We start from the raw sequence: 284,101 nt of genomic DNA, 5'->3' as shown, positions 1-284,101 counted from the left end.
CTACCCTGCACGTCGCCGTGGAGTCTGATGCTGGGGTGGGTAATGACTCTGGGAAGTTTGACACAGAAACTACATATTGGGAGTATTTACTGGGCAGGGTAAAGGAGTGAATTATTTTGGTCTAAATTATTAGATCTGGGCTGGCTCAAAATGCAGAATAACGCTTACTATTAGACAGGGTGCTGGAGGATGCTAATTTTTAGGAAACAAAAGTGGATCCTTTCCTAGATGGCTACATTTGCAGACCATATTTGTGTTCCCATCCAATAAAGTCAAAGTAAGTCCGCTTTGTGCTGAAAGCCAGGCCAGTGACTCTCCCAATCACAGACTCACAACCCCAAGTAGGGTTTGTAGAACATACAAGGGAGAACAACAGGATCCCGCTGGCAGAAGGGGGGCTCCCCCCTGGAAGCAAGCTGGAGGCTGGGTCCCCAGGGCAGAGGGTGGCCCTGGGAAGGCTGAACAGCGTTTCTAGACAGGGTGAAATAAGCTCATCTGTCATTGTCATTTTAAAATTGTTTTCTGTGTTGTACTGCTGATCTTTTAATAGGGCATGATCTGAAACATGCTCCTTTGCTGTGGGTGGCATGTGTCCCTGATCCCTGACTGTTTCTACGCAGACTGATGGGGGTGGGGAGGGGCAGTCTGGGGACAGGCTGCCTTGTAAGGACAAGTGAGAAACCTCCACCCTGGACTAGTGCTGAGCAGGAGAAATGTCCCCTGTTCCTGATGGGCAATGAATTGCGATGGACGCATCCCCTTAGGCTGTGTTTTCACAACTATATTAACACTCTCCTAAAGACTGTTTTCCAGCTTCTCACTTCTGCCTCTTTTGTCAGGCTAGTGGATTGTGGAGATCACCCAGGTGACAAAACCCCTCTTTCTTTTTTCTTCCTAAATGAGGTTTTTCCTTCCAAACCACATCCATTCCCTGAGCAGAGCTGCATGACCAGATGCCCTGCAGTGGGCAGAGCTGGTGGGCAGGGGATAGGGGACTCAGCTGAAGCAGCCCTGCCACCACATGTGAGACCACAGCTTCAGTGCCCTTCTTTCCTTCCTATCTATAGCAGAGCCGGGTGATTCTCAGCCGTCCCTGTAAAGCTCATAGGTCTCCAGGGCTCAGATTTGCAATCAGTGGAGCTGGATGCAGCCACAGTCCAAATGATGAGAGGCTGCACAGCTGCGTGGACACCTGCAGTATCAGTCCTGCGGGTGGGATTGCAGTCCTGCAGCATCCCACGAAAAAAAAAAGGTGAGTTTAAGAGTCACACGACTTATGGTTAACACGGGACGTTTTTACTTCCCTTTGTTTTTAGACTTCTGAGGTAGATTTGGTTCAGGTTTTCTAATTTTCTTTCCAACAACATGCTTCTCTTAACTTAGGTAACTCCAGGATTCAGAGATTTAAGATATGCACTGAATCCCTTTCCCTGACAAAACTGGCCAGGCAAGACGGTGACTGGCAAGGATGCAAGCAGAAATTCCCAGTCTCAGAGATGCTGCCGAGGCCGATTCACTTGGCAGCCCGGGCAGGAGGTGGTAAGAGTGCATTTGCCCAGCGGGTCTCCTTTTTACACTTTATCAGAGTGGTTACCATCAGCCAAAACACACGCAGGGATTTCCAGGAACTAATCATAACGCTTCATAATCCCCCCAGCTCTGCAGCCAGCACGATGTGCCACCGCCAGGATGGGACGTGCAGCGTGTGTGTGTGTTTGTCGCAGCCCCGGCAGGCAGCCGACTTCAAAGAGCCCACAAAGCTTATGCAGGTCAATAAGGAGCCAAGGCACTGCTATCCCAGCACGCTTTTATTAGGGGAACTGATACCCTGTTAATTATATCCTCATCTTGCCAGCCTTCCCGCACCCTTCCCCTCCTATCTGCCAAGCATTTCTGATTGGCAAGGAGACTCGGTCCTTTGCTTCTTGCTCATCAAGTCTTCACCTCCTTGGTAACTACCTGAGAGCTTGTCTCTTTTCTCCCTAGCTCCTCATCCCTTTCCTGTCTGTTGCTGGTGGCCTCAGAGGTCTCCTCTCCTCTCTGGGAGGCACCCAGTGGGTGTCCGAGAGCTGCTGCTTCTGAGCACCCGGTGACCCTGCCCTGTGTGCAGACCTGATGTTCAGCATGTGCCCACTCCCTCCTGCTTAATCCCACTTTGCTCATGCTCCTGAAAGTTGTGATGGAAGGAAGATTTGCCAAAGAAGCTTTTATTTTGCTCAGATTGTATAACTGCATGGCAGGGGGTGGGAGAGAAGGTTTTCAGGATGTGAGCCTTCCCTTAGGTCTCAAACAGAAACACCAACGTCTGAGCTGTGTGACAGGTTGGGGAGGCTGCTGGATTTCACTTCAGGTGATGAGAAAAGACTGGGGCTGTGAGCTGTGCAGGGAGCAGCTCCTGGAGAAATAACGCACTGATGCAGCCTTCCACCTGTGCAGCTGGGAATGGCAGAGCGGGTGTCCCCGTCCCCCTTTTCCCCAGCAGTATCTACCTGCAAGCCTGAGAGCACCCAGCACCCTCTGAGCAATCAGAAGAAATACCAGTGCAGATGTGCTGGGACCAACGTGCTCTAATGGGAAGATCCTCCTGACCTGAGATGTTTGAGGCTTGTTGGTAGAGCCCTGGAAGCTCTGTTTGGTGGCTTTGGTGAGTTGATGGATGGTGCTCCAGCCCCGGGGGTCTAAACGTCCCCAAAATGTGCCCTTATCTGGTGCAGCAGAAATAAAGAGAAAGCAAGCTGCTATCTTGCTGATCCCTGCTGGGATGACTCCCTCCATTTTTCACTTTGATATTTTTGTGCTGGAACAGCCCTGGCTTTTCTGGGCCTGCTTTCCGCACAGCCTGGCTGGGACTTACACTCAATCTTTCCCAGAAAGGGTTGGGGAATCTTATCAGTCTGCTATTATTATTTTCTTTTTCCTTCCCCTTTGAATTCCAGTCGGCTGCTGACTGTGAAAACACAACAAGAGGCTCAAATCAGTCAGCCCTTGGCGTATTCAAATTGGCACCAGTTTGTTTGTTTTGGGGCTAAAGCCAGAGTGAGAAAGCCGGGGCTTTGAGATGCTATTGGAATCACCTGGGAAAATACACATGCCTTTCATCTTGCCTCCACCCTCCGTGGTCAGGAGGGCTCTGTGCCCCCAGCTGGGCTCCCAGCCCCCTTCTCCTTTATATTGCTGGCAGGACCCTCGCTGTGCCTGGGGACAGGCACTTAGCGGTGGCCATATGACATGGAGTGAAAGCCTCGAGGGAACATATGTTTCTCTTTCACAGAGTGTGGGGGCCGGGGGGGGGGGGGGGGAGCATTGGACAAAGTATGAAATACCTTTCAGGCTTTCAAAAACCAGTGCTGTAAGCTGCTTCTCTTGATCACAGCAGTGAGCTGCTGGTAAACACCTAACCTCTGCCAATGCTCCAAAAGAGGGACCTGAATGCAGTAATGCAGGGTCTTTTTTTTGTTGGGTTTTTTTTGTTTGTTTGTTTAGTAACATTTTTTTTCCCCTGAATAAAACTACATGGCCACAGGCTCAAAGGTACTGGTCAGCGCTCCTTGGGCAATTCTTTTTTTACACTCATGAAAATTTTCATCATCTTTCTGAGCCCATAAACACAGTGATTCTCTCCCCCTGTAAGAGCTGAGGGCCAAACTCCTCACAGTGGGAACAGCTCCAATGTCATCGCTGTTTGCTTTTCTTCCACACCCCCAGGTCCCTTGCTAGAAGATGATGGGAACAACTACTTGCATGAAGCTTAGGGGATCGCATCAGCCATCTCTCTAAGTGCTGTCTTTTCTGCATACAGTAACAAATGTTTCTCTCCTGCTCCCTCCCAGCCCTCGGCTTTTTCACATTCCTCCTTCTTTCACCAAACCTTTTTCCTCTTTTTTCCTTTGTTTCGTTCAGGATTGTATCACTTTTCAGGACACAGAGCTGCTGCACACCAGGGATTTGCCCTTTACTGGATCCTTATAGCCTGCATACACCGCTGTTACTGACAGAAGTTCAGCCCAGCAGCACCAGGTTTGAAAAAGGAGGTTTCAGCTGGACAGCAATATCCCAGGTTCTCTCTCTATACATTTATCAAACTGAGGGATGAAGTGATGCCTCTGAAGAGGGCACTGAATATTTATACAAACCTTGATGCCCAGGTGCAAGCTCAGCTCTTTCATCTGCAGCTCCAGTGCTGCAGCCTGGGAAGAAGGTGTGATCTGGCAGGGTGCTGGGCAGCTCCCAGCAGCAATGCTCTCGTAGTGCTCCTCACCTTCCAGCGCACCGGGTCTGCCTGGGGATTTTTAACATCTCAGAAACAAGGGCGTTTGTCAGCAGATTATGCTTTTCCAGTTAAGGAGGTTGGTCCCCAGGTTCTGTTTCTCCCACTTAGCATAGGTACAGGCAATTTGTTTTCTTGCATCATTCCTTGTACTGTTCCTTACAGGCCTTATATAAGAATTTTTGGCACTGACCAGTCAAAATGCCTGCTACAAGTGTCTCGTAAGTTTCACACATCACTCGAGACCAAAAGGTGTTTAACCTATGTTTGCTAGCAACTGGATTTGAGATTTCTTTGCTTTGCTTGTTATCTTCCTTCTGCATTAGCTCCAGTGGAACTGCTTGCAAAACACATTGCTTAGACAGTCAGGTTTTGCTGTGTGAGCTGTGCACAGTTTAAGGACTGGTATTTACCCTGCAGCAGTTAGCAATATTGCCAGCATTTCCCACCCAGCCGTGGAGCATGCTGATGGGTGCTGGTGGTCTGGGTTGGCTTTAGAAATATGGAGCTGTGGCTTAACTCAGCAGGTCTGGATGGGAAGGTGCAGGATGTGGCTGTGATGCTTAGCAGGTGCCTGCAGAGCAGGACAGCTTTTGGCTGGAGACCTGTTTGGTTTCAAAACACTTGTCTGAGGAAGAAGGTTAACAGGACAGAGGTACTGAAAAGATCAGCCTCAGAGATGCATTTGGAATCATCTTCATCTGGTTGAAGATTGTTTTACGGTATTTTAGCCCACATGGGTCAGTGCCTTGATGGAGGCATTCAGACCTCTTGCACAAACATGTAGAGCCCAAGTGGCAGTGGAAGCAGTCCCTTGTGCCATGCTGCAGGTCAGGGACCCAGGCGCTGTGACACCGCAGGACTGCAGACAGAAGCTGTTTGGGAGGCACAGAAAATTAAGAACCAGTAAAGCTCTCTTCTGGACCCAGGTGGTTGTCAGAGCAGTAGTCTCCCCAAAAGAGGGGCTGGGGTGCCCTTGGACTCCCCCTCCCAGCAGGTCTCTCCCTTTCCCACTGTGACACTGCGTCTCCCATCCCAGACGCTCTGGTTGGGACCGTTGGATAGGCTCCTGCTTGGAGCATGCTGCCTTTTTATTCAGGTGAAGCTGCAGATGAAATCAGCAACCTTAAATTTCTTCACCGTGCTTAGGGACGGTTTTCCCTTCCCCACTGCCTTTAGCCCAAACTGGTGTTTGAAGTATTTGTTTTGGGAAAACACAGGGCATAAAGCATACAAACAACTGTCTGCAGCTACAGGAAAGGTCATAAAACCAGGGATTATACCCTTTCCACATGGCAGCCTGCTTCCTGTCTCCACAGGCTGTGAAACCCTCCAACAAGGCTGCAAAGACACATGAGTATTCCTGGGAAACTGAAGGCATGGTAAATGACCACCACAGCTCAAAAGCAAGGATGGCTTTTGGTGGTGGAGCAGCTGGTGGAGCAGAGTTGGGAAGCAGCAGCCATGCCGTGTGCTTCTGCAGGACTGGTTGGGTGGGCTGAGGTAAGCTGGCAGGAGCAGGGTGTTTGCTTGGACATGAAGTTCTCCAGAGGATCTCAGAGTGCTGATCTGATCATGCTCTGGGTGTAAAAGGTCATGAATCAAACCACATCTGGCTCATACAGTGGCTATAAAAGCTCAACATTTTAAAAATATTGAGCTATCCATTTTAAGTCCCCTTTATTTTTCTTTCTTTGGGTTTTCAGGCTTTGTTTCCCAAATTTATAGTTACAGAGCAAGCTGAGGTACAAAGCAGAATGATTTGAAGCTAAAAGACCAAGCAAGTGGATTAAATTTTGGAACTGTTTCATTGGTCTGTAACGCAACAAACATTGTCTTTTAAGCATTTGCTTTCACTTGCCGCAATAAAAACCTAGCTCAGGGACTGAAGATCAGTTTGGAAATGATCTGAGATCTCTCCATCTTATGCACTATTATGCTACTCTTGTAGCAGAGAAATGTCTCCCAAGGACTCCCAGGGCATGGCAAAGCTGCCGTCCCCAGGAAAGGGTGAGGAACTGGGCACTTACAGGGGGATGTGCCCCAGATCACCAAATAAATGCATGAACAAGTCTGTCAGGGGCTTTCACCTGGGGAGCAGAAACTCCACGCTTGCAACGTAACCCAGTGCCACCCAGCTGAGAAAATGGCCTGTCGAGAAAAAATGGGACAGAGTTCATGTTCACGTCCAGCCTTTGGTGGTGGATTCTTTTTCTGTGCAGGAGATGTGATCGACTGTGACCTTTTTGAGAGCCAGGACCTGTCAAGAACCTCAGACTTCAAGGTGGGAGTGTGGCCCTGGGCACTGGGCTCTCTTTCAAAGCTGCAACACAAACGGTAGCAAAGCTTAAAATGCCTTTTCAGCATCACCTGCAGTGTTTTCTTCTCTCAGATTTGGCTCCTGGTATAAGAGTCTCTGAACCACACCAGGGCACTGTGATGATGTAACTGCACAGTTGTGTTAAATCTGTGGGGTTTATAACGGTATTTGTTCCTCCAGCAGTTCATCCCTGCATTCAAAGCAGGAAAGGTTTTCCCTTCATAATAACTGCACATGACTGGTGGCCTCTGTTCAACAATTAACCTGCTCCTAGTGGGGCAATGGGGCATGTGGCTGGTACTTGAACTGCTACCTTTGGGCAGCACTTTGATGTAGAGCTGTAGGAATGATTTTATAGCACATTCACTACTTTGCAGTCAGCTGGCTGCATTTTTGCCTTCCCTGGTAACTGCCAGTTCCCTGTGCCATCCTATTTGTTTCAGTGGCCTTTGAAGCACTCATGCCTTCTTCAATTAATGGCAGAGAAGTGTTCTTCTTAGACATGGACAGTTCTGGAGGAAGAGTTCATTTTTTTGCCAGGGAGCGATGCCTCCACGTACCATCTCAAAGGCTCCAGTGGCCTGCAGCCCAATCACCATTACATCCTTTGTGCTGCTGCAGGGCTTTGCAGGGGACTTATCCCAGACACTGTGCCTGGTGTGCAATTGACCTCACTAAAGCAGGGCAAGATTAAGGGTTTCAAAGCCTGCCTCAAGTCCTTGAAGAGCTCTCTGCATTCCCATCCTGTCCGCAGGGCGCTGCTGGCTCCCTCCACAATGCCCAGTCCCATGCAGCCTTTTATTGTCCCCAGGCCGCAGAGACATCACCCTAACCATGCCCTGTGCAAGTGAGCTTGCTGCTGGTGAGCTTGCTTGGAGGGAAAAAGCCCCTCAGGATAAGACTTATGCTTCCCACCAGCCTCTGCCGGAAATCAGTATGAAGCAAAAAAGACAGTGGGATGATCCAGTCAGTCTTTCATCCCTAACGAGAGGCTCCTAATGAGAGCCTCCTCCTTCTGCCATGGAGCTGTGCCATTGTCCCTCTCTATATTGTTGTAGTAGAGCAAAGAAGGAGGGGGGAAAGGATCATTTAGCACGTGAAAGGCACTTCTTGTATGGGGCTACATGCATGGCACAGTTCAGCTGGGGTGAGCAACCAGCTCCTGCCAAGTCGCGATGTATGAGGCAGAAAGGTCAAAAGTTCTCCTTTACAATTGGCAAGAAAGGAGAAGGCAGGCGATGGTCACTTAATTTGTGGGTTTTTCCCTCTACTTGTCAAGAGGAGTTTGGGCTGTGGTGATGGATGAGTCATCAATTAAAGTCGGACACTTGGTCTTTTGTCTTGTTTCCTAAAGGGCCCAATTCAAGCCCCGGCCAAGTCAATGGGAGTCCATCCACTGATGCCAGCAGGTCCTGGATTGGGACTACGAAAGCTGCAGAGCAACTGGGTTAAACAGCCTGCCTTTCTCCATGCTCAGTGTTGTGCTTCTTGGCTCCCCAGTTGCTGCTGTTATCAGGCAGGACATTTCCAGAGCTGAGTCTTGCTAACATTTGCCACCGATTCCTTACATTTCTTTCCCGGGTCCGTCTCCACGCAGCTATGTTGATGTGCAGCAGGAGCAAGCAGCAAGCTATGTAGTGCAGCGACTCCTCACTCATGCCTTCCTGCTTATCTGACCACATATACTCTTAATGTTTCCTCTAAGGCACTCAGCCCCTGTGATAACACTGCTTTATCAGCAAAAAGCCCTTAAATATTTTGCTGGGGAAAGGAACGTTTCCACAGCTTTATTGCAGTATATATGTGGCCTCTAATGGTTTGATCTGGTGGGACCTGCTCTGCAATCAGCTTACACAGCCCTACACAAACACAGGCCACCTGGTACTCTCTTCTTTGGGAACTGTTGTCCCGTGTTACTCACTGCACACGCTGGCCTAGGAAAATCAAGTCATATCTACAGACATGAAGACTCAGTGTGAACATGAAGCCAGTGCTGACAGCGAGGGATGGCTCAGCTTCTACTCATGCCTGCCAGGGAGTCCTTGCTCTGAGGTGCTTGTAACAGTTGCTTTCCATGTGGGAATGACACCTCAGTGTGTGCACCAGACACTGCCTCCTCCTGTGCCCCGGTGCCCCGGTATGCAAGCTAGAGGGATGCTCCAGTATGCTTTGCCCTCTGACCAGACCTATGCGATGCGGGATCTGGAATCACAGGTGTGTGGAGCTCACCACTTCCACAGCCTGGACTTACCTTCACTCGAGGTCTGGGTCAGGCATGGACTTTCTGACTTTAGTACAGAGGAAAGAAGAGATAACATAAACTTTCTCCTTTGCCCCCCCGTGTCAGCCCCAGCTGGGGTGAACGTGCTTCCAGCCACGTAACATGGGCATGTCCAAGTGGTTCCCTCCGTGAAATGGTATAATTAGGAACCTGAACACATTTTCCATCATCACTGGTCTTGGCTGGCCTAAGTAAAAACACCTCCCTTTAAAATAGATGCATAGGCTATTTTCTTTATGTCGTGCAGGCTGTGTGAAGATTGCTTCTCCTCAGTCTGGATGGAGACGTTGGGGACTATAGGATTTTCTCACAGTGCTGGCTGGAAAACCTTCATTGTTTGGTCAGAGTCTGCAGCATGCAGACTCTGTCACATGCCTGATTGCTCACAGACTGGATGTTTTGTATTGGCCTGGGATGAACAGACGCTAATCTTGTCTCTGCTACATGTCTCTTTGGAGAGTTACTCCATTCTCAGCTCTTTGCTGGCCCGCCTTAGGACCTGGCATAAAATGCTATGAAAAACTGTTTCTTATGGGAGTGGAACAGAAGCTGCTTTTGTGTTTTTCAGTCAGCCCCTTGTCTTACAGTGGCACTCGGGGAGGACACAGCTGGGACTTCCACTGAATGGATAGCTTGGCATTTTGATTTGGAGTGAGTGAAAGCGTTATGGAACTCACCAGTTAAAATGGTTTAGATAATAAGTAAATACTTATAATAAACATTAAAAAGAACTGGAAAGTCCATGGAGACATGTTGCTCCTAAGGCCAAGCTGGCATTTGTAGTCCTCATGTCTATGCCATAGTTGTTTCTGGAGTACTGCAGCTCTATGAGAAAATTCTAATGCCAGTAAATGTATGTGCATGTGTATTTTATGTAAAGGACTGGATGGAGTCCCAGAGCTACATTTTCCAGGGTCCCATTTCTTAATGCCTGGGACCATGTTCAAGAGGTCAGAGGAGCCCAGATCTCCTGATCAGAACATGGCCAGAAGAGTCCTGGAAGACTCTCAAGCCTTGGGGACTGTTCAAGTTATGAGTGTTGGTTTTGGATGATGGTAAAGTTTAATAAATGTTGCAGCTGTGGAAAGCACCCTCACTGGAGAGTATAACTATCCATGTCAATATATGATTTACATTTCCAGCCTGCATGTATCCAGCCTGCATCACTCAGTCAATGGGGTGGGCAGATCCAGCAGCTTACTTTGGCAGAATAATTCCTTGAGTCTTGTTTAATTAGAACTCAGACCAGCTTCCTGGAGATTGTGGGAACCTCATTAGCAGCACAAATAGAAATGTGAAGAGGCCAACTCAGTGGGAAAAGATTGCTTGCTAAGAACTTTACTTACCAAGAACTTAACCTCTTCAAGAGTTGTGCCTCTTAGGTGCAGCAGAAGGATTTATGGCTGGAATACAAGGTCTCTTACAATCTTCCCAATGCTGGAGGGTTTTTTTTCCCAAAGTGAATTAAAACCTTTCAAAATAGTAGGCAGAATCTTTTTGGCTCAAAAGTCTGCAGTTACTCTGAAGTGTCCTCTCCTGAACTGGTTTTAATTCTTGGTGTCTATCTTGATTCTCTTCCACCATTTGGAGCTACTAGTTGCTGATTTGCTGTCCTCATCCTGGTCTCACTTGCCAATGTTGCCTTATATTTTAATATATGCTGGTCTATAACAAATCCAGTGTTTTTAATATTTAAGATGTAATAACAGGATTTTAGACACCTAGTTCACATAGAGACACCTAAATATTGTTCACTTAACCTCAAATGACATCCCACCTGTTGTGTCTTGAGAAGGTTTTAGAGATGTCTTCCTGTGAAGGCTAAGCTGACAAGCGCTGCCTGCCTGTCTGCTTCAGGACTGGCATGGGAGAGAACTATACAATACAATTAGAGTGCTTGAATTGTTGCTCAGTAAATACATGTACTTGCGTGTGTTTCTGAGAACTGGATGGAGTCTCAGGGCTATGTTTTGCAGTTGTTCTGTTCTTTTTAATTTTGGAGCTATGCCGAAGAGGCTAAAGGGACCCAGATCTGTTGATCAGAACAAGCCCAGAGGAGTCCTGGAAGAGCAAATGATTGTTCATTTCCTACCCCTGTCCTAGCCTCATGCTGGCAACGTTGCCATATATTTCAGAGGATAAATATGTGTTGGGCTATAAAAAAAAATCTGTATTTTTTGCCTACCCTAAAGACATGATTATTCTCCTGCTTCTTTGACCTTATCAGATAGGATGCCTCTGTCTACCTACCATTACAGCATTGTTTACAAAGTCATAAGGATGAATGAGATTGGTGGTTTGTTGTTTTGTTTTTTTCTTTTTTCTTTTTCTTAATTAAATGCATCCCACCCAATCAGGAAAGAAATCAAATCTCCAGTTAAAAGAAAGGAGATCAAATAAACATGCTATGTTTTGAAAGACAATATTGTCAGTGGGAGGGGGGTGGATCGGGGAAGAAAGACCAAGCAGTCTTTCTAGAGGACAGACCTTTTCCCAGGCAGTTGTTGCAAGACATGAAAAAGGCTTTCTGCTGTAATTTTCTGTTCTGGAATTATCCCAGGCTGAAAGAACTGTGGTCTCATGTTGATGAAAGACAAAGCACAGGGGCAAGATTTGTCAGATCCCTGTCATTATTGTGCTGGAGAAATAACCCTGGTTTGCTGAGTTGTTTTGAATCTTTCCTACTGCTGCCAATAAATGTAACTTATTGCAATGATTACAAAAAAGTTTCCCCAGACCAAATATCCACTACAAAGAAAGTGGTTTGCAAAAATAAAAGAGAGAGAGACTTGCTGCCTTGATTACAGCAAACCACTAAATGCTTATGTGGAAAGATGGAGCACACTGTACTTCTTGGTGCTTCCCACAGCCCCTGCTGCCTTCAGGTGGGGACGCATCCTGCCTTCTCTGCAATAAAAACCAACCAAACCACTTCTGTTTCCCTTTTCTTATACTATGGGATTTTGCCCCCAAATCTACAGGATGCCTTTTGGAGTCTACACCAATGGCAATGGGCCAATGCATGTCCCAGTCTATCCATGGAACTGGTGCCACTGGACCGTGTTTGCTGATTTGTAACTGCTTTAGTCTTCCTCTAGCTCCTGCTGGCTGGGATTTTGCTTGAGCTTGATCTGCACAATTAATTTTGGGGTGTGGCTTCAGCAGCTGGGTGAGATCTTAGATCTCAGTGGTCTCAAGGCCATGCCAGGGATCTGGTTATAAATATCCCTTACCCTGATGCTTCTGCATGTGGTCTCATTCCTGTAAGGGTGCATCTGTACGTGTGATGCACTTGTTCTCTACCCTGCCTTTGTCTTGATGGTAAGAGAGCATTGACTCCTACCAGCTCTTTCAGGTCCTTCCTTTGGTGCCTTCTATGGACCTGAACTAGTCTAGGGCTTCAGCACTCTACCTAGAAGGCAGTTTTCACGAATGCCACCCAAAACCAGAGCTTTTCCCCAGGTTTAGGCCCCTCCTGGGGAGCAGCCTGCACCTGAGGGACAAAAAGGAAGAGAAAACCCAGAAAGATTTGACAGAAGTAGGTCTGCTGCTCTGCTGCTGTGCATGGGGGATGCTGTGCAGATGTGAGCTGTCTGAGGTCACGGGACAACAGAGAGAAATGCTGCCCGTGGAGATGTCAGACTGGCTGAAAACTCACCCTGGGAGCTGATCTTGAGGAGTCAAGGAGGAGCTGGGAGGCTATACATGGCTTTTCTAATGTTTTGAGTGGGAGCCCTGATGCTTGCTAGATAAGACTAGGACCTTTTTTTATATCAATAAACATTAATAAGAATTCATCATGGACTTGTGTGTTTGTATACACACACCTCTATATCTAGCCAGGCACGTGCTCCAGAGTGGAGTTTTCACACTTCTTTTACTCAATTTTTATCACTACCTTGAGCATAGAAATTTCCATACAATTAAGTGAAGTGACATATGCTTTCCAGCAGCCAAGTCTTAAACCCGTCCTTCCTTTTCACCATGTTTCTGATTATGCTGATGGCAAATCCTCCTCGTTTGACTCAGCTTTGCACTCACAGTGGATGCAACAGGAGCCAAATCTTCTCTTAGAAGCATAGGAATATTTGCTGAATGTCCCGCAGGGCCTCAAGTTTTTGCAGTAATAAACAAGTGCTTTGTTGGCTTCTGAGACTGATGTGAGCAGTTATCAGAAACTGCAAGCAGTAACCAGCTCCTAAATCACATGTCTGGTAATCCAGAGCCATTATTAGTGATAACCATACTTTGGTAGGCTCTAGTATTCTTGAATGCAGACCTTATTTTGCAACATGCTTCAGATACTTGACAAAAGTCAGTCTTGCCTGACATAGCTCATAGGGGTATATGCCCAGGGATGATGTCCCCACAGCACTCACACCCATTCTGAGCTACAGGTTGTGCAGGAGACCCAAATCCTAAGCAATGACACAATTAATAGAGGAAATCCAAATCCAGAACCCAGCCTGCATTGCTGCAGAGAGCACAGAAATGTGAATTTCAAATCTGTGCAATGGGACTCTGTAGAGGAGTTATAGAGGACTGTATGAAAAATTTATTTGTAAAAAGGTTGTAATGATTGTTAAAAACATAAGGTATGAAATGTTAAAAAAAAAGGGGGGAGAAGTGTAGAGGAATGAAGCTGGGTTAATTAGCATTGATAATATACAGCTGTGGGTTGGCTTGGGGGGTGGGTTGGCTGATGTAGATAAGGTGCAGCTGTGGCTGGTGCTGTTAAGTGGTTGAGAGCCAATGAAGAGGGAGCAGCCAAGGAAGAGAGAAGCAGCAGCAGCAGCAGCAGCAGACAGAAGAAAGAGAACACATGCCCTCTGGATGAGGTGAGAAGGCAGCAGAGGGACTGGTATGAAGAGTGTGCTGGTATGAGGTGGTAAAACACCTTGTTGCAGCTTGATAGTCTGGACAGTGCTGCAACAGGGCTGAATGCAAATGCTGTCAACGCCCATGCATCAGGATGCACAGGCAGGCACAGCCGGCTGTAAGTATCTTTTGTGAGTCATGGCAGAAAGTGATCTATGAGAAGCACAAAACACTTTGCTGATCTTCCCAACCAAAATCCCCAGAGCTCTAATCGTTGCACTGATGGTGGAGGTGAAAAGACAGCAATTTTTACTGTGTGAGAAGCTTTGATTTCCTGTGAATCACTTCCTACTATAAATCAGCTATAGGCAGCTGCATCCACTTGCTCCTCAGGATAGAAAAATATACCCTGCTGCTAGACAGCAACACAGGCGCCAAAAACATCATGGGATCAAAGGGCACTGTGATTTATCCCAAGCAGAATCTAAACAAGCCTGTCAGCTTGCCTGGACCATTTGTTTATTTTAGCTGCGGACATCCGTGTCTGTCCAGCACCAGTGGATGGATTTATCATTAGCATCATTTGTCTTGTATCTGAGCTCACTCTAAATGTGCCTTTCATTCACCATCCTGATGGCTGGTACCAAATCCGCATAGGGAGCATTTTCCAAGGGCTCAGCACTGCAAGAGGAAACACAGCTCTCATTTGTGCTGAGGACTGTCTGATTGGCTTCTTAGGGAGAGAAGTGTTAATGTTTCAGCTGTTCTTCCTTCTTTTCCTGACAAAGCCCAATCAAGAGTGTTGCCCAAAAAAGTTGTTGTCCAGAAACACCAATAGCAGGGTTTAGACTTAGTGTGGGAAAAATATTTTCTTTTCTCCCCATCCAGGCTTCTCTAGAGGGAACTATTCTGCAGTCTGTCCTCCTGTGTCCTGGCTGAGAGAGCTTTGTACCTCCTCTGAAACCCTCCCTCAATGTCCCAGAACTGCAGAGGTTTTCTCTGGAAGTGCAGGGTGACTGCCATGCTTGTCTGGAGGTCAAACATCCTTCTGGGTTCCCAGGAGCAGACCTGCCAAGTCAAGTGATGTTTTGGGTTTCTTCCCCTGCCCAGTCCTACATAAACTCTATAGAGGGCATGGGAGGTTTGTCCTTTTTCTCCGAGAGATTCAAGTGACAGTTGTTTTTTCTGATGTTATCTCTTTGGCACTCAAAGCAAGGATGTTTCAAAAGACAGAGGAATGGGGTTGGGCTGAGAAAAAAAAATAGGCTTAGCATCACAGTCTCTCCTTGTCTCCTACAGCCATCACCTCTCTTGTGCACAGTGTTGCCCTTTCATCACCATGATTGTGAGAAGAAAACAGCCTAGAGCTTCTGGGCATGGATAATACAGCAACCAGCAAATTAGGTGACCCTATATATGGTAGAATTTATACCAACCCTTCTTTCTTGCAGGGTGGTGGTTATGCAGACTAGAGCAAAATGAGTATTTGTCAAAACCTGGGGCTAGTTGGCATTCAATGCTGCTGTGTGGGTCCAGGTATTCACAGAGCCCAGCTTTGTGATTGCAGGCAGCGTTTCAAAGCCCTCTGGTATCTGGGGGCTTCTGAAAATACCACCAAAGGTGCCTACGTTAATTGACCTCTGCATGAATGGGTAGTCTGTTTAAAAATCCCTGTGGCAGTCTTGCCGAAAAACATCCCTCCACTTTCAAGCAGAAGGGCTGAAAGGACACTCTCTCTCGCACCTCCAACAGAGCATGCCTGTGCACGCAGAATGCAGCAGGACACTGCCTGGCCGTGGTCCCACCAGCCCGCTGGCTCCTAGAGCCTGGGCTAAGTGTGACTATGAGGTGTCCCAGATCTTTTTGTGTGGCTGTATGTAGGTTTCATCTGCATCCATCATGGATGGATGGAAAGGAGGACATCCATCATACATGGAGGTGTGGTCATCCATCACGGAGGGATGGATATCCACAGGAGCTGGTTCCAAAGGCTCCACTGACCAGCCATCACCTGCCTCCTGCTTTGCTACACAGACACAATTTCTACTGGAGTTAGGGGCTATGAGACACATTATTTTAAAATTTTAGATCCTATAGCTAGCAGCAGGGACATACCTGGATCTCAGGAGATCTACCACACAGGTGGATGTTGTGTATCCCAAGCATTTCTCACCCAGCCCACCTTTACTTTCTTATTCTCTTCTTGAAGGAAAGATCTGAGGCTGTAAGAGAAAGAAAGTTGATGAATGGCAGTGGCAAGGGTAGATAGAGGGAACGAATGGCATAGGAATCTCTTCTGGGCATGTGTTTAAAGCTGTAACACCGATGCCTTAATCCATTTGGTCTGTGACATTCAAAACATCTTTTTTAGTTTGAGAAAGGAATGTGGGATTAGACAAGAGCTAGTTAAGATAATAACAGTGACCTGGGTTCCTTGGCAAACCAAGGCTGTTTACACAGTGTGCATTTGAACACCTTGTTCCAGATCCAGAGAGAAGCAGAGGTCAGTCATGTGAAATGGGTCATCAGCTCCTGGAGGCACTGCAGTCATGGTCCAGAGCATGGGGATAGTGACAGACATTGCCCTGCAACACAGAAGGTCTGGACCAGGCAATGGAATAGAAACCTTGTTGCGACGGAGGGAAGACACAGTCAACTCAATATGAGTGATCAGCAGACTTCCTTTATTGTACCTTACAGTCACCTTTTATGCCTTGTTATAATTAGCTCATACATATTACAAAAGTTAAGCTCATTATTGGTTAGTTGCCTAAATATCAAGCCCGCCCCTAGTTTCTCTTCTGTAGTTTTCTGTTCCCACCTGCAACATTCTTTTCCCACCGAAATCTTCCTGTTATTGTGTAACAGGAACAGCCAAAGACAGTGTATTTTTGCTTTACTTCAGATAAGCTGAGAGCGATGTGCATTTTTGTCCAGCCAGCTGGACTATGTCTATGTGACCCTTTTCAGCTAGCCAGTTATCCACAATACCTTAACTCCTTTTTCATTGCCTTGGGGAGCTTGGGCCATTGGTCCCTGGAGAAAGGAGGCACAGAACTGACTTGAGGATTGGGAAAGATGTTTTGCACCATGAGACTTAGAGAGCTCTATCTGTTTTCTTCAGAGAAAGGAGATGGTGAGTTGACCTCACTATCCCTGCAGCATCTCTCTGCAGAGAAATCGCTGGGTACATCACAGGAAGGACAGAGCAAGGACCTTATCCTGGCTGGTGGCAGACAGTCACAAGCCAGAATTGAGCTGCTGCACATTTATCACGGTAGAGTGATTAGCCACTGGAACAATCGATAAAAGGAATGGCTGATTCTTTTTCTCCTGAAGCCTTTTTTCCTGGCCAGTAGAAGGGATTTGGCTTACAGTGAGAACAGGAGGAAATATAAGAGTCAGATACTGCCAGGTGATCTGATGGTATCCTTGTCTTAGGCTCTTGGAATGGGTGATGTGAATAGGAATTCACCACCTTCATATGCTTGGATTAACAGTGTCTATGATCTTAACCCGATGTGCCCAAAATCTTAAATAACACTGCAGTAATAGTGTCACGTTGGCGTCTCTCCATGTGTTACTTATACTGTTAGGCCAGCTCTTTGAAAATTCATCAAACACATCTAATAGGCATGCAATGTATAACATTTGCAAATGTTCTCACAGCTGGGCCATCAAAGAAAGCTCTCTGTGGTGCTAACAGAATATTTTATCAAGAGCTTCTATCTGAGTTTCTGGTGTCGGTGTGAAATAGCCATTATGGCCAATGGTAAACAATTTCTACTTCCTAAAGCGTAGACTTGGCAAAGTGGGGCTGGGCTTGCTTTTAACCTGCTCTGATTGCATCCACTGCAGGCTGCAATGGTCCATAACGCACAAGGGAAAAGGTCTCTCTGCATCTGACAATGGCCAGCATTTAGAGAAACAGAGGTACAGAAATTCAGTATCACACTGTTGAGGCAAAACAGTAACATTAAAAACTTCTACTGTGTGGGGGCTCAGTCAGTCATCTAATACAATAAAACCCTGTGTGCTGATGCAGTGCACCAGTTTTCTTCAGGAAGATGGTTTCGAAGAGTGGTTATACTAAACAGCACTTTGCTGATCCGCAGCTGAAATCCCAGGAGCTCTAGTCTTTGCACTGAGCCCAACAGAGAAGAAAACAGTAGTTTTGGGGCCCTACTGGGAGGTGGGATCACTTGTTTCTGCTCTTTATCAGACATGGATGCACACTAGGGCTTAGAGAAGATCCCCTCTCCCCTTAAGGACCCATACTGCTCTGCAGGTTGCATGGTGAGTTCTTTGATGGCAGCAATGAAGAGTCAATGACTGTGTTGCACTCACTGGTCTGCAGAAGTACTATGGCCTCTCTCTGGAGCCACCACTTCACCTGGGGCCAGTCCCAGTGGGAGAAGGCATGGTCTCTGATTGCCACCCATAAATGGTATCTCAGAAGAAGAGCAGAGCCCTTGGCTTGTTCTCAGGAAGGACAGTTCTTAATTTTTGACTGAGGCTGTATTTTGTCTGCCACACTGCAATGTCATTACTGCCTCCACCTCTGCTTGCCCTTCAGGATAGTAGGATCTGCACTGTTTGACAGCCGAACCCCTTGCGCTGAGGCACTGGGATGTCACAGTGAGCGAGCCATACTGCAGGAATTAAGATACTTGCACATCTGGGCACTGCGTTTTCTTTCATCTGCAATGCTGATATATGCGGTTCCCTGCACGCTGTAGCCTGCTGTCAAGGTGTTTGTGGTGGAAACTTTGCCCTGGAGAGTGTGTGAACCGGGATCTGTGTGCTTGTAACATGGGATAATGCCAGGAGACAGCACTTGAGGGGCCCCTGAGAGGTTGTCAGAGCTGAAAAAGGACAGCAAATATCATTCTGTAGAAACCTGCCACATGTTTGTCAAGGTGAAGGCTTCTGAAGGCACCTTATCCACATCACTGGCTGGTTTCCTAAGCTGTCTGCTTCAGATCCCTCAGAAGGGGTTCACATATTCGCCCCCAAAACTCAAAACTTTTTTCCTCCAAAACCTACTTCTTCCTCCTGCCTGTGTCTCCAGCACCTGATAAGTAATGTGCTCCTGAGGTACCACTTAAACCTGTGTAGCTGGGATTCCCCTTCCCTTAACTTTGTCCTAGAGAACATAATTTTTAAAAATAAGGGAAAATTCATTAAAAATAAAACTGGAAAGAGGCCAACAAAGAGGAAGAACAAGCTTTTACTGAAATTTTAGTGGAGTTTATGCACAGTGACCATTTCCAATTTTTTTTTTTTTTTTTTTTTTCAGATAGACTCCCAGGTCTTAGCTCTCTGTTTGTGTATATGTAGAACATAAAAACAAACCAAGCCCAATTCCGACACAGGGAGACTGGTATGAGCAGGGACCTCTCCCCCATTTCTGGGAAAAGGAATGAGATCCCGTGGGGTAGGCGTGGGGCTGTAATTAGCTCTCCAGCTGCTGGCAGGATGTACTTGATGGTTCATCAAGCAATGGGAGGCTGACCCCTCTCCCTGTAATAAAATGTTAAATATTTTTCAACTTGCAATAATTTGGACTTGCTCTGATCCTGACTCTGATAAGTCTTGTGCATGGTGGTTTAGCTGTTTTAGGCAAAAGGGTCTATTCTGCCTTCTCTGAAAATGGCCATAGGGTAGGGAAAACAAATGCCAAATGTGCTTTCACTGGGGAGAGGAACAGTTGATGCATCTTGATATTTTTTCTGATTCTGGTTCTTTTAATCAACATCCATTGCTCCACATCCATATAAGTTACTGCTGAATCCACCAAAGAATCTATATTTTCCTTTGTAATAGCAACCAAGAGTTTCATAACAGGCTGATGGATGTTTGGAGGGCCGTGTTGGAAAGAGCCTGAGAAAGTAAATCCCACTAGTCACGTCTGTAGTGCTAAGATGACACAGAATGTTTTTTGAAATGCTTGTGATAGTCACAGTCTGAATGCACCTTTATGTACCATAGGCTTGTTCATTAATTGTGTCCCTGCAGTGATCACAAGGGTGAGGTATATTGTGTGCTATTTATATACAATTTTTCTCATGCTGAAGAGGCCCCGTCACAGGCTGCTCCAAATGAAAGGATATTTGTGTGCCAGAAAGCAGCTCCATCATAGCTCAAGACAAGAGCCCTTAGACGATGACAGAGTGAGGAGTGCAATGAAATAATGAGAATGTATTGACCGGCCAGAGGTCTTAGCACATGACTAGCCTTATTCATGCCTTTTTGTAGGCATCTTGGTGAGACACAATCTCAGAAGGGAGCTGACACTGCTCACAGTGTAATTCTGGGGAGCACAGTGGGTGACTAAGATGTTGGGGGCAAAAAAAAGGAAAAATCCAAGTCATGAGGCAAAGGAAGGAAAGACTTGAAAATGAAGAACACAGCTGGCCGTTTCAAAGTGACTCAAAGTGACTGGGAGAATGCAGCTGGAACACTAGTCCTGAGAAATGGCATGGCAGGGAATTGGCCCTGGAGGTGGAAACTGAAGGGTAGGAGCTGGACTGGAGAGAATTTCAGGTGGAAAACGGAGGACAGGGACTCTGGCAGTGTAGGTGAAGATTAGGTGAGAGATGAAAGAGAAATGGCAGCTGAACAGGCAAGAAGAGATGCAGGATGGAGCACAAAGGGAAGGAGATGTAGAGCCTGGTACCCACACCTCAGTGAGGTCTGAGACAGAAGAAATGGGTTACAGAGGCATTGTCAGAGCTGTAGGATCCAGGACTGGGAAAGAGCAAGACAGGAAGAAACCTTAACCAGTTGTACAGGGCTTGATGTACCTGGCCTTCCCTGACCTTGAAGCCACACAGTCCCTAGCACTTAAACAGAAGGATGCTTGGAAAACTGGGTACTGCAGGTGTACATTGGGGCTCCTGTAGGTCATTGCTAGCCCATAGAAATATGCTGAGCTGGAAGGTCCTATCTGGCCCTTTTTCTCCTGATAGACTAGGTAGGAAAGAGGATGGCACCTCTTTTCAGGTGCCAGGAGATAAGTGATGTTGTGACTGGCTTGAGCTGTCCCCATAAACCTGCCACAAATCCCTGCTCCTACTTTTACAGCTGCCACTTGTACCAGAATGAGAGGTGACAGAAAAGTGTCCCGGCCAGTTCCCCCACTGCACAAGGGACTGCAGAGCAGCAAGTGCTTGGCCCCATCAGTGGGACCTACCACGAGGAGTCCCCTGGCCAAAAGCACTCTGGCTAATGCTGCACAGATCCTGCATCTGCGTGTCTGTGTGTGTCCCTGTGTCAGCATGCAAATATTTTTGGCACAAGCAATCCTTCCCTTCCCCTCTGTCCTCTCCCCTGCATGCTTCATTCCCCACCCAGCGCAGAAGTGAGGAAGAGGAGCTGACACTGAGTCAGAGCTGGGAAGTGAAGAGGAAACCTGGGGATCAAGCCGTTGACCTTGGAGCCACAGGGACAACTCATTACAGTTCAGCTGATCTGTGCATCCATCCTCCCCCTTTTCTTTTCCAAGCCCTGACTGCTGCAGCTGGCAGGGGCTGGCACGCAAACTCAGAGCCACGTGTGTCATCTGTGTCCCCATGCCCCTCTGGGCCATCTGTGGTCTGTGCCTCATGCCAGCAGCTTGAGCACGCCATGGAGGGGATGGAGCCAGGGCTGCGGAGGGCGTGCGTAAGGCAGATCCGTGCCTTGTGCCTTGCTTTCTCCCTGCTCGCTGCCTCCATCCCCCACGTGCCGCAGTGATGCTGCTGAATTCTGATGAGGCAATGACTGGCCTCTCTCCAATCTGTCACATTTTGGGGGAGGGTTTGCTGACGAGGGATGTGGCAGTGGGGCGGGGAGGATTGTTTCATTCTGGTCTGGAGGACTGATTGGCACTTTTATTCTTCTGAGAAGTCTGGGCCTGCTCTGCCCTGTCTCTGTCATGAGAGGAGTACCTTTTCACCCATGTCTGTTGTCCTTTACTCCCGCTCTGTCTGTCTGGGGGTGGGGGGATGAAGGGGGATTTATCACACCAAAATCAAAGAAAAATAAATTAGAGGGGGGGAAAAACCCTAAGAAAACCAAAACACAAAACTTCCTTTCTCTCTTTGGATCCTCCACAAATTCTCCTTCTTCCCAGCCAATACAAAGAAAACACCCCGTAAGCTTTCTCTTGGCAAGCAGAGTAATACGGAGCAATTAAACAAAAAGCATTCGATGGCTGTGCGGCTTGGTGGGTCCGTAGGTTGTTTCTCCAAGGCCAGCTTCTGAGATGCTCAGGCAGTCTCACCTCAGCCCCTACTCTGAGCATTTTTTGTTGCACACATGAACTTCACTGTGGTTTATCCTGCTGGCTCGCTCGATCCATCTTGTTGACAGGCAGCCACCAGTGCCACTGTGAGCACCATGCTCCTGTATGTGGTCCAGGGGCACCAGCCACGTGCTGACCTGGTGGGACTTAGAATAGGGAGTGAAGGGTGTTAGGTCATGGAGAGGATCCGGGCAGGCTGTGCTGGTATGAGCATGGGGCAATATTCAGAAATGCAGCCTGCTCACACTTCCCATTGCTTGCGTGAGTCCTTTCAGCATTGCCCTGCCCTTTCTCCCTGTTCTCACATCACCCTGGAGTCACGCTTCCAATGCAGAAATGCACCCAGGCTTTTGTTTGGTATCTTAAGGCCTGATCCAGCTGGCAATGAGATTTATTGAACAAATAGTGGTATGGAAACTGAAAGATGAGCTTCCCTCAAAAATCTTTCCCAGCCCAGCCACAAAACCCAGTTCTTGAACCCTTTTCAACTTCCAGAAACCCCTTTGTAGCAGAAGGGGCAACAGCTAGTTCCCTCCTCAGTTATTCAGAGAATATGGCAAAATGTGACTCCTAAAAGTGCAGGTTTAGTAACCTTGCAGGTGGGTCTGCCTGAGCAGCTGTCACCTGGCTCTGTCCCCCAGGGTGTGTGCAAGGCCAAGAGCCCCAGCTGGCAGCCAGACCTGCAGCAGGGTGCCTGGGGACCACCTTCTCGAGACCACTGCAGGTTTCTCAGACATTCATTGCAGTTTTGTGTGTCTTATCCACCCTTGCGTTTTCAAAGCTCTGACACAGACCACGGTGGTGCACAGTAGAACCATGATCTTAATGCCTTTCCCTGATATCTCTCCAAGCAATGGGAACATCTTCCCCCCTATTTCTCCTACACACACACACCCCTCCCAGGACTGCAAGTGTGTCTCTCCTGTTGAAAACGGCATTCCTGCTTAATCAGCTAAAAGAGCGATATCGTGCAAGAGTGCTCTGACAGGTCGCTCTGCAACCGGCATCAGTCAGGTCCCATCTCTCCAGCCGCAGCTGCACAGCCTGGTGACACTCTGCCTCCTTTGACTAGCTGCCCTTGTTCAGCAGCGATGGGAATTTCCTCTGGTCTTTTATGGACCTGTTCCTGCAACGCAGCTCTGAAGCTGGCCAGGAGATCTTACAACAACATGCTAAGTGGTGAGGAGGGGGATGGGTGGTTTCATCACTTTTTCCATTATAAAATACCTTTCCCTCTTCCCCCTGCCCTTCCCTTCTCCCCCAAGGATCACTGGAAATTGTCCTGGACTTGCAGCGTGCTGTTCAGAGGCTTGATCTCATCCCTGTTCGAGGAGAAACCTGGTGGGTTATTTTTAACATTTATACACATCCGAAAAAATGTGAATGTGGTCTGTTGTGCTGCGAGTCATGAACACTCCAGAGACCCGGGGCTGAAAAGAGAAACAGATTTTAAATATTAAGTGGGAGGCACTTGACTGACCTCTTCCAGATAGATATGTGCTTGCTACATCAGGTCTTCAGATGGGATCAGGGCCAAGCTGGGGCCTCTGTCTCCTCCAGCATTGCTGGCTTTGGTCCTTGTTGACCTCCAAAGAAGGAGAGACGAGGATGTGCTCTGCCTCCAGGACGCCCTCAACACCTTCCCTGGCATGGCCAGATCTCAGCCTGAAACACCAGTGGTAGCACGGGGGGGCTGCACACCCCAGCGGCTGGTGGGCTGCCAGCTGGGACATGGCCCCCGTGGGAAGGGGTGTTGATGTCTGTGGGAGTTCTGCAAGTTTGGGGGAATCAGTGGCTAGGGCAGAAGACGCTGGTGACTGGGGTGTAACTACTCATGCATGTTTCCAGAGGGGCTGTAGCACTTGCAGAAACAAATGAGTAATTAGCTGTTTGCTTTTTTTTTTTTTTTTAATCAGACTTACTTGTGATTGCAAGCCAAAATTAATAACCCGGTGGAGATAAGTACAAGCACTTTGGACCTGGTGGGGCTATGTGGATTACCCTGTTCCTCCCTCTCTCTTTTTCTCTTGATATAATCCCTAATCTGGAGCTTTGGGGCACAGTGTCTAGTCCATCCCCACTATCTCTTAGTAATGCTGCTCCATCCTTTACCCTTAGTGGTGGGGGCTACTTTCTTCCTCTGCAAATAGCCCAAGGCCCCCTGAGAAGAGGACATGGGAGCAGCCAAGGTCTATTGGTGTGGGTGTGGAAAGCTCTCTGCTTTCTCTGCTACGGCTTGCAGAGTCCTACCGGGCAGGTATCAAAAGCACAGGTGAGCCCAAAGCCACGATGGCAGCATTAGCACTGCACTGAGATGTGTGCCATAGCTGAAATCCCTTGGTGAGCCAGAGGGCTGATGAATCATTTACACAACTTGCTATCTAGGGTATTCTGGTTTTTAGTTATGTGGACTAGAAAGGTATTCTTAAAAAATAAGATTCGGCTCTTCTCACGTGAAAGTCCTTTGTGTGAACCTTTAGTAATTGAGGTGGTGGTTCAATAGCCAAAAAGTGATCAACAAATCCAACATCATTTCTATCATCTTGTATGACATTCAGTCTTGGTTTAAATAAGGCCACTGATGGAAAATCCCCTGCAGCCCTGGGGATGCAGCCCCACCATTTAAAACAAAACTGTGCCTCATTTCTAATTGTAAATTGTTGTCAGCTGAACACAGCCTTGGCTGAAATCCAGCCCTGATTGTATTTACAGCTATTCAGTTGGGAGCCCATGGCATGAATTTAGCTTATCTCACTGGAGGATACTCATTACAGGCTGGCTCCCTCATTGCTGTGGCTGCAATCAGTGCAGCCGTGTGTGCTGCGGCAGGCACAGTGGAGGAATCCTGGCTGCTTACACAACTCTCCTGTTGGCAGAGAAAACACTTCACCTTTTCCCAATTTTAGTGTGCCACCTGCTATTTGGTGAGGATGACCCTTTTCAGGGAAGGCACCACCACCCCAGATGAGGAGGAGCTCTTCTTCCCCTGGGATGATGGTTGCTGTTCCTGTAACAGATGGCTTGAAGGAGTGAGGGGGTTTTGGGCCTCGTGCAGCATGTCTGGGACGTGGTCAGCAGACTGTGCTGGTTCCAGTCCTTGGCAGTGCACGGGTCTCCTTGCATGGCGACTGCCCTTGAAGGCTGCAGTGAAGAGCCCATGAGCGCCTCTTGCACTTGGAAAGAGGGGTTTGGTAGTGGAAGCATTAGAGATCAGGGACTGTGAGTGACCAGAAATGCTGATGGAAAGTGTCACATTTGGTAATGTTGCGGAAATGGCTGCTGCGGGGGAGCGTGGCTGGGGCTGTCTTACTGCTATAAAGTGGGGGAGTTGAGGTGGGGTCAGGAAAACAGTGGGGGAGAGGGGCTGGTGGAGAAGGACCATAAGATGCCCACAGTGATGTGTCTGCTGCATGGTGTGCACCTCTCCTGGCCTCACACAGTGATTGTGTCCCTGCCTCAGAAAGGTTGGCATCACTGCAGATGTAAGGGAACATCTGTCCGTTGTGCCAGGTGCTATCATGGAGGCCAACACTAAGAGTGGTTAAAATAGAAATGGTAAAGTGTAAGTGAAAGGATTTATATGACTTAGTGCTACACAAGCTATAAGTCACCAAGCTTTTTGGAGGTAAGATAACAGCTGTTAAGTGAGGAAGGATCTTCTTTACTTGGTAAACTATTATTTAATTATTACCCAGCTACTTTAATTTCTAAACTTTTTCCTGCAGCAGCTGTTTGAGTCGGAGGCAGGACACTGGTGACAGCTTCTGCTGGATCAAGGCTGCTTCCTCGGGCTCTGCACAGTCCCTCTGAATTGTGACTGTGATCAAAAACTGTGTGCCCGTGAATAGCCGATGGAGAAAAAATGGTTTGTTAAACCATAGCCAAGCGGTGGCAGTTGCCCATGCATGTTCCCCTGGTGTGTGGTAAGCCTGAGCTGTGATGATCTGAGATTTATGTCGATGTTAAGCGATGCATCTTTCCTGATTTCGCTGCCAGCTAAAGGGATGTTTCTGGGCTCTGCTCCACTGCTGTGCAGTGATTTGTGAAGCTGAGGCTTAAGACTGGGGCCAGACAGACCTGGGAAATGAAAATGTCCGTCATTCACTTGTTGCCTGCCTGGAGGAAGTGTTCTGCACGTAAAATAGGTCTGCTGCTATTGATTTCAGATGTCTATGTTTCTGGGGACTTCACCTTTCCTTGATGTGAGTGTCACTATTTAATTTTCCAGCTACATCACTTTGCAGTGTAGTCTGTGCTGTAAGCTGCAGATACAAGGGAAAAGCTGGCTTTTGAAGGGCTGCGATGCCCCAGTGTGCTTACCGATATGAAAGCAAATTCCTGCAGAGATCAGGTCTCCTGTGTGGTTAAATTAGTAGGAACTGAAATGGAGAAAAAGTCCTCTAAAGTCTTCAAACTAAAGAAATGTCACTGTGGCTGGGTAGGGGCAAATGAACACTGCGGTGGGACATCTTCTTCCGGAAAACAACCTCTGGTCTCCAGTACTATATACAGCTGTGATGAGAGGGACATGCAGACAGTGTAATAGAAACTGTAGGCTGCTTTCAGGATAAAATGCCACCTTCTGTACTGTGAATTTGGAATCACTTTTTCCTGGAGCTCCTTCCGCTTTGGAAAGCCTGAGACCATTCTCAGCGGTTGCACCTTTAAACAGCAAATACTCCAGTTCCCAAGAAAAGGTTACATGAAGGTGTGGGCACTTGCAGGTGTTTTCTCAGTTGGTCCCACACTCACGTCAAGCTCTGAGTGAGGTCCTCTGTGCAGAAGAAGGCTCCCGTAAGTGGTGAGTTGAAAGGGGGTTGACTGACATACTTGCGATGTTTATAATGAATACTTATGTCAGCATAAAAGATTTGTGCATACCCACCCCCCCACCCCCACCCCCCGCTACACACCGAAATAGAACATATGGTAAATGGACTGGAATAATTAACTTTCATCTTCTGATTGCTTGAGATCTGTGCTATTTTGGGCCTTGACTTGAACTCAACCTGCCATAGACATGGGGGACATCTGTTATGGTCTGGCAAAAGCCAGCAGAGTTAAGCTAATGTAAACCCCAAACTTCTGCATGTGTGGCCCAACTTGGCTGAAGCTGCAAGCAACACAAATTACTTCTCGTACAGTAATGAAAAGCCCTTGTTTCCATTGCAGGAAGCCCATATGATAGAGCTCTGCTCGACACATCTGGAAGCCTGGTCTGGATGCATCTGTAGGAAAGAGGAGTCGTTTCAGGTGGCAGGGATGTCTGCACCTTCACACTGCTCACAGGGAAGGGCCCCAGCAGACTTTGATATCAGAAAACTGAGCCTGCTGGTGGACTGACCCATTGGCAAGAGTAAGGTTAGCAGAGCTGAGATAGATATGATGCAAGGCTGGCTTGTTTAGGGTGGGATCAGCCTTGTGGAAGTTGTTAGTGCCGTTACCTTTATTTATCTCTTGGTTGTATTCAAGCTGGCTTGTCTTCTGCATTTAACAGGAGCTCTCAGAAATCTGTCTTTTGTGAAGGTTGGTATGAGCTATTGAAGCAGCTGTATGTACATCTGTCTAGTTTGAGGAGGGAATGCGGAAAGGATTCCCGTGATACCCATTCGGAGAAAGTATTTACTCACTCAAGATAGCCTTTTGTCAATCCAGCTTTGGGACACAACATGCACAGCTACAGAATAAAGATCCTTTGTGTGCAAGCAAATTTTCAAAGAAATGCAGGAGCAGGGCTGTTATGGTGGGTTGGGAACCTATGTGGAACCAAGTACTGTTAAAAATAGATAAAATATTTTTAATCTCACTTCAGGAAGAAGTATCTCAATAGGACTGAACCCAGCTTGCATGGGTTACATGCACATGCAAAAGCACAAAGGCAGATGAAATGTAAAATAATTTCCCCTTCCCTCCCACTCCTCTACACATCTGCCAGTGGTTTCTGATGTGCTCTGGTGGGAGGGCAGACTTTGGAAAATCCAGACCAGCTCCCCAAAGGACAGGGTGTTATCACATGTCTGTGTATGTTAGTGATGAAAATGGAAAGTACGAGTGGGGAGGGCAAGAGGTGCCAGGGTGATGTCTTAACTCCTTGCTTCATAGTGGAGGGGGTGGGTTGGTGAAGTCTTGCCTGGAGGGGTTCATGGATAAAGCAGTGAGTCCCGAAAAGGAAAATCTGAAATTAATCTGCCAGAGGTGCCCTTCCCCTGCCCATCCCTGCAGCATGTACAGTGCTTTGCAAACCCACTCATTGCCACTATCACCTCAGTAGTGCCCGTGGCTTCTGTGGCCAACTGCAGCACATGCCTGCTGCCAGCCAGCAAGCAGCAGCCCCACAGCTCTGACACATCTCAGTGTAATACCATGAAGTGTTCTTTGTGGGCACATTTTCTCAGGGGTGAGGCCGGGAGTTGTACCAAGGAAAAAAGAAACAGCAAATGTTTTTCAGGAGGTCTGGCCACAGCACCACGGCCGGCATGTTGCAGTGACTTCGTGCAGTCCTCCAGCATTGGTGGATAAGCTGCACAGGGAATGTTTTAAATGCATGTAGGAGCTCAAGTTCCTTTTCACACTGGCTAGTTAATTTGAAATCTGGCATATACTTGGGTTAATATTTAACCCTTCAGTCTCGGATTCTGGCTGAATCGTTCACAGCACTGGAGATATGTAGCTCTCTTATAAAAGGCAACTTGATGCCCCTGATAGCTAGTGCTTCATGCAGGAATGCACCTCCCATCTCTCTGTTGGAGTGCTCCAAAGGATGGAGCATCTCAGCTATAGGGAAATGCTGGGGTGAGCAGGACTGATGACTACTCTCAATTCTTTAACAGTGGCCAGATTATTGGCCTGGCACACAAGTAGATGGCTGAACTGAGGCTTCCCCAGTGCAGCAGAGATCAAATCCGCAGCTCTGAAGGCTTGGTATCTGCCCTGTGTCTTTTGTTGCACCAAATGGTTTGGTTAAGATCTCCTGAACAATTCTGCATGCTCAGCAGGAAAAGTGAGGGGGTGACGAAGGAGAATTTCAGCTCAAATGGGGGCATTTTGCTGCCCCTTGGCTTGTGTTGACTTCAACTCCCACTATTTCCCTGTTTCTTCCTGAATTATAACTTGTCATGGCATTGCGTGGAACTAACTCAGCTATTCATGATGATTTTTTCCATTATATTAATGCCTGGATCGTAGTCACAGAGTCTCACTTTTTCTGTAAAAGCCATGACCAGGGGGGTCATAAAATGGGGGACAGGATTCATACATGTGGGACATGTGAAGTGTGTCTCCTGGAAGGGCCGCTCAACTCTGGCACAACTTGCATTGAATTCTGCGTCCAAGCAGCTCAGCCAGAAAAGTAACTTGTTGAACCGGGTGAAAATCTTACTGCTTATATGGGATATCTACCAGCTGTTTGCAATCAATGTTTTTCCAAGTCTTGCTGGTCTTTACAGTTTGATTTCAAAGCTCAAAAGGTTCTTCTTAGATTTTATCGTGTCTGTAATGATATATGTCAACATTAAGCCTACAGAGGACATAGATTATATTTTTTTTTTTTGGTAAGAAAACACTGCTTTAAAAGTGAGCACTGCCTTTCTGAACACCAGTTCAAACCATGTATGAATGGTGTCCCAATTTAGACACAATTCTGTGTCTCCAAAGCCTTCTGGGATGATGTTGCTGGAAAAATATTCCTGTGGCCACTGTTGTGCCAATGTTTTAATCCATCTTTTAATAAACTGTAACTGAAGAACAGAGTGTGGAATTCATCAAATGGTGTGTTGTACCTCACTGGGGAGCAGGGTGTTAGAGCCAAAACTGAAGGCAGCTGTTGCAACTGCTGCCTGTATTTCAGCCTCACCAAAATATTGACTATTGTTACTTGTGCCCCAACATGGAAAGCATTTAGTTCAATATCAGTATTGGCAACACTGTCATTGTTGAAGTTAGGACTCTGGAGTCAATTGAGCAAGCTCAGCCCCCGCAGATCTGGGGGGAGGTGGGGGAAGGTGGCAGGAAAGTGCTCCCTTGATATACACAGCAGCTTTTGAAACGCCATGCAATCCGTGTTGATCATCTGTTCTTCATAGAAAAAGGGGAAGAGTTATTATGAGAGAATAATTAAACCAGCTGAAAAGAGCAAAGTGTTGGCAGACTGCAACCTCCCCGCACAGACCACACAACAGCTTGCTATGATCAGCAGAAAGGGCTGAGAAACCCTGGGGGAGAAATGGGAGGGATGCTGGCATGGTCCTGCAAGACCCTTCTCTCACCCCGCACCAGAGCGCAAACTCCACTAGGGCTGTGCTGATGCTCCTCACTGCCAAGGTGATCTCCAGCAATAGCAATGCTTAACTCAGGCTTCCAGGTTGCTTCCTCTGGACATAAGTTTCAACAAGGAAAATTCTTATTTGGTATTAGGGAAATTTTTTTCATCATGAGGGTGATTAAACATCAAAAAAAGCATGAATTTCAGTCCTTGGAGATTCTAAAAACTCAACTACAAAAATGCCCTCAGCAACCTGCTCTAAGCTGTCTTGCCCTGAACTGGGACTTGGAACAGACACCTCCAGAAGTTCTCTCCAACCCCATTTATTCTGTCATTCCAGTTCTTCCACCAGCTGGCTGGGGCACAAAATCACCACAGATACTTCCAGGAAAGGTCTGGCCAAGTGTCACCTCTGTATTTTGTCTAAGAGACAGAAGGATCCTCTTGTTCAAATATTGGCCTGGTGGGGACTGTGGAAGTTACCCCCTGGGCTCACGTTGGGAATCAGTGTTTGGCTATTGCCCACCTCCAGAAAGGAATCTCTTCACCTGAAGACTCTCAAGAGGTTCACGTCTTTCCTTGGTGGCTGAGTCAAACAGTTAATTGCCTTCATTCTTTGAAACTTCTCTCTTGTTTTTTTAATCAGAATTGAGTCTGAATTCTAGCTGCTGTTTCAGGTTTGTTACTTTACCTGACAATTTATTATAGGATAGACTACTAAAAAACCCTCTTCTCAGGAAGGTGAACTCCAGTAAGTCTCAGTGTGGTATTTGTGACAGGAGAGTAATTCACCTCACTTTTATCAGTGGGGGACCAAGAGCATGCGAACTGCTGTTGCATGGTAATGTCTTGCCCAGCAGCCCCTTGATTTGCTCTTAGATCTTAATCTCCACAATGAAATTATGTCTGAAATCCATTTCTGTGTTTAGCTGGTGTTTGCTTCCTCCTCTGTGCTGAGGCATTCCAAGACTGTGGTGCCAGGACTTCTGCCTGTGCCCATGCTCCAGGCACCAACGTGTGAAGGGCTGAGATGGAAAATAAAGAGGTGCTCCAAGGAGGTCATTGATCCTGGGAGCAAAACAAGCCTTGTGGCATCTCTCACTGTGGTGTGTCCCAGGGTCAAGTTCTGTCATGTGTGGCCTAAGCAGGACTTGTTTCATCCAGCTCTTCCCTAGCTGGCTTGGGGACCAGCACTTTGGCCATGGCAGGGTTCACTGCAGCCCTGCTGCTCCTCTTACTTCAGGGTCAAGGCTTGGCATGCGACATGCCCTGGGCTGTGGTGGTGTTGTAAATGCGCTCTGGATAAATCCCAGCTTACAGCAGGGAGTGCAGCAAAGAATGAGCTGTCTTCCTGTCCCCCAAATGAGGATCCCAGATGTGCTGTTGGGAGCTGGTAGTCAAAGAACAGCTTGACTGTAGGGTTGCTAGCTGCTCTGTAAGAAATGGTTGGTATCTCTGTTCTGATTTAAATGCATTCAGAGACATCACCATCTCCATTTTGCAGCTAGAAAAACACAGGCTCAGCTTACCCAGTTGTCTTACCTACAACTGGCAGGATGAAACAGTGGTCAAGGCAGATTTTTGCTCCTCTTTCCATGCCTTGTGGTCTGTATGGTCTGGTTTGGAAGCCTAGGTTGCTAGGGTGAAAAAACAGCTGTTATTTCACAGTTGTCCCAGTGTCCCTTACCCTGGTGCTAATCAGTGCTCCTGACAGTGTCCGTGCCAGGGAAATGCAGGTGAGAGCCCTTGCTGTGCACCCTCTGGTGCCAGGGCAGGTCTCCTCATCCTGCATCACTGTGGGACCTCAGAGGGTAGATTTGACATTCAGTGTGTCCCTGTAGATATATGAAGATGAAAATGGTGGCTGAAGGATGTGATGCTTGCAGGGGTAGCAATCCTCCCTCCTTCTGAGATAAAAGAAAGTAGTGAGCCTCTGACTTTCACTTACATATCAAGTGTTTTGTACCTTGGCACAGCTGGAATGTGTTCCTGCAGTCGTATTTCCTGTCCTGCAGCCTCTTTGGTAAGGAAAATGTTCATCCCAGCATTCATGGTGCTGGTGTAACTGGGAGAAGCTGCAGCCACTGACCCCAGCCCTGCCTTTCCCTCCCCTCTGTGAAGTCCTCAGACTGATGCAGCACAGCTCAGAGACCAAATTCTTGTCCCATCACAGGTGAGAAAATAGGAGATCAGGATGCAGGTCAGGCTCTATAAGAAGATTATTCAGCTATTAAAATGTTTGTATCTACTAGAAGACCTGTCTTCCATTCCCCTCATTCCCCCAAGATTTTGATAATACCATAAGAATCTCTTATCCTTGTTTTATAGTGAGCTATACACTGACAACAGTTTGAGCTTAGACCTGTAAAATCAGAAGTAAATGTTTCCTGGAAAGCTGACAGAAATGATGGACCCTAAGGTTCAGTTCTTGCTGACTTCCAGGTATGTTTCCAGGCTCTGGACAGCCGATATGAGACAAACCCCCCAACATACTCTGGTCACACCCTAAGTATTTGAACGGGAGTTTTGTGTCTATATTGTCCTAAGCTTCAGCTCTTGCGTTCTCCTTCGCAAATTCAGCCTGCTTGGAAGCAATGGTGATGTCCTGCTTTGGTGGGCTTGCTCCATGCATGGTGGCTGGTGATTTCCTTCTGCTGTTCTCCCTCTCCCACCCAAGCTAATGACTGTTGCACTGCTGCACTAATTCCAGCTATCATAGGCTGTCTATCAAGAGAAGGAACAAAGCAGTCTAGAGAAATACAAATAACATACCACTTTATCTTGATCATCTCACACTTAGCTGTTTCCAGCCATTAGTTTAAGGATTCTGATTAAATTCTTCATGAAACTCCTTATTATATGCCTATACAGTCAAAATAGCTGTTTGTGCTGTGTTGCCAGAGTACCGCTGATGTACAGACCTCAGAGCTGGTAATGTCTCCAGCAAACTCCAGTTCTGGGAAATCTGGGAGCATCGACTCCAGCTTCCTCTCTCATCCTTGCTAATAAGTAGTAAATGACCTACTTCAGCTTCTCAGCCATCCTGTGTTCCTCCATGAAACTGTGAGCTTTGGAAAAAAAAATAACTTCAACACTTAACAGCTCACATTGAAGAGGTGAGCAAAGAGAAGGTAGCCAAAAGCATCCTTCTTGGGATCTGCAGTCAAAGGAAACAGTTGAGGGAGCTGGCCAGAAAGCAGAAGGGAGGACTAGTGTATTAAAGTGATTTTATTTCTGGGCCGACTTTTGTGTAAATATGCATGACAAGGACACTTGGGTCCTAGGTACTTCTGTGCCCATGGACCGTGATGGTGAGTGCCAGGACACTCAGCCAGCAGTTCCAAAATGAGAGCACGGGACTGACATTTGTAGAGCTTGTGGTCTGGAGAAAGGCTGTCTGTGGTAATGGAAAGTGGGTTGAGCACTGCTTGGTATTAGAGGGAAGACATAGGATTAGACACTGAGTTTGAAGGAGACCCGTGGCAGAGGTCTGCAGCTGGAGAAGCTTCTGTGCACTCAGAAAGTATATAAAACGAGGGGCTCTTTCACCTAGCTGAGTGCCTTTTGCATCCCTCATAACTCCCAGCTTATAAAAGTTCAGTCTTCAATGCCCTCTGGCTATCTCAAGAGAGAAGATACTTCAGCCAACTAGTATTTCAAAGTCCCTAACCCTCCTGGACTGAATCTTCTCTTGTGTGCTGTATGACGTCTGCCTCAAGCATTTTCCAGCCTCCTAGAAAATGTCATTGCCTCACCTGATTGCTGTACTGTTAAACCAGCACTTTTTACTCAGCAACTTAAACCATCTTACTTTTTTTCAGTGGAATGAGTTTCCAGCAAACATATCTTGTTCTCCTGCTCCTAAATGCCTCTTCCAAATCCTCTTTGTTGTCACGCTTAAGCAGCTTGGTGATAATTTCGTGACTTCCCGTGGAGAAAGGGAACCGTGTCTGGATGCTGTGCAATGAAAGCTCTAATGTTATCTGGCATGTATGGAGCATGCTGTGGTTTTCATTTAACCTTGCAAGAGAATGACCTGTATGAGTAATGGATTCAAGGGAAAGTTTTGAAAATGGGAAGAACAGAGGTTGCTGTGCTCTGGCTTCATGTTGGTGCCATCTGGTTTCTGCGGCTGATGCGAGACGCTGTTGCTGGTAACAAAAGAACAGAGTCGGAGGGGTGGGACCCCAAAACCTTGTGAGCGCCTGCCCACTTTGTGTCAGCGAGTTTGTTTGGCAAGTGGTGCTGGGCAAATAGCAAAATGTGGATGGTGTCTCATGTAGACAGGTAACCCATCAAATTCCTTTTGTTCTGTGCTTGGCATCAGCCCAGCCAGGTGCACCCATACACTCACGTCCTTCAGTTGCTCCAGCAGCATGAAAGGGCTGTAAAACTCATGGACATGACCACAAGACATGGCCATGTTGTGGGCTGGTTCTTCCCTCTGTTGTGGAGCTCGTGCAGAGCAGGCACCAGAAACAGCCCCTCTTTTGAGGCTAAAGCAGATGTGCTTGGCTACTAGAGCTGACACGGCAGACTTTGTACAGATCAGCAAACTTTGCTGGTTCTTGAGCCACGGCGGAGCTCAGTTGCCCGCACTTGTGCCACAACGCGTCTGTGTTTGCATCTGCTTGCTTCTTGCTGTTTAATGCAGCGCTGGCTGGCTGCTCGCTATTCCTTGGATCAAGTCCAGCAGCCCTGGACGCTGCCTTCTTCCCTCCCCTTGGAGCAAGAAGAGAAATCCCTGTGTTCAGGTATTAACTGCGGTGGGCGTTTGTGGCTGCTCATTCCCCATTGCAGATTTTTCTTGATGCCCAATTGAGAGGAAGAATTTAGTCTCTTCTCATTGCTGCCTGGAGAAAGCTCACCATAAAAAACAAACAAACAAACAAAAACAACAAAAAAAGGCACTCTTGTGAGTGTCTTTCTGCTTCTTTTATTTTTTTTTTTTTTTATTTTTAAGATTTAGCTGGAATCAGGAGGGTTTTTTTTAACACACTTAGCACTTCACTGGTGCCTTCCAGTTGCATCTCTCCAAAGCCAGCAGTCTTTTTCCAAAACAAAAGCTTTTACCTTTTCTCTTATGGCTCTTCCCTGTTATGGTCAATAAAAAAAATGAAATTGTAGAAAAGCTTTCTCATCTTCCACACTGTGTTTGTTTTTCATTTATATATAAGCTTATACAAACACATGCACTCAGAAACCTCCTAATAAAGCTGCATCTACCTGCATCTCTGGACTTTTCATCTTACAGCTACAGTGTAATTTGTAACTGAGTATTATTTTATAAGATTTGGGATCCCAGTGTATTGACTCTAATGTCATGAACATACCTATGTGTTAGGTCATTGAGTGAAGAGCTGCCAGTCTGTTACCCAGCGACAACATTTTTATTCTGCACTGCTTCTCACCTTAATATCTGTTGTGAACTGACTGCTATAATAAACAAACTGTGCTCTTTCTTAGGCCTGGCTTTATCTGCATGTCCTAGGGGATTTGAACGAAGGATCATATACTGTAGGCACTCATGGGTGATGGGAAGAAGAGATGCTCCCTGAGCTGGTACTCCTGAGATGAACAGCAACTGGAAAATTCCTAAAGTCGCCAGTGATTTCCAGAGGGGTGGCTGTTGCCTAGAGCCGATGTACCACAGCTAAGAAAATGCTGTTCCAAAAAGCCTTGCCAGCATTGGCTTAATTTTGGGGCACTGCTGGATGCGAGCACAGCTCCGATTTATGCCTGGTGAAAAACATCTGACTCTCAAGAAGATGTGAGGGGATGAGCTATGTGTGACCCCACTTCTCATGGGTCCTGCGTTCGAGGCACAGCACTTGCCCAGTGCAACTCTTACTGCATATATGATACTCATTGCATACAGTTGGGCAGACATCATGGCTCCAGACTGCAAATCTCTTCCAGGAGTCAAGCTCCCACCTCGTAAACATGGAATCCGTCAAGCCGAAGGACGTAAGACCTCCAGGCCATTATTAGCCAATATGAAGCTTATAAAAGACTCTGTAAACCAACCCATGATAAATAATTTCACAAATAAAGCTGTGGCATTGTAGAGCTTGTTTGGAGTTTGAAAGCTGCCAGGAGGATTAAACGTTATCACTGTGTTTCAGGCATTTTACAGTGAGCTGGGGCGGGTATGTGTGCTTTTGTTTGTTTGGTTGGTGAGGAGTTAGTGTAGGAGGTGGGAAGAGCAAAGGACGTCCCACATGCACACAGCGTAAGAGGGAGCAGAGTCTGGGCACTAGGGGCTGACCGATGCTGTGGGACAACCTTGCAGAAAATGCTATGAGCATGTTGTAATATCTGTTTTATATATTATCTTTCAGTCAAAGCTCATGGACTGAAGATCTTTGATATGGTGTCAGGTGAGGGATTACCTGTGGGATAAACTGGCATGGTGAGCTGGGGGAAACTTGCAGCTGAGACCCAGAGACATGCTGGCTGGTGGCTGGCTCCACTGTCCTCCTGCCTTGCCGGGCATGCAGAGAGTGATGCTGACCTTCATGCTGGGTTTTAACCTGCAGCCTGGAGTTTCTAGCAATCAGGGGAGACTGTAGCTTTATGGGAAGGAGCTTAGCCCCTCTGCTAGCAGCACACCTACGTGCGCACAGGTTAGCTGTGAAGGTGATGGTGGCTTCAGTGGTTTGCCTTGAAGTTTCACTGCTGCAGGCTCCTGGCACCTGGAGTCTGAGTTGGGTCCTCAGAGGAATAAGGGCAAGTTGTACTCCTTCTGTGACCCATCTCTCCTGGCTTTCTGGTTGAGGTGTTTTCCTGTGCTGCCTCCAAGGCAGTAAGTTATTGCCTTCCAGAACAGTCCTCAAAACAGTGTGAATCATTTTTGTACGATGCGTGTTTTGTTTCCATGGTTATTAGAGCCAGGTTCGCTTACATCCATCCTTCTTTGGTATAAAATGTTTCTGTTGTCTTTTCAACTTGTGTATTTGTCTGGGCTCCTGCTAATGCTCCAAGATAAGAAATGTTTTTAAAGGAAAATGTAACCAAGAGGTGTAAAGCTCCCAGTTTAGAAACTGAGAGGTATAAAATCAGCATGGCATTCTTCTGAAAGTGAGTGGATGTTTGAGTCGGGCATAGTCCAGCTCATCAGCTGAAGCTGTTGCCCTTGGAAATGGGATAAATCTCTTTCCCCATTGAAAATGCTGCTTCGGTTGGTTGGTTTGTTTCAAACACCCAACTCCTTGGGAGAAGACAGCTTGAGAAGCCGGAGTGGCAGATTCTGACCTACAGCTGGTGCAGAGGAGTAGGAGGGAATCTGGGAGAAGGCTATTTCTCTTGTTGAATAAAACCATTGCTTATTATACAGCTCTGCTTGGGCCTGTTCCAGATCCATTAAAGTAAACGGAAGATCTTCACTTGACACAAATGGGAGCTGGCTGACGCTCCAGGGATTAAATAGTGTACAGGGTCTCAGGTGGATCTTCACATATGAACAAACCATGCTCCTGTTGAGCCAGTCTCTGCTGAGTTTATTTTACATTCTTGTCATTTGTGAGTTTTATGTGTTGCCTTGTGCTGTGTTGCTTGTGATCAGCTACAGTGGTCACCGTGGACCTCATCCAGCTGTTAACAACTGAGCTGCGGCTGCACCCCCAAGCCAGTGCTGAGCTCTCCGGGCACCAGCTGCAACACCCATGGGGGCACATATGAGCCCTGCTGCAGAAACGGGGAGGGAAACCTTGCAGTTAAGACTAGTGTAAGATGTCAGCCTCTGGATGAGGTGATGTCTTCCTGTGTGTTGTAGAAGGTCCTGGTTGATAACAACTGTTTCTCTGCGAGCAGCTCGCTGTGAGCCCGAGAGCTGCCACCAGGGAGAGATTGGGGGCTTTTGCCTTTGCTTCTTTGGCTTTGCTGGGCTTGGCACCTCACCTGGTGTAACACCTGAGAGGCTCTATGTAAATAGTAAATATTGAAGAGAGATATCACAGATATAGAGAGACTATAGCTGGGAAATGGTTTCTGTCAAATGCAGCAGCTCAGATTGCAGAAAATGGTTTTCAGTGCTTTTTGCTTTTCCTGAAGCAAGTCCTTTCTGCAGGTTCTTCTTCCTTCCTGCTCCCCCATGCTTTCTTGCCCTTTACAGTCTTTTCCATTTTTCCTCCAGTTGGGAAGAGTTTCTTCCCCTTGACCCACTACAGCCAGCAGAGCCAAGGTGAATTTTTCGTCTTTCACTACTGCAGGGCTGAGGCTGCAAACATGCTCCTGAGATCAGGAGAGCCTTCCTGAAGGCTCTGCCTCAAAGCACACGGTGACTTCAGCACCACAGGAGGCATTTCCCTTTAGTCTCAAATGTCTTTAGTTTCCAGCCTCCTGGGAGGAGCCCAGAAGAGCCCTGGGTTGTCTGTCTTTCGGCGGCAAACTGCATGACCTGCCATGCCACACACTGAGCAATCAACAGCTCTGCACACATGGCTGGTGCACAGGAAGGTCCCTGGGGAGATGTAAATACTGGTGACACTGGTTAGGAAACAGCCATGTGTCAAGTGCCAGTGGTTAAAGGAGGTTGCTCATAAAGCAAACTTCATAGCACCCATAGAAGAGCATCAGCAGAAGACACAGAGGAGCTGCTTCAGGTCAGGGAAATCTCTGGTGGTTGGTGCTCCAGGGAGAATTCCTGGAGCATCTGGTGTCACGAGGAAGGAGGAGTGCCCTTGCCTGGACAGCAAGGGGTCATGAGAAGAGAAGAAAAACATCAGGATGTTACATTAAAAGCACATCTGTGCAAAGTCTGGAATGGTAAATACATTTTCAGACTCCCCTCATAAAGCTGCAGTGTTTAAAAGTGCTGATAAAGTGCATTCCAATGTCCTTGAAGTATTGCAGTGCCACACACACTACACAGTGTTTACATGGGAGACGGCCAGCACTGTGAGCAACGGGGAGATGAATGGGCTTATACGTGTGAAGGAGAAGGATTTGTGGATTGTCACTAGAAAATGGGGTCTATCTGGCTTGTACTGTCCTGGCCCTCAAAGCCCCGGGACTCTGAATCACACTGTGCTTGGGACAGGCTGTGAAGCTGCCAGCATAGCAGGGAGGGACCGAGCAGTGCTCAGCATCCTTCATTGCTGCCTCAGTTTGTATGGGACACTGCAGTCCATTACAGAAGCCCCTCTTTTAAAGAGAGTTCACAAATTTTTGTGGCTGTTGCTGCTCTCCCTCCTGTGCCAGGTTTTTCTTGTAGGTTTATTAACCCTCTTTGTGCCACGGAATTTCTGTCAGGCTCCCCTTCTACTCCTCTGGATTCCCTCTCCTTGTGCAGTCACGAGCCTCGGACGGGGGGCTGTTGCTGTCAGAGCAGATATTTTCTGTCCCCTGACCCACAGAGGAGTATCCATTCTTCCCACCATACAAGGAAACTTTTCCTCCAAATTAGAAACTGTTAGAACAGTTTGGAAAAGAGGTTTGAAAACCCTGTTTGCAGCACAAAGTGTGAAGTGAAGATGGATGCTTTGGAAAGCAGCTGTGGAGTCGATCCAACACCTTTCTGAGGCTGGGCCATGCTCTGGCTTTAATGGAAGCTGTGATTTATTACAAACCTCAAAAATTTGCAATATGAGGGCTGGGCAAGGGCTGCTGAGGAGTTTATCACTTAAGAAAATATTTTGGATTTGAAATGTCTTGGACGATGCAGTGTTGCAATGTGTTTCTTGCTGCTGTTGTGCTGTGGCTGCCTACTTAAGGATCTTTACATTAAATTGGTCAAAAATGACTGGAGCTGGAGGGAGACAAAGCAGTAGAGCTGGTGAAGGAGCTGAATTCAGGAAGGTGATCACGTGGGCAGGAGAGTGAGGAGAAAGTGCCAGGCGTGAGCGGCAGCACGAGGGATGGTCAAAGCTGGAGAAGGGGAAGACTGCAGGGGAAATGGTGTAATGTCTTGGTCCTGCCTGTGTGGGAAGGAGGGAGGTGGTGAGAGCAGAGTTGAGAGGCAAACAGAAGCCAGGAAGGGAGAAGTTTCAGACACAGAAGGCGGCAGGGACACAGCAGTTTCTTGTGACATAAGCTGCAAAAATGGCAGGCAAAACGTTAAATGTCAGCGTGCTTATGATGTCTAGTTTCCCATGTCTGATGTAAGTGGATATAACTCCCCAGGAGCTTGTAACTCTTCATGTCTTGCACCTCTGGAGCGTACTTTCCTGGCTGCTGACATCTGCCATGCCACCTCACGCTCATGGTGCCACCCCACCACCTGCCCAAATTCACTAACACTTCTGCTCCTATGAAATGTATGAATCATAACTTCCATGCCACAGCTTTCTGCAGGATGGTGTTTCCAGAAATAGCATCCTGCAAGCCAAGAGACGTGATATGGCCCTTATGGCAGTGGAGGCCCGAAGAGAGGGAGCACAGAGGGAGTGTAAAGAAAACAATCCACCCAACAGTGCTGTAGGAGGAAAGAAAGAAAGCACCGTGCAGCATCCAGCCCTTCATTCGGACTTCTCTGAGTTCATAAGTTGAATCTATCAGAATTTCAGTGCACGATGAAGTTTGAAAATGGATCCTCTATTGGTGAAATAATCATTGCACTACAAAAACATATCCACTGACACTTTAACCTAGACTCATGAAGGAGAAGTGTTGTACTTGAAATAATGTTTGATATGTTAATGTAATTTGCAGTGTTTCCTAGTACAGTACTTTTCTCCTGTTGTAGATTTCACCTTAGACTTTCCAGTAAGTACAGTATTTTTTTAAACAACTCTAACTCAATCAGATGTTTTATGGATGTGTTCTTTATTTAAAATTATGTGAGGAGCAATTTCTGAGGTGTGGAAGAGCTGTCATGACTGTGCAGCTAGTGGTATGTTTGTAATTTATTCTTAGTGCTCTGACTCCTTCCTCATCCACATGCTGTTGTTCCTACTCCCTGGCCAGGTCCTATAACACTTTGCAAGCTATTTCCATGTGAAATGAAATTAGATGAGTCCTAACGCACACTCTTATTCTTGGTTATCAGTCTCGCAGGTACCCATTAGAAGCAGAGCTATGTTTATATTAATATTGCTGTGTATTAAAAAGGCCAGGGCCTTAGAGTAAAACCTGAGCTGAGGTGAAATCCAAATAGTATACCCATCTAATCAGCTGCAATTGGTGTTTTGCATAAAACTGGTTCCAAAGATACTGTTTTGATGCTGCTGTATCATGAAGAGAAAAGATGCTTTTTCACTGTGTGCAAGAGCTATTTAGAGAAGACATTCTGATTTCTATAAAGTAAATACTTATTTAGGCTCTCTCGTTTCACTAACTATATCCACTTTTCTAAGTCTTCACCTGATACATTGCAGAAACACAGGAAAACATGTGTCATTGTGGCCTGTAACTAGGGTTTTACTGTCGAAACATGCTCTTCCTCTGATATATAAATGCTGGTTTGGTATAGTACCACCAGGGATGGATTCAGCACACCAAATTCACCTGGCAAAACAGTGGGGCAAGGGGCATGGCGGGGGGAGGAAGAGGTAGGAAAAAATTAAAAAGAAGTATGAAAGGCAAGATTATTTTTTCTTTTAATAGCTGCTATTTAACTCTCCTCTCTCCCACCTACCTTTTGTTCTGCTAGCGTAAAAGCTGTATTACATGAAATTAGCCAGTAAAAGTTCTACAGGTGCCAGATCAGCTGAGTAAAAGTTGCAGTAAAGATTTTCAGAGGGTCACTCACTTACCCTGTCAGTGTCTCCTTCCTGGAGAAGCAGCCTTTCCCCTGCCATCCAAATTGAGGTTTCGGCTTGGTGCATCTTTTGATCAAATGCTAGCTGCAATTTCTGTAACTCTGTTTTGACTGATGCATAGAGGAATGAAAGAACTGACCAGCCAGGGAGGCAACAGCATTAGAAGCTGCTCTCATTTAATTCCTGCCAGATATTAATTAGTAGACTACCAGCACATTCGTTTCATAAATGGGCTCATAATAAACTGTGAGAGAGTCTCTTTAGTGAAGGTTTGTGGTCAGATTGAAATGCTGGGAATTTCCACAGCATTTGCAAGTCTTTGGGAACAATGGGGAAAGAGGGAAAAAGGCTGATAAAAACTCTTCTGGCTGTGCTATCGGGGATGTTTTGGCTGGCAGGGAAGTGGGGTGGTCTGAGGAAGCTGGGTAGGAGGCTCTGCTGGGAGTTTCTTTCCTGCATGAAGGATGGAGGTTTGGCTTTTGTGGTTTAAGTGTAAAATTAATCCACTTATTCACAGCACATAGGTGATTTCAGAAGCCAGAGATGTAGCTTTGCCTTTTTCTCTGATGCTTTTTGTGCTGCGCGGTGTCATTTCCAATGAGGCTGACCTAAGTTAGGATTATAGGTCCCCACTTAAATGCTTCCTGTGTGCTTTCAGAAGTGCTGCTGCTTTGATTTTGACTTTTGCAAGAGAAATAATTTCCCATGCGCAGGAAGGCATGCATAAGGCAGGGGGAACTGCCTCACATGAAGCAGCGAGGGTGGACTAAGCACAGAGTCATTTCAGAATCCAAGTCCAGCTTCCTGAAGTGGGTCTCTGTCCTGTGAACACCCAAATAATTGCAGACTTCTGATCCTTAGGCTTCCAGATGACTACCTCCCATTGACCTCAGCAAGGCAGAGACATTTAGGTGAGTGGGGGGTGCAGGCAGTGCAAGTCATCTAACTACCTTTACATCGTTATTTTATAATCATAGAATCATTTAGGTTGGAAAAGACCTTTGAGATCGTCAAGCCCATCCGTTAACCCAGCACTGCCAAGTCCACCACTAAACCATGTCACTAAGCACCTCATCTACGTGCTTTTTAAATACCTTCAGGGATGGTGCCTCCACCACCTCCCTGGGCAGCCTGTTCCAATGCTTGACCACCCTTTCAGTGAAGAAATTTTTTCTAATATCCAATCTAAACCTCCCCTGGTGCAACTTGAGGCCTTTTCCTCTTGTCCTATCACTTGTTACGTGGGACAAAAGACCGACACGCACCTCGCCACAACCTCCTTTCAGGCAGCTGCAGAGAGCGCTAAGGTCTCCCCTCAGCCTCCTTTTCTCCAGGCTGAACACCCCCAGTTCCCTCAGCCGCTCCTCGTCAGACTTGTGCTCCAGAACCTTCACCAGCCCCATTGCCCTTCTCTGGACACGCTCGAGCACCTCTGCATCCCTCATGAAATCTCAAATGACAACCGAAGTCACCACAGATTTCCCTGACTCAATCAAAGCCCCAGATAGCACATATAGGTGCTCCTGGGGGTTAGGTCAGGACTGCCTTGTTTGGAGCAGCCTTGCTTGTTTACTTGCTTAATCCTAATGATTTTGTGGTAGAGTGAGTGTTAGCTCCATCTGAAGCCCTGTTCCAGTGTGCTGTCAAACACAGCTCTGACCATCTGACTTAAAAGGACCTGGAAGACAGACTGAAAATGCCCAGGAGGAAACAACTGCTCTCTGGCATTACAGATGCCAAAGTGTTAGCTCTACATGTGATAAAACCTGCTGCTTCCATGCCATAATGTGCTGCTAGTGGAAGTGGGGAGAAGATGCAAATTGGGTCCTCACTGAACATTTAGAAATAAAAATATAACAACTCTGAAACTGGAGGAGACTTTCCAGATTATTCATCCTGTAGTGTTTGGTTCCTAAATACGGAATGCCCGTGCTTTCTGGAGTACTAGGCAGTGGGCCATATTCCTAACTGGTATCAATCAGTAACAGCTCCATTCATTTGGATGGAGCAGATTTAGCCCATCTGGACATTAATTTGTCTTTCTGACAAGGTTTGAACGCTCGTTTTGACATGTTCAGGAGTTAAGACTGCCAGCAGTTGTTTCTTTCCTTGGCAAACCTCTTCAGTGCTAGCAGAAGCACTTTTTTCCCTTTACGGCATGCACAGGCACTGCTGAAGGGCTTACTTGCTGGTTGTAATGATCTCATATATTTTGGAAACTCACCCTTTTACGGGGGTGGTGCCTGGGGTGCAGACAGATGGGCTCTGCCCACCTCTCCTTTGGATGCTTCAGAGATCTCCCAGGTCCTTCCCTACAGTGTCATTTTGAGCCATGTCTCTTTTATTTGTCTTTTTCACTCCTCATTACCTGCTGTTCACCCTGGGGCTCCTCGGGGCTTTCTTGTTATAAATTTCATTTGGAAGTAGAAATTAGAAATAGAAGTCAGTGGTTCTGTGATTACAACAAGGAGGGAATGTGTCCCAAAGGCTAGGTGGATGTGGTTTGACTCAAGCTCTTGATACAGAGTTGGAAATTAAAACCATTCTCCATTGATGTGCCTTGGCAGGAGATGTCTACAAGGAAAAGACTACCTGACCCTCTTCTCGGAGGTAAGGCTCGTCAGCAAAGCAGCACATGTGCTGATGGTCTGGAAAAAATGAGCAGCGTTTGCTAGCAAGGAGATAGTGTATTTTCATCAAGAAAATTTAAACAGATACAGTCCTGTTCAACAGTGGTATTTTAAAAGGAAGGGAGCAAAGTTTCCTGTGTAATGAGATTGAGGCTGATATTAAAGATAACCTTTAATGTGGCCTGAAAGCAAATCAAATCACTTGCCTCAGTTGTGAGTAAGGCAGCAAAGGGAACATTAAGGCAAAACCAGGTGGGAGAGTGATAATGAGGCTGTGGGTGCAGAAATTACCACATTCATGAGAGGAGCCAATTTCAGACTTGAGTGCACTCAGGCTGGTAGTGAGGGGATAGAAACATGGTAGGAAATCTCCAGACCAGAGCACGGAAAATGCTGCATTGCACACCCAGTAGCAATGGTGGCTCTTGAGTGTCTCAAACTGAGGGAAGTAGGTGATGACTGAAGGTAATAGGAAAGACAGGTCTGTATGCAAGAAGGGGAGCAGGAATGGTTGTAGCCCATCAGTCTGACCCCAATTATATGGATAAAAATGAATGTTCAGGGAGAAAAATAAAGCATGAAGGTAAATAAGAAATTGGAGAGAATGCAGCCTGGGTCTAGCAAAGGTGGATTGTAGTGTATGAATCTGGTATCTTTGATAAAATAATGGATTTTTCTAGATATAGATTAAATCTATGGCATTTCCTAGCTGGATTCGGTGAAGTAATTGATATACTGCCTTGTGAAAAATGACTAGGTGAGCTGATGGGGATAATAATACAAGATTTGGAGGTGAGCGGATATAAAAATGTCTAAAAGAGACAACTAGTGGATTTTGCTAAAATGTGAATTTTGGGGAGCGGAAAGAAATTGCTGGAGAAGTCGCTCAAGAGTTGGCCTTGAAATAAGCTCTAATTAGTTATTAGTGAGGTTGTGACACCTTGGACAGCATGAGCTGAGGAAATGTCCCTGACACAGAGTCCCAGAGTATTTTCTGGGAAGAACTGGGTGTCTTTGGAGAGGGATGGGAGAGTGCTGGGAAGGGACAGCATGGATGCAGAATCGCGGGAGTTCCCACTGTAAGGAACCAGCTCGCTAGTTAGGATAGACAAGGGAAAAGAGATGCCTGTAGGTATTGGTAGTCAACATAGTCATGAAATATTTAGGAAGTCTGGTGTGAAAAACAGGTGGCTGGAGCTCTAGGAATCATAAGGGCAGAGAACAATGAGAAGAGGTGGATTTGCTTGGCTTGGAGCAGAATTCAGACTGGGTGTGTGATGGGAAAAAACCCCAGGGATAGGAAAGGGGTGACAGTGTTAATAAAGGATAAGGGTGTCTACCTGGTCCACAGTAACTTGTCTCTTGCTAGTTCAGATGGGAGACTTGCACCTGGGACAACGCAGAAAGCAGTGCATCAAACCAGCCAGGGAACCTGTGGTCCAGAGAAGACTGAAATGTCCAGATGATACTCAAGTATCAAAAATTGCCGCAGAAAGGAAGGAAATAATTAAGCCTAACCTGCAGCAAGGGAGATCTAGGCTAAATGTTAGTCACAAATTTTAGTGTAAGGATTGCAAAATGGTGTGGTAGAACAGTGGGGAGGCTGTGAGGTGTCCATCACTTGGGGTGCTTGGGACCTGTTTGCACTATAACAGAGAAGGCCTTGAGGTAGTTTGGTGTTGCCAAAGAGGGGCTGGGGAGGCATGTACTCATTCCACAAGCATATCTAGGCTTGAACACCACACCAGCATGAGGGTGGGGATTTTTAAAGCTATTGGACATACGGAACAAGAAGACACAATTAGACCACCAGTAATTTAAGCTACCATTAGGAGGTGCTTTTTAACCTTTGAAGAACCAAAACCTTTGTCTGAGAGAACAGAATACGTGAGCTGGCTTTAGGTGGACCTTTTCCATGGAGTTATGTTGTGTGACTTGCTACAGCAATGGACAATGAATGCGGTGCCTTAACAGGAGATTGAGCCGTTGCCTCCAGCAGCTGTATTGTCAGGGCTGGTTGCAGATGCTAATAAGACTATTTGAATAGTCTTGGGGTTTGTGCCACCTCTTGAAAGGCTTGGGCAGTAAGAAGTCATCCTTGTCATTTGGTAACAGCCCCCTGAGGTCTTTCCCCATGATCCAAGCATGGAAGGCAATGAATTCAGTGGCCAGCCCCAGTTCTGTCGCAGAGACTTCCTTACACCAAGGTGTTTCTTCCAGTAGTTCTGACTTTCCTGAGATGAATAGAATAAACTAAAAGAGGATTTTTAAAGAGCCTTTAAAAAAACCGCAAAAACCTTTGTGGTTTTGGGTGGTTGTTTTGGGGGGTTTTGTGTCTTTTGTGGTGTCGTTTTTTTTTTTAATTTTTAACTCTTTGATGTAGCAGAAAAGTAATGTATGATCTTGGCATATTGGGGAAAACTGCTCCCATGGTTCTCATGGCCTGTCAGGAAATCTGGATTGATGATTCCTGCCACTGCGGAGAATGCTTCCAGGCTATGAGTGCATATTTTCCTCTCAGATTTAACAGTATTATTTTACACTTACATGACACTTTTCATCCTGAAGGATGCTCAAGCACTTAATCAGCTACATGGAGCACTGCTGAAGAGGCATAAAATAATAGTCACTCTTGAGAGAGCATCATGTTTGTGTGTTGGTCCCAGAGATCCTGACTGAGATCCCTCTGGTGCAGTGCTCTCTCTGGATGGAGTTTCACCTACTAAGGACTGAACCAAGATGCAGCAAATGCTGTGTTACAATAAAAGGGAAGCTTTACAATATTGCAGGCAACGACTATTGATCATTAGCATTATCAAATAATATTTTCAAAATTATCATGATCGTTATAAATTACCAAAGAAGATTTATGGTGATGATGTTCCCCCTAGCCTGTGAGAGTCTCAGCTTAATGCCTGTGGGCTCTGAGTTCCTCAAAGTATCCTTTTTTCTTAATGCTCACGGGTAAATCCACAGCTAAGCTCACTCTGTAATTTATTGCAGTAGCCTCTTCTCTCCCCTTTGGGTATTGCTGTGCTCAGTTATACCTTTGCCACCAAAGACAGAATTTCTTTAATCTTGCTTCCTTCTTCATTAAATTCACAGCTATGGTAATTTGAAGATATTGTGGAATCTGGCCCTGTTTTCCACTCTGCAGACTGCAAGGCAGCAACATCATTTAAGTACCATATGGTTCTCAACAAAGTCAGGTTTCACATCCAACCTAAACAGTTTAATATTATCAAAAGCCCAAGCTCACTGCAGCAATAACAACCCCTGCTTCCTCTCCCTGCGCTGTATAACAAGAGGAAGAAAGCTCTCAAACTGAGCGAGCTTTTGTGATCTTGAACAGGGGCTGCAGGGCTGAGGAAAAGCCTTTGTAGCACCATCGTTATGTTCATAGGACAACGAGTGTCCACCTGGACCACAAAGGAAGTGCAAGCCCAGGTCTGGTTTCAATTAGGATGCCTTAAAAACACAGACCAGGTTTAGTTCCTATTGTTACCATATATAATTAATTTATTTGATGATTAAGTTTTAATGAGGTAATGCTACATGCCTCCAAGCTGCAGAACAGTCAGTTGTCTCTATTGTTTAATGTATATTTGTCTTTTTCTCTTTTAGGGGCTTGGATTCCAGTCACAACCAAATTTGATGCGTGCAAATATTTTCCGGTAGAGTTAATGTATTCAGCATGAGGAGGGAAGAACAGGCTGGGTGGGGACAGGGGAGCTGGGCTGAGTATTCATTCCTCCAGCCACACTGGTGGTACAGTGATTAGAAAAGACTAAGTCTTCAACTTCCTCACTTAATAGACTAAGAGGTCTCTGTAGATGATGAGTAATGCTGCATGGAGCAGATGCTAAAATGGAACAGGAGCCCTGAGACAGCTTTTGTTGCAGTACCTTGCAGCAATCAGAAATTATTATCCTCGTTGTGCTATGATGCTATCAGCTGGCTGAGGACCTTGCACTGAGTCACAGCAATCAGCATCCCAAATGGTTACAGACATCTGCATTGCATCAGGATAACAGCAATTACATTGCTATGTTTGCATCCCATAGGACCTCCATCGATGGAAATCGGTACCATGAGGGCTCTTGGATCCCCTCAGCTTTCCCTGCAGCCAACTTCAGGGCTTGCCTGGCCATGGGGTTGCTCAGTCCAGGAGCTGAGCATCCAGATCATGTGCCAGCACCTCGGTACAAAATACAGCTGAGTGAAGGGATGGGAGAGACACATGTCTGTCAGGTGCCATGCTCAGGAAGTCTTCTCCATTTACGTGTGGGGAGCATACCTTTCTCCTATACATAGGTGAATAAGAAGAAAGAATAAATGGTGGTTTGATGTTTAAAATAAGCCATCTCAGATTAATTAACATTTTAAAGAGCCACAGGGGCTTCTTAGGAGAAGGGTCAATGGAGCTACCAAATGAGGAAATTTAGACAGAAGTGATGATCTACAAGTGTTTTCTCAGTAACTCACTGGAGGGTGAATATGTTGTTAGAGATGTTAGCAATGGGGTGTCTGTTTGTTATCTGGGACTAAATAAATCATCTCTGCAAGCTGATGCTTCTTGTGAAGTGACAAAAGCACCCAGATGTAGCATTTCCTACCAAGCTGCAACATAGGATTTGCTGGAGAGAGGCTGTGCTTGGGTGAGATACAGGCCCCTAGCAAGAAAAGGATTATCCCTGCAGATTACAAGCAGGTCAATTAACTAAATAGCCCTTCCCTACAAGGGACTAACCCCAATGTAGCAGGACAGCTACTGAGAGAGGTAGGATGCAGGGGATGCTTTTCTTCTGTATTCTGTTTATTGAAGTACGTGTATCGAATACAGGGTTTGTGATCTCAGCATTTGCATGTTGATACAGGGAAATGCTCCCTTAGGAAATGGTAAAGAGTTTCTGCATGGAGAGCTTTCGGTGAAGATGGGAAGTCAAAAAGGATTGCTACAGTCTGTGAAAAGTCATCTCATTCATAAGAAAAGGTAAAACCCAGCCTCTGGGATAGAGAAGGCCATCAGGGAAAAAAATTCTCAATTCTGCTTGCTCAATGTGTATGTTTGTTTAGTTTCTGCCATGGAAAAAGGACTAATGAACGTTACTTTGAATGCAGCTAATTAGGTGTGGTCTTTTGAAAAAATCATATTGTGCCTTGCTGAAATCTTTGTTCTGCCAACAATAAATCTGGTTGGATTCTATCAGGAATGTGTTGCTAACACATGGTTTAGCAGCAATGTTTTTGTTAGTTGTAGCTATTTGGCTGGAAAGCAGAAGGGCCCTTGTATCCTGAAAACAACCACCTTCCTGTAACCCCAGCTGAACAGATCTGCTACTGACGTGTAACAGCACCACTGAAGCCTTAGGAAATGCAGTATCAGATGATTAAAAGGAGCTGCTGGCCACATTGGATCTTGCCTTCCCCTCTGATTTGGCAGCTAGAAAGAGGCAGGCATGGGGAATGATGTTTTTGTGCTTGGGTGTGTTTGTGGTGAAAATGGAAACCTGCGAAGTCCAGTTGAGCTGGAGGATGGTCCTGCTAAATGCTTTGATTCAAAATCAGCAGAGCACATAGCAGGCCATATATCACATCTTCTCAGCTGGGCAAAAAAGTCAATTAAAGTGAATGGGAGCAGCAACCATAATGGGGGGGCTAAAAACTAAATAGAAGTGCTTTACCCAATGTACTTCATGACCATGGGAGCAGCCTGCCAGAGGGCAGAGTGGATGATGTTTGTCACTAGGTGCCCTGTGTGTAGTCTCAGTGGGTGAGGAATGAACATTTTGTGCTTCCCAGCTGTTCCAAGGAGACCCTTGGCATGCTGGAGACTGTGTGCAGAAGTTTAGGAACAGCTGTGAAGGTCGCACTACCAGGGGTCCATGGATTCATGGGACCAGGACACCCTTCCCATGTTTCTGCTAATTTCAATAATGTTTGCACTTTGACATTGCTAATGTGGGTCTTTGTATGTTTGTCCTCCTGTAAAACAAAGGGATTCTTCTGGATTTTTAAGGACATTTTGTTTTTCAGCAGATGTGAGTTACCTGAGCCTGGCTTTGGGAATCTGGTTGGGAACTGGGGCTCCAGATAAACAACCAGCAATAACCGCTGCTGCTCTTCTATGAGTTGTCTGGGATCCTTTGTCTTCGGAGGATCTGGTCCTTTCTTCTTGAGGACATTAGGGCTGGGTAGTTACTAGATGTCTGAGCTGCTCTTGATGTCATACCTCCTCCATCCAAGTCCTGCACCTCTTGTATTTGTAATACTGAGCAAGACAGAGGTTGCAGTTTCTCCAAATGCTTGGAAGTTAGGAAATGACAGATGAGGTTGCCATTATAACCTGCCCACTCATCTGTGGAAATGTACAATTTTGCTAATTTCTGTCATGAGCTGAATAAAGTATTTTGGCCCCCAGCTTATTCACAGACTTGACTAAATCAGCTTCATTCAGATTTTCTCCCTAAAAATGCCGTTGCTAAAGCAAATTACCTTCAGTGGGAACTGCAGCTCCAAAAGTTAAAATACAGAAAATCTGCATGTCTGGAAAGACTTATTTATGGGGAACTGCAGCTTGTCTGCCCCAATAAAAGCTTTTCAACTGCCTGCCATAACCGTAATGAGATTAGAGCTCATGAACATGGTGTCGCCTTGCTAACCCTCTTGACATTCCGCCAGCTCTATCAGTGTTTGCAGTGCAGTGCACCTTTTTCAGTGCTCTGGTTGATGGCAGCAGTGGCAGATGGTATTTGTTTAATTCTGCTTGTTACCAGCATGTGTGTGGGTGGCTCTTTCCTGCCCAGGTGGAGTGAGGCACAGCAGGAGCCAGGACACCCTGCAAGGCTTCAACCATCGGGTATGGTGTGGTGGGAGGTCTGCAGACCCCTGTGTTTTAACTTCTCTTCTGCCTAGCCTTCTCCACTTTAAAATTGTAGTTCAAGCTTTGCTCCGATAAAACAATTAGGCTTAGAAATGCAAAGCTTTTTGGAGAGGCTTTTTGGAAGACAAAGGCTGGTCCAAGAGAGGAATGGGGTGAAGGGGGTGCAGCAGGGGCTCATAGAGGGCAGTGGGGAAGCTCAGGGAGGCAGTAGCTTGCAGAAGTAGATGCCAATGTGGAGGACCTGTTCTCACCTAGATTTTAACCTTCAAATCTGTTATAAAATGCTCAGCCCTGGATTATTTTTATAAGCCTTGACAATCTCAGGCCAATTGGACCACTTTGCTTCACTGTTGCCTGTATCTCACCATTGCGTTGCCATTGTTGTGGTGCAGTGGATCACCATTTGGTGAGCACATCGCACCTATAAATACACAGAGGAGCATGCCAGGAGGAGAGAGGTTGAGTGTTTGTGTACATGTGAGTGTGTGTGGCGCATGAGGGTGGGTGTGAGAGAGAGGGACAGTGCCAGAGGGGGAAATGTGATGCCTGTGCTTAGTCCTTCCTGATTGTATCTAAAATTTCCACTAATGGGAATGTAAGACATTGGTTACATAGTTTGTTTAATCTACACTTCACATTTAACCCCCCTGGAGACAGGGTGAGTTAGTGGTTTGTTTTCCTTGTTTCACCCCACCATGACACTGGAGACCCTCTCAGAGATAGCGGAGAGGCTGCTTTCCTGCCGGAGTGGCTTGCTGGCTTTTCCCAGAGGAGCGGGGCAAGATGTGGCTGGAGACAGCAGTCCTCTTCCATCATCTAACATCCTGTAGCACACGCTTCACCTCCTGCATCAGCCTTCATCCACTACCAGTGATGCCACATGTGCCCAGCTTGGCTGTCTCTGCCCTGGATGCAGGAGAAAGCCAGCAGAGCAGGGGGTCACGTTCCTAAATGATAAATAAGGAGGTGAAGGAACGATATGGGAGGGCATAAAATGCAGCCTAAAGTGCACTAAAAAGCACCCTATGGGAGCTAAAGCTGAACCGGGACTGGCCCTTCTCTGTGCTGGTAACAGAAAAACTGGTGGGGCTGTGGCTTTCCATGTTGCCCCAAAACTATGCAGAAAGCAATTCTGTCCCAGCAGAAAATCTGCTGGGGCTTGTAAAATGAAGAAAAATCCTTTGGGTAAGCACAGCTCAGTTTAAATCTCTGCTTCAGCCATGCCAGCATCTTTCTAAACATGGAGCCAAATGGCTTTTGTACTTTTAGATTTCTCTTTCCCAGTTTGGACTGAGATCACATGTTGCAGTACCCAAAATTAGAGCTAGAATGGGGATCCTTGCATATTCATTTCTTGCTGAAATCGGGTCCCATTGAGGGTCTTTAGCATTTTACTGATAATGCTTCTGTGCCAGCAGAACTAGGCATGGGGCCTAAACATGCCCTTATTAAACTCAGTGGAAGTTTTGATGTGGATTTCAATGGTATCAGCATTTTCTTCCCGATATTTTTTTTTTTCTCTACAACTCAATCCTACAACTGGTTTCTGCTGGCTTTTGCAGATTTCCTTCACAGGACTGGTAGTCCTAGCAGTGGGCAAATAAACAGAAATGGTCCCCAAACTTTGCTGCCAACAAGAGCAGTTAAAGCATCAGTTTAGTGCCTACATCTGGAATTTCTTTTACAGTAAATTGACTGGGATCAGGAAGCGTTAGATACCAGCAAATTCCAGTTTGATTGCTAGCAGGTGCAAATGCAAATGAGGAAAGCATGATACCTGGACTTCGGCTCTGGATTTTGCCTTCTCAAATCTTCCAACAAAAATTCCTCATTAGAGTTTTTTGTCCTATAGAAGAAAATTAAAAAATTGTTGACTTTCAAGTTGATTTCCTTGCTTGCTTTCAAAATGAAAGCATCAGTTGGAAACATGTGTGCATGCGACTCTACTTGGAAGCAGGGCTCTAACCCAGCTCTTTTTTTAATTCCTTGAAGGTGCCGAAAGACCCCCCAAGAGCTTTTGATCTTTGAAGCTGGTTTATTACAACAAAAAAATTATAACAGCGAGGAAAAAAAAAATATTTATTTAAAGAATGGGAAACACTGAACTGAGATGGATAAATTAAAAGCTGGGAAATTAATCTCCAGCCTAACCTGTGAGTTCTGGCAAGCTGAATGTCCTTGTCCTGCTGGTCACTGTGTGAATCCAAACAAACCCACCCTGGTACAAAGTGTCTTTTTTACCCAGCTTTCCCTAGGTTTGGACCTGGGTAAGCAAGGAGGTTCTGAATGCTTTTGATTGATTCAGTCTCACTGATTAAAAGTATAAGATCTGGTACAAACTACCACACAGTGAAAGCTTGGGAAAGGTATGTGATGGCGATCTGTGAAGTCATGCAGGGTGTGGAGTACAGCTCTCACCTATGCACCATTGCTCCTGAAGGATAGGTCAGCAGGTGTCCAGGAGGACGTCAGGGAGGTGCAAAACCACAAGGAAGTATTTCTTTACAGGATGCATCAGGAGGGGCACTTGCTGCACCCTGAAACTATAGAGGCCAAAGATTGTAAATGGGTTTAAACTGGATAGACACATTTATGGGAGACAGAACCATGTGGCCATCATGGGGTTCAGGTACAAACAGGGGTATGGGAGATGGCCACCTACTCAGCAGCAGGTAGGTCTATAAGATTCACAGAGACCCTGGGAAAGGACCCTTTGTCCATCCCTCATTTCTTACACGCTTCCCCAACACATCTTCACGTCCCCTGGGATCCCTTATCCTCCCTCCACAGTGACAAACAAGCGTCTCTGTGCATTGGTCCTCCTTCCCTAATCGATATCACCCTTTGAAGTATCGCTGATGACAGAACTGGCTCCTCCTGAACCCTCTCTATGTCAGTGCACAAAAATATCCCTCTTTGGCAAGGGTGGCCCATGGTATTTCATCTTGTTTGGGGAAATAGATGAGAGAGTTTCCTTCTCCTTCATGGGCTGGCTCAGATGCAGAGCCCACAGTATTACCTGGCAGATTATTAAAGCATTAACCATGCTTATTTAATGGTATTAACATGCAGATAAGATGTAATGTATCATGTATTGTATTCCCCTCTCAGTGTGGCTGAGCATGTTTTTTAATGTCAAGGGCAGGTGTTTTTGTGTGATACCTGCTTAGTGGTATTTATTCCAAGGCTGCAGTTAATGTCATTGTCCTCTGTTTCATCACACTCTGAGATTAAACCGCATGTCTGGTACATCATTTATTCAATTATTAAAACATCTTAATGAAGGTTAACAGCACAGTGCAGCACAGTTGTGCAGAACTGACACACATAAATCTGTCATTGTGTTGGGAAAGGCAACGGAACTGCATCTCCCAAAGTGCAGATGGGACAGATTAAAATTGTATGCAAAATAGTGCCAGAAACACAGCTCTGAACACAATCCTTCTGGGAATCAGAGCTGGAGAAATGGAAAAAGGGCTATAACAGGTCTCCCTGGTTTCAGCTGCCAGGAAGCACTGAGCAGTAACGTGGCATTTTGGGTTTCTCTCTTGCTGATCTTGGGTGAACCCTTCTGTGCTCTCTGAAAGACCAGCTGCAGAGCAGATATTTCTCTGAACACATCTTGTTAGGCTCTCCAGGGCTTTACGGGGACACTGGGGCTCTGCATAGCCACGGCGAACCTTTTGTGGCCAAGCAGACAGTCGTCCTGCCTCTGCAGGGCCTCGGGGTTGGTGAGGATGGCATGGGCTGATCCCAGCATGGCCTTTGTGATGGCCCTGGGGCTATTGCTAACCACCAGTAGAGATATCCTGCAGTGCCCCTGGAGGAGCTCAGGGCTGCAGAAATGGTGTCCAAACCTTTTACTCATCTGAAAGAAAGGCTTCCAGCACTGCAGGAAAGACTGGGCAGCAGCCTCGCCCCAGCAGATACTGGCATAGTGTTCAGTTTTTTAGCTGTTCTGTTGGCAAGTATGAATTGAAGCCTGGGAAAATGTTAGAGGACTTCATTGTCACTTCACACAGGAATGGGTTACATTTCCAAATGAGTCTGGAGTCAGGGAAATTCTGTAGCTGTCTCTCAGTTATCTACAGCTGACCTGCCACCTAATGCCTTGATCACAGGCTAAAGGGCTTGCTGCTTCAGTTCTGCTTCATCAAAACAAGGCTGATATTTGCATTTTGCAGCAAATATCCATGGCCATCATAAAATGTTTAAATGAAACTTTTTTCCCCTCAGCCTTGGATGAGAGCCATTGGATTCACATGTCGTGCAGGAAGTAAACAGGAGTGCTTCTTGCTCAGCAGTCTGTTGATGTGCTTGCCAATTGCAGCTACATTTATTGCTCAATGGTACAATACTTAATTGAATTGTTACCTTGTTAATTTTTTAATCAACTCATTATGATCTATTAATGACTTTGGAGCAGTAAAGGTTTTCCAGCCCAGGATATGCCAATATCCTGGGGAATTACGGCTGTATGAGCCAGTCTGGATGATCCTCAGTAAATCAAGTAATGCTACTGTACACTGTGGTTTGCATAGAGATGGTTATTTAAGATTATACAGATGTCTTGGACATGGAAGCCAAAGTCAGCAGCAGAGGTATTTCCTGTCTTTTTCCAGAGGTATCCCTGTGCCCTTTGCTCATTATGTTAGATTTAATTATTTCATTCATTTATCTTGAGATGAAATGGTTTGCCCCAAAGCTCAAGTGCTCATAATGTCCACATGCAGTTCAATAGCCATTCATTGATCAGCTTCATAGCCCTGCAAGCATTACCGCTACCTGCTAGTTCAGTGGTAGCCTTGCTGACATCACAGCTCCCCTCCCCAGAGGTAATTAATCACTCACTGGCTCATTCTCTCCAGTTCATTTATACACTGCAGTGGCAGAGCCCAAAAGAGGGTCATGTGAAGGGAAAACACTCCCAAGTATAATGTTGGTATGGTTGTGAGGCCACTGTTGCACTTATTTCTTTGTTGCACCTCTACAGATCACTGGTTTTCCAATGGTGCTGTCCCAGAACAGATTGATGGAGAGGATGACAGAGTCCTCTGCCAGAAATTCACTCATCTTTCACTGTGTTCAGTCAGATTTGGAAAATCATAAAATAGACCTTTCAAGCATATAAAGATTACTAGGGTACAGCATTTACCCAGATTTAATGGGGAAGTAACATGAATGTCGAGGCAAAAGAAAGCTCCCCAGTTTAAGTCCCAAAGCCAATGCTCCGTGACACTTCAAAAATATAAACAGAGTAGTGAGAATAAATATAATATATGGGCTTTGCCAATGCAAATGAAAAGCAATTATCCCAAATCACAGTCTTAATTTATAAGCAGTCAGTATAATTTGAGAAACTGAAATCTGATGTTGCTAAATCAAATTCCTGTAATTCCACTGGGCATTAAGCACATAATAAGATTACACTGTGCACTGAGCATGTCCTTGTTAAATCTGCTGGCTACTGCATTTTTATTGCTCTCCTGGGGGTTTATTGAGTTTACATTTCCAGTAAAAGGTAATGTTTTCACAGTGTCTTTGGTACACTGGCCACACAAGTCTGTCTGCAGCAGGCGGAATTGTTAAGCCATATAATTTGCTTACATCCCTTGGTGGCTCAATTGGAAAAAAAAGGCAATTAAAAGACACCATGCAGTTGTATATAACCAAATTAAAAATAATAATAATGAATCTACTGTACTGTAATCAGTAAGGAAAGGAAGCCATGCATAATGCTGAAGTTTAGCCATAAGACAGCTAAATTGATGAGCTCTCCTGTTTAGATTTGCTTTTGAATGCCTGAATAGTGGTGCTAATGTGATGATATCTGTGATTTATATACAAAAGTGACCTTGAGAGTAGCTGCTCTCCAAACAGTCAGGAAGAATAAGATTTCCTTGCAATAGGCTGTCTGTAGTCTTGGAAAATGGATGAGAAGGCAGGGGATAAAGGAAGAACAACAGGTAACTTGGATATTGGCCAGTGAAAGTCCCTGGGAGCAGTACAGCAGTATTTTCTAGGAAAGACCAGAGATGAAATGTACCATTTTAGGAAGGGGCAGAAAGCCAAGAAGAAACAAACCCTGATTTACACACCTGTGAACACTTAGCATGGGCATCCTTGCAGGACCATTTCAGCATTCATCTACCAATATGCTTTCCTGGTGTTTAATTCCCTCCTGCTCTCTAACCAGGGTTGGTTGAAACTCTTATGTGTAAAATGTCTCCTTGAAAATGCTTATCGCTAATTAGGATAATGCCGGATAAGCTTGATAGACACATTAATTTACATTTTAAATCTTTGCCATTGTGGCTGGGACAATTCCTGTGGCTGTGAACACACAATATAAAACTGTGGGCTTGGATCTGTCCTAAGAAGTAACATGATTTTATTCACTGGAAGCTAATAGCATTGCATAATGATCCTTTAATATTTAAAGCTCAGTGATTTTGTAGGGTCATCCTTTTTTCCTCTGGTAAGTTCACTTTCCAGAACACTTTTACAGCCAAGGTTTCAAGAACATCTCCAAGTCTGCATCTGGACACCTTGCCTTTATAGCTGAATTTTGTTCAGAAAAAAATGGTCCAAGTGAGCATCCATCCTGGGAATCAAGATAATCCTGCTAAGCAGGACTCATGACAGCATCATGAGAACAGTGGACCCTGTGGCCACTTAAAGAACCCAAAAGACCGGGTCTGAATTAGGAAAAGAACCATTCTCTGGCACGTTCTTGCAGTTTCCAGCAGCTGACTTTTGGAAGATTTCTTGCCTTGCTTGCAAAAAAGAAATCTATAGATGTGTTTATATATGATTTCTGATGTGTATAGAAAGAATCCTGGATGGACTTTTTCCTGCATCACTTTTTGTTTTCTACACCCACAGATAAACTGTTACAAAGCCAAGTACATGTGAGGTCAGTCTTGCTTGTGGGGTGTCCTGCAGCTCATGCCAGCTTGTGTGGAAATAGTGTTGGGGTGTCACTTACCATGCACCAAATGCTGCAGCTGTCTATGGGGACTCACTTTGCTCTGGTTTGTAACCTGGAGGGGTTTTATGTGTCTAAATCCATGGGTCCCAGCTAGTCCTGATATCTGAGTGTCAAGGCCAAGGTTTGCTACAAACCTGCCTGGGCAATTCTGGAATTTTCTGTTTGGAATGGTTGCAGACAGCCTGGTTTCTCAGGGGTACATGTACCAAGATTTTGACTGAATTCTTCCATTATTTGAGATTTATTGCTGGCAATGGAGAAGTTCCTTTGGGAAGGACATAACATGAGCTGACAGTAATTCACCAGAAGCTTGGCATGGTTTTACCTGAGGGAACTCTAAACCAGCAAGCCTTCCTATGATGAAATACCATACAGGTCACAGAGCAAGAAGGATTAGAGTTACAAATGTGTTTATCAGTGTCAGGACAATTATGTCTTCTAACTCTGTTAGATGTGCATTGTAAGACGTCTGCTTTGGAAGACTTACTGGGAGAAGTAAGAGCTTGAACCATAAACCTCGTAAGTGTCGTGTGTGCCATGCAGGCTGCCCCTGGGGGCAGGCCCATCTAGCATGGGTTTATGAAAGGCAGGTCCTGTTTGATGAACCTGATCTCTTTCTGTGACAAGATGACCCACCCAGTGGATGACAGAAAGGCTGTGGTTGTTGTCTACCTGAACATTAGTAAAGCCTTTGACTCTGTCTTCCACAGAACTCTCCTGGAGAAACTGGATGCTCATGGCTTGGATGGGTGTACTCTACACTGGGTAAAAAGCTGGCTGGGTGGCTGAGGCCAAAGAGTGGTGATGAATGGACTCACCTCCCGCTGGTGGCCAGCCACAAGCGGTGTTCCCCAGGGCTCAGTCCCGGGGCCAGTTCTGTTTAATCTCTTTCTTGACGATCTGGACGAGGGCCTTGAGTGCTCCCTCAGTAAGTTTGCAGGCGACAGCAAGCTGGGCAGGAGCGTTCATCTGCTTGAAGACAGAAAGGCTCTGCAGGGGGGTGTGGACAGGCTGGGTTGATGTCCAAAGCCAATTCCATGAGGTTCAACAAGGCTCAGTGCCAGGCCCTGCACTCGGGCCACAGCAACCCCACGCCACCCTACAGGCCTGGGGCAGAGTGGCTGGGAAGCTGCCTGGAGGAAAAGGCCCTGGGGGTGTTGGTCAGCGGCCGGCTGCATATGAGCCAGCAGTGTGGCCAGGTGGCCAGGAAGGCCAAGAGCGCCCTGGCCTGTGTCAGAAATAGTGCGGCCAGCAGGGCTAGGGAATGATGGTCCCCCTGTGCTCGGCACTGCTGAGGCCGCACCTCGAGCAGCGCGATCAGTTTTGGGCCCCTCACTACAAGAAAAATACTGAGGTGCTGGAGCGCGTCCAAAGATGAGCAGCGGAGCTGGTGAAGGTTCTGGAGCTCAAGTCTGACGAGGAGCGGCTGAGGGAACTGGGGTGTTGAGCCTGGAGAAAAGGAGGCTGAGGGGAGACCTTATTACTCTCTACAACTACCTGAAGGAGGCCGTAGGCAGGTAGGGGTAGGTCTCTTGTCCCACGTAACAAGCAATAGGTCAAAAGGAAACAGCCTCAAGTTACACCAGGGGAAATTTAAATTGGATATTAGGAAAAAAAAAATAATTGAAAGGGTGGCCAAGCATTAGAACAGGCTGCCCGGAGAAGTGGTTGAGGCAGCATCCCTGGAGGTATTTAAAAAAAGAAGTAGATGCGGTGATTAGTGACATATTTTAGTGATGTATTTGGCAGTGCTGGGTTAACGGATGGACTTGATGATCTCAAAGGTCTTTTGCAACCCAAATTATTCTGTGATTCTATGATTAAGTGTTTATAACATATTGGCATTGCCAGGATGGACTGGAACAGGCTTTTCACTGTCTTTTCCACTACAAAGACTAGGAGGTATCTGAGGAAGCGAGGAAAAACTCAGAGCAAACAAAACGAGGTGCACCTTCCCATGATAGACTGTTGCCTGTGGAACAACCACAGCCCCTTGACAAGCTGTGGATACAGATACTAAAAAATTGCCGTGAGCTCCAAGGAACACTAAACAAGTTCATGCAAGAGAGATCCACACAGGGTTGCTAACTGCGCAGGAACCACATCTGTCTTGGGAAATCCTTGTGCTGAAAACAGCTGGAAGCTGGAGAAATAGCAGTAATCGCTTCCCTGAGCTTAGGCTTTTTGCTAGCTATCCCCTCTTGGGGTAGGCTGATCTGCGTTCTGATGGTTACAGCCACTTTGATGGCTTGTTGTGCTACAACCTTCCTTCCACATTTGGTCTTTGAGGGCAGAAAACAGCCCCTTGTTGTGCCCTCCCTTTTGCCCCCTCCCCCACCCCCCCACCCCCCACCCCTGACATGGCACATCTGATGTGTGGGATCAGAAACGTGCAACCCTGTTGCATGACCTTGTGCATGCCACATCTCTCATCAGTAAAGAAGGTAGGAAGTGTGTGCTCAGATAACTGCCAGAAAATTATCCCAGAGGAAAGGTAGTTTTTATTGATGATCCCAGTTTATCACATTACCCATAACTCTTTCTGCTCAGGGGCAGTGTTTTTCCTTTGAAAGAAAGAGCTGTAGCCTTTCATGAGGACAACACTTGTGTCCCTGTTCCATTGAAGAAAGATGAGGATCTTGCATGCCTTTCCATGCTGTAATCAATTTATAGCTTTATGGGATCCAGAGCTCCCTAGGAAAGTGTCATGGATTGTGTCATGGTGCACACTACTTGCATGGAAACCTTTGATTCAGCTGGCAGAGATGAAACCAAGACAAAATGGGTTTAGCCAAAATGCTCTCTAATGAATGCATGTGTGCAGCTGCAAGAAGAGCAATGGTAATTGAGCCAAGAGTGGAAATTATTGGCAGTGGGGTCTGCATTCATGTGTGCTTTGTATTTTACTCCCGATTCATAATGTATTTACCAGCTGTGTGATGTAGCTTGCTATGTCACTGTTACTTCCCACCTAACTGTTGTCCACCCTGCGGCCTTCCCAGGGCTCTCCTGAGACCATGGCTCATGACTTGCTCTTGAAATTGGCCTCCAGCTGCCCCAGAGTCAGGGAGGTGCTCTTGGCCATGCTCCAGGCATAAGTATTTGGGGTGATGTAGTAAAGTAAGAACTTCCCCTGCAAACCTTACCCCAGGTCTTGAGAAGCTAGAAACAGACTGGGAGGTCAGGAACAGCAGCTGAAGCCAGAAAACCAAAGCCATCAAGGGAAAGCTGTTTCAAGCTGCAGTCCAACTTGTACAACCCAGCCACTAACCCCCACCTCAAACTTGACAAAATTGTCCTGACTACATAGATGTTCTCCTCAGTCTATGTTTTCCTCCTCCTTTCATCATCGGTGGGACTGAGAGCTTATTGGCAGAGCTAATGTCCATCATATGCTGGTTTCTTACCTTCACCCTCTCCTGCTGAGGACTGGATGTGGAGTGCAGGCTGTGGTTTCCACTCAGGGCAGCTGGCATGGAAGTAGTTAAAGCTGCTGAGGACACAGCCACTTCTTTGCAGTGTAAGTAATGTTTACAGAAACAACAAGAGCTGACTGGCCTGCAGAGGGACAAGGAAACACTCATTTAAATATATCCCTAGATTAAGCGGTGCTGCTGTCTGCTCTCCGCTTGCTGCGAATAGCTTGACATGACTGCAGGAGCAGACTGAGCTGAAGAAGCAGATCCTTGCAGCTTCCTAGTTTTCATGTGGGTTTTTCCGTTTTTCCTGTATTTCTATGAGCAACTTAATGACTGAGCTAATGTTCAGCTCCTGCCAGACCAGACTGACCATGCTTGGTCCAAGATTTTGGGTCTCTGGCAGGTACACTGGTCAGAAATACCGGCACAAGACAGAGACAGACCAAGAGTCCCAGCAGTGCTGGTAGCTGCTGCTGTCAGCTTGCAGAGTCTCAGTTTGTAGGATGAAAGGGAGAAAGAAGGTTGTCTCTTCTGGCTTATGAAATCACTGGGTTTCTGCTGGGCAAAGGAGATGTCAAAACTCATAGCCTTACTAGCAGTGAGGAGGCCAATGGATTGCAGCAAACTGGAAATTTGAGACAAAGTGTAATGAACTGTTTTTCCAGAAATTTGCTTTGCAGATTGGCTGGAGTCTGCCCCCAAAACTCTCCCATCCCAGCATGAGCCACAGATCTCTGCCTGGGCTGCTTTAGCTCAGAGTTCAGAAGTTAAACAGAATTATTTCCTCAGGGAGATGAAATCCCTGTCCTACTTGCCCTGAAGTCAAACTCCTTTTACTGTTACCAGCGAGCCTCTGCAGGAGCTCTGCGCATTCATCCCAGCATTTAGCAGCATCCCTCCCATCCCTGGCCAGGCTCTGCCCCAGCCTCCCAGGGATGGGGACAAGAGCTGGTGCCCAGAGCCAGGCTGGTGCAATCTGCCGCTGGGGACTGCTGAGGAGGTGGGACCCCCACTCCAGATGTGTGGTTTGGGGAGCTTGGGAGCACTCTGGCACTAGCCAAGCACTGCTAGTGGAAAGCATGGCTTTTCCCTTACAGGCAGGACCTCAGCCTATATGTAAGTGAAGCCCTGGAGTAATTCATGAGCTTTGTACCCAGAGGAGCAGGCGCTGCTGAGTGCAGCTCCCAGCACAGTCACAGCTGGACATGGGCTGCGCTTTGCTGGGGACTGGCAGAGAGGAAGGCACGCCGGGTTGTCAGTGTTTTCTGCTTATGACTCTGCTCCTGCAGACTGCGGAGCTGCTACACCTCACGCTGAGCTCTAGTGTTTAAGAAGCTGTGATTTCTGTGGAAATTGTGAGGTTTCGTTGTAAGTCTTCCCTCTCTCCCTCCCTTGTGATGGCAAAGGGATTCTTGCAAATATAGCACAGGTTTATTTTGAAGGTTGGAACAGCAAAGTGTGAAAGTACGTTGTACAAAGAATGAGAAACAGATCCCAGCTGTATTATTCATTTGCCTTATAAGACACGAGGCTTTTTACATTATTTTTAAAAATTCTTGAGGGATGTTTATGCCTTACAAGTTATAAAATCCTGAGCCTGTCATTGCTAGATGGGTCCTGAGTTAGAGACAGAGAGGGGATGTTGATTTTGCAGGCATCCCAGGAGACCCACGCACCCACCGTCAGCACCAGCACGTGGGGGTGAAATCCCCTGCCAATGGATGTGTCTCCTAAAGACTTCTACTGCTGTCTCACATTTCACACATGGGTCTTTCTGGAAGCTTCCAGATACTTTCCTTGCCCTTTTCAGGGATGTTGGTTTCTTTTCCTCCCATGCAGAATTTTCCCCCCAGCAGGTATACAGCCTGTCAGGCCTTTAAACTCTTGTGGATGGTTTTCAGGCCAATATATCCTGCTTGAATTTGAGGTTTTGTCTGGGTTTTCTTATGTTTCACTGTGAATGAGTGCGAGGAGGAAAAGGAGGATAACATCTGGTATACCAATTACTAGTGCTCTAAAAACTGCTAGGAGAAGGATGTGCCTTCAGCATCAGCTGTCTGTGGGCTACATCTCTCCTGCTTGAGCCCAGTTGACTGAGGGGAAGTTTTCCCTTTGGCTGCTTGCACAGCTCTTGAATTTGCACATAGAAACCCTCCTGGGTCCAACACTTGCAGCGTAAGTTCCTGCCCTGGGGGTTGGACCTGGCAGAGAGTCCCTGAGCTGCCCCATTTCCTTCCAGCCGTATAACTCGAAGTAAGGTATGTAAAGATTTCCTTATGCAGGGGACGGGATATATCCAGCCTCCTTCAGAGGGAAGGATGCAGTTTAGGAGCCTTGGGCTACCTTGGCTATCAATAATTCTTTCTGTTACAGAGGAGTTATTTGGGTTCAGATAACAATTTAATGCGATTTCAGGTCCTCTGTGTATTACATTCTCTGTTCTCCCCTGCATTTTTCCGTGCTAGGTTTGGGGCAGAGCCTGTACATGGTCCCCGAGGGCTCCCAGTGCCACTGGGCTGGTGTAAAGGCTCCTGCCTGCAGCTGACCATGGAGCACTTCCAGTTGCTGTCACTCTCCGCTCGTTCCAGCTCTACAGCTCTTTCACTGGGGCTTTCCAGGTTTGGTGCCCTTCAAGTCCGTATGCATCACCAAGTATCAACAAACGGCTGAGCTGCCGTCTCCTGGGGGCAAGTCCTCAGAAGCTAGAGGTGAGGTGTGAAGATGGGGAAAACCTGACAGCCACCAGAAATCACACTATTTCCACTATGTTTTCAGAGCAACCCGACAGTGCTTAGCAATAAATAGAATTGACACAGGATGTGCCAGATTTCAGCAAGCTGCTCCCTGTCTGAGCTGATCTGTGCTTCTTCCTGCTGAATCCTAAAGCTGGTGCCACAGGGATGGAGGCAAACAGCACACAGGAAGATGAAACTGGTGGAAAAGGGGCAAAGCATAGCTGCAAAGAGGGGTTGGTTGTGGTTTGGGCCTCCTTAATGGTCCCACAGCCACCTCTGTGTTTTGTTGTGATTACTTTATCCTCATGCTTGGCATTGACTGTGGCTCCTGAGTCATTTGGGGGTCTCTTGAAACTGTTGTGAGTTCCGTGTCCCTTAGGTATACTCAGACTGTGGGTCTGACAGTGTCCTGTGTCCCTGGAAGGAGATGATAAATGAGTGGGTGATGTCCACGTGGCCAAGGTGGTAGAACCCAAAGCACCTGCGTTTGGCTTCTGCTGAGAGCTGTGTTTTCCCCTTCTAGACACCATCACATGGAAAGCATGTGGATGGTAGCAGGGAGATGCATCTTGAAGCCTGTGTAAGTCCCACAGGCCACTTCTGGGCATGCTGCAACTTGCTCAGCCTTTGGGAACAGACCCAAGCACCTCTGCCAGGAGCATGTACACATGCTTTGCTGTGCCCCGGAGAACAGCGTAGACACCTCAAAGCTGCCTCGCAGAGGCGTGCAGGGATGAACACTGCTGCATAACCCCACGCAAATACCTTAGCAGTGCAAATTATCTTAAACACTTTGGGCAGTCAATCTCCATGGACAGTCTGGAAAAACAGATCTCTTCTGGGAAGGGGTGAACCAGACATGCACTGGGATGAAGGGACAGTCAGTACCAGTCAACTATGATGCTCTTCACAGCCTCCCAGGTGTGTGACGAGCTCCCCATGTCCCTAAACATCAGTTGCTCCCCCCTCCCCACACATCCAGCCCCCCAAACCTCCTGGTCTGCAGAAGAGTAAGCTGGAGTTAACCACCAAGCATTCACAAAGTGGTCCTGCTTTCTCAGTGGGATTGTCCACCAGTTCCTGGCTGGGATCTAACACCAGCGCTGATGCCGTGCCGTTCGACTGGCGGGGAAGCTGCTATTGATTTTTATTTCATGTCCATCGATAGAGATGGTGCAGGTGGAAGACTCTGAAAGGGCACATAAATAATAAACTAAGAAAAGCTGTAGCAGAGTGAATGATGAGCAGTTTGGCATTTACTTGAAACCAGAGTTTGGAGGGTAATTTTTTAACACGAAGATGGTTTTGCTACAGAGAATGCTGGGCTTGCTTTTGCTGTTAGTTATGCAACTGGAATCTGGAAGCAGTGCTGGGCCAGTGGAGAAAGTGGAGTCAGAGTCAGCCTTGCTGCTTTTCTCATGCCTTTTCTCATCTCACAGCAACAGTGCATGTCGGGCAGGAGTGGTCTGCTGTCACTGCCAAATACCCAGGTTAATGATGGCTCTGCTGATCAATTAGCAACCCCAAGCAACTATTTAGCAGTGAGGGTTTTTTAAATTAAGATATTTTTTTATTGGAGGGGTGGGTGGGAATGAACTAAATGATCTTTCTTGCTCACTGTTCAGGTAGATTTACTGAATGCAGGATGGTTTGAAGGGGAGGGAGGTGCAAGCAAGGGTTTGTTTAACACAGTATGAGTTCATGTAATGCAAAAGGCTTGCCAGCTGTCCTGGACCAAAATTATATGTTCCTTCTCTCCTATCCAGCACCTTTTACTTGGGACATCCTGCACAATGCTGTGCAAGACCAAGGTCATGTGCCAGGGGATTGGCAGTAAAAAGGGACATGGTCATTTCTGAGACAGGTAAATCCAGCATGTCCCTCTGTTCATCGTCTGGGTTTGTTGCTGGTGCTCAGCAGAATTGCAGGTCCTGTCTTGGGCCCCACCAGAAAAGCCACAACCTGTAGGTGAGACCTTTGGTTTCCTCAAGAACATCCATTTGGGATCAACACAGAGTTCCCCACACGTGCTCACAGCTGCACCATACTGGGAACACCTCACCTGCAGTTCCCACAGTTATCTATTGATAACCTTCGCTTTGGTGATGGACAGAAAAAGAGCTGAGCAGTCTGTGGACAGAGTGAGGAAAAGACCTAAAAACCGCTTAGGGAAGAGCGGTAGAAAACCCAGCGTGAACAGGAGGGAGAACTGGAACCAGGAAACTGGGAGCCTCTCCCAGCTGGTGTGGTGGACTTTGGACCAGGTTGTGTTTCCACATCAGACAGAGTTCAGTTTCACCCAGCACCCTGTGCAGATCCAGTGGCTCTGGGAGACGCTGCACAGATGATGTGGCTCTGGGAGACGCTGCCCAGACCTCCTGCTCTTGAAAAGCCGCCTGCAGCATCAGGGATCTCCTGTCCATCCTGGTTCACTTTCCCAGCAAGGAGAATTTATCAGTCAATTTGCCCATGGTGCAGATGTCTGTCTGGAACTGTAATGACATTTACCAAAGGGGACTAGAAATTGTCACTGGGGGACTGCAAATAATGAAGCCAATGTCTTCTATTGACACACGTGGAAGCTGTTTAATTTGGGATGTTGGCTGTCAGAAAATAGAGCTCTTTTGTGGCGGTTTTCTCGGTGAAGCAGCATTGTATTTAATTTCAAGGTTCGTGCTCACATTTAAAAGTGAGCTATTTTCAGCTTTTAGGTTTGGAGTTTCTTCATGGCAATAACCTACCAATTTAATGCACATCTAAGGGTCTGATCTGTCTCTGCTTGCTAACTACAATGATTTCTGCCAAGGATTTCTTGCTAAGAAAGAATGGTTGGTTTTTTTTCCCTTTTTAATTGCAGCTATAAGCCAAGCTCTTGAGCCTGGACCCTTGCGTGCCTTTCAGCCCCCAATATCTGATTTAGGCATTCTGATCCCATTTAGGATATGGGTCTAGTCTTCCTGGGGAATTCTTGTGTGCTTAAAAGAAGGAATGTTTTTTGCCACCTTGTTGCGCAGTCACCCCAAAGGACCAAGATCCCTCAGCCAAGGGTGATGCCTAAAAATGAGCATCATGGGTTTAAAGAACAGGAAAACAGGTTCTGTTAGGAGAGGATGCAGGTGCAGAACTTTTAACACTAAGCAATGCTGGCTGTGTTTAACTCACACAAGAGCCTAGGGAGTCCTCAGCACCTCAAAAACTGGGTGATGAAACTAGATGGAGCAGCAGGAGAGGTTTGCACAGGTCAGCTTTCCTCCCAACCCTGGCTCCTACCAGCAGTGAGAGGTGCCACTTTGCATCCACACCTTCCCATTGGGAACTGGACAAAAAAAATCATTGTTTTTGCAAGTGTAATATAGGGGGAGAGAGAGAACAGGGGAATAGTGATTTTTTTGGAAGGGAGATCTTGTCAAAACATGTCTGCTGCCTGGCAAAGCATCCTGCCTGGGCTGGCCTGGCAGCAGCTCTGTACAACAGGGCTGCTCATGGCCCCTGCAGAGCCACCCTTGGGATTAAAGCCCTTACAAGAGGCTTTAATAGGAATCTCCTCTCCCAAAGATATATATGCATTAGGCTTTATCTCACTGTTTCATTAAGGAATAGGAGCAGGGACAATCACAGGGGTCACCAAATCCTGTCTCCTGCCATTGCAGGTAGATGTGCTGTGCAATCCCTTTATTATTGTATAAGGGCAGAGGTGAACATCAGCAGGGACCTGAGCTTGTGCAGCCTGTCAGCCCCAAAAATGTCACTGGGAGAGACCCACAGTCCTTTTATTCGACATCTGATGGGCTTACATCCATCTCAGGGCATGTCTGCCAGGATGCTGCAGTTCAGGAGGAGGCAGCCTGGCTTATTAATTGTAAGTGCACTTGAGATGCTATAGTATGAGAAGCTATCATCATGAAAGTGCTCAGCAGCATGTAATCAATGCTTGGCCTTACAAAGTGTCCTCTGTTGTGCTCAGGCTTCTCAAAAGTCCAGCTACAATCTATATTATTTATGTGGAAAAGTGTTATTAGCTGAGTTTCCTTTATTTTCTTCATTTTCATGGAAGGATTTTAAGGGAGTTCTTTGTAAGGAGTGCTCAGAGGCTCTGGGATTTTCCTTCTGTTTCCTGGTGAGACCAGATTTTTTATTTATTTACATCTTTCTTTTTTTTTTTTTTTAACTGAATATTTCAAATACCAGGAAGTGATATAATGTTAAAGCCAAGCCAGTCAATGTGTAATTATGGCACCAGTCTAGCCAGTGTGAAGAATGATATTTTCTGTGTTATTACGAGAGCCTGGGAACTTTAAGAGTTTGCCTTTTAACAGCCTCCATAAGAACATGGGCACATATTAATACTTGGAATAGGCAATTAAAAGCAAAAATGGCTGACACCCTCAATGGCACAGGACAGGGTTTGTAATGAGTTAGTCCTAGAAACAGATATTGCCAAAAAGGAGCTCCGTAATGATTAAAAAAAAATGATTATAAGCTTGCGGCTAAAACGTGTATTGCAAAAATGAGTGTGGCTTTTTCCTAATCACTGTGGTAGCTGTGCCTGTGCCTTGGGTTTGTGGAGCAGAGGGATTTCAGTGAGTTTCCCTTTGCTTGCGCCAGGCTGGGCATGAGTCCTCCTGCCTGGCAACTAATTGTCCTGGAAGCAAGTTGTTGCAGACAAAAGATGGAGAATGGGCCAACCTGCCAGTTTTGGGGTAATCCAGAGCAAGTCCAGGGCTGATCTGCTCGGACTGAGCAACCCTTTAGAGCATGTTCTTGCACTGACACTGAATTACTTGCAAACAGTGTTTTATGGAAGTGGGGCCTCGGGGAGCCATAAGTGCTCCCACAGAATCCATGGCAGAAAGAAAATTCCTGTTTAGAGTCTGCTCTGGACAGCACTGGACTCAACAAATAAGTGCATTAGTGCCTTGATTCATCAGGCATTTGGAATAAACAATGGTAAGAAGCAGGCATTGAATTTACTGGGGGGACTAATGCAGCTCTGTCACCACAGGATGGTGGTACTTGGCATCTCAAGGTGCAGCCCAGAGTCCAGCTGAACTGGACCATGCACCAGATCCAGGCTGGCTCTGGCCTGGTACATCTCTGGGCTGTTCTCTCCAGTCTTGGTATACAGCAGGATTTTTTTCTGCTGTGATTTTTACATCTCATTTTCTGCAAATATTTACAGCATTAATTCCAAATTAGCCTTTCTGCCTTTTGTAATGCATAGAATGAGCTGCTTATTGAATATTCAGAATTTTAAGCAAAAAGCTGTGTCCAGTATTTGCTGTAAATATGTATAAATGCTTATTGGATCTTTCCCAGTAGCACCTGTTTCTTCTGATGAGGCCTATGATATGGAAGAAAAATGCAAACAGGAGCCTTCTAAATGAAATGGCAAATTTAGCCCATGTAATGCACAGAATACTAATGAGCAATCTGACGGAGCCGCTGCGCATTCATGCATTACCGGCACTGAAGAATGACCTTGGTCAAATGAGCGAGAGAAGGGAGTCCTTGCACTCGAGAACAAATAGATGACTCTGATTAAACTACAGCCACCTCACCTCTCCAGGGACCTTCACAGCCAAGCACAGCAAGATTAAAGAGCTTACGCTTCCATCAAGCACCTGAATCCAGCTCACACTCGGCAGTAATTTTGCACCAAGCCCTCTCTTCCCCTGCAACAGCCTTCGAAACTCACCGTTGCCTTCATTGTCACAGCGTGCTGGGTGAGCTCTCGTATTAATAAAAATACCAGATTGGCACCCTGTTCTCTCCTGCAGCCTCAAGCTGGTCAATTATTCTGCTTTAATTACGCCCTTATACATACTTTTTACAGGCACGGGCCTTTTCTGTGTTTATGGCTAATAAAGTAATGAAGTGATGCGGTGATAAATTACTCTTTGGTTTAAGGTGGGGATGTGACACAACAAGTGAAGGGCTATGCAGGTGGTGATTTGAAGAAGTTTAGTGCATTGCTGCACTTTGGAGAAACATTCACACCCCTCACCCCAGCCCCCACACCACTCCCCCCCGCCCCTGCCCCCCGGAATGCCTTTGTCTCTTCTTTGGTTTTGCAGCAATTTTGATGTTTTAGCATAAGTTTGTCTTTTATTATGTGACTGAATAGAAAAATGCTGAAAGTGTCTTTGTTCAGCAGGTTAATTTTCTCACTGATGATTAAAAGGAGACAATCATTTAAGACAGCAGAATAAAAATTGCACTTGGGAATTTCACTAGACCAAGAAATAGAGTGGAGGGTTTTTAATAAGGGGCTGTCTAATTTGGATTTCTTTCTTTTTAACCAGAACATGGAAACTGATTTCCATTATGCAAGATCAATAATAGCATTTTGAAAATCCCATTTTCATATTTAATCATTTGCTTAATATTGGTGCTGGATCTTTCTGCAATTCTAGCATGACCCCCAAGTCTAATGCAGTGATATTTTCTGCAGAGGCTTCTTATGAAAAAACAGCAATTACATCTTCCAGCGATGATCACTGTTGCTTTGTACTGGCGAGAACAAGACGCTGAAAAGCAAAGGAGATGCTGGCATGACGTGGGGCGGGGTATGCAATGGGGTCTGAGTCATTTGTGGACTTTGAACATCTGCAAAATGACAGGTACCTCTGGGCCAGGGAGGGGTTTTCTCTCCACATGCCATCAGCAAACCCCTCTGTGCAATGTCCGCACCCTGGGGGTCACTGCTGGAGCTGGGACAGCTCGAGGGACTCCTGCTCTTACCCTGGAGTCCCTCCACCTTGTTGCTTCTCACCTTTTAATTCAAGCCAACATTCAGGCTAGCAATCTTGCTGCATATGAAAAGTAACTCCCCAAACTTGGTTTGCCGGGGTCAAATGGTCAAAAGCTTAGTGTAATATATTACAGAAGGTTTTTTTTATTTATTTATAGCCTCCTTCTCTACACTTCGGGTGCAGCCAGACTCTGTTTCTACAGGTTTAGTTTTTAGCGCCTTCGTACTTTTTTTTTCCTCCAGAGTGCAGAGGGCCAGAAACATTTCGCCCCCTGGAAAAACGTGACATTGACTGTGCTCCAGTGGTTGAGACTCCTGCCCATGCTCATGAACATCCATAAAACCTGAAATAAAATAGGTAAGGAGCCTCTTGGGTGTTCTTATGGCGTAGACTGAGGAAATTTGGGGGCAGGACACCGAAGAGGCCGTTCCCCTCCAGGTATCCAGGTGCTATCATAGTCCGGCATCCCGTACTTTTCTGGGTCATTTCCTCAGCTCCTCATGGCAGCCTGGAGCCCTCCAGCCCAAATCAGTTCCCAGTGTCCCCTGGCTGGGTCTTGTTATGCTTTACTGCGTTTGTTGATGGATGGATGGATGGATGGATGGATGGATGGATGGATGGGTGGATGTCTTCAGTGCAGGCAGCATGTGCCAGCCATTGGAGGCATTAACCCCTCGTAGCCATGCTCCGCAGCTCCCTCCGTGCACAGCTGGAAACCCTCTTAGAAAAGTTGTTAAAAGTAAGTGAAAGCCAGGCTACCCTGGAGCAAAGACAGCTTCCTCAGAAACAACATTTGATTTGCAACCCCTCCCTTCCCTGAGCGCTGCTCAAAGCAGCCCTGTGTTATAGGTAAGGATGTGGCTGAGCAGCTATTGAAAATATGTAAAGCTGTAGAAAATAAATGGGCTAGATCTGCAATAACTCTCAGTGCTGCTGCTGGCCTCTTGAAACAGCCATTTCATCACTGCACACTGCCGTGTGTCTCCTTACATTTACATACACGGTACACACTTTTCATGGAGCACAGGGAGCGGCTGGGGTGAAAAAGAAGCCCTGGGCAGCCAGGATGTGAAACAGACAGCTTGCAGTGAAGGTAGAATACATGAAATGGGAGGAAAAATCATTTCTCAAATAAAACTTGCCTTGCAGGCATGGGCAGGGTGTTTACGCAGGTTGTGGCACTAGGGAGAGCTACTCTGTGCCCACCACAGCCCTGTCCCCACTCACGTGAGGCTCTGTGGCATCCATCTGTGCACGGCTGCGTGCCCTGCATAAGTGCAGCCCTGTACTCGTGCAATGTGTAAATGTATCCCAATACTTCGATCAGTCTGTTCTTGCTCAGCTTGCTGGCCTTGCCAGACAGATGGATGAAGAACTGGACAATAAGAAGGAAAGGGGAAAGACTCGTTTTCACCACGCTTGGACAAGTGCCTCTGTACAGCCCTGTGCTATATCTCTGCAGTCCTATCCTAACTGGCTGAATTTAATCTGTCTCAGCACTGTCTCCCTGGTGCTGCCCACTACTGCTCCAGAAGAGCAGCTTTGAGGCTGAGCATCTTCTCTGTGTGCCCAGGAGCTCACAGCTGCCTCCTGAGAGAGCCACAAGAAGGAACCTTTGAGAAAGGGGAAATGTCTTTACTTAACACACTTTCTCTCTTCCAGGCTTTTCGTACTGTGTGGTGGGTTTGGGATAGGTTTTTCTCCTCTTGCTGGTAGCCCACTTCAAAGAATCACAGAATATCTGAAGTTGGAAGGGACTCATAAGGATCACCAAGTCTAACACCCTGCTCCTCACAGGATTACCTGAAACTAAATGATGTGACTAAGAGCACGGTCCGGATGCTCCTGGAACTTTGACAGGGTTGGTACTGTGACCACTTCCCTGAGAAGCCTGTTCCAGTGATTGATGATCCTCTCAGTGAAGAATCTTTTCCTAATATCCAGTCTGTCCACTTGTCCCCTGCTCTCTGCACTGATTTGGGAAGGTGGTGTCTTCTCCCCTTCCAGCTCTGTGCAGCTTGAGCTTTAGCAACTTTTCTCTACTTGGCCCCACAATAGCACCTCAGACTTTTTGCTTTCCCCATTAGGAGGCAGGAAATGCAGTTTTTTCCTGCCTGCTTCCCTCCTCACTTTCATTTCATGCTCTGCAGGGTTTCCATATGTTCACCGCCAATGTCTCAGCTCAGCTTGGCCCATAGGCACAAAAGCTTCCCACCATGCAAGCTGCAGATATGCATGATGACCTTCAAAGATGTGGTGAATCCTCCAGTCTGTGTCCTCCCTGCTTGGGAGGCTTTGAAGAGGGCAGACACTGAAGAGGCACTGGGCTGCTGGCCAGACTGCACTTCACCATCTGAAGCATTGCAAGGCAAACTTTCTGGTGGATCACAATTCTGGCTGTGTGAAGGTGCCATTTTCCCCATAATAATGATGTTTCCTGCTGGATAATGCAAAATAATTTTGTATGACAGTATGTGTTGTCCTGGGTCCTTCCCATGAGATTGGCCTGTGGTGGTTATTGATCCTACAGAGCAAGGGCAATCAGGAGAGAGCCAACAGAGCTGGAGAGTCATTGCCTGGAAAAGTGGAGAGGGACAAGTGGCGGAGCATGAGTAGGGACCAGGGCAATAGACATTTCCCTCCACTCTTCCCCAGATTCCCAAGCAATGTCCTAAACTCTTGGAGGATGGGCAGAAGCAGGAGTATGAGGTGGGCATATTGGCCTTTCTGGACCTGTTTGGTTCGAGACACAAGGTCCAGGTCTGGAGGCACCTGATGTCTTTTCCTTGGAGGAGGAACTCTCTTATCCAAGGCCACACATAACTCCTCATGGCTTCATTAGGATTTTGGGCAACTCCTGAAATGGCAATACAAAGCCTAACGCCTGTTGCTGTACCCTGTCACACACATCACTGTATCTGTTCAGTCCTCCAGCGTGCCCTAGGAGACCCTCTCCTCTCGCTGACATACCACTAGCCTTGTCTGCACATGCCTGCATCAATTCAAACTCTCATGTCATGTCAGTCATGCCTAAATCCTTTGAGATCTCTCCCTGCCTTTCTCAAAGGCATACAAAATTATTTTGCAAGTGGCAAAACCACCTCCAGCTTCCCATGGCACTTCGCTGCAGAAACTCCCTGCTCAGGCAAGAAGGCAAACCTGCGTGGTAAAGTTATTTCCAGCTCATTGACGATCTTCTGCAGGACAGGAAATTCTTCTTTATCAGCAGAAGAAGTAAAAGTTATCGAGCACAGCAAGTGCAGAAACAATCTGTTATCTGGGGAGGTATGGACCCTCACTGAAGGCAGGTGTAGCAACGGTACTGGGTAGGGTGAAAAGCACACAGAACTGTAAACAAGTACACCTTGATTTACCTCCAACCATAGCCAGGAGAAAATGCCTGGGGAAAAGTAGCAGGACAAAACTTGCATATAGTGATAACCCTCCAGTAACTCTTCCACTGCTCTGCAATGCAGAGTTCACAGGTCAAAGTTAGTATCTGTTTTTAATAGACTTTGAGGGGCTTTTGTCCTATGAATATGGCTCAAATGTTGCTTAAGCAAAGGAAACTTGCAGCCATTGCTGTGCCCCAGGGTGAGGAGCACCACGGTTAACTCATAATGCGTGATGAGGCAACACTTTCTTGCTGGCCATTTTTGGCTGCTGTTTTTGTCTGCCACTGATAATTTCATGGGCTGAATCTCAGTTTTTGCAATATGTGGAGAAATGAGTAAAACCTACCCGTTCACTTTTCTTGGGTCATTCATGAGCTTCGGTTTCTCCCTTTTCTCCTTTTCTGGGGTTAACAGGGCTGTGTCTCTGTCTCCTGGTACTGAGCAGCTTCTGTACCCCCAAACCTGTTGGTCACCCTCCTCTGTGCCACATCCGGTTCACTGTCACCTTGCTCAGATGATGAAAGGCAAGCAAATTTGATAGTCAAGGTGGAGGCCTGTCATGGTCTTACATAGCTGTCTAGTGAGGATTTCTGGCTTATTCTCTATTCCTGATCAAACATTTCTCTGTTCTCCTCACTAGGGATTTTCTGACAACTACCAGCCTCGGTGCTGATGTTTCCATCATGCAGTCTGCTGTAGTTGGCTGTTTCCCCTTGTGGTGTCTCTTACACATGGGTTTAATGCTTTATCTTTGCAGCAGAGCCTTCCCCAAGTCAGTTCCCTGAAATCAACTGCTGAGTGGTCGTTCTTAGCTGGAGTAGGCAACTGGGTTGGATTAGCTGACGTGCCCATCTTCAAATATCATTGGCAAAGGGTCTAGGAGATGGATGGCCAAAATCTTGGTAGTGTCAATGTGAAGTCCCTAGAGCACTGGGTTAACTTCCTGAAAAATCAACTTCGCTGTCCAAAGGTTTTGCAGAAATTGAGTCAAAGATGTAGACAAATGGACAATACCAGAACTAATAGGAGGTTATGTTGGCTCCTGTAGAACTAAGAGAAAATGCTGCCAGCTGGATACAAGAAAGGAAAAGTAATACTGAATAATTTATTTTTTTTAATAAAACACACATATGTTACAAAGTGACTGGATTAAAGCTTTTGGGACTTGGGGAATTTTGTGGAATGCGTGTGAAATTCAAAATGTGTAGTGTGCTGAGTTGAAGATTAGGCTGTTTCCAGCTTTGATATTTCCTAGCTCTCCCTCACCTGCCTTCCAATGGCCTTGGGCACTTTAAGCTGTGTTATCAGATGCGCGCTGGACATGTCTGATGAATGCCAAGATCTCACAGTTTGAGCAGACAGCTACTGCTCTGATCTGAATCACTGCAGCCTTTGAACAGGCTGTGTTTAAGCTGAAAGTGGGTGGTCTGAGTTGTCTGCAGACAGTCTAACTTGAGAGGGATCTTATTCCTGGAGCATATCTAACGCCATATATCAAAAGTTACTTTGATTCTTATCAATATTCTGGAGGCAAAACTTCAAAATATGCCATTAAAACAAAGAGGCATGACTGATCTTCGTAAGAACTCTTGGGAATTTATTGTTCTCCTAAAGTCAAACAACCTAGGAACAGAAAATATATTTTCTGAGTAGATATCTAGGTTAAAGCAACTTCCTCTGGAAAAAAACTTTCAGAAAATCTATTTCTTCAGACCTTCCTGATGTTGCTATCATTGCACTAAGCAGCCTCCTTAAAGCAGTTGAAAATGACCTCCAGCAAGAGACAATTTCTTCAGTAAACAGCCAGCAAACACCCTATTAAAGAAAGTATCCTCATTCCTTAAATGACACGCAAGCTAAAATAATGGGCTTGTGCTGTCTTTGTTTCTTCATGATGTACATTCTGGACCCAAGGGGATTTTCCAGAAACAGGGGAGGGCACGGATGGTCAGAGGGTAGATATGCAGCTATGTAAATCCACAAAGATTGCTGTTATTTTATGCTCGTTTGTACTAGCTGAAGATAATATAACTTCCTGCTCCACCTATATCAGAGATTCATGCTGTGTTTGTAGTACTCTGTGGTCTAAAAATCTCTGTGGAAAAAGGTTTTTTTTATTATATAGAAAGTGCAAGGAAAGGGAAAACTTTGCTGGGAGTTCTGTGCTCTCCTTAACTCTTACATTTTTTGCTCAGGTCAAATTAATACATTATTTAACGTTGGAAATCTTTTAAGGAAAATTCAAGGGCCAGTAGGTTAAAGGCACTATTGTCTAAACTTTTTGTTTGTTTCATTGGAAGGAGAGGTGTAGTCAATGGTGGTACAGAAAATCCCTACAACCGCTTGTTTCAAAAACCCAGGGCTCAGACTGGACATCTACATACCTTTCTGGGTCAGTCGTAAAATATCAGTAGGCCAAAGTCTCCACAACTGCTTCAGAAAGAAACCAACAACTCCCTGATTTCAGCTATATCATTTGGTATTTACATGCGCATGGCAGAGGGCAAAATGTGATTTAGTTGCTCTTCAACTCTGCATATGCTTTTAAGATTTAGTGCTTGAATGATTTTAAGCAGTCATGTGTTGGAGACATGCTTCTTAAAAAAATTATTTTCATTGCGTAATTAATCATAACAAAGTATAACGTAATTTTGCAAGCAGCAAGCACTTTGGTTTTTTCCAGTTTCACATTAATTTTACTGGCCCCAAATCCAGGGCTGTGTTTTTGTATTTGGGCTTTTACTAGGAGCAGAATATCTCCTCCAAAAATGTCGTTAACTTGCTGGCATTATAAGAGTTTTCTCCTCCATAGTTTTGCTGCAAAAGATCTGGTAGATTTATTTAAGCCGAACATACTTTCCTAGTAATATGGTTTTTCTGGTGATGGTATTTCCTAGAGACTGCAGGTTTGTCTCTTTAGTTTACACTGCTTTCTGCCAGTGGGGAAAAGTATATACATCTGTGTCGGTCAACTTGTACAAAGAACAGCTGGTTTAGCCCCTGTAGAGATATTTTCCCCTTGAAGAGGATTGTTTGGTCTTGTCTTTACTGATAAATTTTTTAAATCTTTTTTTCAACCCCAGGGGATCCAGTGCTCATCCAATATCCTGAGGTAAAAACACAAGTGAGGCAGTAAAACTAAAGCACCCTGTGAGATAAATTTGCAGAGGTCAACTTCAAGAGGGAACACAACATTGACCTTGGTGAATTTACCCACAGTAAAACTTAAGTCCTCCATCCTGGCTGTGTTGTTTACCTCAGGAGAGCTGCTGGCCATTAGTTACCTTCCAGTACAAAGAAATATAACTGTTTTTCAGTTGTGAAGACAAGTCTTTGGAGTTCTAACAAAAACTCAGCGTTTGGGTGTATTGTCAGAATTTAAAGTGGAGATTCTGCTGTGTTTAACTCCTGAGAACAGCTTCAGCAGAGATATATTTGGGAGAGCATGTGCTGGATGAGCAAGCCCTCCCTGGCCAAATCTGCTGCTTGCCTGCCCCGCTTCACCATGCTGCCCTGGGCAAGTTCACAGGTGGACCTGGACCTTTAAATCCACTGCCAAACTATTGAATCTTGGCACATCCAGAAAGACATACCTGATAATCACACCAAAACGACTCTTCTGGAGGGTGTTATTTTGGTACTAGGGTGAATGTTATAGAGGATCTAGGGCATAACATTTAGAGACACAAAGGTGATGGGTGGTACTTGGGGCTTGGGAAAAAAGCCAGGCTTCACCTGGGTCAAACTTAGACTGGTTCTTCTCCAGAGTGGAGGACAGCCACATTCACTTTTTTCTCCTAGCCTTGGAGTTGGTAAAAAGTGGCGCTGCCAACGGTTTTGTATTATCCTGAGTGGTTTCATTTTAAAGCAAGCGTGCATGGCATTTTGCTGCTTTCCTTTGAATTCAGTGGGATGGGACAGGGTCAGTGGGACTGGCACTGAGCTGCTGACGGGGCTGTTAGCACGTCTGTGAGTGCTGGCTGCGGTGCTCAGAGGGAGGACGGAAAGCAAGTGCCGATGGAGATCACTTTAAACAAAAAAAGCAGAGTGGAGACAGGCCAGAAACCACACTGCAAAGGTCCTTGGGGAATGGTAATAATTCCTTTTACTGGCCAAAGGCTACTTCCTGCTGCTCTGTGCAATAACCCCGCTGCACTAACAGGGTCCTCAGGCATCTGAGGAGAAGTGGGTTTGGCACTGGTCATGCTGTGCTCATGAGCAGGTCTAGAAAGGAGACCTGACCTCTGCAAACAGGGGTTTACACAAGCCCCGGCTGCTTTTTTTGCAAATCCTCAGTGGGGCTGCAGCTCTTGGCACCACACCCAGGAATCAGAAACTGGGCTGAACCCCAGGGTATTTGACTCTGACATTAGGCATGATAGGAAGACAGGCTGTTAGCCACAGAAGACCTCTATCCTTCCCGGCCAGTTACCCTGCCAGTGTGAAAATCAAGAAGTGCTCAGCTGTTGTGGTTTGCAAGGCTAATATTTCAAGCCTGAGGAAGCGTTTGTTCCTGAAAAAAATGAACTTTTTAAAAATGAACTTTTGAAAGAATGAGCTTTTCCAAATTATATCAGTTGCTTCCTATAAACCTGGCCTAGAAAGAGTAACTGTTCCCCATGGGAGCCGAGTATCTGAGACGGTTCTGACATTTCCCCACATGCAATGTGCATGTAAGAAGGGCTTTCACCAGGTGGTGTTTGTTCAGATAGATTTCTGGCGACGGCACGGTTATGTATGACCTTTGGGGATGGGGTTGATAAGGAAGGAGCAATTAAAACAAAACTCTGAAAGCAGATATGGAGACCCATCAGAAAGCCAGGGAAACAGATGAAAGAGCATTGACTTCACAGCTCTGAAAAAAAAACACAGAGGGGGGAGGCCTGTGGGCTGCAAGACAGCTGGGAGAGGCTGGTACTCTGGGCAAAGAGATGTGTGTCAGTCCTGGCGTTGCAGCTGCACGTCTGGTAAAAGTACGATTGCATCACTATACATACCTGCATCGCCAGTTTTGTTGCCTTAACAGAAGCAACCCAAAGACATCAAATATGATCAGATCAGAAAGGGCTGTAGTGATTCATTGATGATTTTGAGATGGGGAGGCTTAACAGATGGGAAGTCGGCAGAGGGCAGGCAACGTCCACAAGGCCACCTAGGTAATCTGTGGCAGAGGGGCTTCTCAGGGATGTCTTCAACTCCAATTGAATGTCCTAATTGGTAGAACATCCTTTCACTCTGACAAGGTCTCGAGTTCCTGTTCCTTCTGTACTAGGGCTGCTGCAGGAGCCAAAATGTTCAACTTCATCAATTCCTTATTACATTTTATTTATTTATTTTACATGGTTTGCTATCTCATTATGGGGTGAACCATCTTTGAGTTCTCTCTAAGTGCTGTCCCCTGGGATTTCAGTTCAGACCTTTCCCCTCCCAGGCACCATTCCTCACCTAGTCACTAGCCCAGGGTAATAACCCCCTTGTGTTACCTCTGCTGTGAATTCGGTGGGGTTTGAGTTGGTGAAAAGGTTTTGTGTTGAAGCCTAGGGCATCAACTAATGAGAAGTTACTCAGAAACCACCATGGCTCATAATTCTGCTACCCTCAGTGTCCTGGCTGGGTAGGAGATAAGGGCAAGCTGATCTGCAAGCCAGCCAGAGGCTAATGGGAACAGATAGAGACATTCCTCCTTACCTTCACTCTTCAGAGGTGCTTGGTTGGGTTTCCCTCCTTTTTGTGCAGGTGATGAATTTTTCTTTGTCTGTTCAGTGAGAAACAAAACAGTAGGGTGTTATCTTGGAGGCATCTACCCCTCTTTTGAATGTGGTTAGAACTGGCAAGCTGGTTCAAAAGTTTGAGGGTGGAGAGGAAGCAACAGGCTGTATCCTCATGTAAACCTTGCTTCCTGAGGTAAAAATGGGTCCTATGCCTTCTGCACAAACTCAGCCTGACCTTACTGTGCATCAGGCAGCTAATTGCTTGCAGCGAGTAATGAACTCATCTGTTCATGGCCTGCCCTGACTATGTTGAAGGGAATCCTCCTTTGCTCTCCACCTCTTTTTGCCACCACCACCCACGCTCACCACCACCCACCCAAACCTGCTCTGCCTTCCAGTCTTGGAAGTCTGAGGTCTCCTTTGATCCAAGGCTTAGCTCCGTGAAGAATAACCCACTCCACCTGGGATGTGTCCAGCCATTGTTACATTCTTGACTTTGAAGCTGCCTATTTACAGTGCACTTCTCTGTACCCTTGGTTTTACTCCTCCAAGTCCTTTTAACAGCCCCTTCACAACTGTCTTTACCTCCACTCCAAGCCTTTGACAGCTGAAAACCAAACAGGGAAGGGGAGTCACCTATAATGTTAATAAGATATTCCCCCTCCATCCCATGGGCTGGAGACACTGGCTCTGGGAGAAGGACTTTCTGGCTGTGATGAGGGCTGCTTTCATTTGCCCAGCATCACATCACCTCTTCCCCATGAGGCAAACTGCAGCAAAGAGCTGTGACCCGAGGGCTTACTGCAGCATGGTGGTGCAAAACCAGTACAGCTATCATGCTGATTGGAAATGAGCCCAGGAAAAAAAAACCCTGCTTCAAATAGCTCTGAGCTTTAACTCCAGACCAAAAACTGATTAATAAGAGGTTTGGTTTGTTTTTTGTTTTTTGGTTTTTTTTTTTTTTTCCTGAATGCATTTATCATCAGCTCATTGCCAGGGCACCTGGGCCTCTAGCAGTGGTAAAACAAGCAATACGTGCCAGATGTTGAGGTATGCAAAAGCTGATCAGGATGATGTGAATGTTGAACTTGAGTATTTCATTATCTACCCAACAACAGTACCGGGACGGTCTTTGCAGAAAGACAACCAATATAGAGGATAACAGTTCATTTGGAGGGCTAGGTGAAACCTCAAAGTGCATGGTGTTTAGCTGTGAATAACTAAATGAATTCTTCATTCCGTTTGGCCTTTGCTCGGGACAAGTGGTTGAGTCTCCCTTCCCCGACCTCACTTAGTGAAAATGTATCTTTAAATAAAGTTATAGGGAGTTCATTAGAGTTGTCTGTCTCTGGACAACTAAAGATTAAGGTGTGCATACATTAGCCGAAGCAAAATACATCAGGCCAAGGAGAGAAAATAAAGCGGGCTGTATTCACTACAGCTGAGTACAATTGTGAGCTGCCACACACCAGTGAATATGGCCCTGGATCTCTCGCATCTGATTCTGCACAGAAATAATTCAGGAATGAATATGGGATCTATTTGTATGTCAGCCTGTAGGACTATAAGCGTGACTCCCAGCGGAGGTTACTTGGAATGGTGCCCATGAAGCCCCACTGAGATTCCCATTGAGATACATATAGACCATTGTGTATTGCACATTAATGCAGAGTAATTATGTCGTACTGGAAACCTTTCAAGTCAGCATTCATCATTCAGAAATCGTCTTAAACCAGTTTGTGCTGCTCTTGTCCTTGAAAGTGAATTGTGCAAAATTGGCAGCCATAACCACCACTGCAGCGGAGCGTATAAAAGCCCTTTCATTGTAGAGTTAGTGGTTTTACTGTAACTTCCCTGTCTCATCAATGAGCACCATAACTCACTGCAAAAATCTATAAATCCTGGAACATCCTGAGTCTTTGACTTGCTGAGCATGAGCGACTCTAGCCTGAGCTGTGGTGGGATCATTGCTTCACGTCCCAAGTGTACCATCATCAGGCAGACAGCAAGCCAGGATTGAGAGTCCCATGGAAGTTGGTCCAGATTGCATTTTCTGGGTGATACAGCTGTGCTTGCTGGAAGGGAGTAGGGCAGTAGGAGGAACGTCATCCTCAGCAGCAGTTCTCTAGTTTAGGTAATACAGAGGCAAGCAGGCATTTGCAAATATCATGCTGGGCAAATTCTCCAGGGCCTCTGTCACAGCTGCAACATGAAAGAGATGATAATGAATATCTCGTCTGTTCCGTGGCCTTTCAGGCTGTTCCTGAGTTTGCGGCAGGATTACAGTATGCAAAGAGCAAGCCTCCAGCCTCGTGCACCAAATTAGGTGGTAAAAATAATTGTGAAGCAATTTGTGGCTTAGTTTCATTATGTTGTTTTTTTTCTTTCTTTAGGAGCTGCAGACACATGAGAATAGCCTCCAGACTCCTTTGGAAAAAGGTTATAAATAACGAACTTTGAAGATTCTGGTTGGTGAAAATCTTCCAGCTTAATCAGGTTTGAAATCCAGTTACGTATCATTTCAACATTCAGCACACCAATGAAGAAATATCCATCCAGATCGCTAGTGGTGCGAAGGAGCAAAACGAAGGTAAAACCCTCGGAAATTTACAGATAAAACACTGTGCCCACTAAATTCAGTGCTAAAACCTTTATGGATCTCGTTACAACCAGATTTTCTCCAGGGTCTGATTTTAGCAGAGCTGCTCACATGCTTACAGCAAGAGTCTTAATAGGCTTTTTCAAACTTGGAGCCTTAACTCATGGTCCCAGCTGCTGGGGGTGGGAAAGATATATTAGTCCAGCTTTTTGCCATGTGGAAGACTGCTCTCTACATGACATTAATTGCTCTCTGCCTAGCTTAATAAGAGTCTGCTTTCAGCAGCCGAATATAACCATGTAATCGGAAGAATTTCTGGTTATTGTTAAAATGTTTTCATGCCTAGAAAATGAGGACTTCTGGAATGTGTCTGATGGCAACACGACATGGGTGTTAGGAGTGAGTGCAAATGTCTGGAGCGCTTAGCTGTGATTTGCTCTGCAGCCACCCATGCCCTGCTCTATGATCAGCTGCAGCCAATGTAGAATTTAATTTCAGATTAAGGAGGCTAAGGCAGCAAGGACTTTTCGTTGCAAGTGAGGAAATAGCGTGTCAGTTATGCTGCCTGCTTTCATGTGCTTTGTGTGTGTGAGCACACAAGCATAACTGGCAATCCACCACGACCGGAAAGGAGCAGCTGGGACATGTCCTGAGCACATGCATGACTCCTGGAGTGAGGGTGAGCTGTCAGACATGTTGCTGCTTTCCCACCGCAGACATGGCACAGAAACAGCATTGGTAATGCCCTTCTTCCCAGGATAATCCCTTGCCAGATGTTCACACCACTGCCTACAGCTACTGCCACAGCATGCCATGCAGGGAAGGACAGTCCAGCCTTTGGGATGCCAGCTTGCACTTTAGGCTGCTGTTACTTTTGGCCATGTCTCTAGCAATCAGCATGCTCTCTGGTCCTGTCCACCCCAGGAGTTTGTCCCATGTGTTTTGCATGGGGAGAGGGCTTCAGGGAAGGTGGATGTCCTTCCAGAGAGGGATTTTCTCCAGGAACCATCTCCCAGATGCCCTCACCTCTTGCAGGATCTGTGCTGGAGAAGGCTGGGCCCAACAAGACACCCTCTCTCCAAAAAAAATTCTCAAACTACTGCTGATAGTTTTAAATTGGGCACTACCTTCTCAGCTAAATTAACTGGTGCTCTGCTGGTTCATCCTGCCTGAACACTCCCCGGCCCCAAAACCCAGACTAGGGTCCACCAGGTCTCACCCGGATCTAATTAGTGACAGAAGAAAATGAAGAAAATACATTTGAGAAGCTGTGTCAGCAAAAGGCATTTTTCAAAGGCTCTTCTGCCTATGGGTGTTCAATGAAGAAGCAGCCTGTGTGTCAGGGGACCTATCTGCAGCCTGTCCCCACTCTAAGCATCACAGTGGGTGGTTCCTATAGCACTCAGCAGCTGAGCTGAGGCAGCAGCAGGGACATGCGTGCTGCAGGCACCCTGTGTGCCAACCAGCCTTGGCTTTACCCATTTATTCTTCAGTAAGTACATCTGAGCCAGGAAAGTTACCATTTTGGCTGCTTCTCCCTTCACCCGTGAGTGTTTTTTTCATCTGGGGCAGCCCCCTGTGTGCGGGGCACAAGGGACTCAGTAAGGAGCAAAAAGCACTGGTTTTATTTTTTTTTTTCCATTGCATCCTGCACGTTTCCAAGGGGAGCCCTCTTCCCCTCTGCCAAGGTTCAATGCAGCTCTTATGCACTGGATCCACAAAAAAGCAGTAAATACAACACAGAAGCATGCTTTGTGTGCTCTCCTGCCCGGGAAAAGTGTTGCAGAGCAACTAGAGTTTCAAAGCTTGCTCCGATAGGACATTTCATTCCCCACGGGATTTTGGGCACCGTGAAGCCTAGCTAACTTAGCAAATGTGTTTACTTTTGTGAACCAGAAAGCCATAAGGCAGGAATTCACAGCAACCCAAACTTCTTAGCACAGAACCAATAACATTATGAGCACCTCAGGGCAGCTGTGAACAAGGACTTCTTTTATAGGTGGGAAAGCATAATACAAAGCGATTCTCGGCCACAGGAAAAGGAAGAATCACAGGTAAATGTGCAGTGGGAACTGCAGACTGGATTCTTTCTGAAAAGTTTAATAATTCTGTGTTATTCCGTGAAAGCTTTCCGGTATTATGAGTAATAACCCCCTCCCCCATCCCTACATGTTAAAGTAATTACATTTCAAAATGCAATGGCTGTAGAATGAATCTATGGCTTTTGTTATTTAGCAGGGGGGTTTTGTTTGTTTGTTTCTCTACTCCCATGATGAGTCTAATTGAAATCCAAACGAAATCAGAGGATAAAATAAATGGTAACAAGCTGGGTGCTTCCTCTGGGTCTGCAGCCCCACCAACACACACATTTTGTTCAAAAACTTCTAGGAAACGTAAAGCCAAATTAAAAGTCCTAATACACCAAGATGCTGCAAGAGATGTTTGGCTGTTCCTCAGGAACTAATTCTCCAGATCAGTTCTTTAAGTACAGGGATTTTCCCTCCCAGCCAGCCTAGCACAGTGGCATTGCTAAATGAAATTACACAGGGATCACCAGTGCAAGGAAAAGAAAAATCTACCATTCCCCAAATAAAGGGCTCTAGTGTTTCAGCTTGTCAGACTGGGAGGAAATTCCAGCTTATCAGGGAAATAGCAATGTTAGGCTGTTTTCTGAAGGTTAAGCAACACCGGTGCTACCTTGAATGTAATTAAAGATACATGTAATTGCCTTTTTTTTTTTTTCCCCTAGCTGTTTGACCAGAGAGCAGTTTGGATGTAAAGTTGGGTGCTTCCTAGAGAGCAGAAAGACACTGGCAAAAGCCCTGGCACCGCTTCCATTCCCACAGAGAGGGTGAAAGTGGAGGTCAGGTCCGGCAGGACTGGTGCTGAGCTCTCAGGAGGGGGAAGCTCTGACCACACAGCCCAGCTGCAAGCCTCGCCTGCTCCCACATTTCTATCTTCTGTTCCCCCCCTGAAGGGTCTGTATTGCCTTGTGCATTAGCATCCATCCCCATCTCATGCTGCTCTACATACCTGCAGCAAAGATCACTGCATTGTGACCAGCCGGTCAGGGGTTCCCCCATGGCACTTTCAGCATTCCCCAGGAGGTTTGGTGCCTGGCAGGTAGCTCCTTTCCCTGTCACAGCACAACCCACCAGTCCCTGTAGCCCTCTCTGTGTTTATGGTGTACTGGGGGAGCTTTTCATAAACAGTAGCTCCTGATGGAAGCTTTAAACATTTGCATCTGTAATGCTGAACAAGGTGTGTCTCACAGAATGCTTTTGACTAAATAAATGAAATCCAGTTATTTAAATTAATGCAAAAAGACTGCAATGCATACAAGCATATTTTTAAAATGCATGTCATAAAAGGATACTACAGGAAAAGTAGATACTGAGGGCTAGCTATCAGTTGCTGGGATCCAGCTGATCAATCAATAGATACCAATCCTCATGACAGACCAGAACAGGGCAGAAAATGATGAATAGGTATTTTCACCATCATAGTAATTCCTGTAGTACCTGATGGCTTCCCAGCCTCCCAATTAATTTAGCTTCATGATGTCCTGAGGTGCCAGGTGCTCTGAAGGGGACCAAAGGCACAGCCCTGTCACAGCACTCTCCAAACTAGCCAGCTGCAACAAGGTCTTTTACCACCTCATACCAGCACACTCTTCATGCTAGCCCCTCTGCTGCCTTCTCCTCAGCTCACCTCATCCAGAGCATGTGTTCTGTCTCTCTTGCTTCTTCCTCTCTCCTCTTCTTCCTCAGCTGCTCTCTCTTCATTGGCTCTCAACCATTTAACAGAACCAGCCACAGCTGCACCTTATCTACATCAGCCAACCCACCAGCCCACAGTTGTATATTATCAATGCTAATTAACCCAGCTTCATTTCACTACACAGCCCAACATGCCACTTTGGTCTCAGGCTTGAAGCTTCTTCCTTGGCTTAGATCCCTTTAAATCTGACTCCCAGTGTTTGAGGAGGACACCGTAGCCCTGAGACAATGTTTATCTCTGTCTGCATCTGTGTTAGAGGAAAATGAGGCACTTTGGGGATTTTACTGACATTCATTTGCAACAGGAGATTTGAGAAACTTCAGCAGCCCAACATTTGTAGGCAACTGTGTTTCATTTCTTCTACCAGTGCTTCTTGAGCTCAGGGCCTTGCTGGTTTGGCACTATGTTGATGGAAAAACCATACCAAAATTTGCCCCAACCTGAAATAGTGACACCTTCCCAAAGCAGGCTCTTCTAGAACCTGTCCCTGCTGCTGGACAAATATCGGCCTTAACAGGGAACTGTGCCAGAATTAGTTTGAGACCATCCTCCCTTCTTAAGGAGGATATATGTTATATGTACATTTATAAATCAGAGTGTTTATTGTAAAGAGAAAACATCAAAAGGTGCAAACCTTTGAGGGCTGGGTTGCAGGGAAGATGCCAAGGGAGGATGGATCCAGCCCTGTCCCAGACTATCCTGGTCCCTTCTGAGATGTGCTTCACTCCTGGAAGCTGAATGTGCAAGTTAAACAGAACGGCATGAGATGGATTCATCTCATAAAACTACTGGGCACTGAAATGAAGCCCAGCAGGTGAGGTGATTGTGAAAAGGAGTTTAAAATACATTGCCTGTCCCTGCTTTAAAATATACTTTTAGTTGCAAAGTGTTTAGTTTCCTCAACCACTTTCTAGGCCACAATCTGGCTCGTGTTTCCCTGCACCAGGATTTTCCTTTCCAAGTGATTTGGTCATTTTTTCCACTCCAGAAGTTTCTCTGATGGGGAGAGCTTTCCCTTTCTGAAGCTTTTTCCTCTCTGCAGATTAAGCGCGCTTCCAGCCCCTTGTAAATTTGAGGTCTGTGTGTAGAACAATGAACACTCCTAACCAAGATTTAATAAAAGCTAGAAGAGGTCACAGTGGAAGCAAAAGCAGCTGGAACCAGAAAGCTTCCTTGCAACTCTAAATGCTCTCTTAATGCAAAAGATGGTGCTTTTTTTTGGAAATCAACACTGTCATTTCTCTCCTCCTGGTTGCTGTCAAGAATATCCCTGTAAGCACCAGAGTGAGGTGGGTCCCAGCCCTCAGTTGCTGCTGAGAGCGCTGGGCCCAGTATAAGAGCCTGTGATCGATGCTGGGGCTCACCTGAACATCCAGTAGCAGCGATGGCTCTTCACAGGGTTGCAACTTCCCCCAGAAGCATTTAAAAATCCAATATAAAATATCATTAAAATACAAAGAAAAGAGGCTTATTTGGCATGGAGCATCAGTTTCTCTCCCCACAGCTGGCTTCGCGTGGTAGTCTGAAATACTTCTTGTAACATTATGAGATCCAAAGTGATCTTCAAATTGATGACGTCCATTTAAAATTACTTTCAAAAATCCTTTTACAGTAGATGGTAGAATTCTAATACCACCCGCAGACTTCAGCATGTGTCAATGTCCCACACAGCTGTAAAAAAACCTCTCCATCTGGACTTTAAAAGATTTTACTTTAAAAAGATAAAACAGCAAACTCCTGACCATTAACCAGGAACTGTTTGCAATAGAGATCTATGACAATAAAGAGAGCTCATATTAAATTGCTTCCATCCAATATGTACAACGCATTAGATTTGTTAAACTTTGGGAGATTGTGATGTTACTTCTGCTATTAATAGGCAGAAATATAAAAATTCCTAATAAAAGACTACATACACATCAAAAATCAGCTTCTTGTGGCATTTCTCTTTGAAGTTGCTCTGGCTCCATGCCAACGAGTGGTCACAGACCGATCTGCAGCCGCCGTACATGCTTGCCACATTGCCGGACTCTGTCTGCTAACAGAGACAGCTGGACTTGATGCCAAAATTTGAACCAATGTCCTCCTGTCTCACGTGCTGTTGTGATTGGAATGGCATTTTGCAGGCCCAAAAGGATTTTTGTTTTGTTTTGTTTCAATTCTATTTCTTGCTTTTCAGAAAATGCGAATTGTTGTGGTCTTAAGTGCAACAGGTGACTGCATTGAGAGCGCTGCAGTTCAGCACCAAGGGATATTGTGTGTCTATGAGGGGAAGGTCACCTTCTAGCACCTTCTTCAGCAGCAGTTCTGCTTATCATCTTCAGAGCCTGCTCTATCTAGGTAGTACTTTGTCCAGGTTTTGATAGCCATCTGCCTCTTGTTTTGTCAGGTTATCCAAGGATACAAAGCAGGAGAACTTATCCTAAATGTTGGTAGCATCAAAGACGTGGGTTATCTGAGGCATGAGTTGTGAGCATGAGAAATGGTTGATTTAAATCAGGTGTGCAAAACTGTTGAGCAACATGGTAAGCCTCTGTGAAGCTCTGCCTCCTCCTCATCCTCCCACGTCCCAGTGCGTGCAGGCCCTGCCTCTGTTGGAAACTCATATAAATAGCCCAGAACTCAGCCTGTGTGAGGGAGGGGAGAGGGTGAGTCTGCAAGAACATGAAGAAGAAAATGAGGCGTTGATTTTTCTTGGTGTCTTCCACAGGCTGATCTTTGTCTTCATCTTCTATGGAATTATACTCTTATTTATCACCTCCTTGCAAATTTATTGCAAGGTGTATGCAGAGGATGCCCAATATTTTGAGGGATGGATGGACAGACGGATGGACACAAGTAGACACACAACATATCCTCTCCTCTTTATTGTCCCACTTCTTCAATTTTTCTGTACAAACGTGAATGTTCCATCATTTATCACTTCCTTCAATCCTGACAGCTGATGAGAAAGTATTGTTTAGGACTCAAGGTCTTTATTTAGTTTTCTAATCAAATAATTTAAATGTATGAGTTGACACAATAGATGAAGAGCCGTAAGTCCCATTGCTTTCTATTATGTGTGATTCTCCTTTGAGCAAATATATAATCACAGCCCTAAGTTATAATAATTATGTAATATTTCTTGATAGGAGCAATTGGAATCTATTGTGTAGGGAAGTAATTACAGCCTACTGTAGTTCCTTTGTTTCTGAGTGGGTGGCATTTATGGGCAAAAAATTATGCATGCTCAAAAATCTTAATAAAATGTTGGGTTCTCAGAAAGTCTTGGACCTCCTCAGATGCATAGGATTTTTAAGGGATAATAACTTCTCTTTATTTTCTATAATGCAGAAATGTTTATTCAATTAACCAAGAAACATTTAGTTCCAAGGATGATAGAACATCAAGGCAAATGTTTTCCTTACAAAAAAAGGAGAGTTTATAAATTTACAGATTCAAATGAGCCTGATGGGTGTGTGCATGTGTTCCCCCGCATACACAGACAAGATGTGAGCTGCTTTTAAGCTGACATCTTAAATACTGATTTTTATCCTGCAGCAATTTGATGTTGGATGGTTCTTTTTTGTAATTAAATTGCTGAGAAAACCTTCACAGCAGTGACAGTGCAAAAATTGGCTTACAGGAATAAATTAACAGTAATAGCACAAAAGAAGGAATGTTAAGCAGACTGCTACAACACTGTCTAATTTGCTTTTCCGATCACATCAACAAAGGTCTGGAAATAACCAGATGCATTAATGCTTATCTAGAAACGATAGAAGTTACCATTCTGTAAGATATTCAGTTGGTTTATTAATTACCAGCAGAAACTTGAGATGGGATGTGTGTTGGTTCAACTACTTAACTGCTCACTGGAGAATGTTTTTAAAGGGATTTCCTGTAGAGGAATAAGAGATGTTTGGGAAATATTTTTGAAGCTTGAAGACAAAAATGTTAAGTTTCAGTTCCTGCCATGATCTTTGTAAGTCTTTCATCAGATGTTTAGGGGACTGGTAAAAGATGCAGGAAGTGGGCTGAAGAGAAGAAAAAATCATAAAAGCACAAATATTTATCCCGGAGGCATGGGGTTGCTTTTTATACATAGCAAGCTAAGGGGGTCCCCTTATAGCACGGTGTATTCAATCAATCCTGCACCCATTATGGTCATGTTGGGTGACAAAATTAGTGTTGAGGAAGCTGGAACTGGTGTTTTCCATGTCAGAGGCAGCACTTCCCTCATCTTCAGCCCTGGCAGTGTCTTTTCTCCCTAAAACTTAGTGTTGACTCTGGGGATTAGATGAGACATCTCCCAGCTCGGGGCACGTCTGGTGACAGAGATTTCTTTGGGGGTGTGCTTTCTGCTTGGATTTCATTTGGTCAAATAAAACAGTCCATCTTTAGTGTTTTCCTAAATGTTACCTTGCTTCTTTTTCTGTAATATTACCCTTCTAAAGGATGATTTTCCCCAGATCTGCCCCAGTATAACTTTCTGAAGCAAATTGCATTTCTTGGGGTTCAGGGCATGCAAGAAGACATATTTGGGGTAGCACTGTGGCAGGTCCTCCATCTCCACCCCCATTGTTGAGGTCAGAGTGAGAAGGGGCTCATGGGACACCAGTGGCCAGTGTCTGGTATCCCTCTTTCTGTCATCACGTGGTCTGAACCAAGGGCAGTCTTGCCGCAACCATTTTCCAGGGATTTGTGGGGGCATCGCCTCAGAAAAGGGATTATTTGGTGCTAATCTTCAATTCCTACCCTCAATTTCAGTGACAGTAAAGCACAAGAACCCAGCTGGGAGTCTCTTTTATCACTAATATTTAGGCACCAGCACCAGCTGAGAAACTGGCCCATGGCTTCATTTTCTCCTGACACAGAGGCTTAAAAACATCAGCTGCAAAGACACCTTCAGAGCCATCACACGGCTGGTAGCACCAAATATTTCCTGTGCTTAGATCTGCATATGTCGTCTGTCCTCTTCCCATGGAAAGCTTTAAAAGTGGCTTCCTAAGATGAAAAAAAATGTTATTTTCCTCCCGTTGCGTGTAGACCCAGATACTTTTGTTCCTTTTTACCTGTTTTCCTGCTTTCTGACCAATAGGCCAACATTTTAGCTAGTGACCCTTTCCAAAATGTTCTCCCGGCCACTAGAGATTCTCTGATTTACTCTGTCAATTGGCCCAGTAAGAGCAGAAATAGGCGGTGGGTGCCAGCCCTGTGCAGTGCAGATGCACAGGCTAGAGCTCCATGCTCACTTCTGAGTAAATCTTTGCTGGGAACAGACCCATGTGCAGCCCCCCAAAGCGGAAACCTTTTCTCTGTGGCTGAGTTGCACTTCAGACTTCTTCATGTGTAAATTTTATTCTGGATGCCTGCTGCTTAAAAAAACCCCCGATGGCTTGATAGCAACACCCACCCTCTTCCACATATTTTGACTAATTGCCTCAAAACATCCTGTGTTAGATTCAAGCTATGTTTTACACCCACATCATCACCATTTTCTTGTACATTTTATTTGACTGGCTTTCTGAAGCAAGATTGTGAGCTGCCAAACTCCTCGGAGGTAAGTTAGAGGTCAGAGTCTGCTCCCAAGTGGCATGGACAAGGAGAAAGTCCCAACTGTCCCCCATCCTACAGGATAGCTTCCGTGTAGTTGTAAAAAAAACTTCATTTGACAAGAGGATAAAGAAACTTCATAGTGAATTTGATGGGAAACATAACTGATTGGTGTGGGAGGTGGTTGAAAATCCCCCCTGAAGCTGTTTGGACAGGCGCATCGCTGTTGGATGCTGTCCCACACATCCCTGGCTACGAAGCCTGTGTTTTCCCTAGAGCCAAGTCTTACCTGAAGGGAGACCTTCAGGAACAGACACTTCAGGGATGTGCCAACTACATAGCTGCTGCTTACCTTATTGATGCTTCATATTGAGATTCAAATTCTTTTTGAAAGATTGCAATTTAAGCATCAGTTTTATTGTAGCTGTGGAGATTTCTTAATAGCTTCCTGTCAAGTACAAAATGCAAGTTAATTTCTGATCCTAAAGCAGTGCTGTGACAAAGGCACTTTTAATGACAGTATTTGGTAAAGCCAAGTCCCAAACCAGTCTCCTCCTGCAGGTCAGTATGTACAGCTCATGCCCCCATAACTGCTGCCCTGATGTCTTTCACCCCCTAAAAGCAGCCCTGTAATTCCCATTTGACTGGAAAAAGTGAAGCCGAGTTAAGAAATAATTCGTTTTCACCTGAACCTTGGAGTGATAGATTTGGCCTATTTGTTTCAGAGAGTGAAAATGTGATCCCGCCTCAGGTGACAGCGTTTAGGAATATGCCTGATAGCTCCACAGCATGACTTGCTTCAGCAACCCACGTTTCTCCACGTGCACACTTGTCTCTGCCTGCTGTGGTATTAATAAATAACACCTTCATTCTCATGGCACATACTCCAATATGGCAAGACATTGTCCCAGCAGCCAAACATCTCTTATGATTCATAAAAGAGTTAACAGGCAATCCTGCACCTCACAGGGAGACCTTTGCTACACATTTTTTATGGCCTGGGATCTTGGTAGGTGAAAGGAAAGTTCCAAGCAATAATTCAGGTTTAAAATACTGTCTCGGTGCCAAGTAATCAAACTAGTTTTAAGTGAAGCAATTAGCAAGCATTAGAAAGGCAGCTATTTCCTGCTTGAAGGTGGTATACTGTGTCTCTTATTATGATTTCTCTGGGGATGTGAGTAATGGGCTATGGGTTTTTTGCGGGGGGTAGAGTTTTTTTGCATGTGTGAAAATACTGGCAACGTCCTAACTCCTTGCCAGCTTACTAGATACGACTGATGATGAGGGTGGAACAAAGCCCTTACTCTTTATTGGTGGCTTCAACAACGTGTGAGCCAAAGTCAAAGAGGTGGTTTTCTCATCAGTTGCTTGAATATAGGTTTTTCTTTGCCGGTTCAACCTCACAGCCTCACCAGATCACCATCTTTGGGACCAGGCTAGTGCTGGTGGCTGGAATGAGCACATTGGGCAAAACCTGGTCCTTCTGCTGCATTTGCTAGATTTTGTTGGGGGTGGCGGTGGTGATGAAATGCAGGTGGGATCACATGTCCCTGAAGGAGAGGTTTCTCTTTGAAACCAGCTTGATTTTCTGCCTAGGGGAGCTCTCAGAGCCTGCGTTTTGAAGGTCTGCAGCAGTGGGGATGGCTCCTAGTGGGTGTAGCTGCATCAACAGTCTGCTTTAACCTAAGCGGGTGCTTTTGGAGCCAATCTGCCGCTCGTCCCAATTTCCTGCACTTTACTTTGTATCGGAGAGCTGCCCTGGAGAGCCAGACCAGGTCTCTCCCCCACATCCCTTAGTGCCTCTCCCCTCCACCACAGCTTTATAAACTGGCATCCACACCTAAGGCTCCTTGGATTAATACGAAATTCCCCTGTTGGCTCTGCTGGGCTTTGAAGAAGGCCTCAGGGGCTCCAACCAAACGATTGTGCAGCCAAATAGAGGTGAGATGCAAGGCTGACACCTTGCAAAAATGTCTGAGGTGCAGAAACGTGTCCCCGAAGGCCCAGCATCGCACAGGGACAAACCACTGCCCCAAAGGGAAACCACTGAGGGAGGCATGAGGGCCAGAGACAGGCACTCCGTGACTGTTTCATTGCAATTTATTATTGTTTTGACTGTGGGGAACCCCCCCACCTTTTCTAAGTGAAAACTGTGAATCTTAGGAAATACTCAAACTTGTTTGCTTTCTGTGTTTTATGTTCCTTTCCCACCAAATTCAGGCAGGACGATAACAGGCTGGAAAGCCTGAAAACTAAATTTTTCTACAGCATTTCAGATTTGTGCAGGCACATGCCCTTATCTAGTACCGAGCCTGATGAGACTAGTTTTATTTTAACAAACCTGGATCACAATTTTGATCAGATGGTGGTTTGTGCTAGCACCAGCTGAAACCTGTACAAGTAGAGTTGTTGCTGAGTATAAACAAAAAAGGAAAGCACACCAAAAAAGCTGGAACCTTACCTCGGCTTAAAGAAACAATGGGAAGTTTGGCAGGAAATGTAGAATTATGTCCTTTTTTAAAAGTCTTGGATTTTCAGGACCACAGGAAGCAGAGGGGGAAGAAGGTCCCTCTCCCATCTCCTGGATTTTCAATCAGTTTGTTTATAATTCTTTCTCCGAACATACAGGACAACTTAGGCTTTTCTGACAGGGTGTCTAGATACTGAAGATAACCACAACTGTGCTTAAACTAATGGATTTCCTGGCTGAGTGCTGGGATAAAGAGCAGAGAAGAGGAAGAAACGGTGTCCCCAGCATGTAGGACCTCAACCCAGACAGATATTGGCCAAAAAAACTATTTTGGAAAAAAGGGAAGGTAACTATCTCTTTTCCAGCTGACAACTCAGCTGATGAGACTATCAGCTCATCAAAAAGCCTCTGGGGTGCTCTTTATTTATTGTCATCATGACATCTGTGCAAAATTTGGGTTTTTTTCACAGCTTTGATTTTCACACTCAATTTTTTTCTAGTATAAGCATGAATGCCTTTACAGCAATCTAAGCACCTTCCTAATAGGCTTGAATCCTTAGAGAAACAGGCCACAGGTTTAGAACTATTAGACTGCAGCTGATAGCTAGATGTGATATTTTTCATCATATGACCCAGCATTCATTTTTTTAGAGCTTTTCCAGCCCAGCCTGTTTCAGATGGGAATTTTGCTGTGTATCTCTGGTCAGGTCAGACTCCTCAGAGTTGGGCACTAATTATATGCTGCTAATTGCTTCAGGCCCCAGTTTGTGACCCCCTTCTGCCAGACACAAGGGTGAAACTCTCATGATTGCAGATGCGGTCAAAGGGGACCTGTACTGTGATCAAGCAAAATGCTGTGGAAATATGTACTCTGAAAAATCAAGCCTTATGCTTTCTCAAATTAGTAGATGCTTTTAACAGTGTTGACCTTCCTATCACCACAATTCCATTCCCTGTCCCCCAAAATGGGGATAATAGTATTATTTTGTGGCACAGGGCTCTCTGAAGATACCTCCATTATTGCTAGTGAGGTTGTCAGTCTCAAAGAGAGAGCACTTCATAGGAAAGCTCAGGCCAGGATATGAAAGATATGCAAGTGAACGAGGATGAGAGACTGTGTGATGAATGGGGAGAGAAACACACAACCACCGCCACCTTTGGAGATGGGGATCGTCATGTACAGAGCAAAGCAGGGTCTGATGGAGAGCAGAGGAATAGGAATATGATCATGCCTTTCTAGATCACATTACAACATATGCAGAGAGGACTGAAACAAAATGGATGGCATTATGTGTGTGCACGCGCATACAGGATCTAATCTTAAATTAACAGCTAGGGTGAAGCAGTCATTTTTAATGGTGCGATTCACAGGAAGGAGTGTGAAACTGAAGGTGACTATAAAATTTATCAAAAATAAATAAGTAAAATAAGATAAAGGAATTTTCTAATCCTGTGATAGAAAGATCCTCTGCTGCCATGCAAGCCATCAGAGCAGGAAAAAAATAACCCATGGTACCAATGAAATCTTAGGGCATCACATTGCGGTGCAGGGCAGACCTCCAGGCACCTCAGTATGACAATAACCAGGGCTGCTAAGGCAGTCCTCAAAGGCTTAGGACCTTACCAGGCACCAAGGTCCTTCCAGAGTGTCCACCCATTTGGCTGGACCAGGAGACCCTCCTGTGCTGGCTCTGCACTGCTGTGTGCCCGTGGCTGGGGTCTCCACTGCTTCCTGCTTGCATCTGCCCCTGCCTGGTCCAGGGCTGCCCTTTAGCTGGGACCTGCTCGATGCTGAGGTGGTATTTGTTTCTGCAGCCAGATCTCCTCAGGACTGGGATTTGAAAGGCAGAGGAATGGCTGTGCTGCACAGCTGGTAGGATGGTAACCTCTGGCCAGCTGAATGGGGCAGCTGGGGCCGAGAGAGGGCTCTACACCTCTGACCAGAGGGAACGGTCACTACAGGAGCTGGGAAATGTAATGTGGTGACTCCTGCAATATTTAATTGCTCCTGCATCGGGCTTCGGAGGCAGTTAGGACAGCAGGATTTGCTTCTCACAGCTTACATCTTGCTAGCAACACTCTCCAAACTCTTCTCACTCCCCCCGCAAACACAAATGTCTTTTTATGTCTATTTTGCTTCCAATCTGAGCATCTAAACTTCTTTGACTATTCTGCTAAATTTTCTTCATTTGAAGGTTGCATCCTCTATATCTTCTGTTTACTCCGTTTTCTTTCAGGCAGGCCTGATCACTGCTTGAAATATTCCCATTACATCAAATTGATCAAGATTTTTCACAGTGGAGCACAGTGCGTTCGCCTGGAGTGTATCCACCTGACTTCAGCAATGCTGCATTAATAGATTAGTAGGCTGTGACCTTGAAGGCTTTATATTTAATTTATTTCAACATTCCAGCCATAGAGATGTTTGCTCTGATTAGATCCAGTAAATTACACTCCACCGATGAATTATCAGGGGATTTTCTTTTATATTTTTCTGCTCATTCTCAAACCACTCAGCACGAGCCCTGGTAGGTAGCTCTGTATATCTAGACAGCTTAAATGTCTCCTTTTCCATAGCACAGGTCTCTAAACAGTTTACAGTGAGCTTTCCTGAACAACTAACTGCTCATCATGTATCTGCCATTTATGGTGTCACCCAGTGGCTAATTTGATTATCAAAACTTGTCAATAATCAAATAAATCATGAATTATTTGCAGTTTTGGCCAGTGATTAGCAAATAGGTAGCAGATCCATGGGGACATCCATATCTGCACCCCAATAAGGCATAGGCAGCCACTGTCTTGGCATTCTGGGAAGGAGAGGATCTTTCTTACCAATTTAGGAAAGGAGACATACAAATAATGAAAGAACAACAGAAGGCCTGAATGAATGTCCACAAACGATAACTTTCTAGACTTAAGTATCTTGATGTATGTAGTCTGCTATTGCAGTGACCACGGCTTCTCTAGATGAATAACATTGCTTGCAGAAATGTTTGGTATTCTGGTAAGAGAAAAATAGGAATTTGGTCTTGGTGTGTGAACTTCAGACACACTGACCAGCCACGAGGAGAGCTGAACCAAATCTTCAATGTTTTCTGGTTCCACAGGAGCAAGAACTGTGCTTTTTCTGCAACATTTTTCCACCAGAGATATATCAGGTACTTGCAACCAATTGGGTTACATGAGCTTAATTCTTTATTACTTTTGCCCCAGCAAGACGCCTTGTGTAACTCTGAGCCAAATGCAAATGTAAAGTGTATTAGCTCCAGTCACCCTGCAGGGACATTTCTTTTTGGCATTTGCAGGAGGCTAAAGGTCTGCACATGGGTAGTAACCTTAGCTTACTTTGTTAGTAGTAACTTTTGCTGAGCTTCACTCATTTGGTCACCTGCAGCTACATGAATATACCCTTAGGAAAGAGGTGGTTATATCAGCATTTTAAAAAGGGCTTTTTCCAGAATGACTCATCTTAAAGACTAAATATAAGGATAGGTGCCATACTTCTGAAGGTGTTTTGGTTTTTTCTTCTTGGGAGACATCTATAGCATGTGCAGAGGCCAGGTTTATGCTAGTGTGCTCATGATTCCCAGAAGAGCAGTCAAAATGACTATTAGGACAGGCATTTATCCTGCAAGATCCAGGGCCATGCTACCTTACCTGTAACCCAGTGAGCTTCCTGCAGGCTCCTCAGCTTCACCTCACATCTGGAACAGTTATGAATATTGCCTGCTGCCCTGCAACTCTGTCCTGGCGTGCTGCCAGCACTCAGCTTGGGGACTCTGTCAGGAGCTTATTACATTTGCCAAACAAGCTATCAGTACAAAAAGCATTATCTGCTAATATCTCTGCAGCTCCATGAGAAGGTTTTCTCCCACAAACTTGTTTTCTAGTTTGGATGAGGCTGGAAATGATGGGAGCTGGTGACTTTTGTTTCCTTGCAGTGGTTTCGATAATGCTACCCAACCCTGAGGGAAGAAGGGCTGGATTTTTTTGTTTTTATACTGAGGACTGGAAATTGTGATTTAATCCTTAAACTGTGTAAATAAAATCCTAAATGCAGAATTACTGGAAAAGGCACAGGGGCTACTTCAGCCAGGAAATAGCTTCATCAAATGTTTTTTGGACCAAAACTCTGTATTTTACACTTTCCATATCCAAAGAAAAAGTGCTGCAATAAATGAGGATACATAGTTATTTGAACTCTATCATAAAATACTAGCATAACATTCTCTTTCACCATTACCTCTGTTTCGCTGGGGTATGTATAGCTACAGGCAATTCAGAGCTTTGGCAGGTCAGGGTAACATTTGCTTAAAACATGTTTAAGCCTGGGCTCCAGTGACCTCACTAACCAAATAGATGAAGCTAAAAATATATGTGAGATGTTGTAGACACACAGGAGCCCCTGTTCCCCCAACTGTTTGCAAAAGGAAGAGACTGATTCTCCTGAATTCAGTTTGTCGTAGGAGATAAGAGCTCACATCAGACAGCTTGGGTGGGGGTTCCTTTGGTCTCTTTTTCTCAGACAGAAATTACTGCATAGAGATCCTCCAGAAATCTCTCCTGCTCTCTGCATTCCTACTCCCCAAATACTTCAAGTCCTTACATTTTTATGGCTAGATAATGAGGCCAGACCAAATCTGTCATCTGATCTCTCTGCTAATGTGGCAGACACAGTTTTCCAATCCCAGCTTAAGCTGATTTTACTTAACTGTGTCCTTTGTAGCTGATGAGAGCTGAAACAAAACTTCTTCAGTTCAGGTTCCAGGGTTTGGCCAATGTGTAACTGCTATTCTCTACAAGTCTGTTTGAAAATCCATATAACTAGCAGGTCAAGATGCTGAGTTCAGAGTAACAATAAACTATCCTAAGCAAATTAATTAGCCTCAGTCGCAAAAGTGGAATTTCATATTCGCAAACAATTTGAGAATCAAATGGAACTGGTACAGAAAGATGACAACAGACAACTGAGAGTTATCAATTTTCCCATGTAGCATGGACACAAGATGGTTTCAATAAAGGTTTGGATGTGCTATGGGACATGAAGATGGTCCTCCATGGGTTTGGATGAATCTGATTCTTTTGAAACTGCATGAATCAAAAGCTGGTAATGGTAGCTGGTCATGAAGGTGTGAAACCTTTGTGTTGACATGGGTCTGATTGCCAGAGTTGACTCCTTTTGTCTTTACCCCAAGATGAGACTGTGACGCACATTTCTGTAAGCTAGTGGAGCACTGGGAGACTTCCACAGTGGCTGGTGCAGGCAAGACCCACAGCACCAAAGGTGTAACTGGGACAACTAAACAGACTGAATTTCCGTTGAGAAAGTCTCATATGCAACCAGCCAGATTGTGATATGGGTCTCCACAGACACAGTGATCTCTGCAACGTGCCATGCTGCAGGACTAGAATGTACCTATTGTTCCTTTCCCCCTTGAGTAGATGTGGCCTTTTAATAATGAGGTTGTGGGATGGAAAGGGATCTGGGTCCCATGGGCTGGGCAGGGAGATTGGCCATCCCCACTGCAGGCTGTTCCCCCGATTGAGTTGATTTCCTCCTTTTTGTTTTTGGAAGGGGGGGATGGGGGCAGACAGAGTTCTTTAGGGGATATTTTAAATTATTTTTCCTGCTGGCAGAAGGAGAGGAAAGGCTTCTAGAATGAGACCTGACCTTTCGCGTGCTGCAGCACTGGTTCCCAGAGAGGCCCATCGAATTCCTCCCTAATGAGGAAGAACTTTTTTTTTTTGCGCCGCAGCTCAGTTCACCGCGAATAGCCCCATTTTCCTGCCTATCAGCTGGAAAACTTCCTCTCTTGGGGTTGTGTGGGGTCCTCTGGCCGGCAGCTCATCCCGTTCCACTGTGTGTGCAGGGAGCCCACCACAGACCAGCCTATTGGACTTTCTGCCCAGGAGTGGCTTGGTCTCTTCAGCACTTCTTCCCCGGATGACCCCAAGGTCCTCCACAGCTGCCAGTCAGTTTGGGGAGGTCCAGGAGCTCTGACTAAACCCCAAAGCCCTTGGATAAATATGATCTGCCTCTAATATTTCTTAAAAATGCCTCACAGCCTCAGCTAGTCCCAGTGGAGGGAGAGTTTGGGATGTGTGGACAGGTCTTTTCCTCCAGGAAAGTCAGAGATGTCTCCTCTACAGCTTGGTCCCTGCCCTGTGCCCTAATCCTCCCTTTATACAGCCAATTCCCCTTGGTTTCCATTGTACCCAACCTCCACTCGTCTCTTTTCTTGCCCTGAAGCTGGTGGCTGTTGAGGAAGATGAGGGAAAACTGCATGTTGCAACAGAAGGCATAAATATGGTTTCCCTTCCTTGCTCCATGCTGAAATGCTCACGTCCACCCTCTGCTCTATGATCACCTCCCTTGAACCTTACAGGTTAACCCCAGTGTCAACTCAGCTCTGTGTAAACTTGTAACAGGTATGTAATGAAAACTCTAAAAAATGCCTCATTTTGTTAAAAAAAAAAAAAAAAAGACTAGTAGGAATGTGTCAGCTGCAACAGCTGCAGCAAGGGGAAGAGAAAGCAGTTGGAGCTGGGGTGTGAAGGATAAAATGAGTTTCCACCAGCAATACCCTGGGATGCAGGGAAGGTGAAGAGGGAGAGAAAAGGGCTGAGGACACTTGACAAAAGCAAGATGGGAGAGGGGGCTCAGTCTCCCATTTGCTCCCTGTTGGTGGGGCTCAGCAATGAAGGGCTGGAGTTTGAGATCTGCGCTTGAAACTTTGCTTCCTTGGCCTCGAGTTCCATTTCTGCTGTTGGCCAAATCACTGCACTTGGCTGCATCCCATCTGCAAGAGAGCATGCATGGGTTGTACACAAATAAAACTGCATTCACAGCCCTGGAGGGCTTGAGCACAGCAGCACCAGGGACTGGGTGCACAGCCGAGAGCCACCACACACCCTCTTTTTTTGCCCTGTTTGCGAATAACAAGGGTGAACTGTGTTTGCTGTATCGCAGCACCTCTGAGGGGGCTGACACGTTTCAGCAAGCAGGTACAAATAATTGCTTTATGCTGCACAAAGACAGCCAAGGGCCAGAGTCTGGCTGTTAAAATGTTTGCGGTGACACAGTGCCAGGCTCTGTGATGAGATTCACCTTCATGTAATTAATTCCGAGGCTCTGTCACTGAATCTAGTTCTCCTCAGATAAAGCTGGTGTTAAATAGGCTCAAAAACTTGCCGTGTCAGTCTGCTTTGTACTTGAGAGGAGACACGTACCTCGAGGTAGGGGGAAGGGAGAGAAGGCAAATATGCTGATGACTGAGAGACACTAAGATATGCTGGTAATGGGGCCAGCCAAGAGCCAGAGAGAGAATAAATAAACATAATTTGGTAGTGACAGTCTGTCTGGCATTGTACTGCGGTCTGCTAAGATTTCTTTTTTTAAAGGATGCAGTAATTTAGTGAAAGCAATATGGTGAAAGGGCTCTGGTATTATTGATTAGCTTTGAACCATAAATTGCTGCTGAGCTCCTTGAAAATGCATGAGATAAAGACAGCCATTCAGGATAGACTGGGGCCAGATCCAGACTGATGCACAGGTCTTGATGGTGCTAGCACCACAAAATGTGACCTTAAAGCCAACCTGAGTGGGAATGAAGGGGCTTATTCTAACCTGTGGTGAGTCTTGGCTGGGTATAAAGCTAATGAAACCAGCCCTACTCAGGCCCTTCAGGTCCTCCTACAGTTTAAGGAGACTGTGTTGGGCTGCAGTAACAGGAAGCCTGTCTGAAGGTCTCTCAGGATGTGTGCAGTAAGCCTTGTGGAGATGGCTTGCCAAGCTGGTAGATGGAGGGGAAGCAGAGACAATGCAGACCAACAGCAGAGCATGATGCAACATGTCCCATCATGAACCACCAGGAGTGCTGGAATCCTCACTGCACTGGTCTCCTAATGCATCGTTTCTATCACACATTTGCTCTTCGTTTTAGTTGAGTTACCACACCCATAAGTGGGTTGCAATCCCTTGGGCTATGGGAAATATGAGAGTTGAAACCTTATCCCTTGTGGCGGTCCATCCACGGGAGGTTTCTTTGCAAGCTTAAGTTGGGAAGTGTTATCAGAAATGCTTATTCCCATGGACAAATTTGAGCATCTGAGCCCTGTTTGGAGGAAATTGGCCAGATCTCTTTCTGAGCAGTGAAACAGCTACATTTCACAGGACCCTAGCCCTTAGGTGGTGTAAAGTATTAATCTCTGTGCAATGCCTGCTGACCTGAACATTGTTATGTCCCAGCATTGCAAGGATTATTGCATGGCTCTGAATGCACAGCTTAGATCCCTCAGACACAAATTTCCTCTGGCTGTTACGTCACTGGTAGCATGAGCAGGGCTGGTAGCAAAGAGTGGATTCAGGCAAGGATCTTTTTGTGCAGGGTCAGGCTTCCACGGAGACTTGAACTGGCAAAAGAATTGCAAGTTACCACCAAGTCTTCACTGCCTTTCCCTGATGATCCTCCAGGCAAGTGCATTCTTAGCCTCTGGTGTTTCAAGGTCAACTTTTTATTGCATCAGGGATCAGCTATGGTCAGATTTGACAAAAACAATGATGTCTTGCCAGCTGTCAGATGCATACTCCAAGGCTGGAGCTTCTTCAGAGATGTGTAAGGAACAGATTATCCCCTTCTCACGGTTCGATTGTAGAAGGGCAACAGCTTACTTTAAATATCTGGTCTTGCAGTGATCTCCAGAGTGCTCCAAGGCTGACCAGGGAAGTCATGGGCTTTTCTTTGGACCACCACTGCTTCCTTGTGGGTCTTTATGGATAGCACACTTCACAGAATCGCGGAATCATGGAATTACAGAATGGTTGGGGTTGGAAGGGATGTCTGGAGATCATCTAGTCCAATGTCCCTGCTAAAGCAGGTTCTCCTATATCAGGTTGCAAAGGATCATATCCAATCAGGTTTTGAATGTCTCCAGAGGAGACCCCACAGCCTCTCTGGGCAGCCTGTGCCAGTGCTCGGTCACCCTCAAGGTAAAGAAGTTCTTCCTCATATTCAGATGGAACTTCTTGTGTTGCAGTTTGTGCCCATTGCCCCTTGTCCTGTCGCTGGGCACCGCTGGAAAGAGTCTGGCCCCATCCTCTTGACATGAATCCTTAAAATATTTGCATACATTGCTAAGGTCCCCTGTCAGTCATCTCTTCTCCAGGCCAAACAGCCCCAGCTCTCTCAGCCTTTCCTCAGAAGGCAGATGCTCCAGTGCCCTCATCATCTTCATAGCCCTCAGCTGGAACCTCTCCAGTAGTTCTCTGTCTCTCTTGAACTGGGGAGCCCAGAACTGAACACAGCACTCCAGATGTGGCTTCACCAGGTCAGAGCGGAGGGGGAGGACAACCTCCCTCGACCTGCTGGCCACGGTCTTCCTAATGCACCCCACGATCCCATTGGCTTCCTTGTCCCCAAGGGCTCATGGGCAACCTATGCTCCACCAGGACTCCCAAGTCCTTCTCCACAGAGCTGCCTCCTAGCACGTCAGCCCCAGACTGCACTGGTGCATGGAATTATTCCTCCCTAGGTGCAGGACTCTACACTGGCTTTTGTTAAACTTCATTAGATTCCTCTCCACCCTGTCCAGGTCTTGCTGAATGGCAGCGCAGCCCGCTGGGGTATCAGCTGCTCCCAGTTTCATATCATCAGCAGACTTGCTGAGGGTACACTCTGTCCTTTCATCCAGGTTGTTCGTGATGTTGAACAGGACTGGACCCAGTACTGACCATGAGCTGCAGGCCTCCAGCTGGGCTCTGCACCACTGATAACAGCTCTATGGGGATGTTATGGGAGACAGTGTCAAGAGTCTTGCTGAAGTCAAGGTAGACAACATCCACTGCTTTCCCCTCGTCTAGCCAGCCAATCATTCCATCATAGAAGGCATGAATTCCCCTTGGCGAATCCGTGTTGACTACCCCTGATAACCTTCTTTTCCTCCACATGCTTAGAGATGACATCCAGGATGAGCTGTTCCATCACCTTTCCAGGGATGGTGGTGACTCTGACCAGCATGTAGTTTCCTGGTTCCTCCTACCTGCCTTTTTTGAAGACTGAGTGACATTGGCTTTCCTCCAGTCCCCAGGCACCTCTCCTGTCCTCCATGACCTTTCAGAGATGATAAAGGGGCTTAGCAATAACATCTGTCAGCTCCCTCAGCACTCAGGGTTGCATCCCATTGGGGCCCATAGATCTGTGGGTGTCAGTTTTGCCTAAATGATCTCTAACCTGATCCTCCTAGACCAAGGGAAGGTCTGCCTTTCTACAGACTTCCTCTTTTGCCTGGGGCCTTGGATTCCTGAGGGCTGGTCTTAGCAGTAAAGACTGAAGCAAAGAAGGCATTCAGTAATTCAGCCTTTTGTGTATCCTTCAGCAGCAGGGCATCCACATTTTCCATAGCCAGGAAAAACAGCTACGGATGCACTTAAAAAAGCCCTTCTTGTTGTACGTCACATCCCTTGCCAGATTTAATTCCAAACGGACCTTAGCCTTCCTCATCACATCCCTGCATACTCTGACAACATTCCTATATTTCTCCCAAGTGGCCTGTCCCTTTTTCCACATTCTGTAAACTTCCTTCTTCCGTTTGAGTTTTGCCAGAAGCCCCTTGCCCATCCATGCAGGCCTCCTGCCCCCTTTGCTTCATCTATTACTCATAAGGATGCATCGGTCTCAAGCTTGGAGGAAGTGATGCTTGAATATTAACCAGCTCTCTTGGATGCCACCGCCTTCTAGAGCCCTAACCACAGCATTCCTCCAAGTAGGTCCTTGAAGAGGCCAAAGTTAGCTCTCCTGAAGTCCAGGGTTGCAGTCCTACTTATTACCCTGCTTCCTCCATGAAGGATCCTGAACTTCACCATCTCATGGTCACTGCAGCCAAGGCTGCCCCAAACATTCACATCCCCTCCTCCATGCAGGATCCTGAACTTCACCATCTCATGGTCACTGCAGCCAAGTCTGCCCCCAACATTTACATCCCCAACCGGTCCTTCTTTGTTAGTACAAGGTCCAGCAGCACACCTCACCTCATTGGCACTTGCTAAGTTCTTCCTCACAGTGCCAGGTCCTTTTACAGATGGTGTTGGAGGTCTTTTGACTCATCTTCCCACTAAAGTCTGTACCCAGCTGACTCCAAGTCAGTGACATGTTGCCCATCCAAACTGCCACTGTTTCTTCAGGATCAGGCCATGTGTGCTGGTCTTCAGGGGCTTGGGTCCAAACTCTAGAAGTGCCCATGGAGAAATTCCTGTTTGTTTCAGCTTTGGACCTGGTGCCAAGTTCTCAGCACTGTGCTGAGTATGAGCCAGGATCCTGCTGGAGGCAATATCTGATGCAGCACTATGTCACCACTTTGGATTCCCTGTCTTCAGCTTTATAACCCAGAATAAGTATTTCACTCATTTTCCTATGGTTATTCAAGAATGCAAGATGGAAAGACACTTCCTTGAATCATCATGGCCAACTCACTGCTCCCTCTGGCATCCATGCCACTTAAATCCTTGCATAAATCTCAGTTTTGGCAGTAATTAAACTGTTTGGCCCTTTAAACCGTGGCTAGCCTCTGATGCATGTTGCATCCTTTTTCTGCCCAATATTGCAAGTGTGTTGTAGAGTCTTTTCTAGCAGTGCTTGGCTGCTGTCATTATCAGCTCACACCTTCTACTCCCACCCCATCTGTGCCTGGTGCTATTTTCATGCATAATACATCGATCATCTGCAGCCTGGTGGGGGAGAAATCATCACTTCAAGTCACTTGTCTGAATTCAAGCCACATCTGAGCTGTATCCTTTGCTGAATCCTATATCTACAGTCTGATATAGTGGGGGGAGGGAAACCAGCCAGAAGATCTCAAGCTCCTCCTGTCTGCAAGAACTCCAAAGCAAATATTGCTTGCTTTTATAAGCCTTTGAGAGTCTTATGGGCCACAGTCAAAGCCAGTGGAAATCCATGCAAGTCTGATGCACCCTTGCAGCAATGCCAGCTGACATTAGGCAAAGGATATGGGCTGCATGTGTTTGAATATCTTGGCTTTCTGCAATGCAAAGAATCAAGCTCTCCTCTTTTGCAGATTGTCTGTGGCCCCACGAATGTTTATAAATTTTCAAGCATGCTAGTCTTGATAGCTTTAATATAGGTACAATGATAGCTACAATGCTTCCCAGCATTTCTGGGAAGAACACTGGAGTTTCATTCTGGAAGACAGATTTTCAAAGAGCAATGTACACTTTACAAACTTGATTTTGAAGTCTCTCAGGAAGGCTTTGAAAACAAAGGCTCAAATTCCAGACTAAGTAGAAAGTCCTTGGTTCCTAGTGGTGAAAGCTTCCTACCAGAATTATTCCCAGAGGCAGTATAGACTTTGCATTTTGCCTCATCTAAATGCATTAGGAGTAGTATTAAATTTCACATGTGCTGCATGTTGATGTAATTCTCCTGACATGTCTGTTTGCACCATTATGAAATAAGGGATTTCCTTTCCCTTTCTTTCCACATTTGCCCTGCTCTCTAGGGATCTCAAGGATATGATCCATTGGCATACAAGGATTATGCCTTTTACACAGAGGAGTACAAAAAAGCTTCGTCATTGTGCTAACAGAGGTCTTGGGACAACATCCCGCATTAACAGTGCTTGACTTAACTGACAACCTATGGCTGGAAGACATCCATTAATCTTCTGTGTCACAATCCCTCCATGTACCCCCGGCCCTGATCAAAATTTGTTATGTGCAGCTCTGCTCTGAGGATGAACACTTTGGTGCAGGAGGACCTTGAGGGTCTTTTCATGTAAAGCCAACACTCTTTGCCCCACAAGAGGAATCTGGCACCTCCTTCATCAATTTTTTTTTTTGACCTGGTGTTAAGAGGGAGTATGTGTTTAAATAAACAATCTCTGAATCTCCCCCCCTATTATCTGCAGGTGCGAGGCTGGGCTGGAGGATGCTTTCTGCCACTCTGTGCACCCCTCTGAAGCCTGTGGAAGGGTGATCAGCAGTCTCCATTGCATCTCACACCTCTGCTGCCACAATGCTTGGCATCAGGGGCCATACTGCTGTACTTGTGACTTTATTCTGCATCACAGCTCCACACTGTGACAGGGACAATGTAAATGTCTGCTTTGAGAAGAACTTGGGGCCTTTTTCTTCCCAATAAATTTTTGAGGCTGTAAAGAGAGGTCAGAGTTAAGGGGAAGAGGAAGAGATGAGATTTTTGTAAACCTTTTTTTTTTCTTTTTTTTTGTAATAGGCAAATTCACATCGCTAACAGAGAGGCATAAAACAAAGTTAACAGGCCAAAGGGAACAGAGGACACAACCAATTTCTTAATCAGTTAACATCAACCTTACCACACAGACCTGAAAGCACGCTGCCTTACACCACCGGGGGATCCGACCCATGCTTATACTCTTAGATCCTTTCTCCAGGGTTGATTGCTGTGTTTCTCAGCTCATCAGTTCCACGGCACACAGGAACGTGTACCAGAAGAGATGAATATGCGTATGGTTAGGAGAGCTACTGGAGGACATGCCTTTTACCTTCATGTAAAGTTATCTGCAAAGAGCCTGTTATTCTTAAAACCAAAAGTTATATATACATGTGTGTATGTGTGTGCATATATATAGGTTTTATATGTATATGTAGGTCATGAGCACAAACATACACAGAAGCACATGTGGTCTACATCAGTATAATGGGCACGTCAAACACTTGCATGCATGACTACAAACCACATCCTTGGTTTTGTCTGCAAACTGAGCGCTTTTTCCAGGTGAACTGGAAACCCTCCCGTCTGTCTCAGGCAGGAGAGCAGGGACTGCAGGAGGGTGTTCCTGGAAGTTAAAGCCTGCAAGTGCTTTTTTTCTGCACCGCTAGTGCTGTGTCTCTCTCTTGCTTGGGTTGATGCTGACATCTGGAGGCTATGCCGTGGCAGTGTATGTGCACAGTTAATTCTGCATTACTTTTCACTATCTTCATGAGTGTATTTTGTAAACAGCACCTTTTGGCTATCCTGCTGTGTTAGGGTGATTTGACCCTGGGGCATGCCTAACTGGATATATCTGCTGAAATCCTGTTGCTGATCTGGGTAGCATTTAGCACGTTTGCTCTCATTCCCTCTGTTAATGACATCTGCTCATGACGTGGGCAGGAGACAAGGGCCCAAACTTGGATAAGGTAGGTCTCAATACAAGACAAACTTTCATCTGACCAATTTTAAAAGTCATGGAGAACTCAATTAGGCTTTCAGATGATGGAAAATGGACTTAACTGTCTCAGCTGATGGACAGCTGGAGCATCACTGATGTTCATAAGGGGGATTCACCTACAATGCAGACTGTCTTACACTGCTGACCCCCAAACCGAGCTGCTATCCATAATTCCATAGGGAAGAGTGCTCTGCCTGTCCTTCTCTGTGCCATCTCTCCTTGCCATGCTGTCACCATGTATAATGGATGGCCCTACAAGTGGAGTGACATTTCTGTAACTCTCCTGCTTTTTGGCATCTGTGAGAGCTTTGGGGTTTTTAGCATGATGTTGTCATTCATTTCTTTTGCCCATGAACCATATTAACTGAAAAAAACTGTGTGCCAAAGCAAGACTCCATAGAGAAATTTCTAATCATGCTTTTAATTTCCCAGAAGCGTAGCTGAAATGCACCCTGGCTGCTAAACAAAAGCCCTACCCACTTTGGTATGGTTTATTACTGTTTATTACTATCAATACCGGCATACAAATTGTCATGCACCAGAAACAGTGCTTCTCCTTTAACATTTGCATCCTAAGAGGATGTTTTCTGTAGAGGGATGAAGCTGGGTTAATTAGCATTGATAATATACAACTGTGGGCTGGCTTCAGGGGGGGTGGGTTGGCTGTTGTAGATAAGGTGCAGCTGTGGCTGGTGCTGTTAAGTGGTTGAGAGCCAATGAAGAGGGAGCAGCCAAGGAAGAAGAGGAGAGAGGAAGAAGCAAGAGAAGAGAGAGGAAGAAGCAAGAGAAGAGAGAGGAAGAAGCAAGAGAAGAGAGAGGAAGAAGCAAGAGAAGAGAGAACACATGCTCTGGATGAGGTGGACTGAGGAGAAGGCAGCAGAGGGACTGCTGTGAAGAGTGTGCTGGTATGAGATGGTAAAAGACCTTGCTGCATCTGGCTAGTTTGGAGAGTGCTGTGACAGTTTTCTACCTTTACTGGCTGGTTTGCTAAGGGAGGCTGAGTCCCCACAGAGGGCTGCGGGGTGATGACTGGAAGTGTTACCAAACCACCCAGCCCTACAAATGAGCCATGTTTCAGGAAAGGGCCTGGGCAGCTTGCATTCAAGCTTTTCCTCAGAGACCTGCAGCAAGCAAGGAATGGACTTTTCCAGCCACAGTTGGGAATTCCTCTTTTTTGTTTTCTCTTGGCAACTTTTGGCTATTTGGCATCAACCAATTGTGCTACTTCTGCTGCTATTGCACTCAACTTCTAAGCATTTTGTAGACCTTACTGCTGGGCTGTGTTTCTCTAGGAGTTGCCCAAGCTTTTCTGGGGCTATAGTGAGCTCTGCTGCATCCACTCTTCATCCCATTACCAACTTGAGGGCTGTAAGGAAGAAAGAAACAAGGAAGGAAAGGAAGAAAGGGGAAAAAAAATCCCCATTACAAACTTCTATCTATTGGAATTTTATGCTGACAATTGGGAAACTGGCCAAGGTTCCGCAAAGATGCTTAATCTCTAATTGATTTCTATCTAACTTTGGGCAATATACATGCCCCGAGCCCAGCATTTCTGTTCCAACAGACTTGCACAACAGAGATGCTGAATAGCTTATGCATGTTTTAGGAAGAGGCAGACTACTTTAATAGGGAGAACTGGTGTCTAACAATTGAAAGGTACCTATACTGACCTTCTTGAATCTTTCTTATTCTGAGCAAGGGTGTGTTATATTTTAAGATAAATGGCTGGACTCTTGAAGTTGAGAATAGACAGATCTCTGCTTGGGTTTCACCCTTGGTTTCTAGTAAATGTCTAAAGCCATTTTAAATTTAAGACCTTCAGCTTGTTTTTGAAGCACTTAGTCATCTGTGACTTCCGGGGAATTTGCAGCAAAAAATCTAACTTATGCTCTTTTCTGGTCTTGATGCATGATTTTTTCTATGCTTTGCTATGATCCTTTACTTTGAGAAGCTGGATTTGCCTCAAGCCACGTTTGTTCTTTGAGAATATCAGCATCGTTCTGGCTCATCAAGGAAGCCATTAACTTAAATTGTAAGTTGTACCTGCCTTAATTTTTCAATGATACATGCTTATTATTGTTCTGCTTATCAGTATATCTGTCTTTATGGGGATGTATTATTTCATGCTTCGGCATCTCACCACAAAAGTACAGCTATGGTTTCCAACCACATGTGTGAGAATAATTGAAAGAAATTTGGAAAGTCTTTATTCAGGAGACATTTCTCCTCAATCATGTTGAACCAGTAATTAAATGGATTCAGTAAATATCCTAACTTTAACTCAGCAGAATAAGCCTTTCCAAACCTCTGGTAGAGAATTAACGTAATCAAGCCCAGAACTCCTCATGACAGAAAATGCTGAAATTTCTAAGCAGATTTGGAGCTGTTTGCGTCCGTGTTCTGATGTGGAGGTGAGGCCAGCTGCAAGGATGGAAGAGCATGGACATTGTTCTCTAGAGGGCAGCATTTTTGCTTTCCCCTAACTTTTTAGCCTAAATATTGACTTTGTTAGCATGAAACCAGCAATGCTGCCCCAGGCCAATCCTCAGCCGCACGTGCCGGGGATCCCAGGGATCCCTTTCCCTTGCAGTGTGAAAGCTGGTATAAAACCTCACAGGAAATCATCAAGGCCCCTTTGAATCCTGCTGGAATGGTACAAAGCAACTTGGCTGACACCTACATCTGATTTTTTTATTTCTTCGGGTGCCATCATGAGGGATGGAGAATAGGCCTTTGGAAAGTGATTAGTTATGTTTGTTAAACCAGTTCTGAGCTGGATCCAGCACCTTTTGGTCATGAGTCAGGTGAGAAAGCACATGTCCAAGTGTGACAGAATGGAAAATAGCATGTGTGTGGCCCCTGTTTAGTAATTTCTGTAAAAAAGATACCCCACTGGGTACATGATGTTACATTAGCCAAGCTGTTCCACTGCTTTGAGTAGTGTCTCTGCTTCGAGAAAAAAAACTAATCTCTCCAAATGAACTGGCTACTAATTGAAGGAGACCTCAAAAGATCCCTAAACAATCCCATATACTGATCAAAGACAGGTCAAAGTGCAGCTTCTCCTATTGTCTCTGAAAGGAATTGAATTTCTGAAAAGCTTCTTTCTGAGGGAAAGATAATTCCTCATGGCATTCCCTTGGTTTCAAGTGCAGAAATGCATGCTGTTTGCTAGCTGGCAGCAAAGATGTGGGTGATGTATGGGGAGCAGCTCAGACTGAATGTGGGAACATGCTGCTGCCATTTAATCCAAGATAATATATTTCATGATCGTATTCCTGGAGTTTTTCAGATACTGTTTTAATGTATGGGAAAGTATTTGGCTTGCCTTGGAAATGTTTCCCATTTGAAAACAAGCTGCAGTGGGAGAGCTGGCAGTTGCACAGGAGGCTGTTCCATGAAAATTGGATTTCCCTGAGCAGTGCAGTGGGGCTGGGTCACAGCAAGAGCTTTTGAACAGCTCCCAGAAAAGTCCTCAGACTGCGCGGATCTGCTGACTGAGAACCCCTCTCTCTGGTCTCCAGAGGACTGCTGCTGCCTCGCTGCTTGGCAGAACAGGGATTTCAAAATGCATTATGTTCCTGGTTTCTGTCCCTTGGGCAAGGTGAACATGCAGAAGAAGAGCTGGATCCTGGCTTACACTCATGAATTAAAAGTTCTGGGACCATTTTAAATCTCCATCTATGGAGAAGAAGCTCTGTTCTAACTTCGCTCTCAATTCAAGAATATCTTTCTTAACCTCAGCAACTACAGAACCACTAGCTGGGTCTAGTTCCTTGGCAAGCAATACCAGGACACCTGGTCCTGTTTGAGAGAGCACCAGACCAGATGTTTGCCAAAGGTCTCATGCATGAGCTCAGGTGATACACTTATTTTCCCTGGGGCCCCTACTATCTGCACAGAAAGCAGCAGCTCCACCTTTCAGGGGTGATGCAAGGACAAGATCTGCTGTGGTTCTGTGGTGCTCAGAAGGTGATAATGCTGGAAAAGGCTGCTTCCTCCAGCCCTGGAGACACTTGTTGCTGTGCCTAAGCCCTTCTGGAGACAGTTTTATTGTTCAGCATAAGCATGAGGAAAAATATTGCAGCCAAAACGAAAGCTCCTTTTGCACCCTGGCTTGCAGCTCTCCTGGGCTTTCCCCTTGCCTTTCCCAGTGGAGAGGACCACACACCCTTTGGTGCTGGTTCGTTCTTCTGTGTACCTGCAGCTTCTACCTCCACCCCTTCTGCTGCATGAGGCGTTGTCTGCTCTTGAGGCTGCTGCAGAGTGGCCCAGCTCATCTGACCCCAAAGCATGCACGCAAACCTGCCATTTTGCAGATTTTCTCTGTACCGAGCCCTTTCCCTGTGGGACAAAGGGTGTGCATGTGTGCCTCCATCTTACAGCAGATGTTATGCTGGGAAAGCTGGTGCATGGGGCACGTGATAGGCGCATACCCAGTCATCAGTGTGAGCTGACAGCGAGGGTCCTTAGCATGATGATTTGCTGACAGACAGCTGTTGTAACCCCAGCTGACCTGCACAAAGGTGTTCCAGCATGGGTACAAGACAGGATCCCTGGCTGGACCAGTTTGGGATCCATCCCCATCTCTTTCTTGAGAATGTGGCATGTTTTAGCCCTTAGCGAGCTCATATGAACTGCATAAAATTACAGGATGTCTTCCTGTGACAAAGGTTTGCACTGACAAAGCTGCTGCCCTGGAACTTGCGGTGGCCGGGGCTGTACCAGCTGCATCAGCTGAACTGCAGAGTAGGAGGCAGAGTAAAACTGCCTGAACTCTGCAGAAATGCAAGGGGAGGGTGTCTGTTGTACACAGCCACGAGAGGGCATGAGCAGCAAAGCTGAGACCTTCTGCAAAAGGCCTCCTTGTGGGTATGAGGCTTTATGAATAACTAGTCTTCTTTCTTAGAGCATTTATCTTAATTTCTCCTAAGAGCTTTCATGGGTTTTATGCTTGTAGATCTGTTCCTAGGCTAGCTTCTACAGCTGAAGGGACACCTCAGTTCTTGGTGCCTGAAGGAGGACAGCCTCATGGTGGCAGTTTCTGGCTCATATTTCCAATGTGCCCTGGCCCTGGGAGTTTAGTCCCTCTTGCCTGGAGGGGCACATCCTCACCTGGGAAACATGACAAGAGGGGATGAGTTAAAAGGTGAATTGCCTGCACCCTATGACAGTAGTTGTACAGGGCAGACTAACTTGGAAACGGGAAGCATTTGGTTTTCATGGCTCACTAGTGTGAAGGGCAGAAAACTTGTCCTATTCTGCTCAAAGAGCTATGACCCGGCTCTGTGCTTGCTGTTTACAGTCAGTGTCCCTGAACCATCTCTCTTGCCCTATCTGAAATGTCTAAACAAGCATCCTTGATTGGTCTTCGTTGCAATGGGATGTTACCAGCTTGTTTCAGGGCTGGGTTGTGTTATTTGTCGCAGCAGGGACCAAGTGGAACAGTAGGAACAAGTTGAAGAAAACTCTTCAGAGGTGTGTTGACTTCAGGGTGTTTCTTGGAGGCTCATTTCTCCCCAGACAGCAAACAAACACGTGTTGTGCTGGCCAGGAGGTCCTGCCTGCCACCTTTGGGCTGTGTGGATCAAACACCAGGAACTAGCCTGGAAGGGATTACAAAAGGATGTGCAAAAAGGCCAATGCACCCCAAGGCAGGACCACCTCTCCCTAAACCAGCCCTGACGGTACCTCCATTGGATTGGGGATGGGATTAATAGTCCTTGTCAGAAGGGCTGGGAAAGACAGAAGAGGTAAAATGGTGCCTGGAAAATAATAATGTGAGTCAATGTTTGGTGAGAGGGAAAAACAGGCACGTGAAGAGATCCCAGCCCAGGAGCACCCAGCTGCTTTATCTGCCTGGCTATGAAGTCGCCTTGTGATAGAGACAGGGTCATGGCTTGCACAAAGACCACTGTGTCCTATGATATCCCTGCCACCTTACCCCTGTTTTGGTCTATTTTTGTTCCTGCTGCCTCAGAAAGGTTTACTGACAGTGAAACATATTAGGAGAAAAGTCAACCTTGTGGGCAATAGTGGAAAATAATTTGGGGAGGGAAAGAAAAACATATTTGATCAGGTCTACATGCCAGGTCCTGAACCAGGAGAGTTGTTCTGGCAAGGAGCATGGGTTTGTTTGACTGAAATAGTTACGAATTCAACTTCAAGGCTGATTGCATCTTTATGGCCTAAAATTGCTTTACAGCTGTAAATTATTCTCCCTTTCACATAGGAATATCTCTGGTAAGGGCTGGTCTTGCTGTAACTAACACCCAGAGAGAGGGTGACCCAAGAACAATTATTTACTGTCTGACAAAACAGGCACTTGAGGATATCACAAAAACCTGTCAAGCGACATCTTCAGCACCATCAAAGGGAGGCACTTCATGTACTAAATCTATGGACTGCCTCGGGTGGATACTGTGGGTGCTGGTTTAAGTTCAGTATTTGGTCAAGTTCATGGACTTTGAATCACGGAGACCCCACCTCTTGTTTGGGCAGGCTTTGAGCCACCAACTACTGGAAGAGGGATTGGACCCTAGTGCAGGAGCATGGCAGAGCTGCCTCGTTCTTAAGCTATTGGAGGCATATGTTAGTAGGCATGGTCAGAGACAGTAAAACGGACTAGACTGATTTTCGTGTAACCATATACACCTATAGGACTTTTCACTTCTATGTGTCTAGCACAGCTGCTTTGCCAGCACTTCAGAGTAGGATTTTCCTGCACTTGTGACTCTCACTGGGCACCTGATGCATAGATTGAGCCTTTAAAGACTGGGGTCTTCGCCCAAGGATGGCCTGCATGCCATCTGAACCACTGTGCCCAGATCCGACATCCTTTTTTCACCTGGTTGAAGGTAAGGCTGTACTGTTTAGACAGCACTTGCACTGGGAAAGCTACCTTAGCACAGCACAATAGTGTAATTTTAAACTACTTTAGAGCTCCTATGGAATACAAACATAGCAGCAAGGCTCCAATGCACTGATGACTCCTCCATTCAAATGAGCATCTGTTCTTAGAAAATGCTTTTAGAATAAAATTATTATATTTGAATTATATTACATGGGTTTATATATTCTTTGTAAACATAATCAGAAAGGTTTTTGAAAGCCACAGGGATGAAATGTGAAATTGCCTTTATTCATCTTAGTATGAAACGGGATGATGTAGAATTAACAATTTCCAACATGATAACCTTTTTCTAGCCCTGTCCATTAGATGCTTCTAGTGCCTCTGAACTGAGCTCAGGTCTTGTCCTTTAAACAAGTCTTTCAGATTGTAACAGCTTGTCCAATATGATGGCTCAAATTAGGCATCTATTAAGTTATATACCCTTATTTCTTTTTCCAAAGGTGCTGTGCAATGCCTCAGAAAAGCTTGTGCATGTCGGTTCCTGGAAGAGACATGATTCCTTGCAAGCAGAAAAACCCAAATAGAACCAGCAAGCTCTTTCTCACCCCTTCTCTGCATTTTTGTGGAAGCACCATAAAAACACCTTGTAAAACAAGTCCACTTCCCAGGTTGTTCATACAACCGAGCTGCAAATTGAGAAGCAAATACCTTACCGTTAGAGTTCTGAAAGGTCACATGTCAGCAAAAGGTAGGAGAATTTATTTCCATGGGAATTTCTTCAGAATAATTAACTAGCAACTCTCTAATGAAGAATTCAATTCTCATATGTTATGGAAAAAGTTTTGCTATGAGAAAAAACATTTTTTTCATTTTTTGTGTGTTCAGAATCTGCTGCTAATGACTCAATTTTCTGTGCATCCCCTCCAGCACGTGGTGGCAGTAATTCTTCTTCTAGAATAAATTGAGCAGGCCAGCATCTTCTTTGTTGGTTTGCTACACTGTCCTTGCTCACCTTTCCAATTTGGTGGAGATCCTTGACAATTATTTTTTCTGTATCTTCTAGTACTGTTGTCAATAAATTAAATAGGAGAGCAATCCAGGCAAGGCCAAAAAGAATCCAAATCGCCACCAGTGATCGGTAGTAGGAAAAGTAATTCCTGCCAGGCTGTTTACCTGCAGAGAAGGGGAGAGAAAGAAGAATATTACAACTTAAAATTGCTTTGCCTGTGTGAAGTGGGCCAGCCTAATGGATTCATCAATGTACTTTATGTTGAGTACTTTCAGGTGACTCTTTCATTGCAGTAGAGTCTCTCACCTCTCCAGCATTAATTTAAGGCTGGGAGAGCCTCTTGTTGCAACAAACTGATATATGCTAGCACAAACATGCTGGCCTGTCAAAAAGATATACTAAGATTGAGGAGAATTAGCAGCAGAGCAGGATGGTTTTTTCCCCACTTGTAGCATATCAATCCCAGTTCAACCTCTGCATCTACAGGTTAATGCAATGATGTGGGAAGTAGTATAAAACTGTATTATCTTGAAAATATTCCCAAACTCCCAAAGCTCAAAAAGCAGAGCACGATGGGCCACCATAACCATGTGACAATTACCTAGGCTATTGTAATTTTGTGCATTTGTATAAAGTGTGATTATAACTTAATAAATATTTGATTTAAATTATAGGTACCCTTGATCACACAGAGAGTAGTTGCAATTCCTACTTCCCTTTCGAACAACTTCAGGAGCTTCCTCCTTCAAAAAACTAGGTGACTGATGAGAGCTCACTGACATGTGCCAAGAACACAACCTTCTCTGTTGGAAAACTGTGGACTGAAGCTTATTTCATGCAGTCCAAACCTCTTAGCATTCAGCCAGTATCGCACACTTGCTTTTCTGCATGGGTCATTTTGTTTGTTTCTTCAGACATCAGCGATCCACCACCAACACACAGAGAACATTTGCTCCTCCTCCACTTAGTCCCACACAAAGTTATTATCATGATACAGCTGATATGGCCCTGACATTTGCAGGAAAACTTGGTGATATTGCTTATTGAATGCTATAAGTTGCTGTCAGGGGTGACTCCACGTAGTAGGTAACACAGCAATGTGCATGAACAGGGACATCATCACAACCCTTCTGAATCATTTCCCATTGTGAAGCTGCCCAGAAGGAGCAACTCTCAACTGACAACTATTTTCAGGTCCTGCAGTGCTCTGTACTGCATAGATCAATGTGCAGCATTTTTGTACTTCATCTTGCAAGAGCTCTGGAAATGGGCAGGTGTGGGCTGGTTTGGCTAGATCAACAGATGTTTCTTCTGCTGCAGCTGGGGGCTGGGTTGGCGGAGAGGATGCCAGCCTTGCACAGAAGCATATCCTTTTGTGCTCTTATCTGAAGTTCATGATGTGGGGTTAGCAAAGCAACTAGTAATATTTTTGTAATGTTAACTCAAAACTGAACTTCAGCAGGGCATAAATTCAGTTTACAACCCAAAGGGAGTTTCACCCTAGAGGTATCACCTATACAAAATTATAGAATCATAAGTTGGAAAAGATCTTTAAAGATGATTGAGTCCAAGCATTAACCCAGGACTGTTGAGTCCACCACTAAACCACGTCCCTAAGCACCACATCTACATTTTTTAAATGCCTCCAGGGATGGTGACTCAACCACTTCCCTGGGCAGCCTGTTCCAGTGCTTGATAACTCTTTTGATGAAGAAATTTTTCCTAATATCCGATCTGAATCTCTCCTGGTGCAATGTATTATAAACAGTTAAATCCAGACTATGCCATCTTCCTAGGATATCTCCCTACCCCAAACAGGCTTTATCTTTCCTTGAAGTACAACACCTACAAACCAGTTCTGAATTACTAAAATGCATATAAACTCAAACCTGTTCTGTTCCACTTGGCCAGGGTAAATCTGTTTGTCATCTGTAATTAATTCTAAATGCATAATACTCAGAGCAGTCATTGATTCTGCTTGTTTCATTGTGAAGGTGTGAGGCATTAAACATCACCATTTTATCACTGTTTAAGGCCAATTAGGATAAATACTGCAGGGAAAAGTATTTCAGCTCCAGTTAAGTCATCCTAATGAAGACAAAATCACAGAGCCAGGAGGCCCATCTAATTGTTATTTTTTGACTGTATTTATAAAATATGGCTGCAGAGGAGGAAAGTGCTATGAAGGTAGTAGTTTCCAGACTGTGACTTGCTGTCATTATTGTAAAAAGCATTTGTAATTTGGACAAGGGAAAAGAGTGTGTCAGTTTGACGTTCATTTTTTTCTCCTGCATGGCACCAGCCACCCTCCAGCTTCCTGTGTTCCATGTCACTCAAGTCTGAGGTGTATCACACAGGTGAGGGCTAGCAGTCCTACGGAGAGTCAACTGGATCATCAAAGCACTACCCACCCTCTTTAGCAGACACTAAGATAAGTAAGGTCAGGGAAAGCTTGTGGGCTCCCTCTGCCAAAGTTCTCAGCCTGCTGTAAGCAATCTTTCGAACACACAGCAAGGCTGCCAGCCGGTCTCCAAAGCCTCCCCTGCATCTCTGCAAGGCTTGAGAGCCTAGGGTTTGTTGTGTGGTGGGTGACTCTCCATCAGAGAGGAAGGTGAGGCTTCTAGATTTTCTATAGGGACAGCACTGGTGTTCAAGTATTCGCTTCAGAGGTGTTTTTTTTTTTTCTCGTATACCCACTGAAGACAAGTTCAGGCTGGCAAGATGCTAGCGGGACAGGTTGTAGAGAAATCTTTGATTTTCTGTAGAGTCCAGGTGTTTTATTGCTTCTTCTGTGGGCACTGATTCAGCTCCTGGTGATCATTTTGGAGTTGCTCTGGAAGCTTATTCCATGAAGAGTCTATTTTGGTCAGCAGATCCCCAGAAGTGTTTTGGGAAGCATTCCAGCATGCTAGAGTTTAGCTTAAACAGTTAGTCTTCAGGGGAAATCCTAAGCTCTGGTTTGTGAAGACAGAGACCCTCCAGGGATGCATAGGAGACCGATGAAGGCCATTTTCACAGTGATACATCTGTTTAAGCCCCACTTCTCACAGAGTAGATTTCTCCACTTCCCCATGACTGGATTTTCACCTTTCAGTCTGATGTGTAAAAACATGTCTTCTGAAACATGATCGCTATTTCTTTACACTTTGAAACATGTTTTAGATGGCTAAAGCAGGGATATGTGCCTTATTTTGTATGACTGTTGCAAACTGTTCCCTTTTGGTATATCATAGAATCAGAGAATGGTATGGGTTGGAAGGGACCTTAAAGATCATCTAGTTCCAAACCCCTGCCACGGGCAGGGGCACCTTCCACTAGCCCACATTGCTCCAAGCCCCATCCAGCCTGGCCCTGAGCACTCCCAGGGATGGGGCATCCACAGCTGCTGTGGGCAACATATTCCAGTGCCCCACCATCCTAACAATAAAGGGTTTCTTCCTAATATCTAATCTAAATCTACCTTCTTTCAGTTTAAAATCATTACTCCTTGCCCTATCGTTACATTTCCTTGTAAAAAGTCCCTCTCCAGCTTTCTTGTAGGCCCTCTTTAGCTACTGGATGGCCCACAAATTCCTAAGCTCCTTGAATTCTCTCCACGCTTCCGCACTCCCCCTTCCCTCCCCAAAATACTTGGATTCTTGCACCCCAAAGCACAGCATTTCATTATATTTAGACAGTTTTGTGCTTTCACCAGCACATGCAGTCCCAGAGAAATGAGCACTTCCCTCAGAGCTGTACCAGGCAAAGACTAGTCAAAGACTCAGGCAGAAGATTTGTCTCTGCAGTACATTGGTGGACCATACAGTCAACCCGTGGTAACTACAGCCATAACCTTGGTGCTTTGCTGTGCCTTCTCTCTGAAATCAACCTTACCTACTACATAATCTCCAAAGCCAATGGTGCTGAGGGTGATAAATGCAAAGTAAATTCCTTCACTGTAGGACCAGCCCTCTGTTATCTGGAAGAAGAGTGATGGCAAGCACAGAAAAACCAGGATGCCCGTTGCCAGGAAGAACAAAAGGGTCAGAAATTCTATCTTCTTCTGGAAAAGAAACAAGTTCAATTATAATCATGATTTGACACCCTAGTAGGCCATATATAATGGTTGCTATTCAAAATGAGTAGTTATCTAGGAATACTTAACAGGACCATAGGCACTGAAGGATTTGTATTGAGTGCTTTTCCTCTGAAAGTACCTTAGCCTTGCTCTGAAGCAGGGAGAAGCCATGTATTGTGGGTGTTGCATGTCCACAGTAGCCCTGGGAGATGTAGTCTTTTATCTGATTGTATCAACCTCCAATGACCACAAGTATAGGAGGAATTCCTATCCAATAACTTTTACTGGAGTCAGACTATTTCCACTTTTCATCAGATGACTTCACTTTCAGTTTTTAGGTATTCAGGTGGTACCTAAAGAACGTTCAAAATTCCTGGGAATATAGACTTTAAACAAAATATTTACACCATTTCTGACAGTATGATCTCCAAGAGTCTTGATTGTTGACTTGATTTTTCATTGTGTCAGTGCTACAACTTGGCTCCTACCCGCTGGATACCTTACTACAAGAAGACCTTTAACAAATGAGCTCCTGATGAAGAAGTGCCTGGACGGTAACTTTTGAACCATCCTACTTCCCAGCAGTCATGAAGAAGCCTTGACTGCAGAAAAAAACTTGTTATATATTAAGATTTGTTAGCCAGACATGCATATTGTTTCTGTATATAATTTTATAAGTCCAGATTGTCTGGATATTAATGGCAACACTTGGATAATTTTTCAAGCCTTCGTGCATTGTGCATGTGCTTAAGTCTATATGTCATCAAGCCTTATGTTCTTAAGTACACCAGACATGGGGATAAATTTAGCAATTTGAACAGGGTTGTCTGTAGTGTTCATGCCTTGTCCTGAAAAAGAATTACAGTAGGAGACACAGAAAAGCTGTTTTCACTTCCTCAGTAGTGGTGAGAGAAGGGCAGGAGCTGCAGAGAACCTGGGGCAGAACCAGGCAAGACACATCCTGTCTTTAACCATTTACAGGTGCCTCCTCACCTTTCAGCAACTGGGCTCAAATGGACAATTTCAACCTGATGTTTCCTTTCTGTCAAAGTCAGGGGAGGAGAGGGATTAAAGGACTGTATAATGAGTAAGGAAGTGACAAACTCGGTATTGAGTCAATATCCATTGAAAGCCCTACAGTTCACCTGCTTTTTACAGCTCATCTGCTTTTTGCTAATCTCTCTACTGGTTACAAAGAGAGATAGCCACTTCCCTAGAATGCTAGCTCCTGAGATGTGTCTAGAGAAGTGGGATAAGGTGCCCACTCTCTCCATTGATTGCTGAAAGGGGATTGCTGCCCTTTAGATGGGTAGACAAAGTGCATCTTTTTCTCTGAATATCTCCTCTATGGTTGCCTGGTCTGTTTAGCTTTGCACGTGAAGAATACCTCTTCCTCTCTCCTAGCACAATGTCTAACACAGCATGAGAACAAATACAGTAGAGGATAATGCCAGCATACATCTTGAGAAAAAACCCTAGAAATGAGCATATAACTGTGCCTGAGTAAGTAAACCCAATTACCTTTCTCATTCCTTTCTCGTACAGGAATTTTCCCAGCTTTTTACACAGCAGTGAGAGCATCTTACCAACACGGTGTAGAAAAACAATATTCAGAGGGATTCCAAACAGAGCAAAAAAGACACAGAAGATCTGGCCCCCAGCAGTTTTAGGACGTAGTGTGCCATAACCTATGAAAAAAGATGGGTCAAAGGGGATATTCCAGAGAACTGGAGCGGTCCACAGTCACATTCACACCTAACCCAACCTGGTCTGCCTTTGACCCTGAAAGATGTGGTCAGCACTTCTCAGTTCACATGTACTCTTTCCTCTGGAAAAGGCAGTAAGCAGATGAAATGACTCACCCTGTATGTTTGGGGTGATGCAGAGGGCACTGTGTGTTCCCAATCAAGCCTTAGTGGGAATGATAGCACAATCTAAAAGCAGTTATGGAAAACATGCACTGTCCTGTGAGAAATACATGGAAAGACAGGAACTAAAAGTCTGGGGACCTGGAAGACATCAAGGCTGGAGTCCCAGGCTGTTTGCCATGTCAGAATCACTTAGAGCCATCTCTAGCTTCTTGTGCTTTGCCTGTGTGTTAGTGACCTCCCTGGTTAAATGCCAGTAAGTTGTTCTGACCACATACTGGCTCCAGTGTTGGAGGCAGTGCAGTGCGCATTAGAACAGACTAATTAGTCAAGACCATACTGGTGGCTGATTTATTCATGCCAGAGAGATATTTGTCTTAAAGTCCTACTAAAAGAGGATTTATCTAAGTAGTGGAACAATGGCTGCAGAAGTCCAAACATGTCCTTTAATGGACTGAAGACATTGTTCCTCTTAGACCCCATGAATTACGCAAGTGCAAGAGTCCTGTACTTTGTGTATGTCCCTACTCTACCAGTGACCCTGAGAAAAGGCACTTTCTTGAGCAGGGTTCATCTTAATTACTTTTAATCCATTTAATTGGAAAATACAATGTTTTCTTTGGGGGAAAAGACAAATAAAACAACAGAGTGATTTATTGGCTGCTAGGCCCCCAAGTGCTTCTGCTGTCTTGTGATCCTTCTTGCAGAAGTATTCCATTTTCATAGCAAAACCTGGGGAAGATGAGTGGAAATACCTGATGTACCTTCACAACAGACCTCTGCAGTGAAGATTCTGAGAAACAGGCAAAGTTGCATTTTTCCTGGAACAGCCTATTTGCCTGTGCTGGTTTTGGCTGGGATAGAGTTAATTTTCTTCACGCTAGCTAGTATGGGTCTATGCTTCAGATTTGTGCTGGAAGCAGTGTTGGTAATACAGGGATGTTTTAGTTGTTGCTGAGCAGTGCTTACACAAAGTCAAGGCCTCTTCTGCTTCTCACCCCACCCCACCAGCGAGCAGGCTGCGGGGCACAAGCTGGGAGGGGACACAGCCAGGACAGCTGACCCTGACTGACCAAAGGGATATTCCATGCCGTATGGCGTCATGCTCAGCACATAAAGCTGGGGATAAAGAAGAAGGATGTGGGGGGGATGCTCAGAGTGATGGTGTTTGTCTTCCCAAGTCACCGTTACATGTGATGGAGCCCTGCTGTCCTGGAGATAGCTGAGCACCTGCCTGCCGATGGGAAGCAGTGAATTAATTCCTTGTCCTGCTTTTCTTGCGTGTGTGGATTTTGCTTTACCTATTAATCTGGCTTTATCTCAACCCATGAGTTCTCTCACTTTTACTCTTCCAGTTCTCTCCCCCATCCCACCAGGAGGGAGCGAGCAGCTGTGTGGGGCTTAGTCCCTGACTGGGGTTAAACCACAACACTGCCTCACCAGGGAAACTAATTTGAGGGAAGCAGCTGATTTGTTTGGCAGAGAAATGCTATGGTGAAAAAATACAATAATACAGGTGGTGGCAATGAATGGACTGGCCAGTAGCAGGCTGCTGGCAAACTAGGGATGTTTTATCGATATGTGAATGTTGTTCCAATCATGGAACATTTGTTATTGATCTGATGGGTCAATAGCCTTTCCTTCTTCTACTGCAGGAGGTCTTCACATGATTTCATATAACACACAGCTGCTGTGATGCTGCGACACCACTGAGGCCCTTGTGACATGCCACACACAGATCGGTGGAGCTGCTGTGCCTAGGGTGTAGTAGGAGTGAGGCCTCACTTCACTCTGCAAAAACACAGATTTGACTTTCCCTGCATGAAAGCGTGAAGCAGAAGCCAACAGTGCGGATTTTATGCTTAAATGTGCAGGCCTGCACTCTTTGGAATGCATATTTCAGAGAAAGGGAGAGGCAGGCAGGGGCAGGCAGTCCGTGAAAAGCTCAGAACAGCTTGAAGCAGCAGTGTAAAAGTCTCAGCATTTGCCTTGCCCCCTTCCCTTTCTTTTCCTCCTGGCATATTACTAATTCAATATGTGCACTAACAGCTCAGCACAGGTTATTGAGACAGCAGAGTTCATTTCTTTCCTACCATTCTTTTATGCTTTACAGCATTTAAAACCTATTTGACCCTAGAATAAAGACCGGGAAAGTGATCTCCCTCCCACAACTGGCATCATAGGGAACATTTTAATAGATGGCTCAAAAAGAGGAAACAAGTGGGAAATAATGTGAAAGGCTACTAGTATTTCACAAGCCAAAATAATGCACAAAAAGCTGTGTAGTGGTGAGGTCTCAGGACCAAGTGCATTGCTGCTTACCATCCATGATAATGAAGGGCTGGAGTTTTTACCCTTGAAAGTATTATCCATTTGGATCCTCATAACCTGACATAATAAGCATCACACACACATTAGACCTACCTATTGTAGAGACAACTGTGCCTGCAAAGAAGAAGGAGTTACTGAAATCCCAGTTGCTATCTTCAATCTGTGATTCATTTCCAACAGGGTACACTCCATTCTGAATGGCTTCAGTCAGGTTCTGGGAGGGAAAGCAAAGTTTGGTACCAGCGTGGCTGCTGAAGTGCTTGCTGCAAGAATACTACAGACTTAGCCAACTACTGCTCCTTTCCTGTGAACACTGTCCTCAGCAACACTCTGACACTATTCACCCCTTCACCTCCAAGGCTGCGTAGCAGGCGGCCAGTGGTTTTGGTTAGTCTGTTGCCCTGTTTATGCTGAATGCTCTAGTGGGTGTTAGGAGAACTTGTTTCTTTTAGCATGATCAAAGACCTCCATTCTTTTAGGGTAAGTACTTTGGAAAAAAATATCCTACAGATGACTAGGACTTTGCAGAGTAAGACAGCCCACTGGCTTAAGTGGTGGGGTGGCTGGTTGCTGGTTTTGAGTTTGCTCTTGAGGTGGCAGTGGTGCATCCAGCATCTAATCACCCAGCTGTGTGCAGGCCCATGGAGCAGTGACTGCTTCCTCCCAGAAGGGCATCAATGAGTTACAGCAGGGCACATGTGGCATACACAGAGAATTTCATTTTAAGGCTGTGTTCTGATTAGTGTCACAGATTTAAATTCAGAGAAGGTCCGTTGATTTCCAAAGCACTACTCTTGGTGCGACCACAATCAGAATTCAACCTGACACACACGTTCTTCTCCAAACTGCACACATGAACACATACGCACATATTTACAATGTGGCCTTTGATATGAAGTTAGATGAACATCTGTCAGAGATGGTTTGGGTTGAGTTGAAACTGCCCTGCCATAGGAGGTTTGACTGGATGTTTCTCCCAAGACCCTCCAGCCCTATCATCTATCCTGTTATGCATTTTCAGACTCTTCCCTTCTTCCTTGGTTTTAATGCTAAGTGCTATTAATATTTTTTTAAGTTAAAAGAAAACATACAATAATGAAAGACCCAAACCAAACAGTACTCAGCTTTCCCTGCCTTTAGCAAACAGAAAACATTGGACTGGATATCTGGAAGGCAGGCTAGCTTGTACAGAAACAACCTAGATAAAATCCCGGGCTGAGCCCTGCAAGAGGCAAGACACAAGATGGAATAAACTGCACCAGAAAAGTCTTCCTCCGCTCTTCCTCCCTCACTATCTTTTTTGCTGGTGTCCCAGAAAATCAAGGGTAACAGAAACCATTCCACAGCCCTTGCACAAAAATGTCATAGTCTTGAAAAGTTCCTCTTTATTTTTTCCCTCCCCTACCCACAAAAAAACATCCATGGTGAAGAGGATGCATGCATACGTGAACTGGGGGCTGGATCACTGGTTGTGTTATTAGAAATACTGGTTCTTCACCTCCTTCTTTGTCCTGGGAACTGGCCCATTAAGAGCTCAATTAGTTTCCCATGCAGAAATGTTTACAGCAAGGCTATTTGAACTCTCCCTTTTTTTCTGCATTGAAGTAGATAGAGCTAGGAAATACCGAACACAAAGGGACAGGCATACTCATTCTCAGCTTCCTGTGCCATGACCAGAAACACCTTTCCCATGGCCAGGCTACCTGTTTCACTTCTGCAGCATCTTCAAAAAGTAAAAAAAATGTTTAAAAAAAGTAAAAACCCACCTGACTATGCCACCCTCCTTGTAGTGATTTGGGTTTATTATTTTGCCCAACAAATTGTTTCAGAGTATTGTTCCTTTTGCTTTCTGTGACACTCTATAGGTGGCAACCATGTCCGTTCATTTCAGACAGGCTCATTTTTCCTGCCATGCCACCCACTGTAGATGAGCACAGCCCCACCAAAAGCTGAATCAAGAGGAGTCAAAACCCCAAGGAGTCAGGACATTGCAGGATGGGGACTGTTAATATCTAACACATAAGGTCTGGTCAAGCTACACAAGCTGTATTTACTATCAGAGTGGCCTGCCTGCTCAGACCAGAGAGTGGGCTTGGGGTCTGCTAAAGTCATCTGCAGTAGGAACGCAGTGAAAGTTGTCTGTTTAGCTAGGCTGAGTAGGAAACAGCTCTGATGAGGAAACATGAGGGAAAAAAGGCTTCCACAGGGCTGGTACTTACCTTCATAAACTGCTCCATCTCTGCCACCGTGAGGTGGGTGAAGTTCTGCAGAAAAGCTTCCTTCATCTGGGCAGCTGCCATTTTCTCTTGCTTCTCAGCAGTCCTCTCCAATGCCTGGAAAACGGCAGCACCCACGAGAAGGTAGATGAAGTAGCCAACCACCAGCAAACCCGTCTGCAGTTTGCCACTGCACATGGCCTTTGGTGGGACGCAGCAAGGGACAGGGAGTAAAATGTGGTTATTAGAAAATCCCTCACACTCCTGGGAAGCCTCCCACAGGCAGGAAGAGCCCTCCCAGCTTCGGTTTCCACTGGGATCCTGTGCTGACAGGGACAGTGAGCTGTCAAATACATTCCTAAGGAAGTTGGGTGAAAAAAAAACCAAAACCAACCAACAAAAACCACAAACGCAACCCCACCCCACCCCCAAACTTTCCACTCTCTGGGCTGCATGCTGCTTAGGGATTTCCTCCTGTCTGTGAACCTCTGCCTTGCTGAGTTCTCAGGAAAAGCGAGTCAGGATGTGAGGAGCTGGCAGGTGGCCATCTCTTGCTCAAGAGGCTCTGGGGACAGGTGAGGATAGCCTGCAAAGGGCCCACAGGGGAGCTTGCTTGAAAAACATTTTCCTTCCTCTGACTTCTGCTAACTCCAAGAACTGGACTCCAGGGCAACCCCTGATGAACCAATAAGCCCCTTCTTGCCCTAACCACCAGGGAGAGCTTCAGGGAAATGGAGCTGGAGTGCTCTTCTGGGCTTCACTTCTCTTCTTGCAGCACAGGGCAGGGTCATGCAGCCCTGCATGGTGTCCCGGTTGCAGCTGGGATAGAGTTAATTTTCTTCTTAGTAGTTAGTGCAGTGCTGTGTTTCGGCTCTGATGTGAGAACAGCGTTGATAGGACACTGATGGTTTTAGTTGTTGCTGAGTGATGTTTATACTAAATCAAGGACTTTCCGGTTTTTTGGGCCTGCCAGGGCTGGGGGGGCACAGGACATTGGGAGGGGACACAGCCAGGACAGGTGACCCAAGCTAGCCATAGAAGTATTCCATATGCTGTCAAAAAAACATACCATGGCGTCATGCTCAGTGTATAAACTGGGGGAAGAAGAAGGAAGGGGGGGATGTCTGGCATTATGGCATTTGTCTTCCTGAGTAACCGTTACGCACAATGGAGCCCTGCACTCCTGAGGATGGCCGAACACCTGTCTGCCCATGGGAAGTGGTGAATGAATCCCTTGCTTTGCTTTGCTTGCCTGCACAGCTTTCGATTTACCTATTAAAGTGTTCTTATCTCAACCCTTGAGTTTTACATTCCTTTCCGATCCCCCTTCCCATCCCACTGGGGGCAGGAAGTGAGCAAGGTGCTTGGTTGCCAGCTGGGGTTAAACCATGACACGTGGCCACAACAGCTTGCAGCAAAACCTTGGACATAGAGGCGTGCAGGTTGCCTATGTGCCATGGCCTGGACAGGTTCTTCTGCCCATATTTCCAGTTGCAGTGTATCCAAGAGAGGACACTACAGTGTTGCTGGGTGCACAATCAAACCAACAAAACACCAGTTATGTCATCAGATTCATAGAATAATATAATTGTTTACATTGGAAAAGATTTTAAGATCACCGAGTCCAACCGCAAACCCAGCACTGCCAAGTCTACCAATAACCCATGCTGTGGTGCGCCACGTCTGCGCGTCTTTTAACTACCTCCAGGGATGGTGCCTCCACCACTTCCCTGGGCAGCCTCCTCCAGTGCTTGACAACCGTTTTGGTGAAGAAATCTTTCCCAGTATCAATCTAAACATCCCCTGGTGCAACCTGGGGCCTTTTCCTCTTGTCCTAGCGCTTGTTACGTGGGACAAGAGACCGACATGCACCTCGCCACAACCTCCTTTCAGGCAGCTGCAGAGAGCGCTAAGGTCTCCCCTCAGCCTCCTTTTCTCCAGGCTCAACACCCCAGTTCCCTCAGCCGCTCCTCGTCAGACTTGAGCTCCAGAACCTTCACCAGCTCCGCTGCTCATCTTTGGACGCGCTCCAGCACCTCAGTATTTTTCTTGTAGTGAGGGGCCCAAAACTGATCGCGCTGCTCGAGGTGCGGCCTCAGCAGTGCCGAGCACAGGGGGACCATCATTCCCTAGCCCTGCTGGCCGCACTATTTCTGACACAGGCCAGGGCGCTCTTGGCCTTCCTGGCCACCTGGCCACACTGCTGGCTCATATGCAGCCGGCCGCTGACCAACACCCCCAGGGCCTTTTCCTCCAGGCAGCTTCCCAGCCACTCTGCCCCAGGCCTGTAGGGTGGCGTGGGGTTGCTGTGGCCCGAGTGCAGGGCCTGGCACTGAGCCTTGTTGAACCTCATGGAATTGGCTTTGGACATCAACCCAGCCTGTCCACACCCCCCTGCAGAGCCTTTCTGTCTTCAAGCAGATGAACACTCCCGTCCAACTTGGTGTTGCCTGCAAACTTACTGAGGCAGCACTCGATGCCCTCACCCAGATCATCAATAAAGATACTAAAGATATTCCAAGGTTAATGGTTAATGGGTTGTACTTTGCCTAGTGTAGTGGAGTACTACAAGGATCTATTCTGAGGTCTGTCCTGTCAAACATCTTTATGAGTGACCTGGAAGAGGTGATGAAATGCACTCTCATCAAGTTCACAGGTAACAGCAAATTGAGAGGCCCAGGTGATGTGCTTGCAGGCTTCCTCCTACTAAGGCTGGAGGAATGGGCCAACAGGAACTTTATGAAATTCAATAAGGACCAATGCAAAGTCATCCCCCTGGGAATGCAGAATACCTTGCAAGGATACAGGCTCAGGACTCAGCACTGGGGAGAAGAACCCGAGGGTCTGCGAACCTCTTGGTTGTACAGTTTCCATTGTTGGGGATTTTCTAACACTCAGCTGGAATAAACCCTGAGCAACCTGGTCTGACCTAAGAGCTGATGTTGTTTTGAGCAGGACATTGGTCTGGAAGCCTCCTGAGGTCTCTTCCCACCTGAGTTACCCTGTGATCCTGTGATGCCATGAAAGACTTTTTATAGAGAAGTCACATTGGAATCAGTATGAAGATGCTTTGTTTGCTGTGGCCCAGAGATCTGATTCAGGCAAAATCCCCACAAATGTTAGAGTCGTGTCAGCCTGTACACCCTTTAGGATCAAGCCTGTAGGTTTTGAGATTCTTTTCACTTTTTTAGGGCATGCAAAGAGTTTGGCATAGTGTTGCCATCTGCCATGATGTACTGGGCCTGGCTACAATAATGTTAATTTTCTTCATAGCAGCTCACATGCTGCTGTGTTTTAGATTTTTGAAAAAACAGTACTGATAACACATTGATGTTCTAGTTTTCACTGAACAGTGTTTGAACAGCATCAAGGCTCTCCCTGTTTCTCACTCTGCTCCCCTAGTGAATAGATTGAGGTGTGTGCAGCATGTTGGGAAGGGACACAACCAGGTAGGTTATCTTAACTAACCAAAGATATATTCTGTACCATATGACATCATGCTCAGCAATAAAAGGGGAAAGAGGGGGCTTTAGGAGGATTAGCCATCTTTTGCTTAGGAACTGTCTGGGCGTTGGTCTATCCGTGGGAAGTGGTGAGTGATGCCCTTGGCATCGCTTGTTTCATTTTGTTTTCTTCCCTCTCCTTCCATTTATCCTTTGCTTATTAAACAATTTCCTTGTTTGTTTGTTTGTCTGTTTTATCTTGACTGCCAAGTTTCTTTGGGTTTATTTTTCCTTTCCTCTTCCCCTGTCCCACTGGGGGTGGGAGGAGAAGTGAGTGAGAGACTGTGGTGCTTATCTGTCCACTGGGGCTAATCCACAACACATGCTGTGTTTGTCTCAGTGGCAGGGTCCCCAGAGACCCCAAGGGTCTGCATGTCTTAATGGATTCCTAGGATCTATTTTTTTCTTACTTGACCAGATGATGAGTATAGAAGAGTGCTTGCAGACAGTTACTAATGTTTGTGATTCTGAGTCTGCCTGGGTTGATCCCCTAATCATTCCCTGGAGTGTTTCCCATGAAATTCTTGGCTCCCTTACGACAGGACTCCACTCAGTGGCTGAAAATCTCTGTGCCTTTCCAAGAGTTTGATGACACCCCTCCACGCATGGACATACCAAGAGACCCACTCAAAAGCACATACTCATTGGTCCTGCTTTGGAATATGGCTATGCCCTCCTTCATCATTGCATTTGTCAGGGCTTCTTAGGTAAGTTGTGGCTTTTATGAAGTCTTGATGTATCTCCTACGTGGTGAGTGCGCAGCTGTGCCTTCATCTCCCCACCAACCTAGGAGATCCCCAATGAACTTCAGTAGTCCCTCTGTGTGCTGTTGACCTGCCTCAAGCCTCCTCATATGGGGATCCTTATATTAAGATCCTCCAGGTGGCTTGAGGTCCCTAATTTAAGAATAAGGAGATGTCCATGACTTCCTATGTTCCAGAGAAGATAATGTAAGATAGACTTAGTTTTCATGAAGAACTGCTTGGCCATATCACTGTATGTGACTAACCTGCTTGACTAACCTGGTCTTCTATGACAAGATGATCCACTTAGTAGATCGGGGAAAGGCTGTGGATGTTGTCTGCCTAGAGCAGGGGTCCTGAAACTACAGTCCGCGGGCTGGATACGGCCCCCAGGGTCCTCAATCCGGCCCCCAGTATTTACAGAACCCCCCGCCCCTGCCGGGGGTTGGGGGAGGAAACTAAGCAGCCGCAGATGACCTCCTGCCACTTGATCCGCGTGCCGGCCCCCTGTTTAAAAAGTTTGAGGACCCCTGGTCTAGATATTTATCACACACCCAGTTTGGCAATATTTCAGTGAATTGTATTTATATGGTGTTTCATTTTTCCCCTCTTTATGGCAGAGGCCAGTAAACATCACAGCCTGTGGCATCCCTCCTGGCCAAGGCATATGCCAAGGCATCTTTGATACTCCCTCTATTTTAACTCTGAAATTAGTTTCTGTCCCCAAAGAGGAAAACTGCACTGGTAACTATGCTGGATAGGAGACCTTTTTTGAACACGAGGTACACTCCAGATGCATTCACATGTGGGAGGAAGGAATTGTTCTGCTGCTAAGTGGCCAGATATATATCACAGATGGAGGGTGTCTGGAAAACCCAACTACTCTCAGCAGTAGCCGCCACAAACTGCTGCAAACTCTGCTCATGATCCTGTTTCAAAAGGGACAATCCCAGTCAGTCAGTAGACCTCCTACGGGCTTTCTGGGTTCATGTAATTTTTTCTTAGCACTTGAGCGAACTTAAAGGAACTGCTGTGTTTTGGGAGAGGCATATTGATGGATATAAAGGAAAACAATTCACAGGATCATAGAATACTAGGTTGAAATGGACCTCAAGGGTCATCTGGTCCAACGTTTCTTGGCAAAATCACGGTTTAGACAAGATGGCCCAGGCACCCTGTCCAGCTGAATCTTCAGTGTCCAGTGTTGGGGAATCCACCACTTCCCTGGGGAGATAATTCCAATGGTTGATTGTTCTCATTGTGAAATTTTCACATTCCTCTTGTGTCCAATTAGAGTCTCCCCAGGAGTAACTTGTACCAATTACCCCTAATTTTTTCAAATGTGACTCCTTGTGAAAAGGGATTCTCCATTGTCATCGTAGCCACCCTTTAAATACTGGAACATGGTGATAAGGTGTCCCCTAAGCCTTTTCTCAAGGCTGAACAAACCCAGTTCTCTCAGCCTTTCCTCATATGGCAGGCTTGTTTACCCTGGCAGGGTTGCTTTTCCTTTGTTTAAGACCCCAGAAGATACCCTCCTTTATGTCAGATTTCTCAGGCCACTCTCATACTTCACCTGGACTGGTGTTCCCTCTGGGCTCCTAAACACCTACAATGTCCCCTGGAAATTCCCCAAATCAGAAGTGCTGAGCAGGAGTCTCCAGCAAGATCGTTTGGTTCTCTTGTTACCCTTTCATGCCTTTGTCAGTTACATCTCATTAGGGTTTTTTGCCCTGGTCTTTGTTTTTTCACAGTCCTAATTCTCTTGGTAATTCTTACACGTCTTGCCTACACTTCCAGCCTTGGCCATCCCTACCTGCCACCAGGTAATGGTATCATGCTGTTGGGGGTGAGGTCCATAGGTACTGCCCTGAGGTCACAGTCCTCCAAAGAAGTAATGTTGAATCACCTCCCTTGCACTGGAGGAGTTGACTCAGCTCTCAGCACTGACATGGACAATTTGTTCTTCCTGTGTTCTGTCCATGAGATCTCCCAGGGAAAATCAGCCTTACTGCTTTGGTGTCTGAGCATCCTGTCTGTATCCCAGCTGGACTGGCTTCTCACTGTAGTAACACCCTATGGGGGATTGTTTCTGCCCAGTGGGCTCACTGGTACATCCCCTTGTACTGCTGCCACTCCCCACACTGTGACCTTGTATGCCAGCACCTCTCAGCACATCCTCTTGCCCAGGCACTACTTTGCCCACCAGAGGACAGGAACAGGGCTGGACTAGCTCACTATCAGCCCTCCTTAAAGATGCTGATCTTTGGCTGGGGTGCCCTGCTCCCTACATGCAGTGAGGCTTGAGCAGTACCACAGGTCTTGCCAAGGAATCTGATCTGATCTGATTCTTGCCCAGCTGGGGAACACAGGCATTGTGCTTGCAGGGTTTTAGCTTTAACGGAGCAGCCAGACTTTGTGCTTAACTACCAGGGCAACACCTCAAACAGAGGTCTAGTATCACAACATCAAGTAGGGTTAATATGTTTTAAGGCTCTTTGGCTTGATGACGTGGATGGAGAGAAGGGGACAACATCCTGTCTTGTTGCTTGATGGACAAGGAGGAAAGTCCTGCTGTCTGGGATGGACAGCATGTGAAAGTCGCCATGGTCTCTGCCCTTCTCATTCTCTTTGCTATATTTGTTATATTGCACCTTAATACAGGATAGCAACACTTTATAATGAGAGCTCCTTTCAGGTTAGAAACCTAGCCATGAATGGCCTCTAGCTGGAGCCAGAGATTTATGTATTGCAATACAGTCCTGGAGGTGCATAATAAGTGAAGGGCTAAAGACATTCTTGCCCTCTCCAAAATATCAGTCTTCCATTATCTATAGTTGGTCCCTAGTCTTGTTAAAGCAACATGAGCAGGGAACGAGTGAGAAATAGCCATTTACAAATGTCTGGCTACCCCAAATCATGCCTACTGTGGAACAAAGGATGGAAAATGCCCATAAAATACTTGCTGAGTTTCCTTCCTCTCTCTAGCAGCTGTTTCTTTTGTATGGTGATCCTTTCTCTTGTGTTGGTAATGCAAAATTCAAGAAAACAAGTGGAGCCATCAGACTGCATGTTAGGTCACTGCAAAGATCAGGGGTTAATTCATTAATCCATTGCAAAGAACAGGGAGAGTAAAACATGCCCATGTCAGCTGTGGAGCACTGTAACAGGCCATGGCAGCAATGGCATGAAAGACCTGACCGCCCCAGCACAACAAGCAGCAAAGCATACACATGCAGTGACAGGGGCTTTTGGTCACCACTGAGACAGTCCCATGGGAGGTGTGATTGGCAGTTCCCAAGGACAAACTTGAACCAGACCAAGATCTCCAGATTTTAGCAGGGTTGCAGAGCTGAATCCTGGCCTGAGTGCAACCACTGTGGCTCGAATTCCTCTCTGTGCAAGCATGATACAGCAATACCTCTCAGGTGCTATCCTGAGTTGTCCACAGCACCTGCTGCCTGTGGGCCCTGGCATCTCCTCAGGGTTAAGTTCTGGCCAAAGCATCACCTCAGAGGAGAATACATCTTCGTATTTCTGCAGGAGACTATTGAAACCAGTGGCTGATGACACTATTGAAGCTTTTGAAATGAGTTTGGCAAGCCGTGGGTGAGAGCTAGAGGAACGATGGGGAGCAGGTTTTGACCAAATTAGTGTTTTGTAGACTCAGTTCATAAAGTCGTTAGTAGCAAGTTCCCTCTGATACTAGAGCTTATGCAGCTCCTTTTCCATGCACTTTCCTCATGTCCTCACCCCTGGGACAGGAGAATAGGCGTTGGTGGGACCAGAGATATCGGGAAAGTCTCATGCAGGGAGTGGTGCATTGGTTTATTTTTGCCAGGCCTAGAACTTCTTCCAGAAAAGGTTGTGATGCTTGTAGTCCCTACTCACACGCTTTGACTGTTGAGATGAGTTACAAGCTGCAAAAAATGTTTGGGAAACTGAAGGCAGATCACAGAAAGCACGGATGTAAAAACAGGGTGAGCAATTAAATGGATAAAGTCTCTTAGCCACATCAATCACAGCCTGTGTTTGCCAAGCAGATTAAAATGACATGTACACAAAACACTGTTAGGGAATGGTGGAAAAGTTGCTATTTCAAACAACATGCTTCCTGGAATCATGCATGTCTCATGTAACAATTAATGGAAACTAGTGTGCAAATGTTATGACCCTGTATTGTTTCAATATTGTTTTTCATACAATAGAGTTAATAAGATATTATTATTGTGTATTATGTATTATTAAAATTATTATAGTATTATTACAACGTCTTACATAGGGTAAGGCTTTGACAATCTGGCCATGGGAGCAGAGGAAGACAGAGATGGCCCAGGTGGGAAGGAGACTTGATTTGCTGAAGTCCCTTTTGATTTTCATCTTGCCATCCTGCTATAGCCCTCCGAATTGTTGGTAGGATGGATGTGGGTCAGGATATAGCCCAGATGTTGGCAGCTGTGAGTTGACTCAAGCCATACAGATGAGTCTTCCAGGTAGGCTAGGACATGATTTTGGGAACTGTGCTGGCAGCTAACCCACTGGCAATACGCCACAGCTCAGTTACCCTGTTGCACAACCCTGCCTGCTTTCTGATTAAAGCTGGGGTGTCAGCTGCTCTCCCAGTGACCTAGCACAAGCTAGGGAGAGAGAATGGGTATTACCCATTAAAACCCTTAAAATCACATACCATGACAGAGAGGGGTGCAAGCACATTTTTCAGATTGATTTAGGCAGGACTAAAAAAAGCGGAAAAGTCAAATCCAGGCCTCCAACACTGAAAATGCCACAGGTCTTATTGTCAAAAAAAACCCCAAACCAAAAAAAACAAACCAACCAATAAAAAAAATGAAACCCAACAAACATTAATAAACGTGTGCATTTCTGAGATGCGTGGCTGCGAGAAGCTGCTGTGTACTGCTGATGGCCTCTTCCCTGCACACTCCTCTTCCTTGCTTGTCTCAGGGGTCTGCAAAAGCAGGGGAGGCATTCACCTGTGCCTTCCCTGACAGGCAGGCAGGAGGCTGAAGTTGTGCTGGAGACCACCTGGGGAAAGACACTGGACCTGCACCAGCACAGGTAATGTTCACTGCAGCCTCACTCAGCAAGGGAGTCAGGTTTCTCTGTAATGAGGACCTTTGGCTCCATAGCATATATTTTGTTCAGTTGCTCATCCTGTCATTAGCAGCGGTTTCTCTTTAGCGGTGGAGCAAATGAAACTCTTGGGCCTGGAGAATTTTTTTTTTTTTGGCTCAGTATCTAATAAATAATCTCCCTATCATTTCTCCTGCCTCTCCAGCTATTGGTCTGAGCTGGTCCTGCAGCACATGATGCACTTTGCTATTGCTCTGACGTGTCTAAATACTCCCAGTTGCTAATATGGAGGGGTGTTCGCTGCCGAGTGATTTCAGAGCTGCTCGCCGGTGCCTGAGTGTAAGATCTGGGTGAGGATCTCTGTTTAGCTCAGCTGTGGGGCTTCTTGGATCACCCAGGTTAGGATCCACCCCCTAGGTGACCCTCAGCTGAAGAAAATGGACATGTTGGGAGCACGGAGAGAATGTACAGGGCACATCTATACAGCAGGGTGGGTGTGAGTATCTTACACAGTTGTTTTTCACAGGTGCTTTCGTTAATTTGGGCAGTGGTGCTCAGCCTTTGCTGTGGTTCATGGCTACTGCTGCTGGCACTGCTCTGGTCCATGCTCTCACTGCTGCAAATGGGAAAGCTCCTGTGGGTTCATTTAGTCTCTTGTCTGTGCTGAGACACCAGGTAAGACAAAACACCCTTGGGGTTCCCTGTGTTGTTAGCAGGAAAGCTGCTGAAAGTCAGCCTACTTCATGTATGAGCCAGCCTTCCCCCATAAGGCTCCAAAAAGACAAAAACAGAAAGCTGTAGCCTAAGCTGTACTGCATTAGCAGCTTGTTGAGCTTGCCTGTCCTCTGTCATTGTCCTTCATGCCAGTGTAAATCTGACATGCTTTGATAGGGAATTCAGAGTTTGCCTAAAGTGGGGCCTTGCTGAACACAAAGACCAAGGAAGAGCTCTCACTTGTGCTGGCAGTTGGCAGTCCCATGGAAGATAACAGAGCAAGTGGGGATTTCCTGGGTGCAGGGACTCCATCTGCAAAGTCTGGCCTTACAGGTTAGCAAAACTCACACTGGCACTCTGGGACATTTCAGCACTTACTTTCACTCCAAACCCTAAAATTTTGCACAAGGAAAATTCAGATTTTTCCTTCTGCTTTTATAGTGATGGATTCTCTTGTTTCATGTATTTAGTAGAAAGGTTCTCCTCACATGGAAACACTTTTTGGCAGCCTGAATCTCTTCCCCACCACCACCGCATTTTGCACTGGGTCATGGGAACCGTAGTGCAAGAACATCACCTACCCCTTCTCTGTGATAAGCTGGTTTCCCAGCCCAAACCTCCTCTCCTACCACACTCAAAAAGTCTGGCAGTTCCCATACTGCATCACACAGACATAGCAGTGGGGTATTTTTAGGATGTGTAGCCTTCCAAAGCCTCCTGCCCCTAAGAAGGGTCTTGAACTCTGGAAGGTGGCTCTTGTAGGTGAGAAGCTACATGGGGAAATACTGTCAGATGATCTTAAGCTCTTTGAAAACTGAAATATGTCACTTTTAGTAGCATGTTCTGGTTTAGAACTGACTGAAACGGAACGGCTAAATGTGGCTTTCTCTAATGTAAATTGGAAACTTTTTAAAAAAAGGAAGTTGTTGGTTTTGGGTTTTTTTTGAGAACTACATCTTCCAGAGAGCACCCTTTTGATGGAATATCCCTAACTTAATTCCAGGTTGCTTTGGTTTTTTTACCCCCTTCTTCCTCCTTCTGTGCCATGCCAGCAGTACAGCCGCTGAGCTGGGATGGGGTTGCTGTGCACTGCCTCTTTTCCTGAAGAAGTCCTTCCCTGAGGATGGGGGGACTTTGCACAATTGTAATAGCTCAGAGCATCAGTGCCTGAGTTGCGTTCTTACTCTGTCCTTCATGGAAAATCTAATCCCCGAGTGCCTGAAGCTCGTTCCCAGCCAGCCTGAGCTGGTGACTTCAAAGGGTGGCTGCCCAGGTACACCAGCCAGGAATTTGCTCCTCTGATTGCCACATGTTTCTCCATGTCTCAGAGGCACAGGTCTTTCTAGACACATCATTAAACCAGTTGTGGGTCAGACACAGACCCTGCAATATATGCCACTAAGCAAACACTAAGTGCAGGGTTGTCAGGTATTTAACTTCCAGTCAGACATAAATGAGTTTTATTAAATCTGTGCTGTAAAAACACTAGTGGCTTTCTAACAAAATGTAATGTTCATTCCCCCAGACTCCACCCTCTCAATCAAGACCTCTGGAGACCCAGCCCCAACTTTCCCATTGCCTCTGCACGCAGCAGTTTTGGCTGAACAAATGCAGCACACTTCACCAGGGTGGTGAGATAGGAGCGTCTCTCCTCACTTCAGCTAAATTCCCACCACCAGACAGATTTTCAGCTCCCTCCTTTGGCCCAAAGCATCCGCGTGTGTTTGTGTTTTGTGACTCTGAAGAGAACGTAAAAGGGCTAATTTTATTAACAGCCAATAGACACTTCAAAGTAAAAATGTGGTTCAGAAATTAATCATTCTGCACCTCCAAAATGAGATTTATTATGGCTCTGAAACTAAGACAGAAATGAACAAAAAGCTAAATGCATGAATCCCTCTTTTAAAATAAAGTCAGGACTTCAATGACTATGGTATGTGTATGGGCAACATTAAATGCAGGGTCATCTAATTTACTTCTTTTAAAGATAATGTTAGAGTAAGATGTTGGTCCTTAGTGTCTCAGGGAAAGTGTTTCCCTTTAGCAGAAAAGGTCTTGTTCTATCATACTTCCCCAGATTACTGAAAAGATTTTGTTTCCCACTTTTCCTTCTTTTTTTATGTCTAAAAATCCAAATTAACTTCCTCTGAGGAAATGCTTACTTTCTGTGTTCACCAGGGCAAAGGCAGCCATTGTCTGACGAAAATGGCTCTGATGGGAATTTGAATGCAGGGACAGGGCATTAGCATTTGCTGAGTTGGGTTACAAGTGGGATGGAGTTTCACCTGAAGGATTACATTCATAGATTCTTGGTGGATTTTTTTTCCACAGTTCCTCCCAATGCACAATTTGTCAGCAGGAAAATGTGGCCAGCTCCAGCTGCAGCGTCAAGGGCGCTTTTTTAAACAATCATCACTGCCAGTTGCTGCTCTGGGAGCTGATCCTGAGCAGCTCCTGAAAAGAGGATGAGATGCTCTCTGCCTGCTCCAGCGCTTGCGGCCTCTGTGATCACAAGCTACCAGCAAATGGAGCCATTTCACAGGTGAGTCTCTCACCAGAGGAGCCCCCACAATAAGCCTGCTGTGTCTTCTCAGCCCATCTGCTTGCTTTGGGGTCCAGCTGAGCAAGGATGCCGCTTTCCCAGCTGTGTGGCCATGCAGTTTGCATTGTCCTCAGTCCCCTTCAGCTCCTTCTATGTTATTGTCACTGTGTTACAACTCTTTTTCTACTGATGAGTACATTCTGTTCTTTCCTTAAACTGTATAGCACCAAAAATCTCGGTAGGCAGAACAGCTTTGTCTTTTTCTAAATTATTGGTACATAATGTATGCTGTTCCCCAAGGGTTGGAAGGGTTCAGCTTCCATAATAAACACTTGTCTAATGCACTAAAGTGTTTTTAAACTTTAGACTTTTAGAATACTTTTATTTTCTGTCCTCCTTGGCTTTATTTTCAAAAGCGCAAAACCTCTGACGAAATAAACGACAGCTTCGCAGTGTAGAAGTGAAGTCCCTGGACAAAAATGTTGCAGTGATATGAAAGGGAAATTCAAATGTCAACATCAAATCTTTAGACACCTTTGAAAGAGTTTCCTGTTTTTCCAGTCCTTTAGGGCCAGGCGGTGAGTTCACACAGAGCTTGCTCAGAGCTTACTTACAGGAGCAGGCTAGCTCACAGTGGAGACAGCACATCTGCTAGCAGCACCTCACTGCTGTGGATGACGAGCAGAATTTACAGCAGAAACCCACCCAAAAGCAGACTACTTTCTTCAAATCATGTGCCAAAAATGGGCAAGAGCTTCAAACACAGGTCAGCTTCCAGAAGCTGGGGCTGCCCTTCCTCTCAGCATCATCTGCGTGTTTTGAGCGACATTTGCAGTGCACAGGGCTGCTCACTCATCATGCTCAGCAAAAGACTGTGGTACAGATCTCGTTTTCATGCTGTTGTCCTTTCCTAGTCCACAAAGCACTGTGGTGTGTTTGCATGTGTTGCTGCTTTGGAGCTGGGCAGAGCAAAGATGGTGTCAGCCCAAAGAGAGATTAAGTGCTTATTGAGGAATTTCTTTATCACCATCCTGTGTAAATAGAGATTAGAGACAGAACTTTTTTCTTACAGCTGCAAGCTGCTTCTGCAAACAGGAGAGAATACAGTGCTCGGCAGTATTACACAGCCAGGTGTGTTGTTGCAAAATGGGAGGATGTGGACTCATCGTAGCATCAAGGTACGGTGAGAATGGCAGTGTTGCTCTGCCTGCAGTGAATTCCTCCACTGGCAATGCCTTGTGGACCAGCAAGGCACCGAGCCCACATATCTGGGTTTGTGGTAGTCCCAGCTGAACCTCACCCCAGAAGTGACATGCTCCTTGCAGGGCCACATTTGTCCCCTAGGTGAAGGTCTCTGTAGGCACTGGATTTGCAGAAGTCCTGAGGAGGTCCCTGATACACAGGTGAGATCAAGCAGGAGCTCAAGTTGTGGTGGAAGTTTAGCGTATTTGAAGTGTCAGTTCTGATTGTTTTCTGAGACAAACAGCTTTTATTTGAGGGGATGGATAATTCTGTACACCAGGCTTTGAATTCTGATCAGAAGAGGTGAGTTGTGCATGTTATAGAAGAGTATGAAGTGTAGCTTCCTATATTTCAGTGCCTTGAAAGGCATACAGAGCAGAGTAAAAATAAAATCGTATTCATCACTAGTGATGAAAAAATACTCTTATCCCAAAAGAGAAAGAGTAACATTTTCCACAGTCTGAGGTGTGGGCATTCAACAGAGCAGGTCCTGCTACATGCTTGGATGGCACCCAGCCCACGTCTCATTGCTGTTTACTCTGTAAATATTGATTTTCCAACAGGAACAACTGTTGTACAGTACAACCAGAGTTAAAGAACTGCTCTGAAAAAAAAAAACCCAAAAACCACCCCACACGCGTGCCTCACTTCTGCAGCATTCCTGAAACAAGGCCGTATTTTTATCATCTGCAAAACCAGCTACATCTGCTATGCTGAGCTATAAATGGAATCCCGACTCCCTCATTACGACCTCCGTCAGAGAAGCAAGCCAACTTATCTGGGGTATAATTTAAATTCTACCCAGTTTCATGGCTTTCCTGAGAAAAAGATAACACTCTGGTGCACGAAGCTGGATGAGAGACTAGCCGGGCTCAGCTGCTGCAAGAGGACCTGCTGTATGCATAACTTAATCTTTCCTAAAAGTCATTCTGGGCCGCAGGCATCCATTGCTGCAACGGATGAACGCTGTTAAAGATGATGCATCTCCCATGTTTTAGCCTCTCCCTGCACGCACCAGCTTTGAAGTAATGAGCTTTCTCCCTCCACCTGCCCCCAGCAGTTTGGGTTTGCGGCTCTCTCAGGTGCTGAGCAGAAGCTGCCCCCCTGCAGCACTCAGGCCACCCAAAGGGAGTGAGATCTCCTGCACAGCTCCCAGCTGCCTGCAAGTCGGCCAGAAATGCCTGGCTTCTTCCACCCCATCCACCAGAGCTCTTGTGCTAAAGAGCTGGTCCCAAAATGCCTCACAGGCCAGGGCTGGACACCCTTGCTGGCACAGTTATCTTGGTTTTTGCTCAACTGATCCAAAGAGCTTCAAAATCCCCAAGAGGATGGCAAAACTTCAAGCTGGACTTAAGCCCAAATCCTCTGCATGCTGAATACGGGACACATCAATCCACAGCAGAAAACAGCAGCTCTTCGAGGGTCCCTTCTCACCACGCATCACAGGAGACTGCTCTCCTGCCAGGGTGTCCTAACATCAAATGTGTGAATAATACACTCCTTTTGTAGCATATTTCTTTCGGGAAGATCATTTCTGCACCCCCTGACTTCAAAGGAAAACACCTGAAAACAGGGAAATAAGGCCAAAGCTGGGCTTTGCTGGTCCAGTGAGGTCTGCTAGAAGGACAAATGTTTCTCGATTTCATTGCATCTGTTAACGGGATTCAATTAAGCAGCCAGAAATGATAAGCGTTTAGAGGGACATCAGCCATCACTCCTCACTACCAGACAAAATCTTAGTCATGTCAGCGGTCATAAATCACAGTGACTGTATTTGGGAAGTGTTATCCACTGTTACTCATCACCGGCGCTTAATTCAGCTTCCCTCGGGGCACCACAGTACCTGGTAGGCCAAGGTCTTGTGTTGTTGGCACAAAAGAAAGGAGTATTTGGGGGGTATATCAATTATGTCTGTTTTCACTGAATAATAATGAAAAAACAGGTTCCTTCTATAAACAGATTGAAGGTTGCAAGTGGGAGGTTGCTCAAAAATCAAATTTTCCATTCCCAGAGAAAAGTCAGGTTCTGTAAACACTTGGTTTGATACCAAATCAGAGCAAGAAAAGGGAAAATATTCTTATTTTTCAACAGTATTTGTCACAAAGTTCTGGGAACATTTAAACCTTCCAGCCCTGCTCAGTTTGCAGCATACAGGCTATTCATTGCAATGCCAGTCCCAAAGGGGCTTTTGCCCCTGTTTTTCACCCAGGCTTAGGCAGGTAAAAAGCAATTCAGATGGACACAGTTTAACATCAGACTCACAGCAGCTAAAAACAACTGGCCAAACTGAAACAGTGAAGTCTGGAATGACCAAATGGGGGGAAAAAAATGTTTTATTTTCAGATTAAGATAAGGAATGGGAAAATGTCAGCAAACCTGGCACCATCCCATAGGATGTGCCTGTTTGCAGCAACAGGCATTTCCTTCACAGATGCCTCTCAGCAGGAAGTCCTTGACCAGCTGTAGGAGAAAGCGAGCTCCAATTAATGCCCAGCACAAATGTGCAAGCCTGGCACTCCACCGTTTCACACTATCCTTGAGGTGTCCATTGCACAGAGCCTGACAGGCTCTGCTGAGGACTTGGGACAGCATTGCAAGTGACGATGGATACATACAGACCAAAGGGGCATCCCCTTCCACCCGGGGTGCCTAGGGATTTAAGAGCAGAGATGAATGGTGGATGGAGATGGACAGACGGAAAAGCACAAGGATACAGAAGAGTCTAATCTCTGTAAGGGCACCGCCTCAAACCCTGGGGTGCCACTACCAGCTGTGATCTCTGCAGCCATCATTGCAGAGAGGAGGTCTGCAGGCAGGTCTCAAAGAGGGTGATGATGATGAGGTGCTCATAGGAAGTGTAAAGGGCAGCACAGGAGAAAATATGAAGGTGATGGAATGAAAGTGGAGCAAGACAGTAACCACCGACCAAATCCATGGCTGGCCAGGAGAGCATCTGCTGGGCCATGGAGATGAAGCAAGAAGCTATGACGTACTGGAGAGAGCAGAGCCAGCTGCAGAAGAGTGGGTAAAGTTGTAGGGTGAGAAACATCATCTCTTCATGCAGTGTTTGAGAAGATGTGCTCATGCTGAGGATGACACAGGCCAGGGTGGGGGCTTTGCTGCACAGATGGATCGGCAAACAGGTGCTGTGAGGAGGGAAGTGAGTGCCTTGGGCCAAGCTGGGGAAGTCTTGCCAAGGGCTCTTTTGGTGTGGGGAGTCTCAGATTTCCTCAACATGATCCTGGTAGGGGTTGTCCCAGTTTTGTCCCAATGTCTTGAAATTGCCAGACACTTTTCAAACCTCTGTCTGGGGAGGCCAAGGTATGGCCCACTCACAGGTGCGCTTTTTTTCCCCCTAGCCTCCTAAGGGCCTGGCTGCAAATTCCTTCCTGAAATCAAGCTCCTTCCTTGCACAATGGCAAGCCAAAACAGTCATCCCAAGCTGTAGAGGCTCTGGAAAATGTTGGTTCACGCTTGGTTCCTTCAGCGCCCTGCACCAGGCGCAGGAGGTGTTTCGGTCCTTGTGCTTCATTTCAATACTGTCAATATTGACCATTTCTTTCCTTTATGAAAAGGAATCCGGGGAGGTAGGAGGGACAGGAAAGGAGGCTGGTTCTTTGCTCTTGCTTTGTGAGCTGAGCAGAGGAAAGAGGCACTTGGGGCTTGGCTGTCTGGTGGTTATTTGCTCCTTCACCCTTCTGCTGAGGCATGTTGCTCGTCTCTGTGCTGCCATTCCAGCAACCAGCTCGGGGAATGCAGCACTGCCTCGTTCTTGTGGCACGCAGGCAGAGGAAAGACTGGGTGGCCGACATGGAAACCACATTACCTCAGGGGACAGTTTACCTTGACATTGCTTGAAAATGGAAGTGCTGGGTTGGGAGGGTTTTGCTGCTTTCTGCATTGCAGGAAGGGACTTTGCCATGAGGCAGAGGAGAGGCCATGTTAGAAATAAGCTGGTTTGGGGTTTTTTTTGCCTCTTAAGTCCGCAGATCAAATAATGGGTGCCCAGCAATGGCAGTCTCAAAGAGTCCTCTGGTAAGAGCAAGGACATCAGCACAGAAAGAACTTGGCCCCTGGGCACCGAAATAACTGCTCCTACTTACATTGCCCATGTCCAGAGGTTTACGTTGGGTCTTTAGGAAGGGGGCATTTTCCTAAATTTCTGTTTCGGAAGTCAGGCAATTGTGGTTTAGGTTTTAACTTTTGCAGAAGGGGTTTTCTGCTGCTACATGTGCAGGGAAAAAAGCCAAGACATGTCCTGAAAGCACAAAATCACCAAGAAGAGAGATGACTTCTGTTATTTTAAAAAAAAAAAAAAGAGAGAGAGAAAAAATCTCATGATTTGGGGAAGCTTAATTTACAATTCGTGAAGTCTGAGATTGAGATTAACGGCACTGCATATCCATGAGACTTGAACAGCAGTAACTGATTTCCCCTGCTTAGTTCAGTACAAAAAAGTAACAAGACCTAAAAAAAAAATAAATAAATGTATGGCCTCCAACCCACACAAGATCAGTCTAAAGAGCAATTCCCAGAGAGGCAGATGGGAAAGCCAAAACATGTATCCAGCCTTGAAACAGTGACTTCCAACCTGCCTCATCTGAGTGCCACAGCCAGCGCAGGGTCAAGGTTTTCAGCAGGCACTGGCCCATGGCAGCCAGTGGCTCTGGTGCAGGCAGAGCCTTTCCGTGCCTCATGCTCCTAATGGAAGTAGTGACTCAGGCTTAATGAAGCCTTACCTTCATCTGTGTGCGAGCAAGCTCCGTGTCATATCTATTTTACCACTGCTGGTGATGCATCACGCCTCAAGGACTAACCAATAATTTCATCTCTTATTTTGTAAACAGAAAATAAAAATAATTTGCTTGGAAGTCACCAACAGATTAACAACCTCCAGCTGTAACTTTGATGACTAATCCAGCCCACTCTAATCCAGCTGCGCCAAAGTTCTCATTTGTATAATTTGACATCTTCCAACAAGTTCTCCATGAGGAAGATTAAGAGAAGATGGGTTTTCAGAAGGAGCTGAGGTTTGTTTGAGGTTTGTTTTGAAACTGCACACTCAACAGTGTATAAAGATTGCACAGATTGCATTAGGATAAAGTGCTGCACACCTGTCCAAACCAAGAAGTGTAAAGTGCTGATCTAGACGTCAGAGAGGCTTTTTTGCAAAGCTGGAGGCCTGGTTTCAAAAACCACTGAATTCAGTCCATGCTCACAAAAAATGTCTCTAAGTTAAATACTTTTAAAACCTATGTTGATTCCAGCCTGTTTTCAGCATGAAGGCATGTAAAAGCTTTTGTATGAGAAAAAGCAGGGGAAAAAATTAAAATACAGACCTGTATTTCTCATGTCCCTCAGATTTTTTGTTTATCTTCCAAGCTGATTTACTGTGTTTATTGTGGATTTATTCAAACAAAAAGGGTCAGCACTTCACGAGGAATGGATACATCAGCCAAAATGCCCAGTCCAATGCCATCTATTTTCAGCATTAGGTCAGAGCAACTTGCAGTGGGATGAGTGAGCAGATCCTGGCTGAAGTTAAATGCAGCTAATCTACCATGCGAGCTCAGGGTACCTTTCACCACGCTCCCCTCTGGATCACAGAAAGCTGTAGTATTCAGGAAAATATGCCCTCTGCTTTCTCCATGGCTGAGCCCCTATTTAATATCAAGCTGTAAAGATACTTTTTGACCACGAAGAGTTTGTTTCTGCAGGGAGAGAGGAGGCTGAGGAACAGCCCAGAGGCATGAACAAAGGGAACAATAGGAGCCATTCTGCAGGCAGAGGCTGCTGTGTTCTTGGACACATTCACATGGATAAAGCAGATCAAACAAGAGCCTCCAAAGCTGCATGATGATAAGAGAAAGATACTACAACGCTGTTCTGCAGGCTGGATTGTGCAGTGATTATACAGCAGTTTGTCCAACACAGCTCCCCAGGGCCAAAATGCAATCAGTAACCCTTCCCTTACACTCCTGGCTTCTCTGCAGAGCCACAAGAGCATCTGATAAATCCCCGGCAGCCTCAGCCATGCAGAGCCTTGTGCAAAGATGCGGTAAGTTGAATGTCCAGTTTGTGCACTTTTCAAATAGAATGGGGCCAGGCTAGAGGCACAGCACAGGGAGGGATGTCCACGTCCCTCCTCTGACACTGCTCCACTCTTTGGTCTTGGGCAAGTCATCTAGTTGTGGTCTGAGTCCCGGGAGCCATGGCTGCCAGTGCACCAGGACTTTGTTCGCACTGCTGTGCAGCCTCCCTGGACATCTACATCCAGGGAAAGTCTGTCCCAGTGGCAAAGGGATGGGTATGGGAGAGAGGAGCAGATGGAGCCAGGCTGTGCGGTGGCAGACAGTTGTTGGGTAGCAGAGCCCAAGCTGGGATACAAGTGGGCGGACTGCGAGTTAGGGGAGGTATAGAGACTCCCCTCCTGTGGTTCAAAAGGAGGTATCAGCCAATTTGTCCCTTCTTGGCTTACTCGAGCTTCAGTTAGAGGCAGTGCCAGGGCAGTACGTCGTTGGCAGCTCCAGAAAACTGGAGCTGGGTTTTTGAAGAGCAACAGCCCAGGAAACATTATCCAGAGCTTGCTTTCAGTCAGCTCTGGTTCATATGTAGTACAAACAGCAAGGAAAGGTACATGAGCATGGTCTCTACTGTAGCTCCATTAGAGCTTCACCCCTGCGCTTCTAGAGCAGTGGGCAGCATTGCTGCACCAGCTCTGGGGCTGGCAGGCTGCCTCTGGGCTGGGCCGGGAACAGAGAGGTGTGTCTCCCAGATCCCAGTTTCTCTGCCAGGGCGTTTCCATGCAGCTACAAATTGCACCACTTCTGACGCAGGACATCTCGTAACTGCACCGCATGCCCTGCTCTCTCTCACCAGCCAAGTGTTTATACCAAACTCGAGATGTGGCAGTGCTTTGAGAGGCTTGGAAGATGATGTTAAACATGTCTAAAAGGATTGCTGGATGCAGAGACAATTTCTGAGTGCATCCAAAGGAGCCCCTTGACCTCTGCTTCCCACCAGCAGAATCACTTAGGACATCCATGTCCTAAATGGATGGATGGTAGCCCGATAAAAAAATGGCAGCTTTTATATACAGCCTCCAGTCCAAGCCCTTCCAGGAGAGACTGTTTCAAATACCAAAGCAGTAGACATCAAAGCTAGCCCACAGCCTCTGCCACATTTGCTGGGGAGCTGCAGTGCCTGTGTCACAGGTACAGCGCAAGCGTTCACTCCGCAAGTGGGAATCCCTCTTCCAAGGAGTGAACTGGGGAGAATGGGGCCATTTGGGGCTACCAAGAACATGCACAAAGCCCTCATCTCCAGCTCTGCTTTTGCAGTTAATGAGCTCAGGTGGAACATAGGACATTCCTGGAGCATATTCCCCAGGCTGCATATCAGGTGGCACGTGAGGCAGTGCTCAGCACAGAGGTAAGGGGCACCAAGAGCCAACAGGGAGAGTGTAATCCAAAAAACCAGCCACCCTTATGTTGATCCCTTTAATCCAGACTTGGAGGTGTGCTAATGGCATGGCTGCACCACTGGTTGCAAAGGGAGTCACTTGGAAAAGAATGGGGGGAGTCAGGTACCCTGTGCCAGAAAAAGACCCTTACATCCCAAAGAGGAGCTGGTTGTCTGGAGGGTCAGGTTGTCAGCTCCTGGTTTTCATGCCAAGGTCATCAAGGACAGGGCAAAGGTGAATGGAGACTCATCTGCTGTCATTCCCCGCAGTGATGCCAAGTCAGAGGAAAACCTGGCTGGGTAGTTTCACCAGCGTAGACAGCAGGACCTCCCAGGCAGCTCTTCCTGAGGCCATCTCAAACCAGCCTCATACCCAGGACTGGCTCAATGGGCTGCCATGAGCTTGCGGTGGCCCATGTGCCATCGTTGCCCATGAGCAAGGCCAAAGCCAGGAGTCCATGCAATTATCATAAAATCAGTAATTAGTGGAGTATAATTTCCTTTCCAGTCCTTGCTTCAGGAGAGGTGGGAGAGAATGCAAGATTATCCCAGCCGAAAGAGAATTGGTGTCAGCCTGTGCCAGATCGCGATGGATGGACGGAGGCAGACAGATCATGGAAGCCAAGAAAGAGCCCCTGGTGAGGGTGTTGGTTGTTGCTCCTTTGGCCAGGAGCAGCCCTGGCACAGTCATCTGCCCAGCACAGCAGGTAGAGGGACACAACAGACCATTGTCTGTGCCAAAGCCCTAGGAAATGACCTTCCCTCACTATTAGCATCTGGTGGGGCATCCATAACACGTACAGCTTCCTTAAGCCCAAGAGACCTCATTGGGAAGAGCATGTTTAGCCTGGGATAATTTCTTCTACACAGGATCTTTGCTAGTGTAAAAAACCACAGCATAAAATGTCGTCCGCTGAACTGATCTTACTGTCCCAGTGAAAGCTTTGAGTGTTCTGGACTTAGTGTAAATAAATAATGTGGAAAGAATAATACAGAGCTAATAAAGCTATTATCTGGAAAGATTGCAGCCTAATCTCCAGCTCAACAAAGATAATGAGTGCTGAATCATGCCTGGAGCATCCGAAGCAAGCAGCAGTGGTTTTGATAAAGGGTAGAAGTGGATTTTTGGTTTCAGCCTGTTGTTTGCCTATAGATTTCTGGGGTGAATTGTGCTGGTCCCAAAGCTGTGGGTCCATGTGGGTCCAGAGCTGGTTCAGCCTTTTGTGCTCCCATCGCGTTCATCTTGGGCTGGCCTGGGGAACTGGCTGGCTTAGCCACACCAGCGTGACCAAGCAAGTGGCACTTGGCCAGGGCGAGCACATGCAGACAGGATGAGGATGGGGAGGAGAAGGGGGTGCCGCACCATTTCAGACTTATTTCCAGCCTGTGCTGGACCTGTATGGCAACAGCTGTGGGTCACCAAAGGGGATCAGCCTTCCCCACATAATTAATTTCCATGAGGAAGAAACCCCATCTATGTCCCAGGGCTGTGAGGGCTGTGACTACAGCTTGGGAAGGACACTGGCCTTGGCTGCTTAGCTGGAGTGAAGCACACCTTTCCCTGGGGCTCCTGCAATGGCAAAGCGGGGGTGACCCCATGGCCAGAGCAAATTCCTGCTTGCACAATCCTTTGCTGCCCTTGCAGAAGGGCAGGCCCAGTGCAAGGGAGTCCCAGGGGCCGGATTCAGCAGCACGGTGAGCTTATGGCTCCACTGACAAGCGGGAGAACATGGCAGGAGGGGGCTGCTAAATGCACAGCTTTGCAGCAAGCCCCAGAAGCAAGCAGCCATCCCAAAATAAAACAAAACACCCCCGGACAAGTTGAGGATACACAAAGGAACTGACAGCCTCTGAATCTGGCCTCACATCAATGGGTTGTAACTTGAAAGCTTTATTTAGACTACTAAAAGAATAGCTGCAGAAAAATACTGATGACTTGCTTTAAAGGGGGATTTCAGCAAGGAGAGAAGTGCTGGGCTCCTGCTGGAAGCGAGCACCTAACTCCCCTAAATCCCCTTCAAAAATCCTAGCCTTAGACTGGAGAGCACAGCAGAGGTCAGGATTTTTATAATCTGAAGAAAATAAAAATATTTCTGGGGGAAAAAAGCCAACAATTCAAAAGTAATACAAACCTACCTTGAGGAGATGGGGAGAACTTATGGGAGTCCTAAGCAAGGGATAGGAGTCAGGGAGTGGGTGCTGTGCTTGGCAAGCTTTTAGCTTTGGGTTCCCCGAGTCCAAGCTGAGCTTCTCAGTGCTGGGTGGTGGTGATGCTGGCAAGAGCAGCCTGTGCACATGGACCTGTGCAATGTTGGAGAAAAATATTTGCAACTGTCAAACAGACCGAGCTTGCTACAGTACCCAGAAGAGCTCTATCGCTGAATCCCTATCTGCACAGTGATAAAAAGCAGGGAGGGGGAGATAACTGCACAGCGAGATTCTTGTGAGCTCATAAATCACTGCAAGCCCGGGTCTTGGGACTGATGAAATCACTGGGAACCCCGGTGGCCTGGTTTCCACAGTGCTGCCTGCCCTGCCTCCACTAGCAACAGTATCATTGGAAGAAAAATGGAGTCAAGCTGTTGGGAGAGGGGTGGCTTTTTCCAAGCAACAGGGAAGCTGTTACAGCCCAAGGCTTTCTTAGGATGAAATGATTTAAGCACCTCTCCGGCATCCTGCTGATCTATCGGAGGCGGGGAGCCCAATAGCTGAGACTCCTCAGGATAATTGTGGTGTATTTGCAGAATCAAAGGTTTCCCCTTGGAGCAGAGCCAGCAAGCTTTGGGAAGAAGAATGGATCCGATACAAAGGGTTTTTTAAAAAGCCCATTAAGTCGCCTAGGGGCTGAGCTCACGTTCCCACCAGCTCAGCAGTCAGTGACAGGGGAGTGAGGTTTCATTCCCATCTTCTCAGCCCAAGTGGGGATGTTCTTACCCCTTTCTCCCCTTCCCAGGTCTGCACAGGGAAGGGAATCACCCCGGGGTCTGGGGGCAGACCATCACTGCTGCCCCAGAGGGAGCTGGGGGCCTTCCATCTCCCTCTCCTTGCACTGCACACACCCAGCCAGCTGTGATGAGGCTGAATCAGGAGCCCGGGGCTGCTGTGACACCCACAGCTGGGAGCTGCAGGAGATGTGAGAGATTTGGCTTGTATTTGAGCCCTGAAATCCGTAATCTATGCTCATCATTTGTGTTGTCTCTTATACATAAGGAAAGCATCTGGGAGGTGTAATAATGCTCCCAAGACCTGGTCTCACCCCCAGCTCACCATGGGTCAAAATGGGGAGAGCCATGAACAGACCAGGCTTGCTGCGGGAGCTGGGGGCTCTTCTCCAAGACAATGTGTCCTGAATATAACCTCTGGAGGGACTGAGGTGCTAAAGAGACAGTGGAAAGGGCTGAGCTATGCCTGCCCATCTCCTAGTGACATTGCCTTGGAAGATGCTTGGGCCAGCCCTCTCCATTCCAGCTCCCCTGGGCTGGCTCTGTCCTGTACCTGAGTCAGCATCCCACTCCTAGTGCAACCGCTCAGGTCCCCTGATTTAGCCCAGAACTTAAACAGCCTGATAGTCCCATCAGTGTTTCTCTCCTTAAGGGTTTCTAGAGGCAACAGCCAGCCCCAGGAGTCAGCTCTTACTCATGCCGCCCCCATGGAAAATATAAGAATGGGGTTAGTAATCCAGCTGTGACTAAGGAGGTTGCAACTGGGGAGGTCCCCCTTACTATTGGCATGACTGTGGTTTCCCTCTCTGCCAGCTTGGCAACACCCTTGTATCACCACCAATTTGGGGCAGGGAGGGCATGGCCAGGGTCCATCCAGCTCACCAGGGTAGGTGTCGCAGGGAGGCTGCTGTCACTACTGCATGTCCCATCGCCCCCAGCCCTCCACCACATGGCAGAGCTGCTCACCCCTGCTCTCCCAGGGGCTCCTTCTCTGCCGGGGAGGTGGTGCTCTCCCAAGGCTTCAATCTGTGTTTGAGATCTCCAAGCAGTACCAGCCATGGACAGCTTCTAGATACTGAGAGCCTCAGCCCTGCCAGGATACTGACCAGAGCCTTGTGCATGGACCTAAAATTATTGCAAGGCAGACAGAGGAGATGTTTGTATGCTTGGGCAATCAGGGAAAAGGCTGAGCAGGGGAAAGAGAAAAGCTTTCCTGCGGTGTCTGATCCCATGCCCAGCCAGGAAAACTTTCCAGCAGGGCTATTCCTCTGGGTGCCGCCCAGAGCAGCTAAAGGTGGCTCTCCTTCCCTGTTGCAAACACCACTCCCGGCACAGTGGCTCTGATAAGCTCATGAAGCCACGGCAGCACAGAGACCCCGGGGTGCAGCAGCATCTAGGTACCATGGAAAAGGGCATGTGAGCCTGCAAAAGCCCTCACAGCAGAGAAACTGCAACTGGGAAGCAACCAGAAGCCCTCCAGGGAAAACCTGTAAGCAAATATACCCAGCTGAGACAGATGATCTCAGAACACTGATGTCACCCCAGGAGTGCCCTGCGATGGAGCAGGGAGGCTGAGACAGTCCTGTGCTCTCTTCATCCACGCAGGATGCCTGCCCTGCCATCTCTCAACAGGGATGTGACAGGACCAGCTGTTCTGATGACTATAACATCGCTATTCAAGTCTTGTATCAGATCTGTCCCAAATTCTGCGTATTAGAAAGAAATGCAGCACTGGGACCTGCAAAAGCCACACTGAAGCTTTGAAAGATCCTTAGAGCTTTTATGTCCAGTTACACAGCCATCAGGGATGGGAGAAATCTTCCTGCTTGTGCTGGTCGCTGAGTCTTCACATTCCAGACCTTGTGCTGGGAAGAACAAAACCTCTTAGCTCTGCATTTATTGGAGACAGGAGGCACAACTTGAAGTGATCTGGAGTCAGGCACTGTAAAAATTTAATGATGCAGGACAAATCAGGGTGACCAAGACAGCGAGCAAGAGAGAGATGGTCTTGTGATTTAATGCACTCGGCCAGGACTCGGGGTATCTGGGAGCAGTTCCCAGGTCAACCACAAGCTCCACGTGTGACATTGGCTGAATTACTAGGGACAAATGCTGCCAAGAATTGGCTTAGGCATCTCACAAAACTAAGATAGGTGCTTAGAAGACTGAACTGTGTCAAAAATCAGGATTAAGATATTTCAAATGCAGCTAGGCCCTTGATGAAGGGTCCTAATTCCCATCAGATAAGCTCCTCTCCCTAACGGATGGCAGAGCTGGGCTGGGACCCACCTTGGTGACCTGGGGGTTAACTGTTTTATGCTCTGTTAAGAGGATAGAGGCTCAGCATGAGCCTAAAGGTGACTTGGCACTTTCTCACTCTGTCTGTACTACAGCTATGGAGCAAACGATGTTCTACTGATAAGGCAACAGTGTCACTTGGCTCCCTGGCTGTCATGGCATGGTGGGTTTGTAGCTGGCTCCCCCAAGCAATGGAGCCAGCATCTGGCCAGACTACTTCCACCTCCCCATTTGCACTTCCTGCAAAGTCTTAATCTGAGGTTTTAAATGGGATTTAAGTGATGCCCTGGCTTTTTGCTGGCCCTTCTGCAAGGGCAATAAACTTAACCCCTGATAGATGTGAACAAATAAAAGCAGCTTTCCTTGTAGGCTGTGTATGCACGCATCCTTGCTAAACCCTTCTCTGACAACCCGAGCAACAGCTGGTGTAAGTCTGCTGTGGTCTCTGGGCTTGAGAGGGAGGCACTGATTTCCACCCACTTCCCACTCCTTCTCTCCTCTTCCTCCTGCTTCACCTCTTTCCTGGCTGCTACCCCTCACCTTACCTCTTGCCCTGCTCTCAGGAGATAAATAACCCTGGATGTGAGGAAGATAACAAGGCACTGGACTTTCATTCATTGAGAACTTGGTCCATCTACCTTGAAACAGTTGTGTGTTGTTTGGGGTTTTTTGTGTCTGGTACCTTTGATTGCAATTCAGTGCAAGAAAAGTCAACTCCTGGAACAGGAGGGAGGAAAAAGATGTGTGAAAAGTTACAGATCCCTAATCGGGAATGACTTGTTTTCTAGCAGGGTTGAGGAGTCTAAGGGGGAAGAGACAGTGGCCTTGACCCACACTGAGCAGTACATGTCCCTCTAGACCCAGCATTTGATGCTGGCACGAGGCTGCGAGTGAAGCCTGACACAGGCATCAGCGGGAGGATCCAGGGAGGAGGATTCACGCTTGGCTTCATGAGCAGTCAGAAGCTGCGTGGCAGAAGCCTGCCAAAGACACACCAGGCACAAGCAAGATGATCCAAACCAGGGCACAGGCACACGCAGAGCATCTCACAGGAGACAGCCGGGAGGATGGATGGTGAGGGAAGCACGAGGTGCTTCTGGCGGCTGCAGAAAACAGATGAGAGGGAAGGAAGGCAACCGCAGGAGCTGCAGAGAGGCGTGGGGTGAAAGACCCCAGCCAAGGCACTGAGATTATTAATGGCTTCCTACACCTCCAGCATGCCTGCAAGTGCTTTATATCTCACTGCCACTTGTCTGAGTCGTCTGTTCCCCACAGGGCATGGCAGTTTGTGCAGGAGAAGCGGTTAGCAGAGGGTAAGCTCTCCCAGCATCTCCCAGCAGATTGGGCTTGGACCGGGCAGGTCTAGAAGACTTCAACTAGAGGCAGTAGCTGTCTGCAAAAAGTCTCACAATCTGCTCTCTAATTATTTCTTACATTTTACCTTTCTCTGAACATGATGGAAAAGAAGTCGGTTGCTTGGGCTAAATATCCCCACCTTCACCAAGGCACAACTCCCTTGTACACCATAAAGCATTTATGTGCATGTGATTAAATGCCATTGAAGCGAACGGGAATTTGCTTACAAGCAAATTACAAATTCCTTAAAGCTTAAGGACTTTGCACAATCAGGGCCTAAATCCACTGAGTCTTTGCTAACACTCCTAGCCAACACAGGCACGGCTGAGTCCTGCCTTGGGAATGCATTTATTTTTCCTTTTGAGGCTATGAAACATTACGCCGAAGCTTCGCCTCCCCCTGCCAGCTGCCGGGAGCTGATGTGAATCCTGGGGCGAGATTGGGCTCAGCACTGTTAGAGATAACGCTGGCTTAGGGTGTGGTTTGTTTTGCAGCAGAACATCCCAGCTCAGACACAGGGCCGCAAGGGGTCCTCTACATACTCGAAAAGCCTCACATCAAAGAAAAAGAGCAAAAAGCCTAACCCTCTCTCCTACCTATGAGGTGAAACCAGCCCTGACTGCAGTCAATGGAAATCCCCCCCCGTAAGCTCCAGCAGAGCAGGAAGGTTGGAGCAGCTCAGAGGATGGTTTTGTTCATTTGGTACAAATCTTTGGCTTAGACTAAAACAATGTTTAAATAAAAGCTATGGCCCATTTTTCTGCTGAGCAGATCATCTGTGCAACATGAAAGACTATAACCTCAAGAAGAGAGGGCTTTTTTCTTCCAAAATCAATTTTATTTAATTTTTGTAAGGGGATGGGTTCCATATTCCATTACTCTCAGCTGAATCAAGTGTCCTTTCAAGTTTCGCTGGAGCAGACAGATAAAAACTCCCCAGGGAGAGTAAGACAGTATTGATCTCACATGGATTGAACTCAGAGAACATTTTTAGGGTCTAGTGAGCAGCTAATGATGAACAATACCAAGTATATTCTTACAGATTTAGAACAAGAAACACATTTTCTTTCCCTCAGCTCGCAGAAAGTCCTGGTTTAGTTTTGCATCCACTGAACAAACCCTATCAAAACCCTCCTGTTACAAGGCATTATAGAGATTATTCTCTGGGCAGGCTTGGTACCCATGTTCTCCCCTTCTCAGGGCTGGATGCTCATCTGTCTTACGGGATGACTGTTGCATGTGTCCTACTTAACCAGAGGCTCTGGGAAGCTGGTTATTGGGCTTTCCTCTCTGAATATAGGAGCTTAATTTAATAGGCAGCTGTTGGAAAAACAAGCAGGAAAGCAACACAATAGGATTTGATAAGCAGCCTCCAAACAAGCTCCAAGGAGGCAATTACAAGAAAATGGCTGAGCTGTTTTGATGAGGAAGGTGCACTTCCAGATGCCAACCGTTACACAGCTGCTTGCTCAGGCTGGCAGCTTCTAGATCAAGCTATCGCTACATGGTTAACCAGTGTCCTTGAGGGGAGTGGCAAGGGGGAGTCCCGGGAAGACATTTTCTGGAGGAAAAAAGATGAATGCAAGAACGTAAGAAAAGTTGTGGTGGGTCAGACAGGAGGACCATCCCACCCGGCATCCTCTTTCTCTCGTGCATGATAAGACAAGGATATAAGGAGCGTACAGGGATATTTTCCCATAAACCCTCCAAGCCTGCAGCAGGCTGCAGCTCCAGGACTTCCTTAGCCTGAGGCTTGTATAGAAAGACTGTGTTGAATAGTCCTAGCTTAGCCAATTACTTAGGTGAAAAATGCTCCGTATCTTTGATCATTAGTTCTTCAGTGAGAACAGAGACCAGAACTGCTCACAGTACTCCAGAGGAGTGCAAACCAGGAATTTGTACAGCAGTTTTTCCTCTTTCCTCATTAACTCCTACCCATCTATTTGCTTTCTTGACTGTTGCTTAGCAATGAGTTGACACTTTCATCAAATTTCTTGTTGTAACCCAGGATCCTTTTCCTGTGGAGTGACAGTCAGTTCAGAGCCCATCACTGTGTGCATGATGTTAATAGTGCTTCCTCTGAGACTCATCACTTACATTTATCTCCACTGAATTTCATCTGTCATTTTACCACTAAGTATCCTGAGGTCCTTCTGCGGTTTGCTGCTGACAGCCTTTCCAAGCAGCTCGGTATCACTAGCAACCATTGCCACCTCCCCACCTGCCCCCACTTCCACAACATTGATGAAGATGCTGAGCAACACAGACGCCTGCACAGATCTCCACCAAACTCCCCTGGGCATCCCTCCACTGCAGAGACTGACCATCCCTGTCTGGCCTTTGTGGTTTCCATCTTTAAACCACTTAATTTTTCAAGAGCCTTTGAGAAAGGATTTTGTCACCTTCTAGGAAATCCCTGTCTATTATATCCATTAGATTTCCACTGTCCACCAATATTTGGGTCCACCCAAGGATTGCACTAGATTTTGTGAATTGCATTTTCTCTTGCCACAAGCTGTGCTGGCTCTTCACCAGTACAGATATGCTTATCCTTGGATCCCACCGGTTTCATAGCACCATCATTGGGCTTACTGCTCCACATAATCTGCCCTTGACCCCTTTTATTCCAAAACTGCCTCTGTGATTGCCACTTACCATTGCTCCAACACCAAGGTAATGTTAAGAGAGCACCTCCACACTACAATGAGTACATTGCCATTTGCACCTTGGGTTCCTGCAGTACCCTGTACAAAAAACAGCTGGTTGTGGCAATTTGTAATTATTCCTTTTGCCAGTATGACCTGTGAGTCCTTTTTCTGGCACTCCAGCTTGAGATGCAGCTTCCCACGTGTCCCTCTGCAAAGAAGAGGTCCCAGCATCGTGGAACCTCCCAAGCCCCACCATGACCCTGATGCATCACGTCACATTAGAACAGTAATGACAGTAATGCAACTCTTGCTGTGGGCTGGCACAGACACAGAGACAGGTTCTGGGGTAACTCTGGCAGTTGGCATCTTCTCATGCTCCTGGTAAGTCCTTGGCAAGACAACTATGTCTATAGAAAGCTGTCAATGGTTTCAGAAGGGGTTATTTCTGTTTTCAGAGTATTGACTAGCTTCCAGGAAGGTGCAGGATGGATTCCCGGCTGAAAGATTCATTCTCAGGATGGCAGCTCGAGGGCTGGTGGTTGTTTGCCAAAGGCTAGGCTGTGAAGAGCAATTTAAAAAGATTAGAGGTGAAGCCAGCGCAGTAATAAGGATTGGGATGACATTGAAATTCACAACCAATAAAGTGAATTACTTTTTTTTTTCCTAGCAAGTCACACTTATCCCGTGGAGCTCATTGCTAAAGCAGACCAGAAGAGGTTAGGAAAAGAACTCGGCATGGTGAGAAGGAGAAAATTCACTCTATTGAATCGTGACTTTTTTGAGCTAAAATACACCTTCTTGCCTTAAAAACAAAAACATTCAGCTGATGTTTTAAGAAATTTTTCTTAATGGGCATATGATTCCTGAGAATTTTTTGCATTTCCCCCCAGGGATGGTACAGACCACTTTTTGTAACCCAGCTTTTGGTATTAAGTGTGGGATTTGGGACTGAAACTGCATAGGATGGGTTGAAACTCTGTGGGTCTAACCCTGGTTTCATTTTGCAGATCAAACCCTGTGATGGAGCCTGGAGGGGCCGAAAAAGCTGGTGTCAGGCCTGTAGGTGCTTAACCTGTTTAGCACTTGCATGTACTCTACTCTCTCTATACCCCCACATTTCTTTCTCCCTTCTCTAGAAGGTCACGTATGAGCCTGGGTGGCTGTGTATAACCTATCCTGGTTCTCATATTACATTTTATTCCGTGCTTTGGTATCAGCTACCTTAAAGATGCTCTTTCTTTACTTTCCTGCCTTTGACTCTGCCTTTGTGTCATTTTGTGGAGGCTCCCTATGGAAAACAATCCCTGTAAATCTCTTCCAGCTTTCCAGACCATACGGTGGTTGCTGAGAAAAAAAATTCATAGCGGATACAAATAGCCCGACCCCTTATCCTGAAAAAACGTGTTGACTCAAGCTAAAATGTTATGCACTATTAATTTGATCTGGAGTTTTGATGTGCACCAAAAGCAGGTACGGAGCCCCCAGCCTTGTCTCCTGCCAGGTTATCCCGGTGCACGTGGGGACCCACCCCTGTACCGCGTCGCTGCTCTGATGCCACGAACCGGGGAACCCTTGGAAAACGGGATTCCGAAATCCGAGCTGACGAGTGGAGGACGCTGGAGCTTGGGAGCACACAGCCGGGCAGCTGGGACGCGGACGCCGACCCTCCCGGGCCACGGCCCCCCACGCCGCCGGCCGTTACGCGCATGGCTCCGCCGGGCGTTAGCCGCATGGCTCGCCCGGGTGGGCCAGGCCCCCCCGGCCCCCAGGGTCTGGCGCCCGCGCCCCCCTGCGGCCCGCGCCCCGGGGAGCCCCGCCCGGTGCCTCCCGCCCCGCGCCAGGCCCGCCCGCCGGCCCCGGTGGCGCTGCCGCCGCTTCACTACAACTCCCGGCGGCGGCGGGGGGCGCGGCGGGTGGCGTCAGCGCGCGGGGCGGGGCGGGGCGGGGCGGCCGCGGCCCATTGTGGGCAGGGGCCGGGCGGGCTCCGCGCCGCGCAGCGCAGCGCCGCGCCGGCAGGTACGGCCGTCCGCGCCCGCGGGGTGAGTCCTCCGCGCTCGGGCAGCGGCGCCGCCGCCCGCCCCTCGGTCCCGGTCGGCTCGGGGGGTGGGGGCTTGGCGGCGTGGGACGGCGCGGCGGGGGTGCTTTTCTCCCGTGCCCCGGCGACGCTGGGTGCCGGGGCGGGGGGGGGGGTTTGCGGCGGGGCGGGGGGCCGGGGTTTGTCGCCGCTCGGGGGCTGCCTTTGCCGTGCCGTGGGGGAGGCGGGGAGAGCGGGAGTCGAGCCCGTGCTCCACCCCGCCCCGGGGCGCTGCGTGGGGTTGACCCCTCTGGCGGGGAGCGGCGGGGCCCCGCGGCGCCCCCACCCCTCCCCGGCGCCCCGGGTCTGCGGTCCCGCAGGGCCTGGCGTGCCCGCCAGCCCCGGGGTGGCCCGGGGGGTGGGCGCGGGGAGGGGAGCGGCCCCCGCCGTGCCCGGGCGTTGCCCGCCCCTGTGGACGCCGGGCAGGGGGCGCCCACGCGCGGACGTGGGATGCGGGATGCGGGATGCTGCCGCTCTCCCTTCTCCATGGCAACGCCTCCGAGGGCTACTCCGTCCCCGGCTCCCGCTGGCATCGCGGCGCCCACCCCTGCGGCAGCGCTCGGGCCGGGCTTGGGCCCATCAGGGCCGGGGTGTGACCCCCTGCGTACCCGCAGAGCCCCAGGAATAGGGCTCCCCCGGCTGACCAAAGCGGGTTTTGCGAGGAGTGGGGGTCCACCCTCCCCCGTGCCTCCCCACCAGGCACAGCAATCTGGGGCTGCCTGATCGTCTGTATGTGCTGAACCACCAGTGCTGGTGTGAAACACCTCGCTGCAGGCGTGCTCTGATCCAGCCCGATGCTGGGATGGGAGTAGGATTTCAATGTGTCGCTGTGTTGGGCTGTGGCTGTGTCAGCAGCAGGGAACCAGCGGGTTTGTGGCATCGGCAGCAGCCGGAATGCTGCCAGACAGGGGCGTCAGGTCTGTCACTGGGCTGGAAATTTAGGGAGATTCAGGTCAGGGGCCCTGCATGGAGGAAGGACGATGCCCTTGCTGTGTGCGAGCCTCTGGGCTTGGTATCCATTGCCACTGGCGTGCACTGGCTGTGGTCAGGTCCTGCTCTTGACTTGCTTGGCATAAGTCGTCGGTATTAACAGTGGGGTTTTGTCTTTGGGGTCTGCACCGCTTGCGGGCAGCTGTGCTGCCTCTTGCATCGGCGCCTGTGTGAAACAGGCTTTCCGCATCTTTAAGTGATCAAGGTTAATTCAAGGCAAAACCAAATGATAATTCTTCTCCTGACAAAAGCCACTTGAGCTGACGGGGCTGTGCTGCTAAACCACGGGCGAGGAGCTCCCTGCGGAAATCAGAAGCGGGTGGGAGACCACGGGGCACAGCCAAGCCCCCTTTGCCTGGTGCCGGGGCACAGGGAGCCCTTGGCCATGGGCTGCGTAGTGATTTCAGCCAGGCCCTAGCACTGCAGACACTTGGCGTTGTACAACCAGCCAGCTTCTCCCAGCTGCACCAAGAGGGATGGCAGAACAAGACTTTTGCATTATTTTTTTCCCCCTCTCTAGGGGTCGATTCTGGTGCTGCATACAAAATCGAGTGGTGGTGTGTATTAAGACCACAGTGGTGAACCACGATGTAACCTCATTATCCTCCCTCGCTGAAAACAACGTATGCCAAAGCCTTTGGCATTCCCCGCCTGCCCCTCATTCAGTCCCACCAGGAATAAGTGGGTCCTGCAGCATTTGGACCTTTTTCCGTGGGCGCTGGAGTTCGTTTCAGCACGCACTGCCTTCCGAGCGGGTCAGGCATCCACCTTGCTGTTCCTCAATTAATGAGTGACTTGCCTTGCTCTCCCTGTGGCTGTGTGCCGGGACCTGCCCCTGCTCCGTCAGGAGCAGGAAGCAAAAGCCAAAGTCTGCGATCTCTGACCGCCCAACGACGTGTGACACCGACGTGTGACACCGGGACAGCAGGAAGCACTGATGCTTCCTGGCTCTGGCCAGCCCTTGGCTGAGCCCCTGGCTGCTGTGTGGCTCTGCCAGTGCTGCCCCTGCCGTGGCCTCGGGATTTTTGGGGCCAGCCAGCCACGCAGGCACACCACAGGGCTCTGTGTCCAGGCCTCCAGCCCGGGGAGGCAAACAGGATGGGTGAGGTGTAAAATCAGTGCCGAATCCGCTCCCCTGGGCTTGGAACAGAGTCCAGCCGGTCTTGACCTGAGCTGGCTCCTTATCTGACCCTTTGTTTGCAGCAGGGGTGCGGGAGGGAGCAGGAAAGGGACAGCCCTGGTGGCCAGCACCTCTGGTCCCAGATGAGCCTTCCTGCCGAGGGCGGGCAGGAGCTGGGGACAGCCAGTCTAACTGGGTCGTGTTTATCTCCCTTTGCTTCTGTGCTTTGTTTTGGTTTCTTCCACCTCTTCTCCCATGCTGTCATTGTCACAGCTGAGGAACCCAGTGCCGGGGAGGCATGGAGCTGTTGGGCAGCTGGGCTCCTCACAAATACCATTTATCAGCTGGCCAGGAGCGTGGCTCCTCTCACTCCATTCTTCTGCTTTGCATTTTGCCTGCATTGACCGTCAGCGCTGGGTCACTGCCTGAAGGTTTTTGGCTGATGCACTGATGGCAGCCCACCACGTGCGCAGGTAGCAAACGTACCTGCTGCATTTATAACCTGAACTGGTTAGAAACCGGCTGTGGATGCTGATAGATGCACCACCCAGAGTGGGTGGTCTTCTTCCCATCCTCCTGCTGCATAGATACACACTGCACTGCTCCTACACATCCATTTTTATCTCTGAAGTATTAATAAACGAAGCTTGCCTATTTATGTGAACCTTTTTAAGAGGCTGGCGGGGCTGCCTTGAAGGCTTGCTCGGCACTGCAAGTATTCAGAGGTTGTTTTTTTTTGGCGTGTGCTCGAGCAGTCGATAAGCCAGGGCATCCAGCTGTCAGCTTTGGAGATTGCCAAAGCCTGCTCAACGACATTTCTGCAGGCTTCGCTCACAAATGAGGATTTTGTTGAACGATTTGGTTTCTGACTTGATGCTGGTAATTAAATATTTTAACTTGGCTTCAGAAAGCTGTTACTGCCATGGAGTGACTAGTGAAGCCATGTAAAGCAGGATGCGCTTGTTCTGCTGGAGCTGAGTGTGACCTAACTGCAGCTCTTCAGTTTGCAGGGGTTTTTTTAATATGCTTTTTTTTTATATAGGTAAAACTTTTTTTTTTTTTAAAGGAGAAGAAAAAATCTTGTGTTTTACTGCTGTGCTGTTAAGCTTGCATGGACCTGCTGGGACAGCTGTTTATTTGCAAGTTGTGGCAGCTGAATGCTGTAAAATTCAAATCATGAACATATTGATCCCTGATCCCCCCCCATTTTAAGATAATCATATGTGTAATTTTCACTCCTGCACCACAACAGACCTCAGTGCTGTGCTGAAATAAAAGGTGATCTGAACAAAGGGCTGTAAGTTGAGGAAGAAATACTGAATGTCTGATCCTGACTTTATGTCGATTAGTCTAGATGCTAAGCCATATAGGTTAACTTTATGTGCTTACCTTACTAGGGGATGAGAAGAACGACTAGTAAAGGGTTGGAAAGTAGTTAAATATGCCAGCAGAGGCTCTTCTGCATATTGCATTAGTTCCTTCACCCTGAATGACATATTTCCAACTCTCTATTTAATGCAAAAAATAGAGGGTCCTCAGGTCCTTGCAAGACACTGGTTGTGATTTTGCTGTTTGCTTTTGATTCTTCTTTCCTCCTACTGCTTCCTCAGCCTGAGCTGGGTTGGTAGAAAAGCGGTGCTGGTGCCTTCTTACCCTTGTCTCCTCTCAGGAGGTCATTTGCTCTTGGTATCTCCTGTCCTCGTGGCGTGTCATATCATTCTGGAGCATGCAGAAGAACCAGGAGTTCTGGGGTAGCGCAGAAAATCTCAGCTCAGTGAGTCATAAAGCCTTCAAATCTTTGTGGCCACCAAGAAGAAAACCAAAGGAGGTGGAGATGAGAAGTGGCCTGGCACACCATGAAGATGTGGTTAGTTGACTGGAGAGTTTCATGATCTGAGCTGACAGTGCTTTGTTTCATGATTGGTGTGGCCTGAGCACCAGCCACCTGAATTACAGCAAATTAACCAAATTAACATGTCAAGTTGTCTGGACATCTGGCCTCAAGGCGAAGTTGGGGGGATCATTCCCAAGGGCGTCCCGTCCCATGCTGCACCCAGGTCTGGAGCAACCCCTGTGTGTTCCGCATGAATCTCCTCCGATCACCGTGTCTTGTTCGTGCTCCCTCCTGTGCTCACCCCAGCCCTCTGGGGGAGTTCGTTGTGAACTTGCTAAATGGAAGAAGTTTGTGCTGCTTGGAATACGTGGGCGAGGAGGTCACTCCTGGCTTCTTCCTACAGTCGCCAAATGGATGGGGTGCGCCAACATAGGGACAGTCATTGATGAGTCAGTATTGTTGTGACTCAATAAATTACTCCCTAATTACTCCTCATGGACTGACTTGCCTTGAGAGTCTTTGTGTTCAAAACATTGTCCTGACCCACTGGAGAGGCAGTGTTGGTCGATGGGCATGTTCTCACCCACCACGGCACATGCCAGCTGGTCATCATGGCAATGCTGACGTGTCAAACCACTGGAGCAGGGTTGCTCTCCATACCTTGTCTCTTCCCGGAGGACATGCCAGTTGCTTCACTGCTGTTTGGATTTTTCTTTTATGTCATTGTGGAGCTCTCTTGTTGAACTCTTCTGGATTCAGCACTGAGGAAATACAGCAGTGTGTCCGCAGTGCAGGTAGCAAGAGGTGGCACATTGCTGGTTGGAGGCATCCTTGTCTTAACCCAGTGCACTGAGCTCCCTGGTGCTTGCAGGGCTTGGCAGATGATTGAAGGGTTATTCGCCTTGCCAGACAAGTGGCTTCATGTTTTGCCTTCTGCATTCCTCTGCGTGAGCATTGCATAGCAATTTCAGCTACGTGCTGCTTACCTGAATCATGTCTTCCCTGTGCACGCGGCTTCACTGCCTGGAAGTCAGTCTCTCTCCAGGCTGCTCCATCAACGTGCAAGTGTTTTTACAAGAGGGTAAATGAAAAAAATGTGTGGAGGGTGTGGTGAAGGAGCAGCAGAAGTGTCCAGCTCTGGCTTCAGCAGCGAATGTGGCTGTTGCTGGTTTTATCACCCTTCCCAAACAGACAGTTTTCAGAAGCTGAACCCAGTGACCTAATTCCCAGTTTCTGGATTTGGGCTGTTGCCAGGATTTTTGCACTGAGGCTCCTCATCCCTTCTTCCACAGGCCCTGGGAAAGCAGTTGCACCAAAGCTCAAAGCAACCCGGCAGCAGGCAGACAGCGGTGGGATAAACAGTGGGGAAGGACCCAGTCAATTCATCTGACCTGTGCCCATCCTTGGGACAGCAGAGGAAAATGCACTGGGATCTCCAGGTGTTCATTGCTCCCTGCTACTCCTCTTTCAGGTGGGACTTTCATGCCCATCTCCCAGTGGCAGCGGGCTGGGCTGCTGGCAGATCCTGCCCTGCAGCACTATGGCAGGAGGAAGGCAATTCAAAACTGTGCCATTCAGAGGCAGACTTGGGGGGATTTTGCATGAAGCACGAGCAGCTGGGCGGGTGTACCAATATGCAAAACTTAGCTACAGAGTTTGGCAGCTTTTGGGGAAGGCTTTGCAGGGCATTGGTTCCTTCAGTGCTTCACAGGAGTGATGATCAGCTTGCCTTTTCGATGGAGGTCTTTCTAGCAATCAGGATGTTCTCAGAGATTTTAGGTTTGAGGATAAATTATCAAAAAGCAGGAAAGTGCACACACTGTTTTTGGACGGGAACAAAGCTGACCGGACCATGAGGCTGCAGAGTAAGGAAGCAGGGCTGTGCTCTGGACCCTGTGCTCTTTGCACTGCTTGGGCAGGGAGGAGAGGATGGTACTTGTCCTACAAATCAAAGAAAACTTGAGTGTGAGAATGGGGAATGCAGAGGGACATCATTCTGGGGGGCGACACACACCTGCAGTTGCTCAGGTCTGGGGTGTAGGAGGGAGAGTGCAGCAGGTCAGGCTGCTGGAGAGAGCCGCAGTGTTTTATACTGCTCAGGTGACATCCTAGCAGCTCGGTCCTTGTTACAGGCAACCTTTGCTAGCAGCAAACCTTGCTCCCAGCTTCAGCAGGGAGGAGAACAGACAGACAGTCCGGAGACCATTTCCCCCACCCCAAACAAACAAGATGAACTGCTTGCTATGGCACAGCTGTGGAGGGAGCACAGCCAGGATGTTTTCTGGTTCATGTGTTGCATGACATTAAGCTTAGGCTGTGGTGGGTCTGCTCTGCTGCTGCTCTTGAGTGTTTCTTTTGTGTAGACCTTTCTGAGGCAGCTCTCTGAAGCCACACATCCATCTGACTTCCACCTTGTTGTGAGATGATATTCCATCCCCCCTCCCTGGGTGTCTGTTCCTTATTGGCCTCAGCATCTTCTAAATGAACAGTGCTTAGAGGAGCTGCGAACTCGTGTGCCATCCTGGAGAGTCTGTGGCAGCTGAGGTCTGGTGCAGCTGTTTCCTTCAAGGATGCTTGTGTGGATGTAAGCACCTGTAAATCTGTTTGTGTAAAGCTTTCTCTCCTGTGGCTGCCAGGCACCCTTCGCGCTCCCATTCCTTCATGCTGCCACTCCTGGAAACCACAGCACCTTCTTGCCTGAGCCAGAGCTGAGGATGGGAGAGATGCAGCTGGGAAGGTGGATACCATCGCCTTGCCCGGCTTCTGAGGTTTTCTTCCCTCTGCCCCCGAGGCACTAGGAGTGTCCTGGTTGCAGCTGTGTGCCCAGTGCAGGAAAGAGAGGGTGCTCTCTGCCTTAATGTCAGGTTAAGCCATTCCGCTGCCTGGTTTTGCTTGGCCCCATTCTCCTTGCACATCCCATACCTAACTTCTGGCTACCATGCCTCTGCCAAGGGACACTTGTCCAGCTTGCTCACAGATAGCCTGGTGCTGGACCTTCTCCAGCTACAAGGAAGAGAAGCAGTGTGGTGATGCTGTCTTGGGTTTTCATTCCATCAAGTCCAGTGATCAAGCGTGGGGCTTCTCCCCTCCCCATCACTGTTCCTCAGCCTCTGTGTGTGGGAGTCGGCAGGGTTAAGGCTATGGGTAGCCTGGGTGTTGCTCAGTGGTGCTGGGCGAGTGTCAGGCAAGAGAAAAGCTGAACTTGCAAATCTGTTCCTGGGCGCTCCAGTAAGTCACGCCAAGGACTGTTTGAAGTGTGCTAATCCCCAGTGCCTCCAGAGCAACCTTGTTTACAAGAGCCAAGCTTCAAACTGGTATTCTGACAGGTATTTTACGTAAGCCATTTGCTTACCAAAGCTCTCTGGGTATTAGAGGTTGGTTTTGAGACCTCAGCCCATGTGCTACCTTCTCGCCCCAGCGTTTTGGAGGCACCCTGCGAAGAGGCTGGAGGCTCTTTGGGGGCAACCAGATCCATTTATAAACTCCAGCTCCTTGTCTTCTGTGCAGAGTGTCACCTGGCAAATTGCATGTGAAATAGCTGGTGGCTCTGGAGCCACAAGAAATCTCTACCCATCACATAGAGAAAAAAAATGTCGAGGAAAATTTTTGGAGCGTGTTAAATATTGTAATCCCTACAGTCAGTTTTCTTTTGAGTATAGAGCTGGAAATGAGTCTTTATGCTCATCGCTTTCTCACATTTACTTTTGTATTAAACACTGCTCTTCTGTTCACTGGGTGCAACAAAATTTGCCATTTCTTAAGTGATGCAGCAGTGGTCATAGTTGTGTTCAAACTGCAGTGATGTGCAGTGAGCTGTGATTTGGGTTATATGGTCATGAAATTGTGCCATTCCCTTAGCTGGCATGCTAGGACTTTCCTTGCATCCATAAATACAGTATCTCCCTGGCTTTTCAAACTATCCTGTAGCGTGACAACTTTCAGCATGAGAAAAAGAAAGTAAAGAGGGACTTTAACCTCAAAATACCCAGTGGATGGATTTCCAGAGAATCACCTGTAGTTGCATTGGAGGAAGCTCTGTTGGCTTTGCACTGGAATGAGGCTGAACTAGGTGAGAGATGTGTGAGACAGTGGTGATGATATGTCTCACAACTGTAGCTCAGTTGCTTCATGTCCACATTTTCTTCCCTTTGCCTTGTTTTGGACTAGGTCTTTCGTTTTGGTTGGAGTCGGGGCCAGACTGTGTCTTTGGGGTCTGGCATCCCCAGTATTCTGTGGGGTGTTGGAGCAGTTAAGAAGGGAGCCATCTCTGGGGATGCTAAGAGCTGAGCTCCAACTATAGCAATGGGCTGTTACAGTGCACCCTTGAGATGCATGTTCTTTTTCTGGGAAATTGACTCTTTGGGCGATATGTGAAGGAGGGAGGGAGATCTATGAAAAATGGGTGCTCATTTTTCCAGAAGCGGGGACAAAAGCCAAATAAAACACATACAACAGTCATCTTGTCAAATAATGTCATGGGGATGTCATACCCAGCCTCTGGGCTGTGCTCAGTGCTGCTAATTACAGCTTCTCTTGCTGCTGAAAGTAAAAGTTTGAATCTGTTCACTCTGGGGTTCCCACGGCAGCTTTTTGGGATGGCACCAGCCTTGTATCTCCATGCGTGGTAGCCCTTGTCTAAGGCCAAGGACCAGGCTGCCCTTTCCCTGCACCCAACCTTGGATTTGCAAGTGCCCATCATGGTTGAGGAAGGTCTTAGAAAAACACCTCTCTTGCTTTCTGCCCTATGGACCCAGCTGCTGTAAAAGGCTCTTGCAAAGATGCTCTGGAGCTTGAGGGATGTTGCTGTAAAGGTCCAAAACATGACCACTGTCTTTTCCAGTGCTGGCCTTACTTTCGGCTCTGTCGTGCCAAAGGATCTGCAGCTCTGCTCTCCCTTGGGTGCAACACCACCGAGCAGAATTGGCTCAGATTCAGGAAAATAAACAGACCTCCTATGCCGGAGCTGGGAGTCCAGGGCTGTTGCACAAGGGGAGAAGCTTGTAACCAAATGACCCTTTCATCGCCCTTCTACCTGTGCCGCTGCTGTATCTGGCTCTGCAGCGCTGTAATTGCATTGCCACGTAATTTATAATATGCTGCGTTGGGAGGACAGCTTTATATTCTTGTTTCTAAATTCTTGCGTAGCTACAAGAGGGAAAATTATCGCTAACCTTTCCATTTTGCATGTGGATTTGTTTTTTGTTCGGAGTTCCATGTTGTGAAAGCTGCAGGATGCTGCTGTTGGGGACGCGGTGCTGGTGAGCCTGTGCTGTGCACATGGGCAGAGGAGTACGGTGGTCTCTTAACTGAGCTCATGGGATGCTCAATGGTTTCCCAGCATTGGCTCCAGATCATGCAGCACCCAACACAGATGGATGTTAACAGCTTGCCAGTGCTGGTCTAACCTCAAGCCTATTAAAAGCCCACAGGACCGGGTCTTCCCCTTCCTCCTCCTGCTTCCTCCCCCTCCCTTGCTTTTCAACACTAGCTTTTTGAATAAATTATCTAGGATGTGATCACACAGGAAACTCGCAATTTTTCATTTTTTTATAGCTTAGTTAGGAAGTGAATTCAGCTCTCCAGGGTTTCAATCCTGTGCTTTTAATCACGAGGTTCTCTATCCTTTCTACTCTGTCACTTGTGATATGACGTCTCCTCGGCTGCATAAGCTTTTTCCCTATTTCTGCCTGCCCACAGGAACAATAGCTGCTGGAAATGCTCTTCAAGAACCTAAAATGGATGGGGGTTGCCTGTGAAAAATGCAGATTTTATCTACGTTATGTCTTTTTGTTGTTTCTTTGTTTACCACTTGGTTATTCTTTTCCTGCAAAGAAAAGAAAAGCCCTTGTTCTTGCAGAATTCATTGTTTCTGATGTGTTACTCTCTGGAAGTAACATGCTCAAAATGCTGCATTCCTTTGTGCATCTTTATTTTCTTTTTCTTTGTCAGTGGGAGCTTAGGGAGTATAATGGGCAGATTAGCAACTGTATTTGGAGTGACCCATCTTTGTGCAGGTCTGGCTAGAAACCAATTAAGCTTGTCTTGATCTCTAAATGAGATTTTTGTCGAACACCTTACCCAACTGCCTTTTGCATCCATTAATATCAGGGTGGATGAAAATAGCTGAACATGTAAAGATCGCGTGTTGGATAAATAGAGAGGCGTTGGTTGCGGGGAGGTTCCCTGGGATGCGTGTGAACAGCTGCCTCTTTGTGCGGTCGTTTTGTAGCTCTGGTTCTTGAAACCTGGGATTAGGTGTATTTGGCTGCTAGCGTGCAATCCCCTGCGACAGCGGGTGTGGGGACGGAGGCAGAGCTGCTGGGTAAATAGGGAGTGTCCCATGAACTTCATTAATGTGCCGGTCCCCATCTCTGTACCATCCCTGGGGCAAGACCAGGGCACGTTTAGGATCTCCTCATGGCTCTCAGCTGTGGGTCCCTCAAAGTGCCTTGGCCTGGGTGTATCCCCCTGGTCTTGAGTTGCTTTTTAGCCTGAGAAAATCCTGCAGCTTTCCGCGGGAGCATGTTGCATTGCCAGGCTGGGGGACCCTGCCTGGGTCGTGTTTGCTGCTGCTGCGATGAAAACCAGTCTGGGAATGGCGCTTCAGTGCCGCATTTTTGAAGAGAATCAACTAAATAAAGATGCCTTTAATAAACCATGCCTTCGGGGGACCCTTATATCTCTGTCTCAGATTGTTTCTGCATCAAGATAAGATTGCAGAGCAGCTGGATTTGTGCTTTTTCTTTGGGAGGTGTAGGTGGGGGAAGGGCACTGGGATTTCTTTTAGGATGCAAACATTCATTATGACCCCCTTTATTTGTAAAGTAACTATAAACAATCAGTGTGCAGCCTCTTACCTGCTTCCCTGAATGCCTGGCTTCTGTGTCACAGGCAGACTGCAGGAAGAGTGATTTCAAGGGAAGGAGGGGAAGAAAATACAGGCCAACTGTGTTCCCTTTCTTGGAAAGGATCCCATTTTCCTCGTGCCACCCACTGCTGCCACCCTAGCTCCGAGCCAGGTATGTGGGCTCTGCTGGCAGTGGGTTACGGGGCGTTGGTGGTAGGATGGTGATGTTGTGTTCATGCAAGGGTGTAGCTGCTGCAGATAGGCCACAGCACACAGAAGACCATCCTCCCGTGCTGTTTGGTCCTCTCCCATGGGTGTACAAACAGCCTCTCCTTGCATGCCCCATGCTTTGCTCTCCATCACCCCACTCTTCAAAGTCTAAAAGTTCTTAGATTACTTGTGGAAATGCTGCTTTTTTTCTTGTCCCAGTGTAAAAGTGTCCAATAAGACATGCAGGTTTAAAGAGAATCTATGTGATGCTGAAGCTCATGTGCCACATCGAGGAGGGTGGTCATTGTGGACTTTGACATCTTGGCACAGCCAAACCCAGTCTCTCCCTGGGTGGGGGTAGAATTTGGGACAAATTGGAAGTCCTGGATCCGGATCCACAAAGACCTAGATGTGGGTGAGGCAGATGCCTCATGGGGTACCATGACACATGCAAAAGCCTCAGAAAAATCCAAAACTGGGATGACTGGAAGATGGTTTTGGGGCTTGGGTGGGGAACTATGGAGAGAGTAAGAGTGGAGTGGCACCTTGCTACCTTTGGGGCTGGGGCTTAGGCCCCATCTTTAGGATGCCCTAGACTGAGAAGCTGGGGTGTTTTAACACCAGTGAGGCAGAAGAATACCTGGTGGCAGGGTCTCCTCCAGACTTCATCCAGCTGTTGTGGGGCTGAGCTGGCATGGTGTAATGATCTGATGCGGTGTGGCAGCTGTGCTCCATGGAGAGACCATCTCCTGGGAGGAAAATGTAAAAATAACCACGTCTTTGGCCGCATCTTTGAGTTGCATGAGACTGCAGTGAAGGTGGTGGGGGATGAAGTGTTATCAGCAGAAATTATACAGGGAAAATGAGCGTTTTCCCAGGAGGCAGATCTGAAGCAAACGTCCTGAAGACCATGAGGGGAACGTCCTCACTCTCCTCCCATACTGTGCTGGGATGCAGGGGACACACTGGAGCTGGGCTCTGGGGCAGCTTGAGGGGGGTCTCCCCTTGTCCTCCATCCTCCTCTTTCTCCCTGTGGGCTGAAGGAGGTGCAGCACCCACGCAGGTTACCACACCTCATCCCACACCATGGCTAGACAGGTGATACAAACCCTTGTGAGACTGTGTCCTGCCCAAGGCTTTGGGAACCTGTTGGACCCACTCTGCCACCTCTTTGCTGTGTGTTTTCCTTTTCAGAGCTTTGATGGAGCAGGACCATTCCTCCTTGGCGGACCACTAAATCGTAGAGCCAGGAGGTATAAATCCATGGTAGGCGTGGTCGATGGCAGACGGGAGCTCCTGGCGTTAGCAGGCTCAGCTAATTTAATCTGCGGTGGACCTGACCTCCTTTGTCTTCCAGTTGAGTTAAATATACCCTTCAGCTTGTGGTTACGTAGGCTAACTCCCATTTTGATTATGCAAAATGCGCTAACATGGGATGTAGCTGGCTGCCTCCGAATGGAGCTGGGAGGAGAATGGGGTGGGACATCCCATGGCCAAGTTCCACATCGCTGTCTCCTACAAACCTACATCTGGACCACAGCCGAGGTGCAGGTTGCTTGGTAGGTAGCCGTGTGGGGATCTCTAGCTCTGGGTTCCTGGGCAACGCAGATTTTGGAAGCGCTGGCTCTTGCAACATAGCCATAAGCTTTCCATTCTCTGACAGGTTTTAAGATTTAGTGGCTGTGCTGCAGCTACCAGGGCATGGCTGGTGGCTTCAGGACAGGGAAGAGGGCCCTCCATCTCTGCAGAATTCCAAGAGGCAGCAGTTTAGTATTTCTGGATGCAAATGAATAAAAAGATGTTGGTCAGCTTGAGCAGCGATTGGAAGAAGTTTTAGTCTTGGAATGCAAAAGGGAAATTATTTGCCAGTGGGGAAATTTAATGTATTAATCCAGAGTTGCCACCTGGGATTTTATGTGCCTGATATTAAGATCAGCAAGTTGTGGCCATGTGCATGTTGGGGGCTGCCTGTTTGCACCCCAGTCTGTCTGTGTTGGTGCTGTGCTGGAGTTACTGGGTGGGTGTCTGGTTGCTTTATCTCCCAAAGTTTCTCTTGTGTGACAGCATCTCAAATTCTTCTGTGTTTGGCCCCACAAGAGTCCTGGGAAGACAAAAAAGTTACAACAGGTAAAAAATGCTGCCTCATCTTCTCCAGGTTCCAGCCTCAAAGCCAAGAGTCACTTTACTTTTTCAGCCTTCTCTACTGCAAGCTTCAAAATAGCCAAGGAAGCAGTTCATCGGGAGAGGTTTAACAAGATGCAGCTCCAGGGTCTCCAATATCGGCAACTTCTGAGTTAAAACACCTGGTGACAGTCATGCAAGCGACTTGTGCCAGTATTTGCTGTAGGCTGGCATACCACTATTTGCCATTTGCCGTTGCAAAATATCTGCAGTATGTGACCAGCTTATCCCTGAGCAGCTGGATTTAACCCTCTTATCCACCTGTGTGCTGGCTGTGTGCCGTGCTGGCCCACTGTGCTCTCCTGCCCCTCCACCCCAGCCTGCCAGGAGGAGCCTGGCTGGCTGCAGCCATGCTGGAGGTGGGGGCTGCTGGGGGAAATGGGTGTTTGCCCTCCCTGGGATGATCTATTCCTTCAGTGTTTGGGGTTTTTTGGTTTTGGTTTTGTTTTTTTTTTTAAGAAAAACAACTCCTGGAGAGGGATAATTAAGCTGATTGAAGTGTTTACATGAATTAGTTTCCCTTTAATGTAAAAAAAACCCCAAACATATATACACACTCATCATGGTACCTAAAAGAATGATCCACTGACCTGCTTTATCCCTGATTTGGCTTACAGATAGAGAGGGGAGGCAAATTTTAAATAGAAGTATAGGGAATCAGCTTTACTGTTGAGTGATCAACTCATTGCCTTCTGTGGCGGTGCCCAAGTTTGCTAGCTCAGGAAAGCGGGGAATCGCTTTCCAAGTGCAGGGTGGTTTGTGCTTCCATGGTGTCTCAGGAGCAGAGCAGCACCCCACCATGGCGCTAGTTTTCAGCCCTGAAAGGTGTGGGGTGGGCTGAGTTCTCATCTCCCTGCCCTTGAATGGGCTTCTCTGAAAGCAGGAGTGTTTCCACAAGTACAGTCGGAAGAAGGTCCCCAGGTAGGGGTGACAGCCACAGCGAGTGGTGGCACGTCCTCAGCTCTCTGCCCCTGCATCCATGCAGTGTTTGCTGGACTTGGCTCCAGTCCCATTCTCTGCCTTTCCTCTTTGCCATTTTAAGTTATTTTTTTATGGGAAGAAGTGGGTATTTGCTGGCTGCATATTGCTGCGTGACGCCTTCGTGGTTCACTGTGGCATGATGCTGACTTTGAGGGTGTGTTTACACCTGTTCTGTATTGCTTCAGGTGTGCAAGGGCAGCAGCTGAAGGGAAGCGCGCGGTGCTCAGGGGTGCTTATGGGCTCACTCGCCGTGCCTGGGTACCTGCCGTGCCACAGCGAGAGCTCATTTTAGGACCATGATGGAGAGCAGTAGTCCCCAGGTGCTGCTATACTTGGCCTCAAAGGTATTCACGATGAGGGTGATTTCTGAGGTGGTACAACCAGAAAGTGCTTTGACCCAGAAGCCAGAGGTGTAAGGACTGGTACAAAGTGTATGTGCCAAATTGCTCTTCCTCTCACCTAGGCTGGGAAGGGCTGATAGGGCTTGCAACCTTCCCAGCTCTGAGCTCTGGGCTCCAGGGTGTTACTTACTGTGCCCCCAAGAGCTGTGAGTGGTGGCCGGTACCCTTTTTCGATCACCCATGCCCCTGTGCTGTGCACAGCTCGTTTGCTACAAGGGGATGTTTGCAAATGCTGCGGTGATTCGAGTCCATTTATATTTTTAATTCTTGCCATGTAAAGGAGCCGTTTTCTCCCCACCACCCCCAAATAGCAGGATGGAGGCAGATGGTCCAGCCAGGGCAGCAGTTCCTGGTCCATGTGTCAGAAAGATGCTGCAGAGCTGGGAGCCGTGCCCTGGGGCTGGGAGGAGGCACCAGGGATGCGAAACCGATTAGCAAAGCCAATGCACGTAGGAATCGCAACCCCTGGATGGGGAGTTAAGCGAATCGGTGTAATGAGATACATTTTTTTATCAAAATACTAATCGGTGCCGGGGGGCTGGGGGTGTGTGTTTTGGGGAACGGGTGAGGCAGCGTGGCAGAGCGTGGGTGACTGGGAGTGATGGGGACCACAAACACAGCTGTGTGTGCCTGCACGCCTTGATAGCTTGCGCTCATTGCTGCCGGGAGTCCCTGCCTCAGATTACTGCCAGCGATGCAGTACCCTTTATTAATCTGCAGAGATAATTGTAGTTTTAATGTTACCAGCGGGGGAGTTCACATGAGGTGGAGGCGTTCCTAGAAGACCTCTGTAGGTACCATCCGGGAAGCATCCAACAATGTGACTCAGCATCTGCAGTGATTTTTTTTTAAAGTAGGTCTTTTTAAAGCTGATTTTAAAAACGAGGAGGTGATCTGAAGATGGGGATGCCGGGAAGTGATCGCAGTGGGTGATTTGGAGCTAGGGAAAGCAGTTTGAGCTGTGATCAGCTGTGTCCACTCCTGCAAAAGGCAGGTTGGGAGCGGGGCTGCTGTGGACCCAACAGTGGAAGGGCAGTGCCCGGCCCTGCCCTCAGTGTTACTGGGGCTGGTTTGACTGTTGAGGGTGCAGGGAAGTGCCACACGCATAAAAGCCGGGGAAATGATTTGTCCTGGGGAGTGTGAGCACTCCTCTCACCTTTTCACCAAGATGCTACAAAATGCAAGCTTATATGGCTTTGTCAGGGGGCAGGGGTGGGCATCCAGCGGCTCTTCAGTCCAGCAAGCAGCCCATGTCTGGAAGCCAAAGCCAGATGCACGCTATCCAGAATAAGGCACAGGTATATCTGGATATTTATTTATTTATGAGCTGCATTTAACCACCGGAACAAACACCTGCAGAAAATGGCCTTAGACTTGTCTCAGCGTCCTGGGTCCAGACCACAAGTAGCCCTGGGAGGGAGTGTGAGCTTGATGAAAGTATGTTAACCCATCCAGTATCAAGAGAAGTGGTTGAGATTAACAAGCTGCGGTGCTTGGGAGTCCCATACTCCAGGAGAAATCACTCTTTCAGAGTGGTCACTTCTAATGTGGCTTCATGGGGATGGAGGAGAACAATGCAGAAGGAGATCAACATGGATCTGTGCTACCTCTCACCAGGCAGGCAGTCCTACCTCCCTGCCCCATGGTGAGCAGACTCTGCAGCAGGGGCAGTGCAGGAGATGCTGTCAGTGGCATCACCCTCTGTGTCCCATCCCACTCAGCAGCTGCAGCCCTACACAAGCCAACAAGCAGGTATGGATGGAGCTTCTGCAGATGTGAAGCTGATGGCAAGCAGCGTTTTCACCTACTTGCTTGCAGAAATTATCTGTTGGCTTTGCTTGCTCTGTGACAGAGAGGTGGGGCCTGGGTGGGATGTGGCACAGATCTGTGCTGGCCTATGTATTGTCCTCCACCAGCTCCACAAAGCCCTGTTAGAAGTGTCTGCTCTGAAAGAGTGATTTCTTCTAGAGTGCCGGACTGCAGTGATAGCACTGCAGCATCTCACTGCCGAGGAGAGCCCTCGTTTTGTCTTGTCCTGTTGATCTGAGTGAAGTAATTTGTAAGGACGTTTTCCATGAATCAATAAATCCATGCTTGCTGCTGTGCCTAGGAGGTTTAATTTGTTCTAGATACTGCACTGAGTATCTCTGTCCTGAATTGCACTGCAATGTCCTGCTCTTTGGGAGAGGATGGGGATATGGCTGGATTCTCCAACAGCACACTGCAGGTGGCTGGTGGTGCCTGGTCCCTCTTAATTGTGCACGTCCCAGCGTGGGCTAAAGAGATCGGGGAAGGTGTAAGTGCAATAGTTTCTCTAGGTATGTGTGTGGATCTTGAGGACTTTGTCCTCTGTGCCAAGCAGTTCCTGATGTTACAGGTCCTGGGGAAACCGAAGCCAAAAATAAAGGAGGGGAGGGAGCGTTGGCCTTTGGAAGGAGACCATGGTGCAGAAATCTCAGTTAGAGGTAGGAACATGATGTTCCCTGCTGAGAGGAATTGAAAAAATCCTGGTGCACCATACCACCTCCTGTACCAAAGCCTACCATGGGATCTGTCTGAAAAAAGGGGGTTCAGAAACGCAGCTCTGCTACATGTAGAGAAGTCAAAGATAACCCCAAGACCCCCAGTCCTGAACTTGTTTCCCTTGCTTTGCTCAAGCATCATGATGTGGTGAGGCTTGTGGTCATGGGTGGGTTCATCCTGTTGCCAAGACCCGGGAGGGGACCTTGTTTTCTGCTGTGGACTGTGGGTTTGAAGGCATTCCTGGTTTGTTCTTGTGGCACAATATGTGTTTTGGGGACCCTTAAGCTGATGGGGCATGGACTGGGGTCAGCCATCCCCATGACCACCCAGAGCCCAGCTCTCCATCCTGCTCCATCTGCCCAGCTGAGCCCCTGAGGACCACTCCACTTCTCCTCCAGAGTGGCTCCAAGACCATTTTGCATCCCTTGGAGGTTAGAGCTTGTGCTGGGGAATCCAGAAACGTTCCCAGAGCCAAACCACGCCACGGCGAGTGGATGTGTGCGCCTGGTCTCTGCTTCTCATTTCCTTTGTCGCTGAAGAGAGCAGTTGAGCTGCACATGGGGGTTTCAGCAGGGTGTCCCCCCTTTTGTTCCTATATATTAGAAAAGTCTGTGCATGTGTTTATATTTTAAAAAAATATGTATATTTTTTAACATGGCTGTTTGTGAGCTATGCCACTCAGGACTGGTCTGGACGAAGTCTGAACTGCTTGCAGCTGCCTACCTGTTGCAGTGGCAGTCTTGTGATGGTCCTGCTGGTCCGGCCATGCTTGCTTTTGGAAATAACAAGTGTTGGCAGGTAGCGATCCCAAATCTACTCAAATCCAGCTAGAAAGGCTCACTCTGATGTGAACAGGCTTTGGAGTAAGTCTCACAGCACTGGTGGAGAGGCCCCGTTGCTATTATTTGTCTCACAGCCTGTCCCAAGTCTTTCCATGTGTGCCCGTCTTGCATTTTCTGTCCCCATTTTCCCACATGCTTGGTGGCATGTTAGGATAAAACCGATGCAGCTTCTGGTGGCAGAGCTGGATGTGGGCTTGCTGCTTGCCACACTGCTGCTCATCCTCTGTGATGGCGAACGCGAGGTCAAAACGTCATCATGGTAGTGGCAAACTGGACTAGCCATATAAAATTGTCATTTTAAGTGATTGCCACAATGGTTTCTCCTCCTTTTTCTCCCCCGGATCCCCATGTTCTTCCCTGGCACTGTGTCCTTCCCCACCCACAACCTGGGGGCTGCCTGGATCTGTTCAGGATTTATGTTAAAAGGGAAATGTTATGTCCGTGATTAAAACATTGTATTGCTGGGTGGAAATGGGATTTGGTGCTTACTGCTGTGACTCTTTCTCATGCGTGAGGGTGAACCGATTGATTACTGAGGTTTGAGATTAAATGGTCCCCTGAGCTGGGCTGGCATTTAAGAGGGGGGGATGGGGACGGAAGGGCAGAGAGAGGAGAAGAGGAAAACCATCTTTTACTCCAAGGCAAGAGGAGTAAGGGAATGTCTACTGAGCACATCCCTTTGTCTTGCTCTGCACACCATCTGCTCTGACAGGCTCTCAGCGCTGGTGTCATGGACCACGATAAAGCAGGTGCCCTAGTCTGCATCCACGATGGTGGGTGAGCTGCTGGTGGACCTTGCAGGTTCCTCTCACTGCTAGGCCAAGCATCCCATCGCATCCTGTCTGGTCCCCGTGGCCCAGCTGCATCGCCATCTCCCCACATCCCAGTCCCAGCTTGCATCCTTCCAAGCCTGGCAGCCGGCTAGACCTTCTGTCCCCTCCTTTTTCCCTAGGAGCACACCTGATTTATTTATTTTCCTTAATTTCTTTTAATGCAAAAACCCCTTTCTCTTTGGTTTTGGTGGGAGGGGAGGAAAAACCCCTACGCGCTGCTCCTCCAGTGCGCGGTGGGAGCCTCGCCGTGCCGGTGCAGGTTGGTGACACCTGCCTTTGCCTGCTTTCCTTGAAGTCTAATTTCAGCTAAAGGCGACGGGATCCCTCCAGGGTATGGCAGACGTTTCCTATTCACCTAGACCTTAAGAAACAGGCAGGCAAGCAAAAACAACGTAGAAGCACTTAGGTTTATTTGGGTGAATTCTTTTTGCAAAGGGTGTGACTTATTTTTGTGAGCAGCCCCGCGCAAATTGGCTTTGTTCTGCTGCAGTCGGGTATTTCAGGTCTTCCAAGGTTTAATCAGAATAATTAGTTACTGTCTGTTTATACTGTCTGTTTTTGTTGCAGGGTTTCCAAAGGGCGTATTTATCTTCCAGAGTGCTGCCTAAGTGTCGCTTAATCATTAAGCATCTGATTTCCTCCAAGTTATCTGACATGCTGCTTATGTAAGTAAATAAAAAAAAAAAAGAAGGGAGGGTGGGGATGGTGTTGGTGGATTCTGCTTGGGGGCATTTGTAAGGATTTTCCTGATTGTCACAGGTTTAATTGTGAGTTGCCTTTGGTTCCCAGACCATCCTGCAGTGATCAGAGGGCTGTGTGTTTGGATTGGTGCTTAACAACCCAGCCAGTTTAATGAGGTTGCTTTCGCCAAGCCTTCATGTACACCCCACTAAACTGGCAAGAGCTGTGTTACTCCCTGTCATTTTTTTTTTTTTGGGGGGGGGGGGAAGACTTTACAGAAATAAAGGGCTTTTGCTTTCACTTGTACAGTTATGCCTTTGACTCCTTAACCCAGTGGTATCCCTTAAAAAAATCACAGCTTTGCCTGGAAATAAGTTACCACTGTAAGTTTGCTAGGATTGGAAATTGGGTGTTTTTCAGCCTGTATTTGCATGTTTGGTTTGGGAAGGAGGACCAGTGATGAACGCATTTCCCATCTCTTTAACACGGGAGATGAGAACACTGCAGAAGAGGGTGGGATGGATGGAAAGCCTCACAGCAAGAAAAATATGGTGCTGAACTCACCCTGCTTCATGCTTGGCACCTAAATGAGTCACGCAGCATTTCCCCTTCAATATTTATCTGTCACCGGGAGTGAGGGTTGGGGTGCACACTGCTTCCATGATCGGTTTAGGTCCTTTTAAATCCAGAAGCAGCCATTGCCATCGGCTCCTGTGCTCTCCTATGTGATAGGGACCATAAATTTTCGAGGTCAGGAGCTTTGTATTAGCCCTTCTTGGGGATGATGGATGTGCAGCGAGGCTTTGCTGTCCTTCCACAGGAGAAGCTCATGAGAGGGAAGGGGCCAGGGCGAGGGCAAGGTGGGATCACTGGGATCTGTGGGGCTTTGGTGGCTTCAGTAGACCCAGCAAAGTGTGCTTGTGTGGAGGCTAAGGTTGAAGTCCATCTCCTTTCTACAATTGTTGGGGAAAGTAAAGATGAACCACAGCAATGGGACATGTGCTGGACTCTGTGCTGTGGCAGAGCTGAAGCTGGGCAGGTTTACCACGACCTGTCTGCCTTGCCCAGCTCCTGAGCAACATTTTGGGGAGATGCCGGCAAATCCTTTGTCCCCTCTGGGGCTGACATGGCAGCTGTCACAGCTGGCACCAGATTGCTGGTGGCCCTCACACTTTCTGCTCCCGTGTGCATGGGGGTGGGAAAAATCCAATTTGATGGAAATATTCTTAAGGAACTCTGTCAACCTGATTTTTTCCTTGACGTTTACCCAGCTGGAAAGCTGGTGGAGATTCAGACGACACCTCCCGAAGCGCTGGGGATGTGTGATGTGCAGCACAGCCATTGCTCGGCAGGAGCATGGCCCCTGCAGCCACAGTGAGGGATGCTGGAGGCATTGGTGGGTCTTTAATCTCCAGTGTGACTCTCCGTCCTACTGGTGTGTGTGCCTGTCTGCTTTGCTCAGCTTTTTGCAGATCTGCTTGGTTTGGGCAGCAGTAGTGGTGGGAAGGAGGAGCAGAGATGCTGGAGTTGAGGAGGGTGAAAGCACAGAGTGGAAAGAAATTGGGCAGAATTATGGAGGAAGATGCTGGGAGGCAAGGGAAACAACATGGCTTGTTTGCCCCGGTGCTTTAGAAGCTACTTAGTTGAGCATTCACTAGGGAGCTACATTTGGCTTTTACATAGCTTTGGAGCATGTGGATGCTCCGCTGCTCTCTTCTCCTTTCTGTGGTGGCAGTCATCTCCTGTTCCCATCTCTCTTTGAAGAATGTCCCCCTGTAAGCAGTCCATGTTGGGACATAGGATGTAGAGGAATGAAGGCAGAGGGTTGATCAGCACTGATAACATGCAGCTGTGGCCTTGCCTCAGTGGCAGTGGGTTGATTGCCATGGATGATGTGCAGCTGTAGCTCGTTCCAGCTAAGTGGTTAAATAGCCCTGAGGATGGGGGGGGAGCAGTGTGGTCTGACCTCTGGGGGAAGGAGATGCAGCACAGACAGTAGACTCTGACCAACAGTAAAGCCTTGTTGCAGCCTACTAGTTTGATTGTGCTGCAACAACTGGTACCCTGTGTGAGGCTGACTGAGTTGGAGTCTGACTACAACTGGTGCCCAACATAGCTGAGACAAGCGGGAGAGCCTGCAACCCATAACAGGCACTGTGAGAGGTGAGCCGTTGCAACTCATTGATATGGGTATATTGCAATGCTTGTTGTCCATCTTAAGTCAAATTGCAACTTTTGGTACCCAACGTAGATGGGGACTAATTGATATGGGTACAGAAGAAGAAAATTCCACTTTAACAATGCTTATGGATATGTTTGAAAAAAGAAGTGTAAAGTATAACAAGAAGGCAATAGGAACTTTGCTAGGATGGTGCAAAGTAAATGATGTGCTAGTTACACTGAAAAATGTCTCCTGTGTTCAGACATGGCAAAATGCTGGAAGATTTCTTTTTGAGTTGCCTCAAGGGGCAATAAAATTGCAACAGCATTGCTAACAGCATGGAGATTAGTCTTAACCCTACTAGAACAATTAAATGTGGACAGGGAGACAAATTCTGTATTTGCAATGTTTATGGATATATTTGAAAAAAGAGATGTAAAATATGGCAATAAGAATTCTGCTAGTGTGGTGTAAAAAGTATGATTTGCCAGTTACAGTGATAAAGGTTTTCAGCATTCAGACATGGCAAAGCATTGGAAAGGTACTTTTTGAGGCTGCCTGGAGGGGAGACAAAATTGCCACAGCTGCATGTTATCAATGCTAATCAACCCACTGCCTTCATTCCCCTACAATAGGAGGTACAGCTTGGTGGCCATATCCTTTCAAAAAGCCTTTCCAGTTCTCCCCAAGCTTCTCATCACACCAGATCACCCATCCCTTGACTTCCCCCGGTCTGGCCACTGCAAACCTTGGTGACTGGGACTGACCATGGGTCCCCTCCTCTGGAGGCCACTGCACACCAGAAGGCTTGGTGCTCACCATGCGACACTGACTGGTCTGGCATGAGCTGGCTGGTCTTCCATCACCTCTCTTTGACCATCCTACTTAAGGCAGAGCTGATGCCCCTTTGGCTTTCAGTTGCTTTTGCAGGTCTGGGTGTTTGTTCTTTCAACCACTGAAACAGTCCTCCAAGAGACTGGAGAATGTTTTGGGTTTTTTTTTCCTGGAACACCTTATTTCCCTGGTTGTCCCTTGGTGCAGAACTAGATGTTCTTTGTACTTGGGTGTCCTGCTACCTGGTAAAGGAAATTTGTAGCGCTTACTTTTGTTTTCTTCAGGAATTAAATAAAACTTTCTGCCACTGTTTCTTCTTGGGCCCCAGAATAATGCACCCCTGTGATGGAGGATGCCAGAGGCAGACACAAGTCCTGAGTATGGGGATGCTCTCCAAAAAGCTTAATCACAATTGAGGATGGGGAATATTCCCCCACACCATAGCCACTCTGGGGGAATGGGCTGTGTCTCCCCACACAAGCAGACCGTGGCCACCGGGTGCTAATGCTCTTGCCCTCCACCACGTGCCCACCAGTCACTTCCAGATCTGGCAGAGAAAGGTTTGGGAGGAGCACACCCAATTTTCTTCATAAAACTCCAAACAAGAGGCTTGGCCTGGTTTAGATTTTAAAAATAACTTGCACATTTGGAAGCTAAAGTTTCAGAAGGGCTCTGGATGGGATAATGGCTTTGATCATGGCAGTCCGAGATCAAGGGAGAGCTTTTTAGGTTTGCTGGATCAGCTGGAAAATATATTGTAGTGTCTAGACTTTTATCATCCTCGAACAAGCTTTTTTTTTTTTTTTTTCCTTTACAAAAGGTCTAATCAAAAGCCCACATACAGCTGATAGGGCTTCTTCAGAAAGTTTTGATTGTGTCCAGAAGCAAGCTGAAAGAGGTGGAGATCAGCTTGGGACTTGGAAGGACCTCTGAGACTCTGCTTTACAGGCACTGCCATTTCTGATGAGGCCGTTGGCGTGGATGGAAGCTGTTGTGCCAGCAGCAGGGTGAGGAGGCTGGGGATGGGGCCCTGCCATGTGCCAGCCCCCTGGTCTCCAGAGCGGTCAGTTCTTGCAGCTAAGTACTGCTGGGACTTTGCTGCTTGCCCTTTGGCTGCTGCAGTTGAGGTCAGCTGCTCAGACCAGAATCTCCCACAACCACCTCAGTTCTGGCTGTGTAGTAACCATAAATGTCCACGTTTGTTGGTGTTAGGACAGAACCTCAGCATTTCTTGCTTGCATGTAGAAGATCTATGTTTTTCTCTCTTTACTTTCCATAAGTGAATTTTAAAAATATTTTTGTTTTATTATTATCCATAATCCCAAAGGATTAGGGCCAGAGGAGTGATTTCCAAAGGTGTTCAGAATAAACTCAAAAGCCTGTCGTGAAGGTGAGGACATCTGGCCATGTGCATTCACTGATTCCTCCTGAAAGCCCACATAGCATTTGGGCTCCATCACATTGGAAGGTGTCCCACTGAGAGGCAGAGGCAGTTTTTCTTCAAAACTCTGTGTTTTCTGCACAAGGGTCTTGGGTGCATTTTGGCAGGTGTGTTCATTGGAAAAGTCATTACCAGCCATCTCCCTGTCATGTGCTGCAGTGCACCGTGATGCTGCACGCAGTGCTTGAGGCTTTGGTGGAGTTGCAGTCTAGCTGTGAAAGCTTCAGCTGGAAGCTTTGGAAAACATTTGGAAATGTTTTGGAAGGCATTTGGATCGAGGATGTCGTAGCTCTACATCTGGTTGTTTTCCTTTGCTTTGTCCTTGAGAGAGGGAACTGCTGTTGGGTTTCTGTTTTTTCTTTCCATTAGTTACTCTTTTAGACATACTACTTTCCAGGGATGAATCAGAGCAAATCCCAGCATGTAAACAGATTGGGGTGGAAGGGATCTTGAGAGGTTACCTTGTCCCCAAGACAGGGTTAGTTGAATCCATACATCGGACTGCAAAGTGATCGTGTTTGCTGGGAGCTGTTCTCTCACAGATTGTCTAAGGAGCAGAGGCAAAAATGGTGTCGGTATGTGTGTGCAAGCCTCCCTCAGTTTATTCAAATCGTTTGCTGAATAAGAGTTGAAAATTCATGCTGGGTTTGTTCCCAGAGCTATTCAAAGTAATATTCCAGAATAACCTTTTCTGCCTTGGCATTTGTGAAAATACTGCAGCTTTCATGGATGAGATGCATTTATCCATAGTCCGTATTTCACATGGAGTCATCCCTGTCTTGCCCCATTTCTGAGACAACCAGACCCCAGAAGCCCCACTGGGATGAAGAGCATTTTTTTCTTTGTTTCTTGTGAATTAGATGCAACTCTTCAGTTCTCCAGGTGGTCTCAGCTTGAGCTGGAGGGGAAGCAACAGAAAGCCCCCAGATCCACCTGACAACACAGGGTAGTTTGGGATGCTGCAGTGCCGTCCCCATGGAAATCAATGGCAACCTCTCTCCTTGACTTCTGCAAGTTTAGATAAAGCTGCAAGATCCTGGGGAGTGGTAGGAGAGGAGGAGTCTCACTAGAAATCCTTGTTTACTTTGAAATCAAGAGCCAAACGATGACTTTAATTTCTCCTGCATCTTCCTCTGTCCCAGCTTTGTGTCTTGAGCGATGGATTGGGAAAAAAAACTGTACACAAGAGCTCTAGCTTAATCCCCTCGCCTTTTAAAGATGCTGCAGAGCTCCAGTGGGGTTTTTTTCCTTTCTTATAGGCTCCCCATTTCAGTGATGAAAGGTTTTAAAAGAGGTTCACCTGTAGGCAGCTGGATGCTGGCTTGCTCTCCAGCCAGTGTTGTGTTGGTATTTGCATCCACACAGCCCAGATGGTGACTGGTTTTCCTTCATCTGGTAGTTTCCCCAACCAGTTCACAGTAGGTGACAGCAAAATCCATCCATCTTTGGCCATGTGGCAGGCTTGGTGAGCCCTGCCTGGCCCATCTGTATGTTTAAAGTCAAGATGACTGGTGTTAGCATTATAGTTTGGCCAAACGTGTGCAGAGATATCACTGCTTAGATTTGTTACAGACGGGTTTCTGGATATAGTCTAAGGCATTCTGCCAGCCTGTTTTATATCTGTGTAAAAGTGATTGGCATCCCTATAAATAAAACTGCTGTGGGGTTATAAATATAAATATACTTATTCATTAAATGATTTTTGCATCTCAAGCGGGTTGCCATCCTGGGTTGTCATGAGCGAACCATGCTCTTCGCATGCATGTTATCCACAGCTCCAGAAATTCAGCTTCTGAGGCTTTGATGTATTTTTTTCACTTGGAAATATATGTGTGTGAACTATTCCTGAGTCCCCATGCCAGAGTGGGCTGAAGGACCTCTTCATAGTCATCACTGGGAATGACCCTGTCTTGGGGACCATTGTAGACAGAGCTCCAGAAGCAGTAGTGGCCGTAAATACCGGAATGTGAACTCTCTCTTTTGGCTCGCAAATGAGTATGACTTTGATGGGGTATTTAGTCCCTGTGGCCAGGTAAATACTATCTGCGTGGCTCCTTCGGTGCTGGGAAGGACTAGCCCTGCTAACACCTCCACCCATGTCCATCCTTGGGCAGGGAGTTTCACAAAGGGTTTCTTCCCTCTCTGCTGTGGGTTTGGCTGAATGGGAAGTGGGGGTGGGTGGGTGTCTCTCCACCTCGTTTAACCATCCCTGTTGTCATTTTAGCTTCAGGAGCGAGGAAAAAAGGCCCCCAGACCAGCTCCAGGCACTGCTGTGAGCTGGGGAGGTGCAGACTGGAGGGAGAACCTGGCCGGCTGCTCACACAGCCAGGCAGCAGCACAGGCACTGGTAAATCTGGCTTGGCCTTTGAACAGGCTTATGAAAACACTGCAAGCTGCAACCTCTGGTTTCTTTGGGATTGTTTTCCTTCCTCTTTCAAAGCATTTGAATATTCATTCAGTAAATGATGAAGCATAGAGCATATGTGCCTGAGAGGCAGAATATCAGCCGCCTCACTTACCTCAGTAACAGCGTGCATCATTGAAAGTTAACCTATGATTTTTGCTTAGTTTGCTAATGAAAGGAAGCTTTAAAGTTGGTCTGTCCATCTACTCCTCCTCCCCCATCACTGAGAATTCATCAAGTCCGTTGGCTGGTTTTGTACTTTCTGCCAGGTTGATTTTAATCTCATATATGTGGAGCTGCTGCAAGTTTTGTCAAAACAGGCATTGGGTTAAAAGGGTGTTGTGGAGGCTTTTTATTAAGGGAAGGGATGCAATGAAAACTCAGCCTGTACTAGACATCAGGGAATACACATAAATGTTATGAACATCCAAGCCATAAAGAGTGCTTTAGTTGGATTTACCATGTTACGAGACACCAGAGAGCCCACGCGGCAGGGCTGTGCACAGACATGTAGGTGTTGCAGGGGGGGATGTTCGCCTATGTGAATTCTCTGATGCCTAATAAATGTAAGTACATCCTGCAGCCTTAATATAAACTTGGCTTATATTTCTTAGGTTCACAGAGGGAAATCTCCTCTTTGTTAGTGTTGGTATTCCTCGTGCTGCTTACCCCACAGAGTGTGGTTTCTCTAGCATAGCAGGGTCAGCACAGTCTTGTAAGGTCTTCAGAGGCTGATAGCAATATTTGCATGTCTTGACTCTGCTGGAACTGGTTGCGAGTCCAGGTGCCATTTGGCGTTGCAGAGGCAGGGGAGGACAAGCTCCTGGGAATTGGCATCCTGACGGTGGGAGCAGGACGATGGTGTTGAGAACCTCACCATCTTCCATTGCAGGAAAGCTTAGCATGGCAGATGAGCAGCAGGTGGAGAGGAGAACCTGTCAAGCCTGAGTGGCAGGTCCTGTGTCCCTGCCCCAGGTTACTTCTGGTGCACAGTGGCCGAGTTGTAGCTGTGTGGTGGAGGTAAGAGGTTGTCATCTGGGTTGTATCCTGGAGGTACCGGGGTGACATATGGCTTGGACAGATGACCGTATTTGAGAAACTTAAAAGTGAAACGAATCGCCTTGCCTGCTGCAGGTAAGGGCAGAGATGACCTTGGCTGTGGAGTGAGCCCTGCTGTGTGGCTGGTGCCATTGAACAGAAAGGTGGTGGCCTCCAGGAATGACATTCCCATGGTCCCCATGTCCTGCTGCAGACCCTGATGCAGTAAGGGAATCTCTTCCTCCCCAAACCAGCAAATAGCTCCTGGTTGGCACATGTTACCCAGGCTCTGGAGGTCCTGGCATGGGTGCCCAGAGCATCCATAAGGTTGTCTGGAGGTTACGGTGTGACCAGCTGTGCTCTGCGCTCCTGGGAGCGAGCTGCTGGTAGATGGGTCCTACATGGGTATGTGAGATCCTTAAATCACCTTATGTCTCATGGTGGGGAAGGGAGAGACCCTGGAAGACCAACCACCTACTTCCCTGCAGGGATACCGTGGGGCGCAAACAGGACTCAACATTCATTGTGTTCTTGGTGAGCTGCCAAATGTTTGTATGTCGGCCTGGCTTTTACTGGTAGGTGTCAATACTTTTTTCCATGCCTGGTTTTGGTCCCTGCTTTCCACCAGAGCTTGAATTCTTTTCAGTGTAGGGTTTTTTCTTTTTCTTTTTCTTCCCCCCCCCCCCCCCCCCCCCTCCATTTGGTGTCTTAGTAAGAACACAGCTGAAGTACTGGGAACCCAAACTAAACCTGTCTATTATGCATTACCTGATTAGACGCCATGGTAATAAGCATTTGAATCTAAAGCTAGATTAGGCAGTGAGCAGTCTGGAGCTGGATTTGCATAGCACGCATTCCTTTTCCATATGACATGTTGGTAAATCTACTGAAAGTGAATTTAGAAAGTGCTGGCGTGCTTCAAGTGCTCCTGTTGATGCTTGAGTTGCTTTCCCCACGAGGCACTCAGCTGGGCAAAAAATGCCTGTGATTGCCTGAAAGATGCTTTTTCTCCCCTCCTCCTGCTCTCAAGGCTGGTGTTGCAGTCAGTGAGGATGGATAGCTCTTGCCATCTCTAAAAACCTGCATTAATGTGGTTTTGAAAGTTTTTTTATCTGTAGAGGGTTACTTCGGGGTGTTTTCCCGTTGCACCTCTGGTGGTACTGGAGTGAATCTGGAGTTCTCGGGTATGTAAATCCAACTCGCAGCTTCTTCAGGCTTTTGCTGCATTGTTACAGGTCTCGTGCTGGAAAATGCTGGAAAGATTTGTTATCCAAAAGCCATTTAATTTCCTTCCCCTGTGGATAGCCATGAGATTGTGGATGATCTCAGGGTCACTCTGTCTTTGAGTTATTTCATTAGTGTGTGTTTAGGCCATCCAAACTGCAGTGTTAATTTGGAGCAATGTGCTACTGAAGTTAGACACAGAGGAAGTTTTTCAAGGTTTTGGGCAGTGGCTAGGCAGCAAACCTGCAGGCTCTCTGTTGTAGGAAGGGGCTTGGAGTGGAAGTTCTGGATATTGGAGGTTCTGGATGTTCTTTTTCCATTTTAGGGGGGAGTTGAGATGGATGTGCTGGTGCCAAGAAAACAGCCTTACCCAGCCCATTCACATGGAGACCTCTGCCTCATGGCAAAGCACAGAGCTGAGGGACCTTTGGGTGTCCCAGCAGAAATGCTGTGATGTTGTTGCAGCCCCCAAGCCAGGGGCTTGGCTTTGCTTTTATGTTGTCAGAGCTCTGCTGAGCCACGTCAGGTGCCCAACGAATGCCACGTTCCCAACGAGGCCCACGCCACCTGAAGCCTTTGCTTGGCCAGTCTGTGACCCCTGTGGCATGGGCACAAGGAAGCACAAACCGAGGAGCAGGGCTCGGCTCACTGGGTTTCCAGTTGTGTTAGACCTGCTGGGCCCCACTTCATTATCAGTGGTGGTGTCTGGGCAGTGTTGAAAGATCTGGCAAGCTGGTTAATGGAAAGCTGCAGCCTCGAGCTGCTCTGATCAACAAATTCAGTTGTCACCTCTGCTGCTAGAGGTTTGTCAGTGTCAAAGCTGCTTAAGGAATGGGGGAGGGGTGTTTTTGGGTGTTGGGGACACAGTTTCTCACTGGAGAGCTGGGCACACCTGATGCCAGTCAAATACATCACCCTGAAGCCAGGGAAGGAGGTGAACTTTGAAGGAATGTCACAAAGGCACTGACCACCAGTGGTACTATGAAGCCTTGCTGATGTGGCAAATGTGAAGACCTCTGTGACACCCTGCCACCACCAGGACTCGGGAACCCTCAAAGAGTTGAAATTCTCAATTGATTGGATTGCAAGCAAACTGGACTGGTGTCAGTGGGGAGAAGTGCTATCACTTTGCTGGCCAGAGCGGTGGACTCCAACCCCAAGCAAGAAGTCATCTGCAAGGAGTTGTGAGCTTGTGTCAGGGTTTAACCCCAGCCAGGGACTGAGCCCCACACAGCTGCTCACTCACTCACCCCCAGTGGGGTTGGGAAGAGAATCAGAAAAGTGACAAAACATGTGGGCTGAGATAAAGACAGTTTAATAGGTAAAGGAAAAACTGCACACACAGGTGAAACAAGGAATTCATTAACCACTTCCCATCAGCAGGCAGGTGCTCAGCTATCTCCAGGACAGCAGGGCTCCATCACATGTAACGGTGACTTGGGAAGACAAACACCATCACTCTGAGCATCCCCCCCACATCCTTCTTCTTTATCCCCAGCTTTATGTGCTGAGCATGACGCCATACGGCATGGAATATCCCTTTGGTCAGTCAGGGTCAGCTGTCCTGGCTGTGTCCCCTCCCAGCTTGTGCCCCGCAGCCTGCTCGCTGGTGGGGTGGGGTGAGAAGCAGAAGAGGCCTTGACTTTGTGTAAGCACTGCTCAGCAACAACTAAAACATCCCTGTATTACCAACACTGCTTCCAGCACAAATCTGAAGCATAGACCCATACTAGCTAGCGTGAAGAAAATTAACTCTATCCCAGCCAAAACCAGCACAGCTGGGAAAGGGCCAGGATCATGGAGGACTGGTTCAAAGGCTCAGGAAGGTGAGCAAAGGGATGGTTTTGAACCATGAGGCAGCAGTCGGCATGCAGGAGGGTGCTGACAGGTGGGAGAGGGCAGAGCGTGGTCCTGTACCTGCACAGAGGTGGGTGATGTTGTGGCTTGCTGAGCCGGTGTCGTGCCAGTGGTGGCTGCAGGGAAGGTACAGCCGTGCTTGTGGGTGTGCTTGGAGCATGGCTAGTCCCAAATACCTGAACACCCAGACTGGCCTCCTGCAGCTGATGAGATTAAATTAAAAATTTCAAACACAGTTATTTTCTCTGAGTGTCTGAGCCTCTCAGGATCCCCTTGGGTCACTTTTTCAAGCAGTTCTTTGCAATTGTGAGGCTGGTTTTTTTTTCTTTTTTAATGAAAAGAGAGCTTATTGTATAAATATCTACAGGGATGGGAAGCTTGCATTGCAATTTGTGGCGGGTGCAGTTTGAAGACCTGGAAAGAAGAGAAATCCATTTCTGTACATAGCCCTAACGAGTAGGTGGCCACTGTTGCTGCGATATTGCACCTTTGAGGGGGGTTTCCTCACTGGAACATTTGCTCCAGTGGGGTGGGGAGGCTCATTTTTTAAGCAACCTGTAGAGATGGAGGCAGAAAGGATGGCTGAACAATTAGGGATGCTACAGATGGCTTGTTTGGACTTCAAAGTGTCTGGGGAAAAACAGATCTGGTTAAATCAATGTGGAAAAAAGAAATGTGCATGTACTCGGTGTGTTTAAATTTGGTTTGTATTGATGCTGCTGATGCTGATACTTCCCTGAATTAAGCATTAAAATAACCTCTCTTGATTTTTTTTAAATGCATCCCCTTGGGATCTCCATTAGACAGACATTCCCTTCTGGATGCACTTGCTGGGGAAGAGGGACCTGCAGTCCATCCCCAACAGCGATGGGGCAGCTGAGTTCAGAGTGAGCCCTTCCTTGCTCCCTGCCGTCAGTGGAGGCTGGATAGTTAGGCAATTAAAACAGCATGCCTTCATTAAGCTGCATATTCCAAACTTCAGGCGGTGGGTTTGAGCAGCTCTCCTGGGAAACCCAAGTCCCACTGTCCTGTGGCTTGGGGTGGTGCAGCTCCATCCTGCTCAGAGCCAGGCTTTTGCCATAAGCTACATCATATTACATGCACATAAAAAAAAAAAAAAATCAAGCCTTCCAATTAGTCTCACTTGCTTTTCTTTATTGTGTTTAAATGAAATAGTCCTTTAGTGTAATGTGATTTAAAATTGCTGCTTTTTCTTGGGCGGGGTGGGAGCAGGCATGGTGGTGGAGCTGTTGGGATTGCGTGGTGCCTGGTGTAAGCTCACATACGTTATTTTTTTTTTTGGGTGTTCATCTGCTGAAGCACAGGGAGGTATTAGTGTCGCGCTGGAAGGAGAGCGGCCAGCAGGCCGTTTCTGCTATCAGACATATTTATCAAGGAATTCTCAACCCCAGGTTCATACTTTAGGGGGAAAAAATCACTCTGGATTAACATCAGGATTTAAAAATCTTTTTAAAGGGCAATCAGCCTTGCAAATGGGTAGGCCCACTGAGAGATCTGACAAATGTGTTTTGTTTGCTTTGGGCACTTTCTGGACTAGGAGTTTAATGGTATCTTGAAGTTTAATGATATCTACCCATCGGAGTCCCTGTTAGGAAGAACTTGCATTTATAGCAGTCTCCACCCAATTTCTGATTTAAAAATAAATAAATTAATAATAGTTTGCTTCACACCACAAGCTGCATGTGTCTGTGGGTCCAGTAGCCTCACTTTAAGGATGGATAATCCTAAAAACCTCCAAACACAACCCCAAAGTAGCCTGTCAGGACTCAGCTGGTAGCTCCTCATTGCCTTACCATGGTAGTGGCCCCATGGCAGAAGTTGCTGTGTTGATGGACTGGAGGCATCTGCTGCTGAGCAACTTGAAAACTCCAGTTTGTGAAGCCAGATTAAGAGGCTTTAGGAGAGGAAAAACCTGCCTGCCTTCCTCCTCGGTTTTACACTTGGAGAGCCCGTCTCACCCCAGGGATTATTGCTGAAATGGGGAGCAGTGAAATGGAAAGCTCAGCAGTGAGGCTTTGCATACCATAAATCTAAATCAGAGCCCAAATATTCATTGGAGGAGCAAGGCTTGAGGCTGGGGGAATAGAAAAAAAGGGGGAATTAAAATAAAGGAAGGGTTTTGTTGAACTATTGTTCTCTAGGAAAAGGCTAATTGGCAAACAAATATCCTCCTCCAGTGGGAAATACAGCTGCTCTCTCCCCAATTGCCAGGCTGTTGCGTTTTTATTGACAAAATTTGCATCGTCAAAGGGAGTAGTCAGAGCTGGGAGTGATCTCAGAACTGAACCGGCTTAAATCCACACCCTTTCAGATGGAGAGGGAAATATTGAGGGGGAGGTCTCCTTCCAGTCCGGGCTGGGGGTGGTCCCTGTGCCTGACATCTTGGAAGGCTTCTGATCACTGAAGCTGCTCTTCCTGCAATTATACCTAACTTGTGATACACTGGGGTGGGCTTCGCAGCTCAGTATTATCAGCCTCCTGGAGGCGTTTTGTACTTTGCGTGTGCATTTTCCCCTACCTGGGGCCAAAACCAGCAATGGAAATGGAGAGGGGCTGGATGCTGGCTTGTGCTTGTGCCAGGTGATGAGGATGGAGGGGGATGCTTGGCGGGGCTGCCTGTGGGTCTTGCATCCCTCTCTTAAGTGGTTTTGGCCTTGAGGGCTGCCTGGCCAAGGTCTTGTGCCACCCAGCCTGGATGCCCGCAAAGGCTCCTTGAGAGACCAGGTTCAAATGGCAAAGGATGACTTTTGTGGGGGTCTTTCCTGAAAGCCCACAGCCTTGCAGAGGAGCTCCAGGTCAGTGCTAATCCCTCTCTGCACGTGACCTTGGCTCTGAAAGGACTGTTTCTGCCCCTTTGAGCCCCACCACAATGCAGTGCCAGCAGCTGCCAGCCCAAAACAAGAGCTGGGTGAGGTGAGCACCAGGAGGGATGGCCCCTTGCACCGCCTTTCCTTTCTGCCGGATTTTTCTGTGCTGCCTTTTGAAGGCAGGCTGGGGCACAGGGAGGGCAGGGGGATGCTCCAGCATCCTTCCTGGAGAGCCTCCCTCCACCTTCCTGGGAAGTCTCCTGGGCTTAACCCACCTCCAGCAAGTCTTGTGCCTGGGTTTCCAGATGCCAATCATTCAGGGCATTTAAGGGAACAATATGTGACTTGAAAACTCTTACTGCCTCCTGCCACCAAGGTACCCTGCTTTTTGGTTTGCTTCTGCAAAAGAAGGCCCACAAATCCACCTGGCTGCTGGAAAGAAGGCACATGTGTCTGTAGAATTGGGTCGTTGAGCACCCTAGTGAGCATTAAGAAATATATATATATATAGGCTCCCAAACTGGGTCTTGTATGCAGTTCCATGCTTGTTGTCCTTGTTCCTGAAATAAATGGCATTTGTCTGAGCTGATCTGCTGGAGTTACCCTAAGAAGTGGTCTGTAGCAGTGTAGAGGATCTGGCGCCGGCGCTCAGCTCGTCACCGATTAAGTTTACCCTTTTAGTGGAGAACTTGTAACCTCCTTTGGTGTTATGTGCCACTTGCTGTCTGGCTGCCTGGGAAACTTCCAGCAAGGTTTGTGGTTTAATCCTCAAAAACTAAACAAAATTTTGCTCCAGCGTGGTCTTCCCTGGTCAGATTCATCTGTGTACTGAGCTATGCTGGTCTCTGCAACTGCAGAGGGGTAAAGGGCTGTGTAATCCTTGGGGCAGCTCCCACCACAGAGGATGGGTGCTGCAAGCCCTCAGCATCTTCTCCTTGGACCCAAGTTTATGTCCACACACTGGGACAGACATGGTCCTGTAACACACCGGCAGCCATCCCCTGCTCCAGATTTTTGCTGGCTTGCCAAACCGAGCGGCGCTGCTCTGAGGATTGATTTCAGTTGGAGAGTGTTAAGACAGATCCTGTCTCACCCTGCTGTGCGCCACGCTCTTCCCCCTGAAAACTGGATTGCAGAGTCAACAGCATGTGTGCTTCCCTTGGCAGGGAGCTCACTTGTGTGCTGGAGAGATGACTTGTAAGCCAGGCCGTGATATTCTTGCAGTGCGATGGAGGTTATTGCTCTTTTCCCTGAGTAGCACCATCAACACCTCCAGATGGGAGCCCTGTGCAGACATGTACAAAAAAAGTCTTTCCAGTACTTTTGCTTCTTGCAGTAGATTTTGTTTAGATGGAAAAAGGAGGGCTTTTTCTGGTGCATTACAAATCTGTGAAACTGGGGGGTTTTATCCTCACTGGTGAGCATACAAGTGTTTACTGACTCTGTGAATAAGCAGGTTTGCTTTTTTTTTTTTGCTGCACCCTGGATTTCACCATTGAGCCCCTGAAGCTCGTTTGCCCTTGAGCAAACTGTTTTCTTGCGAGACAGCAGGTCCAGATGTATGCTTCAGGTTGTGACAAATGCCAAAATAAAAGGAAAGAATACAAAGAGGAGGTGACACATTTTAGGCAGGCGTTGGGTTTTTGACAGTACTGGCAGATGGGGCTTTCCGGGAGCGAGCCGAGAGCCTGTGAGCACAGCCAGCTCCTGCTGGCATCAGGGACACTGTGCCGGTGGCCCTCAGGTACCAGGCAGCCTGAACAAGGTTTGGAGATGCAAAACATTCTTTGTTGGGTTCATGGAGTATAACAGGATTTCTGGGAAGAGGAAGGAGGACCTGGGGGTAATTCAGGATTTGGCGGATGTATTTATAAATCCATGAAACCCAAGTCTCCGAGATTTGCTTACACTGAGAATTATGGCTCTTGTGATTTAGCAATGAGTCAGGCTCCTCCTGGCAGCTGATCTTCCTGCAGCATCACAGGAAGGGTCCTGTCCCTATCCCCTTTTGCAGCTGCTGTTTCACGGGTGGATAGAGGGGAAAAAGGCAACAGTCAAACAGTTTAAAGCCTTTTAGCTGAGTGTGTTGGGTTTTTTTCCCCTCCTATCGATACGCATGGATTTCCACCAGACACAAACATTCCCCCTCCTGTGCAGCCTGTGCCTGAAAACAGCTTTACACTGGAGAAAGGGATTTTTTGAAACCAGTGTGGGAGCTTGTGGCCAAAAAAATCATCCTGGTTGCTTTAAGCAGGAATGGCCATGCCAAGGATGCCAGGACTGTGCTCAGCGCAGGGTCCATGCTGGAGGTGCTGGTGATGGGCTCAGGTTCTCTGGGCTTTTGTGTTGGAGGAAAGGTGGCTTCTGCTTAGGGGAAGGCAGTCCTGTTTCTGAGCTTTTCATCCACACAAGGACTCAATTTCAAAGTTTTTGTGTTTTAAATTGAATAATTCTTGGATCCCCCTCATTAAAAGGTGTTTCTTTGCACCAGCTTTCGTGCAAATGTGAAGTAGAGCAGCACTTCTCGCTTCTGAGAAATCAAGAAATGATCAGATGGGCAGAGCAGTGCACACATGTTTTGGAGAGCTCGCAATCAGGACCAAACCCCAGAAGAGGTCAGATTAGTGAGTGAAGCCAAGGAGGGTGCTGGCCCTTTTGGGTCTGCAAGGTGAAAAATCAAAACACATCCAGGGAAGGCTTTGACGCTTTTGGGGGAACGCCTCAAATGTACGGCTCGTCTGAAAATTGCTGTGGGAGCATCAGTTTTTATTGCTGTGGAGGTCGGACATGAGTTGCAGTGGGAGGAAAATAACCTAGAATTGTTTTTTTTTAAAAAAATTATGCAAGGTTTTTAATGGGTCTGACGTGCACCCCAGCACTGCACCCTGCGCTGGGTGTTACATGCATGGGGTGCAGTGCCAGAGGGAGGATGCACCATGGCTTGGTAGTGGGATGGGACAAGCATAGGTTGCCATGTGTGGGATGCCAAATTTCTGTCTTCTGTGTGCTGTAAACAGTGGTTCAGGACACCCAGCTCTAGCACTTGGTGGGGGTGACAGCATCTTCCAAAGCTGCCTGCCAAGGCCAGGCGCCAGCCAAGGACATCACTTTGCAGCAATGGAAGAGAATAAAAAAATTTCCATTGGTTGGGAATGTTCCTGGCTGTGCCAAAACTCTGTGGGGTGGGGGGAGGCAAAGCTTGGCGTGGCCCAGGACGCTGAAATTGGTCAGGGCTCGGCAGAGACTGTCAGTGAGCATTACTGCACTTGCACAAAAATACTCCCCCCTTGTGCAGTGCACCGAAATAAAGCTCCCCATTGAGAAAGAGCTCGCTCAGGATCTTGCATCCTTGTTTGGGGAGGGGATGGGAGAGGAGCCAGAAAAACAACACACTAATACTCATATTTGAGGATTTAGCTCCTAGCTTCTGGGTGGGTTTGGAGGCGGGTGTGAGGGGAGCGTGCATGCTCCTTTGCATGTCTTTGTACCCTTGCTGGTATTTTTAGACTGCAGACCGCAATGCTGCAATACTGGTGCTGGCTTTAAACCAGCTTGTTGGGGCATCGGTCACAGACAGGCTTTGGCAGCGTGTTGCTCCACGCAGGCTAATTTAGCTTGCCGGGGAGGCTGTTGAGTATGCAAGCGGTAATTGCTGCTCTCCTTTCCTTAAAGCAAAGGCGGAAGCGACACCGGGGTCCAATTTTCTCCTAATGACTGATTTCATTTAAGCACTGCTCAGGGCGATGTAGTCTTGATGCTTTTTTTTTAGGGCTGGGGAAAACAACAAACTTGTCTCCCCATGCATCGCTGAGCTGCAGCCCATGGCCTCTGTCCTGCATGGGGACCCCAGTTGGTCCTGGTGGCATGTATGGGCCTTCTCTCCTTATCATCATCCTCATCTCTCCGGGCTTCTAGGCTGAGCCCATCATATGCATTTCCACCCTTGTTTCTGTGACAGCAAAGTTGTTTGGGAATGATTCAGCTCCATCAGTCCTGCCTTGGGATTTGAGGTTTGGCTAGAAGTTCCCTCAGTGACCCTTCCCGTCCTGTCTTCCCTGGCTCTGTACATAAAGGGGCAATTAAGCTTAATTTATTCTGGCCTGCTCAATAGTAAAGGCCAGAAGGCACCATTAGATCACAACCTGACTTAAATTTATTGATCTGATTAGTGCTTAAAGTTATAAATGGGAGGTGGGAGCAGGACATTTAACATGTGATGCTGCGTGGAACTGGTCCCTTCTGCTCTCCTTAATATGCAAGCCTCCAGGTTGCCAGGGGCTGTTGCCTTTTCTCCTTCAACAACCAATTTCTGTAGGATTTACAGGGAAGGAGAAGGCTGCGTAGATGCACTTTGTTCTGACTATGCAATCTGCGCTGTCTGCACCTCCCAACAACCTGCCAGGGAGCCATGTTTTGATTTTGATCCATCATATCAATGAATATTCATTGGCCTTCTGAGGGTTGAATGCTATTTGCCTGGTAGCTAACATATTCTCTCTTTAACTTGTTTTAGTCTTGGTTGCTAATAACCTACAGCCCACTCAGCCTACACTATAGGGTGGTTTGGTTTTTTTAATTGTTTATAGATGAAAATGAAGAACCTCAATAGCTCTAGAGCTGGAAGCAGCTCAAAAATACTTGTCTTGGTTGCTACATGACTGTCTGCTTTAAAACCAAAAATAAAACCTTGCCTTTTGATCTGTCATTCACACTCCTCATAAAACATTGTCAGGAGTGTGTATCTCTGAAGAGCAGGTGTTGTTCTGATAAAAGCTTTCTGCACATTTTTGCAAGCCCAAGTCAGAGCTTGTACGTAGCAGCAGGTTTCAAAGACAAGCTTCGTGTGGTGTTGACAAGGGGATGGAAAACACCCATGGAAGAGGAAGATGTGTCTGTTTGCTCCAGACCAGCTGCAGGAACAGGATCAGGCCCTGCTCTGGGCACGGCGTGGCTGTACCCGTGGACTGGGAATGAGCAAGCGACCAAACTTTGTACAGCTGAGGACGTGCAGGTTGGGACTGAGCTGTGCAGGCACAAAGTCCTGGGCAGCCACCAGCATCTCACTGTGTCCTGTTTTTCATGACTCTTCAAAACCCAAGCCTGCAATGTTTTGTTCTATGTTGGAGGGAACAGAGGTCTGTGTGCCTTTAGTTTTTTTGTCTGCCTCCCTCCTTTAGCAAAGAAGTTCCTGAGCAGGTCCCAAACCCCTCCTAACACTGAGGGGAGGCCAGCAGGCTGCTAATGGATTTGCTGCGGTGCTGGCTGCTGGGGAGCCGTGATGAGAGAGCTTTCATGGCAGCTGAAATTCCTCCAGTGGCTGCATTTTTCTACATCCAAGATGCTAAATGTGAAATGAGATTTGTGGCCCTTCAGGAAGGGGGACTGTCTGGACTGGGCGCAGAGCAGTCCTGGGATTATCCTGTGTGAAGACCCAGTAGCTGTTTCCCATCATTTGTGGTTCAGCAGATGATTACACCACATGCTTAAAACACGCCATTGATTTTAAGGATCAGATCCGCTGTTAAAAGTAATGTGGGTAGAGCCTGAGTTTTCTGCAGGGTCCCTGTTCTGGGAGGGCAACATTTACCGTGCAAACAGTGGTGCAGGGTCCAACCACGGGCCTGCCCCCAACCTGCCTCCAGCGCTGGCTCTCCGTGGGGCTCAGCAGCTGTTTACTTGGGCATATAAATCCGTAGTTGGAGGCGAGTGGCTGGCTCCAGGGAGATCAGACTCCTCTCCCAGTGCTGACCCTTTTTCCCCAAGTCTCTTCATAGCTTTGTTATTGAATCTGAGTCATCTGTATTTCACCCTTCTGCATTAATCTTGACTGTTTGTCCTGTCTCTTAACATCTCGGCGTCTTGTTCTGCAGAGGTAAAATGTGTGGGTGTGTGGCTTTATAAGACAAATATTTAGGCTTTTTAAAAATTCTCTACTTTGCTGGTTGATTTTTCTCGTTAGGGTGTTTCTCCACTGTCCTCATTCCTCATAGGTGGCCCTCCTCTTGTATCGTTGACTTGACAGTCCCAATTTTGGGGTAGTATTTGCCTGGTCCTTGTTGTTACCGGTCAGGCAGGACACATGTCTGAGCTTTGATCCCAACCTGAGTTTTAGAAATCAGCAAAACCCAAGTGACCACTGGTGCAAGCGATGCCCAACATAAGCACTGCATAGGAAAGTCTGAGCTACCAGCAACGTGTGCTTTTTATCAGCTGCAGTAGTGTCTTGTAAATATTTACTGGAATTTCAAGTAGGGTTTATCTCATTAAAGCCAAGTAAAATGTCCCATGAAAAAGAGCTGCCCAACTGGCAGTTGCCAGTAGGTGTTTAGGGACATGTTTAGGAGCTGGGGGAGAATATACAATATTTTCTCAGGTCTGCTGCTGTCTGTGGCTTGGGTCATCCTGAGCCATGTGAGGTCTTTGAGTACCAAGTCACCCATGCTGGGGACCATATACCTGGTGGCCCCAAGCCCATCCAGCTGTTCCTGACAGCAGCCTCCCAAATTTGCCATAACCCTGGCCACATTGGGAAGGGGGCTGGCCTGGCTGCCATGGCACAAGGAGGTTAGCTGGGATTATCTGGATTTTTCAACAGTGATGGGGTCTGGGACCCCTCTCCCCACAGGGTCGGCGGTGCATCCTCCTGCTGCTGCCCACTTTGGCACAAGGCAAAGCAAATTAATCTTTTTAATTTGCATGGTCGTCAAGGTTGCCAGGACTGTAAACGTCAAATCTGAGCAGAAATATTTGGCACATAAACTGTCTCCGCTCTTCCCCTCCGTACTGAGCGCGTGGGTGGTTTTGATTCCTCCTCCCCTTCGTGGGATGGGAGCACAGCACTGCGGGGCAGCTGCTCAAGCCTCCTCTCTTCTCTTCCCCTCAGGATCTAGTACCCAGGAGGGAGGGACACAGAGGAATTTGGCCATGGCCCCAAGGAAGAGGAGCGGTCGGGGGATCTCCTTCATCTTCTGCTGCTTTCGCAGCAGTGACCACCCCGAGATCACATACCGGCTGCGGAATGACAGCAGCTTTGCCCTGCAGACAATGGAGCCTGCGCTGCCCATGCCACCGGTGGAGGAGCTGGACGTCATGTTCACTGAGCTGGTGGTAAGTTAGGATGCTTTTTATTTTTATTCCCCTCCCCACCACTTTTTTCCTCATCTTCCTAGTCTCCCCAGACGTGGTTTTGAGTTTTCAGACAAGCTTTACTGTGAAGGAAGCATCAGGGGCTGCTGTTGGGAGCAGTTCTGCACTGAACCTGAGGTCTGCTCTTCCCTGAAGTCCTGCTGGTTTGGGGTGGTTTCTTTCCCGTTAGAAAGCCTTGATTTCTTAGAGCAGGGGCTGGGGGCTGGTCTGGCTTTGTGCACCTCTGTGGTGTGCAGGGGTGTCCAAGCTGGTAAAGCAGGTTGTCCCCTGTAGGTGCAAAGTGACTGTACTTGCTGGGCACTCCGCTTCACAGAAATCCTTGGCTGTGGGCTAAATTGAAACATGGAGAGTCAGGATACAGTTTCTTTATCCCTCGGTACCAAAACGTTGGGAAACATGGATTTTTTTTTTTTTTTTTTTTAAAAAAAAAAGCCAAAAAATTTCCTGTAACTGAAAACATTTTGGTGTGGTGGTTTGGATGGACCCAGAGTGCTGCACTCTGAGTTGATTCAGCAGTGAAATGGGTTCCTCTACGGTGCTTTGATGCATAGAGGGAGCTGGGAGTTGTGACGCTGGTCAGTCACGCCTCGTGGTATAGCACATCTGTTAGATGCCAGGCAGCATGGTTGTGGTGAGCTGGGCTGCTTGGTAGAGGAGAGCTCATGGCTTTATTACGAGAGCTGGTGTTGCCCAGATGTCCTTTGCCACGGGTGGGATGAGACGTGTGACAGACTGGGACACCTGACACAGCACAGTGGGGATGAGCCGTGCTTGCAGCAGGACTTTTCTTGCAGCTGTCCTGCAAAACACTGCCAGTTGGGCTGGGTTTGTTCAGGTGGAGTGACTGCCTCTGTTCCACATTTTTCTCTGCTGATAACTTGGCCAAATCAGATTTTCCTGGGGAAATTCTTGCCCATGGAAAACTCTCTCTGTTCCCTAGCCAAAGGTTTGCTGCAGTACTGCTCAGCATTGCCAGCCAGGCTGAAGGTGGCTCATGCACTGAAACCTCACCAAGCCTGCAGCACCTCATCTCAGCCCAGGATTTTCAAAGCATCTGCCCCAAATTCAGCCAGACGCTTTGTGCAGGGACTGTGCTGCAGGGAACTCGCTGTGCAGTGAGGCAGGAGCCCAGCGGCGCTCACAGGGAACACTTGGGCCCAGGGCATGCCCTGGTGTGGCCCTTCTGCTCTCCATCACTTTCTCCATGCTGCCAAGATTTTGGATTTTTTCCCCCAGCCATGGATGAGAATAAGGCTCCGGAGGCAGCTGCTGCTCCAGTGCACACTGGCAGCAGGAGCTGTGCTGGCTCCCAGGGGACTGAAGTCATATTGGGAGGGGGGACAGCAGGTGCCCACCGTGCTCCCATGCAAGCAGCTGCAACCCCCTGGCTCCCCAAAAAACCTGTCAGGCAGATCTGGACCCAGGTGGGGTGTGCTGGGGAGGGAGAGGCTGAGCTCTGCCCCGGGCAGGAGAGAGCAGATTCCCGTTCAGGGGACTCGAGTTGCAGCCCCCCCATTACAACAGCTCCTTCTTGCTCTCAGTAACCTGTTGGTGTCGGGTGTTAAATTTCAGCATTAGTGAAATGGTTTGGAAAGTGTCCCACTGTTTCTGTATAAACCCACTGTGTAACGTTTGGAAGAGAGACAGAGAAAGCACTCAGAGGCACTGGGCTGATTTTTACGCCTGCGGGAGCCTGATGCCACCCGGCCTGTCACGCTTGACCGTCCGGGGTGGGATGGCTGGTACCCACGCCGTGAGTCCAAGGCTCCCTCCAAAGCCCTCGGCTGTCTCAGTGGGTTGCGTTGAGGGAAGTCAGAGGGGTTGCAGTGGATCTGGAGGCTTTGCCAGCCCAGCTTGGTCCTAGGCCAGTTCTTCTCTTGTAGCTTAATAGTGACTTTTCTGCCCCGTTCGTTCCCATCAGGGACTCGGAATGACGGGAGTGGGCAGATTTCAGGTTTGGGATGGGTGGTGGCTTTGGGGACGTTGCAGCAGTGCGTTTGATCACTGGGGTGGACAATTCTTCCACAGAGACCAGCAATCCATCTGAGTCCCTGCTCTGCAGATGCCAGTGTGCTGTGTACATCAAAGAGCAAAACCTGTTTCTTTTTGGAGCCATCCCGCAGATATTCTCCAAGCTTCAGGTGTTTTTAAATGTGCTTGTTCGGCTGAGTCAGGAAACATCTGTAGCGTGAGAAATTGGTGATTGTCCCGCGCCAGCAGCAGAGGACAAGGGCCTGGGCTGCAGAGGGACACGGAGCAGCTGTGACTCCAGGATCAGTTAAAGGCTCAGTCTCCTTTCCTGGTTGCTGTTTTATGGTCTGCTTTATTTTGGATTTTAACTAAAATAGTTAGGGTTTTTATCTGTGGTTGCACAAGTGTTTCTGAGGAGGAGCAACAGGGAAACAGGGTATGGTGTGGTTTGTTGTTTTTTTTTTTTTTTTTTTTTTTTTGTCTTGGCACAAACAGGAGCAATTTTCCTTAAGAAAAGCCTGATTTCCATCCCGGGCTGCAGGGATGGTGTGCCCTGTCCCAGCCAGTGGTACGCGGCAGGCAGGGGCTTTTTGCCTGGCTCAGGGCAGATGCAGATATTGTTGTTGTGGTCAATGCCTGGTCACTGCTTCCTCCCAGAGGAACCTCCTTCCTTTCCCTTCCTTTCCCCCCGCCTGGGCTGAATGGGTTTTCGTCAGGGTATTGTTGGGATGTCGCTCAAGCGGGCACCAGCCCTGTCTGAAAGGCTTTTCTTTGTGCGCTGTCCTGCCGGGGCTCCGGCCAGGCTCAGCCACCCAGGGAGGAACAGGTGCTGGCAGAGAGGCGCAAACAAAAGCGGGGTTATTTGAGCAAGATTTACTGATTTGCAGCTTCCTTGGCTGGGACAAGGCTTTATGGTTTCGTGCAGCTTTCCTTGCATCACCATCGGTGCATCTTGCCAGCTCGGGTCGGTGGTGTTAGCTTCCTGGGGCTCGTGCCATGGGGTGGTACCTGCCAGGCAACATCCATCGTGTTTCAGGAGCCATTGGTCCTCCCGTAGGACACATCAGGAGGATTGCTGAGCCGTGGGGCTGCTCAGCCCCAGCGAGGGGGAATATCTGGGGCTGCACGAGCTGCCTGCGAAGCAAGAGAACAAAGCTGTGCCATCTGCCACAGCTTCTTTCAAGAGGCTCCTGCATATCCAGGCTAACAATACAGCGTTTCTTCAAAGGCTGAAATCTTGCTTGCACGCTCAGAGAAAGCACTCACAAAGCTCCACATAATGGTGCCATATGGTAGATCTTGCCATAACAATCCTCTCTATTTTCTGCCAGCAACTAGACTTCCCACCAGATGGGTAAATGACTGATGTGCTTTATATCTGCTTAACACTCCTTGTCACTCTGAGGTTTGTAATGAAACGCTCTGTGTGTGGTGCTGTGCATTGGCCCCGTGGGACATGCTGGGCAGGGGGGTGGAGGCACAGGGGGACTGAATGGCTTGGTCTGGAGAGGGCAGCGGGAGCTCCAGCATGACCCAGGACCCCTTGCTGGCTCTCTTCGCGGTGGGGCAGATCTCAGTGGCATCTCTGTCCTGGCAGTGTGAGAGCAATGCTTTGGCAATTCCTCGACCTCCTGGATGTGCTTGGAGGAGCTGCTGGATCCGATGTGGTGTTGCTTGCCTCTGGTGCTGCACCTTGCTCCCAGCCTGTATCCCTGCCAGCAGAGGAATGGGCTTGGAGGAGATGCTGCCCCAGCCACCCCTCGAGGCTTGTCCTGCCAAATACCTGGGCTTTGAGGAAATCCAGTTACTGCTTCTGATGGGGCTTCTCAGACTTTTCACCTCGGACTTGTTAGCGATGCAGAAGAAATCTGAGCAGCCTCCATCTAGCCCTACATCTTGCCTTGTGATGTGTAGCAGTCCACTTTTAGCCTATGAAACCAGAGCAGGTAACCTTCCCTGGATCCCTCCACCCAGGCTCCATCAGCTAACAAGATTTTGGAGACCTGGGGAGGTGATGCTGGGAAGCAAGTGGATGTGCAGTGTCCCCAGCCCCCCAGGCTCAGGATGGGTGCAGACCCTTGCCCGCTGAAGTTGCACGGTGTTAGTGACTGCCTTCAGAGGGAGCTGCTGGAGGGGAGATACACACACAGAGTCTCCAAAGTGCTGGGCTTTATGCCTTCCCCCCTGCAACACAGAAGGCTGCTCCATCCCTCCCTGCTGCTTTATGAAGTAGTGGAAACTCAGGAGCTTGGGGAACAAAAAAAACGTTTCTGGCAGCTTACAAGATTTATCACAGCATTTGTTTTTGCTGTACTTGGGACATCTATGCATTTCATCAGAGCCGCTCTTTGGATGTTATCTGTTAGGAGAAAGCATCCCCTGTCATGGAGATTAATTCTGTTACCTTTGAAATGCTTCATGGTGGGCTATCGGTCTGTGGCTCATGATGTGAGGTGCTTGGGTAAGATGCTCCATGCATAACTGTCCTGCAGAGCCATGCCTTCCTGCCCTCTTCACATCCTGGGATGATTGCTATTTTATAAGTTGCTCGAACAGGGAGCGGAGGACAACCCCTATGCAAGAAGCAAGCAGTGGTGCAGTCAGTGTGAGTGCTGTTATGTGTTAATAGCAGTGCCAGGTTGGGAACTTGGTGCTAGTGATATCCAGTTTTACTTAGGAACTTAAGTAATGTGCTTTCCTCCAGATTCTTAATCCAATAAGGAGAAAGTATGAGATTTTGGGACTTGCAAAACAACATGGTTTTTAAGTAACAGCTGAGGGATCAGCTGCAAAGCCAAGCTTTGCATTTCATGCTTGCAGGTCAGCTGTCATTTTTTGCTGCCTGGTCTTTGCAGCGCTAAGGACATCAGGATTTTGAGAACCACTAGACAGTGGCCAAAGCCATTTTCCTCTCTATCTGCAAAGAAGAGCACATGGTTGATACCCAGAAAACAATACGATTGCAGTAGCCCTTGTGTCCTGGGCAAAACACCCCTTTCTGCAGAGCCTATTCAGGGCCAGACACTCCGCATGGGGGCTGCTAACCCCATCCTACCAGTCTCCCAAGACCAAGCTCCCCCAGCTTATGAATCACTTTTAAGGAGGAAAACCGAGTGGTTCAGTAGTAGCTGCTTTTAAATTCACTCTGCAGGGAACCATGTACAGCACAAAGGACTTTTTTGCTGGGCTGCCCAGGTTCTGCTCATTAGATGAGAACAACTCTGACCTGCCACACTCCCCTCCCATCCCACTGCTCACGGCGCTTGTTTTTGTCACCTCATGGCATTACACCCTCACAGATAATCTCTTAAATGTATGTTTTGATAGGTAAGAGTCTGATATAGAAATCACACACCTAGTTGGCGGGAGAATAAGGATTTTCTGCCTACACACGTTCCGCAGACCTGAATGAAGTAATCCACTGAGGAACACTATATTTCAGCTGAAGCATTCGTGTAATTGCAATATCTGTTACAGCTACAAACTAGCATGGAGGCTTGCCCAAAAACCATGCTGTTCCCAACCCATAATTTTAAAAAGGAGCCATGTTATAGCACAATGTGAACCCCCAGCCAAAGGCAGAGAGCACATAAGAAACCCCTTTGTTTCCAGGAGAAGTACAGCTGAAGTGGAAAAATTATACGGTCTACCTGCTAAATGCTTTCCACTTTGCACTTCGTAAAAGAAGAGGCCACATCCCTGGGAGATGCCTGGGCAGCTCATTCGGTAACGCATCGGTGACCTTAATTGGGGCATTTAGGTTTTTGGCTTGCACTGGCTCCAAGTGTTTCTGGCATGGGTCGCCATGGAGGGTACTGGCCTCATTGGATGGGGAATCTGCTCCAGCAGTGGTCTTCTCCTTCCCGATTGCTGGGTGGTTGGGTGATGTTGCTGGAGTCAGGGGCAGGATTGAGCAGCATGTGGGTTGTGCTTCATCACTAACTTCACAGGAAGCGTTCCTGCTGGGAACAGCCCGTGCCTGCCTCAGCCATTTGCAGATGCAAGTGAAAGCTGTTTGTACCACGGTAGTATCTGTCACTGGCAGTCTGCTGCTCCTCAGCCTGCGAGCGTGACCAAGGTCAGGTTTTGGCAGCTGAGCCTTTCTGCAACCCTCTAGGCAGGATCCTGCCTGAGTGCCCAGTGCTCCTAATCCCCATCAGCTCCAGTATTCAAATCAATAGTGTTATTTACGGGGATCAGCTTCCCTTCCCCCATGACACCCAACACCTACAAGCCCAGCTGATGCCTGCTTGCACTAGGCATTTTGCTGCATGTCAAACCTTGGTCAGAAATTGATTCCTCACAGGGTGCGCCTCTGCTTTGCATCTGGTTAAGTTCTTAAAAATTATTTTAGGATGCCAGGTGTGACTAAAGCCAGGGTTGTGGGGAAACGAGGAGCACTCGTCCCACCCAAGCTATGGGTATGCAAGGAGTCCATTGCCATCTTATGTTGCCCACCAGCATCAGGCTGTAGCTGGCTCCTGCTTCCCACAGCTGCATGCTTTGGGTCCCACACACAGAGTGGTAAATGTTGGATCAAGTTGGCATAGGGCTTTGCAGCCCCTAATTCCTGTCCAGCCCCTTTTCGAAGCCCCTCCCAGGGCATTATCTGGGGAAGCCTTGGAGCAGTTTAGTCCCAGACCAACCATGCACAGCTTTCCTGCAGTGAGCATCCTTGTCAGGCAGAGTACATCTGAAGCCAACACTTGACCTGTTGGCTTGACTTCCAACTACAGCAGCTCTCAGGGATGCCAGCATTGCAGGTGGTATCTAAAAACTGATTGAAAAGGGAGCTGCTTCTTTGGGTCTGTAAATAGGTGGGAAATCCACATTTGACACCTTATTTATTTGCCAGCTCTGTGCTTTATTGCGGTAGGAGGTGCATCCACCAAAGTGAAGTCATGCCCAGCTGTGGTTGATTAGATTTAATCCATTTTAGCTATCACAGTAGTAAATAATGGACCACGACATCTTATTTTTTTTGTTTTCAAGGTTTATGTACAATTGCATGGAAAAAGGATGCTGGCAATCTGCCTGTAGGGCTTCTAGATCTAAGAGTGCTTTTCAGGGTAAAACTGCATAGATCAATAACTCGGGCTGGAAAAGTACCCAGTGTTAATTAAAATGGGAGAAAGGTTTTCCAGATGATGTTGGTGAAAAGGTCACAGAAGGTCGAACTCAGTAAGTAAATTTTAAAAAGTATATATGCGGTAATACTTACATATTACAACAAAAAAGACTGAGAAACATAAGAGGATACTTGTCTTTTAAAATGTACTAGTATTGGAATATGAACACCTTTAAAATCTTTAGCCTGTTAAAATGATGAATTAAATTAAATAACATTAAAACATTACATGCTGTCTGCCTCAGTTAGGTGTTTGAACTGATGGGAACATGAACCAGCTACAGCTTGAGTTTATTGAAGAGCTAAATCAGCTATTGATGGCCATAATCTTTCCAGCAGAAGAAGAAAGGAATACATATTTTATTTACCTCTGTCCCATGCTTTCAGGTCAGTAACTGAAAGCTGCAGAGCAGAGGGGATTGGGGCCTTTTCTATTCCAGTCTGGGACTAAACATGCAGTGTGGGAGGAGGCTGACTAAGCATAAGCACTTTGAAGTGCTCACAGTTATTCCTTGCTGCTGCTGCTCATTCCCTTGCTGTGAGCAATTTCCTTTATTCAAAAAATTCATTACATGATAAAGGCAAAATTAATAAAATCTTCTATACTTCTGGTATGCTTCTTCATTAAGAAATATGAATAGTTGATTTTGTGTTCCATAGTTTCCAGCTACGGGTTGTCATGGGTAAATTAAAAATATACAGTGATAAATACACAGATAAAAATATACTGAGGGGTTATTTTTAAGTTCTCAGAATACTATGACTGAAAAGATGTGTGCTGAGGAGGCGGTATTTTTATTACTAATACTAAAAATAGAAGACTTCATTCACTACCTTCCTAGTTAAAAGAGAAAACCTCAAAACTGAGATAAATCTGCATGCAATGAGAATTGTAATTGCCTAAATAAATGTTGCAGATAGAGGAGCTTTCCCTGCAGTGTAGGATGCGTGTGGAGGTGGTTAGTTCTTTGCACTGTAACAGCCACTGATGAGTAAGTCTGCTGCTTTGAGGAAACAGTGTAAAAAGGAAATGATGAGTAAGGTAAGGTGGATTCTGAGGTGGAGGTGTACCGTGCGCCGGGGGGGGGGGGGGGCGGGCAGGCAGCGCCTGCACCCAGCAGATTAGATGAGGGGGGGGGAGGGGGAGAAGGCTGGCTGCCATTTCCTGTGACATGCAGCATTCTGGGATAAATCAAATTGATGAACTTGGAGAAGAATACCTGGAAGAGAGTGAAAGAGTGATATGACCCCTGAGAAAGGAAGCCGATGCAGGCTTCGACGGGCCGTTATTTATTTATTAATTCCTATGCTATACCAGTTAATGCCAAATATTGCCAAAAAGTTCCCACTTGTTCCTTTCTAATTTTTTTTGAGAAATCTTGCCTCTTTCATGCTCTGTTTGAGGGTGCAGGATGTCTTGCCTTTCCGTGCTGTAGTATCACTTATAGAAGTTTCTAAACTGTGCATCCGTCAATCAGGAATAAATTGACTTGCTCTTTATTATGTTGGTCATTTATTGATCTGGTGATGTCTTTTTGTATGTGTGTTTATATATAGACCCAGAATGAGCCAGTAAATTTTAATTAATTTTTGTTTCTATTATAGCAATGGATGACCTTATTTTACCCCATCTTCTCTATGTGTTATGGTTACAGTTTTTCAGCCAGAAAGGTGCATTAAGATTTAAAAGTTTTTCATCTTTTTTCCTAAAACCTCTGAAGATATTTCAGGAGTACATGCCCCTGTATAGGGTATTGTCCCTTATTTAATCTGTACTCCCCAGCTATTTCTTGCAGAATGTTTGGTGGCCCACAGGACGCATGGGATGTAGGGGAGGAACCCCTGATGGTTTTGCTGGGGTGTTGCGGCTGTGGGTGGGCAGCGCCTGGGCTCACCCAGTTCCAAGAGCCCATCCTGGAGGTTGGTTGTGAAGTCCAGAGATCTGCAGCATCCTGCTGGCTTCCTGCTGTTGCCCCCATTAAAGCCTGTGGCTCTCAGCCTGTGGAAGATGCCCATTAAAACATCCACCATGGCATGGGTGAAGTGGCAGGGACAGGAGCTTGCACCGAGGACCACACTGTGAGTCTGGCCTGGACTCGATGCCCTTTCTGCTGGGAAGATCGTTTATTTCTTCCAGTGGTGGTGCCATGCTTTTCTGCTTGATCTGGCTTTGCCTTCAGGAGGTGGTTGGAGGCTGTAGTAGGTGGCTGCAAACCAGAGAGGTGGTGGAGTCTCCCTCCTTGGGGGGATTCAAAGGCCTGAGCAATGGCTTGAGGTGGCCTTTCTTATCAGGGGGTCGGACCAGCGGACCTCTGGTGGCCTGGGCTCCTCATACCACCCAATTGCCAGCTCAGGGAGGTACAGACCATGGGAACATCTTCCCCTGAGTGCTGCTCTGTGTTCTCCAAGGGAGCGATATAGGTCACTTGATAAAAACTTGTTGGCCTATGGGATTGTGCTCTCACAGCATGCTGAGCTGAACCACATTTCCAAGGCAGCTTTAGGAGAATGGTGTGGGATCACCTTCAGTGGAGCTCATGCCATGTTCAGGAAGAGGGGGAGGTTTGCTTGCCATCAGCAAAGCAAGCCGCATGGAAGCATTTTACCTCCTAGAAACAGCAAATACATGCTGAGAATCAAATCTCCTCTATGAGTTGTTTTGGGTTTTTTTTTAAATCATATTCAAATGAAAATTTCATGTGGAAACATGTTTCCTGATCTAAAGGTGAATAGTTTTAACTGTATGGGATAGATATTTAAGAGTAGCATATCTTTTTCCAGTAAAAACACTCTGGGCAGAAACTTCCTTTTGGTAGAAAAATGAGGGGTTTTTTATGTGCCTTTGACCTGATTCCAAAAAAATACTTAAAATAGCAAAGTTGACAGATCCTGCCATGGGAGGCAGCCAGGTGGAAGGGGCAGAGCTGTGAAAGGTGAGGCTGAAGTGAGGGGTGAGGGCTGCAGGGGTGATGGGCACCGAGCACCAAACGGTTATCATCTCACTCTTCAACAGCCGCCAACATCACACGCTGTAGCAGGAGTGCATGGCTTGCAAATGGCCTATAAAATTAATTGCCAGTTAGAATCACCTAATTATCAAGCTCGTGATTATTAATTGAAGGCACATATGGGTCTGAGGTTCTGTACAGCTTCTCTGCTGCGCTACAAGTCTGCCATGCACTTGCTAAAGACTTTGTCAGAGCTGCTTTTGTCAGCGGTCCGTGAGCCCCTGGACAAGGGCTGATGGCCCTGTCCTCTCAATCTGTCTGAGTTTGTAGGGCAGTTTCTGAGCAGCCTGCTTGGAGCCATGGAGGACTGAGACACCCATTAGTGAGCATAAGTGAAAGGCTGGAAGTGGGTGCAGGAATACCCATGCACGTAAAATCAGCAAAGACCTTACTCATCATGGCTAAGTCACTTTACAGTTTGGAGTAACAGTCGTTAGTCTCTGTTTGATTATGAGGATTTTCATATTCACCAGGTGCCACAAAGTGTTTATTTAAACACCTCTCCCAAGCATCCTGCAAGATGTCATTATGTAGGTGTTGCTGAGTGATGCAGGGCTGCGATGACTGAATATGTTGAAGCCAGGGCACAATGAAACGTGCTGTGTGAGATGCAGAAGCGTTTCTGCACCTTTTATGGATGCGTTCGCACATTGTCATGTACCAGCACCTAATATGTTCTTCTGCTTTGTCCCTTCTTGCTCCCACTTAGGCTTCAGCTCAGTTTAGAATTATTTTTCTTGGTTAATAAATCTTTGTGTTTGCACAAGTTGTATTTTTAGGGTATGGGTATTTTGAAAGTTTTGATAAATATTTTTCTAAGGACCTAAGTACGGATGTGCGTGGCTGGTGCTTTCATGCCTGAATCCCAGATTCACATGGCAGGGAAGCAGGTTCACAGTGGAAACACTTTCCTGCGCCTACTCAAACCCTCACCACAGAGGTAAATATTCATCAGAGGACCCTCATCCTCTCCTAGATGTACTTTTCCAGTGAGCTGAGTTTCAGCCGGGTCCCTGTGTCATTCTGTTGGCTGCCTTTAGGCATGCAGAAGTGGGGCTGAAGCAGAGCTTAGGTGGCTGACAGGCTCATAGCCTGCGGAGGCAACAGCAAAGGACATTGAGGGCAGTTTTGGTTTTGAGGCATGGAAAGGTGATGAGGTTTGCCCAAGGCTGGGAAGGAGATCTGTGCTGGATATGAATCCCTGACCTCCCATATTGCAAGGACATCGGGAGGTTTGAAAGTGGCACTTGTTGGAGGAGTCCCTAAGCCAGGCCCTCTTCCCTGGGTGCAGGAGGAGGTGTCTCAAACTGGGCTTGGGCTGTCTGAGCCCTCCCTTTTTTCCAAGTCTCTGTTGTGGCAGCATGTTTATTTCTGTTGCAAGGGTGTCGTGCAAGTCTGCTCCCAGGGCTCCACCAACATCAGCTCTGTGCAGCATGTTGGTTTTAAAAGTCAGTCGATACAGGGAGGGAGAAGTCAAGGAAGAGGCAAAGCTTCCCCATGCATACGTAACAGAAAAAGCTCCACAACGCCTTCCCTTTGAGGACTACTTTCATCGGGAAGTGAAGTCAATACCTGAAGTGGATGTATAACCCTTTGCGATACGTTCAGGACTGTCGGCAGCCCTCCATGCGCTGCGTGTTATGCTGGAGGGTGCTTGGCTTTGGGTTGCAACATAGCTGAAGCCTCCCTTCCTTGGATGCTGGGTGCAATACGAACTTTAATCAGATCCACTGAATTTCTTTGTGGCCTGCAGGCTTGCTGATGCAGGGACCCATCTTTCCCCATAGACATCTTGCTAAGCCTTCACCAGATGGGGCTTTTACCTTTGATTGGGGTACTAGGGACTAGCAGCTTCAGTTGAGAAGTGTTATTATTCAGGGAAACTTCAATGAGTTTTTGTGTAGTATCTTTTTTTTTTAATTTCTAATAATTTGTAATTATTGTAATTAAAATTTGTAATTTTTAATAGGGATCGTCTTACTTAAATCTACTGGCTGGATGGGATGCATTGAGTTGGCTGGAGGCCATGGCAGGGCTCTCCTGTGACCTTCTGCGGCTTCTCTAGCGCTCCCACTGCTGCACCAACACCCCTCCAGCACAAGGATTGTCATCAGTGGTAGTGATTTTAAGAGACATCCATGGTTGTAAGATCAATGTTGGCTTTAGCAACGAGCCTCCCAGCCCTGCCTGAATGTTTTATTTAGTTGTCTGATAAAAGCTTTGACCTACATCTAGCACCAGGAAGCAACGAGGCTTTGATAATACTTGGGCATCCCGATGGAGGGCACGCTGCTAACTGAGCCTCTAAGTCGAAAATGGATGTGTCCTTTAAAATAACATCAGATAAACCAATAAAGGTTTCAGTCAGTAAACAGCTTTATCTCTGCCAGGCAATATGTAGTCCAGTTTTGATGGAGAGCTGTACCTTTTTATGAACTGTAGATACTAGGAAAAAAGCTTTCTATTTTTAGTTACAGGAAAACAAACCAAAAGCCAAAAACAGTCAGTTTTCAATGATAGGAGGGTGTCAGTTATAGAAATGCGTTGGACCACTCAAGGTGCTCAGTGAAGCAATTATCTGTGGCAGTAAAAAAGAAAGGTCGTATTTGAATTGTTCTTCATTACACATCTTGGATGCGGTCCATCATCTGGAGCTCTCAGTCCTCTGTGCGAGGCTATCTTGTGGGCAACTGTAATGGCTTCATGGATGTCCTTTCTAAAAACTTGCTGCCTTTAAAAGCGATGAAGGCAGTGTCCAGGAGGAACAAGGCAGGGAGGGTTGCAGCCCTGACTGCCCAGCAGCTGGCTGTAGCCCAGAAGTCAGGGGGAGGTCAGCAACAGCAGGATGACAATTAGCATCGTTACCCTGACAAACTGATAGTCACAGGGCAATGCTGCGGGACCACTGCTGTACTGTGATGTGGCCCCACATTGATTTACACTGCTTATCTGGGGGGGTGTATCTGTGCCATCACCCATTTCAGTACTTATGTTGCATATTTTGTGGTTTTTTTTCCTTTTCCAGGATGAACTTGACCTCACAGACAAGCACAGAGAGGCCATGTTCGCGCTGCCAGCAGAGAAGAAGTGGCAGATCTACTGCAGCAAGAAGAAAGTAAGAGACTCACTGCACTGTGGTCGGGGACTGAGCCCCTCCCCTCCCGTGCAGGGGGGGGAGGACATGTGGGGAGGGACCAGCTCTCTTGGGATGCCGAGTGGTATTTGGGGTGTCGCAGGAACACATCTGTTCCCCAGAGTGGCCCTGGGGGAGCAAAGTCTTCAGTCTCCAAAATGCGGAGCCCCACCTCCTGAGCCAATTCAGGCTGGAGGTGTCTCCACGCTCTGCCCAGGTGTCCCCCACCCTGTTCTCATCTGTGCCAGCACAAGCAGGGCCACGTGGAGCTCCGTGACCACTGAGGCTGGCATTGTGGTGGCAAGGGACTGCTCCAGTCACCGTCTGTCGTGGCTCTGCTCTGATGTCTGGGGGCCCAATTACAGCCAGCCCAAAAGCCTTTCTCGCTGCTGGGTTTCCAGTTTGCTGCCATGAAGCAGGCTTGGGCATTTTTTTTTTGTCCTCCCACAGGCTTTTCCTGGGGACCTGCACAAATGGAAAGTGCTGCTGGGGAAGCCGTGCACCCGCAGGGCAGCCTGCAAGAGATTTGGCCCAGCAGTGCAGAACTTGCTTTTAGGGTGAAGCTGTGTCACCCCTGGGGCAGTGAAGGGCTCTGGGCTCATGGGTGTAACTGAGGTACTGCTGTGAAGAGATGAGGGTTGGTGCAAGTCACTGATCTGTCTGCCAAGCTCCTGGTGTGATGTGTCCACGCTGTGATGCTGCCCTCGTGGCCACATTCCTTAAGCTGGAAACATGCAAGGACATCTTCCCAATGCTGAGATGTACTGATGTCTGAGCTTGCTTGCATCACCCTTTAGAGAGAGGTCAAAAATTGAGGTTTGTTTATATTTCTGCCAGTAAATCAGTGCCCAGGTGGCTAAAGCCTGTGGTGCCTATGGGCAGGTTCATAGTTGCAGCATGCAGTGGTGCTGGTGCTGGCTCTCACGGCCCATCTGGGATGGAGCAGACTGTCTTGCCACCTTTCTCCCTTGGTTCATTTGCTTCTACTTCTGAGAGTGGGCAGCCCAAGTGGTGCAAGGTTTGGCAGGCTGGCCAGCCTGCAAGGTGGCCAAAATAACTCTTCTTTCCCTGGTGAACTGAACATTTTTGCCTCTGTATGTTGGCACAGGAGTTATCCCAGTGATCTGTGCTGGGATTCATTTTCCCTCCCAGCTTTGGCCAAAGCAGAGATCCCGCAGGACATAACACTGTGGGAAGAAATGGGGCAAAAATCCTCAGTTTCAGAAGCAAATGGAAGGGCACCGAGGTCTGTGAGTGAAACATCCCTCGTTGTGATCATGGACTTCTTGGAGTGGGTCCAGAGGAGGGGACAAAGATGATCAGAGGTCTGGAGCACCTCTCCTATGAGGACAGGCTGAGAGAGTTGGGGTCTTCAGCCTGAAGGAGGGAATGCTCCAGGAAGATCTTGTTGCAGCCTTTCAGCACTTAAAGGGGGCTTATAAGAAAAAATGGGGACAGACTTTTTAGTAGGGCCTCTTGTGAGAGAACAAGGGGTAATGGTTTTAAACTAAAAGAGGATAGATTTAGACTAGATATAAAGAAGACATGATTTTACAATGAGGGTGGCGAAACACTGGAGCAGCTTGCCCAGAAGGGGCATTTTTCCTTTTACCCATCCCTGGAAACATTCAAGGTCAGGTTGGACGGGGCTCTGAGCAACCTGATCTAGTTGAAAATGTCCCTGCTTATTGCAGGGCATTGGAGTAGATGACTTTTAAAGGTCCTTTCCAGCCCAAACATTTGGTGATTCAGTTCCCCATTCCCCACTGCACCCCCTAACCTGGCTGCGGGAGCTGGCTCAGCAGTGCGGGCGGTCGCCCAGCCCCGCTGCAAAGGCCCTCGCTGCCATTAATGCCTCTTTTCTCCCGCTGTAGCAATGGCACCAGATTTTCCAGCCACGTTTTAGGCCAAGAGGAGGCTTACCTTGCTCATGTAGGATTAAGTTTTAAGCCTCTCATAAATACCCCTGAAATCCCTGTATTATTGTTAGACAGAGGCCTGCCATGCCTGAGATTTAAATCAGAAGGGAGAAGAGATGTTAACAAATTACAGGCGCTGGTCTGAATCAACAAGAAAACAGGCAGGGGATGCTCACTCATCACTGCCTGTCGGATAAGCGAAGCCGTGCCCCGGTGCATCTGGATAAGGAGAGACAACAGAGACTTAAATCAAGCAAGGCCACATAATTATTATTGTGACTGGAGATTACATGCTATCTAATCTCCTGAGGAAGGTTTTAGATGGAGCTGATGGTGCCTCTTGCCCATTCCAGCACCTCCTTGTGCTTACAGTTTTTAAAAAAACATGCTGAGAAACTCCCTGCTGCCAGGGAGTGTTGAAGAAAAGAGCCACAGGAGCATCCCATAGCATCCTCAGAGGTCCTTGGAGCAGGTGCCCGTCCAAGGCTGGGTCCTGGCTGCTGTTCTGTTCTGGTCCTTGTTTCTCTGGCTGCTCTCAACTGCTGCTTCCCTACTTGTGATGCTGTCCCAGTGAGCTGCAGAGCATTCATGCCACTGCTTGTTCTGAAGGAGATGTGCTGGTTGAGGTGAATGTTTTTCTCCTGCTTTTTAATTAAAAATGAGTGAGACCGTATCAATGGAGGCTCTGGCAGTGGAGGAGATCGGGAATCATGTGGTCTGGAGAACATGCCTCTATGCGTGGCAGGCTCTAGGCAGTTCTGCTCCTGTGTGATGAGGACCAACAGGCAGTAGAAATGTCAGTGGCTTTCCCAGCAGCTCATGGTAAACCTTACCTACGTGAGACCTGTGTTTTTATGAGGACAAGTCACTTGGGTGCTAGCCTGGCATGAAGGAGGGGGAGAGCTGAGAGCCAGTGGCTGGTTTTTGACCAGGGCAGTGGAGCTGAGACAGGGCAGGGGTCCTACCTCCCGTCCTTGGCTGCAGTCTGAGTGGCAGTGATTTGGGAAGTCCAGGATGCACCCACCCCCTTTGGCCTGCCTGTGTTTAATAGCAAGGTGTTGCCTGAGATGCTGGTAACACCCAGTTTCACCTGGTCAGTCTCAGGGGGCTGGCAAAGGTGGACATCAGCCGCAGGCAGCTGCCTGACTTACGAAGGATCTAACATTGTCCCCTGAGCAGTTTTTGTTCTTTCCTCTGCTGCCAGTTCTGGCTCCTGTTGGAAACAGATTGTTGAGTCAGGTGACTTCAGTCAGACTTTGAGTCCGAAAGCCCTGGTTTGCGGCATTCCTATTTTTTTAGCATTTTCCCCATTTTCCTGTGGGTTGCAGTGCTCCCGGCTGCAATCGCAGAGACCAGTTGTAACAAGCTCCACCTCAAAAAAGCAGCATGAGGACAGAAACTCTGCCCAGCCTTCTCCTGGGGTTGTCCTCAAAAACCAGCTTTGCTGGGCTCCAAAGTACCTTGCACTGTGGCCATAGCCCATGCACCCAGCACACTCCCCTGCCTCCATCAACGGCAAAGGTGTGTGCAGCGCAGAAGGCATCTGAATATCTGTCCTTTCAGCACATTCCCTGCTGCTGTGTGCCGTGTCTGGTGCTTCTGCTTTGCTGTTGGTGTTGTTCACCGTACTCGGCTCTCCAGAGTCCATCCCAGTTGTTGCATGCTTTACATATTCCCATGATGGGCAAGATTTGGTAGAAGGTGACCAAAATGAGACATTTTGTTGTGCTGAGTTGTCCTGGAAGGGGACCTGGCAGCACCTGGCCTTGGCAGTGCTCATTGAGAGGAAATAAGGGGAAACCAGCTATTCCCCAGGCATATTTCCTTCCCTGGCATATTTCCCCTTGGCCTGCAGCCCCGTGTCCTCATTTCTCTACCCTGCAAGCAGCTGGTTTTATCCCAGCCCACAGTACCAGCTCGGTAGGGCAGAGGTTTTGTCCTCCCTGATTCTCCTCCATCCATGGAGACTCTGAGGCTGATCCCAGCCCTGACCCTGCTCAGAGCAGGGGGTTGCACTAGATGAACTCCTCACGGTCCCATCCCACCTGCATCACCTGTGATGCTCGGGGCAGTGTGGCAGAAAGATAAAAAGCTTCTCTTGATGGGGGTTGGCAAGTCTGTTGGCAGCAACTCAAGTGGGAACTGAAGTCTGCGTCAAATCCAGCAGTCGTGCAGCACTTGGGTCAGGAGAGAGATTTAGAGATTACTGGAGAGACCTTTGAAGTCGTCAGCCTCCTCTATGGCTGTAATGAAGCAAGGAAATGCAAAGGTGGAGATGCATTAGCGGCGGGATGAAACCTGCTTTTAGAAGTGGTATTTCTGGATGATGACTCGTTTCATACCTCATCGCAAAATATTTGACTCCCTGCTGGCCCCGCTTTACAGGAGAGGATATTGCTCGGAAGCACAGGGAGGAAGCAGGAGGGTTTCCAGCTTTACAGTTTCTCTGGCTGAGGGTTTGCTTCAGTGGGAGAGGGTGACTCAGGATGGCCTCTCTCAGGAGGCCACGCTTCAAGGGAGTTAATAATTAACACTTTGCGCTTAGTCTGCAGCACCTCTTAATTGCAGGAGGTTTGGCTCCTGCCAGCCAATGTACATAAATGTCAAGCTATTAAAGCAGCTTGCAGGGTGGTTTTATGAGCCTCAAAATATGGGTGGATGTAGGGGTGTTCAGGCAGAAGCTGAGCATAAATAACCAGGTGGAAGGGATTGGCAGCAAAAACCAGCTCACACGAATGTAGGGTCTGGCTCTGCCCCCCTCCCTTTCAATTTGGCTGACCTCTCTGAGCATCTGTAAAGGCAGGGCAGGGGAAAAATGACCTGCAGGGATGCCAAGTGATCCTGCACTCTTAAGCTTGTGTTGAAAACCTGTTGGCATTGCTAATGCTGGGTGCATAGCTCTCAGCAGTCTCAAGCTGTCCCCTGTAAGCAAAACTTGCATCTAAAATTTCCTCAGACATAGATATAAAGCCAGGATCCCTTCGCATTAGGAGAAGGAGCAGTGGTGCTTTTGCAGGGGAGAATAGGGAAAGATGTGATAAATAGGGAAACGAGTGATGGCTCTCAGATAATACTGTATTTCCCAGCCAGACAGCCTCTTTCCCCTAAAACTGTGCCTTCCACCCACTCCCTCCAAGAGCTTTGCTTTCCAGCTCGCTTTTCCACTTGTTCTGCTCTATCCTGCAGCTTGTTCACAGGGCTTGTGTTGCGATTTCCTCCAAGTAAAAAACATCAGGGTTTTTTTTCTTTTTTTTTCTTTTTCTATAGCAGCAGAACTAAGAGCAAAAGCTGACAAAGATGGCATGCAAGGGGAGGAGGAAAAAAACAACTCTCTGTTTTGCTGTGCTCCTAGGTCACTTGGGATGAATGAGAAGCATTTCATAGCCCCTGATCATCCAGATAGACCTGCCGTTATTGCAGCAGCAGGTTGAAATATCATCTCTGGTGTCATTTTCTCAGGCTGACTGAGAGAAACGGGCTGTTTGCATGGCTGGGGGTATTTTTCAATAGGAAATGTTTATAGTTTTTATCTTTAAAGGTAATTCCCTTTTTAGTTCCAATCACAACACACTTTTGTTTAAGCGAGGTTTTTCTCCCTCTCTGGCCAAAAAGTGCATCTGTTAGCAATCTTTTTGGATTTTAAAGTGAAGCTTTTCAAGCAATGAACCAGCTAACTATGAAAGGCATCTGGTCATGCTGTATTTGCTTATGGGGAGCATAATTTTTAAACCCTGGGAAAAGCGTACAAGGACATGTGTGTATTTGTAGAGGAGAGGGTATAGGAAGTGTTAGCATGTGGAAAAAAGGAGTGGTCTGGGTTTAGACTCTGATATCCCAACTCAGGGAGAATCTGATGAAATTACAGCCCTTTGCAGCCTCGCTCCACGGGGAAGCGGCTTTAGTTGCATCATTTAGGTTTTGTTGCAGGGATACAGGGGCAAGCCAAGTGGCTGGAGGGATAAGGAAGACCTGGAGGGCTATGGTGGGCCGAAACCTCCACCAGTGTACTCCTGGCAAAGGCTCAGCTGTGTTGGTGGAACTGGGCTGGTTTTAAGTTTCTCATGCAGGCTGCAGACCCGTCAGCTTTAAAACCCATCCATGGCACTGTCTGCTTCTTTTTTGACTTTCCAAACAGCATCCTGGTGGATCATCCCAGCAGGCAGGGATGGGGGATTGCTGAAACGCAGCAGGCTGCCAGCTGCTGCCAGCTCTCCCTTGTTCCACTGTTATGGAACAGCAAGGAGGGATGGGGAACACTGTGCAAAATAAAAATGCAATCAGGAGGATGCATAAAAATGAAGGGAGGTGCTTTTGGTTTTGCAGCAGGTGCTGACTGAAGAGAATTTTTTTTAACCCCGTGCCATGACTTTCCTAGTGTAAAGTTCTCCTGGGGCAGACCAACTTTGCAGGTGCACAAAGAGGGAGATGAACCATCAAAGTCACAAGTGTTGTAGCTGAAAGGCTCTCTAGGGTTTCCTTGGAGCTGGCTGCTGCAAGCCAGCCCTTTCCTTCTGACTTGGTTTCACTCTGAAGGATCTAACCTGGTGTGCTGGACATCAGATGGATGAGGAACCTGGACAGCTACCCTCAGGGCTTACTTACCCTGGGGCACCTCCAGGTCCATCACCATCATGATGGGCTGCAAGCCTGGGAAGGGACTGCCAGAGGCTGCCGGATCAGATGGAGACTTTGCCTGCAGGCTTGGAATCCGAAAGGTGTTGTCAGAAGCTTGATTTGGAAGTACAGCAGCCCTATCAAAGTACTGAGGAGCTTCCCAGGTGTCTTTCTCCCCACTGCCATGGCGATACGCTTTGAGGAGGAGGATGCATTGCTCCCAGCAGCTGTGTTCCTGCAGGTCAGAGGAGCAGGATCTCGTGGAGGTGCATCTTCAAGGTGTAAATAACGGTGCCCAAATGGGACCGAGACTGGCCTGCAAACTGCTTCTGAGCCGCCACCTCCTCTGTGCTGCTGCCCAGTGTCCTAAGGGTGGTCACTGGGAAGAGCAAGGGCGGTCTGGCTGTGGGAGCTCCTGACACCCCGAGGGGGAGGCACAGGGGCTGTGGAAGTGTCAGGCTTGCAGCCAAGAGGTGGCAGAGCTGGGGCGTGTGAAATCTCCCCAGGAAGCACGAAGGGATAGCTGGAGCTGGCAGATCAGTGACCTTTGCTTGGAAAAGCTTCCGCTGATGAGGTGTCTTGTCTGGGCACTGCTTTCCTCATGGCACCCAGAGGGGACGGAGGGGATGGAGTTTGTTCGTGGGGTTCACACCACAACATCCCACCACCACAGTGTGAAACAGCCAAGTGGCAGCATCCATCAGCCCTGCACATGGAACCCAGGGGTGGGAGTGCAGTGGAGGCAAGGAGAGGGCACAGCAACACCAGGGCTGCAGCTGATACAATCTGTATTTTTGCCTGGTCCCTGGAAGGAAGCAGTGGGTGTTGGGGTGAGCGTGTGGGAACAAAGTGGGGCACAGGGCTGAGATTGCCCTTGGCTGCTTAACTTTGGCATTTCCTAATTTTTATAGTAGAGCACGTGTGGTGGCACATCAGGGCCACTTCCCAGAGGACAGTGAGGGATGATGCAAATGTTACAGATGAGAAGGGCGCTGGGCAATTACACCCATCGGGCTGCCTCTAAAAGAGCAGCTCGTAGTAAGCTGCAGCACAGCACTAGGCTGTCAGCAGGGTTCAGATCAGCCCTCACTTATATGCTTCTTGAGAGCAAACACAGCAAAGACCTAAACGCAGCCCAGAGGAGAAGAAACTAGGAGATGTTCTTTTCCCCAGTGCCAGCTGGGCAGCATGCAATGGAGCATCCTGGAGAGCTGATGTTAGCAGTGCTGAGCTCTCCGCCTGGGCGTCCTTCACCAAAGGCAGGCTGCAAAACTCACATCCCCAAAACCCACCCTGGGTGCTGGGAAACTATCTTACAAATTCACCCTTTCAAACTGTGATGCCCAGAGAGGTTCCTCCCTCCTCCTGGCTCTGAGCAAAGCCTTGTGAGTCACTTCCCTCCGGGCTTGTCACTTTAGCCGGGAGATTTCTTTACTGCCACCAAATGCACTAAAGGACACTTATCAGTGTGCTGTAGACCATTAGCTACAATAATTACCACTGAGCAATGTCCTGCAGCGAGCCGAGAGAAGCCTGTGCCCTGATCTTTGCCTGCTTTATTGTGCAGTTCCCCTTCGCCTGGGAAGCTGCTTTCTGACGAGCCTGCCTGGCTGCTCATCTGAATTAATGAGGTTCTGCTGCACTTAATTGAGACCGCTCTTTAAATTGGGGGTTTCAGGGAGGAAATGTAAGAGCCTGAGGGAGCTGAGCAAAGGGAAATATTTATAATGCAGCATGTTAATTATAAATGAGCAGTTTAGCCAATTTTGTTGTTCAGTCTCCCCTCCGCCCCCCGGAGACCTGTATTTTTTTGCTCCACTGCTTCTTTTCAGCCCTAAATGAGCAGCAGGTCTGGATCCCTGCCTGCCTTGCAGGTGTTCACATCACATGGGAAGGTCCTGAGATACGGGATAAGGTGCCCCCGCCCCCCCACCTTCCTACCCCATTCCTCAGCACAGATCTCACTCCCTGCCCAAGCTCCTGGCTGGGTGCATCTGAACACTTCTTGGTGCTGTGCTGTAGTGCAGACTTTGCCACCCTTCCCATTTGGTGTTGTTGCTGGGACCACCGGTGGGAGAGGGATGTTCTTTCTAAGAGGTGCTGGTAGTACCCTGGTGTGGTGGGGAGGACTTGCAGTGATGTCTGCAAGAGGGGACAGGAGCTGGTCCCTTTTTGGACCGTGTTCAAGGCACATGTGGGTGTACCAGCTCTGCCATGCCCCGGGGCACTGTTTGTGTGCCAGCCTCTAAAGCAAGGTGGGAAAGCTGGGAGAAGCAAAATCTTTGCCTGCAGGGTTTACGCAGAGCCTTCCTGCAGCAGAGCATAGGATGGCTCAGCAGGGTGGGTTGGCAGACAGGCACAGGGCCCATGGTTCCCCAGCATCCCTGCCACCTTCTTCAGTGTCTTCACCACACGTACATGCTCCCTCCTGTTTCTGGTGCATATAGACAGCACACTGTCTGGCTGTATGTGCCCAGGAGGGGTTCGCTTTTGCACACAGGAGATGAGTGTCCTTTAGGAAAGCATGTGATGTGAGCTGAGAAGCCAGAGATATCTGGCTGCCTGTGCCAGACAGGATTGTCACTGAGCAGGAAGGTGGCCTGAGCCTCACCCCAGCTGCTTGGCACTGCTGAGAGACCGTGGGGTCATTCCGCAGGATGGGTGGGTGGCACTGAATAGAGCTAGCACCAAGAAACTGCCCTTTGGCTGCAGGAAAATAATGCAAGAGATGCTTCGCAGATTGAACCTGCGGTGCAGGCTGACCTCACATCCCCATGTCCCTGTGGTGGTTGGCCACGGGCAGTATCCTGCTTCCACCTCGCTCTAGGGGGTTGGTGATCACAGCTGGGTTGTTAAACTGATGGCTCTAACCCATAGGTTGTAGAAATGACGTGTGTTTCCCTGGGGTGACAAATACTTTGCAAAATATGATGGTTTGCTTTTCCCACCACGCACAAGAGAAGCAGACCTTCCTTTGGCTCTGTGGGGGGTGGTGGTATAATTTGTGCCTTTCCATTACAGGAAAATATAAATATATATTTATATATATATACACCTTTGTGTATACACATATATATGTGTATATAATATAAATTACACCTTTGTTTTTCAAGCTCCCTGACACTTTCTCTGTCCTCCTAAGCATCTTTCTGACAACCTGGATGTCTTTTGGTAGGCTGTGTGTGACACGCTGGCTGCCAGGAGTCCTGCAGGCATGGCGGGTGTTTCTCTGCACAGTCCGGTGGTAGGAAGCTCCGACCGACCAGGCAGCTGCAAGCAGGTGTCCTCTTCTCAACCCCTTGGGAAAGCATTGGGTTTTCCCCACCATGGCAGAATCCTCCCCCTGGCCATGGCCTCAGGTGGCCAGACTTGATGCTGGCAGGTGACAGTCCCTGCACATGGTCCCAGACGTGGCCAGAAATGTGGCAGGATGGACAGCCAGATGGTCGCTGGGTTATTTGGAGAGGATTGCTTCACTGAGTCCATTTGCCAGCAGACGGCAAAAGGTCTGTGCCCCTACGTCCTTTTGCCTTTGCTGGAGGTGAATTTTTGCAAGAGGGGAAGCGGAGAGAAGCCAGCACATCCCGTTCTTCCTGGCTGCAAGAAGACCAAAGGCATCCCTGTCTCTCCCTATCAGGCTGTGTGTTGCATGCTTGGCCAGCAGATGAGCATTTCTATTTTTTTAAGTACTATTTGGACAGGATGGGGACAGCTTGATTTGTTGCTGGCAAAAACTAATTGTCGGAGCATGACTATGAATGGTCCTCCATACATGCGGAGGCAGGCGGTGGAACCTTCTTCAGGTTTATTAGGTTTGGCACTAGCATAGGTAGGACGGGGGGGGGGTTGTTGTTCTTCTAACATCTCAGAAAAATTCTTGCTCTCTGCTGCCTTGGGTAAAAAAAAAAATAATAAAAAATGTGGAGGGTAGGCAAATCAAGTGTTTCATTCAAAAGCTTTGCTCTTGCAAGAGAAGGGAGTGAGAACAACTGAAAGTATTAACGCAGAGGGCAGGGGTTGCCAGGTCCCTTGTTGCCCTCAAACTTCTTTTGTCCCTACCCTGGAGCCAGGCATGGTGAAGGGTCAGGTCTGCAGGGATGAGCTGCGCTGCCTGTAGGGAAACTGAGTCCTGTCCAAATTACCTATCACTGACTCTGTTCTCATCTTGGCGAGATGTTCTCATCTTGGCAAGATGCAGCTTGGGAAGTTTGGATGCACAAACATCTCCCACATATGGCTCTTGAACCACAGTAAATATTTGGGACTCTGCTTCTTGGGCTTGCTGAAATCAGCTGGAGGATCCATAGCTGTCTGCGTGCACAGACGTGGGGGCAGGAGAGCAGGTCATCCAGCTCCCACCATCGCAGGCAGCTGCGGTGTAGGATGACCTTTGCAAACATTTCTTAAAAGTTAGGGAGGGGGCAAAGCCACGCAGTGAGTCGGGCTGTGAACTGAATGTAGTTACTGAGGGAAGATGTCTGGGATTTGCATAGTATCAGCAGACTCCAGCCTACACCTGTGTGGCATTTCTGCTGTGAATACTTTCTCTTCTTTTGATAGCAGTTTTTAAGAAAATATAGTGGGGGGAAGGGTTGATTTTGAAATATTCCTTCCCTCCCTGGGGACACGTAGTGTTATTTATCTGAGCTGGGCTCAGAGGTCCTTCAGTCATGTCCTACAAGAACATGGTAAAACCTGAAAACCCGTTGTGAGTCCCACCAGATGCAGGGCATTGTAGGCTGTGCATCGTTCAGTGTCACAAAACATGGGCACATGGGTGACATCCTTTAACAGGGAATATTGCCAGGTGCATATTCCCTTCTAACAACTAAGGAAGCCCCCAGAGTAGTTGTCTGTTGTGCCTGGAGTCTCTCTTACGATACTGGTAAGTCATAGTACTGCTCCAAGAGTGGACCCTAGTTCGTGTCACATTTGTTCATTCTTCATTACTTTTAAGAGACTTTTTTTTTTACCCCAAAGCACATTCATCAAGGCTGTGCGGCCAGAACTTCAAAGGCACTGTAGAGTGGATACAAGAGAAATCTGGATTTAAAATTTTGATGTGGTTTCTCTGAAGCTGATAACCAGAAGACTGATGCGGTATCATTCAGGCAGAGTTTGGTCACAGACAGATGGTGTAACATAGATCATATATAAAGTATGCTAGTTCAATAAATTAGGTAATGTTCCCATAGCTGGAGCTGTCGGTGGTGAGCTAAGAATGCAGAAAGTCATGCTTATATTGATATCAAGTAATGCAAGAGCTCAAGGGTGCTTCAGATGTGGTTGGTCATGAAGGGCAGGGGATGTTAATGCTGTTTCTACTAATCTGCTTCTTTGTTTAACCTTTCCCCCCCCCTCCAGGACCAGGAAGAAAATAAAGGAGCCACCAGCTGGCCGGAGTTCTATATCGATCAGCTGAATTCGATGGCTGCTGTGAGTATTTCCCCAGTGCTTTGGTGGGTGTTTATGAACCCTGTATGGGGCAGCAGCACAGTGGTGACCATCGGTGGCACAGCCAGCGTTGTGCCCAAGAGGACGAGTGTTGTTTATAGAGGCAATATCACCTGTTAGACCAACAGATACAGCTGCAAAATGGAGATGTTCTTTACGGCACACAGGGCATTTCAGCTCGCCCCAGGCTGGGAGGCTGCCAGGCAGATGGCAAACAGCAGCTTTCAGTAAAAAGCCACCAGGCTGTAAAGACCCCGTTTGCACAGTGCTGCCTTGTGCAGTCTTGACACCCTTCTGCACTGGGTGGCCGTGGCGAAACGCAACACTGCAGGCTGTGCATCCCACAAGGGTCAGTGGAGCTGCCGTGGCTCTGGGTGCCCCCCTGTAACCTGCCAGTGGGCTTAGATGTAATTTTATTACATACTTTCTTGTTGACATCTTTCCAGGTGAGACAGAAATAGTGCTCTTTTCTGTAGGAAATACTCCCTCAAGGCTGCACAGTTCAGAGTCCCTTCATCCAACTTTCAGAGGCTGAAGATGCTGACGTTCATGATCGCTGCTCTAGGAATGGGAGCAGTGTGGAAAACTAAAAATAAAATATTTTTTCTTTCCCCCATGCCCCACCTTTGCCCTGCTGTCACAGTGACAGGGAAGGTGGGGCTGGGTGGAGGAACAGGTACAGAGGGGTGAACAGGGGGTCTGCGAGCCAGGAGGTTGTGCTGCTCCCCTCTGGGAACACAGGGACAGACGGGGCTGGCCATGGGCTGCCAGCCAGGCAGAGCTTGTGGTCAAAGCCTGCCAGATACCTGGAGGGTGGCTTTGGCCTCCCTGACACACTGCTGAAGAGGAGCTGGGTTAAACGCACAGTTCAGCGCAGCTCCTTGTATCTGCTTGGTCCCTTTTTCTATCTTTTGGCTTAGCCTCAGTTGGTGCTCCAGGGCTCACCCTGACACCTCGGAGGGCCCAGCATCATCAGATGGTGTAGAAAGCACCCCGGGTGTTGCTTCAGCTGTAGCCTTGGTTGCATGAGTTGGGGTGATCAAGCCGTACCCTGTGTGGGCCCGGGGCTGCAGGCAGCCGTGGTACCCAGGTAGAGCTGCAGGAGTCAGGTGCCCCCAGCACCAGCTGGATAGCACAATTCGGCGTGGGAGATGCAAAGGGCATCCCGTGCACACAGCCAGTCCCCAGCCCATGTGGACACTGGTGGGTTGCACTGGAAGTCCTGAGAGTGACAGGGTTAGCAGGACCCACCTGGCTGACGCCAAGCGTGGATGCAGCATCCCATCCCCTCCAGGCTGTGTGACATCCCCTCAGCTCCTTTGCAGTGGCACATGGGTGCCTGTTGGGATGCATGTGTACCAGGAGAGGCTAAAGGAACCCTCCTTCTCCCCTGCCCCAATTTATCACCTTCCCTTTGTAAACCCCCAGTCAGTGTTTGCTCAGCCCCCTGCATCCTCACAGACCCCTCCAGCCCTGGGATTGTCCTCTGGAAACATCAGAATTCTTGTCACCTGCAGCATCTCTGGGCAGGGTTCAGCCAGACGCTTTCTTATGGGATACTGTGATGCACTTATTTACCTCTTTGTTTTACAAGGTGTGTTTCCTGGAGGGCTGTAGGGGACATGCCAGGATTTACATCCAGAGCCCATGAGTTGGGATGCTCTCTGCCTGAATTGCAGCCTTCCCCTCTCTCTCCTCTGAGTCTGAGGGTTGCAGGGGGACAGTCACGAGCATCCTCCAACATGGGCTTGTCTAGATGAGTTTCAGGTCAGCAGGTTGGGGTGATGCCGCTCCTACCTGCAGGGCATTAACTCTGGAACTTAATAATCATGCAGGACAATGCTAACTGTGTCCTCTTGAGGTGGTGATCCAGCTGTCCCAGTTGTCTCGGGGCGGTGAAGTCCAGCATCTTGTCAGAGCTTGCTGGTGGTTGATGACTGCTTTGAGGAAGAGGTTCCTGCAGCTTCACTCAGCATCAGACAATGGTTTTTTTTCCTGCTGCTTTGAAACAAAACCCAAGTGGCCAGGAAGGTGCAAGGTGGTCAGCAGCACTGCTCCACTGTTCCACTGGGCAAAGCCCATGTGGGTTTGCAGTGTCACTGACTTGCAGTGCCCCAAACACTCACAGCTTAATTTTACACGTGCTAGCAAGTTGTGTGGGTGCTTGCAGGCAGCGTCTTTGGGCTAAAGCAACAGGTTCATCCTGTTGTCCCCAGTCTAGGCCATCTCCTTGCAGACCACAAAGGGTTTTGCCTCACTGCTCCTTTTCCCAAGTCCTGCAATTGCCATAAGGATCTGGATTTCTGGACTTCCAGAGTCAGTTTAGGGTCCCAGCTGTGTCCCCGTGGCTTGGCAGGACAGGTGGCGGGTGCTCCCACTCCTTGGGCACATGTTTCGCAGGGAAACCTCCCCTCTCACATCTGCCTTTCTCCTTTTGCAGAGAAAATCACTGATCGCCCTGGAAAAAGAAGATGAGGATGAGAGAAACAAAACAATCGAAAGTTTGAAGACTGCACTGCGGACAAAACCGATGAGGCAATTCCCTTCCGTTTCCTGACTATATCGCTGCGGTCATGGCTTTGGGTTTGAGTTTTCTGGTCGAGAGGGGGGTTAAATAGGAATGTAAATGGGGGTTGCACAGGATGAGGGAGCCAAGGACCCTGAAATGCCACTTGTTTCTTTCAGTTCACCTCTTGTCATTCTATTCCTTTTCCTTGGTCCTTATAGTGACCAAGAGCCACCAGGACTTTCACATCTGTTCAGACAAATCTGGCAACTTCCTTCCCACCCCCCTCCAAATTTTCTTTTGTCCTCATTGGAACAGAATGTAAAAATTCCTTCCAGATCGATTTTTTTTTAAGAAAACCCAATTTTTGTTGGTCAACTAGGCCCTTTGTTTCAACTTTAACTTCTCTTGCACTGTTTAAAGGAATAAAATCACATGAATCTTCAGGCTTTTATGAAATGCAAAAAAAAAAAAAAAAGTTGCTAGGAGGTTTTGATGGAGAAGATAAAGGGTGGGACTCTGAATGTCTCTTTTTTTCTAAATTCATTTTCTCTGGAGTCTGCATGCACACATCTACAAAACCTTTAAGATGCCTCAGATCAACATTCGCTGATGGGAATATGCTTCATTAAGAAATTCATGACCTGTTCTGGTTATGGAAGAAACAAGTTTGCTGTTGCTTGCAAATACATTCTGCTCTTCCATTTCTGTTTTGCAATGGTTCTGGTGATGGTAAGAAATTCCCAGAGTCAAGGGTGAGCACCCGATTGCTGTGAAACCTGGGCTTCTTGGATGTTGGCTTCCAGCAGTGCCCTGGGAGTAGGGCTGGTACCCAGCCATGAAACTTTGCAAAGTCCTTAAAAGTAGTTTGTGAGTCTGTCTCACTGGAAGACAGAGGGAGGCAGCAGGCTCTACAGAAAATTTTACCTGTTGGACCTGCTTTTGCTCCCAGGGAAGTGAACATCACATTTCCTATTGACTTTGGCTGGAAGAAGAGCGGGCTTTGAAGCAGCGAAATCAGTTTTTCCCAGCCCTGCAATTACCCCTTTTGTTGCTGCGCATCAGCATGGCTTGTTTTGAATTAAAATCATCCCAGTGCTGGGATGTTCTTGGCTCGTTTGCTTTCCGAGCCTGTGCCTTTTGCCAAACCAGAATACACCCAGCCTGGATGGCATCGGGTAGGGAGATCCTAAAATGCCTGAGTAGCATGCAGTGCTATGTCTGCATGCTCTAGTGAGTCTGCCAGGGGCACTGCTGTGCGTTTGTTGTCTGCTTTCTATTTAGTGGCATCATAAGTCATCATAAAAATCAGAAATAAAACTGGTGAGATGTGCCTATGGGAGAAGGATGTGGATGGTGAGGCAGGAGACAGGAGGTCTGACAGGTGTCATGGACTTGGGCTCAGCTGGTGTTGGGGTGTCTGTGGCTGATGAGGAGGTGACGCCAGGGCTTGGGAGCTTCTTCCAGTTCTGTGTCAAAACTGGTCCCAAGTGAGTGGGATTTAAGACTCAGGTTGGAGACTGGGAAGGAGACTGGGAAGGTTTTGCAGTAGCGTAGCTGTAGACTCCTAACCTCCATCCTGGGGACTGTGCTGATGGCTGGGTTAGCTGGTCCTCTTCCAAATACCCTTGTTCTGGACAGCCTTGTGCAGATGATGCCTGGCTGCCTACGCTACCAGGCAACAATGAAATTGATTTTTACAACTCCGTCCCTGTCTCTGGGCCATAGGAGCCCTGCAGGTTTGCTGTCTGCCCAAGAGAAAATATACAGAAGGTTCTGGGTTTACAACAACAGACAAGTCAGCCCTGTTTAAGGGTAAAATGGTCCTTTGGCATTTGGACTTAAAGCTAAAAACCCTCTTTCTGACAGGTTTGTAACCCGGTTCATCGACCTGGATGGCTTGTCGTGTATTCTGAACTTCCTCAAAAGCATGGACTATGAGACAGCAGAGTCTCGAATACATACCTCGCTCATTGGATGTATAAAAGCACTAATGAACAACTCCCTGGGCCGGGCTCACGTCCTGGCCCATTCGGAGAGTATTAATGTAATTGCTCAGAGTCTGAGCACAGAGAATATTAAGACAAAGGTGGCAGTGCTGGAAATCATGGGCGCTGTGTGCCTGGTTCCCGGGGGCCACAAAAAGGTACTGGAGGCGATGCTGCACTACCAGAAATACGCCAGTGAACGGACTCGTTTTCAGGTAGGTGGGTCTCAGCTCGCCCCTCGGCTCCCAAAATTTGGCATTCTTGTCCCTTCCTCCTTCTGAGTATCTAAATGCCACTTGCAAATGATGTATTATGACTGTTTGCAACTTAGATACTCTGGGAACTACCCCAGAACCATGTCTGATGAGATCTGCAGCTAAGCAAAGAGTGAGGAACCAGTTATTTAACGCAGTACCCCCAAAAAATGCTTGTTTGTGCAGGGACCCTGGGATCACAGCTGTGCGAGGCTGCAGCACATCTGGATGGACTGATGTTAGCTGAAATGGGTGCTGGGGTGGGCTGCATTACAGCAGGCAGCAGCTGATGATCCATCACCAGTGGGTTGCTACAGGGGCTGTAGGAGCATCACAAGGACTTGTTCCTGCATGCATCCCCTGGCCATTTGTGCAGCATTGGGGCTGTCCCTGGGTGTTTAACTGATGATGTGTGTTTGGCAGACACTGATCAATGACTTGGACAAGAGCACAGGGCGGTATCGAGATGAAGTGAGCCTCAAGACAGCCATCATGTCCTTCATCAATGCAGTCCTGAGCCAGGGGGCAGGCGTGGTAAGCACCAGGGCTCCTGGAGAGGGAGGTGTTTTGGTGGGTTTGGGGTGGTTTTATTTCAGTAAGCTTTCTGAGGATGTGCACCTTGTGATGTTGACCCCACAACTGTCCCTTGCAGGAAAGCCTAGATTTCAGACTTCATCTGAGATACGAATTTCTCATGCTTGGGATCCAGCCAGTCATTGATAAACTGAGAGAGCATGAAAATTCAACCCTTGACCGGTGAGTAGTGAGCCCCAGCCCACTGGTTATTTCTGCCCTTGCCTTGTACCCTTGCTTTCTGGTTTCTGGACTTGGTCTCTGGGGAAAGCATGTGGGTCTAGACTCACCCCTCTGGAGGAAATTCTTTGCTGTCACCAAAGAGAGAGGAAAAAGTCTGGCGTGGTTTTGCTGCGCTTTAACAGGGGTTGAGCTGGGAAGGATGTGCCACTGTGGACCTGGAGGATGCTGCTAGCCCTCCTCCTCTTTTCATCCCAAAAAGCTCCTTGGACAGGCTGTAATGACTGGGATCTCGCGACTGAAGATCTAGTTGATGTTTGAACTTCTGCTTGTCTCTGGGCTGTTGCCAGACTGGTTGCCTGCAATTTATGAATTGTCACATTTGTATCTGCTTTTAACAGTCTTTTTTCCCCCCCTTTCTTTCCTCAGGCACTTAGATTTTTTTGAAATGCTTAGAAACGAAGACGAACTGGAATTTGCCAAAAGATTTGAGCTGGTGAGTACGAACATTGCTGATGCAGACACCGACACTCAATGTCACGGTTCCTTTTAAAAGCGCCTACATGTCCTGGGATGAGTGCAGTCTTTGGATATAATTTGGAGGTTGGAAATCTGTCTCCTGTTGCCCTGCTCTGTTGCAACCTCCATCCTACAGCCTGCTTCATCCCTCTTCTCCTTTAGCCGCCGATAAGGACTGGAGGCTGGAAGAGTTTGGAACTGAGACTTGGGAAACAAGCGGTGTCATCACCAGTCCAGTGGCCTGACCTTGCTTCGCTCTTGTCCACAGGTCCACATTGACACCAAAAGTGCGACTCAGATGTTTGAGCTGACGAGGAAGAGGCTGACGCACACCGAGGCATACCCGCACTTTATGTCTATCCTGCACCACTGTCTCCAAATGCCTTGTGAGTCCCGGGGGAGCCAAGGAAACCTGCAGCTGCTGGGGGCTTGCTAGCCCACATCTCCTACCTGAGCGGCAGCAACCTCCCTGCTGCTCCTCTCAGTCTCTCCCCTTCTTTGCCTCCAGATAAAAGAAGTGGCAACACTGTCCAGTACTGGCTGCTGCTTGACAGGATCGTGCAGCAGATTGTCATCCAGAGTGACAAAGGGCAGGACCCTGACGCCACTCCCCTGGAAAACTTCAATATTAAAAACGTTGTCCGAATGTAAGTGCTTGCCCACCTTTCCCAGGGCTGGCTGCTGAGCAGCACCGACACGGGCTGCCGTGCCTTTGCTGCACCGACACGGGCTGCCGTGCCTTTGCTGCACCGACACGGGCTGCCGTGCCTTTGCTGCACCGACACGGGCTGCCGTGCCTTTGCTGCACCGACACGGGCTGCCGTGCCTTTGCTGCACCGACACGGGCTGCCGTGCCTTTGCTGCCTCCTGCACCAGCAGGCGAGAGGGCCAGGGCTGGGGGTTACTCCTGCCAGGTTGGCATCGCTTTGACCTGCACTGTGCAGGTGAATTAAGCTTCTGTGCCCTCAGTGAGCTATTTTCCCTGACTGCTGCTGTCACTGTTCTTTATTCGTCACGTAGTGTCACCCAGTGATGTTTCTGCTCCTCAGTTGGACAAGCAGGCACCCCTGGAGCTGTTGAGAAAGCACTGCATCCCAGACCACAAAACCCTATTGGGGGGGGAGGGGGGGAGGCAGAATACAGAATCGTTAGAAATACCAGTTTGGGAACCTTAAATCCCACTGCCCAGGCTTGCTCAATCCTGTTTCTTGCTGATGATGGTTGCTTGTTTACTGGGATAGGATTGTCTCACATGCTACATATCTTTTCATTTTAGGTTAGTCAATGAAAATGAAGTGAAACAGTGGAAAGAACAAGCAGAAAAAATGCGAAAAGGTGAGTGATGGGGAGATACACAGTGTTAATTCTAACCTTAGTGCACACGGTAAGCTAAACAGCTAACATATACATGTACTTAGCTGGATGGATTCTGCAGGCTTTAAGGAGTGGCTGAGATAATACCGTGCCGTGGGGCTTACAAGGGAAGCGGGCAAAGCAGAAAGTCATTTTTTCATGGGGAGGCCCTGGCCAGGGTATTAAGGCACAGCACACGCTCCCTTTTCTTAACTGCACAGCTCTCTGCAGGGCAGCGTGGGGGTTTGCCCCCAGGCATGCTGCCGTTCACCAAAAGGGAGTGTTTGTCACCCAAAAGTGGTCTCCTGGGTCTGTTTCAGAGCACACCGAGCTTCAGCAGAAGCTGGAGAAGAAGGAGCGGGAGTGCGATGCCAAGGCCCAGGAGAAGGAAGAAATGATGCAGACACTGAACAAGATGAAGGAGAAACTGGAGAAGGAGTCCAGCGAGCACAAGCAGGTCAAGCAGCAGGTGGCAGACCTCACGGCACAACTCCATGAGATGAGCAGGGTGAGGCCCTAAACCTCCTCCCCATTGAGGCCTGGTCCCAAACCCCCTGCAGACACCATGGGGTGATTTCTGGCGGCTGAGCTGCGTAGGGGGCTGAGAAAGGTGCTTGCTGGGAGGGCTACCAAGATGTCCGTCCCTGCTGATGGGGTGATTTTGCCTCTCCAGCTGCATTGGATCTCAGTCAGGAGTGCTGAAACCTTTGAGTGCTTCCTATGCTGCTTAAATTTGGCCAAAAAAATGAAAAATCGGCACGGGGATGTTTCTTGGGTGGTTTCCCCCAGTTCTGTATGACTGGTCCCCTCTCTCTTTCACTCCTAGAGGGCGATCTGTGCTGCTGGCCCCGGAGGACCTCCCTTGCCACCAGGAGCTCCTGGTGGCCCTTTGCCTTCTCCAGCTCCTGGATCCCTTCTTCCCCCTCCACCACCACCACCACTGCCTCCCGGGGGCTGTCCCCCACCGCCTCCCCCACCTCCACCCCCTCCAGGTGGCCCCCCACCCCCACCTGGCCCCCCACCCCTGGATGGGGTGATGCCTCCCCCCGGAGCACCTCTGGGCTTGGCCCTCAAGAAGAAGAGCATCCCACAGCCAACGAATGCCCTCAAGTCCTTCAACTGGTCCAAGCTGCCAGAGGTAAGCCAGGCAATAGTTTGGGCAGTGAAACTGGAGGTGCCAGATGGCCACCCAGTGATGTAAGGGCAGGTGGGCAGGGGACCCCCAACCTGCAGTGCTCCCACTGTCTTGCAGAGCAAGCTGGCAGGCACCGTGTGGACTGACATAGATGACGCAAAAGTGTTCAAAATCCTGGACCTCGAAGACCTGGAAAGGACGTTCTCTGCCTACCAAAGACAGCAGGTAATGGCTGGCCCAGGGTGCACGCGGGGATCTGGGCAAGGCACTGCTGTTACAAGATTGCGTGGTTTCGTTTGTGGTCTCAAAACACATCGCCTGTCATTCATACCAATGCCACGTTTGCCAGATCAACTCGATCTGCTTCATCCTCTCATCCACATGCCAGTGCCTTTGCACTGAAGTGGCCGTTCACAGCTTCGTGTGCCTGATTTCGCCCCTGCCCACACACCTGACCACGTGTGTCATGAAGATGGATCACCAAAACAAACAAACAAAAAAAAGAAATAGGGAATGTATGAAAATAGCCCCCAGATGTGGCCACAGTTGGGTAATTTTTGGATTGCTCTTAACAGCAACTGCTTCATGTCTCCATATTGGGTGGAAAATTTCTATCCCTCTCTGGCCAAGAAGGACTAAGTTTTGCCCACATCTACCATGGGTGGATCTCTTCTTTTATTTTTGTAGTGTGCCCAGAGCAAAATGTGAGCTTTGAACAAAAAAGCAAATCCCAAACCAAAATAATGACACTGCAGGCAAAAGTCTCTGCTTTTTAATCTCCTGCTCAAGCAATATGGCCCCGGTTTGGAAGGCATCAAAGCATACGAAGAAAATTAGACACTTATTTTACCCCAGGCAGGACCACAATGGGCAAAAGCAATGAGTTTTTCAAGGAGGCAGGAGGAAAAACAAAGGGAGAGGCTGAAAAAGCGTGTTCACCTGCTGAACGTCTGGCTGTGTTGCTGGGAGGAGAGAACAGTTTGTCTCGCTCTTGCCAGGCTCAGGCGGAGAGACGGTGCCGGGAAGGAGTGGACCCAACACATTAAGCTCCTTAGGCAACATGAGAGTTTAATCTCTTCCAGAGGCTAATTGAGGGAAAGATCAGGGTGGATTAGAGCAGAGCAAATATCAACAGTAACCTACCAGAAGTATGTACTACCCTGGTGTGTGTTGGGAATAGGCGACCATGGTGCTGGCTCTTTCCCCCAGCGTTTTTGGAGCTTGACTCATGCCTACTGAAGGGCACATCTGAAGACAAGAACTGGAAATAGAAAGGGAGCAAGGACAGAAAACTAGGGTGTCAGCAGGATGGTTTGCCCTCTGGCTTGCCTGCCTGAGTCTGTGAATCACCTGGCATGCTGCAGATTATTGCCAGGCAGGAATTTAAAAATAATTTGGCTTGGCTGAGGTCCTGCTGGGTGAAACGGCTGGATAAGTTCAGGGCCAGCAAGAAGGGGGATGTGCTGCAAGGAGAGCTGTGACACGGGCTTTCGCCCTAGATGGGCTGAGGACCAAAAGGGAGCTGAATGTGGGCACCGTGGACTGGGGTGGGACTGGCAGAAGATGCTGCGAGAGCATCTGGAAGGGAGACTTGGAAAGAAGAGGTGAAATCCCACCTATGAGATGCTGCTGGGGCTGGAGCCACCCTTGGGAGCATAATGCACAAGTTCCTTGTGGCTCACCCCGGTGGCACAGTAGCACTGTTTTGTGTGAGTCAAGTGATAGGACACATCCCCCTGGACCTGAGGGTGTGTGATTGCTCACCTGTGAGTCCCCAGGGTGCCCCCACTTGGAGTCCCGGCATGGGAAGGGGGTGCCTGGCTGTGTGCCCCAGCGTTGCGGGCAGCACAGCTCTGCAGACAGCTGCTGTGCACGCACCAGTGCGCAGGGTTCGATGCGCTCTGTGAGATGACACGTGCACACCACAGGGCACTTTGGACATGGTGCAGGGCTGAGGGAGCTCCATGTGAATGGCCTGTCCCTGCAAGGAAGGACAATGAACTAATGCCTTAATAACTCGCCGTGTTTTCAAGCTGTAGTGAAAGCTGGTTTCTGTCCCGAGCAAGCAGGGGAGGAGCAGGGTTTTCTCCCTGCTCCCTGTCTTGAGCCCTTGGCTGAAAATTACTTGCTCCATGATTGCACCTGTCACTTGTCCTGAGACACGATGTCCACAGGACCTGGGACATCAGGGGCTGCCTGCCCATGCCCCAAGCAAATTCAGGCTCCGAAACCATGTGGCTGAGTGGAGCATCACTGTGGCTGGTGGCCCAGCAGGGTTTGGGGGCAGAGGTGAGCGTGGTGCAGAGAGCTCTCTGAGCCCCCCGCAAGGGGCTGTTGTGGGGCTGCTGTTGATGGGGTTTGTCTGGTTTTATTGCCATAGTACCCGGGAATCCCTCAGTAGTGCACAGACCCAAGAGTTATTGATGTACTTAATTTTAAGCATCTTTAAATGTTTTTCCCATGTCGCAGGCTGAGAGGTAAACGCAGGCTGTGCAAAATGAGCTGTGCAGCTCTGGGGAAAGGCCCTTTCCATGCTGGGAAGACAGGAGCCTTCTGGGCTTCCTGGGGCTCAGCCTGGAAGCATCCCTGCCCAATGCTAGGCAAAGCATGAGCGCTTGCCCTGAGCTATCAGGAGGGCACATGTACTCCCCATCCTTCCTGCTGAGGCTCTGCAGATGTCCCTGTCCCCAGAGGAGAGCTCAGCCCCACAGCTGTACCTAACGTCAGCATTTACCAGCCTTACTACATATAACAAAAAAAGCAACAGGAGCTCTGTGTTTCAGGCTGGGGATGAGGCCCCAGCAGGACTAGGGGTAGCTGCTTAAAGACATGCATGTGATGATGGAGAAAAGCAGGTCTAGGGCCATCAGGGCTTACATGTGCTACATTAGGGGTCTGCGCCTCTTTCAGATCTTTAAGAGCCTGCAAGGGGGCAGAGGCTGGGAGCAATGTTGGTAAGTGGCAGTGACATGGCCAGGGCAGGTCCTGCCATGGTGAGTGATGTATAAAAGCCAGGGCCAAGTAGAAAAAAATGTATGTTGTTGAACTGGGGGCTTAGCAGTGAGCTGGGAAAGAATTCATCTCCCAGGAAAGGATGCAAGAAGAAAAGCCTCCAGCTGCTTCATGCAAGTGAGTGACCAGCGCAGGGACCAAGGACAACAGAGGAGGGAAATGTTTGTGGGGACAGTGACAGCAGATTTAAAGCTACTCCTTGCAAAGCCCCTGGTAGGGTGGCATTGCCAGAGCTCTGCTTCTGAGGATGGTGGTGGCAGCTCTTCGACACATGTTTCTACACAGACGAGTACAACACAGCCTTGGGGAACCGCTCCGTGCCGTGCCAGGGTGCCTGTACCACACCCCATGGGCACCCATCCCTCTGGTGAAAAAAGGGTTGGTCACTCCTTTTCTTGGCTGATGTTTCTTTGCCTTCTGGCACATGTTGTTCTGCTTCTTGGACTTTCTGTGGGCTCAAGAAAAGCCTGACACATTGGTTTTTAGCCACAGGGTTTGCGATTAGCACAGCTCAGCCCCCAGTGGGTGCCAGTCCTGCAGCCCTGGGTGTTCAGTGGCACCTAACTGCCCAGAGCTCCCATCCTCCTGCCCAGAGCCACGTGTTGGTCCTGGGCTGATCCAGCCTCAGAAGCCAGTCAGGGAAAAACCTATATAAACAAGGTTTCCTTTAAAAAGGCAGCAGTGATGATGACCAGCTCAAACCAGGCATGTGGGCCATCAGCTGGCTCGGCACGGAAGGGCTGGGGGAAGCGCCCTTGTAAACCAACTGCGTTTGGACCCACCTACCTCTTCTGCTCACTGCCTGCCTTCATTTTTAAAATAAAAAATAATAAAATGCACCATTTTTGCACCTTTGAAACCTTCCTCCCCATCGTGGAGGTGCTGGATGGTCTCTTGAGCCAAGCACAAAAAAAAGTAATAAAACGCAGCCCAGGGCACAAGGAGAGAAAACCCTCGTGTGTGTGTGTGTGTGTGTGTACGCACATGTGTGTGGTGCCAGCTTTGCTGCACATGCTTCCAGTCTGGTGGAGAGAGCCCAGCAAGACAACCAGGTCTTTGGAGGAGCTTGGTGCTGGTGGGTCATCAGGGTGGCTTTCAGCCAGGCTGCCGAGCCCTGGAGAATGGGGGTTGTCCCTGTCGGAGGAGAATCAAAGGGGAAATGTGTTGCCATGGTAAATGGTAAAGTTTTGCTGTGGCCACATTTGCTCCAGGATGAGCTTCTCATTATTTCCACTTGAAAGCCCTGTTTTTCCTGGCAGTCACGTCGGCATTTCAGTCCCTCAGATTTGCAAAAAGTAGCAATTTTCTTCCCCAGCGCGGCAGGCTGAGCACTGCTGTCCTTTGGGCCAGCGCTTGCCGGCTCCCGCACAGAGCAGTGGCAGGGCTTGGCCAGCATCCTCCCGCCTCGCCCCTCATCCTCTCCTCACCTCCTTGCACACCAGCACCTTGGCCCGACGCATTCAGGGAGCCGCCTCTCCCTCTCCCATCATTAATCCTCACCACATTTTCATGTGCATCCCCCCTGTTTCAGCGCTGCCAGACCCCGAGTGCCTCCCTGGACTGCCAAGCCCCCTGGGCTGCACCCTCCCCTTGTCTGTGCTTTGATTCCTTTTGGTTTTGCCGAGTTCACTGAACCGCATGTGTTTTTACTGCCTTTTTCCACGCTTCTGCTATGGCTGTAGGACTTCTTTGTGAATGGTAACTCCAGACAGGTAAGCGAGCATCCTCAGGAGCCCAGTGCCTATGAGTGGTGAGGGCAGGGCGAGTGCGGGGCTGGGGACGTGGGGGATGCACGTGCTGCTGTGGGGGATTAATGTGCGGCAAAGAGGGGATTAAATCAGAGGTCCAGTGATCACCAGGAGGAGCAGCTTCAGAGTCGATGCTGGGGGTGGCTGGTATGCAAGAAGCTGCCCTCTCTGCTGTCTGGCCTGATGCCAAAGCCAGGGTCCAGGGGTTGAATTTTCAGATCCAGCTTAACACAGAGAAGCGCCTACCCCGAGTGTTTTCGCTTTTCAGAAGATGGAAATAAATAAACTCCTACCTGTGGGTTGAAGCTCTCTATTTCATCACGGTCAGAGCAGACAAGACACGTGAGCGGGGCAGCTGGTGGTAGGTGACTTGGGGCTCACCTTCCTTCACTTGCCACAGCCTTCACTCTACGCCACCTGTCCTGGAAGCTTCCCACTTGTTATAGCTGGTGGGGTTTTTTTTTCAGTCAAACAAGAACAGTAAAAAATGGGAACTTGTGTGCTTAGTCACAACCGGCGCAGTGGCTGTGTGCCAGGTCCCCTACACTCGCAGACATATAGTGCAGATCTGTAGTGTGTGGGACCTTGCAGCTCTGGGTTGTGTTCCTTCCAGGATTGAATAGCTGGCTTTTAATTGATTAACCTTACTAGAATATGCAATATAGTAAATTAAAACTGGAGACAAGATGAACCCTTTAGACAACTCTGCAAAATTGCTGTTATGTAGATCTGCCCATTTGCCCACAACTACAATTTGATGTATTATTACTCATTTGAAGGTAATATATTTAAGCTGCTTAGGAGATGTAGGTACTTATGTCACGCCAATTCCTGCTTTCAAATCCCTTATTTTGAGAGAATTCCACCGAAAGAGCAGCAAATGCTGCAGGTTGCATTTGCATGTCTGGTAGCTCATGTTGGCTAGCTTGCTCGGGAGGACTGATGCATGAGGGGTGATTGCAGATGTTTGGAGTGGGGGTGAAGACCAAGAGTGATGCTGAGTGTGTGCAGCAGCCCGTAAATGAAATATTTCATGTGAGGATTTAATGAAGTATCACAAATACGTATGCTAAGAAAGCCCGGCTTTATTTATTCAGCAGCGCCTGTGTGTTTGCAGATTTTTAAATCTTCCCTGTCTGAGAAAATATTTACATTTCTAACCAGAGGCTTCAAAGCCAGCTCTGGTTTATGAAATGACTTACTGTGTTTCAGTTACAGGCAATGGGTTTTACCCGTAACCCATGGTGACACTCCTGATTAATGGGGGCCCGCTGTGTATCATGCTGCTATGTGCTGAGAGTACTAAATGTCTTTGCTCCTCCACGGCTTTTCTCCAGGCTTTTGTTTTGTTGGGTTCTTTTTTCCTTTATTTTTTTGTAGAAGGAAGATGCTATCGATGACACTTTGAGTTCCCGGCATAAAGTCAAGGAGCTTTCAGTCATAGACGGCCGGAGAGCTCAGAATTGCAATATCCTCCTCTCCAGGTACGGTTAATGCCTTCTCACCCACCAGGGAGCGAGGGGATGTTTGATACCCTGCCCTGGGCTGGGGAGGGCTTCTCATCCCTGGGGGGAGTTTAATGACAGGAGCCAGCGAGGGAGGAGAGCCAGCGACACCTGAACACAGCTATAGCCTTACCGTGCACGGTGAGGTGGCATGGGGAGGGGTGTGGAAATGTGATTTAAGTGGGTATGTGGCAATTAGGTGTCCCTGGAAAGCCCCAGAGGGGCTGGGGCACCCAGTGAGCCTTTATAGGGGATGGGAAGGGGCTTGATTTCACCTCTTATCTACCTCAGCCGGGGTTTTGTTTGCTTTTCGACAGCGGTTGAAGAGGGTCTCTGTTAGACTGGGGAAGGCGCTGGGCATTGGCAGGGTGGGGGGGAGCGGCGGTGTAACCCAGCCAGGGCCTGGCTGCCTGCACAGGTGTCCTGTGCCACATCTGGATGTCGGGAAGGGGATGTCTCCCTCTTACAGCTGCCCAGCCCTGCTCAGGTGACAGCCTCCCACGTGCCCCTTGCCAGGCAGGCTCAGCACTGCTACCAGCAATTTAATCCCATCCCCAGATGGCTGCCAAGAGGATAAAAAGGGCCTTTTTTGGTAAGATAAACTACACCACTAAGACTGATTCCTGAGAAAGGAAAAGCCAAGCTGCAGGGGTCTGAAAGGATGAGCCATCAGCATAGCTACTTAGAAAAAAAACCAACACCAAACAGCAGCAGAAAATGCCACTTGTTTCTGACTCACCCAGAAAAAAAAGTCATCCCAAGAACAGTAAAATCTAGCTCCATTCAGAAATATTCACTCTGCTGCCTGGAAGTGCAGAAGCTTTTGTGCCACCCAGGACTGGCCAGGATGGAGTTGCATTGCTGGCAGTTGGGCTTGCAGCCGCGGTGCCCAAATTCTGCGTTTTCCCAGACCAGGGGTTGGCGGTGCCAGTGCCTCGCCTTGGCAGCCTGGCTGGTTTCCTTCCCTAGAAAGTATGCGGAGGCTGATGTCTGCAAAAGAAAAAAACCCTCCGGGTAGGTAGCTTGCAGTCCCTGGTGCTTCTTCAAGCTCTTCTAGAGGTGGTCCGCAGCCCCATGGGCAGCAGGAGCAACAGGTGCGGTGAGCCATGTGCTGCAATGTTTGGTGGTAAAATTGCTGTGTTTATGGCTGTCTCTGCTCTGGGTTGCTTCTGGGGAGTTTCATACTTCCTAGCAGTCCAAATAAAAAGGATGATGATAAAAGCAGAGTTTAAAGCAGCAGGCAAATGAGTATGTCTGTGGCAGCCACCTATTAGCAAGTAAAACGATGGGATTCGGGACACTGGCAGGGCTGCTCTCTGGCATACTTAGGCTGAGCGTAGTCAGAGTTAGTTTAGGTGTGATTCAGGCAGAAGTTTAAGTATACAGTTTAAAGTTAAGCGCACAGATAGCCCCTTCAGTGGGAAGGGGAGCTACCCAAGCACTTAACTTCAAAGGCGTCTTGTGTGTCTTACTGAGCAAAGGTCTTAATTTCATTTCACCAGCAAACCTTTCTCTTCCAAGAAAGTGATGGCTGGAAACAAGTCACCAGTAATTAATCGCACAAAAGGGGGACAACAGAGGCCGCTACCTGCCTGCCCTCCCCTTTGGGTCATTTCCTAAGGGAGAAGTGGGATCGGATCAGCCCTGCAGGGTGGCCCCCAGGACTCTCATATGGCTTTTCCCGGGCACATCCCACAGCATCAGGGGCTGGCCACTGCTTTGGAGGTGCTCTGGGGTTTGTCCCGTGGTGCTCCCAGCGATGCAAGGGCAGAGGGGCCACCCCAGCAGGGCATTTCTCTAGCATTACAGCAGCAACCAAATCTGCTCCTTCCCCCATTTCTGCAAGGGACTGCAATAGAGTTTCTCTCCCCAAACCCCCTTTGGGCGATTTACTCTTGATGCCAAGCAGCTAAAAGGAAGGGCAGTGTTGGGATGAAGCCCAAGCATCATGCTGGTGGGCTCAGGACCAGGCCCTGCATCTCCACCAGACTCCATGCAACCTTGGGCAAACCCTTCCATCTCTGCCCACCCCAGCCACCAGTCCCTAAGCTGGGCAGAGCTACGGGTCCCTGGTCCCAGTGTTGCAAAGGGACTGGTCTTGCAGGGTGGCTCACTGCAGTCAGGCTGCTGCTCTCCTGCCTCGCTCACGCAGCCATCGTGGGGACAAGCAAACTTTCACATGCAAAAGGACCTGCAAGCTCGGCCCCTGATTTAGCCCAGACATTTGTAAGCTCACCAGGCATTGTCTGGCTTGCAGCGTGGAAAGATTACGGCCAGTGAGATACTTTATCTCTCTCTGTAGATTTATTTTTTTGCCTGTTTCCCTTGCTTTGGGAGAAATTACTGCACAGTGAGATCACTGGATTTTCCTCCAGCTTGTAATGCAACACAAGAATATTTTTAACACTTGGGTTTTTTCTTCTTTTTTTTTGGAGAATGCTTTGCCAATGTCAGTGCATTATCGGATCTTCCTCTGTGAACTGACCATGTCCTTGTTTTTTCTCCCTCTGTACATGTGTGTATTTTTAGTGCTGCATTCTGCAAGATGCAAATCAAGCCCTTGCTCCGTTGCTTTCTGCCTGTGCTAGCGGTGAATGGCTTGTTTGATTCCTTTCTCCAGCAAGGCGGCGTGAAGCATATTTCTCAAATGAATGTGGCTTTTCAAGAGGGCGCGTCCCTTTCTCAGTGGAATTCATTTTTCCCCTTCACACTTATTACGTCCTCTGCAGGATTCTACAAAAGCCGCGCAAAATAGCCCCGTGCTTGTCAGGCTGGCGAGCTGTCACTTCGCATCGGCGGGCTGCTGGCTTTAAATCCCTGTGACAGCAAGTCCTGTGACCCCCTTCCTCTCAGACAGCTCACGTTCAACAGCTGCTGCCAACAATGATAATTATTGTGGTTATAGATAAGCTTCTAGCTTTCACTGGCCCCTTTCCCATCAAATTGTCTGAGAAGCTGTTTTCTTCTGGCGCCCTGCACTTGCTCTCTGCTGATGCTGGGGCAGGCTCTTGTTCTTGGCACTGGGTTTTGATGATTCCTGAGAAAAGTTTTCTCGACCTCTTTCTTTTTAAATATATTTTATTGTTTACTTTGCTTTTAATGAGCAGGGCTTACAAAAGTCACTCTCATCTTTCACCACCCGCCTGGAGACAATCACCGTAAAGTGTGTGCTTTAGGTGTTCGCTTTGGATGAGGGGTAGCTGCTGCCTACCCACCCCCTTCTCCCAGGAGTATTTTTGCCTCCCAGGGATGCCCCCAAATATCCAAACCTAGCCAGTGTCTGCTTTTCACCATGTTGGGGACTGGTGTGACATTTGTTGGCAGTCTGAGCTTTCATGTCACTGCTCGGGTGTAAAAGGAGTCCTTCTGCAGCTTCATATCCCACCTCAGGTTGTGTCCATCCTGTGCTCTCGTGCACGACAGGTAGGGTGTGCTGGGGACATGGCTGCTCATCACCACAAGCTGTGGAGGGGACATTTTCCACGGATCCTGGGTTTGCTTCTTGTACAGCAACCCTAGCAATTGTTCTGGCTGCTGCTCAGCACAATCTGTGAGCTTCCTCCCCTGGCTGAGGTGAGATTTTAACTCACTCCTCATTTAACAACCCCTCTCCTGGGGGCTCCCTGGAGCAGGAGGTGAGAGAGGACCAGGTGCAGGACAAGAGACAGGCTTGTAAGGAACAGATACTTGCCAGCTCTGTAAGATTGACCTACCTCAATAAAGCTAATCCTTCACTTCCAGTCTTGAGCAAAAGGTTTCAAGCTAAACCAAGCCCTTGCTACTGTGGTCTTAGAGTGCAGCACCCTCCTTGCCTTAGCTTCACCTTCCAAAAGCCAGCTCCGCAGTCTCAGCCTGCTCCCTGAAGAGATGCCAGGATGACAAATACCCTCCTTATTTAATTAATTAGAGTGATCAACTCTGTTCCCAATCTTCTTTTTGGTCTGCTGATCGGGTTGACTTCCAAGGTCTCACATGCCGCTGTAGGGTGTGTTTCTGGTTTCAGTTCATTCCTTCGAGCCGCATCCAGTATTTCAGCATCCTTTGGCAGCCCTGATCACCAGGACTGGGGCTATGGGTTTCCTCAAAGCCCATGAACAGGTCTTTTCAGCTGTGTGACTTTTCCCTGCATGCAAGTACAGAGGATTTCGTTGGGTTTTTTTTTTCCCCCAACTGTATTTATTGTAATGGCTTTAACCATCACTGCAAGCTGGGCAAGAGATAGGATGTTGGCAAATGGAATTGTAGGAGTTTCTGGACTTTCCTTCTTTTGCATTTAGATTATTTTCTGCAATGCGAAAACATGAACAAAAATAGGTGTGGGTTTGTAATCAAAGTCCTTGCAGGGAGCAGTCACGGGGGGTACTGCAGACATAGTAAACTGTTGTTAATGGCTGCTCAAGCCCAGGAGAGGCTGAGGGCGTCTTTCTGTCTATTGCCTCAGTTTGATGCAGGCTGCTGTTGAACGGGCCACTTCCAGGGAACACCATCCTGCTGCTGCTTGCTATGATACAGTGGTCTGTGGTTTTAGAAATCTCCAATTTGAGCCTATGTCTTCTTCAATTCATGTTATGTGAAGTAGGAGAAGAAAAAGGCGGGGTGGTGGGGTGGTGGGGGTTGCTGGTTTCCAGCCTTTTACACTTTGAAGAACATTGAATCCACACCCCTCCAAAAAAAAGGGCTGAAGTATTTCCTGGGATGCTGAGCACCCACTCCCCAAATTTTGGTTTTCTTTCTCTTTTTTTTCCCTGGAGGGACACTCCAAATAATGGTGGGTGGAAAGAGTGAGGTAGGCAACGTTCAGATCCAAGAAGAGCAACAGAAATTGGCCAGATTTTCCTTGGGGGTTGTGGCAATGGGTTCAGGAGCAGTGCTGAGCTGTGGTCCTGAGCCTGGGCTGGACTGTGCTGCAGACAGGGAGCATGATCCCCGCTGGCTCCATGGCCTTTGGGGATGCTGGCACTGCAGGAGTAGCATTGCTATGGGCAAGATTTACAGATAAAAGTTATATATTTTTAATAGGTGTATGAGATACTATGTACAATACTTACATAAAATACTATAAAATAGGGGGCAACAGCTGCAGTGCAGGGAGAGGGGATTGGCCCTCCTGTTCACAGCAGGGCCAGGGCTGCTTTGTGCTGTGCCTTGGCAGAGCACGGTCCTACTGCATTTCTCTTACGTTCTTCTTCATAACACTGTATAGTGTAATTTGTGCTGCTGCTGCTGGCTGGGGGTTAAGCTTGTTGCATGGGTGCATATGGAAATGCTCCTGAACCTTGCCCGGTTGCTGGGCTGAGGATAATTCTCCTTCCCCTCCACCTCCCAGGCTGAAGCTCTCGAATGAGGAGATCAAACGAGCAATTTTGACAATGGACGAGCAGGAGGACCTCCCAAAAGACATGCTGGAGCAGGTGGGCAATGTGTCTCATGCTCCTCCATGGTTTCCTTATGTTGAGGCCATGCTGTGCAAGGTGCTCGGGACCAAACCATGGCTTTAAGAAGTGTGTCAGGGCCCCAGATTATTTACCAACCACATGTTGAAAAACCACCCCAGTGGGCTGGAGCAGCAGGAAAGCAGCTCGGTTGTAGCATCGGTGCTGGGAGCAGCATGGCCTCCACGTGCCATGCCTGTGCCTAGGTCTGCCCTGGGACCCCGAGGCCGAGCCAGTTGCCTATTTTGTGGCTGTGGCTTGAAGTTCATGCTCAGTGGGGGGTTATTTTTGAAATTTGTTCAGCATTTGTACAATCCTTTAAAAGGCAATACCAGTTTTCAATTCATCTAAATCCTTTTGAAAGCATTTTATTCACCTGTCCTTAAAGCTGAGCTGGTGATTACACCTTCAGCAGGGATGTGGGAGGATTCAGTACACAAAGTTTCCATCTGCAAATAGGTAGAGTTGCAGCAAGAGGCCCTGACATCTCCTCTGGCAGAGGTGATGTCAAAACATCCTTGGAGCAGACACAGTACGTGTGTCATAAAACCAGAGTGATGGCAGGGCAGAAGCAAGAGACACTAATGTGTAATGGGAGGAAGGTCACAGGGACAGCAATAACACTTATTTCACAGGTGCCTTGGGGTCACTGTCTGTACATGCTGAAAAGGTGGTAGATACAAACAAATAAATCACTGTTTTACTTCTGAAAAACTGTACATGGACCTCATGTCCACCAGTGTGCTTTCCTTTTTTTAGCTCCTGAAGTTTGTTCCTGAAAAGGGTGACATTGACCTACTGGAAGAGCATAAGCACGAGCTGGATCGCATGGCCAAGGCTGACCGGTTCCTCTTTGAAATGAGCAGGTTGGTGGCCCAGGAGACCTGTTTGGACCAGTGGCTGCACAGGCTGGTTGTGAGGTGGCTGTTTTGTGGAGCCTGGTTGGGAAATAAGCCCTGCTTACTGTTTTTCACATCAGAAAAATGAGTGGGCCAAACAGACTGGAGGCCAAGCAAGGTGCTCCCACTCTGGATCGCTTGTGACACTATGCTTCTAAAATCAGGGTTGTGCATTCCAGACAAGAAGCAGCTTGACAGAGCAGCAGGGAGGGATGGGGAGATGGATCCTCTAGAGAGCTGTTGGTTTCCCGGGTCATGTCTCGACACATTCCCCTCATTCAGGGGAGAAAAGCTCAGTCTGGCACAACTGTGCAGAAGACTGCGTCATCTGCATCATGGCCCAGGTGGGAGGCACTGTTTGAATGATAACACGATGCTCCTTTCCCCTTCACATGAACGTATCCTAACGAATACTCAAGACTGACGTACGTAAATTTTGCCCTGCTGTGTAGATGAATCTCACTCCTCACCTCAGGCATGGCTCGTCCCTGGGGCTCCTGAGAATATATGAGACAGAAAGGAAATGCCGTTTCTTCCTGCTTTTGGTAGCAATCATTTAAGACTTAGAATTCAGGGTGGAACAACCTTGTCTTTTGCATGCACATCCTCTAGAGGTACTGGTTTAAAACCTTGAGCTCTTTATTGAAGTCCAACTGAGTATTGAGCTCTTTGAATTTCTTAGCTGAACTTCAAGCAAGTCACTTGTTTGCAAAGTCAGTGAGTTTTACAATCTGAGACTGTACTGGGAGATCAAAAATAGAAACGCTCCTGTCCTCCCAGAGAAATGTGCCAATGAACACTGGGGTGATGCACCGTGTACTTGCTGAGTGTCAAAAACAGGCAGGACGGAACTGCAAAGTTCAGACCTGAGGCCTCAGGGCTGGAAGATGCTCAGAATTAGCTTTCCTATCACAGGTCACCTTTCCTCTTCACAGTCTCTTGCCCAAGTGCTGCTCCCATGCCTTCATCTTTTCAAAAGCACAATGTGCCAATGCAAATATTCTCCTTGATTTCCAGCACAGCTTTTTAATTTGCCCTGTGGTCTGTAACTGAGTGTGATGTCTGTGTCACCTCTGATTAGCACAACAACAGCACAACCCATGGCCTTGTCTGTGAGCGCATCTCCCGTGGGTCCTTGGTCCAAATGACTCAAATCAGACTGCCATTTGGGTACAAGTGAGATCTTGTTTAGCCTAAATACAACTGACATGAGCAGAGCCATCCCTGACTTGCCTGGAAAAGGGCTGGATTGGGCTGTGTCGGTGGCTTTCCAGCCCAGGCTATTGTGTTGAGGATCTGAAGCCCCAGTTTCATTAGTGCTGGTGGTTGACGTGCCTGTATCCAGCTGCAGTTCATCACAAAACCATTGGGACCCCAGACTTCATCAGCATCTTTGCTAAGGAGTGGTTGTAAAAGAACTGTTTGTTCATAGCAATAGGTTGTAAAAATGTACTTGTTGAACCTGCTGAGTTAAGGATAGGCTTAAGCATGTGCTTAAGAGCCCACGTGGATCCACCCCAGGACAGCTGTAGCTTCAGTTGTCATTTTTTCCCATCCCAGCATAGTTTCGGGGAGAAATGGGGTCATTATTTTTTAATCACCGTGGCTTAAGTATGCCTTGTGAGCGCAGCTGTGAGCAGCAGAGCAACTGCACTCTGCCCGGAGCAAGCAAAGCTCAGCCCGCACCTCTGTTGTTTTCTTTTTTTTCCAGGATAAACCATTATCAGCAAAGGCTGCAGTCCCTTTACTTCAAGAAGAAGTTTGCAGAGAGAGTTGCAGAAGTCAAACCCAAGGTGGAAGGCAAGTGATGGGACCTGCCAAGGTGCTCTGTGCGGGCACAGGGAGCACTCGTAGGAAGAGCATCTCTCCATGCCTGGGCAAGGCTGGTCCGCATGGAGGCTGCAGTGACGCAGGGGGAGGGAGTTGGTTGTTGGTCTTTGCGCATGGGGGTACTGAAGAGGTTGCTGCAAGGGGAGCAGTGTGCTGTGGTGGCAAGGGGTAATGTCCCACACCTTTCTGCTTTCAGCCATCCGTGCTGGCTCCAAGGCAGTGCTGCAGAGCAGCAGCCTCCAGCAGCTGCTGGAGGTGGTCCTGGCGTTCGGGAACTACATGAACAAGGGCCAGAGGGGCAACGCTTTCGGATTTAAGATCTCCAGCCTCAACAAGATCGCGGACACCAAGTCCAGCATTGACAAGTGAGCAGCCCCTGCCCTCGTCCTCAGCAGTATCCACAGGCCCCAGGGATGTTGAGGGAACAGAGGGGCCATTAGTGTTGCCTCTGGGATGTGGGTAGGTGGGAGCGGTCCCCTCCTTCCTGCTGCCCCATCTGGAGCATCCGATGATGCAAGCACCCATTTTTTGAGCAGGACAGATTTCAAGGGAAGCTGAGCTGCAGATCAGCATGGGGATTGATGGAGGCTTTCCTTCCTGGGCTGACTAAACAGCAGCAAAGGCTGATTAGGAGGATCATCCTCCAGATCCTTTTCTCCCTACTTTGAGAAGTCAAGAGCCATCATGCTGTGGCGCAGTGACCAGAGGAGAGGTCCCAGGGGCTCCTCTCCGTGGGAACCCCCTCTGCAGCCCCCTCAAGCTGCTGCAGCCATTGCCTGGTTTGCTTTTCCCCACCAAGCTCCATGCACAGAGAGGAGCTGGGTCAGGTCTCAAACCTGCCGGGTCTCATCCATCAGTAAAGACAATGGAGAACAGAAACAGTGATGTTCAAGTCACCTTCCCTGAGTCCCTGTGGTGGAGGGTCCTTGCTTGCAGGGACCAGACTGCTCTGTGCTGTGGCTGTGTGTGTGGGGGACAGACCCATCCCATGTCCCCAGGCAGGCAGCAAGTAGCATCCTTGCAGAAATCCCAAAATCATTCATTACGAGGGTTAGGGTATAACCAGGATTTTTAACTGAGCTCTCAGGTCCCCATGGGGCCACCATGCCAACCTCATCATTCCTCTCTCCTAGGAACATCACCCTTCTGCACTATCTCATCACTATCGTTGAAAAGAAATATCCCAAAGTGCTCCGCCTGCACGAGGAGCTGCGAGACATCCCGCAGGCAGCCAAAGTCAAGTAAGCAGGGATTTAAGTGGTGCTTAGGGAGTACCGAGAGCTCCTTTCCCATCTCTTCAGCCTATCTTTCCATGTCACCCTCCCCTGCTCGCACTCCCAGCTGGATCCTGGCTGCCGGTCTGGGCCCAGTGCTGTGGCCACGCTGGCCCGAGAGCAGCCCAGGATACAGAAGCAAACATTGCCTCGTGGCTTTAAATCTCAGCCCTTGCAGCAAAGGCCTGCGAGTCTCCCACCACGAGGGAGGAGAGCTGCTTGGAGCAGCCGTTTCCTGTTGTTATCTCACCGCAGAAGCATTTAATTAATTTCTAATGGTATGTTAAGTAATCCGGGAGGAAGCGGTTGTGGTGTGGCTGCAGATAAAGGGCAGCTGTTTATCTGCGTGTGGCAGGGAGGCTTTGCGGGCAGGACCAGGCAGTGGTAGTGCAAGGGGCTCACCTGCCTCCAGGTCCTGCCTGGCACTCGTTTCACCACCAACATGGAGCTTCTGATGTTTGCAATGAGCTTTTAATCCCTGCCCACTGCCCACTGACTGGTTCGGAGCAGGCTGCCACTGTCTCTTTGCTGGCGGAGGCCCCCAGTTCGGCAAAGCCTTTAAACACACGCTGAACTTTTAAGCGCAGGAGGAATCTGCTGTTGCACTGCAAAGCCCTCAAGTATGTGCTGAAGTCCCTCTGAAATCAATGAGACTCTGTTTCGGTTTTAAAGTTCAGTGGGAGCTTATGGGCTTTGCTGCTTCAAGGACCTGAGCAGCAAAGATCACACGTTTCTGCAGTCAGCACCCGTTCCTCCGAGCCGTGGACACGAAAAGGGCCTGAAACTGCACCTCTTCAGACAGGATGGCAAATACGCACGGAGCTTATGGCAGCTCGAGGGTCTTTCAAGTTTCAAAGTGCTCTTGTAGCAATAGTGCCTTCCCCGCAGAAGATCCATAATGTGCAAAGCAAGCATCCTGGTGTCTAAAGTGTAAAATAATTGTCAGCCATAGGGATTAAACAAAGTGACAGGACAAATCTTGGCGTGTGAGAAGTGTGTGGCAGCTGCGCTGATAGGCATCAGCTGAGAACATGGTGGAGCAGGGCATGCTCCTCACTGGCACAGGCTCCAGCTTGCTCATGCTCTTGCATCTGCAGCTACACGTATGTACAGCTACACGTATGGGAAAGAAAGAGTCTGCAGAGACGTGTCCCCCCCTCCGAAACTTTATCATTTTGCTCTAAACTGGATACCATATGTCATATTTGGGCTTGGTCCAATCTAGAGTGAAACCAAAAAGTTTCTAAAGCTCTGGAAAACCCTAAATTCCCCCCAGCCCTGCAGCTGTGAAGCAAACTTGCCGCCTCTGTCAATCCCACTGCTAGTAATGAACTGCTGGAGCACAGGGCTCCCAAAACTGCTTTTTCCCAGACTAAACCTGCCAGGAACACTTGCCCCATGACCCAACATCAGCATTTCCAGGGACCCCAGCCCTAGGACAGACACCCCTGGAAAGGTGTCAAGCCTGTGGTCATCGAGTCTTTGTGAGAAAGCTTCCCCTTAGATGTAGTGGTAGAAACCCGTAAGCACTTGAACTCGAAGCTCATCGGGGGCTTGAGCCTTGTGTAAACAAAGTCAGTGCCAGATGTGATGATTTATTTTTATTTCTCTATATTTGGGTTGTCTCCCTTTATGAAAGTCTTACTGCTAGGAAGGGTGCTTTGCATGGCATTCACCTAACCATGGTACCCTGAAAAACTCTCTGCTGTGCGCTGGGACAAGCAGCAGATTTTCTGATGGCCCTGGAGAGGGGAAGAGAAATCTCTGCCCAGCAAAGCTCTCTCCTGAGCTCTCCTTTTGCTTGAAGAGGCCTGGAGGCTGCTGAGCTTGCTAAGCCTGCCCAGTCCCTTTGATTAAAAACACAGAAAAGCATTTTGCTTTAAAACAAGCAATTGCAGCCACTTTGAGATGGGCAGCTGTCCTAGCTTAGAGGCTGTCAGCCCGATTTGCTGCTTGAGACATGCTGCTCTGCAAACAGGAAGCCATGTGTGCAGCGCCGGGGTCTTTTCAGTGGAAAAACATGGTCGAGTTGGTTGGAGAGCTGTAGAATTTGCTGGGGAAGGCTGAAAATTAACATCCTGCCATTTCCAACAGCATGACTGAGCTGGAGAAAGAAATAAACACTCTGAGAAGCGGCCTGAGAGCAGTGGAGACTGTAAGTATTATTGAAATCAAATATAGCCCAGCCTGGCTCTGAGCACCGTGGCATCCCTCCTCAGGGAGGCAGGCAAGGGAGCTCCCAGCGAAGCTGCTTTTATCTCACATCCTGGAAATCTGTTTGTCTTTCCTTCCTGCCCTGCACGTGCGCCTGTCCTCTTAGGGCTGTTCTGGCACCAAAGTTACTGTGTGTGTTTAGGCACGTGCATGGTTTATATCTAATTCACCAAGGGAGGCTGAGGAAGTCTAGCGATGATGCCACAGAGGACCTGTGATGTGCAGAGGGGTCTCCCTTTGGCTGTAAAACTGCAGAGAGCTGGGGCTGAGGCCAGGGAGCGCTTCGGCAGCCCGGCTGGAGTGATGATGAATGGTGGAAGTATCCTGAAGGACTCACCGTCTTGCTAAATTATGCTGCTTCCATGATCTCACCTGCAGAATTAGGCCTTAAAAGCATACTGCAGGCACGATGCTATAAAATGGAGTAATCCGTGGCCTCATGCATGGCAGGAGGGAGCAGTGGTGGTGCTACAGGCAGTACCCGTGACACTGATGCAGGCACACGCCCAGCAGCACTACCAGAGGCTGATGGTATTTGTGTCCCACCAGAGGCTGATGGTTATTTGTGTTCCTCATCAGCCAGGGCCTGACCAGATTTACCTTTTTTTTCCCCAAAGGAGCTGGACTTCCAGAAGTCTCAGGTTCAGCAAACAGGTGACAAGTTTGTGTCTGTCGTCAGCCAGTTCATCACATTAGCAAGCTTCAGCTTCTCAGATGTCGAAGATCTTCTGATGGAAGCAAAAGAGCTGGTAAGGTCACCAGTGTCCTTGAGATCTGGGTAGCGTTTCAGCCTGTCCTCCAGCCAACAGGGGAGGATGGTCCTGGCCTTTCCAGAGCACATGCTGTGCATTAACATCTCAGATACCTCCCCCATAAGATCATGTGAATGTCCTGCTGAGACCCTAACATGACAAAGGTGCTGGGCTTTGTTGGTTTGTTTGGAGTAGGTGGGTGGGTACATCCCTGTCTGTCCCCAGGGCCTTCTTCCTGCTCCACAACCCAACATGCCAGGGGATGGCAGGTCAGGCCAGCAGATTGCTTCTGGGGTGCAAGATGTGCTGTAGAAAGCCATGAGATACCTATCTAAGTGCAAGGCAAGGGCTACCCATGGGAGAGTTGTGTCCATCAGGGAAGGAGATGATAGGTTTTTTGTGAGGATCTGGGTTTTGGTGAGGAGCTTTCACTCAAGCTTAGAGGGCTTGCTTTGCTTCTCGTGTTGTAAAATGGAACTATCCTAGTTTTGGTGGCTTTAGAGTTAGGAGTGTGACAGCTGGGGCATCTTGGCTAATGAAGGCTGAAGGTGGCAAGAAAGCAGGCTGTTCTGTTGGTTGTTGATGGAAGACGAGGAGAAAATGCAACCAGGTCTTCAGGCTGGACATGAGGTCACCCAGAGGTGGATATCAGAGACAACCCAGGCTGCCCAAGTGACTCCACTTCTATAGGGTGAAATGACATCCAGTGCATAACTTTGGTCTGAGACCTGCCCAGCTCTTCTCTCCAGAGAAAAGGGAGAGGAGCTCAGTGGCATGAATTGAGGCCAACTTCAGACCTGGTTAGAGAAGCTACTTAAAAGGTTCACCTTCCCCAGAATAATGCCCTGCTGAGTGCTTTGCAGCCATGTGCAAGGACCTGTTGCCATGTTCTCCTTTTCTCCCTACCATGCTGGTTTCAATCACAGCAAAGGGATGGATGTTGGCTGGTGTCTGTGATCCCCAAGCATCTTTTGCTTCCCCTCTTTCAGCAAAGTGGCCCACAGCTGATTCCCGTTTCCTCCAAGAACAGTCCTTCAGTATCTCCTCCCTGGCCTGGCCTTCATCTTGATTGAAGTGGCAGGGAGATAATCCGGCACAGGCTGCTTTAGAGATCTCATCCTTGTCCCACTGCATGAGCTGCCTCTCCAAAGACAGAAGTTACCCAGCATCACCACCACCTTGTCCCTGGTTGTGCTGTTGGCATTGTCCTTCAGACCATCCACCCATGTTTGGGCATTATGATTGACTGTTGCCTTGTTGAAGCCATGGCTAACCCAGGCCACCCTTTTGAACTGTTGATGATAACCAGGCAGATCTTCCCTGCAGTGAGTTAGAACTGTGGACATGGTGACAAAAGCTCTGCAAACTGTATAGTGTTCTGCTGACTTGGCTGGATCTGGAGGAGAAGGCCTGGTCATGCTCCCCAGTGCCCATCAAAGCCCACTCTGAAGCAATGTGCTGCTGTTCCCGTGGTTATCGGATAGGCTGGGCTGTGCAAAGTGCACCAGCTCTTCACATTTTAAACACATGCCCAGATTCACATTGTGTTACTGCTTTCTCTTAGGAAAGCAGAAACATCGTTCTTTTATAAAGTTTATATCCTGTGGGGATAATGTTTTCAGCCTTCCCCACCCCCACCCGCCAGAATCTTCTGCAACATGGCAGAAAATGTAATATCTTGATGAAAATCAACAAGAATAACCTCAATTATTTTGACTTACATAGTGGCACCTCTCAGATTCCTTCCTGCATCTTGAAGTACTAAGTCTCTTAAGTAAACAAAGAAATAAAAATGCCCTAAATGTCTTTTGAAAAGCCTGGGGCAGCCCTGCAAATAAAACTAAATCATACAGGCAAGCTTTAAAAATGTTCCTCTCGGTCTACCCAGCAAAATCAAAGCAACTAATAAATCTGTTTGTGCTTTGATTTTGTTTTTCTTTTCTTTTAAGCATGCTTATCTCCAGAACATGCCATCACAATTTTAACAAACTTTCTGTGCACAAAGAGTCCCCTTCAAACTGGAAGTGAGAACAAAGGATGTCAGTCCCAAGAACGACTCATGGGCTCCTCAGGGACCGAGACACATCGGCAGATCGTGGATGTCCTGTCCTGACCTTTGCTACAGCCTCATTCAACTCCCTTACATTAATGGTGTGCAAACAGCATGAAATGCCGGAAAACTCCCTATTTCCCTACCCAGGGCTGTGCCTGAGCCCAGGCAGAAATGTCTTTTAGAAGTTTCACCAACACATTTGGTTTCAATAGCAGAGCATGTGGCAATGATAAATAATACCCCAAAAATACTTCAAAGAAAAACTTAAAAGTGCGAGTTTCCCTTCCCCTGCCGTGTTTACTATTAGTTTTATGTCTTCGGTCTTCAGTCCCACAATATTTTGCTTCCTTGTTTTTACTGCTGCTTAGTTAATAAAGCCGAGCTGGGCCAGAGGGAGGCTCAGCAGAGCCTGAGGCAAGAAGGGGAGAGGGAGCTTGGGAGTGATCCAGGTCAGCTCTTACAGGGCAGCAGGTAAAACATCAGATGATTTATTTCATGTTTATGTCAAGGCTTGATGAAGCAAAGTCCTGCTGTCCACTCTGGCCACTGGAAGTGTTTCTTTCCGCTCTGTCAAGTCAAAGGCTTCCCATGGGGGCGGTTCACCAGTGTGGTGGGTGTCTCTTGAGACTGAGAGACCCCTGTCTTCTCTCTCCCAGTTTTCCAAAGCTGTGAAGCACTTCGGAGAAGACACAGACAAAATTCAGCCTGACGAGTTCTTCGGCATCTTTGACCAGTTCCTTCAAGCCGTGACCGAGGCCAAGCAGGAAAATGAGAACATGAGGAGGAGGAAGGAGGAGGAGGAGCGCCGAGCACGCATGGAAGCACAGGTGAGTGGGCACCAGCAAGCCCAGCAGCATCCCCAGAGCACCCAGGGATGGCAACCTTGCTGTGCTGTCCCCATGGTGAGCATGGTGGCACCGGGAGCACTGAAGACTGGGCAAGGAGATGCTGTGCTCCTAGAACCCCTGGCTTTTCACTGTTGGTTGCTTAATTAAATACTAACATTGGGTTGGCGAGATCTTGGAACTCAAACACGCAGCAGAGCTGGTGCTGCCTGTGGGGTGGTGTGACCCACCAGCAGCAACCGTGGGGCTGTGGACCTCAGCCCATGGGTTGTATCGATAACCCTAACCAGCTCTCATGTGCTAAGCAGTGGCATGGGAAACCACTCTTTGTTTCATGAGTTTGGGGGTCACCATGCATGTGTTGGACACCCCGCAACCACTTACATGAGAGTGACTTGTCTCCTTTCCCCCCTGCCATGGCATGCAGCTGAAGGAGCAGCGGGAGCGGGAGCGCAAGGCAAGGAAGGCGAAGGAGAGCGGGGAGGAAGGCGGCGAGTTTGACGACCTCGTCTCGGCCCTGCGCTCAGGCGAAGTCTTCGACAAGGACCTCTCCAAACTGAAGCGCAACCGCAAGCGCATTGCCAACCAGTTGGCTGACAGTGGCCGCGAGAGGCCTGTCACCAAGCTCAACTTCTGAAAAGCAAACAACAAAACGCAACAAAAAAACGCGGGTTAGTCTTTTTGAAGTGGCTAGGGGAGTTTTTTATTCCCATTATACTGCCTTGTGATTCAAAGCGAAACAGTGGCGCACTCTTTCTCCCCGCGGGCGAGTGTGTGTATGTATATACTGTGTATATAGTCACGCTGGGGGGGCAGATGGAGGTGCGTGGGCAGCCCACCTTGATGAGTGCCTGTGCCACCTCCTCCCCTCAGCCCACTCTGAAAAGTAGTTCTCCCATGCACAAGCACAATGCCGCGTCTGCGGAGCAAGAGAGGACCCAACCCAGAGATGCCAGCGGTCCCCATGGTTCCCAAAGGCAATGGGAAGCCGCTCTCGGCCGCTCTCCTGCTCGGACCCCCCCAGGCCATTTGCAGGGGATGCCTTGCACACAAGCCGAGCGGTATGAAGAAGAAAAGAAAAAAAACACAAGTTGACTGAACTTTAATCCGTTGGTTGTTTTTTTTTTCCTCATTGTTGTGATTATTCCAAAAAACTCACAGATCCGTGCTTTCGTGCTGGTTCCTGAGCTCGGCACCATGGGTGCTCCCAGCGATGCTCTTCCTGTCATCCTTGGGAAATGCTCTTTTTCCTCTTACCACCTCCTTGCTAAAGGAAAAAGTTTACCCCAAAGTGCTTGTCGCTGTAACGCCACACAGATGTATTGATAATTTCACAACGTTTTCTGGCCCAAGATGGTGGGAAAGGTTGGTTCTCGGAGGAGACAAGGAGCATAAACTTTTGCGTTGTAATTTTTATTCTTCCTTTCTGTTCAATGGGACAAACTGTATCCTCTGTAAAGGTGGGTCAGGACCAAAGGTCTCTGATATACAAGGAGGCTGGTGCAAAACCCACTGGCTTTCACCCACCTTCTTTTCTCTTTTCTTTATCAGACACACAGAAGCAGCGATGCCAAGAAGCGCTCGTCTCGTAGCCAGGTCCTTTTTCAACTGGTTTGCTGTTTGTTGTCATTGCAAATTTGTAAGCAGAACTACCTGTCAAATGTCAGTCCAAAAAAAAGAAAAAAATAATAAAAATAATTCAAAGCTCTCAGGGAGTAATAATTTAAAGGTTTAGAAAATTAAGAATTGGAGAATAAAAAGTAACCACCATTAACATATTAACATTTCTATTCTTAAATTATGCTGAATATATAGAGGACTGTTACTTTTTACTTTTATTTATTCGTGGTGTGTTTTTTAAGAAAACAAAACAAAACCTTTTTATACCACCAATACTTTTGTGATCCTATTTTTTTTTTGTTTGTTTGTTCTTTTTCCTGTGGAGAGATGAGTTTGTCCCTGTTGCACTAGATATTAACATTATTTGAAATAAGGTTGGTTGGGGTTTTTTTGTCAGATAATCGGTATTACTGGTGGGGTATGGGATGTCAGTTAACTATATGTACTGTATAGCAAAAGTGCTGTTTAAACTAATTTGTATAAAAAATACGGTTCTAAGCACCTGAAGGCCATGGGGTCTGCGTGCTGAGTGAAAGCTGTGAAATCTCTCTCTAACCAGAGTTGTCAAGAACTGTGGTTTTACCATTTTATTCATTTCTTCATTGCAACTTTTGACGCACTGTAGATTAAAAAAAAAAAAAAAAAGAAAAAAGAAAAAAAAATTCTGAGTAGCATTTAAAGCAGTAATAAATAAAGCAGGTAAGCGCAAAAAGTCCAGCACCTCGTATCCAAGCAGCTGCAAAACCTGCAGATTATGTTCAAAGGTGGAGTTAAGCACTTTGCTTTAAGAAGGAGGGGGAAATAAAGACAAAAGGTAATGATAATACTATTCCTTAACTAAAGTGCCTCTATTTATATTTTTTATTTATGGCTGAAAAAAATGGGGCTGATACAATTGAGGGAATGGACTTTGGGGGGAATTTAAAATATTAAATAAAAGAAAAAAAAGGTTAAAAAAAGAAGTCTGGCCTCTGATGGTTTAAGGAATGGTTGGTCACATGTGTTTAATTTGAAAGGCGGTGGGAGTTGGAAAGGGCAATCGCCTCCCGGGGTCCCTGGGTGCAGGGCTTGGCCACCAGCACCCACCCCTGGCTCCTGCCTCCACGACCCCAGTGCCACAACAGGACCTTTCCTGACAGATTTCCTCTTGCCCTTCCAAACCTGTTTTGTTTTGTTTTGGTTTTTTTTCAAATTGTTTTACAGCAGCCTTGTTGTCAGGCTGAGTTTGCCATTTCTTTGTTTTCTTTAAGAAAAAAAGAAAAAAGAAAAAAATATTATATCTCTATAAATAAATACAAAAGCTGTGTGCAGGTAATTCCATGTGCCATTGTCAAAAACTACTTTTAGATTGGTGCTGGTGTAAGTAGCCACTCTTTTCTCTTGGGTGTGTATTTTAAAGATGATTTTTTTTTTTAATAATGCCAAAAAGGAAAAAAAAATCCATAATAATTTGTAAACTGAAGTATATGTCTTGGACCTTATTAGCTTTGTAGTGACCAAGGTAGTCTGTTAGGTGCAAGGATGTTAGTAGTCTTAGCTAGTGGGAAATGCTGTGTAATGTTACGAGACTGTACATTTTCTAAGACGGCAATATGCAATAAAGAAAAATGATTTCGGTGAGTGTACATGGCATAGCCGTGAGTTATTTTTTGGTGACAAAAAAAAAGGGACATTTGGGGATTGAGACAGGTGCTGAAGAAAAGGCCCTCCATGGGTTGCTTTTTTGGGGGGTGTAGTTGCAGTCATTGCTAGGGGTGGCTGATAACCCCACTTCACTGCATTCCCGCGTGCTAGGTTGTATGCAGTCGGGGGGATTTCCATGCTCCTGGCTGGCAGCATACTCGTGGTCACCCACCTGTGGGCTCTGAAACACCTCCCAGTTAGTGACTCCATTTCTCCCCACTGTGTTGTTGCTACTGCCTGTTCCCACCTTGGTGATCGGCTTTTCTAGTAGCCTGCGTTGAGGCAGCCACCAGTTTTGCATCACTGAGTGGGATCATCTCTCTTTCTCCAGCTGATGGAGCTGAGCTGGTGCTGTCTGGGCTGGCTAGCGTGCCTCTAGCAAGCCAATATATTTAGAAGCACCAGAGATGTTTTCTTGGCAGTAGCCCAAACCCTTCTTGGCGTTTTCATGCTCACGATTACCCTTCCCACACACCTTCCCATCTGGGGTCTCTGTTACTTTCTTCTTTTTCCAGTGCTCTTTTCATGAGTGATCTTTGCAGCACTCAGCACCCTCAGACCCACCTGTCTGTAGTAATGGGAGCATGTACATCGTGCTCAGACCCATATGCTTCCCCCTTCTTTCAGGGCTTTCCCCGGTATAACCAGTAAGACGGCACCGAGCCAGCCCAGATAAGACATCTAACACATCCCTGGGCTCAGGACTTCCTTTGATGCAATACCACCCGGTGTCGGGGCTGACAGACAGGGCAGATTTCTCCTATTTATAGCCCATGGCCAGTGTTTCCTACTACAGAGCGTATTTATGATCCAGCATTGGTCAGATCTGGGCTAGCAGAGAGCACAGGGCAGTGGAGAAGAGCATGGCTACCATCACAGCTTTTGGCGAGCCAGTGGGCTGGTAATGCCGTGCAAAAGCAGCCCCAGGCTGTGTAGTGAAAGGACCCAAGCAGAAGGGGAATGGCTTCAGCTGCTCTTCCCTTCGTAAATCCCTGTGTCCCCAGCACAGGGGTGCTCTGGGGTGCATCCATAAACAGATAGGAACAAGCTGGCCAAACCCTGCAACCCAATGAGGCCCTGAAATTCTGGTTAATGGCAGATCGCAGGTTTCCTGAGCCGCACCAGTGTGTGACACAAGGACAGACCCCAGGATGGGGATGGGGTGGCAGTGGGAGATGTGAGCAAGGACAGGGCATAGCTTTTTATTTAACCAAGATATCTGAGAGGTTAAAAAGCCTAGTAATGTGCAAGCTTCCTAGCCTGCAAACACTTCTTCAGGGCTCAAATAGTAGCATCCATGGCTTGAGAACATAAATTTGAGATGCAACATTCGTCATCCCAGAGGCAAGGGAACTGGAGGGGGCACTGTGCTGGACTGGCATGGCTGCACTGTGCGAGCCCATTTCACCAGGAGCTCATGTCTACCAATGGCCTAGCTGGCTGGGTTTTCTCCTGAAAAAGGGCTTCTGTGCCCCAAATCCTGGATTCTCCTTCCAGTTAAAGCCATGAGGAGGGTGTACTGGATGGACCAAACCTGCTCAGACCTGCCGGTGCCAGGGGACCTGCCGGGCATGGCACTCTGGAGGAATTGCCCCATGGAGCCACCCAGGTTGGTGGCATCAAACCTGCTGAACCAGCCTGGGCTGTGCCCTGCTCCAGCTCGGCGGCTTTCCCTGTTGCCGAAGGCTGGGGCGACTGAGTCCCGTCAGAGCAAGCAGTGTCAGGTGTCATCTCCTGCACTCAACCTGTTACCCTTGGCAGCGTGCCCCGGCTTGGAAAAGATGAGTCAAGAGGTCGGGGCGATGACCTGATGCAGACACAGCATTGCATGCAAAACTCACCTCAGCACGTAGGGCAGACGCAGCTTGACAGGGAGACATAGGGCTCCCAGCCCTGCTGGCAGCACTGCTGCTTTGGTGCCACTGGCAGGAGCTTGCTGGACTTCACATTCAAAAATATTTATTTACTCCCAAGGGAGGGTACAATGGAACCAATGGATCTGTCAGGCTTTGATGTGCCTCCTGGAGGCCCTCAGGAAATGGTAAGCAAAGCAGGGACGTTGCCAGTCCTGTTCCCACCCGTGTGGCAGCTGGACCTGACTCTGTGCCCAATGCCAGTGCCTATGTCACAGCTCAACCGTATGTTCTGGGGCAAAACTGCACTTTGCCAATGGCACGATCTCATACAGCCCAATCACCAGATCTGTGGCCCTTCTGCAGGGCTGGCACTGCTGGAGCATCCCAGGAACGTGCTCATCCCTCAATGCAGACACAAGCGTAGCAATAAAATCTCATAAAAGCACCTGGATATTTCCGTACCAGCCTGTGCTGTGGGGTGAATATGCCCTTCCAGCTGTGCTTCTGGGGGGAAACAGGTGAGGCCAAGCTGACACGAAGGCTGATGGGTGCAGTGCAGGAGGGAAGCTATGAGCCAGCACCATCCCCGTCCCTATCCCCATCCCCTCTCCTGCAGCAAATTCTGCAGACATCTCTCTGATGAGCTCACTTCCTGGCATTGCTCAGGGTCCTGCAACATATGCATGTGAAGAGTGCTGCGTTTTAATCAGAGGTGGTCTGACCTGAAACCTCTGAACATTTTATATTATTTTTAGCCTTAAACCGGGCTTGATGAATATGTGTGCGTTAAGCCAGGGAGAAAGCTGGGAAGCTTTTGCTGCAGGGCTCCAGCAGAGCCTCAGGAAAGGCAGCACCACCATCTGCTGGCACTTTCCGGATTTCATGGTTTTAGAGCTGCCTTGAGTATAAAATCAATCCTGCCTCTTGCTTTCCATTGCCAGGTCTCTACTGTGGTCTGAAAAGCTCAGGGTTCTCCACCTGTGGAACAGTCAAAATGCTAAATTTTATATTTAACTTCCCCCAGCGTAGCTGAGGAGGGATAATTTTAATTCTATCCATCATAATTCAAGTCAAACCACAACATGTGGTTTCGCTGCAACTTTTGGCACTGCCTGAGCTTCAGGTTGGTGCACTGTGTGTATGTGCATGCAGGCATCACAAATGCATGTATGTGTAAGATAAACCAACTCAAAATACTTTCATGGGTCATCAGAACTTATTTACATGGTTTTTGAAATCAGTGCCCCACTCTGCTACAGTGCCCACCAGGATTTGTCCGGGTGCTAGGGACTGTGTTGGAAACCTGTTTCATGCAGACCCCCTTGCTAAAAAAACACAGCTTTCTCTGTTGTCATGTTGCTTGAACTTAACATTAAGGTGGAGTTTCCCCGTTCCCAGGGCAAGTCTGTGAAGGTAAGTCATTGAATTGTCATTTTTCCATTATTTTCCTTACCAGTCCCTATTCCAGCATTTGCTCATGTGCCCGTGCTCTCAGTTCAGCCGTGGCTCTGCGGGGGGGTAGGACACGTGCTGTGTATTTGGGCAAAGGCAAGCAGGGCTGCCCTAAACAAGGATTATCCTGGCCACCATGACAGCAAGTCTGGAGCATATGGGACAGCCAAACATAGTTATGTTCCTGCTGCCTAACCCATCCCTGCTGCTGCAAGCAAAGCCAGGCTGGGACGGTGCCTGTGACTTTAGCTGGGCTTTCAGCACTGCAGGGTACCAGGAGCTTTTCCATCTGCTTAAATTTATACTTGTGTACATTCACACAGCTTTACTCTGCCAAGCTCTGTGCAGAGCATCCTCTGGGCTCATGGAAAGGTGAGGAAGCCCCAGCCTTGTGCTCCCGATCTCTGTCTGAGACCCTTTTTACTGTGAAATCAGAGCATGAAGCACTCAGGCAAGACCTAGATTCTACAGCAAATCTTTCCAACTTAAGAGCAGGCAGTAATCACCATTTGAGTTATATTTTCTGGAAAGAATCCACAATTCAGATGCTGTATTCAAAACCTGACATGACCCCAGGGATAACATATTACCAAATGTTCTGTAAAATGCACCAGACTGAGCACAGAAGCCACAGGCACGGGTCAGGGAGGCACACAAATGCCACGGCACATTAGATTTCACTGGAGAAATAAGTGACCTGGTTACTCAGAGCATTTTTTTCCGTGATGTTGAGATTAGTTCAGAGTATGTTGCTAGGTCAGGTAAGCAAATTACATTTATGTGGCTGTGAGGGAATTGCTGGGTGAGAGATTTAAGAGAGATTTATCTTGCTGGTTTTGTCCATACATATGATCCTGAGGGGGGGTTAATTTGTAGGACCCATCCAGGGAGTTTTGTTCCTCACCAGCTGCAGTACCAGCATCTCTCCAGCTGCCCTCTGCCATGGTCGGGGGTGGGCTGGCCCGGTGCTAGCTGCCAGCCGCACCTAGGAACCAGCCCAGCACTCACATGCAGCCCCAGCCTAGGGACAATTTCCACCTGCTCTGAGTGTGCACATTTCAGTGAAGCCCTCTGGTCAAGCCTCTGAGTATAAACCCAAGTGTTCAAGCCTGTGCATCAGTACTGCTGGCAGAAGCGGATGGAGAGATTCCTGCTCCCTTCAGCCAGACTTGCTCTGACCCCTGGAAGAAACAAGGATGTTCCTCCAGATGTGGAAGAGCAGGCAGCACTGAGTATTTCCACTCCTGATCTCCCCCACAGGAGCGGAAGAGTGTAATTTTCCCAAGTGACCTCCCCAAAGTCACCCCTGCTGCAACCTTCTGCTTTTCTTTATACTAGCAAGGAGGAGAGGGTGTCCCCAGGTCTGAAGGGAAGCAGACAAGGTGTGAAGCATTGAGCTTTGCAGACACCTTTAACTCTTCAGTGCACACAACCTCTGAGAAAAGGTGCAATCACATTTTCAGAGCAAAGCTTTAAAAAAAAAGCCCTTTTTTTTCAGTTTAGGAATCCTTTTAGTTGCTCCCTTGTGTATTAGTTTCTGAGCTGACTATTTATGGAAGACATAAGGTTGAAAATAGTTTATAAAGGCAAGAACAATGGATGCATAAAATTAAGGATCCCAAGTATTTGGAAATTGTTCCCCATTTTTGTGGGCTTCTGTCAGTGCTTGCTTTTCTGAAACCAGCTGAACCTGGACGAGCTCAGTGCCAGCAAGCCAGGGAATAGCACAAATAATAAACAGCTCCCCTCCGAGTGAATTTACTTCCTCTGCTGAATCATAGCTGGATCCAGCTCATCTTTCATGATCACCCCAGAAGCCTGCGGGCACACTGCTGTGCTGTTTCACCCAGTACAAACAGCCTGAGCAAGGCTTCAGGGCTTGACTGCTGCCTAAGCAGCAAGCACCAGCACAGCCCCTCCAGTTGGAGTGGCAAGATGAGCACAACGATCCCTGCAGAAAACACACAGATTGTTCTTCAGTTGTTTTACACTATTGCAGATTGAGCTAGAAGAGCCTGGGTTTAAGGCTCAGCCAAAAACACACCCCTGAGGTGTGTGGAGCTGAGCACAGAGCGGCGATGCCCACAGTGATGGGGACAGGAACAGACACACCAGCCTTGTCTGGGAGCCACTTGGCACAGTGCTGCCAGCTCCCCAGGACAGAGATGCTGGAGGGTGTCACCATCTGCCTTCCTTCTGGCACAGCTGCCTGGCAAGGAGGGGGTTCTTTGGAAGTGAATCCAGTGCAGGATCTGGCCATCAGTGCACATCATGCTGTGTCAGCATTCCCTTGGTCTTTGAGCTCTACTTGCTAAATCTCCTCTAGCTTCAGTCACAAGCCTTCTGGGGTCTTCTTGTCTGAGCAGGTCATCCTTCACTCCCCAGCTAGACTAGTGTAGACCCTGGTGCTGTGCCCTGGGGTTTCTGCTACTTTCACTTTGATTTCCCCAGTGACGCATCCATTTTATGCCACTGAGAGGGATTTCCAGTCTGTGTCTCCATGCCACTTTTCCTCCTGCTTCTTGCAGTGGTGACTTCCTAGGAAAAAATATCTAGAAATGCAGACCCATTCCCCAAGCACTTCATCTGAGGTTACTGTAGATCACCCCAGACTTTCAAGAGTCAAGCAGTACGCTGCCAGCAACATGGCATTAGAAACCCATTGCTCTTTTGCAAATGGGAAAGAGGAAGGGGGCTGGCTATGGTATGGATAGTGCCTCACCCCACTGGTCCTGGTAAACTCATGGCTTGCAGCAGCAAAGCAGTGCAGTAAAACTGGGCATGGAGTCACCCAAGCCTGGATCCCATTGCAGGTTACTCCTCCTGCAGGATTTGGGACCATTTTATTCTTCCGGAGCTTAGTCACTACCTTGTGGCTGTGCAGTGCTTTGCTAGCAGGTCTATTTATTATTAATAACCAGAGTCACCATATAAAAATACAAATGCAGCTGGAGTGAAAAGGTAGATCTGCCACTGAACTAACCACCCTGCCAGCATCAGAACTGATCTCATCAGGCATCTGGGCTGCAGTTTTTGCAGTTTTGGAGAGCGTGCAGCACAAACATCAGCCAGCATTGCACAAAATGCCACTTTTCTGATGTGCTTTCCAAATTACTCATTTCAGCCTCTACAACAAATCTTCCAAAGAGCAACGTGTGTTGAGTTTAATGGTGACTACTGAATCCATCTTTGAAACTAGGTTTCAGAGATGTACACTTAGGGCTTGCAGTGCGTCGGTCACAACCCTTACTCTGAATGCTTTTATTTGGGATGCAGCAGTCCTGAAGGCAGAGTGGTTGATCTCATTAACAGAAGGAGGCTTTTCTTAGGATCATTAGTCGAAAAGCTGGGCTGGCTGCTCAGATATCTGCTGACATTTACTGGATACGCAAACCAACACCAGTGCTGAAATAAGGGGGAATGGGGGGTCTGATCCACATGAGCTATTCCAGTTCTGGGCAATTATTGCCAGCTATTACAGCACATCAGGCTGTCACTTATAAATTGCTAATTGTTTGCAGTTCATAAGTTGTGCACAGAGCATTTGCTTTGAACCAAGACTTCATCCAGAGATTAGGAAGGGAGTGGAAAATAACGACAAATTAATCTGATGATTAAATCAACAGCAAAACTACCAGTGACTCCAATTGGAACAGTACCTTCTAAAATGCTTGTCATTCATTGAGACTTAACATTTTCCTTCTAAGATATAATGGATTAGTTGTATCAGCGGCATGCATAGCATTGCCAGATAGTATAGTACTCTTGAACGGAGGAGGTTAAGTATACTGGAAAGTCAACTAGGGACTAAAGAGCCCAAGGACTAATTTTTACTTTGGCCTTAACTAACATTGTCACTGGTATCCAGGGTTGAACTGGTCTTCAAATCACGTGAACTGTTCTCTCTCATGTCAAATATCCTGCACTGAATAACCCATGTGATTTTTGAATTAGGGTGCTAAAAAGTGTCCCAACATCCTTTGCAGAGCCCTTGGGCAAATGAGATTCTGGTTTGGCTGGTGTCCAAGCTCATCTCAAGGATGGAGAAAGAAAAGAAATATTGAACAGCTACAGCTGGAGGGTTGGAGCCTTAAAGCTAGTTTTGCAGTGTCTAAAAGCTCAATGTCTTGCTGCCTTCTGAGCTCACTTTCAGCCCAAAGAAAGGGGATGTCTAAGTGGAGTGACACCCGCATGGTCGTTTAAGAGATGTAGAGTCCTGTCCTTATAGTGGCTTGGCCAGGAGCCACCTCCAGCCATGCCTTCTTACCCAGGAACAAGGAGCTGTGACCATGGCCAGGGTTTTCAGAGCTATAGTAAAACAGTGAGGTAAGCCTCAGGTCTCCTTCTCCTGGATGAACACACGGAGCTATTGTCAGGTACAAGGACAGACTGACATGCTGGCTTGTGTGCTAGCACGGCCAAGACCTTCTCGCCCACTCTGCGCTGTTGGTGAGAGGCAGCAACCTTCAGCACAGCTGGGACACAGCAGCATTTCACGGACCATTTTGGCAGGCAGCCTGCAGCCTTTGGTGTGGTGTGTTTTGTGTGTGTGTGTCTTTCTCTCTCTGCTGTTTGTCATTTATTTAAGACACTTCACCCTTTGGTTATATTTTTTTAAACATGCTTTTAAAAATGTGGCTGTAGAGACCTGTGTACCTGACTGGCTCAACAGTGCTGTGATATGAGGAGCAGCTGAGGGAACTGGGGTGTTGAGCCTGGAGAAAAGGAGGCTGAGGGGAGACCTTAGCGCTCTCTGCAGCTGCCTGAAAGGAGGCCACAGGCAGGGGGGGGTCAGTTCTTGTCCCAAGTAACAAGTTATAGGACAAGAGGAAACAGTCTCAGGCTGTGCCAGGGGAGGTTTAGATTGGATATTAGAAAAGATTTCTTCACCAAAAGGGTTGTCAACCACTGGAAGAGGCTGTCCAGGAGAGAGGTGGAGGCACCATCCCTGGAGGTACTTAAAAGACATGTAGATGTGGTGCTTAGGGACATGGCTTAGTGGTGGGCTTGGCAGTGCTGGGTTTACAGTTGGATTCGATGAAGGTCCAGCCAAAGGTCTTTTCCAACCTAAATGATTCTATGATTATGAGGAGCACAGGACAGGCACAGCTTTAAAACACAGGCTGGCTCTCTATTGGAGCTGCAGCAGGTCCGTGTCAAAAAGGATGTTGTCAAGAGTCAAGCCTTGCTACAGCCCAAGTATGTATGTATGTATGTAACAGAAATGTGCTCATTTGTGACAGGTTGAAGACCACAGCCAGCTGCCCTCCTTCAGCTCTTCTCATACAAGACTAACATATGAGCACCAGCCAGTGCTAGTTAAAGATACGTTGAAATCTGTGTTGTTCCAGCTTCACTACCACCTTCCTAGGAAGCCATGCTAGTTCACTCCTAGTGCAGCTACCGTGATGCTTCGTGGTCTACCCCAGTCCCAGTGTCCCCAACCCTGCCCTTGCCAGAAGCAACTGCCACAAAGATGCTTACCAGGCCTGCGGTTACACTGGTCAAGGCATTAAATTAGTAGAGAACTAAACAGCATGCAAAACAGGGAATCAGTGGTTTCCTGTTGTTTAGTGCCTGAGCAGGTTAGCGAGAGTCAGCTAGGGTGGTGGGGACAGAAGGGACTGGAAAGGTGGCCAGAGCCAAACATTGAGGGGAGCAGGACTTCCCAGGGGCTTTTAGCTGTACGATCAATGCAGCCATAGCACTGAACGGCATGCCAAGAGTCAGGCACAGCAGCATTGCACCTTCACCTTCCTCGTTTTCTTAACCCAGTAACCATCCCTTAGTTCATCTACTCTGACCAAGTTTGTTCCAATTGGCAGAGAAACCTCTTCTTGCATGCGAAAAGTGCAAAAAGACCCTGCAAATCTGTGTGGTGCTAAAGACAGGAAGGCTGTAAATGATCACTTCTGGTCAAAGTACAGGCTCTGCTTCAGAGCTGCAGAGGGGCCAGACTAAAAACAGAGACATCCTTTCTCCTACAACATGGACTTCATACCGCAATAAGGATACATGCCAAACATACTAGCTGTGCCGTGGCCGGAGGATCAGAGTTAGGGTGCTGCTCTGCAGGTGATATGTGAACTACAAAGTGATTTGCCTGCTGTCTATACTACACAAGTCTGATGAGCATTGAGCTTGAACAGTTTTCCTCATTTCTGTCCTCCCGGCTTTACAAAGCACTGGAACTTACTCTGAGAACTGTTGCTCCAGCTCATGGAGAAACATCCCTTCTAGGAAGGCAGAACCTCATGGGTTTTCTTTGCTATCTCCTGGATCATAGTTAAAGTTTTCTATAGAAAATACATGAGTCAATGACCAGTGGAACTCAGGCAAAAGCTCTTGAAGCTGTTCAAACACCAGAGTGCTCTGTATGCCGAATTAGCCCACACCAACCTCCTTTTTACCACCTGGCCAGCTACGTAGGTAAGAGTTAAATCTAATCTCATCATTCACAACCACCTCCTTTCCTTTACACTAGCCATACCTTGTTTCAGAAGGGCAGATATGCAAGAAATTCCTGTCCTACCCTTCTAACAAGCTACTAGTGTTCACTTGCTGTCAAACAGCTTCTGTGAAGTTCTTGTGGGTTCTGCACAGCTTCCCTCTGAAACAGTATGAATACACTGCTCAACTTACCAAATCCATGATCTGCAAGGCAAAGTATCAGTGCTGAGAAGTAGTCAAGGGTCACATCTTTTCCTCATGGACTTCAGGACTGTCACAGAAGAAAATTACAATAATGCTCACAGCATGAAAAAGAGCTGCATCAAAATTTCACAGACAATTAGGTCTCTTCTACCATTCATCTGGCAATTTTTTACAGAAGTTCCCTCCTCAAGGCTGGGCTGAGAATGATGCCAGGCTGAGACACTTTCATCTTCTGCATAAAAGACAATTTATTTATTGTCTCACTTACAAAATATGTATGTTCACTTTGGTCACAAACAGTTGAAAAATCCAGTAAAACAGCAACATTGTATTTTTAAAGCCTGTACAAGGGAAAACATGGCCTGTCTTTCACATTTAACTCTGACAAAGATGAAGGAAGGCTCAGTCTTAGTTTCTGATTCAAAATACTAATTTAAGGCTTTAAAGCCTTTGGACAAAATAATTATACTGATAAATTCATATGAATTCATATGAATTTATGCCATGCAATTGCATCTCCATTGTGTTGTTTCCTTTTCTTCAGTGGCAAACAGATCTAGTTTTTAAATATTATACTCCAGATGGATTGCTGCCATCAATACAATAATTCTATTCACTGCATATACACATTTTCACATGCTTAAGAGCATATGCAGAGCGCATGGTGTTGCTTTACCTCTCCTTTCGGATACTCATCTCTCTTGGACAGCTCCTCTAAACACAGTTAAGCTTTTAGAGATAAGACTTGACACTTCTAATGTGCTCAAAAAGAAAACATACACCTTGTGCACAAACTCAGTGATACAATAGTCTACACTCACACCCTTTTCCTCAGTCTGTCTGAAGAACTCCCATTTCTCACATTCATAGTCTTTTAAGATAACTGTACCTGCAAAAAAAAAAAAAAAAAAAGGCTGCTGAAATTCTTACAGCTGAGGTTTCGTCTTCCTTTCCTTGCCTCCTGGTATGATACATCTCCCCTTTCACAACAATTACTGTTCTGTTATATTCGGGAGTATGAAAAAAAAATTAAAATGCATCTTAATAGATTGCTCGTTTAGCCTGTCCTACAGTTTATGATTTTCTAGCTATCAGCACTTCCACACATAATGGGTTAAAGCAACATTTTCCTGCCATGATGTGTTCACAGTGTGGTGTTTTCAGAGTGTCTTCCAGCTGCCAGTGCTCAGCTTTCAGTTGCTTTTTTGGCACTTAATGAACAGCTCACACAGTCAGAAAGTTTGGGCTGTATTTGTGTGTCTGTCTCTTCGCTTCACTGCAGCAATTTCTGCAGGCCTGGAGCAAACACTGTTTCATTCTTGCAGTCAAGCTCTTGTGCTGGCTGGACTCACTGGCTATCACCAGTGTGTCCGGCCTGCTGAAAGGGAAGAGGGACTTCCTTTCCCTGTGGAGCTGTTTGCAGGCTGGTCACCAAACCAGAGCTCATGCAATGGAGAAGAAACCACACTGTGGCTCACGCAGTCCCATCGCTCCAATTTCCTGGTAGTCTGGCTGCAAAGGGCTCCAGCTGCCAGGGCTCCCCACATTTTCTCAGGGAGATGGCCCCAGGGCCCAATGCCTCCATCCTGGACCCCTATCCCTTCAGAGGCTGGTGTCAACGGTGTCTGCCTTGGCCTGCAAGGCAGCCTCAGAGATAGTGTCCGGTTGCCCATCCCGACAGAAGAGTACAGCGGGGTTCTTGCAGGCCCACATGGCCACCTCTCCCCCGCTCGCTGGGCTGGAGGAGGATGGGGCACTGCCTGGAGGGCCGCTCTGCCGATTGACATAGCGCTCCCGGACACGATCAGCCTGGCTCCAGGGCTCCGGCTGGCGGCCTGGGACCGAGAGGTAGGCAGCCACGTTGTTCCTAGTCCTGTAGCCACCCTCACGGCTGCGCCGCAGCAGCACGGAAATGTTGGGGTTGCGGGCAGCGTAGATGAGGGGGTTGATGGCACCATTGGCCCAGGCCATCCCGCTGGCTACAGCATCCATGGTGGGCGAGAAAGGCAGGCGGCCAGCAGCAGCAGCCAGCCCCAGGATGCAGTAGGGCCCCCAGCAGCAGATGATGGAGACGATCATGATGAGGACAGTGGTGGCTGTGCGCATCTCCCCATAGGCCCGCAGCAGGTGTCCGTAGGTGGTGAGGGGCCGCACACGGCTCTCGGCCAGCCGCACCGCCCGGCAGATGTTGTAGTGGCAGAAGCACATGAGGGCGAAGGGCAGGAGGTAGCAGAGCACGATGAGGGCCGCACCGTAGGGCGGCCCCAGCCGGGACGAGCCCCAGGGCAGGACGTAGACGCAGCGGTAGGCCCCAGGCCTGGCCTCCCGCCGCCCCTCACCCGCCAGCCCGTACCAGGGTCCGGCCAGGCCCAGGGCGGCCAGCCAGACGGCGGCCAGGAGCTGGGCGGCGCGGCGGCGGCCCATCTTGTGTCGGGGCTGGCGGACGATGGCACAGTAGCGGTCGAAGGAAAGGAGGGCCATGGTGAGGGTGGCGGCGATGCCCAGCCCAGCGTGGAGCGCAGCGCTGGCCAGGCAGAGGCGCTGCCCGAAGAGCCAGGCGCCGGGCGGGCGGCTGAGCAGGCTGAGGAAGGCCAGGGGCAGGCAGAGCAGGGCGCCCAACAGCTCCGACAGCGACAGCGACAGCACGAAGGCGTTGGTGACCGTGCGGAGCTGCCGGTGCCGGGCGATCACCAGCACAACCGCCCCGTTGCCCAGCGCCGAGAAGGCGAAGATGAGCAGCAGCGCCAACGCCTGGGAGGCCAGCGCCGCCGCAGACCACCCCGCCGCCGCTCCCGCCGCCGCCCCGCCGCTCTCGTTGCCGCCGCCGCCGCCGCGGGAGAGGTTGCCCGGCCCGACCGCCGCCGCCTCCATGCGCAGCCTCATGCCCCGACCAGCGCCGCGGCTGCAGAGGCGCTGCCCGCCCGCCCGCCGCGTTCCCCGCCCGCGCCGGGCCGCCCCGCCAGCCGCTGACGTCGCCCGGCAGCCGTTGCCCGGAGAAACGGCCCGGGCCGCCCCGGCTCTCCCCGCCGCCCGGGGGCGGGGAACCGGCATCCTCACAGCCCAACAGCGGGGCCGGGAGACGCCGGCCATTACAGCTGGGATGGGGATGGGGACCCCCTCACCCCACAGAGCCATCATCCCCATCACAGAGTCGGAGGCGGGTCCCCACAGCCCCTCTCCCGACAGGGCCCCTCTCCCCTCAAATTCTGTTCCCCTCATGGCTCCTCTCCCCTCCTAGCCCTCTCTCTTCACCGCTCCTCTCCCCTCAGAGCCCCTCTCCCCTCCCAGCCTCTCTTCTCACCGCTCCTCTCCCCTCATGGCCCCCTTTCCCTCACGGCCCCTCTTCCCTCCCAGCCCCTCTTCCCTCCCAGCCCTCTCTCTTTACCGTCCCTCTCCTCTCAGAGACCTTCTCCTCTCATGGCCCCTCTCCCCTCCCAGCCCTCTCTCTCACTGCTCCTTTCCCACAGGACCCCTCTCCCCTCCTTTCCCCTCACGGCTCCTCTCCCCCCAAATCCCTCTCCCCTCATGGCCCCTCTCCCCTCCCAGCCCTCTCTCTTCACTGCTCCTCTCCCCTCAGAGCCGCTCTCCCCTCACGGCCCACTTCCCCTCATGGCTCCTTTCCCCCTCCCAGCCCTGCAAAGGGACGGGGCTCGCCTACCCCGGGCACTCTGGCGGAGGCCAGGACCTCCACCACCACCCCTCCACTCTCCAGGCTGGGGTCTCACGAGCTGAGGGGTCGCAGGGTCAGGCTGGGGACCACCACATGGGCAGCAAGACCCTGTCCCCCTGCTCTGAGCCATGCTGGAGCTGCCTATACCTACATAAAAAATTTCTTGGGGATGGGGATAGTGAATAGGTAATGAAGACTGCGACCCAATTAATGGCTGAAGAGTTTCCAGCCTTTCTGTGCCCAGCAGCGTTGTGACTTGCTGCCCCAGCTCCTTCCCAGGAGCCAGGCCTGGGGGCCGACTCAAGGGAGATGCCCAGAAGCTAGAAGCACACGGAGGAGTTTGCTCCTGCAAGACGGAGGATGTGTGTGTGTCTTCTTGCTCCCCTGGACCAAGGCTGTATGGGTTTATCTGGGGGTTAAGGAAAGCTGGGAGCAAGAGCTCCAGATGCTAGCCTAAAAAGCCCTGTTGGCAGCACAGCCATTCTCTGAATGAGGGGTTTTTCGTTTCTTCCCATGCCAAAGTTACAATTTTCAAGTTGACAGAAGAAATTCCTCCCAGGCTTTTCTATGCCAACCTTTTCCAATCTCTCCAATATGACTTGTTCCCTTCTGCTGCATGAGCTACTGGGAGATTATCATTCTCATTTTCATGTCTCACTTTAACAAGGCACAATCCCATGAGTGTCTTCAATAAACAAACACCATTTTGTCCAGAGACACAGTGGAAATTCCAGGCCATGAGTGGTCTGGAGCTCTGCTTCTGCCCCTGCAAGTGCTTGGCTTCATTTGGTTTTTCCACAGGCAATCCTCCTCTGAGGGACTCTGGCAAAGCCAGCATTGGCTGCACTCTGCTGCACAAACTGCCCCTCAGGCTGTGGCAAAATCATCGTGAAAAAATTAGCAGTCAAAGGTCGTAACGGCTCAGGCATTTGAATACAGCTGCTCCTGTTGAAAGTTAACCATGGGGTCCTTTGCAGCCAATGGTCCAACATACGCAAGAGAGGAAGGTTTAGGGAAGCAGTGTGGCGTGGACACGCAGTGGGGATAGTACAAAGTTCTGAGCAAAACCTGCATCCAGCCCTGGGACGCAGGAGGGCTGTGGCAGGGGTGAAGCAAGTGCAGTGAGCAAGGGGGTGTCTGGACACACCTGAGCAGGGGAGGCCAGGGAAGCTGGGGCATGAGACAGAGCAGCATGGCTGCCTGAGCAGGAGGCATCAAGGAAGAGCAGGCAATTCAAACTAACAGCCATGACAAATCCTGGAAATGAGCTCCGGGACCGAAAACAAGAGAAAGGCAGTGTTCTCAGCTGGCATTTAATAGGAATCTGGCTTTGAAATTAGTAATTTGCTGATGTAGAGAAGGCACATAAATTTGAAGACAGGTCTCCAAGATCATCTCCATTTTCTATGAATAATGATTGAGAAAAAAAAAAAATTATGGCTTCTTAGAGCAGCCCATATATGCTAATCACATTGCGCCCAATAAGCTAATCACAACAGGGGAACAGGGCCTGTTATCTTGAAACACAGAAGATGCCGTCATACCACCAAAGGCCATTCCTGTTTCTTAAGCATATTGCTATGAGCTGTGTGAAGAAGCAGAATAGAAGTGTGTGGGCAGGAGAAGCGCAGCACCATCAGTGAGATTTTGCCACCACCCTGTGGCTTGGGTCACTTGAAGAAGAAGCCGTATTTCAGCGGGTCCTCCTCTTCAATGGTGAAGGTGGCTGTACCAGTGTAAAAAGCTTCGCCTGAGACTTCCACAACGACAGCGTTGTAGTCCCCAAACTTGGCTTCCTGCAGAGAGATCAGGATCAGAACAGAGATGGCAAGAGGCTCTTCACCCTCCCAACCCCACCAAATGCCAGTGCTACCTGACACTTACGCAGAGACACTGCTCACGGAGCACTCTGCGCTGCCCAGGTACAGCCCACAGTGTGCAGCAGCCCTTTTACTACCTCACCTTGCCTGCACAAGCTCCACACCTGCACAACTGCTGCTCCGCCTGCTCTGAGCTCACGAGCCCCTGCACTGCCACATCATGGGTGTGCCACAAAGAAGGCCAAAGAGTGGGTGGCTGCTTGCACCCAGAGACCGAGAACTCCCTGGGGCATGTCCAAACTTTCACAGCCATGTGCTGCCAGCTGTCACAGGGCCAGGGCTGGGCGTGGAAACCCAGATGTACAGATCCAGCTTCTAAATCTCTGAACAATGCACTCAGCCTTTGAGCAGGGAAGAGGGGCCTAAACCAGGAATCCACCCTTACAGACCAGACTGATTTATCAACATCAGTATCGGAGATTACTTCCCACCCCAGTCCTTTCCTGATGGCCAAGAGAGGATTTGCAGGGAAGCTACGCAACAGAGCAAGTTCTTACTGATACTTGCTTCTCCAATTAAAAATCTTGAAGCGTGAGGCTTGTAGGAAAGCAAGACACCCTTCCCCAGGCACACAAAGGCTTTTCTGCTTCTCCACTGAGCCAAGATAACAGCACTTTATACCACTCAAGACAGAAGGAAAAGTCCAGCAGAAGCCACTTGCCTTCACTGCCTTGCCAGTGAACAAGGACCCCGTGGTGCTGCTCCGAAAGGTTCTGGTCTGATTCAGCTGAATGAGTCCCTTATGGTACTGCAAGGCGATGCGAGCTGTCACACCCGAACCTGTTGGACTTCGGTCAACCTATATTTAAAATAGTAGATCAGCCAGCTCTAGTATTTTGGGTTTAGAAAACAATATTGCTTCCCTCAGTTACCTTTGCCACCTTTATACTGTGCTTGGGGGAAACCCTTCCAGCTCAGGTTTTGTACAAAATCTGGATACATCACAAATAAGAAGGCAAAATAAGCAGGTCTGGGGTACTTTTGGATTGCGATCAGCTTTGGCAAACTTGTAAGCATGAATGATCTAAAAAATACTGAGGCCATTTAAGTCGCACTTGAAAGCTTCCCAGCATCACAACAGAAGGACTGAGAGAGGCAGAGGCCACCTTTCCCATTCTCATGCGGCAAGGCAGGATCAGCTCTCCTTATGCTGAGCTGCTGGCCGGCTTGGTTTTTAAAATCTCCAAAACCACAGCGTTGGCCAGCTTCCAGGGTAATCTGTCCCAGTGGTCCACACTCCTCACTGCCGGGAAGTCCATCCAAAACTTTCCCTGCTATTTGATATCTTATCCACTGCAGACCCGGACAGAAGTTTATACCCCCTCTTTTTTACTCTGTTCATCCCTAGCAAATGTTCCCTGGGTAAGGATTTTAAGGACAATGCACTACGTTGGGATCCAACCTCAGCCCTTGAACTCCTGGGAAACTCCTACTTATGGGACATGGGCATTAACCTCTAAAACGCCACCAAGACATGCAGAAGTATTTCTGTCATTAGGAACTAAACCAACATGTGTTCAGTGACACTCAGCTCTTCAGACATCACTGTAGCACAAGCAAACATTGCTGCCCAAACCGAGAAGCAGCAGAACCATCTCTCATCTCTACAGTAGATATAAGAAGGGAAAAAGGTGGTGCCTTGTGTGTCTGAGAAGAGCCCATTGCTGTACCTGTTCATCTGCAAACACACAGATGTTGGTGGTGGGCTCCTCACTGAAGGCATCTTTCCCATCCGTCAATATGGTGCCATAGAGGAAAGCCAGGTCTTCACTTTCAGGGTGATGAAGCTTGAACTGGGAACAGTGCAGAGAGGTTCACCAACATGCACAGCAGCTGGGCAGTCAGCAGTGCATGCAGTACAGCTTACTCGAGAGACCAAAGGGGATGAGGCTACACTGCTGCATTTCCATCTCTCCTTCTCCAGTAACAGAGATGGACACAGCAGCAGGAAAGTGAGCTCCTCACGACCTTGTGAGGCTGGAGCAGGGCTCTGAAATTCAACACAGAGCTGGAAGGATGGGACTCCCTCCCATACTGAGCATCTCGGGGGAATAAAAGGCTTCAGTCTGGTGCAGTCACCCCAAAGGGAACATGCTGGGGTACCACAGTGCTCCACCATACCTGTTTCTTCACTGCTTCCGTCACTGCACTTGCCGCATTGACAAGGTCTCTGGTCTTCGAAGAGCACACATCAAGGCCCAGCTGCTCAGCACTGAGGAAGGCATAGAAAGTGCCACCGTAGCTGATGTCAACCACCACCTTCCCATGACCAGGGACATCAATGGCCAAGTCTGGGCAGAGAAAGGGAGGGCAATAAGGAGGGGAAACTGTGCTGAGCTCATATGCCGTGTGAAAGAACCCAGCAGCATGCAAGGAAGGGGATGGGGACAATGACTCAAGTGCTCTCAAGCCAGAGAGCAGCATGTCACACATTATGCCACCCCTGACAGCCTCTGAGGAACATTGGGACTGGGAAGGGAGATCTTCCAGATGCCCCTAGCCAGCCTGCTGGCCACCAACCCCAGGACAGCCACCACCAACCCCCCGCAAAACCCAGCATAGTGGGCCCGGTTCCCACCAGTGGCTGCAGCGAAGGCGGGCACGCTGTGGAAGCGGACAGGGTTGCCGCTGCGCCAGCCGTCCCAGGGCACGAAGGCAGTGACAGGCCCGCAGGGGCAGTGCAGGCGGACGGCGGTCTCGGGGCAGCTGGGCGCTGCCACCAGCCCGTAGTCGAGGGCGAAGCGGCCGAGGGCCAGGACGGCGTGGCCGCACATGGCGCTGTAGCCGGCGCCGTGCAGGAAGAGGGCTGCCAGGTGGGCGCCGCCAGCAGCCGCCCCGCCGCGCACCACCACGGCTCCGTACATGCCAGCGTGGCCCCGCGGCTCGTGCACCAGGGCCCGCCGCACGTGGTCCTGCGTGGACGCCACCTCCCGCCGCAGCGACAGGAGCGACAGCCCCCCCGCCGCCGCCGCCTCCGCCGCCTCCAGCCGCGGGATGATGCGCAGCGGCTCGCCGCCCGTGTGCATCTCCACCGTCTGCAGCACCAGGCCCGAGGGCGAGTGCGGCGGCAGCCGCCGCCCCGCACGGCCGCCGTCACCTCCGTCGCCGCCGCCGCCCTCCGCCGCCATCGCCCTCGGCCCGGCGGGGCGGGCGCAGGCGGGGCGGGCGCAGGCGGGGCGGGCGCAGGCGGGGCCGGGCGCAGGCGGGGCCGGGCGCAGGCGGGGCCGGGCGCAGGCGGGGCCGGGCGCAGGCGGGGCCGGGCGCAGGCGGGGCCGGGCGCAGGCGGGACACGCCCCCGGGGCGGAGCACCCCGGCCCCGCCTACGGCCGCGCTCACGGGCACTGCGAGCCCGCCCTCGCGCCTGCCCACGCCCGCGCCGCTGGGCGAGTCGCGCCGGAAGCGGAGGTGACGCGTCCGGATGTAGTTCGGGGGAGCCGGAGGGGCTGCGGCTGGGATACCGGGATGTTCCGCTCCGGTAGGACGGGGCGGGCCGGGGGCACCGAGCCTGGCGGTACCGGGCTGGGAGTAGGGATGGGGACGGAGATGCGGGGGTTACCAGCGGCTGGAGCGGGCCGGGGGTGGCGACCGGGGCCTCTCGGCTGCGGGGGAGCCGCGGTTGGCGGGGCGGGCCGGCCCGGGGCGTCTCGGAGCGCCACGGTAATGTGGCCTGCGCTCTCTCCGCAGCTGTGGACATCCAGCCCGCCTGCCTCGGGCTGTACTGCGGCAGGACCGTCCTGTCGGTCAACGGCTCCGTGGAGACCTACGGGGACTGCGGGGTAAGTGCGGCGCGGGCAAGGCTCGGCCTGGGGAGGGGGCATGGCCCCGGTCCCTCCCGGTAAGCAGCGCCGCAGCCCAGCTCCGAGATGCCTTGGGGATCACGTGAGGATGAGGGCTCCAAAGGGTGGCCGGAGCTCCCTTACCAAAAGCAGGAGCTGCTCAGTGAAATGAGCTGAGCGGAGGGGCAGTGAAGGCTAGAAGAGAACAGGATGGTGTGGAGAGCTGTGCTGGAATCACTCTGCCCACTGACTTTTTTGGAGTATTAAGGGAGAGCAAGATCCAGGGAGGCTGGGATGTATGGGGAGCAAGATACTCTTGGGGGCAGTGGCAGTGAGCTGCCTGATGGGTGAGGTTAGCGATGAAAGGGAGGAGGTGTGACAGCAGGTGAGGAAAACAAAGTCTTGACTGAAGCCTTTTAAACATATTTTACATTTGTTTATATTAAAAAGCAAGAGCCAGAGGGAGCAAGCTGTACGCTCAGAAGTTGCTGAGGTCAATGTTTCATATCTTAAAAAATCTGATACGTTTCTTGCCCCAGCACTACTTCAAGCTGTTTTTCCAGGAACTGCAGTGACTTGTTATTGGTACTCAGATGCTTTGTCTCTCCTTTATGTAGGTATGCCCTAGAGGTCAAAGAACTGATGACAACAAAATTTGCAGGGAATGTATGGGATCTCCGGACCGCTATGACTGGCTGTACCTTGGCTTCATGGCCATGCTTCCCCTGGTTTTACACTGGTTCTTTATTGAATGGTACTCAGGAAAAAAGAGGTGTGTATACCCCTTCTTCAGATAAGTTATTTAAAAATGGAAATCTTGTATCCAGATCTCGTGAGTGATCAATCTGAGATGCTGAATTGAACTGTCCACTTTATGCAGTTGGTTGAGCTGATACAGTAGCACATAAGCTTTGGGCAGCTGGGGTTGGGGGGTGGGGGGGCGTGGTTTAGTTACAAATCTAAGAGTCTTGCAGGTTCTTCTTGCCAGTCACTACTCTCAGGGCATGGTCTGTATCTCTTTAACATGGTGGTGCCCAGCCCATCAGGCAAGTTGGGCTGGATTCAGTTCCCCAGTAGCAGGCAGGAGCAGTGCCTTGTGTCATCCCCTCTCTCCCAGGCCAGACTTAACACCTGCAGAGAGGCCCCAGCCACTAGTGCTACGCACCTGCAATGAGAGAATGGGTTTGAGTTTTCTCTTCAGGAATATGTATATGGGGTTTGGGTCCTGACAGCATAGCTGATGTAACCTTTATGTCAGCATGGTGCATCAAGGAAGTTCTGTAAAAAGGGGTTTGAAACCACAGCTGCATGTAGCCATTAGGTGTTAGACTGGAACTGTTAAGAAGCACTGACTCTGGAGTGTACTAAACACTGAAAACACAGAGGACAGAGAGAGTTTAATATATTAATGTATACTGTCTTTAACAAGGACTTGCAGCTTTGAAAATTTTGTTTATATCATACGTAATATTATCCCTTCTGAGATGTGTGGTGTCTTATCATCACTGCTGCTTTCTTTGAAACTGCAACAGCCTGAGTGGTGTTGTCCCTCACCTGACAGGATGTTTATGCTACAGCAAGCTTTCATTTAAGAAGCTGGGATGTTGTTCAATCAAATTTTACACACTACATCATCTGAGATAGTAAATGAGTTTTCACATTCAGCTTCAAATACTTTTTATTCAAGCAGAGTTGTCATAACCTTGGTCACAGTGATTATTAACTCTGTAAAGGTTCTGTACTGCATGGCTCTCCACTTTTCAGTGGGCATTTGGATTTCCTATAGTGTCAGCAAAATAGTAGTAAATCTCTCTCCTTCCACAGTTCCAGCGCGTTGTTGCAGCATGTCACCGCCTTGTTTGAGTGCAGCATTGCAGCAATTGTTACCCTGCTTGTCAGCGACCCTGTCGGCTCTCTGCGTATCCGCTCCTGCAAGGTGAAGAAGCTTTCGGATTGGTACACGATGCTTTACAACCCAAGTCCTGACTACATCACCACAGTGCACTGCACCCATGAAGCGGTCTACCCCCTGTGAGTGTAAAGGCTTTCGTACTCCTGTCTGCCCCTTCCTTTTGCACAAGTGCGTTTCTGGCTGTGCCTCTTCTCAAAGCTGCAAAAACAGTTCAGGTATAACTTGGACCAATGAGTATCAATCCCCTGAAGTCTTTCAGGCATTGAGTTGTTTTATGCATGAAACACTTAGCAACACCTAATCACTTTCTGAGTCGCCAAAGAAGGTGGCATAGTCCAGGCTATTTAGCTGTGAAGCATAAGACCTTTTTTTTTTTTTTTTTTTTCCTCCCATTGCTTCATCTTGACCATTTCCTCTAGGAAAATTGAGCCCATCATTCTGTGTTTACATCCTTTGTAAATTCTTTAGACTTGATGACTATAACCCCAAATTCCCTGGTTCTGAATTGAGTCTGCAGGGCAAAACTGCAAATTTTAAGGATTTTTTGGTTTTCCTTTTTTTTTTTCAGGTACACCATTGTGTTCATATATTACGCCTTCTGTCTTGTGTTAATGATGCTACTTCGGCCTCTTCTGGTTAAGAAAATTGCCTGTGGTTTAGGAAAGTCTGATCGATTTAAAAGCATTTATGCAGCACTCTACTTCTTCCCTATCCTCACCGTGCTTCAGGCTGTTGGCGGAGGCCTGCTCTGTGAGTTCTAACAATGCTAATAAACATACCTATAAGCACACACTAATACGTGACTTACGGGAGGGAAGGGACATGTTACTCGCTTTGAGAATAAGGACATTGTTTAAGGTTATTGCGAGGGGTCTCACCTGAAAAGGTTGCTCATTCGCAGCCCTGTCCTAACCAGGCTCCTGACTAACACTGCTTTGCCTCTGCCAGTGCTGCTAGAGACTGTCCCTTTCCCAGAAAGGGAACAGAGGCGGGATGAGAGGAAATTACTTCAGAGGGAGTCTGTTCTACTTTCTGCTAAGGTAGAGTTTGCCTGATTTCAGAGATGGATTAAAGTACAGGTTTGGGGAGATCTGCTGGTTTTTGTTTAGTTCCAGCGTATTTGTCACATGAAGGGGACAAGTGCCACAAATTCCCACTCAGCCTGACTACTTTCCTCAAGTGATTTAAGTGTACAGTAACTCCACCTAGAAAAAGTTTGAAAACCTAAGACAGAAGTGTTAAATAGCTGTGCGTGGGTGACCCTTACTGCTGTGCATGTTTGGGATGATAAGAGCTGGGCTATAGTAGCTTAGTTTACCTCACACACATGGTTATATGTGGAAAAACTGCTGAAATGTGTATCATGCATTCTTTTTCCTGCTAATGTGTTCGATGTTTGCCTTTAGATTATGCCTTTCCATACATCATACTGGTGTTGTCTTTGGTTACACTGGCTGTGTACATGTCTGCTTCTGAAGTGGAGGTAGGTAAACATGTTCCCTGTGTTCAAACTTGTAATATAAAATACTTGAATGAGCAGAGACCGCTTTGTCTCTTGCCTTTTCTTAGCAGTGTATTCTGCATTTAAGCCCCTTCCTTTACAATTTCTCCTAGCTGGAGGAAGCTCCTGCGAGACTTCTCTCTTGTAGTGCACTGAGAAACTGTGTTACGTGCTGGAAAGGCTTAAACCCAGGAGGCTTCATAGTCTTTGTGTGCTACCTCTAGCATCTCTTAAACATCGGGCACTAGGTAACAGGCTGAATGCTAACAGGGTACTGTGTTTATTTTGCAAGTCTTTCAAGGATCTTCTTGTCAGGAAGAAAAGGCTTGTCGTCCTCTTCAGTCACTGGTTACTTCATGCCTATGGAATCATCTCCATTTCCAAACTGGATAAGCTTGAGCAGGACCTGCCACTGCTTGCCTTGGTACCTGCACCTGCCCTTTTCTACTTACTGACAGCGAAGTACACTGAGCCATCGCGCATACTCTCAGAAGGTGGAAATGGACATTAAAAGGAGCCTGTGCCAACAATGCTGTCCTAACGGTCTGGATTAAGCAATTTTAGTGCTTGTTATGCTTTGGAAACTTCTGTTTTAAAAGAAGTTATTTATGTACAAGACTTCTAAGGTGAAACACCTCTAAGTGAGACTGTATAATATTAAAAAGCTGCACTTTGTATTCTTCATAAGTATCTGGAATAGATCAAAGGGAATGTCTTTGTATCTATTTATCACTGTGAATCTGTATAAAAAGCTTGTGCTACATTCTAGTACAGCGGTTTGCTTGTATGTATTTATTTCCTAATACAATATTTTAGGTGTTTGAATAAAACAATAGAGCCTGGGTTTTGATAGACTTTCAAAAAAACAATTAGAGCAGAAATATGCCACAGAGGCTGGTTTTTTCATCACATACCCTGTTCTAGCCGCCACAAGTGGAAAAAGACATTTGTCTTCCTTCCATCAAAAAATAAAACATGTTGAGCATGATTTCTCATGATGCTTTAGTCTGAGTGCTAGGTAGAAGGAAAGGAAATGCATTGTAGAGTTCTCTATAAAGTATAGTTTATGCTCTGCTGGCTTCATGTATGGAGACATGTTCCTGGAGATGATTAAACAGTAGTATCTTTCCTACTAAATCAATTTTCTATATATTTCCATCTAAGATCAGACTAAAGATTTTCTTTTCCTGGTAGTTGCCAGCAGACCACTTGCTGTGGGGGTAAGGCTGCGATGAATCGCTTAACTACAGTGTGTGAAGCCATCTCTGCACCTTTCAGCACGTCCTGTGAGGATGCTTTATGCCTGTTTCATTCGTTTATCAGCAGGACCAACAGCTCACGCCTCTCCCTGTGTGGCCATGGCAATACCCATACTACAGCAACAGCAGCAGAGCTGAGAGGAACAGCCCTTTGCAAGGTATCATTGATAGGAACTAGTGGAATGACTGAAGTGCAAAACCATCACAGACTTAATAAAAGAGAACTGGAGATTCTTTATCTCCTTAAAGAGATAGATACTGTTATCTCTGCTCTACATTCATCAAAATCTCTATGTGAACACCTTGATAAAAATTGCTAAAAATTCTGAGGCTGTTCACAAGTGAGGTTTTGGCCTTCTTGAAGCCAAATATCCACCAGCAGACTCTAGTCTCTGTATTGTATAGGAAGATACCCAAAGCATGTATCCTGTGTATGCATCACCAGTAACTTAGTGTTACGGAGGGTCTAGAAGCAGCTGCATGCAGAGCAGTGCTGAAGGTCTGGCCACTGAGGGAAGAGTAATAGAAAGATCTCAGCTCAAACTCTTCCTGCGGTATGGATCATTGGCTGTAGCAGTGCAAATAACGGCGTGTATTTCTCCATTTAAGCGGGACAGTAATGCCTTTGTTATTCTGTTACTGCTAAACATTGCCCCTGCCAGCAGCTCAGGGGCTTTGAGGGGTGTCACCTGAATCAGGCTGCCTCGAGATGTCGCTCTCCCCTTTCTCCACAGAAGGTTTGATTTGGTCACATGTGATACGCCTTTCCTGATAACTTTTTTTTTTTTTTTTTTAACTGTGAAATGCCAGTTGACAGGTTCACTGCTTCTCAAAATCATCTGCTAGGTCTTACATGCAGAATTAAGGTTTTATTTAGGGATTAAGGAAATAATTGATCTTCCTAAGGAAATCAAGTGCTGTCTATACTGCTATGTACAATATGTTATTTGCAGACACAATAATATAGAGGGCAGCTCCAAAACTATGGTTTTAAAACTCATGATAAAATACCATTTCCATAACTGACTGTATCATAGGCGTATTTTTTCTTTAAGATGCCCTAAACACAGTTTTGTGTCTACATGTGCCCAGCTGTCACATCAGTACAGGCATGGTGGGCGTGTGAGAAAAAAAAAAAAAAAAGGATTTTCAAAGGCGCAGTACTAAGGGCTGTGCAT

General features: G+C 47.9%; 5 protein-coding genes and 1 long non-coding RNA gene across 11 annotated transcripts; 3 read left to right on the top strand and 3 right to left on the bottom strand.

Annotated features, from left to right (window-relative positions):
* Positions 1–49,331: 49,331 nt before the first annotated feature.
* LOC114015806 (uncharacterized) lies at positions 49,332–99,863 on the top strand. 2 transcript variants are annotated; one of them, XR_003559934.2, is made up of 6 exons: positions 49,332–49,555; positions 64,321–64,563; positions 69,910–70,313; positions 71,585–71,699; positions 82,842–83,038; positions 97,070–99,863. It is a non-coding gene; the product is annotated as an uncharacterized LOC114015806 (long non-coding RNA). The 2 variants fall into 2 exon arrangements; XR_003559937.2 differs by lacking the exon at positions 64,321–64,563.
* A 16,294-nt stretch (positions 99,864–116,157) lies between these two features.
* LOC102059287 (potassium channel subfamily K member 16-like) lies at positions 116,158–127,932 on the bottom strand. 2 transcript variants are annotated; one of them, XM_027805236.2, is made up of 5 exons: positions 127,375–127,932; positions 125,249–125,369; positions 122,478–122,644; positions 120,773–120,938; positions 116,158–117,063 (listed from the first exon to the last, which is right to left on the bottom strand). In XM_027805236.2, exons 1-5 carry the CDS (start codon positions 127,567–127,569, stop codon positions 116,705–116,707), a joined length of 1,008 nt encoding a protein of 335 aa, XP_027661037.1. In that variant the 5' UTR covers positions 127,570–127,932; the 3' UTR covers positions 116,158–116,704. The 2 variants fall into 2 exon arrangements, with proteins under 2 accessions (XP_027661037.1, XP_014135315.1); XM_014279840.3 differs by having other exon boundaries at positions 120,773–120,941; positions 127,375–127,927.
* A 31,944-nt stretch (positions 127,933–159,876) lies between these two features.
* DAAM1 (dishevelled associated activator of morphogenesis 1) lies at positions 159,877–258,896 on the top strand. Of its 3 annotated transcripts, none has more exons than XM_055716603.1 (27): positions 159,877–159,950; positions 179,315–179,412; positions 200,099–200,322; positions 213,494–213,583; positions 225,499–225,570; positions 228,029–228,123; positions 229,964–230,297; positions 230,760–230,870; positions 230,989–231,092; positions 231,519–231,585; positions 231,877–231,994; positions 232,117–232,255; positions 232,885–232,943; positions 233,282–233,469; positions 233,788–234,099; positions 234,214–234,321; positions 238,791–238,820; positions 240,237–240,340; positions 245,688–245,772; positions 246,553–246,659; positions 248,404–248,492; positions 248,719–248,887; positions 249,656–249,763; positions 251,891–251,951; positions 252,628–252,759; positions 255,472–255,642; positions 256,088–258,896. In XM_055716603.1, exons 3-27 carry the CDS (start codon positions 200,140–200,142, stop codon positions 256,295–256,297), a joined length of 3,246 nt encoding a protein of 1,081 aa, XP_055572578.1. In that variant the 5' UTR covers positions 159,877–159,950; positions 179,315–179,412; positions 200,099–200,139; the 3' UTR covers positions 256,298–258,896. The 3 variants fall into 3 exon arrangements, with proteins under 3 accessions (XP_055572578.1, XP_055572579.1, XP_005439104.2); XM_005439047.3 differs by lacking the exon at positions 159,877–159,950 and adding an exon at positions 170,846–170,948; XM_055716604.1 differs by lacking the exon at positions 238,791–238,820.
* Positions 258,897–269,190: 10,294 nt separating this feature from the next.
* Positions 269,191–271,796, bottom strand: GPR135 (G protein-coupled receptor 135). The gene has a single exon (XM_055716462.1). The coding sequence runs from the start codon at positions 271,794–271,796 to the stop codon at positions 270,528–270,530; it is 1,269 nt and encodes a 422-aa protein (XP_055572437.1). The 3' UTR covers positions 269,191–270,527.
* A 2,098-nt stretch (positions 271,797–273,894) lies between these two features.
* On the bottom strand, positions 273,895–277,632 carry L3HYPDH (trans-L-3-hydroxyproline dehydratase). Of its 2 annotated transcripts, XM_055717251.1 has the most exons (5): positions 277,054–277,632; positions 276,597–276,766; positions 276,146–276,268; positions 275,133–275,274; positions 273,895–274,387 (listed from the first exon to the last, which is right to left on the bottom strand). In XM_055717251.1, exons 1-5 carry the CDS (start codon positions 277,601–277,603, stop codon positions 274,266–274,268), a joined length of 1,107 nt encoding a protein of 368 aa, XP_055573226.1. In that variant the 5' UTR covers positions 277,604–277,632; the 3' UTR covers positions 273,895–274,265. The 2 variants fall into 2 exon arrangements, with proteins under 2 accessions (XP_055573226.1, XP_055573227.1); XM_055717252.1 differs by lacking the exon at positions 275,133–275,274 and having other exon boundaries at positions 273,895–274,391.
* Positions 277,633–277,865: 233 nt separating this feature from the next.
* JKAMP (JNK1/MAPK8 associated membrane protein) lies at positions 277,866–282,435 on the top strand. The gene is made up of 7 exons (XM_055716972.1): positions 277,866–277,950; positions 278,160–278,251; positions 278,869–279,023; positions 280,076–280,282; positions 280,732–280,913; positions 281,570–281,646; positions 281,957–282,435. The coding sequence occupies exons 1-7, from the start codon at positions 277,938–277,940 to the stop codon at positions 282,173–282,175; spliced, it is 945 nt and encodes a 314-aa protein (XP_055572947.1). The 5' UTR covers positions 277,866–277,937; the 3' UTR covers positions 282,176–282,435.
* The last annotated feature ends 1,666 nt before the right edge of the window (positions 282,436–284,101 follow it).

Source organism: Falco cherrug, chromosome 7, assembly GCF_023634085.1.
Source record: "Falco cherrug isolate bFalChe1 chromosome 7, bFalChe1.pri, whole genome shotgun sequence".
NCBI lineage: Eukaryota > Metazoa > Chordata > Aves > Falconiformes > Falconidae > Falco > Falco cherrug.
Note: the sequence above shows the minus strand (reverse complement) of the source record. Positions and strands in the feature narration are given on the sequence as shown.

Excerpts from the sequence above, each read along its gene's own strand:
- LOC102059287 (XM_014279840.3), bottom strand. The coding sequence starts at position 127,569 with ATGTGCAGTGGCAAACTGCAGACGGGTTTGCTGGTGGTTGGCTACTTC. Across the intron at positions 125,370-127,374 it reads AGATGGAGCAGTTTATGAAG|AACCTGACTGAAGCCATTCA; the intron begins GTAAGTACCAGC and ends TTTCCCTCCCAG. Across the intron at positions 122,645-125,248 it reads CACAGTTGTCTCTACAATAG|GTTATGGCACACTACGTCCT; the intron begins GTAGGTCTAATG and ends CTTTTTTCATAG.
- DAAM1 (XM_055716603.1), top strand. The coding sequence starts at position 200,140 with ATGGCCCCAAGGAAGAGGAGCGGTCGGGGGATCTCCTTCATCTTCTGC. Across the intron at positions 232,256-232,884 it reads ATTAAAAACGTTGTCCGAAT|GTTAGTCAATGAAAATGAAG; the intron begins GTAAGTGCTTGC and ends TTTTCATTTTAG. Across the intron at positions 251,952-252,627 it reads GCCTGAGAGCAGTGGAGACT|GAGCTGGACTTCCAGAAGTC; the intron begins GTAAGTATTATT and ends TTTTCCCCAAAG.
- GPR135 (XM_055716462.1), bottom strand. The coding sequence starts at position 271,796 with ATGGAGGCGGCGGCGGTCGGGCCGGGCAACCTCTCCCGCGGCGGCGGC.
- L3HYPDH (XM_055717251.1), bottom strand. The coding sequence starts at position 277,603 with ATGGCGGCGGAGGGCGGCGGCGGCGACGGAGGTGACGGCGGCCGTGCG. Across the intron at positions 276,269-276,596 it reads CGGAAGCAGTGAAGAAACAG|TTCAAGCTTCATCACCCTGA; the intron begins GTATGGTGGAGC and ends CACTGTTCCCAG. Across the intron at positions 275,275-276,145 it reads GTGTGTTTGCAGATGAACAG|GTTGACCGAAGTCCAACAGG; the intron begins GTACAGCAATGG and ends TTTTAAATATAG.
- JKAMP (XM_055716972.1), top strand. Across the intron at positions 278,252-278,868 it reads AGACCTACGGGGACTGCGGG|GTATGCCCTAGAGGTCAAAG; the intron begins GTAAGTGCGGCG and ends TCCTTTATGTAG. Across the intron at positions 280,283-280,731 it reads CATGAAGCGGTCTACCCCCT|GTACACCATTGTGTTCATAT; the intron begins GTGAGTGTAAAG and ends TTTTTTTTTCAG.